Here is a 286,273-nt window from a genome sequence, read left to right on the forward strand (position 1 = left end):
TCCGGGAGCCATTAAACGCAGCGGAAGCGCGGAAGGAGCGCTCGTGCTAGTCTTTGTCCGCGTCAGACATTGGCCCAAGAGCGGACTGCCTGTTTCACCGCCCTGCGTATAAGCGCTAAATCTTGGCGCGAAAAAGAGCTGCGTATGTGGTGGCATCCCTTGACGACAAGGGAGGCAAAGAAGAGGGAGTCTGGGATCGAGGCTGCAAATATAGTTTGTCCTGATCTACGTGTCAATGGTAGTAGTGGAGATAATCCTTGAGGTTTCTAGGGAAGGGTAGGAAGGGAATCTTGTCTGCTGGAGGACGTGCCAGTTGCTGTCGGATGCGAAGGCGGCAGCTTTGAAGCAGTCTGGGCGGAGTTTCTGGTAAAATTAATCAGAAGTCTGTAAATATTGATCACAATAAAGGAACATGAAAAACGAAACATTTACAATCGTTCATTCAAGTAACGAATTGAATAAATTGAAGACAGCCAAATCCTTTGGCTCATTTTACTAAACAAAACAAATTATCTAAGAATTAATTACTGGAAATTCAATTTCATTATTCACTTCGAATAGACCATATTCGTATTCCCGGTACTGGACTGGAACTAGCTTGCAACTGAGGCTAATGCGGGGAGTCTTTTCAAAGGCAAAAGGCATTAATCTCTTTTTAATATCTCCCCGTGTGAGCCTCCATTCCAAGCTAGTTCCAGTCCAATGCTGAGGAAATGAATATGACCTATTGTGAAACTTGAAATTTCGGGGATTGGGGTGTGGCGGCTGGGAGGGGGTCCTACATAAAAGTAGATGAGACTGTGGACAACATTCCTTTAAGGTACCCGAATCTGTATTCTGGGTATCAGGTTTCAGTCTATTTTAACCCCTTAGATATAGATTTAATGGAAACCCTTTTCTTGTTTAGTGAATAATGACCAGCTGGCTGAGAGCCATATCTGAGACAAAAATAAGTTCGTCACAAGTTTAAGTTACTTACAATACGGGATACTTATATTAAACTCAAAACAGCGAAAAAAAAAAATAAGAATACAAAATTTATACTCGCGCACATAACAATATTAGGGAAGCCTAAAATCTTGGAGCGGAAGGAGCGGGATGGCTACAGTGATTTATGATACGGCAACTAGGAAAGTGTGCAAAGAGAGAAAGACTCAATTTCGTTTTTATATTGTTAAAAAAAAAGGCTTAAAATTTTCAATAGCTGGAATACATTCTTTGCTTCTGTAAATCTAGATGTAGAATCTTATCGATGAAAATGCATCAATGAAAGAATTAAACAAGCGATATTCTCGGTGGACAATCCCCGAGCTATTTGGCTTCTCTGTTTCCAGACCATTCAACAGTTTGTTCACCGTGCTCTTCAAATCTTCAAATCCCCGTAGTATCTACAGCAACATCTGACAAACACGAATTCGCTACGTCGAAACCTATTTAAAACACTCTTCAACTTTTCAGATTTTTTCCGTCTTAACTTCTAAATTTGTCAGCGCATTAAAGGTTTGGAATGCGACAATACCCCAAAGAACTCAATTATTACAATTAAAGATTATCCTATGTCATGGACATCATAGACAATCAATCGGAAGGCTTGCTGTATATCTCTACATCCCGTTTTATCGCACCGAAAAAACCATGTGTTGAAGTTACAGAAAATCAAGTCATTTCTGCGATATTTCATGGTATACTACAGTGTAAAACGAGATACCCGTTTACTTAAGCATGCACTACTCGCCAGGCCTCACGCGGCCCTTTGTTTCTCTAAAGCTAAAACCATTATTAATGGAGTGACTAATAAAGTTGCTATTTGATTACTACTACTATTTCAATATCAACAAGGTTCCTTTTCTGTTATTTGCTCACTATGCGGTCAAGTAAACTAAAAGTTTTCTCTCCCCTTTGAATCCCAGTCTGCCGTGCTGAACAGCCAAGTTATCCAACACCAACAAATCGCCTTTCTTCCATTTAAACCCTACTGCGCATGTCCACGAGGTAGCCAGTATGTGCTGTAGTACTGCAGGCTCGATATCGGTGCCATCCCCATAATAAGTGTGACAAGGCTGTTTGTGATCGGGAATCTCAGTCCCCCCCGGAAGTAGCCGGCCGTACAAACAATTATGAAGAGTTACCTGGTTGAACCAGATTTTCTCTCCTGTCTCCGGGTGTTGAATACAGGGGGGCCTGTTATGCCAAAAGTATAAATCCCCGCTGGGATCCCATGTGACTTCGCTGCCTTGCTCTTTCACTCTTTTTTCCACGACCTTTTCAGAGAGGAATAAAAAAGAATAATCATAAAGTTTTTATTATTGTGGTAAATACACTTGGCTTCGAGCTACAATATGCTAGCTAATTTTTAGACATGCCACTCCAGCAGACTGAACAAATATTAAACCTACTAGAGATGGTTAAAAATCCCAACTAGCAATAGCTCTTAAGCATGATTACGTCACATACCCAAACTTCACCACCAAGCCTCGCTTGCACGAAATTTTCTCAAACCTCTGGCACCTTCGTGTTGTTTCCATGAGGGAATTCTTTTTATCTTTGCTATTTTGGGAATTTGTGCACGATAAAATTTTCAAAGCGAGGCTTAGATTAGATTAGATTAGGCCATCTTCGCTTCCAAAGGGGAGCATCGGGCGTCAACCATGGATCTCCACCTAACTCTATTACTGGCAGTTCGCTTTGCCTCTATCCACGTGAACTTATTCTTGGCGAGCTCGGCTATCACACTTCGCCTCCAGGATTGCTTAGCGCGACCTCTTCTTCTAGACCCCTGAGGGTTTCACTCGAGGGCGCAACGGGTGATGTTATTCTCAGGCTTCCGTAGCGTATGCCCGATCCATTTCCATTTTCTTCTCATAATGCTTTCTTCTATACGTATTTGTTGTGTCCTTTCCCATAGTTCTTCATTTGAAATGACCTCTGGCCAGCGGATATTCGGGATCTTCCTTAAACACTTGTTGATAAAGGTTTGCAATTTCTTAGTCAGTAGTTTTGTCGATCTCCATGTTTTCGAACCATACAGAAGGACAGACTTCACGTTTGTATTGAAAATCCTGAGCTTCGTTTGCAATCTGGTACATTTTTCCTTCCACACAGGCATAAGCATTGAGAATGTCGATTGCGTTTTCCTGATCCTGGCTGTTATGTCCTCATCAGTTCCGCCAGTTTCACTAATGATGCTTCCCAAATACGTGAACTCAGACACTCTTTCAACACGTTCCCCATGGAGTTCCAACGATTCTTGTTGCCTCACGCCAATTCGCATCTCCTTTGTTTTCTGGATGTTGATTTTGAGTCCAACCTGCCCACCAGTCTCTTGTAATCTTTCTCCCTTCTCTTTCATATCAACTAGTCGGTGTGTTAGTAAGCAAAGGTCGTCAGCATAGGCCAAGTCTTCTAGGCGTTGGGTCAGTGTCCATTGGAGTCCCAAACGTTTACGCTCATATGCATTCTTCGACACCCAATCAAGTACCATGAGGAATAACAACGGCGAAAGAAGACACCCCTGTCTCACACCGGTCTTGACCTCGATGGGGTTGGTCATAGTTCCTCCATGAAGCACTTGGTAAGTAAAGCCCTGACACTGAACCTTGAGCATATTGATGATTTTGTCGGGTATGCCATAATGACGAAGAATCCTCCACATAGCCTCCCTATCCAAAGAATCGAAGGCTTTCTCAAAATCCACGAATAGCAAGTACAGGGGGGAATGACCACTCGATTGATTGCTCTACAATAATCCTCAAAGTGGCAATTTGATCGGTACAGGAGCGATCCTTCCTAAATCCCGTCTGCTCATCTCTCAGGACTTCATCAACCGCCAACCTCATTCGGTTCAATATGACCCGGGTTAAGACTTTGCTGGGTATCGAGAGCAACATTATTCCCCTCCAGTTACCGCACCGACTAAGGTCCCCTTTCTTTGTCAGCTTTACTAGAAGACCTCTCTTCCAGTCATCTGGAATCGCTTCTTTCTCCCAGGCGAAGTTTAACATTCTATGCAGTGCCTCCACAGTACAAGGACCTCCCTCCTTCAATGCTTCAGGAGGGATGTTATCTACCCCTGGAGCTTTGGTATTCTTTAGTTGAGTGAGGGCTGATCTCATTTCTCCTTTGGAAACAGGTCCTGTGCCGATGTTCAGGGGAACATCTGCAGGCAGAGGATCTGGTAATTGGCTTGGGGCTGGTCTATTCAATACGGATTCAAAATGCCTCTTCCATCGCTGGAGCTGATCTTCCATTTTCGTCAAGAGAGTTCCATCTTCACTTCTAATTGGGCGATTCTGATTGCATCTTATCCCGCTAAGTTTTCGTGTTGTCATATATAGTGTTCTTAGATCATTGTTCTTAGCCGCGTCTTCTGCTTCTCGTGCAATGCTCTCAATTAAATCCCTTTTGTCTTTTCGGCAAGATTTCTTAACCTCTCTATTCTTTTCATTGTAGTATCTGATTGCTTCACGTTTCCCTTGTCTCGTTCGAGCGTCATTCAGTATCTGCTTGGCCTTTCGTCTTTCTTCAACCATCCTGTATGTCTCGTCAGACAGCCACTCCTTCCGAATCCTTTTCATACGTCCGAGAACACTCCCACATGTATCAACAAGTATCTTCTTGGTTTTCTCCCATTGTGCATTGATGTCAGTATCTTGGGCCCATTCATCTCCATCCCCCACTTGGATTTCTTACTTTTTCTCCTTCTTCTTCTTGAAGGAAAAGGGATTCAAACCGGTTTTGCAACTCAATTTGAAAGGCCTGTTTTGTGTCAGGGTCTCTCAATTTCATGACGTCAAATTTCCATCTTGTATTGACGAACGGCTTTCTTGCAGCCAGCTTGATCTTCAGAGAGGCCACCACAAGGTGATGGTCAGAACCAATAGTAGCTCCCCTTTTTACGCGCACATCCTGCAGTGAAGTCCTCCATCGCTGACTTATAAGAATATGATCGATTTGGTTTTCAGTCATTCTATCTGGGCATATCCAGGTCGCTTTATGTACCCTCTTATGGGGAAAGAGAGTTCCACCAATACTTAGACCGTTCAATGCACAAAAATCCACCAACTCTTCGCCATTTTCATTCACATCTCCAAGTCCTTCCTTTCCCATAATCCTCTCAATACTAGCATTATTCCGTCCAACCTTTGCATTAAAGTCGCCCATTACGATGAGGATATCTCTATTCGGAGCCTTATCGACCACAGCCTGCAGTTTGTTGTAAAATTCCCCTTTCTCATATGGCTCAGCGTTGTTCGTGCAAGCATAGCACTGTATGATTGTGATCTTTTGAATTTTAGCGTTAATTCTGGCTGTAAAAAAATAAAGCGAGGCTTGGTGGTTTGAATTTGCTTGTCTGGGCAGGTCTGATGTCTTCATGCATAACGGCTATTGTCGAAACCCTCGCGAGTTACCAATTCTAATCATGTCTAATTATCCAATAAAAAAGTTTTATTTTTTCCCAAGAGGACACGGTAACCAACCATGCAATCTCAATGGTTCTTAGCGCGGTCCGGAGTTTCCTATCTCTGACCACGCACGGTCACGGTAACGGGGGAAACAGCGCCGGTGATTTTGTCGTGTTGGTTAATTTTCGTGAGTGAACTAGCGGTAATCGTCAACCTTTGCTTTTTACATTTCCATCGACGATTAATCAACCAGGTTTATCTCTATTTCCTTTTAAATGGCAAGGAGAGTCACTGTAAGTAAATTCAATTGAGTATTTTGAAGTTGTCAGAGTTTGTTTGGTTGTTTGTAGCTCGGCGCTGTAATGGCGCGTAATCCTGTGTTTCTCTCGCCGCAAAAAAAAAAAAGTCAATTGCAGTGGAGTTTACCTCTCTGATCGTTGCTGTCTTTAACAGAATTTCTGTGGAATACACTTAACGGATTTCCTCGCTTTCTGCTACTCAATTTACGATAGAAAGTCTGATTTTGACTGATTCGCAACGACTGATAGCATCGGGCTTGAAAATAGTGTCCTCGGCCTGCGGCCTCGGGCAGCATTTTCAAGACCTCGGTCACAGTTTTTCACTATACAGACCTCCCAACCGGCGAATAACATATATAACTTGAACACTCCATGGTATTCCGAAAACTGTCACGTGCTAGCAGAAGTCGTATTGCTGCAAGCTTTGGCAAGTGATATAGACTCTGAGCTCATTCAACTTGAAGAGACTGGATTGAAAAGGGTGCTTGATTTGCCGGCCTATGGACCTTGAAATGAACACAGAGACGAATAAGAACGTCTGGAGGAAGGATGAAGGAACGATGAAGGAACGATGAAGGAACGATGAAGCTTAAAATCTGTCCAGAGCAAAAGCTATAAAAGATCGATACGACATGTAATTTGTGACAATCCTGAGTTAGTAGCGGAGCTGGAGCGTACGAATCGTACTGGCGGATCACCACTGGTACGGATTTTTGGTACGGTTTAACCATCAAACCGAGAACATTTGATTGTGACCTCACCGCACAAGGGAACGATCGTGGAAACGAGCAAGCGTCCGTCCGTACAGACTCTGGGGAAGGGGGAAGGGGAGGGGAGTCTCAAAGTATCCCGAACGGGGAAGCTCACCGATGCCATCTTTGCTGGGCGGGATTTAAGAGATGTAAACTCATTTCTATTGCTGTGTTAACAAACGATAGCGGAGTTAAGTTGATAAAACGTTTTCAAGATAGGGTTTAACTAAAGCAGAACGTGAAAGAGAACGTCTGAGAGCAAGAATTAACCAGCAAAGAAGAAGCCGAGATTGCAAAGAGAGCGGGCCAGGGCTAGAGAAAGAAAGCGAAATAGTACTGAATTATACCGTGAAGTAGAGCGAGTCGAGTCAGGGCTAGAGAAGGGATATGAAACATATCAAACTTTGCCTATTGTTATGGTTTAAATTTTTTAAGACAATAAGCTTTTTGTTATTTGCGCGAAGAAGGGAAATATATTGAAACTTCGACAGCCCGCGCGTCATGAAGCAAATTTTCTCTTCCGTAGCCCCGGTAAAATTGTCGTTGTTCTGAGCGAAATTTCCCTAACCCCACCCCGAGAAGGGTGATATTGCCAACATCTGGTCGTCAACAAAGATTTTGAATCTCGCGCTCGCAAATTTGCTACGCGTCGGTTCTTTCAAACTTTTGTTCTAGAAACAAAAGAGCCTCAAAGCTGCAAACAATAAAAATGCCCACAAAAGCAAGAAGCAAATTTTCCCTTCCGTACCCCCGGTAAAATTGTCGTTGTTCTGAGCGAAATTTCCCTTACCCTATCCCGAGAAGGGTGATATTGTCAACATCTGGTTGTCAACGAAGATTTTGAATCTCGCGCTCGCAAATTTGCTACGCGTCGGTTCTTTCAAACTTTTGTTCTAGAAACAAAAGAGCCTCAAAGCTGCAAACAATAAAAATGCCCACAAAAGCAAGAAGCAAATTTTCCCTTCCGTACCCCCGGTAAAATTGTCGTTGTTCTGAGCGAAATTTCCCTTACCCTATCCCGAGAAGGGTGATATTGTCAACATCTGGTTGTCAATGAAGATTTTGAATCTCGCGCTCGCAAATTTGCTACGCGTCGGTTCTTTCAAACTTTTGTTCTAGAAACAAAAGAGCCTCAAAGCTGCAAACAATAAAAATGCCCACAAAAGCAAGAAGCAAATTTTCCCTTCCGTACCCCCGGTAAAATTGTCGTTGTTCTGAGCGAAATTTCCCTTACCCTATCCCGAGAAGGGTGATATTGTCAACATCTGGTTGTCAACGAAGATTTTGAATCTCGCGCTCGCAAATTTGCTACGCGTCGGTTCTTTCAAACTTTTGTTCTAGAAACAAAAGAGCCTCAAAGCTGCAAACAATAAAAATGCCCACAAAAGCAAGTTAATCCCAGAGCCATTATATATATATTGAAACTTCGACAGCCCGCGCGTCATGAAGCAAATATTCCCTTCCGTAGCCCCGGTAAAATTGTCGTTGTTCTGAGCGAAATTTCCCTTACCCCATCCCGAGAAGGGTGATATTGTCAACATCTGGTCGTCAACGAAGATTCTGAATCTCGCGCTCGCAAATTTGCTACGCGTCGGTTCTTTCAAACTTTTGTTCTAGAAGCAAAAGAGCCTCAAAGCTGCAAACAATAAAAATGCCCACAAAAGCAAGTTGATCCCAGAGCCATTGTATATATATCGAAACTTCGACAGCCCGCGCGTCATGAAGCAAATTTTCCCTTCCGTACCCCTGGTAAAATTGTCGTTGTTCTGAGCGAAATTTCCCTTACCCCACCCCGAGAAGGGTGATATTGTCAACATCTGGTGGCCAACGAAGATTCTGAATCTCGCGCTCGCAAATTTGCTACGCGTCGGTCCTTTCAAACTTTTGCTCTAGTAACAAGAGAGCCTCAAAGCTGCAAACAATAAAAATGCCCACAAAAGCAAGTTAATCCCAGAGCCATTGTCCACCAAAGATTAAACATAAAGTTTGATATGAGTGACACTGAACAATGCCCTGAGGCAGAGCGAGCGAGGAGTTGACAAAGGAGGCTAAATATCCAAAATGCACTTATTTTTCACACTTCACTCACAGTTTGCGAATCCTTGAATAAATTTCATAGCGGCTTGGCTAGTCAACACACCCAATGTAATCACAATATGTGTTCGGATGTGTAGTGGAGGCAAAATAGCATGAATGTATGAAGAATGCTACCTTTTCTAAGGTTCCACTACCTGCAGGAAGATAACCAGTGAAGGGTCTGGGTCCTGGGAGATAAGCGCGAAACTGAGATGTACCTGCTTACCTCTCTGTCGTCCGTGTCATAAACGTGTTGCCAGCTCATGTACTTTTTATTGGATTTGTCTGGCAGGTATCTGACGTAGCGCACTTGTCTCTCTTCAAACTTTCGCACAACTTCGGGGTCCAGTTTGGAGAGGAGTTCACTGTTTTTAACCAAACTTGTTTCTCCGCCACAGCCATCTGCGGGTTCCTTCAGGCAGAAAAAGAAAACCTGCAGGGGAAGAGAGAGTGGTCACAATTAGTTAAAAGCTGACTAAAAATTAAAATCATTTGCAATTGCTGACATTATACCCCCCACCCCTACCCCCACCACGTCTTATAAGTTCATGTTTAATTAACAAAACAGTATAAAGCTTTCGCTTTATCTATTGGGTATAACACGACTAACGGAAGGATAATGTAGTTATCCTGCTTTCTTTGGGATTCTTACTCATTAAAAAGCCTTCTGTTTTGTTCCTAGGGATAATGAATCGGTCAGGACCTCTGGCATTTTACATTCGTCTTTTCTACACTTTATTGAACTGCTTACCTTGGAGGGGTAAACCTCGGTGAATGACATTTCGTTATGAGGATCTATAGCCACATCATCAGGATCATCGTTAGCGGTGTAAGTTCCTACACTTTTGTCAATTTTTTGTCGGAACGATGCACCACCTTCGTAAGTCATTCCTTTCCAAGGAATTGCCCTTGCAATAGTTGAAAAGTCCTGTGCAGTTTCAGCTGGAAGACCGCGGAACAAAATGGCGGGATGTTGTGCGTGGTTTTCCTCTACGTACCCCATACATTTTGATGTCAATTCGAAGAGGGAGGACCGGTGCGGATTAATAACTCGCACGCCATGTGGGAATGACTCTCTTGGTTCTGCCAGGAATTCTGGGAAACCTTCACCCGTTGAACCAGCAGTGAACGGCCTGTCCTTCAGCCTCGACTTGAATTTAGTGACCAGCTCCTCTCTGGATAGTGGCTGAAAAATGCTCCTTGCTGTTGGATTTTCCTGACTTTGCTGGGCTGAATAACTGCAAATAATATTTTTGACATAGGCCTTTCTGGTTCTGGGAATATTACACTTAGGAAGTCTCGAGAAAGACGCGCGAAGCTGCAGAAGTCGAGCTGCCATATCCTGTTAAAGGAGATAAATGATATAGGAATTGCGTTCAAAGAACAACCATTCATATTTTGAACAAGCTCAATTCCATGAAAATGAAATGTTATTGTTATAGATTTAAGATTGTTGCTGTTTGTTGTCAAAATGGAGAAAATCGGTAACTTAGGAAGGGATCCATGAAATGAAAGGAGGGGGTCCACCGACCATTTAAGAGAGAAACCTGCAGGTGAAGTTAACACAACCGGTGCCAAGCCTCATGCTTGCTTACATTTCTTCTTAGCGCGCACTCGTGATTTATGGTCGATACACACGAGGGGTTTTGCTCCAGGGGCACGCTCCGGGAGCAAAGTTCCTCAGTGTGTACCAACGATTTCATGGGCGCAATTCATTCTCGGGAGCAGAATTTCCACCCTGCAAAATGCTCCACAACATTAAACCGGTTAAATATTTGGGAACAAGATCCCGGGGCAAAACTTGAAAACACTCCCTCGTGTGTACCATAATATGGAGCAAACTCCCACACTATGCTCCCCAGTGTGTACTAGTCGTGCAAATTGACCCTGGAGCATGCTCCTGGAGCAAAATCCCTCGCGCGTATCGGCCTTAAAGATAGCCTGTTAGCGGGCTCGCCTTTGGGTCACACACGTGAGAGCTGGTGAAGAAAATAAGCAAGACGAGACCTAGGACTGTTATCGTTGTTTAATAATGTTGTATTCCTCAGACAATTCCAAATGACAGAATTAGGTTTGCTGTGCGATTCGGAGGACCTAGATTTTTTTAGAGCCATTTATCTGACCACATAAACAAACCTTTGATGAGCGTATTCCTGAAAAAATACAAAAGGATCTATGCTAAACTTCGTCTCGCGCCTATTACGCTGTTTCTGTTAAAGAACTACAATAGTTGTCCATTACTTTAAGTCTGTAAAGCTTGGTGATACTGGCAGAGAATATAACCTTGATAGAGCATCGTAAATTGCTTACAGTGTAAGATTTATGCAGCGGTGATGGGATCGATAGCTGCTGGCTGTTCAAGTGCCATAACCGAGTACTTGACTATTTGCTACAAACAAATTTATTGACCAAATTTAGAAACATCGGGAGCAACAATCGTTTCTGATACTTCAGGTGGGTATCTGGTCACTTCGTCACCAGAGAATTTCGCCACCGACGAACTCGCCACCAAGAGAAGTCTCCTCGCCACCAACATCAAGAGAAAATTAAACTAGGGTAAAGTAGTCGAGGTACATTAGGTGTTCGAGCGACTACAATGCCAATCGACTCGTAAGTTTGTTAGCTTGTGTGTTTGCAAATTTCGATGACAACATGTTGTCGTTGATGTGATACGAGATGTGCTCCGTTGTCTAGCAAGAAACCATAGCTTTCTAGAATTCAACTATATGTATATGTCTTTGAGAACTGACGGTGCTGTTATTGCTCAGTTGCTTCGCTGTTGCGTTTGCCTTTAAGCTTACGTAAGTTTCATAAAAGGCTTCGTCTAAACGATCAAACAACTTCAACCTTACAAGAGCTGTGTGAGCCATATAACTAGACAAAGTAGAACGAATTTCAGTTTAATGTTATTAGATTGTAATTTCGTGGCGTTGGTGGGGGTACTTCCTGGTGGCGAGGTGACGGTAGCCTTCAGGAGCAACGCTGCCATACTTAGGTTCGTCTTGAGGTATGCTCGAACATTAACAAAGCAAACTGTATAACATGCCGAGAAAGTCATTTCTTACTAAACGAATTCTAAATGGTCCTAACACAGAAAGCTCAAGAGACTACAGATTGCCTCCTTGGTCTTAACGTATTCCAAAAGAACAAAATACGACTAGATGCTAAACTTGGTCTCGCACAGATTATGCGATTTCAGTGAAAAGACCACAAAAGTTACACAAACACAACCCGAGCAGAATCAAAATGAAACTTACCTGGGTATCGGAGTCACCGAGTTTGTGAGCAGACTGTTTGCGTGCTAATATATGCAAATTTAGTGTCGTGATAAACACTACTCTATAACAACAATGGACCTCTCTGCCGATGTCACGTAATCCATCAAATATTTTCGCTCGCGCGCGATTGATCTAAACGCGTCACGTGACCGACCATTCCCCAGGGGAATATCCGAGACTATTCCCAAATTTTCAAAACTGCGCGTATTGCGAAAAATATACGACCCATTTGACTTTGAAAATATGCCACATTCTAAATCCCACTTTGTAAAACCCCTTACAATTTTACCCCGTTTAAACAGCCCCTCGAACCAGGTATGTTCATCTTTTCAATTTTAATGAATTTATTTGCATGCAAATAAAAGTTTTTATGTCACCTCCTCGTTTATACATTCAATTTGTATCGGGTATTGACATGACATGTGTAGGTCATCCAAGGGTAAAGGTGGGTAGATTGCTGCGTTCGTATTACAGTCATTTGCTACCTTAGACAGTACTTTGGAGTTGCGCAAGAATCACGAGACAGTCAGGCAATTTCATAACAATAGAAAGTAGGATTGTGTAATTGTCACACCCTATCCAGTAAAAGTACATAGCCTCGTTTTCCTGCATCACAAGAGGGTAAAAGAGCGATGCTAGCTGTGACTCGGCCTCGTGGTCTGTAACGCTAAATCTTGAAGTCGTTCAAGCAATAAACCCGCCTCCGCCCCTTGCTCCCCGGCTCCGATAGCTTTTCTACTTATGTGCACATTTATTATGCTGCCTTTTTCGTGGCCCTCACCTTTACTAGAGCTTAAATTACCTTTAAATCGTTGGTATGACGACTTTATATACTTTATGAATGATTATTATGTTATGTAGTTAATTATTAGTTAGTAATTTATCAATTAATTTGCAAAGTTGTAATCGGACAGTGTAATGGGACAGTCGGCTCTAATAGGACACCTGTAATCGGACAGCTACATGAGCCAATCATTTTAAGTCCTCTCCACTAAACCCACCAATCACAGCATTGATTACAATCACTATAGTAACCAATTCAAGAGACTGACTTTGTAAAACTTTGGAGGTTTAGTCTCTGATGACTGTTCTGAAAGAAACTTAACCGCCTAAAGGAAACATGCCCCGTCATTAGTTTTTCACATCATTCTTCACCGCACTTCTGTTGATTAAGCTATTTTAAAACTTCACAAGTGGAACACTCAGCTGATCATCAACTTGTATATGACTGATGAAGATATCCGCCGCACAGTTTGGAAATGTGACGTTTTGATCGCCAGCTGTTCGCCAGCCCAAAATGAAGGTTTGTGGGTTTTTGTTGAGGAAGTTGAAATACCCAAAACATTCGAGAGCGTGTTTAATGTCTTTTATAGATCGTAAGTAAACGAATTTCATTCCTTAATTTTTGACAAGTGCTAGCTAAAAAAAGAGGTAACTTCGTTACTCCTGTCTCTCGTTACCCGTGTTTTGCCAACAGCTTCTTTGATGTGCGTTGAAACAACAGGGTGGGCCGGGTTACTTAAGTCGGAATTTTAGGTTTTATCCAATAATGACGGTCTTTTAAGCGTTAGGTGATAACTCATGATTTGGAAATAAAGAACCAAATAGCTTCCTAAACATTTTTGTTGTTGTTGTTGGCGGGAGTGGGACTTTGCCATTTTTGGCATCATATCTTCCACATACAACGAACTGACCATGGGAATCGATGTCCAAAAAGCTGGTGTAGTCGCCAACAATCTCCTCGTCGGTATGTGTCCGCCAAACAACTGTCTCTCAGCTTTTGTCGGCCGCTGTGATGAGTTTGTCTTTGTGTTTGCCGAGATCTTTCAGAGCTGCCGTGTCCTCTGGGATGGGCTAGATAATTCTTAGTATTGTGCGCAAAAAAGTTGAGTTTTTGAATGACACCGGCAGCGGCATGTTGTTTACAAAGTCAAAGGAAACGAACTCACCATCTGTAGGAGGCATTTGCATTTGAAAACGCTGAGCATTTCAAAATACTCTCTTTAAGTCGTCACCGTCTTCATTGTCATGAAAAAACAGACATAAACTATACGCACTTGAGGAAACAACCTTGTTTCAACAGTGGACAGCTGTTTCGTCCTTATTGGGACTTCACTATATCAAGTTCCGTACTTTGAACTCACTTGTGAGTTCAACGTACCAAGTACCAACATCACCACTTTTTTGTGATGTTGGTATCCTCATTAAAGATTACTACTACTTGCGCCCCGAAACGTGTTTCGGGGCGAAAGAAGATAAAGTGTCACGCGACGAGTCCCAAGAAGGACGAAACAGCTGTCCACTGTTGCGATCCTACTTTATCGGTTCTTGTCATGTTGGTGTCTCGAAACGTTTTTCACGCAGTATCAGCCTTGCAGTCTATTGTTTGTCTTTATATATATATTTTTGGCTGATCAGATCTCCTGTAGATCCTACGTTGGCAGCGTTTATCATATGAAATAATGTGTGTTTTATGATGCCTTATTTCTTTAGAAAACTACACACGCTAGAAAACATACTGTTTTTCCAATGCATTGACAGGATGATTTCTATTCGCTTCAATTTACTCCAATCTAAATCGACTTAAGTTCGAACGGCAAACGTCTAACCTCAAACTCCAGTTGGAGAGCTACGTATGTGGTGGCATCCCTTGACAACAAGGGAGGCAAAGAAGAGGGAGTCTGGGATCGAGGTTGCAAATATAGTTCGTCCTGATCCACGTGTCAATGATAGTAGTTGAGGTAATCCTTGAGGCTTCTAGGGAGGGGTAGGAAGGGAATCTTGTCTGCTGGAGGGCGTGCCAGTTGCTGTCGGATGCGAAGGCGGCAGCTTTGAAGTAGTCTGGGCGGAGTTTCTGGTAAAATTGATCAGAAGTATGTAAATATTGCTCACAATAAAACAACATGCAAAATGAACCATTTACAATCGTTCATTCAAATAGCGAATAAATTGAAGGCTGCCAACTCCTTGGGTTCATTTTACTAAACAAAACAAATTATCTGAAAATTAATTACTGGAAATTCAATTTCATTATTTACATAAAAGTAGATAAGACTGTGGACAATATCCCTTAAAAGAACCGCAATTCGTATTCTGGGTATCTGGCTTGACTTTATTTTAACCCCTGAGACATAGATTTAACGGAAACCCTTCTCTTGCTTAGTGAAAAATAACCAGCTGGCTGAGAGCCATATCCGAGACAAAAATAAGTTCTGTAGAAGTTGTTTCTGTTTATTTGCAGTTTTCCTTTAAAATGTACCCTAACATACAAACTGAAAAAAAAACAAAAAACAGTCAGTGCTGTTAAGAGGGCCCCTCTCAGAATTTTTTGTAGATACTAAACAGACTTATGGCTACTAGGTTGAAAGCTTTTTTTACTAGTTTTATTTACATACCAGCTTTAGTCTGAAGTATCTTTCTGCATGCAGTATCAGTAGCCAAGTCTGCAGGTCTTTTACTCTGCAAGTTTCTCTGGTAAACATTTGCTCCGTAATCTATAAGCAGTGAGGTGCAATCTTCATATCCGCACAGAGCTGCAGTATGTAAAGGAGCTTGGTGTCTTTTAATGGCATTAGGATTGGCCCCAGCATGAAGTAAAATTCTCACACATTTCACGTAACCTCGAAGGCAGGCAACATGCAAAGCTGTTCCAAATTGATTCTCCGATTTCTCTAGGTCAGCACCCATCTCCATTAGTATTTCTAGGCAGTGAACGTGTCCATTTAATGCTGCCTCATGTAGTGGTGGGAAGGTCACTGTCAATGAAGGATTCACTTCAGCCCCAGCTTCTATTAAAAGATGAGCACACTTTAATGATCCTTTGGCACATGCAAAACACAGTGGGGTACTTCCATCTATGTTACGTGCATTTACCTGTAAAAATAAATGAAGAACAACCAAAGTAAGGTTTAACTTTTGTTCACTGTAGTGCAACAGTCTAACAGTTGGCAGGGCCATTTTACTCTGACATGTTGTGTTCTTTATCTTCTTCTGGAGCATAGCCTTTTAAAAGGTAGCCTGCATTGCAGCTGGACGTGTCACAAAATCCCTGGTATAGTCCTGACTATACCGGCAGGAACATTCACTTGGCTGATGCCCTACTCGTCCTGAACCTGACCAGTTAGCCTACTCACATGCTACACAAAGATAAATGAGTAAAATTTGTGATTGGGAGGTTTGGTGGTCTAATGGTTAGTTTGCTGGATTTAAGATTGAGCAGGCCAGGTTCAGGCCCTGGCAGGGGTCACATTGTGTTGTGTTCTTAGGAAAGACACTTAACTAAAACAGTGCCCCTCTCTCTGCAGGTGTATTTATGGGCATTAATGAATAACTTCAAAGCTGGGAGTAACCCAGTAATGGACTAGCATCCCATCCTGGGGAAGTAGAAATTCTCCTTGTGACTTCATGCTTTTGAAACTGGAAATAAGTAATAGCCTATGGACCAAAATGCTGTGCCAAAACGCCAAGGCTCAAACAAAGACATAAGACCCTTTTGATAGTTTGCAAAAACTATGGCAAATTAATGTTGCAAGGGAGGGGGAGAAAGGGGGGAAGGTGGGAAAGGGAGAGAGGCAGTGAGCTCACCAATGATTCAATCACTCCAAGTTATCACAACCATATTGTCATTCGATCAGACACTCTCATGTCCAAACATCAAGATCCTCTACACATCATATTACAAAATGGGTTTGTCAGAAATGCTGCTAAGTGAAATACTTGTATGATATTTTTTGGTTACCTAACTTTTGCATTTGTTCCTTGATATAAAGAAAAACACTGATGTTCTTATCTGTAAGAAGGGTTGGAAGGGTGGGGATATTTCTGTCATGTTTATCCTAGTTCTATAGCTCAGTCTTAATTAGCTGTTTTAAATATTTCCTTGTGTTTGGTTTGCATATTTGGGGTAAAAAGGCATTTTGGAGTAAAAAAGCATTTTCATGCAATATTGAAGATCCAAGACTTTCATTATTTTAGGCTGGCATCACAGCCCTAACAGATTAACCTCCTGATATGGCCATCTCACACTATACACTGCTGCTAACTAAATTATTGACATGTCCATGATAGCTGCATGCGCTGGCCATAATTCCAGGCTCTACAGCAATAATACATACATCAGCTCCTTCGGCAATCAGGACATCTACCACCTCAGGATAACCACCAAGACACGCTTCATGCAAAGGTGTCATAAGATCAACAGTTCCACCATTGATATGAGCTCCAAAAGAAACCAGCAATTTTATAAGCTCAACATCTCCACGTCTTGCTGCAACATGGAGAGCTGTTTGCTGGTTGTGTGGGTTAACAAAGTTCACAGAGACTTCTTTACATGCCAGCAAATTCTTTATGTATTCTAGTGAATGACTGTTATCTCTGATTGCTTGCAAAAGAAACTCATTCGAGTCCATCATTTAATTGAGCTGGAGAAAAACAAGATATAAATGTCAGACTTTATAAAACGATTGAAATACTGCATGCATTCTTATTGGTTGATGTGTTTAGATTAGAGTACAAGTATGTAAAAATGGTTGTCATGTTTTAGATTTGCACGTTTTTTACAAATACTTTATAAAAGCAATAGAGTACTTTTTCTGTGTTAACATAGCCTCATCTAGAAACTTGCGCTGTTGGGAGAATTGCTGAAAGTTATGCAAACCTGAGATGGATTCGAGGGTTTGCTCAACAGTCTTGAATTTTCCCAACCCCCTTGTGTTTAGATGAGGCTATGTAAACACGGAAAAAGTACTCTACTGCTTAAATACTAGACAGAACAACATAAAATTGTGTCTGTGTTTTTTTTTAAATATGCATTATGCATTAAAAAAAAAAAACAAAAACAAAAAGAAACAAACAAAAAAACAACAGATACAATAATATTGTCAATCTTATGTCTTGCTGTAGTCAATTAAGGAAAATATCGTGTTCCAATGTGATACTAATGGTATCATATCGGTCCTCCTAGGAGCGGAGGACATTTCACAAGAAAAAAATACCGCCTTTGATTATTAAGTCTATGATCAGGCGAGACTTGCATCATTGTCATGTAAAGTTGCGGCTTGCGGCATCTTGTCGGCGGAAACGCTTCAAAGTTCTTTCTTACATCATGTGTCTTTTTGAGTGTCCGTGCAAAGCAGCAATCACCTCAAGACTTGAGCTAGCGGAGAAATCTTCGCTTATTTCCTCAATCATTTCCGAGTGTATTCTTGAAAGCGACAATGGGCCATTTCCCGGCCCCGATTATCAACAAGGCCTGGTCACAAAGTAACATAACAATAAACACCCTGTAGAGCAGGGACAGTATTGATACGCAGTTAAAAAACCAGGGCAAATAACTAGGTCGCTTTATAAGCATTTCCTAAGTATTTTTTTTTAAATAAATAGGTCTAGGTATATTGTTTTACAGTTGTAGGATAGAAGGTTTCAGGGTAGCTTTGGCAAAATCAGAAACTGTCGACTCATCTCAACCTACCCCGTGGGGGCGCAATTTTTATTCCCGCGCTTGAGTAGAGTAGCACTTGATCAGTCTCACGCGGTCGTGTTGCAACGCCATAAGATGCGGAGAGAAGGACAAGAGGAATGCAGTGATTTCTAGCGAAAAGTCGTTTATCAAGACCGTATAAAAGTCATGAGGAGCAAAGTTAAGGACAAGTCAACTGTTGTGCAATTATTTGAGGAAAATGTTTGCTCCGAAGGGGTTGAAATCAGACAAGGGTCAAAACATTGATCGAGTAGGTTTAGCTCCAGACGGTTCAAGCTCAGAGTTTTCTGAAGATGACACTCCGCTCGCCGTACGTTTGAATTCGCAAGGAGGTGATGCTGAAAAGCAGCGTCCACGGGCTGCATTATCCAAGAAAGTGGGGTTTGTCATCCCACGGAAAAAGAAACAGGCAAATGGTACGAACTTTCATGTGACTTTTTGATTACGTTGGCTGTACATTTCGCAAACATGTGTTTACAAGTCGTGTTCGTTGAGTTCAAATAATCATAATTAAGACTTAAACTAAGCTTAAACTACTCTGTTTTATCTCGGTTAATCACTGCTCATTTTTCAATTGCCCTGCCTTTTAGAACTTCTTCAAGTTTCCAATTTCAATGCGAGAGAGGGGAAGGAACTACTTCGACATGTCATACAGTCGTATCGAGACACTGCGGTTGGAGCAACGTTCAAATTCGAAAAGCTAGAGCTTGTTCACAACGATCAGCTTTCTCGCGAGGTAAAGAATTCAATGTTTTACCCTAACTGCTACCGAAATAAACCATGAAGTCATTTTTACATCACTTTGCAATACTTTAGCTCGTCTTTTGCCTTGTTTAGTTCCAGGACAAAAAACAACACATGCGAACTGACGAAGGGCGAAATGCCAGGGAACTTGAAGATAAATTTGCGTTCCTTTACACCGTTGACCGGGACGAGGTTTGTATCTAGTTTTATTTTTAGAATTCTACATAACTTTACGACGATTACTCGTTTCATTTTCGTGTTTCAACTTACGTGCAGTTCTTTGATCTGATTTCCCCCATGCAGTGAAATAAATGGTTTGTTTGATCAATGTAGTAATTCTTAAGTACGATGTTTTTCCAGGAAATTCTCTCGGTTTATTAATTCGAACGGTAAAAGTTAAAGTAAGCTTCCCTCTAGCTATAAGCCGTCCCTACTAATGCGAAACATTTTGCAGAAAGTTTGTTGGTGTTTTACAGATTTACATAAATTGTGGAGTAGTGTGATACACGAGGACAACGCGTTATAAACGTGAGATTTGCTGGTTATTATTGATTTTATTGGGAAAAGAATGGCATTGTGCGTTTCCAGTTTTTGCCTGGCGTTAAGATTCAGGAATATATACCGACTGCTGGAGATAAGATAGGCAATTTTGATGTGTTCATTCTCAATTCGCGACCGTGGAATACAATTTTTTTTGTGTGGGTATGATGAAAAGAGCAACGCATGTCTGTGATATTCGATATCACACACATCTGCCTGTTGATTGTCTGCTAAAGGAAAGAAGTACGAATTATGTCACAAATTTGGAGTTTTAACTTAAACATTTATATTGTGACTGAAAGCTTGGAGTAACATGTAATGTTTTGAGAGTTTAATCATTTTGTAGAAATGCCTTCTATTTTAATTTGTTCCAAAAAATTCTGTTCTTCAGATGGTTGTAAGGAAGATATGTGTTTACAAACACTGGTTTTGTTATTCAAAGTCCCAGACAGGGAATCAAAAGAATTCTTTGTTTCAGCAGTAAATAGTTCTCAGGTTGGCACAGTAATAAAAATAGGTGATGGCACAGATATCTTTGCTGTAGATGGTCACCTGTACCAGGAATTGAATCATGCTATTCCCTCCCCCCGAAACAAAAACAAAAATTCAATGAACATTAGATGGGCATTTCCTTAGCACAAGGAAATGCATTATTAGATGCTTTAAACAAATAAAAGAAATGAGGGGACCAAGGTAGAGATTAGTGGTACCAGGGCTTGAAATTGCGACTCACTGGTCGCCAATGTGACCAAAAATTGAGCACTGGCAACTAAATTTTCAGAACTGGTCACCAGCTGACAACTCGCGTTTTGTCCGATAACTAAAGAAAACCACGACACAACTTTTGTTTTTAAATCTTTATATAAGGAAATCAATCGGATGTGGTAGCTAGTATACAACTCACCTTTCCGTCCCCAGTAAAATAATGTCTGAATATTACAAGATAATCGAAAAAATTGAATGTATTTTGACATGTCGATACTGCGTTCACGACGCGCCATATTGTTTCAGCGGCTTCTTCCGAAACTGGGATCGCAGGCGCACTTCAACACCATGTGCTTTTCATTTGCCGTGAAAATGACAGCAGATACCAATCCATTCAAGGAATTACGTGAGTTTTTACGTGTGGGGAATGAAGATTCAGCCAAAAGGTTCATCCAAACTTTGAATCCTTATCAGTTGTTGATGTAGGGAAGGTGGATTTCACCAAACTGTTGACAGCGAAAGGTATTTGCGAAGAAGTAGCAAAGGGAAAATGCGCAATGACCCGTGTTTGTCTCACAATGAAAACCACGGACTTAAAACGTCTTATGTTTTGCTTCATTTAAAATGACTATGGAGACAACCCTTACCTTCGGACCTGAGGTGCAATGCTCACAAACTTGATTGTGGGCGGTGTCATCGTATGTGATGCAACTCTATAACTAAATGTTACTTGTGTTGTTTCTAATTGGTTGCGCTCCTCAATTGTGACTTTTCTTGAATGCAAAGTAACGTATAAAATCGTGTTCTTGTGTAAGTTATATATAAAATAAGTTGGCGACCAAAATTTTTCTGTTCGTCGCCAACTGGCTCCCGAACAAAAAAGTTAATTTCGAGCCCTGGGTACAAAGAGATTGGTAAATATAAAGTGGTGTTAGGACTTAAGTGACTGAAAATGGCAAGCTCTTCGTATGTAAAGCTGATTTATCATTTTGAATGAGTCACTGCTGGTATAAAATAAAATGCTATCTTGGTTAAGAATGAAAAACTTATCCTTTTGTAGCAGCTTTTAACCTTGCCGTGTCAAGTACATGTAAGTGGCAAGTGTCACTTTGCCCTTGAAAATGTTACATTCTATAACTTGGCTGAGCTCTATCCAGCAAGAGGCAAGTGTCACATTGTCTCTTAAAATGCTATCTAGCATAAGAATCTCTGGTGGTAACTCTTACCTGTGCCCCTGTCCAGCTAGTGACAAGTGTTACATTGTCTCTCAAAATGCTATTTCCTGTGGCAATTTTCAACTGTGCCACTCTCCTGTAAGTGGCAACTGTGATATTGTCTCTCAAAATGTTATCTCTTGTGACAAATTTACCTGAGCTCTATCCAGCAAGAGGCAATTGTCACCTTGTCTCTTACAGTGCTATCTAGCGTAAGAATCTCTGGTGGTAACTCTTACCTGTGCCCCTGTCCAGCCAGTGACAAGTGTTACATTGTCTCTCAAAATGCTATTTCCTGTGGCAATGTTCAACTGTACCCCTCTCCTGTAAGTGGCAAGTGTGATATTGTCTCTCAAAATGTTATCTCTTGTGACAAATTCACCTTCACCCTGTCCAGTCTGTATCAAGTGTGGCGTTGTCTCTCAAATTTGTTATCTACTGTGGCAACTTTAGACTATGCATCTGTTTGGAAATTGGCAAGTGTTACATTGTCCCTCAAAATTGTACATGTATTTCCTGTGGCAACTGTGCCCTTCTCCAGTATGTAGCAAGTGTCACTTTGTCCCTCAAAATGCTATCTTCCGTGGCAACTTTAAGCTATGCCCCTGTCTGGAAATTGGCAAGTCTTATAATTGTTATTGTCCCTCAAAATGGTATTTCCTGTGGCAGCTGTACCCCTGTCTAGTCGGTGGCAAGTGTCAGATTGTCCCTCAAAATGCTGTCTTCCATTGCAACTTTCAACTGCAGCCTTGCATGTGTTTCAACTGTCCAGTTGTGGTTAAGATGTTCAAAAGGATCATAGAAAAGGTTGCATGTCTGGTAGTGTGTTATAAATCATTCAAATTTTAAGTAAGAAGGGTGAGAAAGTGTTTCCAAGCTGAACAGATTGAGAGGTGAAGTGGAAGTGGAATTACCCTGCTTTACATGTGCATGTAGGCTCCTTTTGAAATCCAGCAACCTACTGACTCTATTAGGCGAATCAGCAAATCCTAAAATCTGTGAAATACAACAAATGCATTCCAGAAAACAGATTTATTTGACTAACAATACTTGCGTCACTTACAAGATTAAACTTAAAGCACTGTTAGAAAGTTTGATGTTAGCTCTCTGCTGGACGACGGATGTATGTGTGGTTCTTGCTGTTCATCTATGTAGTTAGTTGTTAAATAACTATTAGGTGATAATATTATGATAGTATTTATCAACAAATTGGTTTTTTTTTTTGATTCAATTTTAATATTTTCTTAATTTTACTAAATCTTAGGTGAATACATTTTACTTTATATTTTAGTCTCCCTAATTAGTAGAGCACTTGTGCTCAGCTATTAAGACTGAGACTTAAATAAAGTTTTCAGTCATTCAGTCATTCCTTCATTCAGTTCACTATTAAGTATTTAAATTCAATATTATTTCAAACTGTACACATTGTCTTATAGAGCACTCAAATTTTCAATGGCCGACTGCACAATATAACACCTCTTACTTTTAAGAGTCATGTTGTGCTTGTAATACTTATCCAGTTCCTCATTCCCAGGTAGGGGATTGGGTCAGAAATGGTGATATTAATCATTAATTTCCTTGAGATTTTTTTGTATACTGAGACTAAGCTGCCTTTCTGTATACAGGCCAAGAAAATTTGTGAGGTGGGACTTGAGGTTGGTTCGTCATCAATATCATGTTTGGGAGATCCCTCAATGGGTAAGTGGTAAAACTGAATATGGGAAACATGTTTATCAGTCAAAACAGGTTAGTAGCTAAGAAAATAGTCTCATGGCTAAGATTTTCATCGAGCTGGTCACCATTTTTTGCGAGAGATCTGAGACAAAATTTTCATCCCGAATCTTTTGCAATGCCTTGAATGCAAGGCTACCAAGATCCGTGTTTACATGGTGGTGGACACAGTACTCAGAAAGAGAACACCCTAAACAAGTGCTCCAAACAAGAATTATTTCAATTACATTACTCATTATAGTGGCACCGATACTCAAGGTAGTCAGGAAGTGATTCCAAACTTTTCATTTAGACGGTTGGATATGGTTCAGATATCGAATGATTGTACGTTTGTAACCTAAAAACTGTACGTTGTCCTTTACCGAGTGATCGCCCACCAAAATCCAGCTGGCAATCACCACCTTCTCAGCTGGCAAATTTTGCCGGCAGCCGGTGCTTAGTGACAACCCTGCCATAAAAACAAGCTACCTAGAATATCTTTTTCTCAGTAGGCAGGGTAGGAAAAGAAATTGAAATCCACTTGCCCAGTGGGCTAGTAAATTTCAGTTTCACTTGCGGCCACTAAAATGCTACTGGCTGATATGGCAGCCGGTATGGCAATCAGAGGACAAATGTGAACAAAGTATGCTTGGATTCCTAACTTATTCATGCTTTCAACTCAATGGTTAACTAATCTTGCAGTCTTAAGGTTTGAAATAGCGTCTGGTGGGAAATTATCATTTATCAAGCTGACATTTTCATTCAGACTCGCAAAACTACTGAGGTTAATTTTGCTTGCACTGAACTTCTATTTCCACTTGCCCAATAGCAACTTTACTTGCCCCAGGCAATCGGACCTAAGTTTTTTCCTGCCCTGTAGGGTCCGGTCACTCTCTGATCAATTCATCTTTCTCATGTCATACAATTCTACCAAATGTAGAGTGCTTTTCATTTGACCTTGATAGCATGGTTGTCGACAAAACCTCACCCTTGAGTTTAGTTTGAGCTATGGTTCTAGTTTTGGAGAGGTTTTAATAACATCCTTGTTTACTCAATCAGGAGTATATCTTTGCCGCCATGCTGATGTGATATCCAAGAAACCTCTACTTCCGGGTGTACCAGGATATTTGATTGTTTTCAAAGTCATCAAGGTCTGTATACAACTGTCACTGTTTTTAAGAGAACATTGAAGTACACAAGGGTTTCACAAATTGTGGAGACAATGTCCCTAGATCAGCTTGTATCTTGTGCAACTTGAGTCTGTATCTTATTTTATAAATTCAAATAAATAAATTCAAATATACCAGGGTTTCATTAAGGGCCAGGCATCGGGCAAATTGACTGACTGTGAGGAAGGTTTTACCCGCCCGGTTTAACCATCTTGCATTGAGTTTTTTCTTATAAAGAAGTTCAGTTCAAATAGTTTTGTCGCCCGTGAAAACCAGTTGCCCTTCTGCTCAAAAAGTTAATGAAACCTCTGAATATATAATTTATTACATCCATGGTTACAATTGTAAAAATTAAGATGGCGGTGTGAGTATGGCCTGAAAAAAAGGGTCAGTGACTCATTTCCTTATACAAAGAATCCCTTTTAATGCACTTAACTTGCTAATATGACCTTATTTTTGTGGGCCTTTGGTGGCCAGATTAATGGGTTTCCACTGTATAGTGCAAGATGCCATGTTCAAAATTTATTATTGCACTATTACACCATTAACCATTAAGTCAGGAAATTTTGTGCAAAATATTAGCCCTTATTGTACTGTAGAGTCAGATTTTTTTCATCATTCGCACGTGTGTTATGCAATTGGCATGATTTTTGGATGACACAGGATGTATTTTCAAAACTAGAAGCTGGAATACTAGAAAATGACATAATATTGGAACAAAAAAAAAAACCTTATTTGATGGTTTGACTTGTCATACCTGTGGGCAATTTACTCATTGCTGATATTTTTATTTTCCTACTTTAGCACTTGGAAAAATACCGGGCAACTCACAAAATATTTGGATGCATTGTATGTTAAACCATCGAATAAGGTGTATATATTTACTATTTACCCCCTTCTCTCTACAGGGTAAAGTGAAACCAGTCACAGAAAGGAGTGGAGCTGTAACAGATCTACTTGAGCCGTCACCAAACTTTAACTGTCATGTGTCACGCTCCATCCAGAGTCTTCCAGCCAACAGTCCGCTTAGCCTAGTGTTTGAATATTCACAGGTCAGTAAGTTGTTGCTTGTACTGTTTTCTTTTGTTGATGTACATTGAATTTTGTATATAGAGTTTTTAGGGTGTGTTTCTTTGGGCAGTCTGCATCAGGATCAATGATCCAAGCTCACTTGGATCATGGTGCATCAGAAGAGCTGACAAATCTGTGACCAGAGTGGATTCATTAGTTCCTTTGATGTGTCATGATTGCTGTGATCTTAGATCACTGATCCTGATCCAGATAATTAATAACAATATTTAAATGGAGCACGAGAACAATTTGAATTTGAACTTGCCCTTCAGACAAGTAACTCTCAATTTTCGTTTGCCCAGGGCAAGCGCATGCTTATTTTTGTTTCCCTTTTTGTGACTTGATTGGCAAATGACTTTTCTGCACCTTTGTCTGTTGCGCAAGTGGATGCAAAAAGTTACCTGCTCCACAGGAAAATCCACTTGTCCCAAAAGAACCGAGTGGCACTTTCCGTGAGCCCTGTTTAAGGAGTGTAACACCAAAAAAGCTAACATTATGTTAATTAGGGTGGCCTTCATAAACTACTGTTCACAAATTGATTAAAAATTGATAAAAAAGGCTAGAAAATAAAGATATACTAGTTAATTAAAAAAAACCCAACCAATTAAAATAACAACTGAGAAATGCTCAAACTAAAAAAGGTTTTTAAAAAATCAAAATCAGATCATCCTAAAGTGAAGCTCCCTTACATAGCAGGTGACTTATCAAGTTTCAAATCTAATAGAATTATCTCTCTCCATAATAAATGGAAATCCTATGAAGAATTGTCTTTAAGTGGCAATAATTAATTCTCTACTTTTAGTTATATGGAACTACCTTGTAAGTAATTTCATTCACAAACATACATACATTCACAAACATACATTAAAATAATGCATACAAGTAATTTAATTAGTGGTGATAAGTAACTCTTCATTTCTGGTTAATTATGGAATATTTATCTTGTAAGTAATTTTAACATGTACAAAACTTTGCATGTAAGAAGTTTAATAACTACACACCTATATATAAAAAGAAACTGTAATATGATAATACCTTTTGAAGAAGACATTCAATAAAGGAAGAAGACGAAAAATGTCACTTATCAAGTTGTCATTTTTTTTTTTTCAGTATTATTTCTATGAATATGCTGAAGAGGGCGATGACCTTCACGTGAAAAGGCCCAGGCAGTGTCTCCCGTATGCTCTCCTTACCTTTACCATGGTAGATTCATCTGCTCCTCCTCAAGAGCCTTCTGTTTTGCAGGTGAGTTGTCAATGTTCCCAGGATTCTCATTAAGTGCCAGGCACCAGCTAAAAAAAATCAGCTACTATGATATCTGAGCTGCCTACTATCTGTGAAATAACACTTGCGTAAGTTGTGAAGAGTAATTTAGGGAAAACACAGGTTTTTTCGAGCGTAACTTAACACCTGGCTGTCATTGTCTCAGATGTCATTCGGTCTCAAAAGAATGAAATCTTTGCAGATTTTAGTTTAAGAACTGTGAAGATCACGTTTTTTCTGCAGTTCACATTTGTAGCATTTCATCCACATACTTGCCACATTATTAGTTGGTCAATAGTCATTGACTTGATTTGATGCTTGGGCAGTGGTTGTGCAGCAATGAGTGTTTGTTTCCCACCAGTGTGGCCCAGTTTCATGTCCCAGATCTTACACAATACATGGTTTAGTTCTTTTGTCATTTATTGTCCTCACCTCTAAGTATTTTTCTTCGGGATCTCCAGTTTTCCTCCCTCCACAGAAACCAGCACTTCTAAATTTTAATTCAACTTGAAATCAGAAGGCAAATAACCACTCCTTAGATACATGTAGTCCATCAGTTATAGACCCTTTTAGTGATACAGCGGCCATTTTGGATTCCATTGTGTCAAATAGCTCTTATGTGATGCTTAGGGGGAAGATACTTTTAATTTGCCCCCTGGGCATCCCATAATAGCTATTTGAAACAATGAAATTCAAAATGGTTGCAGTGTCAGTGAAATGGGGATACTGTTGTTCACATTTTGTAGAGCGGTTTTCAATTGAGTGCCATGAAACCAAGACTAAACCAATTACTTACCAATTAGCCTGCTCAGCCAATCTCAAACCATAGTAAAACCAAAACCAAAGTAATTGCCCATTTACTCAGATACTCAATTGAAAACTGCTCTATACTGTCTGTGATTTTTGATTGGATTTTTCTTTCAAGGAGGAGCTGCCAGCTACTGACAACAATGGATTTTTATCTCCAGTATCATCTACGTTGAGACATGAAACAAGTAAGTTCCTTGTTCATGTTCTTTCATGTGTGGTTCTCACTTATTGGGTTTCTGGATCTGTTATATTATTGAGAAAATTACTTTGACGCTACTTCATTGTGGGCCAAGAGGAGGCCAATTTATCATTAATTTTAAATAATGTGCAGGTGTTTATAATTTTCTCCATCATTTGATAAATGAGTTATCGCATGAAAGCTGGAGCAATTAAGGATTCACAATAATCGTAATGTTTGAGAATTCTTTCAAATTGCACTTGCCTAAGTACTCGTTCAATTGTGAGAGAATTTGTATAGGTAATCATACAGTTTCGAGTTCAATTTGGAATTAATTTGCATGAGTAAGTTTTTCAAAAAGCTGAAATTGCACGAGCCGCTTCGGCGAGTGTAATTTCAGCTTTTTGAAAAACTCACAAGTGCAAATTAACTCCAAATTGAACGAGAAAAACCGTATGATTACTTATTAATAATATAAACATGAAAAAATTCGCACGGAGGAAGTGCCGGAAGATCTTTCTTGAGGCCATGTTTTCTCATTTGAGAAAACTTTTTTCAAAGTTTCAGCACAAAATTTTCATCATCATTTTATGCGATATCATTTTCTTAGAAAATTTCCTATTGTCTGTCAGTCAATCATACTCCAGAATTTCGATGTGTAATTTACATTGGTGTTACACTTTTTGCACTGATGTTACACTTTTTGCACTGGTGTTACATTTGAACTGCACTGCTCTTAGCCAATCAGAATCGAGTAATTTTTTCATGTGTATTATTAACAAGTTAATATCATTCATAGTGTAACTCATTGAATGCACTTGTGTTTATTTGATTGTTTACCTATACCAATTAATATTTGGTTGTCCCGATGAGGGTTTTTCTATTGTCTTCACCCCTTTTAAATGGCCATTCAAAATTTAATACACTTAAGTTCACTTTGTTTTGGAAAAAGAGATGGCAGGTAAGAGTTCAAAATAGAAGCTGAGGAGTGATAAAAACATTCAAGTACGGGTTTATCATGATTGTCTTGAAGTGACGCCATGTTCACCAAGAAAATGACCTGATGGTGAAAAATATTCAACGTACAACAACCTCTATTAAGCAGCCAACACCTATTAAGTGGCCACCTCCCGTTTCCCTGAGGGTGACCACTTAATAGGGGTTTGACTGTGTAAAATTGGTCGTGGTGAACTTAACAGTTTAACCTAATCAATCTGTTGTTGTCAGGAATCCCAGAGAAGAGGCGAGGAAGAAACAGCCATGTCATTTGGATGGGTTTGGTGGCTAACAAGGACAGAATCTTGGCTGAAGCTCAACTTGTTTGCCATTCTGCACAGAAAATCAAGCCTCCCTTTGAAATGTAAGTTAACTTGCTAATTAAATTTAGGGTTTCAATTTAGGGTTTCAATTTTACTGACATGAAAGTTAAGCATCGGTGTCAGTGGGCATTGATATTCATTATCCAAATTGTCCTAACGTTTGTTCTCTGTTCGCAACTGCGAAGTGTCATTGTCATCATCCTCTCTGTGCTTGAAATAACCCTGCCTCCCTTAACAGAACTGCTCTGCAGTTAGATGTGCTTTGCAGTCTTTCTTTTTGAGCTTTAACTTTTTTCTTTACAAAATTGTTTTTTATTTTTGCCTTTCAGTGGTGAAAAGATTGTGATGAAAGAAAAAATATCCTTCCAGCAGCTGAGATCGTTATTGACTTTCCCTCTGTTTCATTCTGGTCCTCCATCAGTTACAAAAGTTTGTCAAGGTAACCCTGTGATATTTTGCTATACAGTTCTACTTGTGACTGGGCGTTCTAAAGAGACTTCATCTTTGTACACCTCACCTCCACACTCATAGTGGGAGGTGCAGTGGCCTCATGGTTAGTGCGCTAGTCTCCGGATTGAGCGGTCCGGGTTCGAGCCCTGGCCGGGGACATTGTGTTGTGTTCTTGGGCAAGACATTTTACTCTCACAGTGCCTCTCTTCACCTAGGTGTATAAATGGCCCATCAGGCCAGAGCTTATCCGGGTTTCTGTAGCATGAAGCAACTAGGAGTATTTTTACTCCCCCCTGGATGGGATGCTAGTCCATCACAGGGTTACCCCCAGCATTAAGTTCGCTGGTACCCATTTATACACCTGGGCAGAGAGAGGCACTGTGAGATTTAAGTGTCTTGCCCAAGAACACAACACAATGTCCCCTGCCAGGGCTCGAACCCGGACCGCTCAATCTGGAGAGGAGCACACTAATAATAAATCATAATAATAATAATGGACTGGCATCTCATCCAGGCGGGGGTAGAAATGCTCCTAGTCATGGGATAAGCTCTGGCTGTATGGGCCACTTGGCTTGTATGCAGATTTTAGCTTTTTTACCTTACAACCACACTCATAATGTACATGTAGCTCTTACAAGACCCATTTATTTTCCTTGACTTGGGTGTAAAAGTTAAAATTTAAAACTAAGCAATAGCCAGTTGAACAAACTGCTTAGTTTTGTCCATAAAGTTTAAGGAAAATTGAACGGCTGTGGGGACAATTATGTCTGCCTGGTTTGACCATCTAATTGAAAGTTTTTTGTATTATAAAGAAATTCAGTTCAAATACTTTTGCCCACCTGTGAAAACCAGTTGTCCTCCTGCTGAAAACATTAATGAAACCCCTGCCAGGGAGCTTCCTACAAAAGTGAAAAAAATAATTGTTTATAATAGTGGAAGTAGTTTTACTACTGTACTGGGAACAACATCCCACAGAAATGTATGTACCTACATGAAGAGTTGCATGGAAAAAGACCCTAAGTTACTTCTGATAGACTGCAAGATTCTCCTAGCAAATTAGTTTCTGCATCTTTATACAAAAAGGAGAATTTGGCACAAGATCAAGAGTCACTTGGGGCTTGTTTTTAACTGATTTGAAAGTGAAAAATATGCTGCAGTATAATCACTATAATCATTCATTTCAGGCCATACACTTCTATTTGATAACAGTAGTAATTCAACAGAAAATTGTAAAAGATTTTTTTCTGTGTTTTGGCTGTTCCATTTTCATACACATTACCCGCACTACTCTTACATTTTGTCAGCAAAAAAGTGATCTAAGCAAAACTAAATAATGATTGTCATCTCATAGAAAATGTTGCTTTTGTTTTCATTTTCCAGCATCCTTGGTAGGTGGTACTAGCTACTGGCACTGTGATTTACTTCCAGTTGAGGATGATCATGGAAAAATTCAAAAACTTGTCAAGTTTTTCCAAGAAAAAAAATGGGTAAGTAATATTTTCAGGGTTTGTATGGAGATTTGGAAATCTGGAAAAGCATGGAAATCTTAAGACAAGTTTAGCAGAACTGGAAAAGATTATAAAAATGAAATTGTATAGACGTCCAGAGAAATTACTCTGGGGTTACCAATTGCAACTGCTCAATATTTTAAGCTCAGTGGTTTAGTTATTGAGGATAAAACAAGAAAACATGACATTTGAAAGGAAATTCAGTAATTATTACTCAAAATGATAGGTTTGCTACCTATATTTTGATATCAGAGGAACCATATCATTATTCTCCAACTACTGAAACATGAGGGTTATGTCTTGTGTTGATGTATATGATGGTAAAATATAAGATTCAATTTAAGGTAATTCCCCATTATTGCATTGCACATCCCTACTGTCCATAATTTCACACGATTAGCATGCACATTAAAAAATGGCAGATTTTTCTTTATGGCTGGACCTCGCCATAGAGGTAAATCATCATTTTCTCGCAAACAAGTATGGTGACCTATCATTTTTTCTGTTGTTTTGAACTGAGTAATAAATTTCTCTGTGTAAAATAAATATGGACCAATTCTCAGCGTAGAACAAAAAACAGTCGTCGGAAAGATGAATTTAGCAAGCAATCGTGACTACAATCATGGTGCTTATAAGGATTTTTTGGGTCTAAACAAGGTGCTGTTGCTCCTAAATGAAAATAGGGCCCCCTCATTTTTATTTCGAAATTTAAGTTCCTATGATATAAACAATCAATTGGCAAAGTTTCACAAAAATCTCAGTGCAGGTGCTATTTCAGTGGAATGACCTTAAGAAATAGCAATGATTTTTGACCAATCAGCGTGCATATTTTCTAAATACACATTGTGAACCAATAAGTGATAGACGTTACTCAGAATGCAAGTCCATATAATGCAATGTATGTGACTCTGGTTGGGAGAAGTTTGAAATTTTTATCTCTACAAGCTTTTGTCAGTAGTTACTTAACAAAGAATCTACCAGAAGGACGTGTAACAAATGGACAAAAACTTTATACTGAGTTTATTTACATTGTATTACAAATTTCTGTGCAACGGTTTTAAATATATTCTCAAAAGAAATCATTGCTAGCAATAGAGAGTTTAAGCATGACGTTTATGGCAGATGGCAAACGGCAAAAATTACCTCTGATTTTTTATTCTTTTCCTGTAATCCTTAAATAAATCACACAGAAATAGAAAAATGTCTTCTACTATTCACCGCAAATACAAATATTTTCACTCTACTGTACAGACAGCTGAAGACAGACGGCAAAAGTTTCATTTTTGCCGTTTGCCGTTTGACGTAATGTCATGCTTAATCTCTCTAATACCAAATGTCAAAAAAAAATTTTGAAATTCATGTAAAACACATTCAAGTACTGGTGAAATAAAACTGATGATAAAATTTTACCTGTGTTTGCACAATTTCTCTGAGCTGTGAAATTTATTTTCTCAAGTTCCCCTGCAAAATTCTTTTTGGTGTTACTTCAAGCAAGTATTTATATCTTCAGGTTTTGGAAAATGCTAAAAGAACAGTAATATACTTTAAATTATTCTGGTACAAGGTTTTGTCCCTTAAAAATCTGAAATTGTTTGATTTCCTATCAGATTTCGTCTTAATTTCTTTTTCTGGTCTATTGTGTTTTAGGCTGGAATTGTGAAATGTCCCGATGCAAACAGAGTGATATTTCTAATTCCTACCTCTCAAATCACATTGGACCTGGGTGAGTAGATAGTTTATAAGTGATTCTTATGCAATCCAGTGAAGGTTTTACTTGAAGGTTTGATGCCAATGTACAAATTCTCCCTACTCCTGATCTGCCTGCTTCTGAACATTAATCTTGACTGTAATGACGGTGGTTGTGTTTCTCCAACTGACTTGCATGTTTATGTGTCACTGCTAGTATTCCTTTTGTGATAAAATTTCCTTATTAATGTAGGGTTAGTATTAGTAGATCAGCCTTAGTTACATTGAGTAAATGCAATTTAACAGAGTTAACAACAAAGAGCGCAAGTCTTACCAGTAGAATTTAGGTATGCACATGTGCCAGGATTCCATGTGTTCTTGGACCATAGGGCATTGTAGCAGTTTTGCTTTAGTCAGCATTTTCCTAAGTATGGAGACTCTTCCCAGAGGCTGTTTCCCCTCTCCTATCCCTCCCTCTCTTTCCACTGTTTTATCAGTGTGACGGGTTGCCTGTTTTGTCCCTTCTGTGTGGGGGCTCATTGCTGGGTTGCCAAGATGTCCCAGCTATGGGAGTGGTCTCTGTCTAGGAGCTAGTTGGCAATAGTGGAAGCTCCTGGATGTCTTCAGTACTCATCCTCCACTTTGCGAGGCAGTTGTCAACATACAATAAGAGCTATAACATTAATTTTGTTATGCAGGAATCACTGCAGTAGATTCACCTGCAACACTTCATGTTCTCCTCTATGTGAAGAACCAGAAAAGTAACAAAGGTGAGGGTTTGATCCAAAAGTCATTTCCTGTTCCTTTTTTGGGAGAAAAAATGTTGTTGGGCAGCTTGCCATAGAAAAATATAGAATCGTGCGGTAAAAATATGTATTTTCTTGTGTGTATTGTTTTTCCAGTCCCTTTGATTTGGGTAAGTCAAATTTTGGGGCTTTCAGGCTTGGAAACCAAAATTTGTCATTACCCTTTAGATCAGTGCTTAAAACTTGTACCAAAGAATATACAATTTGTACTCAAGTTGGTAAGTATTGCTTGCCATGCCTGCTTTCTGGGAACATGTCACCAGATGGTGCTCTGTGTCTTGTTGTATGACTTGTACAAATAGACCATTTTCATATTCTCAGCTTTGGACCGGAACTAGCTTGCAACTGAGACTAATGTGAGAGTCTATTCAAATGTAAATGACTTTAGTCTCTTTTCAATGATATTCCCCCACATGTGCCTTTATTGCAAGCTAGTCACAGTCCAATATCGAGAATACGAATGTGGCCTATTGATTTGGTGCAGAGAAAGCTGGAATAGCAGTAACTGCTTACTCTACAGAGAGAGAAAAATCAGTATTCTGCCTTGAACATGAAGATAATGGGACCACAAAGAAAACCCTCGCCTGATAGAAGATTGAATTTTTTTAATTTCTAACATCATGCTCAGTTTATTATACTATGTGTGATCAAGCGTAAAAGCAACAAGTTTTGTTGAATATAGCTATTTTGGCTCTTAATTTGGTTGGTGTCCATTTTGTTTTTAAGGTAGTGAAATCAATAAGGCAGTAACAAGTGGTTCAGTAAGGGAGAAAGACTCGCGAGATGTAAACAAAATTCAAAAGGAACTGAAAAGACAGTTAAGTCATCAGGTTGAAGTCAAGGAGAAGCCTACTGAACATAGAAGGCTTAGTCTGGATTCTGCAAGGCCAGCAGTTGCGTCAGCTTCTAGTAGCAAGGATCCTCGGGATGTTCCTGAATTTGCTTTGCAATCAAACGAGCAAGCAGTGCAGTGGAAGAGTGCAGTTGAAAATTGGCTCAGCAGGCCACATCCTTTAGGAGGTACAGAAGCAGATTTGCAAAAGGCAGTAGCTAGCAGTGGTAATGTTTTGAAAATGGCTCACTTGTCATCCTCTGTAGCACATGTTCCAAAGCCAAGAGTACCCATGGCAGAAACACCACTTAACATTCCTTTTCAAGCTGTGCATGTAAGATCTAGTGGTAGCACAGAGCAATATAGAGTGATTTCTGGACAGCAAGATGCAAGTGCAAAATCCAGTGTTAGTGCCAAAGAGTACAGGGTGATTTCTGGAAGGCAAGATGGGGATGCAAGATTTAGTGTTAGCACAGAAGAACACAAAGTGATTTCTGGGCAACAAGATGGGCATGCAAGACTTGCTGGAAATGCAGAGCAGCACAGATTGTTTGTAGGAGAGCACAGTGATATAATAGCAAGGCAGGTGAAAGAGGACAATGTTATCAAGAAAGATGCCAAACCATCTGTCACACCTGTAATAATACGAAAAGAAGAACACAGAGAAGATCCGCGGTTAAAGATAAGGCGTTCTCTTGATGAGCAACTAAACACAGGGCTAAAATCACCAAATATGCCACAAGTTAGTCATAGTACTCCATACAATGCAGAAGAAGCTTTGCAAGCACAGGGTGTCAAACTGGAATCTACCTCCATTGCACCAGTAATGACATCAACAACACCATCTACTCTACAAATGAAATATCAAGTAGACGATAAATCCATAAGGGAGCTGTTAGACAAAATAAATGTACAAAAAACGGAAGAATCAACCTATAAAGTAGCACTTGACGATGGCACAAGGAGAGCTCTGGAAGTGATGAAGCAGCAAGGGGCAAAGAAAAGTAAATCAGAGTTGCCAGAAACTGAAATGATTGTGATGGATGCAAACACTGATGGTAAGTTGGACACTGAAGTATGCACAAGAGATGACAAGCCTGTCAAGAGAAGTAACACAAATGTTACTGCAGTAGAGGATAATGTGAAGAGAATTAAAATCAGTAATAATGTCAATCCAGTACTTGATAACATGTCAACTGTCAAAGGAGTAGCGCCAACACCGTTATCCAGAGAAGAACTGGCAAAGCATGGTGAAAAAGCTAAAGGAGTTAGGCAGCCTCACAGACAAAGATCTGAAAAGAAACCACAAAAAAATTCCAATGTGAAGGAACCCAAAAACCCAAATGATTCTTCTACTGGCCAAGAACCAACAAAGCCAGTTGTGGAGACCACAGTGCCAGAATTGTTAGAGGCTCCTTTTCCCAAAATTTTGTCTCCAGAGAGTTTGAAAAGCCCACCAACTTCTGTTTTGATGTCCAAAGCACCCAAGGTGAAGTTGATTCTAAGGAGCAAAGACTCTAAAGATGTTGATGCACAGTCACGTGGTAACAGTAGGAACTCCTCTGAAGGTGCTCTGGCAAAGCAGACCAATGCAGCAGAGGATGAACAAAAAGGTGATTTGGAGAGAGACAGAAAGTTGATTGATTCACCAGTGTCCATGGATATAAGTCCCCAGTCTACCACACCAAGTTTGCCAGAATCAGTTAGCCCTATAACTGTAGTATCCTCAAAAGGGCGATACCAAATGCCAGTACCACCTACTGCAACTCCGACAACCCTGGTGCATTCTGCACAGTCATATTCAGCACCAGTGTCTTCATCCTTTCCATTTAGTCCACCTCTTCCTGAAGGTCCATATAGGAGCACAATTTTACCACCGCCAAGACCTCCCCCTCTAGGCCAGCAACCAGTTCATCCCATGCCATTTGTTCCTCCATTGCCAACTGCATCTTCAAGTGTTACCACTCCATCTCTGCCTGGTGCCCCACCTTCATTAAAAAGTCCTACAGTATCCTCTGCACCATCTGGTGGATCTTTGTCTTGCAATCCTTCCTTTCAAGATGCCTCCTCTTTTGTGCCACATTCTGCTGTTCCAGCAAGTTCTGTCTCTCCAGCCGCTTCTGTACCACCTACCATAGGGGCCTTTGCTGGTGGTCCATCATATCTACCCCCACCATCTACACATCCTGTGAGTGTCCAAAGAAAAAGCAGTATAGATGCATTGCCCAGTCCTGCATCCTCATCTGCTGGACAATTTCCTACAACATTTCCTGGTCAACAGTGGACAGGTGCTCTTCCACACAGTCAGGGATTTGTATTTCCAACCAGTGCGGCTCATCCTCCAGTACCACCAACTGAAGTGCTGCGGTGGCCCACAAGACCAGGCCTCCCACGGCCGGTTCTCCCCCCAACACCTGGGAGACCGCTTCATGTTTTCCCACAACAGTTAGGAGGTCCTCCACAAACTACACCCTTTCAAAGGTCACCGGGTGAGATTCCTGTTCGACAGCCACAAGGGGGAGGATTTGTGCCAATTAGAGTTCCAAGATTTCATACACCACCTGTGCCACCTGTAAGAACAGCACAAATAACATCAGTACGTCCCATGTTTGGTGCAGTGCCTGTGCCACCTCAATTCCAGCCACACCTTACTTATCAACATCCACCTCCTATTGGATACTGGCTCGCTCCTTTAAAGCCACCAGCTGTGCATAGTGGAAAAACAGCGGGTCATGTGGGTCGTATGCCCTCTCACTCACCAGCCCAGAAACATTCAAAGGAGTTACAACAAACATCTCCATCATTGTCTAAGAAAAATAAAGACCCCAGTGTTGAAAAAGCACAGAATGAAAACCGAGAACAGAACAAGGAAAATTCCAACGATGCTGGCTCAGAAGGTCCTAAAAGCAATGTGTCTGTTCAGAAGGGGGATGGCAAAGAAAAGTCAAATGCTCAGTTAGAGAAGCAGAGAGAAGTTGCTGTAAGCAAGGTAGAAGTGACTGATGTTGATACTACAAAGGAGGACAAGGTGGTAACAGCCACCAGCAATGACAAGAAAGCAACAGCCAGCACAGATAAAGAGAGTAAAAGTGAAGCTGTTGAGGAATCTGTTGTTGGTAGTGCAAAGCAGCTTAGTAGAGACACAGATGAGGTAAAAGTCCAAGATTCAGAGACACTGAGTTTTGATCAGACCCTGCCCCAAGAGCCACTGAAACCATCAAGTAAATGTGAATTAGCTTCTGATTCATCTGCCGATAAAGAAAATCAGATTCCGGAAGGACAACCAGGAGAGTCCAACAGGGATGATTCGACAGAACAAAGAAGTAAAAGTTTGCAAGGAAGTGATGTTGCTGATAGTGTTTCAAGTAAAGTATGCATTGAAGTTGAGGAGCCTAGTGAAATGGCTGCCAATGAATTTAAAGATTCCAGTTCTCAATTTACACCAGAGCTCTCCAGCAACTTTGGTGAGGAGCACATTGATGTTTCAGGCAGTGGCAACATTGCAGAGGTTGTTGACATCGACTGTCTGCCCACAATGACTTATCAAACTGAGGCAGAACGCAAGGGATTCAAAGCCAGAAGTAAAATTTATGACATTCTCAGACAAAATGCCCAACAGACGAGATCTGAAACAGATTCAGCTGACCAGGAAGAGGTTGAGGACTTAGATGATCCTGACAATCCAGATCCCTGCGCAATGGAGGAGGATCTCAATGCTGATGATGAAGGTGGGGACAGAATGAAGTTAGAGAGTTATGGAGGCAGAGAGAGAAACCAGCCAGCTAGAGGGTGCTGTAATGCATGTACTAGGCAGAACAATGTTTTGTTACATTTGCAAACTTTCAAGTGTTCATTGGGCAGTTAATTAGTATAGGTGATAATGACTGCCAGCACAATCAGGGATTTACACTATGAGCGATAATTGCTTAAGCTTAGGTCAGTGCAATTTGAAATAATTTTAAAATACTTATTACAAATATCGTAAATCTTAAATTATTTAAGATTTCATACAATTAGTCATTCATTTTGCGACTGAGAAAGTGATAAACATATAAGTATTATTTTGTGTTGCTGTGCAAATTAAATACAAACAATAAATTGGCCTGCTCTCAGCCAATCACAATGAAGTATTTTTCTCAATCATGTAATGATAATAAAAAGAATAATCAATTAGTTTGACAAGGTTACTGATGGTCACAGTCCCTGCCTGAAGAAAGATGATTTGGGCACCGGTGTCTTGCTGTGGTGATTCTTTCTGGTTTGCCCTCTTCTGCAGGACACATTTTTGCTGGAATTTAAGAAGAGAGAAAATTTTATTCAGTTAAGGATAACAGTTGATTTTGAATTTTGAATTACCTCCTGTTTTGAACTCGAAACAATTTCCCATGGATTTGTTCTTTAATAAACTATAAGCTATTTCAAACTCCTGCTATTTTGAATTATTTTTGATTTCCCTGAGAGTTTGAAATAGTGGGTTTCAATTGTATGTACAAAACATTTCAAGTGTTTATGGTTCAAGTGTCCTTTCTACTTTACAAACATTTTAGTTGGTAATGTTAGACTTACCTAGCTTGTAAGAATAAAATTAATGCTGGAAGGCTGTCACAGAATAGATTTACGATCTTGTTTATTTTGACTTCTGATTTACTTTACTTCAAGGTATTGCAGAGGAGGAAAAATTGTTATTCAGTGGAGAGGAGAGCACTGCAGGTGAACAGGCAGTCCATTTGGATAGTGGATTGCGTGTTGTCCAGCTTCTCGAGCTCGATAGAATCCATGACAAGGACAAGGAAGGAGACTGTGAAGAGTCTGCAGCCTTGGGTTCAAATGTAGAACATGAAAATGGGCAACCTCAAGAGGAACTTCCAAGTCAACTGCCCTCTCATGAGAAACAACAAGAAATGTTACCTAGGGACAGTGAATTTGAAGACATCAGTGATGTGTCAGATGAAGGGACACCTGAAAGAGACCTTCCTGGTAAGTAGCCTTTACATTGGATTTAAGTCTGCAGTGATAGGCATCCATCCTGTGGAATTATCTACTATTATAAAAGTAACTTTCTGATAGACTTCATTAATGTGGGCTATCCTTGACTTCACCTAATAGAGGCATTAATAAATGGAAACCAAAGTAGTGTTTTGACACAAATCAGGTAAAAGTGTGTTGCTATTGTGGTGAGACATATAAACTTCAGTTCTAATAAAAGTTTGATTTTGATTTGATTTTGATTTGATTTTGATCAGTTGCCTTTTTGGTGCAAACATTTAAAAACAACAACAACAGAAAACAGCACATGAAAGCTAGTACTTCGTGAATGTTCTGTTTGAACTATCATATACTAGGATTCTATCCAGAGAACCTTGTACAACAAGAAGCTGGAAGTACCGCTCTAGAGCATTCATTCGAACCAGCCTGCATTAAAGTTTCATCCACACTGTACTTAAAAGGTAGAATCACACTGAATTAGGTTTCAAAGGGTTGATAATATTAACCAGAGCTTCATTCTGTTTTTTTTCCCCTTTTGTTCCTCCAGGGTTTGGCTCTGTGGATATAGAACAGCTGTGGTCATCTAACGCAGTGGATACTTCTGTACCAGAATCAGAGGCAGCTCCCATAGATACTGTTCACAGCACTGTACCAGTATTAGAGGCAGCTCCTGTGGGTACTCTTGACAGAAATGTACCAGTATCGGAGACTGCTCCCGTGGATACTGCTGACAGTACAGTATCTGAGGCTGCTCCAGAGCTACTTCCCAAGGAAGTGTCCAAACCAAAGGCTGAAGTTGTACATAATGAGGCAGATAGCTCAAGCTCTACGACAAAGAAGCATGACATGCGCAAAAGGCACATAACTGTTCAGTCGCAGAAGAGGAAAAGATGGGACAGTACCAGTGAAGACACTGATGCTAACAAATATTCCTCCTCATCAAAAAGAAGTAAAAGGAATACACATAGGAGAAGCAGCCGCAGGAAATCTCCTGATCGACGCGAAACTGTGAGCAGTTCAAGGAAAGGTGAAAGGGCTAGACGGACATCTGAGTCCAGTGTGGCAAAATCTGACACCCCTTCACGCCGCATTGTTAGTGGTGTTAAAGGTGGATCCCTGCAGATTACCATTTTACGAGGTCAGCAAAGTTTGTGGTTGATTATCTTTTTTGCGGACAAGGGGGGTGGAAAATTGTTATACTTCTTAAGATATTCAAAGAAAGAATGACAACAACCTACCCGAAAATAATAAAATTTGATTGCTTTATTAGTTTACTTGTTCAACTGCCCAGAAAACTAATATTAGCTTCTTCCTTTACACGTGTGTATAATGTATGTGTTTGCTCCCTCTTTTGGTATTTTTTATTTTTGTTTCTTTTGGCACCAAAATGGTTGTGAAAAGATCTTATTAGGAATGTTCTGTGATTGATTACCCCTGGAGCAATATTTTGACACTATTTTCATTGATGCACACATGGTCTGCAATGTTGTTGTCGCTAATCACATTGCTCAGCTACATTATAAATAGTGCTATTTATGGGTATAAACCCATTTCGGTCAGAGTTAAAAGACACTTCTGTTTTGTTGATTTGGTTATTGGAGAACAGAAATCAGTCTTGTCCAAATGATATGTTGTATATTTGGGGTTGGGTTGATGTTGATATATTTTGAAAAAGCCGTGCAACGTAAACGGAAATGTGGAGCATAGCTCAAGTACATGGCACAAGTGGAGAAATTCCACTGTGCAATTTAATAATGTGAGCATTATTTTCCTTTCTTTAGACACTAAATCTCAAGAAATGCAAGTGAAAGAAGAAGAAGCAATCTTACGTGAAACACAAAAAATTGAAGAAGTGAGTACTGCAAAACGAAATAGAAAAATTGCTTGAATAAATAGAAAAAATTAATAGAAACTGATTTAGATTAAACCCATTTTTTCATCAAAAACAAAGAGAAATCCATTAGCTGACGTGGAGTACAGTGACCTCGAAGACATCAGTCCAGGGAGACTCAGTTCAGACGACGAAAGTCCAGCCACCCCACCCACCCCAGAGACGGCAATTCCAGCCATGGACTTCACTCATCCAAGCCTGGGATTCTGGGCTGCACCACTTAAAACAAACGAACCAACTGTGAGTGGCTCTGCTGTTGTTGAAGAGCACCAGGTGTCTGGTAAAGAAATCTTGGCCCCACTAACTCATTCATCTCATCTGGAAGAGTGTCCTGTTGATATTGAACCAAGTCAAGTGCGATATCCCCTGGGAGAAGTAAAATTCTATGAGGACGAACCATTTATTGGGCAGTCATCTTGGCCAGGTTAGTTTACGTCTAATTCTGATTTAGTAGTCTTAAAATAGGAATACTCCATGCAGAACTACAAATGTACATTTGCAAAAAAGGGACAATGTGATTTGAACAAAGCTAGCCAAATTAACAGATATCACAACTTTGCTTTTAGTCCAAATGTTTGGCAGAAATAAATGTATAGTTGATAAAATAAAAATTACCTTCTAAATCACCCCACCCCCCACTAAATGAGCCCCCCTTCCCCCCCCCCCCCGAAAAAAGTTCAATAACTGCTTGACTAGGATATTTTGTAACTAACTCCATGGGAGTTTATTTGAGGAAATACAGTATGTTCATCTTTGATCTTTTTTTTTGGTATTATCTTTAGCTGAAGGCTTCTTCTGCCAAACTACGACCTCTGAAGAACGTGACTTGGTGAGTCAAAGAGTGGAGAAAGACCCCTTTCTGCTAGATGACAGTGTTGGTCACTATCTCTCACGTTCCTCACAAGAGAGTGAGGAGGACATTACAAGGTATGTTAATTTTAAAAGAGCTACATCACAGTTTGCGCGTCTTGAGAAGTTTAGCCTAAATTTTTCAATAGTCTGACTCTACAACTTTGTCATTCCTAATCCGTCTCAATCTTCTCCATTCTTACCCATCCTTTTTCCTTAGTGGGTTATTATTAGCTCTTTGGTGTTTTTCCATCTTAGTGAACTATCATTTTCAGGTTCCCTTCAATTTAAAGGTAATTTTGTCCAGGGCTAAAACATCTCAAAATACCTTGGCTAAGCTCCTTTAATTTTCTCAAGTACTGCCTCACCCCGTTTTTTGTTCCCTCAAAGGTACACTCAAGAGTTTCCTCAGTCTGAAGTGTTCGAGTATGGACATGGGGTAAGAGATCATTTGCAACCACAGGAAAAGCTATATAGGAGCAGTGGCCATGCGCAGTCCAGAGGAATTCAGAAGGTAGAATAATTTTTTATTATTGTCATACAACCATATGTTGGGTATGCCTCATCAAGATCATTTCAATCAACTTTTGATCAATGTTCATCACTTTTTTAAGAAAAAGTAAACATGAAAGTGAAGAATGATCATCGCGGTAAATTTTCCAATATAAGCAATTGGAAAGAAGAAGCCTGAAAAAATCAGGTCTTCAACGGGATACGAACCCGTGACCTCCGCGATACCGGTGCGAGCATCGCACCGGTATCGCGGAGGTCACGGGTTCGAATCCCGTTGAAGCCCTGATTTTTTCAGGCTTCTTCTTTCCAATTGCTTATATTGGAAAATTTAGTGCGATCATCACTCTTCACTTTCATCTACAACCGCAGTTCATATGAATTATTTCATATAAACTTCACATCAAAAAGTAAACATGTTCCTTGTTTGTATCGAGTTAAAGAAACATGAGTGGTAGTTTGGGAGAACGAGAAGTGCTGTGGGAACACGATCCGAGAGGCAAGTGTTTCCGCAGCTCTTTTTCGACTTCTCCCAAATTTTCATGAATGTTTCTATTAAACAATTAGATTATGAGCTCGAGATTTCTATCGCGTGCTAGTTGACTAGGGCACAGCCCGAGTCAACTACACGCAAAGAAATCGAGAGCGAATAATCTAATTGTTTTGTATAAATCTGCTAGTCATTCAAAACTTTATCTAAATCCTCTTCACAGACACTTCGAAAACGCCATGAAGTGGCCACTATTTTGTTAACAAGGGTACACTACTACCCTACTCACTAGCTATCACAATAGATTGTGAGTAGCAAAGCCAATCAGAGAACGGCATTCGTGATAGAACGCTAGTAGATTTATACTAGAAACACGGAGAACTTCAACATGTTCTCTATTTCCTTTAGATAACACAATAATGAAAAAAGAAAACAGTGTCTTTACTTTGATCATCAAAATGTGAATTGTTTCTCTTTGCTCGCATCAACATTACGTCAACAGCTCATGCTAGTTCGGTGTTTCTGTTGAGTTATACAAACGCGATTTTTAACCAATCAGGGTGCATATTTTCTTTAGGCTATTTCCTAACTGTGAATAGTATATGACTATCCACGTATTGGTGCTGTCACAGTAAACAACATCGAAAGTAAATCATGAAAGATGGTAAATTTTGAGCGAATGATAAAGAGAATTTTTTTTCCTTGCACGTGCACGAGACAAGGGAAAAAAAATCTAAGGCCTGACAGAATTCCCAGCTACCAATAGTGCTTGCAAAATGCGTTCTTAAAATAGCCGAGATGCTTGTGTTTAGATGAGAGGATGTAAACACGGTTGTGACATTTAAGATTCGCGTGTATTCTTGAGAAATACTTTATAAAAGCAATAGAGTAGTTTTCCCGTGGTTACATAGCCTCATCCTGGGGAGTTAGAAGAATTCTCAAAGTTTATGCAAACCCTCTACTGCATCTTGGCCTGCATGTCGAGGGTATCTAAAGTTGTTGTTGATGATGATAACTGTCTCAAATTCTCCGATCCCCCTCCTGTTTTAGATGAGGCTATGTAAACACGGAGAAAGTGCTCTATTGCTTAAATGATATCGCACATTTCTTTATTAATATTTTTCCTGCAGGAAGTCAAGCACCGCTCAACAAACCGAGAAACCAGATATCCTTGGAAGACTCGCGAAGAAAGCAAACATAGTCAGGTGCCATCAGCAGGCGGAGAAGGCAGGTGTTGTATTAACTTGGCTAGAGATACATCTTAGTCAGCTCTCTGCAGTGCTGCTCTCACAACATAAACTGCCAACTCATTTCTCTGTTTTTTGTTTATGACATGTGCTTTTCCTTTCTGTCAGCTTACAAGCTTCAGCTATTTAATTGTTCCCTAACTAACATGGCAATTGTTATTGTGTATGAAGTTTTGTGAATGCGTTTTTGTTGGAGATGGTGGCACACTGTGAGCAGTTGACACTGATGTGTTTGTATCCTTGGTTAAGAGTACTTATTGTTGCTAAACAATCCTTTGCTAGTGGAAAATATTACAGTGGAACCCCACCTTACGGCCACTCTGTTAATACGACCACCTCGTTATTACAGCCATTTTATTCTGGCCCAATCAAAAAGCTCAGCCAGTCATTTTCTTATTTTAGGTCCGTTGGTGACTGGATAACGGGGTTCCACTCTATTTATTATCAGTAAAGCTCCATGAGACATTACAACATCGAAGTATCTGTCTTGAGTGAAACTGATGTTCAAATTTTCCTAGTGTGTTTTTCTGCCGGTAACTGCTAATAAGAAACATTTAAACATAGTTAACACCATCTGCCCATAGTGCTTGTCAGGGGAAAATACCCGGATGGATAGTAGTCGTCTCTGAAAATTGTACGAAAGACGCAATTTGTGTATTAAGTACATTTGGCTTTGACGCCTTTCATCTAAAAAAGTTGAAAATAATTCAATATGATTTTTGAACTGGCCCGCGGAAGAAAATTTATTGTTGAGCAATAACGACATTAGAGTGTTTATGTCTAGGAGCTATCGGTCTGATGGTTGCGTCTTGAAAATGTGATTTTCTTAAAACTAGCATATTTTCCTGAGAGTCTTCAAGCATCACATTTCTGTGGAGCAACTATCAGCCGATAGTTCTTCGACAGAAACATTCTATTGTTTAAATATTGCAAAGAAAGTGGGAGATCTGTAAGTTATTTTAATTTCTGGTTATTTGTCCGTTGTCATAGGACTCACGTCAGCAAGTCAAAGCGCTACTGGAAAAAATATTGGCTGTGATGAGGAATCTTCCAAGCACGCTGCAAAAAGGAACAAAGTCGTTAAAGAAGCACATAGCACCAGTGGCAATGAACCGGTCGGAGATGATATGAGGGATTGGAAAATCTATGTTTTTGCGTGTATGAAAAAACCTCAATTTGAAAACTGGATTCGAAGAAAGAACTTCGCGGCTAAATTAGCTGGAAAGTGCAGTGTTGTTCTTACTCCAGAGCAGGTCAGGCGGTCTTCAGAGCGTTGGTACCGTCGAGTTAAGAAACAATTGAGGCGAACAAGTCACAGCTCTAAGCCACAAACAGAGGACTTGGAGACATCGGACTGTCTTGAGTTTGATTTTGATGACATGGATGTTGAGAGCAATTGCGTTAAAGTTCCTTCCGGAAACAAGGAGCAGAGTTGTAGTTCTGTTTCAAAGGAGTTACAACAGTGTGAGAGTGTTAATAATGACAATGTTGAGAGATGTACTGTACATAGCACGCGTATGGAGCACCACGCATCGCCTGGCACAGAGAGGAGTGAAGTTGTACATAGGCTCGTAAATTTTAATTCAGTTGATGATTGCAATTATGGCACCATTGATATTGATAAGAAGGATGACCTGATGTGTGATAAAGAGGTTTCAATTATTTTAAAACAAGATGACATGGGTGATGTATCTACCAGCAACGTTGTAAACGATGATGCAAACGGCTCTGTCCTTGGTAGTGTGACAAGTAAATCGGCAGGAAAGAATATCCCTGTCAAAGCAGAGCAGCCATGTGATGATCTTGTAGAAGATCAAGTGACCCTGTGCGAGGGGGATGACGTGAGAACAAGCCCAACAAGTGAAGCGAAGGTTGGTTGTAACAAACAGCAGGATGAAGCGAAAGAGAGTCCTGTGGCAGAGGTGTTAGAGGAAAGCACAGGTCTCCACTCAGATGGTGAAGGTAACGGAGGTAAAGTTATAGATGGAGAAAATGAAGGCGTACTTGGTCCTGGTTTTGGAGAGGTCATTGATGGACAAGGTGGACCATCTCAAGAACAAGGTGTCGCTGCTGATTTTAAGTCAGTGAGGGAAGCACAGGTGATTCAAGTTACACAACACGACCAGGGTATGGAGGGAACACCAAAGGAAGTAACGGACGCATCGCTGTTGCATACCAAGGACACTGTTGCTGAAGATGCTAAGATGGATGTGACTGGAAGCTCGCAAGCAGGAGTTTTGGAAGAGACAGCTGAAGTCAATGATGACCAAGAGAGCTGTCAAGATCCTGCAAGTGTTGCAAGACAAGGCATCCAAGAGGTGGAAAATGCCCTTGTCCACACAGATAGTCGTGATGCTAAAGATGCAAAGTATTCTTTGGAAGACGACTCAGTTGGAGAAGGGAACAAAGTAGAATCTCAAATGGGTACTGACGACACAGAAGACAAACCTCCATTTACTGCAACAGCAGAGGCTCAAACTAACATTGATGGAAACTTTGATAAAGCCACTGTTGTGTTGGAACAAGACAAGACTGATAGTGTTGATTCGGGGGAGACAAATACTACTATGACTAACAGATCTCCCATGATGTCATCTGCGGTCAGGAGTTTTGCTGAACTCCGTGAACCACAGAGTGGCTCGTTAACTACTATTGTGTCCACGCCAAATCAGCCAAAGGTGGTAAACTTACCAGCTCTGCAGAGGCCTTCTTTAAATGCGGTGACTACACCCATTGTTCCTGTCACATCTTGCTTTTCACCCTTTCAACCTTTTCAACAGAATCTTGTGTGGCCAGTTGTAAGACACACTAGTCCCTTTACCACTGCAGGGATTGTTCCAGTTCCAGTTCCAGTTCCAGTTCCAGTTCCAGTCTATGCTCCTACACATCCACTAGGTAATTATGGATTTGACCCTTCTTGGGTAGACCACCCACTGCATGCACCCATCCCAGTTGGGTGTGTTCGCTCGCATTCGACGTATGAAGACATTTGTCCTCCTGGCACTGAAAAAATCTCTCTGGAACCAAGCAGTGACTCGGCAGATCTTGTACCAGGGCCAGAGACGCAAGAAGAAGAAACAAGTAACACCATGGATGACAAGCAGCTGCATGGAAAAGTTATGGATAATTCAGTAGTAACTGCTCTAATGCAGTTTTACTCTGAAATTGAAGAGGTAGAAGATAGTGAGAGAAATGTTGTCAAAGGAGCTGATGATACTATTGAAACAAATTTTGTACGTAGTCTCCCAAAGCCTGTGGAAGAATCAACGCAGACGAAAAGTAACAAAAGCCATGAGACAACAAGTGACATGGAGGTTGAATCTGACCGTGAAGACGGTGATAAAGATGTTTCTGAAGATGTAGAAACGTCAGGAACTGGAGGCGTTGCTAACCCGGGTCGTAAGAGGGCTGAAAGTCTGAATAGAGCAGGCAAATTCGAAGGCAAAAACGGGGAGGCAGAGTTCACTGAAACATCGACCAAGCAAAGCCAATCAGCGGGTGGTATGGTTTGTTCTAAAGTGAATATAACTCTGGTGGAGAATCGAGTGAACAGAACAGAAGTAGAGAATCCTATGATGATGAATCTGGAAACCACTAACGATGAAACACAAGCAAAGAATCCTAAAGTTGAAACTGAAAGAACACAGGTTATTAATACTGGTTTTACTGGGGACACAACTCGGATGGAGTATCCTAACGTTACTATGAATGAATCGCTGGTAGACAATCTAGACAACCCTATGGATATAACACTTTCAGCGAAACTTGATACTGATGAAACAGTGGCAGAGAATGGAACACTGGTGGAGAATGCAAATGCTGCTATTGACAAAACAAAGGTGAAGAAGGCTAGTGATCCTATTGAAACAATACTGGCTAAGGAACCTGATGATGCTACGAATGAAACTCTGGTAGATAGTCAGGATATTGCTGTGGATGGAACACAGATGGAAGATCCTTACATTGCCGCGGGTGGAACACATGCAGAGGAACCTCCTAGTAAATCAATACTGGCTGAGGAACCTGATGTTGCTATGAATGAAACTCTGGTGGATAGTCTTGATATCGCTGTGGATGGAACACAGATGGAAGAACCTTGCATTGTCTTGGATGGAACACACGCAGAGGACCCTGATGATGCCATCATGGGAGGCTTGAAAGAGGAGCATCATGAAACACATGCAGAGGAACCTGCTGATGCCATCATGGAGGGCTTGGAGGAGGCCCATCGTGGAACACATGCAGAGGGACCTGATGAGGCCATTATGGGAGGCTTGGAAGAGGAGCATCGTGGAACACTTGCAGAGGAACCTGCTGATGCCATCATGGAGGGCTTGGAGGAGGCGCATCGTGGAACACGTGCAGAGGGACCTGATGAGGCCATTATGGAGGACTTGGAAGAGGAGCATTCATTGAGCCCCATTGATCCACTCTTCATGGCAAATGCTGAGCAAACAATCTTCAGCTCCATAGGTGATCTGACAAACTTGTTAGGACAATCATCAACGTTTGATCGTATTGCAGAGGAAGCCATTGCTTCGACTGTGTCATCCCTAGAGGATGTCCTTCGTCAAGCACATAGCAGCTACCTGTACCATGAGTCCAGCAGCTGCCCATCTGACAGTGGTGTGTCCGTGGGGGAGGAAGTTTCAGTTCCTTCAAGATCATTCAGCAATATTCCCATGTCCACGATTTCTCCACAGGATGGTGATGCAAGCAAAATAGGTTCTGTGCCTGGGTGGAGTGTATCGAGCTGCTTGAATGCAGGTATGCAACCCCGGGTGGTTACTGCAACAGATGCTAGAGCAAATGACAGGAATGGGACAACTTCTTACATCGATACAGGTTTGTCTATCACCTAGATGTTTGGTTAACTTACTTTTGGGACCAGCTTTGACATCCATCTTAGAAAATTGTGCCACCAGGGTTTGTCATTTGAATCTTTCGGGAAGCAACCCACCAGTTAGTCACTGCCCTATACTGTTTTTTTTCCTAAGCTTGCCGACATTTTAACTAACAACAGCAATTGCTGTAACCTTATAGCTAATGGAATTATTTTAACTTTTACGGTGTTATCTTGTACATAAGCTAACATAGGATCTCTCATAGTCAATGAGTTTTTATCATTTTCCTCTAAATGTTTAAATTTTATAAGTACCGTATGTCAATTAGTGTTGCTATTTTACTAGTGTCCCCAATTAAACACACAGACACTTAAATGAAGGTTGTACTTACTTAGCTGCTCGTCGCTGCTTGTCATAAATTTAGTAACTTCTCTTCTTTACCAACAGAGAAACTTCCCGCACAGAAGAAGATTAAAAAACCAGCTGGCCACAGGAAGTTCTACTTCTATGTGTATTCACCTGAACATGACAGAGAATGTGAAGCAGTCAAGGTAACTCTTATGACTTCTCGTTCAAATGAGGCGACGTCCACAATACGCCGGGGAAATTTGAAAACGCAGCTTTATTTTTACGGTTAGACCTACCGTCCACACTAATCCGTCACGAAAATGGAGCTTTTCGAAAACGCTCTTTAAACTGGAGCTATATTTCAACTTTATTTCTAGTTCTATTTCTAGTGTGGACAGAGAACATTTTGAAAACAGAGCTTTTCGAAAACAATGAGATCACAATAATCTTCTGATTTCCCTGCGCGGGTTTTCCTCAAGCACAAATCCAAGATGACCGGATTGCATAAAAACGGAGCTTTACGAAAACGGTGGCGTCGCGATGACAATGTGATTCCCGTGTCCGAGTGTCCTCAAACACAAAATCCAAAATAGCCGGTGATTGTTGCGTTTTTAAATTCTTCGGCGTAGCGTGGACGGAAAACATTTGATGGGTTTTCCTCGACGTAGTGCGGATGGGGCCTAAGATCGTGTTGTTCCATAGAATAAGATGCAGATATTAACAGACCATGAACATTACCAGTATCTTTTAAAGCAGAGTAGGAATGCATAGAGTATAAGGAAGAACTTGCACAAGGAACTTCTACCCAAACAAAGAGAAAAAAATTAAAACCTTTTTGTAATTCTAAAAGAATATGTTCGAGTTATGTAAATATAATGGAATCTGGTAAGTTCTAGGAAATTATTATTATGAATTTCATGATTAATAACAGGACAAACGCATGAAAAACTGACATGAATTTGTTTTTTTACAATAACAGAAAGGCAGAAGGGACAAAATTAAGTCAAAACGCGAGAAATTCACGTGTCTGTCCGCTTATTGACGATGAAAATTAGTCAATGAGCGCGCGAGAATTTCTGCAGTTGTTATAAAAACAACTTTTGTAAATGGTGTGGCGAGACAATGGTCTTAGTTTGGATGTTGGATTGAGAGCAGCTCTAATTATTTGTGTTTTGACAAGTGGCATCTCAGAAATAGCTTTCTTTTTCTTAGTGATATCATGAATCAAGGATTTTTGACCACTAACTGCCTTTTGTGTTTGTTTGTCTGTTTGCTTTTTCAAGAACTACATGTTAAAAGCAGGAGGAACATTTGTTGACGTTAAGGACTCTGCGTGTTTGGAGGAGAATTCCCGAGAGCTGAAAGTGTTCATCAGACGAAAACACTTACCAGCTGTTCACAGGTAAACAAGCAAACAGACAGACAAACAAAAAAACAAGCAAGCAAACAAACAAACAAATAAACAAACAAACGAGGATTGGTTGACTGGCTAGCATTTCTTGATCACTTTGTGAAGAAACTCCGTCTTAGGTTAGTTTCTCAACATTGAGGCAGATTGTATATTCCCCAGTACATCTGCTTAACTCGAAATTCAGATCCTAGTTTGTGAACCAGATACAAGTGAACGTATTTGAAACCAAACACAATCCATTACCTTTTGGAGAGCAGGGATGGCACAGTGGTGAGAGTGCTTGCCTCCCACCAATGTGGCGTGGGTTCGATTCCAGCCCGGTGCCATATGTGGGTTGAGTTTGTTGTTGGTTTTCGCCTTGCTTCGAGTGTTTTTCTCCGGGTTCTCCGGATTTCTCCATCCAGCTAAGGCTGATATGACTTCCTTTCTAGATTATGTATTTTTTAAAAACAAGGACATCAATGTGATTGAATCCCAAGCATCGATAAACAGTGACTTCACCTTTGTGTTTCATATCCGAAGAAGAAGCTCCAATTTTGATTACGAAAATTGTTTGCCAGCTCCACTCTGAGGTCAACGACTGAATATTTCAGAACTCAACTTGCTCTCGAGTTATTGCCATTGAATTTCCCTATTCCCATCCTCCAGGACTCCCTCTTTATTTTCCATGATTTCGTTCAATTTCGTTTAGAATTGTGGATTTTATGTTGAGATTTTTTCTTGTATAGGTTGGCGAACTTGTACCAGTTAAAGATGTTAGCGTCTGTCCGATTTTCCTTGTTCAACACTCTTACAGGTATGCTTAAAGATTAAGTAAACTGACGATTTTTATCAACTTACGTTTTTTACAGTAACTGCAGACACTCTCGCGTACTCAGTGGCCAATTTTCATCGTCAATAGGCGAGTCTTTGCTGACGTCATTGTTTACATTTTTCCTCATTAACATACGACTTTGCGCATAGAAGGCATCATGCTAGACACGATTTTACTAGAAAAACTTAAAGAGTTTGTGACACTTAGTAAGTGGTGAAATTTTTGGCTCTTTGGGTGTAATATCCGAGGAGAAATTGGCTTTCAAAAACATCAAAATTTCTGTGTGGCAAAAGCGCTAATGAGCTCATACGTTCTTTGTAACATTTTGAGCTTTTAAACCCTCGTCGCACAAAAAGTATTCAATACATCGCGCTCAAATTCCTTGGGACAGTTAATCGTGCTGTGCCCTTTCAATATTCAGTATTAAGCTCTTTGTAGCTCCATCAGAAACTGTATCGCTTATGGTAATGAGGCAAATATTGTAGACAAAGATTCTCCTATAGGTAGACAAATACACGAGTTTATAATTTATGCAATGTTGTTATTGTTAGAAACAAATTGGCGTCAGTTTTTTCACGCGTCTGTCCTGTCATGGACAATGAATTTCGTCATACATTGTTGGAGTAGTTTGCGGACCCACAGCGGCTTTGACCATGTTATGACGAAATTCATGATCGATAATAGGACAGACGTATGAAAAACTGGCGTCAATTTGTTAAATACAAGTCGCCTTTTCCATGCAAAAACGAAGCAAACGTGATTAAAATGATTAAAAGATAGCAACATTTTGCTTGAAATGTTTCTCTCATTGCAGATGTGATCGAGGGAAGTCGCTTCTATGAGAACATCTTTGTCTCTGGCGGTGCTTTGCTTACTGATGACAGTATTCTGAAGACCATTGAAATTGGTAATAAAATATGTTGTGGCGTACAATTCGCAGAAATAAAGCAGCGTTCTGATTGGTAGTGTCTTGGTCATAATCATAGTGCGGTTAAAAATTCCATGCTATCAGCTTTGTGAGAGGACATCGAAATTACCTGAGACTGAACGTACTTGCACTTTGGGTGCGAATATTTTTGTGGTACTCTCAAGGATCTGTGGTTAAAAAAAAATGATTCTGGTTTTACAGCGAGAATTGCAAGGGCTAGGCTCTCTTTCTTTTCTAGCCTGATTTGTAATTCATTTTAGGTCCTTTTTTTGTCAGTACTTTATACGCTTGTAGGAGTACGTCTGGGTGGACAGAGACTAACTTCGTTTAGACCCTGTGAATACTTAATGATCCTCTCAAGGGGCTCCTTTTGCGAATTGATCTTGCTTTCACAGGGGGGCAGGGAGGAGGGGAGCGGAGAGGAGGGGGCGGGGAGAAGGTGGGGCGAGGTTACATTTCTCCTTGCTCAAACCTCGGCTTGTAAGTCATTGTCGGTCATTCTCATCTTCGTATTCTCCACAGATCATCTTGATGCTCTGTTGAGCTACCTGAAGGAACAAAGCCTGGCTCATCAGAAGTTTGTCTGGGTTTTGAACATCAGTAGAAATGGCTACAAGAAGCTTTCATTGAACAGGTCAGTGATGATTTCAAGTGAAGTATCACCGCTTTTTAGGATTCTTTTCATCGTGTTCGTATACTCATTTACTGTTTTCTTTCTATGATCTCTAAAGGCCTCAAACCAAGAGAGATTCTAAGGTTCTGGTAAGTTACACCTTTACCTGTCGTTGTTTTTGTCACAGCCGCTGACCCTTGAAGTGCATGAACGCTAAGGAAAAACTGCTTCCCCTTCTAGCCACTTGCTTGTTTTGTATGGTAAAGGATCAGATCCCTGTTTCGCATTTGATATTAAGCGCCACGTTATTTTACCCGGTATGTAAATATACCTTAATGTAAAAATTTAGACCTCGAGATTTTGCTGGCGACCACTTTGATGTTTCAATCAAAAGACTCTCATAAATAAATTGTGTTGATTACTACAATGCAGTTCAAGCACTTCTGTTAATCTAGCCACATCTTCCAGGGTTCGTAAAGATTGAACAGTACAGTAGATTACTATAAGAAAAAACAAATAGTGCAAGGGAGAATATCGCACTTAAAACACTCCTTAAGTTCGAGGTTTTCGCACCAAAAGCAGGGCTAACCTCGACATTGAATAGTTTACTAGAGAGAAGGTGAGATCCTTTATTACAATTTCTTTACGTGTGTTTACAATCGTTGAATATCACTAAGCTGGTCGACTGTCTAAGCCTTACTCGTTTTTCAACGGAGTAATGAAAAAGAGACAAATTCCTAATTTCAGTTTTCAATTCAGTTAGTATAACAAGATGTAGCCAGAGAATAATTAGATGTTCAAGGTGCTTTTTTTCTTTAGAATCTTATCCGTCAGTACAGGGAGGAGGGCTTCGTCACAGTTCTTCAAAAGGTGAGAATATTATAACTACTTAGAGTGCAAATTTGAGTTAATTTAAATCCACTACGAAGTTTTCGATTTCTGATGTGCCGGAGTTTTAGGGTCGGTGATCATCGGTTGTCTTCGAGTGATCTTCGTTAATCTTCGTCATTCTTCGGGTGCTCTTCGGTACTGTTCGAGTGGGTGCCGGAAGTTGTAAGATTTGATTGACCCACGGTTTTGGGCGAAGATATTGTTGCGAAACACGGCATATGTATGACTTATTTTAACGCCAGCGTCACTGACGAATTCTTTTTCTAATCAGGGTTATGTAGCTGAAGGCATGCCTGCTACTCAGCGGTATCTGCAGACTTCACTCAAGCTCCAGATTGATTTGATCTCCGTCTACAGACACGTGATCCTTCTGTCAGGTGCGTCACCAGTCTCTCTCCTCTTGTTAGAGTGCAGTGTTTTGATTTTAAGAGTGATTTGAGATGCTCAAAACAAACAGATGAAAATCAAAACTTGACGATATTGGTTTGATTTAGAGATGATTTCCAGTCCGTACTGCCCAGTCTCAGCACCCTAATGTTTATAAGCATTATAAATCTCACTCGATGGAATGCGAATCGAGGTCCTTCGTTACGAACCACATACATTATCTTTGAGGCCTTTCAAATTCGTTTTCCAACAGCCTCATTGATTTTTAAAGCTGCGAAGTTGTTTCATCAAGTGATATGAGAAAGAACGGAGCATAAAGCTTCGACTGCTTCGCATCCATAATGGCGGTTGTTTTGAAACTTTGATTTACTTCATGTAAGTAGTTGCGAAGTGTTTTCATTTTGTGATGTCTTACATGAAACAAAACAAGAAACGCAAACAAACTCTCGAGATTGCGCAATACGGACTGGAAATCATCTTTAATGCCTAGGATGAACAAAAACGAAAGAAATTGCTCCTTGGTTGATGCGTGAAACTTAAATGGATACAAGCGCTCAAAACAAAATAAAAATGGAAAACTGATAACGTAGAAAAATGTCAAAGTGTCATCTTGTTTAAAATTACAAGCAAATATAGTTTGATTTAGGCAGCGTCCACACTTCGTCCACCGGAGAAATTTGAAAACGCAGTTTTATTTTTCCGGTTACCTAGGCGTACCGTCCACAATAACTCCGTCACGAAAACGGAGCTTTGTGAAAACGCTCTTCAAACCGAAGGAATTTGAAAACGCCGCCTCTTCATTTTCGTGTAGAGGGAAAACATTTTAAAAACGGAGCTTCTCGGAAACGATGACGTCACGATAATCATGTGGTTTCCCCGACCAAGGTTTCCTCAAACACAAATCCAAAATCAGTAAGGGTTTTTTAAAACATTTGACAATAAAAATAAACAGTAAAAGTTTGCGACGTTTCGACCGCTCTTCGGTCATTATCAAGCAAGATGTAAGAAGTAAAATTTGCATAGATATATATAGCTACAAAGAGGTAAGAATGTGTGAAAATTATTAATGAAGTAAAAATATGTAAAAAGTATGTAAAAGAATTTACAAAGTAGTGCTTAAAACAATAAAAAAAACATGTAAAACTAATTAATAAAGAAAAAAAAAAGAGCTATATATGTAGCTATATATATCTATGCAAATTTTACTTCTTACATCTTGCTTGATAATGACCGAAGAGCGGTCGAAACGTCACAAGTCCAAAATGACCGGTAATTGCTGTGTTTTTAAATGTCTACGGCGTAGTGTGGACGGAAAACGTTTGATGCGTTTTCAGAGTGAAACCTCAGTCCTCAAATTCCTCCGGCGTAGTGTGGGCGGGGTCTTAGTTGAACGGTATTGGATAAAAGTAGGACTCTTTATCATCGACATGTAAATTCTAACGTTAGGGCCGTTGGGAAAAGAAGGAACTCTAAGTCCTCAACGGGTTTTCACGTTAAGTTCGGATTCGTGTGAAACTTGTTGAAACGTAGAGTTCCTTTACAAAATTGCTTTCTATTCAGTTTGCCCCATTAGCGGAAGAAATATTTAAATCGCCGCGTGATTCATTAAGGCCTTGAATTGTTTTTCTTATTAACAGATATGGACAAGAACAGAATGGAATTGCCATGGTTCTTGGAACGTGGGGTAGGTTGGATCTTAGTCCTTTACTCGAAAGATGTATTCTACTTACTGAATACCTTACATTCTCTTCAATGTCAGTTCTGAGAATTTAGAACTACATCAAGACTGCATCCCTTAGTTGATGATTTTCTTTATTCTCATCACCTTTTCCTTTACAATATAGAGAAACTGCAACGAGAATTTGGATTTTGGTCGTAGGGTTTAGTCAGATTTTCTTCCGTTTTTTTTTCTTTTACAGAAGGGTGTAGAACACAGGATACTTGACTAAGAAACATTGTGTTTTCATAGAATAAGAATATTCCTGTATTAGGGCGGATGATTCTTGGAGGATATGCGAGAAATGTCCGTGTAAAAATCCGGGGCCTCTCCCTTCTCGAATGGCATTCTTGTTTCGTGATTGTATATTACATGGTGTTGTTTCCTTCGTTAGTGTTAATTGGTATTTTTGTTATCTTAGATTGGAGTCATGACTGTTCAAGAATTTTTGAGAGTATTCGCTGGGTAAGGAGTTTACGTCGTAAGTTACTTTTTCTTTGCGTTGCGTTGCTCCCTTAGGGACGGACCATTATTTTCTTGAGGGGGGGTTGGGCAATTTCCAAAAAAAAACTGTTGAAAAAAAAAGTGTAAGGGGAGCCACGGGGAAAAAATGAAGCAAGTGCTTTCTTCTATCCAGGTGCTGTGTTTGACTTTTTAAAAAAATGCTTGCGCAAGCTATTGCCCACCTCAAAAAAATCATGCACAACGTAAAGTCGTGCCCCAGAAAATTGCCCAACCCCCCCCCCCCCAACATTCAAAATAAAAAAAATAATGCTCCCTCCCTTAAGGACGTTCGCGCGAAAATTTTCCAACATTGATTTTTTTTCTGAGACTTTTACCACTGTAAGATGACGAGTTAGTTATGTCAGAAATGTAAAAAAAATGGGGGGTCACCGACTTCGTTTTGGAGAGAACATGCCCGGAAGAACACCCTAAATCTGAAAAAATCGGGCTTCATTAGCGAATAAGGCCACAGTGTCTGTAAGCCCAGAAATATTGTCATTGAATCTTTGAAGTGAAATGTTCTCTGCCAAATATTGTTTAAGTGGACCTATTAAGTGAGTTTAGTCAGCTGGTGAGGCTTCTTAAAGAACAAGTTCGCATTTAGCGACCATACTTTCACGCGCCTTGCAGCCTTAAGATGGCAGGATTCGATGTCCCGTGGACAGAAATCTTGAATTTTTTTTTTAACTTCCCACATTGATTTTTTTGTTCATTTTGAGACAATGTGGAGATAATAGTAAATAAAGTCTGTTTGTGGAAAGAAAAGTAGGGGTCACCGAACGTTAAATCCAGGCAAAACTATAGCAATGGCCATCTTCCTTATCATTAATAAAGTGTATTATCGTTTGTCTCACGATGTAGTCACTGAGATGTAGATCGCGACGTTTCGACTGCTTACTGCTAGTCTTCTTCAGGCGATAAGGTCGACTGATTGCACGGTATCATTTATATCAACGACTGGTAACGACGTTATGTCCTTGAGGGTTATAAGTTGCTGCAAGGTAACTTGTTGAACTTTTTCTTTACTACAGGGAAAGGGAAGCGACGAGACTGCTTTCAAGACGCCCGATTCCTGAAGTTACTGTGAAAGAATCTTCCACAGTGCCATACTGTTCCACGCCTGAAGGTACGATATCCTCTTTGCTTCCACTTCCAGGGTCAAAAAATAGAGTCTCCTTTCAAGTTACCAGTCATAACCTTTAATGTTGCGTCTGAGAATTTGACCGTTACTCTTTTGATCTGTCTGGAGTGTGGCAGACTTTTTCAAATTTTGTTGCTTTGTCTTGAAAAGTCGCTTAAAACTAATTGCGATTTTCGTTGCCGTCAACAATTCGCCTAATAGTTTCAGTTTGGTGTTCTAGGAGCATTTATCGTACGAGCGAAGGTACTCGGTCATAATTTTAGGACGTGATTAAACAGAAAAAGTAGAGGGAGGCGCGGTGGCCTCCGGATCGAGCGGTCCGGGTTCGAGTCCTGGCCGGGGACATTGTGTTGTGTTCTTGGTCAAGGCAATTTGCTCTCATAGTGCCTCTCTCCACCCAGGTGTGTAAATGGGTACCGGCGAACCTAATGTTGGGGGTAACCCTGCGATGGACTAGCATCCCATCCAGAGGGGAGTAAAAATACTCCTAGTCGCTTCATGCTACTGAAATCGGGATAAGCACTGGCATGATGAGCCATTTGGCTCGTATGCAGACTTTACCTCTACTTTTTTTGTTTTTAACAAAAATGTATTAAAATTGCCGTAATAGTGTCCCTTAACTTGCTTTGTTCTTCATTGCAGATGAAATAGTTTCTCAAACGCCAGAGGGAACACCAGTGTCCGACTCCTCAAATGACAGTCCTTACACGGACAATCATGCTCCTGAATTGTCACGCTCCTCTGGCGCGCCTCAGAAGAGAGCCGTACGTTCCTTGAGTGTGGACGCGGGTACCATGACCCACACTAGGCTCCATATCCTGTCGTGTGTCCGGAGCGTGCGCGATAACATCCGTAGTCAGATTAGCAGTAGTTCTCCGTCTAGCCCTGTTAGTCGGTCCATGTGACTAGACGGGTAGCCACCTCTTTCTGTGGGAGGGTGGGTCGAGCCACTTCTTATTGCGGGGGTTGGGAGGGTGGGTGGAACCACCCCTTGTCTAGTCATGTAGGTCTGTGTAGATGTAGTTACTGTTCAAGTTTACTTAGTAGAGTTGATCTGCAGAGTTTTAGAATGTAATGGACCGTGTAAAATGCCTAGTGGCTTAGTAACAGACGTTCTCGTTTTCTCGCTTTATTTATGCCTGCGTGGCTAACGCTCGGTTAAGAATTTCTTCTTTGCTTTCCATCTTGTTGTCTTTTCATGTAGTTCTTAGATAATTGGTATCATCAGCTTTTGCAATAGGGTTTTCTTTACAAAGTGCAGAAGGGTTCTTTTAACTGTTGATCCTGTTTGCCCTTTAGTCGTTTAGAAATTGGCGCCCAAAAGAGTAGATTTCTGTAATGGATGACCACGAATGCGTTATGTTTTCTTCTCTTTTACTTCAGATGAAGGAGTAGCTTTAGCTTTATTATCGTTATAATACATTATTACATACATAAAAATTACGAAGGGGACTTTTTTTCTAAATTATTTTGAGATAACTTTTGTTAAAGCCATACCTTTTTTCATTTGTACCATATGTACAGCTTATTTTCCTTAAAAAAAAAAACACCCATCAATTTGTCCAATGCAAAATTTATTTTTCGAAAAAACCGCCTAACCCCTATTTTTGCTAAGTACAGGGGACAAATTAATTTGTGCAAAACTTCGGAGATAGATGTTGTCCCCCTGTTACTTTGATCTTCATAAGTTTTGTACTTTTGGAAATTTCTCGAAGACCTTTAGACAGCCTGAGATCTTAGGAGTGAGGTTTTCGGTTGGCGAAAATTAACGAAACTGTCTTGCGTCAGTCAGAATTGGGTCATTTTAATTTTTGTGTATATACTACTGAGTTCAATCCTCAGTAATGACTGCATAACTTTGTTGTTAGTTAATTTTTTTAATTTTCAGGAAGTCTTCAGAAATTATCTTATATTGTTTCAACTGAAAGATCGATCTATTTTGTATTTCCAGTTTTTTGTGTGGTTTAAATTATTGAAGTTTATTAGATCAAATATGTACTCCAGTTGCATTGAATTTGTAAATAGAATGATCAATTTGTATTTCCACGTACAAGTGTTTTTTAAAGAGATCTATTACGAATGACTATTTAAAGTTTTGTTGATCGGAGATCTATATGAATCAGTGCGAATCTCGGCTGTCTATTCGAGTCGATCGGAAGTTGCTCTTTAGTGACGCCACGCTGCGTGACACTGGTGGAGTGCACAACTTGTGATCGACTCGAATGGACTGTTGTTATTCGGGCTATATATGAATGAGATTTTATTTTGAATAAAGTTGAGTTTAGTTCATACCACTGTTCATCTCCTTGTGGTTCGAAGGCCCTTGAATCCAAGTGTTTTGGGGAACTCCGCGTCTTGCCTGCACAAGGGTAGTCTGCGTTGGAATGGTTTTCCCCCACGACGAAAGATCTTTTTTCGTATACTGGCCGCGCGAGAATTGGGGCTGGAGAGAAGCTCTATTCGCACTGCAAACGCTTTTTGCGCAGCCTACATAGACCCTTTTCATAAATGGCTACCAATTTAAAATTCTTTGTATGTATTTAAATTAGTCTCTCAAAACTCGTTTGGGAGTAGAAATTCTTTTGAATTATCAACTCAAGAACAAGGTTAATCAGGCTAATTTAAATACATACAAAAGAATTTATAATTGGCAGCCATTTATGAAAAGGGTCTATAAGGGCGCGGTTTTGCGCTCCTCTAACTTGAGGGGGAGGCCAGCGCGATCGCTGCGCGTTGAAGCCTGTAGGCTTTTCTAGCGGACGAGAAACTTATCCTGCATGATTGGTTACAATCTGCTGCACCGTTATAATTTTTAGGAGGGCGGAGGTTGGGCAAATTTTTACAGAGTAAGAATTTCTAACTGCAGGAAGGATTTTTTCGTTCTCAATTTTCCTTGTCTTGGCTCGCTTTACCTGTTCATTAATGTTTTCTATAAATTGCCCAGCCCCCCACAACTGTTGTCGGTTTAATATCAAGGTAAAGACATGATCATGACTAGCGTGCAAAGAGAATCACCTCGCTACTCCCAGGTAAGAAGAGAGGCTTTTAGAACTATGCCAAGAAGAGCAGACTGCGAGCAGTCTCTCTCTCTCGCTCCCAAATCCGCGGGGAAGAGCACTGGCACGAAAAACGAGAGGAACAAAGCCATTTGCCCGGCGTAGCCGCGAGTAGCGCTAGCATGGAAACAAGAGCAAAAAGAGACTGCTCTGGTTTTATAGAGCGGATCTTTGCTGCTCACCCCTCTGATATCATGTTCTGCGTTCTTTCCCGCGGATTTGAGAGCAAAAGGGAGATTGCTTGGTTTCTAAGACGTGAGTATTTGCAGAAAAACGTTACAATGCTCAAGGGTTTCATTCAATTCATTATATTGTACCTAGCTAAGTCAAACAGGAGCAATCTATGTACAAATGCGCTCCTTCGCTCGATAAGAATCAGCTTTTGTCTTAGTTAAAAAACATTAAAGGCATTATTTACATTATGAGACAATGTATCTTTCGGATGCCATTTTGAAAAAGCTGAAACTTTGGGGTTGAGTAGGTTATATTAAGCCATATTAAGCTAACTAAAGCGTAAATTAAGAAAAAACCCTCGGGAAGTACCCGAGCGGGCTTCCGATCGATTCTTATAGATTGATACACTGCAGTGCGTGTTGCTTAGCAATATCTCTGTCGATAAGACTGCGGGCTCAGACAACCATCAGGCGTCGCTTTCCATTCGACCAAAAGTTCTGGTCGGAAGTTCAGGGAATTTCATCGGGGGCATTAAATACGCGGGTGGAGGACTGTTCCGAGGATCGTCATCTTGCGTTAGATAAAACGGTGGGGGAGGCTCGTACACAACAGAAGGGCTCCCCTTCCCATAATCCTCTTCGTCCTCGTCATCAGAATACGTTGGTTTGTTGAGTGAGGTTTCCGAGATGTACGATGGAGGCAGACTAGGATCATCGTCGGGTAGGACAAGCGGTTTGCCAGGCAATGGTTTAAGTTCAATCTCTGATCCCAAAACGATGGGTTTTCGCTTCTTAAACGTGCGTTTCTCGCTCGAAGGTTTCGGTCTTCGTCGCCTTAAATACCAAAACAGCAAGGCCGCTAGAACGATGATAATAACAACAATAAGAAGGCCTACAAGAACGTGTTTGTACCACAAGTTTTCTTCCACCCTGGCCTCTTTTCGAGCAGGGTCGATCGGGGTTTCAGTTGGAGCGATGAAAGATCCGTTACAAACGCCAAATCGTTCCTCGCTCGCGTTTACAACGGGAAAGCCTTGTAACGCTTCCCTGAATTCCTCTCTTACTTCGCCGTTCGGAAGAAGCATCTTGTTTGTGACGAACTGCAGTTTTTCCTTGTCACAGCTGTCTGTAGGCAACGAGTCATTCGTCCAGGTCATGATCACAGATCCGGGAGAGAACTTCAACACCCTGATCTTCGATTCGTCCGCGTCGTCGTAATAGACAGCAATCTTCTTCAGTAGCGCGAGCCTTAAGGCTAGATTAAACGTGGCAAATTCGTTGGTTATTCTGACCCTCAATTCCTGTGCAACTGGTTTCTCTGAAGGAACGACAAGAACCTCAAACGCATCAAAAGTCTCTGCGCTGTCGTTATCTCGAGCCCGCAGTACTAACACCTGACCCAAAATTCCATCAGGCACATGTTCGTCCAGCGGTAATCCGTTTATCGTTTGACTGGCAATGTCAAACTGTAGCCAAAAGTTTGTCGGAATGCTCGAACCATTTGCAAGGGTCATCGATAGAGTCAAGTTACGCGTGGTCGCCTGGTCCTCCCTGTCGTAAAACGTGTCGTTGGGTATTATGAACTGCAGGGCCTTACCCGCAGGAGCTCGTACCCGCCCTATGTTGTTAAGAAGTAGCGGGGGAAAGTTGGGTGGCGATGTTGGCGGCGCAGTGGCTGGTACAGATGAGGTAGGTAGCACGCTGACTGTTTGGGTCGCGCCTGTCGCTGATACAGACGGAGTCGTGTTCGATGAAAACAAAGCAGAGCTACTTCGAAGTGTACCTAGAATGAAAGAAAAATGAAAAGAAAAGCTGGAATATTTAGAAGTACGAGAGACAAACGTAACACTACTAGAATCTGGCGGTTTGGACAAGGGGATTGTAGCTAAAACCACAGTTTGGGAAATGCTAATTGCACGGAAACTTATTGTCGATGAAACTATTCCGGGACTTTGCTTTGGAGCGGTGGGTGTGGTGTAGGTGTGTGAGGCTGTTTGAGAAAAAGTCGCAGTAGAAAGAAGTGAAGTGGAGAATCGTGAGCGTGACAGAAGATTTCGTGATTTGGTGATACGAGAAAACGTGACGTGACGGGTGAGACTTACGCGCGATAATGGAGGCGAGGCAGTACTGATGAAAGTCCCGGATGTAGTGTAACTTGGCAATTCTACAGAACTAAAACTGGAATAGCTCCTAAAAGAGCTGTTTAGAATGACGCCAGACTTACTTGAAGAAAAAGAAATTGTACTTAATGAAATCGTCGGAAAGCGGCTTAAAACAGTGGATTTCCCCGAGAAAGGAGATGAGAAAGTTGCCGTTTTGTATGTCATCGAGGTTAGTCTACGGGTCGAGGTCTCCAGGGTTGTAGAAGGGAATGCTTTGCTTGTCTCTCTTGAGGTATAGACCTCTTTTGCTGTTGTTGTCATCTTTGTTGTTTTATCCAGAGGTGTTGAGATCCGTGGACTTGAAGTCATTAGTCTTGCGGCTGATGAAGTTCTTGAACTTGCCGATTCAGAGGCTAGAGTAGCCACGGTCAGACGTGACGGTAACGCTGTCTTCAAAGACAGCTGATTGGAGGATTGTGTCCCGCTGAAAATTGATCTCACTGTCGACCCTAGCGAAGAGAACAGTAGCGAAATCGATTTTGGAATGGTGGACACAACAGTGACTGAGGATGTTTTGGAGAGGAGTGTCGTGACAATCAACTCTGTTTGGGAACTAGAAGCGTGACTCTTGATCACCCTTGATGTCACATCAGAAGTCACGCTTGGCGCTGCTACGGATGTTACGGTTATCAGCACTCTTGATGTCACGGTTGATACTGTACTAGTGTTTGTCTTCAGTGATCTTATTACAGACGAGGAATAAAGTTCTGATGACCGCACTGTAGAAACAGCTGAGGATGAAGGCGTGACTTTGACTGACGAATAGGAAACACGAGGTGGTGTGACAATGCGACTGATTGAAGTACTTTGAGAAACAGTTCTGCTACCCTGAATCACATCTGAACTACTCCTCTGAGTGACAACCGAGCTCTTTGATGTCATCGATAAACTTGTATTAACTATGGAATTGGCTTGCGTGCCTTCAGAACTGAACGATGATCCTACAAAAATGGAATTTGTAACTACAACCGTGCTTCGCTTTGAGAGCGTGACAGCTGAAGCGTTACTCAGTGTGCTTGCAGTGCTCTTGATCTGCGGTGACGAAAATCTAACAGAAGTCATTCTTGATCCAACAGTTGTATAACTTGGTGCAGTGGAAGAGTTCATTTTCACTAGGGTGCTTCTAAGCGTCACTACAGTTGCGTTGTGTAACGTGACAGTTGTTAAACCTTGGGACAATAAACAACAAAGTGTCACGAAGAAAACAAAGTGTCACGGGAGAAGAAGTCTATTTGAGTAAACAGACGACTTATGCCACTGAACTTAAAACTATTACCATGGCCATTACAGGCAGAACAAGGAAGTAAACTTATGAAGCACATCATCCTGTGATTAAATGTATGTTCCCCAACACAGTGAATGGATAACAATATAAAGTAGATGTTCCAACTCACAAGGCGTCAGGAGGAAAAGTAGAAACCAGATTGAATAGAAAAGAGAGCAAAGGAGTTAAAAGAATAGCGATATCACTCCCAAAAAGGGTGAAGAAATGAACGCTGACATACCGTATGCGTCAAGAGTTAGACGGCATGCATCGACAATCCAACACCACAAAGAATCATGTATGTTTGTACGGAAGGGAAAGTTAGTGGAGAAAATTAAAAGATCTCTAAAGAACGTCCATGGATGGTGAGTTGTTTGTAACTAAACACAGCGCAGTGGGTACAAGTGGTTCTCAGTTCAGTGCAGTGTTCAATAACATTACAGTGCTTGATGTGCAAACAATTCACTGGTGTCTTACCACTGGTTTTCAGAATGCTGGTGGTCCTGTTCACTTGAGGGCTTGATGTGGGTATGACTGTGACACTCGGCTGGACTGAACTGGGAATCTTGCTTGAGACACTGAAAACTCTACTGCTGGAGTGCGGGACACGCGTGCTACGTGAAAGCGTGCGTGTACTCTGCGTGGAGTTCACAGGCATGCTAAATTCCGTCTGCATTGTGCTCCGTGAAAGATCTAGTGTACTGACAGTGCTTGAAGACGCCGAGCTTGTAAAGCTTGACGCATTTTGAACTGGTGAGCTGGTTGGTATCACTGTAGCAGATGTTAGTACCACCGTGACGGAGATTGATGTTACTGTGGCTGAGGTTGGTATCACCGTGGCTATTAGGGTGCTGTTAATTCCAAAGGTTGAACTTGCCAGAAGCAATGAAGAACTCATAACAAGGGCACTGGAGCTAGGAGAAACAGTCGCAATTGTACTTAACACTGCTGTTGAATTTTGCAACACTTTGCTAGACTTGATGATGCTACTTGTGCTGATAGCAGTCGTCAAGTTTTGTGACTTCAACGCTGACGTAACCAAACTTGAGTTCAACAAGGGAGTGGTCGTAGTTACGCTGACTTCAGTAGTTGATATCACTGTTCTGTTTCCCGTAAATATCGCAGTGGTTAGCAGAGAAGTTGACTTCAGGGCTGTACTGGTGTCTGTGGAAATTAAACTGCTCGTGTTCATCAAATGGCTGCTTTCTGCAGATGTCACAGTGCTAGAAAATGTAACACTTGTTTTTGAATCAGCTACTAAACTACTTGCGTTGGGCAGCAAAATGATGGAAGAACGAAAAATTGATTTGCTGCTCGACAGAACGAACGAAGAAGTATTGGTGACACTTCTACTTAAGCTGGGAACATCTGACGAGGAATTTGCCACAAATACTGTTGATGAGACTGTTTGTGTAGAAAGCATAACTCGCGTCGCGTTTGACGAGAAACCTCTTTGAGGAGAGACAGACGAATTCCCAAGTCGCGTGACAGCACTTGTCAGGGCCGAAGATCTTTCTTGTGATCTTGAAAGGGCGGTGGAATTCACGCGAACTTCAGAACTTGCAGACGCTGTCACAACTGACGTGTTTGGTAACTTCGTTAAGCTACGACTCAACACAGAGCTTGGAACCACGCTTAAAAATTGAAAAGTACTACGTGATGAGTCTGAGCTTAACAGGAATGTAGTTGTTGTGCTTTTTGGGATAGACGAAATGTTCACACTCGATTCATCAACTCCTCCCGAAGTGCTAACGACAAGAGTGCGATTAGTGGCAAAGGCAGTCGGGAATTTTCGGGTTCCACTCGTCCTGGTTGGCAAAAGCATCGACGTTGTCAAGGTCACAAAAGTTGACCTCTCGCTTATAGATGTTGAATTCACCACTGCAGTTCTCTTGGCTGTGGAGGGCAATTATGGAAACATGGATTAGGCAACAAAACACGATATTTGAAAATTTCCGTCCACAATCCATGCAGTTTACATTTACTAGAAGATGATATCCGAGACAGGGGTATGCAGACACTTCATGTGGTTTGTCATGTAGCATACTCTGGTTCTCGGCTGACCGCTGGTCGAATTGGGAAGAGAAAAATTGAATCAAAATTTTTTACGTCTTGTAAATTCTTCGTTTACCAAAAACGCAAAAAAAATTTGGAATTCTGCAAAAAGGAAAATTGGGTAAGAAGAGTTAAGGCCAAGACTGGCTGACAGCACAACGATTAACAAGAAATCTTTCAAGCTAGAAGAGAAATGAAGGCATGTTTGACTTTGATGCCTGAGAACAGATCTCTGAAGCACTCAGATTATAAAGAAAGAAAAGAGTAAAAGAAAGGCAAAAGGTTAGTGTGGTTAACAGTTTAAGCTACGATAAATGCAATCATGAAATGTGATCCACTTCCAGTAGTGTCATCCATCTAAATTATGATTACTATTTTTTTAGCGTACGTAAGATTGTTGATAAAGACTGTGAGGTTTGAAGGTCAGGGGAGATCAGACTTGTCTTTGTTCATTTCAGTCCCAATATTGAAATAGGGATTCTCCCTACTAGTTACTATACATTTCCCTTAATGCCAGTTCTGAGAATTCAGCAGTACATAAAGACAATATCCCTAGGAAGTCAATATCAGTGGTTTCCTGTTATTCTAAAAAATGTTCCTTTACAGGAAAATAAATTATTTATAAGGGAAATGAGAAATTTTTAAAAGATGGTTGTTTTCATCCGGAAACCATGGAGTGGTTGTCATGGTAACCACAAATCAAACAGCATAAATATATTCACAAAAGATGTTTTTCAGTCATATACACAAGTTACACTGAAAGCAATTCCGAGTAGACTGCGCTGAAAAGCTGTACTAGCAGATACAAGGCAAACTTACTGGTGGTCGTATTCACTGTTATCACCACACTGCAAATGAAAGAGAGGAAAATATTTATTACACAGTGAATTAACCTACATGAATTACACTAGAGAGGGCCATGGATAGGGCATCCTGAATTTTTTTCAAGTTCATTGTTCAATATCTGTCCCGTAAGTTTCCAATCTTATTTGTTTTCTGTCTGTTTCAGTAGTTCTTTTGTGCTCTTCTACCTACTAGGTAAATGGACAATTTTTTTTATTCTGGATTCCTACTATTTGAAAGTAATTGTGTTTATTATACGGCTAGTTCTGCAAGCAGGCAAGATGAATCAAATCCTACGCTGTAATTGGCTACCCGAGCGGGCAAGATGGAGCTATCTTGCCCGCTCGGGACTACCCGCCGTGTCCCGCAAGAAAAACTTCCCCAAAAGCCATATAATTAATCCTTTATTGACCAAGCTTGTTCGGTCAATATGGCTGGATATTGGCCTCGTTCTTTTTTTTTTGGGAGTTTACTGACCTCAACTCCGTCTTGGTCCAAAAACACACACAAAAAAGAACTTGGCCAATATCCAGCCATCTTGACCTCACACTTGGTCAATAACCCATATATCTCACATTACCTACTGTGACATTTAGCCAATGTCTGTGCAGAATTTTCACATTCTGGCAAAAAGTAAACTATATACTAATCTGATGTGCCAACCTTTTAAATAAAACCAGAAATAATTTCAAATTATACAGTCAACACTTATAGGAGAGCCTGTAAGTTGGTTCTCTTGTTTGGGTTTTACCTGAGGAGCTAAAAGAAAGTAATGTGATCACTTCTCACCTTGTTAAGTTCACACTTGTTACAAGAGGAGAGGCTGTCAATGACGACATGATAACAGTTGGTGCGGATGTAACACTTGGTTGCAAGGTAGCACTTGTGATGTTTCCAACAACAGATGTCATGTTACTGGTAGATGTCACATTCAACCTTTTAGAGCTTGATGACGACAGCACAGTGCTTGAGGGCTGGATCAATAAACTTGACAGGGTATCACTGGAGATGTTTAGTGATGGATCTAAGGAACTTGTTATGGCAAAAGATCTTTGTGTGCTGGTCATTGTTGGTACATATGAGGTTGTTAAGAATGTTGACATTGGCATTGGTGAAGTTCTGTTCAACAACATTGTACTTTCAAGTTGAAGAGTTGATGAAAGCAATGTTGGAGAGCTTGTAACAAAACCACTTGTCACCAATGATGATGTGACATTTTCCACAGAAGTTGTATTTGGAACTAGGATGACCAAGCTCGACGTGGGAGAAATTGAGAAGGTGCTTGTTAACGTTGCTGACAAGATAGATGATGAATTAATTGTTTGATTGACTGACGTTGTTACAAGTACTGATGTGGTAGCAATGGCCACAGAGCTGTTTGATGTAATAACTGTGGGAGTTGGTATGGTGGTCAATGTTGGTGATGTAACATTTGGTGTCGATGAATTTAACTGTGATGTACTAATAGTTATTACAGAAGTTGGCTGAAAAATGGTACGAGCCAGTGAAGGACTTGATAAAAGACCAGTAGAAGCAATCAGTGTTGTTATGTTGGAAGACACAGCAAATTGGGAAGTTCTTGTTACCTCTGTACTGTTCACTTGTGGTGTAGATGGTATTAGCACTGTAACATTTGACAAAGGTGTTGTACTAATTGATGGGACAGTGGGTGAGCTTAAGACAAATGTTGCTGATTCATTTGGTGACATAACAAAGATTGAGCTGTTCCTTGTCCCTGTTGTTGCTGGAAAAGATAAACTCGAGATAAAAGGCACTGACAAAGAAATGCTAGGAGATGCTGTTCTTGTTGTAAATGTTGAATTCAGTGATGGAGTAGTGACTAAGGATGATGTTCTGTTGACAAACTGTGTTGCATTTCTTGACAACACAGGTGTGGAACTGGTCCCCATTAAAATTGAAGAATTGAAGATTGAAGTTGGTGAGATACTTGTCATTGAGCTACTAAAGTTGGTGACGCTTAAGGACTGGACTACTGTCTTACTAAATGACTGACTTAATGTTGTCACGTTTATGCTAACACTAGATGACGGAATGTCTGCTCTGTTTGGTGACTGACTTGACACCGTGAAGTTGATGCTAAGAGTAGAAGATTCAACTGTCTTTGGTAGTGACCCACTAAATACTGTTGTGTTAATACTAACACCAGTGGATTGGACAATAGTTCTGTTTGGTGTGACACTGGATGTTGCAGATGTAGATACCGGTAATGTAATAGTTGAGTTAACACTAACTGCAGACGATGTTAAAGTAACAGTTCTCAATGTGACCACTGATGTGGATATATTTGACATTCTAGTGGGCGGGGCACTAGTTGTTGTGGGAGTAGGGGTAGGTGTGAATCCAATCCCCCCTGCTGCTCTCCTTACTCTGCGTCTAGCCACATTCTTTTGCGCACCAGACATGACATGCCAGCCCACAACTGGGAAACCCAACAGGGTACTTATGGTTCCATCCTGAGCATCAGTTTCAAGCCTTAAGAAAGCTGCATCTTTAAGCTTGAATGCACCACACCCTATGTTCCACATCAGCAAACTCCTAGACCCCTTGGAAAATCTGCCATCTCCCACACCAGCTGCCATAACGGCCGGGTTATCAAGCTGTTCAGTCACTGGATGGGAGCTTTCACCAGGAAAGAAGCTAACTTTACTAGTATGGATGCTAAGGTGATCAGCCATTTTCGACAATAAAACCATTCGCTCATGGCCATTTAGGCTTTGCATGTCGGCATTCAGTACAACTGTACCCAGCACTGCCTGGGTACCAGGCACACAGGATAAGCTATGAGAGGGCTTGTGGTAGCTCCTAGAACCTCCAGTACCAAAATGAACTGACACTGGCAGTTCATTGCTTACAGGCATAACAATGATGGAAAAGGATCGCGATCCACAAACATGACCTCTTACTGCACTGTCCTTTGTCAAGGCCACCACCAGGATATTGTATGTCCCATCATCTTTATCTGAGGGGACACCATACAGTTGTTTCTTCTCACTATTGTAGGATAGCCAGTGTGAGAGAAATCTGTCGGCTGTTTCTGAGACCTGAAATGTTATTAATAGAAACAAGAAAAAACATAAGCTATGTGATAAGACCATGAGGAAACAACAGGTATCACAGCAGGGGTAGTGCTGCAACGATACAGCGATGCACTAGTGAATCACAATATTTTTTGTCACGATACAAATATCGATATTACGACAAGATATCATGATATTACATGTATGATATTGCAATTCTTCATGAATAAAAAATTCATCATTCAGAAATAACTGTCTTTTATGACTCCTTACCCAAGTCCAAGCCCTTTTAGAGCTATTTATTAAACAAGGGACCTGGGAAAGGGAAAAAAGTTCCATCTTTGCTTTGTATTGCTTTGCTCAGGTCACGTATCTTTCAAGATGGCTGCACAAAAGCATGCGCAGTTCCAATAAGTTATCAGCTGACACAGTCTGATGTGCCCACGGACAAAACAGATGGTTCATCCGTTCTTTGCAGCTCTTCTTTGCAGCTCTTCTTCGCCTGTCAGTTGTATGTAATGATGTACCATATCATGTATCGTATTAGGGCACTTGTATTGAGATAAGTATTGTATCATGAGAAATTGTATTGTTCCAGCCCTGACAAGGGGTGCTTACCATTTAGCCAAAAAATCTAGAAATTTTGGTTGAAAGTTAAGTGGAACAGTAATTATTACTATAGAAAAATGAGCTGTAAATGGTAAGCACCATTTTCTTTACTTGGTTTGCTGATTTTAGAATAACCCTTTCCATTGTTCAACATTTATCCCAACCGGTTTAGGCCTAGGTCACACTAGAGCCAATTTTGTTTGTTTATAATAAGTAATAAACCTGTCAATAAGTAGCTTAAAATAAGTGTGACCCCCAGTTTAAAAAACTTGGAACTATTTGAATTTACTTTTACCAGTGTGATCTGGCCCTTATCCCGACAAACCCTCGTAAGCACCCCAGATAACTGTGCAACTTGTCTTGCAGTAATGTAACCTTTCTTCGTCAGAAAAGCCACATGAAATATTGGTGCCAGATTTATTGGATGGCTGAGCCATCAAGACTTTGTTCCCTGGGAACAAGTTTGAAGCCAGCAGTGCAAAAGAAAGTTGTTACAACAAGGCCACAGTCAAGACTATAAGTATTCAATGCAGCCTTAACAGTGATAACATGGTTCAGTTTGGGGTGTTACCCTTGGCAACATATCCTGCAACTTGTGTTGCAACAGTGGCAAACAAATTACACATTCCAAAATATTATTGTTGCTCAGTGTAATATCGCCTTAACTCGTTTACAAATATTATTATTGCTATTATCATAGTATAGCAACTAATAGCTTACCACAATGCTGTCCACTTCACAGTCAAACACACTTGTGGATATGTTGTAACTGAATGCTGATCCAACGTAAACTACTGCATCGTTTAATTGACTTTTAACAGAAGGTGTAGGCTGCAAGCTTTCTTGACATGATACCAAAGGCAAGAAAATCCCTCCAAGAAAACAGGCGATCAGCAATAACGAATGAAGTCTAAGTCTTGAAATTTTCTTTGTGGACACAGCTCTTCTTAAACCATCAAGAACAGCATGGGACAGACTTGCGAGCAGCAATAGCAGATTGAAAGAACAAAATAAATTAAACCAAGTCCACTTTGGTCTAGCACTTAATAAAGATTTCCTTCTCCAGGGTTTACACTTCCTATAGTTTCTACTACATGTTTTACATGCAGTTCTCAGAGGATCATAATTTTCTGAAAGTTGTGAGTTATCAATACATCTTTCAAGGACTGTCCAAACAGACACACCCGACGTAGTCTTATTTCGCAGACAACATGAAAAGGCTGTGCCATCCATCTTCAATCAGTGAATTCCTTTATCTGTTCTTTCCTTCTGTTCCAGTTAAAATCATCATGAGCAGACAACAGATCGGCTGCTGAAAATGGAATATAAGGAGATTGTTGGAAGAAAAGTGCCACACAAATTCAAAAGCCAAAATCTCCACATGTCAAATACTTGTATCGTAAATTATACTACTCCGCTACAAAAGCCAAACTTCTGGGCTAACCTTGTTTTATGCCAACATGTTTACTTACAATGCTATACTGTAGACAATTCATTCATAACGTAGATATTTTTGATAATGAAGTCAGATATACGAGGACCTGTTGCGGTTTATAATTTGGAAGGAATAATGTTGCCGTATCGACACTTCATGTTCTAAAATAACTCTGATAGTCAGCCACGATGGAAAGAATGCACAAGAAGAGATTGCGGCAAATGCGTATGTGCACGAATGTAATTATATGATCTCGAATTTCGTTTCCTTGTTTTCATGGTTACATATGTAAATAGTGAGCTGAAAACAACAGCGTAACGGCAATTTTTTCTAGTGGAAACATTTCAACCACGTTAATCGAAAATTGATGGATCGAACCTTGCTTCTGTTTGTCTAAAATCGGCTTTAACGAAGAAAGTCGAAAACTTAAAGAAGATATTGGCAATTGTTTCTTCGCACTTAAATGATAACATCGAGATTGTATTCGGAAATCTATCCAAGCTAGCGCCGGCTAAGTCTTAGCTACAGCTTCGGTTGGCCATGGGAGCTTCAAGTTTTCCTCTTACCCCTTGAAAAACACAACTTTTTGAAGCTGAAAATATGTTTCAAAGGCGTAGTTTACAGTTCTGAAAAAAAATTACAGTTTTTAAACAGAGCTTTTTTTTTACCAGCTGCACGATCGCTGTCCGATCGGATAAAGGAATACCAACGGATGAAATAAACATGTTCGAATTCGAGCTGTTTTCCACAATAAATCAAACAATCAACCTTACCTATAGTTTCCTCGATCGCAAACGAAGTCTTCTATGCATTTCTTGTTACGTTTTCACGGTAGCATTCTACAAAATGCTCTCGATATTGCCTCAGCACAGACTACTCAGCGAAGATTACCCAGCGAACCATCGATCGATTCAAATTTCCTTACTCTTCGAATCAATAATCAACAGCGTCGTTCGGTTACCGAGGTCCCAGAGGCATTTTCGAAAGCCGCGTCATATTCCAAATTTGGAACGCGACTGATTGAAAAGACCTGGGAACGAGATTGACTCGAGACGGAAGATTAGAATACTGGACCGGACTTTTTGTCTGGTGATTCCGGACTAACGGCCTTAACTTTTTACTTCAAAACAGTTTTTTTTTCCAAATTTACTTTTGGATTAGATGCCATGAAGTCTTTCCTTGCTCACGGGAGTGTCCATTTTTTTTTCTCTTGGGGTAGTTTTTTTTTTCTCTTGGCCCTCTATTCCTCCCTAGGCCCTGACAGCTGTGATGCAGTAATATCCAAGTGCAGACCTGTCAATCCTCTCAGTTTTGCTCCCAGTTTTTCCTCTTTGCCTCATGCGCTCCCAAAGAAGACCTGGAACCCCCAGGTTTTTCTGGAAATAGATTATGATATAAAGCTTCTAAAAGCTTGTTTGATTAAAAAAGAATTTATGCTCAAGAATCACTTTTTTGCTTCCATTGTACAGTGGAACCTCGTTAATACGACTACCTTCGGGCCATGAAAAATTGCCCGTATTAACGGGGTGGTCGTACTAACGAGGTAGGGTCACGGCATTATGATGCAACACGCCTTAAACATGTAATGCACATGAATACCTTTAATTCCGCTATAAATCAACCTTTTTACAATTATACTTGACTTGATCTTTTTTTACAAGTGTTTAAATGGTCTTTTAAATACTAACCTATCCATGTTTATTAATTCCAGAGACACTGCAGCATGCAATCTGAGAAATGCTGACCTGTCATTTAAAATTCAATATTCAAGAACAAATATTCTGAAGTACTCTTATTTCCATAGAACAGTCAAAGCCTGGAACTTTTTACCCTTGCATGTCAGAAAGTCTGAGTCTCTTTCTGAATTCAAACGACTTTGCAAAACGTATTTTTATCAGTTAGATGCTAAATTAACTTAATCTTTCTTCTATTATTATTATTATTATTATTATTATTACCGGTTTTATTGTTATTACTATTATATTTATATTTAATTTTTTTTTCTTTTTCTGTAGTTTGGGTGGCCATTTGTAAGGGAACTTGTTCCTGTTTTTGGCTTTCCCCCTCAGCTTTATATGCATGAATATGTATGTATTTCTGTTGAGAAAATGATTAAAAAAGTAAAATGCTTCAACCTTACAACAGCAATTCATTTCAACTGAACAAAACCGAGTGCATGTAATGTGAAAAAACAATGACGTCTTTCAGTTTCTCAACAGGATATGGCCTCTTGTGAAGTGTCCGTTAGAGCCGTTATTTGTCAGATTGTATCCGTCTTCATTCAGCTTCCTCACCAGTCAATTTGACCAGTCGTGTTAACAGGGTAATTTTATAAAGAAAATAAGGACTTAGCACTCCAAGAGGTGGCCGTTAGTTCTAATATCAAGGTAGTCACAGTAACGGGGTTTTCAGATAGGAGAATGTCTGGGCTTTTGCTTGGGCCATAAAAAAAGTGGTCTTAATTAACGGGGTGGTCGTATGGCGGGGTTCCACTGTAATGTTCAGCCAAGGTCTAGTTTGCTAGTAACATACATTCTATCGTGACCTTGGAGCATTTTGATTCAAGGCAACTTCATGTATAATTTGCTTAATCTCTAGGGCCGGGTTGTTCCATAGCCAGTCAATGCTAACCCTGGATCAAGAGTTAACTGGTGTATTATAATTAATTTTTCTTGTATGAAAATGTGTTTTCAGTGCTTATGTTTTGTGTAGTTTGAGATTATTCAAACTCAAAACTGAAGGACAAACAATATAAACAGGAAACCTCAACGAAAAGTTACAAAACTGAAATCAAAATTCCTGCTAATTCTGGGTTAGCTTAGTTGGGCTTTGAACAACCTGGCCCAGGTTTCTTTGGGTTACCTCCAGACTTTCAACTTTTGAGAGCTGACAGTTCTGTTTGTATATTTCAACAGACATAAACCAAAGACTTCATATGTTTTAAGTTCTGAGCTGTCTGAAACTACTGGCTGGTTATGGAGAAGGGCATGTAATATTGGCCAGGAGACGATTACAAGGATTACATTTTCCAATTATTCAGGGTAATGGAGACACAAGAGTCCAGTTGGGGACAGGATAGGTAAATAAATGCACAAAAGCAGAACTTTCCAATGATTTCTTAAGTGCTACTTCAAGCTCAATCACGTGGTAAAACAATTTAAATCCACCAGTTTAAAAGCGAGTGTTTCTGGGTGTTGGTTTTGAAACGTGATGTTAATTCGTTTTTTGGTCGCAGGAACTTACTTTACCGTAGATGTTATCAAGTAATTGTCACTTTCAAACAAGGCCTTACTTACTTACTTAATCTACTGTGGTTGACCAGCCTTCAGCTGCTATGTCCGTTAGGGAAATAGTCATAACCGCTAGGTTTTGCGTACGTGTTCTCCGGTTAGATATATCCACGAGGTTTTCCTCGGTTAGGTCAGTTCAAGTGCAGATTTCACTGCGTCAACTTCTACTCGGCATTGGGCCATAGTTTCTCTATACACTGTTACTCGTCTATTCTATCAAGTCAAGTTCAGTGCGTGTGCAAACCAAAGTGAGTAATCTATTCCTTGTTTTTTACGGTTAGTTCTTAGGTTTTCTATTCTTATTCGTTTCGGTTACGTTTCCCTTTATCACCTATCAAATGGTCTGTATCGTTACTAAATCGGTTAGTTAGTTCTGTATGCTCGGAATCGCGCTTGATTAGGTCCATATCTCCAATATAGGGTTATTTTGCCATAAAAGTACCGTCCAAGTTACACACCGTGTAGCCTATTAATCGTTTTCCAGCCTTCCGTACGATCAGTATAAGTGCCGATTATGTTACACTTCCATGTTACGGACGTTATTGAGAATGCTAGCAATAGTTTCTTCATTTGTGTTATTTTATCTTTATACTTCGGTATGTTAGTTACGTTAGCTTCTATTTTCGTTATTGTATTTCAGTTCGAACCGGCATACGGTTTACATCATACGACTTACGGCTAAGCTTACAGCACGTGGTTTAATTCTACCTTCGTCTTGGCACGTGATTCATTTCATTTGAGTCTGTATGGAACATTGATCTCTGTCAATTAAACTCTGTTTACAGCGTAGTCAGAAGTTCTTGTCGAGTTCGTTTTAACACTACGCACTGCTCTACGCATGTGATTACTTGGATTTTTGGCCTGCTATATTCTGTCCTTGTAACTCACACTGGGAGCACTGATACTCGTGAAAGTCCACTGATGAAGGGATAGTAGTCCCAAAACGTATAGACTTCTCACCTGTATTAGCGCCCCAGAAAACTCAACTTTGACCTCTTGAATTCATTACAGTGGTGCTACAAGGTTTCTTACTGAATTGTGAAATAATATAAATAAATTGGTTCTAATGCTAAACCAAAAGAGAGCACTCAAATTTTATTTTATTTTACAAGACAGTCTTCTGTATGATTTCACTTTTTAAAGTCTTCTAAAAATATTGCTTTCTTTATTTTTTGAATGTATACCTAAATTTTGAAAACCTTAATGTATTTAAAAGATCTACATTTTCTTCAACCTGTTATTTTATGATTTTCATATGACCCTACAGGAAATTTTGTATTAATTAATAAATTTTATAAAGTTATGAAGGAGGAGATACAAGTAAAACCTGAATGTCCATAACATTGGTTCCTGTCAGTCCAGTCATGACGTGGTCCCTTCCATTTTTAAATTTTGAATAAAATGAATAAGAATCATTATTTTCCAGGAATTCTTCAGGATTAAGTCCTTCCTTTATAGCTTCAGTCACTTGGTATGCATCTGCAATTGCTCCAGCAGCTGGAGTGGGGCCATCTTGTCCGTCAGTACCTGCACTTAACAGGACAAGACCACCTTGATTTTCCTCTGTGGAATATCGTTCTATGTTTTGATTGACATCAATAGCTAATGCAAGCGCCATTTCTTGGTTTCGTCCCCCAGTACCTTTCCCTTTGAGGGTGACAGTAGTTTCTCCTGCTCCAATAACACAAACTGGCTTTTTCTCTTTGCGTGCACTCAATATCTCATTTACAATGCTGCTAGTTAGTACACTGTCACTAGAAGGTGATGTTTTTGACAAGCATCCATTCCAAGCAAGATGACCAACATCAGAGAACATTTTGCCAACTTCTCTGGCTTCACCACTTAATGTCGTTGAAAGAACAATGGGTGCATAGCCCAGATCCTTAGCTCTTTTCACTGCCGCATCAACTGCAAAGCGATTGCTTCCCACAATGACATTTTGAACATGTGGAAACTCATCTAGTTTAACATTGTCCTGATTTTCTGCTTTCCTTTCTGCCTGTTTTAGATACTGAATGACGGCATCAGGGATCTTTTTCTCTGCATTGAGATTTTTTAATATTTCAAGACAGTCAGCTGGTGTTGATGGATCAGGAACTGTTGGACCAGAGGCTATGATGTCAAGAGGGTCACCAATTACATCTGAGAGAATGAGTGTAACCACCTGCAAGACAAACCAGAACTTATACTAATTAAAAACTTATTTGAAATTTGCTTCTAACACTCCACCAGACAACAGTTGAAAATAGGATAGTAGGTACTCCAGAGGATACCTGTAGAAGGATACACAATCAATTTGACCACACACCTTTCACAATGTGAAAGCGTGGTAAAAAAAGGTGAGGCGTGGTGGCCTCATGGTTAGTGTGGTCCACTCTGGATCGAGCAGTCCTAGGACACGGGCATTGTATTCTTGGGCAAGACACTTTACTCTCACAGTACCTCTCTCCACCCGGGTGTATAAATGGGTACTGGCAAATTTAACACTGGTGGTAACCCTGTAATGGGCTAGCATCCCAGAGAGTAGAAATATTCCTAGTAATTTCATGGTGTAGACACTGCCATATGCTCCGGCCTGATGGGCAACTTAAACTTACAGGCTTAAACTTGCCTTTCACATATAATGACAAAAACGGTAGGGTTGTGAAGATCCTCTCAGCAAATGATACATGTATATAGACAAATAGAATGTTTGTGCATGTTCTTAGATAAGACCCTCTACTCTAACAGTACTGCTGGTGAGTAACTTCACACTGCTGTGAATTTTTTTCTAAATTATATGCTGGAGAAAGTGTGATGTGAGTATCAACACTAAAGGTGCAAATTCCCAGAGAAATTTAAGATCCTACCCCAGAAAAAGAAGCAACACAACTTCTTATAGACAGTAGAGGATTGGCACCCCTCAGTTTTCTGGACAATTACATGCAATCATAGATCAAAATTAATACACAGGAGTCAAATGAAGAAGTGCAATAAAAAGAGCCTGACAAGCAAGTTAAAACACAAACCTTAGCAGGAAATGCTGCCTTTGCAAGCTTTCCACCTTTGAGATCAGAAAGGTTCTTTCTAATGGTGTTTAGCTCATGAATGGTGGCTCCACTGGAAGCTAATGCTTTGATTGTTTTAAGCTTTTCTTCAAGTGTGATTCCAGGGACTGGAAATGGGAGTAGAGCAGAGCCACCGCCTGAAATAAGCACAAGGAGAATGTCTTTCTCGCCTACACTCTCGACAACCTCCTTTATCTTGCTAGCTGCTTGAAGAGCCTTTTCATCAGGAAGGTTATTCTTCGCTCCTTCTAGGGTTACAATGGGGCTGTCCTCACGAAGAATTGACTTTTCAATCAATTCTTTGTTTCCAGAACTCTGCATCATTAAAAAAAATCATATAATAATGCCAATGTAACATGTTTTTATACCTGAAATATAGCAGGATTACAGAGAAGATACCACAAATTCTCTAGAGTTGAGGCACAAGGTTTACCTGATTATTATGTCCAGTGGTGGGGGAGGGGGGAAGACTCTCATAAGAAAAGGTCAGGGATGCTCGCTGGAAAATTTGAATTAAACCCCTAAAGGAGATCAATCTGGGTGTGGCTCGAGCTGTATTTGACTCCTAAAAGATACCAGTTAAGACAGAATAGGCTTCATTACTAGCTGCTGCTCAGGAAAGGAGCCCGTGCTAGTAACCACACTCGAAGGACTGGCAAAAATTGGCCCTAAGTACGGGAATAAGAACATCTTTTTTCAAGATTCATGTACTTTGATAGCTAAAAATAGTGGTGTTTCTTTATCAGCACTCTAGGTGAGACCAGAATCCTTGATTTACACCCCTAAGAGAGACCACAGGCATCCCGGACCTTTCCACATGGGAGTCCCCCCAGGTTATCATAACTGAGAAAATTACTAATTTCATTGTGATCAGCTAAGCACAGGCCAATTTGTCATTACGTTTCAATTGCACTGCAGCATAAATTAATACAGGTCTGTGTTATTTTCTCAGTCACATAACAAATAATCATATGAAAGCCTGACGAGTTAGGATTTACATGACTTGTGAAGTTTGAAAATCCTTTCAAATTGAACCTCACTCATGCAATTTTGAGAGAATTTCCACACATCACTCATAGCAAAAATCCTTTAACGACCCTGTATTAAGTGGCCATCCTCTATTAAGCGGCCATTTTCAAAGTTCTGATTTTTCACTCATACAAATGCTCTATTTGTTACCTGTATTATGGGGCCACCTCTGTTAAGTGGCCATGGCCACCCTGTAGCAGTCTCATGTTTGTTTGTTTTTTTTGTTATTTTTACCATATTAAGCGGCCACCCTGAACGTTACAACTATGAAATTGAATGTATAGGTCGTATCAGGTTGAAGGTATAGGTGTGTGTCACCTTAAGGCAGACATTTATTTGGTTACATTCCCACCTAACTGCCCTTAGATTTTGGTTTATAGACTGCATTAGTACAATGTACCAAACTCAGGGGTTAATTATTTCTGTTAGTATAGTTTACCAGTTCTAGTATGTGTTGCACAGTTTTTGGTTTTCCCGTAAAGTTTAGCCTCAGTGCAGCAGTCAGTTATATAATTATGTGACTTGAATAAACATTAATTGAAGGGCAAAATGGTTTAAAATAAGCAGTAATATAATATTACTATAATCTAGTATCCAAGAGAATGTCATTGTGCTTCTAAGTTCATAAAAAAAAAATTAAAAAATGCCAAAATAAAAAGGAAGACCCCCTAACCCACAATCTGTTATTTTAGGGCTGGTTGTTGATTTTAAATTATTTTGATTGTTTAATTTTAGCCTGCATGGACTAGTCTACACAGCCGTTATTTGGGTTGTGATGTCCCAAAGTAGAAGACTAGCTTTGTTTCTCAAGACACTCCCATTTTCTTCACAAAAAGACACCCATTTTGGTCAACCTTTTTGGGTAGTGACAGTATTTTGAACATGAGCAAACATGACTTTCAAATTGGAACTGGCAGAGGTTGCAGTTCAAAGTCATGCTTGGTACTACTAGGGATGAAAATAGGAACACCCCATACAGAATGGACAAGCTGGAAAAAGGCATTAACAATTAGCGTGGCCATACTGGTGAGTGATATTTGTATGCACTCAGTCCACTTAAGGCTGGTTTCCACTAATGATAGAGTCATAGTCTATGATAGCCTGAGTTTGTGAGAGTGCTTATAACCCACATGTAGTGAAAATTGAAAAATCAGAGTCACAGTGGAGGCATAAGCTTGATAGAATCGGAGTCAGAAGAATCAGAATGTTTCCATTACTTCGGACTGCAGAAGCAGAAAGAATCAACCAATCACAAGACCCAGAGTAGAGCATTGTGATTGATTTACTCTTCCGCTTCCGCATCCCAGTCGGTTAGTTTGATTTTTACTAGAATTTGTATCACTCTGCGCTTCTGATTACCTCTCCGACTTGGCCTCCGTCATTGACGAAAACCAGCCTTTAGTCAACACGTACCTTTATGACATCTGGTAGTCCCACAGGAATACTAGCCACACCCCGGACAATCTGGTCTCCGAGAATATCATCAACTGCCTTGGTCATTCCTAACACAGCTTTCCCAAAAGCAACCACAAAAACATTTTTATTGACGGCATATTCTCTTTCCTTGATAGACAGGATATTTTGATGGAACAAAAGGTTATTTTTGACCATTTCCTGTGGAGAAACAGCACTCAGTGAAGCCCGAAAGATTGTCTGGGCGTCTGATTTCAGCTTGAGTTGTAGGTCGGCGTTGAATGAAGAATAACTGAACGATTTTGTCTTCCATAATGATGACAAAGGCATTCCTACGGCTTTGATATTTCTTGTTGCATAGTACAGAGCCATAAAGTCGTGTTAAAATGCACCAAAAATGAGGAAAGATGAATTTCTACCTAACTGCCAGCGAAGCAGACATAACAAGTGTTCCCCCAACGGGGTCCCCCGGGTGCGTTGTGTTTTACAAACTAGAACCCAGTCTTTTTGTAAACAGCGCAGTATACTTTCTGAATGAGGTAGCGAGTTTGGAGTGCAACATCTTTTATATACAACTTGCTTATATTCACTTTGTTTATTTTTACGGTGGATTCCTTTGTAGAGCAGTGCAAGGAAACAGCCATGAAAATAACGAGATGACTATCGGCTCTGCGTCCGCATTTTTGTGGATCCAATGTTGAAATTGTTCGCTGATTCGGCGCGCGTAAATTCGAAGTTTGCGTTGAACGATGACCCAGCAGACGAGCCTTCTACATATCGGCGATATCGTCTCTCTTTTCGCCGAGGGAACCGTCAATGGATTCATTAGCACACTCGGGTAAAGGACCAAGATGTGTATTATGCTATCAGCCTGTTTATTAGCTCTTTTGTGTTGTTTTTCCTGTTTAAAAATCTAGCTGTCCATTTCCAGCCTTATCGACGATCGCTGTGTTGTGCAGCCGTCCGCTGGCGACCTGAATAACCCGCCGAAGAAATTTCGTGGTAAGCAAACAACTGGTCAACTTGATCGTCCGTTAAACACGCCTAACAATGAAGAAGGTTTATAATGCGACACGACACGCATTAGCTAAACAACTAGCACGTCCATAATTCTCGTCTTTATTCTGTTTAATTCCAGACTGCTTGTTCAAAATATGTCCGTCGAATCGCTACTCCGCACAGAAGCAATTCTGGAAGGCTGCGAAACCGACCACAAGCGCTACAGATGCTGTTTTGCTGAAGAAACTTCATGTAAGTTTCTGATATTATATCGTAAATTACAGTGTAAGTTTCTCATAGTTTTTCCAATGCTTTCTTTACCCTCGCGTCAGGGATTAGAGATTTCACACCTTTTAACTCGAGCATCGTCGATCTAGATATTTTTATGAACTTCCTGTGTACAGGCTTACAAAGGAATTAAGCCTTTAAACTTCATCAATTACATTTGCGACTGTGATAAAACCAGAAGTTAATTTGAAAGATACGTACGAAGTATTGAACGAGGAGTACGATCGAAATTAGCATTGTACCAATTTAACATTTTTTTTTTCACCCCATTGATCAAGGTACTACTTTTCTCTCGTTCCCTGGGGTGAGAAGTTATCGCACGACTTGGTCAGATCAAAACTTATGTTTATTTGTAGAGCAGTCCTCGTGCGAAGTGTAGAGGAAGACCAGTTGTGTACACAAATTTCTGGTACTCATATAACATGTCCCCCGATTCGAGAAATGAATTATATATTTTGCGAAAAACTGGATTGATATTTCTTCTGGCTGTTTGAAAATTGAAATTTAAGAAAATTGTAATGCTGGCGGTTTTATTTTCCGGAGGAAAAGATTATACCGTTTTTCGATTGACGTGGAAAATGATAAATTCACCCACTTTCGGTCTTTAATTTTTTTTTTTTTCATCTGCATAATAGATTGTAAGAAAATACTCTCTCTGCTCAATAGCTGGTTCGTTGGTTTATTTATGTTAATTTTTTTGGCGCTGAAGGGAAATACGGAAGAAAAAAAATATTCTGTTTCGAAAGAAGAAAAAAAATCACATTTGCCATGATCTGTGACCTCTTATGGTTCACAACTGTGCGACGAAAAACTCAGGATTCGTTTTTTTATTGTTTTGATGTGTTGTGTTCAATAATCCGATATTAAATACAACAGCTGGATAGCTAAAGTAAATTTTTAAGCTTAGTTCCCTAGAGCATTTTTTCCAATCATTCAGGATAGAACGTTTCACGATATAGTTACATTATTCTTGAATGTTACATGTAATTGGCGTTCATGAGCTATTGAACAATTGTCAGCTAATTCTGATGCGACAGTCTTGGGGTAAATAGTCTTGGAACTATTTTAGTTAACTCAGACAAGTGTTTCAGTGCTGTATAAAAATGACATTGAAATTAGATATAAACAGGAAGAATTTTTTTCTTTTAACTCTTACGCCAACTCCACATGGAACTTTTAACAGTAGCAGACTTGTTTGGTGGACTAATATTTTTCACAGCCAGTTGTATTGATCAAGGGGCCTACGTACTGTAGTGATATTCAGGAAATTAAATGTCCATACTTAGTATTTATTTGAGCTTGTATTTGATTTTCTGTATTAGCAGACTGTTTCAGGTTATTGGCCAGCTCACTATCAACCTTGTCGCAGACTTTCAGTAGAAGTTGTTTTCATTTTACATTTGATGAGCGACAAACTACCATAGCTACCAAGTCCCATAGGCTTGCTTTTATTTGCTTGTCTCGGTAAACTTGTCATTATCAATGATAATAGAAAGTTACGCAGGAGCCAAGATTTTAAGTTACCATTTGAACTAATGATATGTTGATATTTCATCATTTGTGAGCAAAATTATAAATAAATTATAAAAGTGTAATCACTTACTAATAATTCATATTTTTGTTTATTAATGTTTAGCCCCCCCTTAAACAGGTAAAAAACTAGATGTCAGTTACCCTGACTAACTGGATACCATCTGTAACCAGTAAACAATTCTATCAACTCTGTAATAACTTAGAGAATTCTGAAAACAAATTTTTGACAACCCGCAAATGTCTCTGGCAGTGCCATGTATGAAGTACCTATTTCTAACAGCAAATTAGAACTGCAACAGGACTCATCAAAATTTAAATCTTGATATCACATCAGCTGGCTGAGTGATAGCAGACTAAGCCAAAAATGTGAACTCGGTCAGTGATAGATTGTGATAAGAATTTTATATTAAATTGAAATGAAGTCAGTAATAGTTACAAAGAAATTAGTTGCTACTTGATATAATCCTTTGGACGAATTTGATATGACTCGGTGATCGGGGATAAAATTAATGATATGTTACCTTCTCAGTTTAATCCCTTGATTAAGTGTTAATTGTAATAAATTATTTTGCCAAGATACAATACTATGATTTAAATAAACAAGCATTACAGTGTGGAAATCACATACTCTTTGAAGTATACTGGCATGGTGCGGCCAATGACGTGTATCCAATATGATTGTGTTTTCAATACAAACAAGGTCTATTTGGTTAAGCAAGAATATTAAAATTATTTTGATAACCTTGTATTCATGAATAACTCATTTTAAACAATATATTCAATGACTTGCTATCAACTGAAGATATATTGTCCTTCAAGGAAATGGCTTTGATTCAATATTGGACTCCCTGATAATCCATTTCCCTATACTGTAGACTTTGCCTGAAGCAGTCTATAGACTGAACAAGAACTGGATTCAATAGACTCCTATGGATAGATATAGAATGTATTTGGTGCAGTGTATGTCAAATAGATTCACATGAACTTAGATAATTTATTAACTAAATAGTTTTTGTGAAAATATCTGGTACACTGAATCTAATAGTTGTCTAGGTTTTGATTACCTGATATTGGCACCTTTAATTTACTCAGCTTGAGATAATTTATGTTAGTCATGTCTCGCCGTCAATTCCATTGTTTGATTAATTTCAGTTTGCCAGAAGAGAGCCTAGAAGGCTGTTTTAATGTCTCATTGGCTCTGATATTGCTTTCCTGTAAAGTGTAGCTATAAATTAATTAGACTGACCAAAACATTCACACTGATATATGTTATATTCATATCTACAATTTTGCCTAACAATTAACTTTAAGTTTGTACTTCAGTTGCATATAAATAATTAGATAGTGTACAAACCATTACCCATGTGAGCAACATACGATCTGAAAGATATCGACAAAAGGCAAACATTGTGTGCAAATAGCCTAACCAAACATGATTTTTAATATTGTATCTAAAGATGGATATTAGACCAATTATAATTTTAGACGATTGAGAATTATATTTTTCATTGTTCCAGATTTATTTCCACTAAATTATGCATTGAACTCACTATCTCTTTTCTTATTGGCCGAAAGAGTACAGTGAATTTTTGAAATCAGTGTCTGTGATGTCATCTAGCTGCAGGTTATACAATAATCATGTCAAGGACACCCAAGGTCATGGGTAATCATGTCATGTATGACTGGGGTACAAGGTTTCTAAGGGTAATCATGTCAAGTTTGCGCGCTTTGTGTTGCTTGTCATCAGTGAAGAAGCAAAAACATGACTTCATTTTTTTTCCCGTTCAATGTGTAATGAAACAATTATTAGATTTGATTTTTGGGATATCCAGAATAATCAAGATCTCGGCAAGGGTTATCAGTCTCAACCTTTGGCTTCGGCTGATAACCCCTACCTCGACCTTGATTATTCTGGATATCACAAAAACCTAATCCAGTAATTGTTTACAATTGTATCTAAAAATGGATATTAGACCAATTACAATTCTAGATGGCTGTGAGTTATATTTGTCATTGTTCCAGATTTATTTCCATAATCGGTAGGTTCAATTTCTAGCCATTTGGGGAGCCATTATGATTCAAGGAATGCAAGCTTGCAAAATGGCTGGAGATGAGCCTAGATAACCCTAAGACAAAGGAAATTTAAAGGAAATAAAATGTATTGTTCAATGATATTTCAGCATGCTGCTGAGTTGGAGAAGAAGCAGAATGACTCGGAGTACAAGAAATGCTTGGGGAGTGTCGTTGAATATGGAGGAGTTATTCAGGTATGTTGTGATGTTTTACACTGGGTCTTTCATTGTGTAATCTTCCACAATTAACAATTATCCCACAAGTGTGCATTGGATATGAGATGGTATATAGCCAACAAGGTGCATAGTGCCAAGTTGGCTATAATCATCTCATATCCAACAAGCGTGAGTGGAATAATAAAAACGCCCCAAAATATAGCAAACAAAACTAAATAAAAAAGGTCCCAAAAAAATCACGCGTACTCTTACCATATCATTTTGTAAAGCATGGTATAATTAACGATTATTCCATGAGCGCACGTTGGATATGAGATGGTAAATAGCTAACAAGGCCCGGAGGGCCGAGTTGGCTATAACCAATCTCATATCCAACAAGCGCGAATGGAATAATTGTTTTATTAAATTCGGTGCGTTTGTATACTTGGAAATAATGGCTTAATTTTATTGGATTTTGATTTTACAAAGCGACCAGAAGTCGATGTGGCAAAAACAGCAACAAGTGGGAAACCACATGACATGTGCGCCGTTTGTAAAATTAGTTGAATGAAAAATTTGAAAGCGAAGCAAGCGAATTTGCTGAATGAAATTACAATCAAGAAGAATTCAAGGAACGTCTATCAAATGAAGGAGATATAACCTTGGTCAGAAAGTTTGAAAAGCGTTCAAGTTTGAGTCATGGAGAAGAGCCGAATAATTGTGCACTTACACATTGCCATTGTAATAATGCTGCGGAAAACTTTGATTGCCATGTGACACAAACGTTGTGCCAAAATTATTCTTGACAAGATTTCTTTCAGGATTCCCTTGCTTTGAAATCCTTGGCATTTCGAGCTGTATGTGTGGAGCTCATTGTTGGCCAGATTCAGAGTCAGGGAGAGAAACTATCTTAGCGTCAGATTCATCTTCAGAATCTCCGAGGCCACCCTGATGGTTTTTCGTGGCTGGTAAAGAACCGGGCTTACTTTGATTAAGCTCAAAACACTCAACTCCTTGAGGTCTCTTTTGCAAGGACATCAGAATTGTTGGCGCTAGCTGTCGTTGATTCTCTTGTCCTCATCGGCCAAAAAAGAGACCGAGATAAAACTAGGTCGTACTCTGTAGCTGTGCAGGATTTTTGCTCTCGGCTGATCCGAGCTTGCTTAAGTCGAACAGTTTCCTTGTCTGCTCATTGGAAATTGGTTTCTTATAGACTACACCGGCAATGATGCCTGTTTTCCTGAGGCATTTTACAAATGTTCTAATAATTTATTTGCCTGGTCAGAGATAGTGAAAAACGGTTTGTTGTGTGGTGGCAAGCGAAGGAAATGATCAATGGTGGCTCTAATGGATTGAACTTGCAATATGCGCCATCTTTCTTCCTCGCAGCGTGTAAAAACACTTCAAACAAACATTCAGTTCTTCTTTTGACATTTCTTATATCGGTTTCAAAAATTTGGTGCCACCAGAACTATGAAGCCATTCTGTTAAGGTAAACATTGTTTTTGTTACATAATCTTCACGAGCGCGTAAAATCTCGACGGTCATATATAATTTTGCCACTTTTAAGGGAAACTTTACGTATACGTACCATTAAATAAGCTAATCTCGAACTTTGTGGCTTTTTTGTTGTTACTGGGACAACATTGTCGATAATTTCTGCTATTTCTTCTGTAGATAGCTCACCGAATCTGCTTTTTTTCATCCATTTTTTTTTGTCGACGAAACTTGGCTTCCTGCAAAAAAGTTTTTGCCAAACGACATTTACCGCATTCATTTCTATATAAGGTCAAATGCAGGTATAATGGCTGGTAACCGAGATCCACTGAACCAATCAGAAAGCTAGAATTGCATTATCTGAAATGGCATATGGCTCATAGATTAAACCTCAGTCATTCTGATAAAAGGAAACTTACTAAATGAGTGTAGAGGGAAATGAAAAAAGTGATGGATACAACATCTAGATTATTTTTACATTAGAACTTAAGTGTTGATGGATTTAATTTTCACTCTTTAAGCTTCTGCATGTGAAGAGTAACAAATTTCTAACAGTGAACAAGCGACTTCCAGCCTTGAGAGAGAAAAATGCCATGCGAGTAACCTTGGATACCAATGGCAATGAGGTAAGGAATCAAATACTCTTTTTGCCTGTAGAAGAGTCATGGTGGATAATAAGTGTATGCCATTCAAAACAACAGGTAACAATGGCATAGCAAGGTGTAGTCTTGAGTAACACATGTTATAACCGGGCATGGGTTGAGGCAATACTTGCAAAATGTTTGAAGCACAAACTAGATTTTTCCAACCCATGGGATGGTTTTATTTTAAACAGCTCATTTCTGTTAGAGTATCTCAGCACTGCTCATTGTATTTTTCTTTTGTAAATCTGTTTTAGGGATCTTGGTTTTATGTTGTTCCATTCTACAAGCTCAGATCATCTGGAGATAAGGTCAGAAAAATAATACACTTGCCTGTTCATTCCTGACTGATGAATGTCATTGCCATTGTTTTGGATCACTTCTTTACTATTAAGGTAAAAATTAATTATTCCTCTTAATTATTCCTCTTTGTTAGGTTGTCATTGGAGACAAAGTTATTCTGAATCCAGTAAATGCTGGTCAGCCTCTTCATGCCAGTAATCAGGAGCTGATTGACAATCCAGGATGCAAAGAGGTTGGACCTTGAATTTGTACAAGTCGTGCTTCTTATTTGAATGATTGTGTTTTATCTGAGACTCTGTCAGTAGCAAACTTTTATGCATGTAGAGGAGAACTGAATAGATGTGAAATTTGAACCATTTTCAATTCCTTATTTCAATCATGACAGCAATGTCCTGTTAGAAGAAAGGATTACATGTGTGTAGTCCTTGTTTACAATTTATTGTACATACTAACAAATAATTGAATTACTGTGCACCTGAAAACAACAAATCTCACCTCTAGGAATATTGTTATTACTATTATTCCAGACCTTTAATTTGCTGTCTTTGAAAAGAGCTTAAACCTCAATCTTGAAAATGGTGTTTGGTGCATCGAAATTTCAGTTGACATTACTTTTAATCTTTTTTGAGTACACTCCATTTAATTTTATCAGGGCATGCTGCTGCTGCTACCGTCACTGCTGCCTCCTCCTCCTGCTACTCTAAATTAAATATTATTTACTAAATAATGTATTGTTGAAAGATGTTACTGTATTGATGTTTAATGTATGTTGTGTTTCAAGGTCAATTCTGTGAACTGTAACACAAGTTGGAAAATATCACTCTTTCTTGCATATGAGGACAACAGCGAAGAGGTCTTGAAAGGGGTGGGTTTATTTTCATTGAAAATGAATACCTAAATAAATTTAAAGTAAATCACCTATTGATGAATCAATCAAGAGTTGGCAACCATTAGTCTGATACTTTTTCTTCTGCAATTTTCATCATAATGTGTTTGAGAGTTTTTCAATATTTTGTTCCATTATTTATCAAGTCTTCTGGAGCAACAACCCTGGATGTTGACCAAGTTGATTTCATTGTTATTTTTGACTGTGGTAGAATTGTCATCTGTGAGCTCTGTTTAACATTTTGGTGATATCTTTGCCCTTTCTAGGGTGATGTAGTGAGATTGTTTCATGCTGAGCAGGAGAAATTCTTGACTGCAGATGATTACAAAAAGAAGTCCTATGTTTTCTTGAGAACCACTGCACGACAGACAGCCACCTCGGCAACAAGCTCCAAGGCACTGTGGGAAGTGGAGGTATCAAGAAATAAAATCAACATCATAGAATTGCATCAGGGGTTTCATTTAAGTTGTCAGCAGGAGGGAACTGGTTTTCACAGGCCAGCAGAACCTTTTGAACTGAACTTCTTTTCATGTACATGTAGATGGTCAAACCAGGTGGGCAAAATCATCCTCACAGTCGGCAAATTTGCCTGGTGCCCATCCCTTAATGAACCTCCTAATGGCATATGAAAAATCTGTTGTAGGTTGTTAAATGACAAAGATTTTAAAGAAATTATACTGATTTTTCAAACTCTCAAATTTTCAACCTTCTGATTGTTCCAAACAATGTTTTGCTTACTTAACAAAACATTTGACCAAGAATTGATTAAAAAAATTGGGAAAAATATTTCCATTCTTGTGTATGATTTGGAAATAAATAAGTTTAGTGCAGAGAAGTAGGCACAAAATGTGATGAAGATTTTCAGGGAAATCTTGTTTTAATCGGTGGTTATAATAAGTAGTTTTTTAAAATTATCATGCATATTGTAATCATGTTAAATTTATTAAATAAATTAAAAACAAGTAATGCTCAGTATTGACTTTGACAGGTTGTTCAACATGATCCTTGCCGTGGTGGGGCAGGGCACTGGAATGGCTTGTTCAGATTCAAGCATCTAGCCACAGGAGACTACTTGGCAGCAGAGGTGATGCTTGCTGGTTATTTTACTGTCTACTGCTTATTTTTTGCTATCTATTATATATACTATCTATTCCAATTCAATAGGTTAGAAGAGGTTGTTAGTGCCAGCCTTTTTTTAACACACTCAGATAAATTCTTTCTAATAGTATTCACATCTTTTATTAAGGATGATACGATATAAAGGTCCTTGCAAAGGTCTATCTTTGAAGAGCCTGAAAATGTTTGGATCAAGGATGGCAGCCTTTTGTATGTTACTTCACATTATTTTTTGGGGGGTTAATTAGCCCTAATAATTTCCGGCTACCCTTTTATATATTCTCTTAGGAAGAGTTGGCAAGAGGCATTACAATGATCACTGTAACTACAGAACAAATGAAGATCAAGTGTTTGCTTCTTAATGTTTCCATTGCCTATCAACTGTGATTTTCAACTTTTCCACAGACTGATGATGATCCCACTAAAGACACAACCAGACAAAAGCTGAAAGGAAATGGTGCTGTATGCCATCTTGTTCCCGTCCCACATGGGAATGACGTGGCCTCAATCTTTGAACTGGATCCTACTACACTGACGAGAGCAGACTCACTGGTACCAAGGTGATCAGTCAGCAAAAATGCTTCTCAGTTGATGAATTCACATTTATTTATTCATATATTTTAGATTGCTTTGCTTTTCCGGATTGTCAGACCGAGGTACTTCTTCATGTATATTGTATGTCACTTCCATCCTCTTCCTGCTATCTGGATTTGTTCTTGGTAGTGCCGAGTTCAACTCCTCAGCTGCATTGTGTAAATAACCAACTGGTCAGCCTCTTGCCAGTTAGGATTCATGATAGTTTACGTTCTATTTCCAATATTTGTTTAGTTATAATTTACATTGTTCCTAATTAGGACAGCAGCACTAAATACATTTGTCACTTAAATAGAGTTTTTTTTATTTGTTTTCTTCTGCTACATAATTGCAGTTTTGATGCACAGCCCTTTAGGTTGCTCGCAGAAAGTACAGTCTTACACCCAAGAAGTCTGATCTCTCAATTTTGTTAAGGTGGTAGTTAATTAATCTACCATTTACCAAATTTGTTTCCGAGTTAATAAATCAGTAGTGATTGATGTATGAATTGTTGCTCTATCGTTTTCTAAGGTGATCTGCATTACTTTATTTTTAGTAAACAATTTTACCTTTTTCAAACTGCATTGCTTATTTTGTTCATGTTTCTTTGCAGGTCATCATATGTTCGTCTCAGACATCTGTGCACCAGCACATGGGTGCATTCTACCTCCATACCCATTGACAAGAGTGAGGAACGACCCGTTATGCTGAAGGTAAAATGCTACAAACACTTTCACTACTACTATAAGCACAACTCAGTTATTTCTGTACAATCATGCCTCAAGGTGCACTCTCTTCTGCTAGCAAGCAAATGTGGCACGGTAGTGAAAGCGCTCAGCTCCCACCAACATGGTCCAGGTTTGAATCCTGGACTGAATTATAGTTTGTTGTTGGTTCTTGCCTTGCTTTGAGGGTTTTTCTCCGGTTTTTCTCAAGCCACAAAAGCCAACGCTTCTTAATTCCCATTCAATCTAGAAACACTGGACGAAAAGCCTCTCTTTGGGATGCGCTGCTGTGAATTCTTATTAATGTATTAGCTTATTATTATTACAGTGTTATTATTATTACACTGTATTTATTTATTTATTTGTTTTGCAATTTCTTGTATATTCAGATTGGTACAGCAAGCATCAAAGAAGACAAAGAAGCTTTTGCTATTGTCCCTGTTCCTCCAGCAGAAGTGCGAGATTTAGATTTTGCTAATGATGCCAGTAAAGTCTTGGGGTCATTCGCAAACAAGATGGAAACAGGAAACTACACTCAGCACGAAAGACGGTACAGTAGATTGAGTTTTAACTGTTCACAAAAGTGATCAGGGACTGGTTAAAAAAAAAAAAAAAAAGAATCCAATTTTTTTCTGAAATTGTCTTTGTGTTTCCGTTATGTTTCCTTGATACATCAAGGCAATTTCCTGATGATTTTTGTTATTTTCATTCTGTATGACAATTTATTGAATAAGAAACTGAATGAGAAATTAGATGGAAAGAAAGTCGTGGTTTATGGTATCTTGGTGGAATTACATGTATGCCAAGTTAGCACATAACATGGTCTCACCTCTTCTATTTTCACACATCCTCACTCATTGACAAGCTAATCCTGGCAATTTTGTGACCCTTAAACCTGGTTATACATGTACATGTATGCTCCAGCTCCAGCAAGTCTCTTGCAGAGTTCTTAGCGATATACTGTCGGACTGTTGTTCAGACTGTCACATGTTTGATTTCAGTTGCATTTTCTCTATTATAATCGCTTGTATCTTTATCAAGAAATTCCCTGGAGATCTTGGTCACTCTTGAAACTTACAGACTTTTTTTTTTTCTACTATCTTCCAGGTTTGTTACACAGCTCTTATCTGACCTTGTTTACTTTGTGACGGAACATGACACTGGAAGGGAAGATGTCTTGAATATCTCCATCCAAAACCCGAACAGAGATCGACAGAAATTGATGAGGGAACAGTACATTTTGAAAGAGGTTAGCAATAATTAAGTCAAGCCTGCTGGCTGAAAATAAAACTCTGGCCACTACTACATGAATGTATTTGCCAAGTCACCATCAAAGTCAATCTAAGCTTGATGAAACTTTACACCTTTTCTGACTTGAAGAATGTGAGGTCAAGGTGGTTACTATTCACCAACTGTTCAATCACTGTAGCTGCCTCTGAAGAGCAATGTTTCTAGCTTGCAAAGAAAGTCTTGTCTGATAGTCAGGGGTAAGTGGATTCTGCATTCAGCCAAGTGGATTCTATTCTTTCCTTACTTGACGTGCAAGTGGAGTTTTTATGGCCAATTTTGGGAAATTCAGATTACAGACTGAAATACTGTAAGATATGAAATATTATTGTCACAGTGTTTGCTTCAGTTTAAATTAATTAATCATGCTACAGCAGTTAGTAAGAAACTTGTTTGGGGCTAGTGAGAGTGACTTTCAGGCTCCTTGTATATCATAGTTGCAGCTTACCTGTAAGGCTTTGCACCCTGGGTTTGAATAAAGCAAGTTTAATTTAACAGTTTATGAGTTACATGTCTAGCAGTAGTTAATCTTCTTCACCCTTCCTCTGTCTAGGTGTTTCATCTTTTGAAGGCTCCTTTCACTGACAAAGGTTCTGGTCCCATCATGAAGATAGAGGAACTCTCTGATGCCAGACATGCTCCTCTGAGGCACATCTTCAGACTGTGTTACAGGGTGCTAAGACACTCACAGCAAGACTATCGAAAAAATCAGGTAATGTAATGTAACAAGAGTTTAGCTCGTAATCTAATTGTTAAATAGACCCTTTTCATAAATGGCTGCCAATTATAAGTTCTTTTGTAAGTATTAAAATTAGCCCGACTGACCTCGTTTTTGAGTTGACAATTCAAAAGAATTGTTACTCCCAACCGAGTTTAGTGAGGCTAATTTAAATGTATACAAAAGAATTTTAAATTGGCAGCCATTTATGAAAAGGGTCGATAGAAGCACGATTTAGAACCAATCGGCGCGCGTTTTTTCTTTGGACTATTTTCTAAAGATGTGCACCAAAATTGACTGTTCTAATTAACTGCTGTTTGAATATAGCTTCTACTAGAGTCTTGCTAGAGTAACTTGTTACTGGAAGGTAATTCTCATATTATCCGTTCTGTATGTAGCATGGGTGAACTGTAAGTGCCAATTTAAAACAATACTCTTTTCATCTTATGTCTTTGTTGTATCTTGTACCCTGGGCTAAGTCGTTTATCATAAGCGTGATGATTGACGTTGAAGTTATAGCAGGCAGCTGGCAGGATTTTGTGCAAGAAAGCTTTGTTTCGGCGGCAGCGCCACGGACGCTTGGGACCTGCCACGAGGGAATTTTCTCCCGCCAGCTTCACCAGAGGTTCCTCTGCTAAAACAAAGCACTCTTGCACTAAATCCCGCAGCTAGGCAGGATATAGTTGTCCACAGACCCTCTGTTTTGTCTTGAGTTCTTCGAGATCACAAGCTTGGGAAATATTAACCCGCGCGTGAGATACACGCGTCAAAATGCAACGCGGTGGGGCTCGGGAAAGATCGCTCGCGCGAAGAAAAAAACACTCGTAGCAAATGAAATAAACGTCAGTGGGCAGACAGAGCAGGTTATTCGAGGTTTTTTTCATGGACTGCTCAATGTACGTTATAGAATCCAACACGCTAGTCGTTTGGCCACCCCATCTTTTACATGTGTGTGTGTAGCTGTGGAAGGAATTGCGAATTTTTCCATTTTTCGCAGGAGTACATAGCCAAACAGTTTGGCTTCATGCAGGCACAGATCGGCTATGATATACTGGCTGAGGACACCATAACTGATCTTGTACACAACAACAGAAAACTCTTGGAGAAACACATCACTCGCACAGAGATCGAGACATTTGTCAATTTAGTTCGTAAGAAGAAAGAATGCAGGTAAGTTGGGATGGTTAGTCCATTGTAGGGCTGTGTGAGAAGTAATACATCAAGCAAGAGAGACTGTGCGTTATATCAGAAGAAATTTCGGTATTTTTGGCAAAATAGACCATTTCCGAGTTACCTTGTGCCTCAGTTTCAAAACGAGTCCCCGTGCAAAACCTTTCATATGAAAATGAGTTTGATTTGCATAAAAATGAACCTGTAGGTGGAACTCATTTTCATATGAATGGTTTCACACCAAGACTCGTTTTGACATAGAGGCAAGAGGCGACTCGGAAATGGCCTATTCGGTGCTCGGGAATGTGGTGAAACACTATCTCAATTATGTGATATATCTTCTCAATCAAAATTAAAAATAAGGAGAACACAGAGAAATAAAATCGTAAGCATCTATGCTAATGAACTTTAACTTATATAAGTCATTAATGGGTTTGAGAAGGATTCATTAGCTTTAGTACTCAGGCCACACTGGCTACGCATGCTGCAAGACATTTTTACCAGTTTGTAGGCTACTAGTTAGTGACGATGTATGGGCTGGTATATATCTTTGTCTAAGTTTTAGCCAGGATTTGTTTAAATTTAAATCGGTTGAAAATGCCTAGCGGAGTATTTTTGACGAACTTCGTGGTGTTTGGAAATGTGATCAAACATTGTCTTGAGTGTTTGACATATCTTCTCAATCGAAACTAAAACTAAGAAGAAAATGGAGAAATAAAGCCATAAAAATCTATGCTAGTTAACATCAGATACCCAAGCACTGTCACGGTCACGATTTAGTTTGTGTAAACTTGATGAATTATTAATGAGTTTGAGAATATAAGGAAATCGTCCAACTGAAGTGAACTCTTTGTCATTATCATTTTTAGGTTTCTTGATTATCTGTCGGACTTGTGTGTCTCTAACAACACCGCAATTCCAGCAACGCAAGAACTCATATGCAAGACGGTGTTATACTCTAGCAATTCTGACTTGCTCATCGAAACCAGGTCGGTTGCAATAAGTACGTCATGGTTCTCATTGCAGGCAATAAGCGGTAAAGTGTACCATCTCTAGTGTCATTCAGTAAGTTTTGTTTGTAACAGAAACTTCTAAAACGCAAACAAGCGCCCGCCATTACGACCGCATACTGCTAGGCTACTCACCATCAATTAAACAATTAGATTATAAGCTCGAGATTTCTATCGCGTGATAGTAGACGAGGGCGCAGCCCGAGTTAACTATCACGATAGAGATCGAGAGAGAATCTAGTATAAATCTACTAGCGTTGTATCACGAATGCCGTTCTCTGATTGGCTACGCTACTCACTCTCTATTCTGTGATAGAGAGTGAGTAACGTAGCAGTGTGCGCTTGTTAACAAAATGACGGCCGCTTCTTGGCCTTTTCGAAGTGTCTGTGAAGAGGATTTAGATGAAGTTTTGAACGGCTGGTAGATTTATGCTAAAACAGAATAGATAGTGAATAACGTAGCCAAAAAGAGAACTGCATCCGTGATAGAACGTTTGGAGATATACATAAAAGCATTAGAAGGACATGTAATTATGAAACAAATGCGATTTAATGCAATACCATGCAGTAGAAGCATAAAAATTAATACAATCCAAGGTCTGCCATAACAGGAAACTAAAAGAAAGATTGCCTCAATTGCGAAATGTTTCTTCACTTCACCCAATGTTTTGTTTCCAGGTTAATTGAAGGTGAGGTGTTTCTTGTGTGGGACGGTGGTGACAAAGTAAAATCACAGAAAGACCTTGCAAAAGGCGCCAAGCTGGGAATCAAGGATGACATCAGAATCTTGGACTATTACAGGTTCTACTTCATTAGTGCTTTTGTTGATATTAATATTAGAACATTAGTAATGATTAGTGGCATCTATGACGAAGTTCTCAGTCATTACCAGATAGATCCATCTTTCCATCTGCTTTTAACACCACTTAAGTATCAGAGTTACCTAAATGCGAACAAGAGATGAGAGGTGAGGGATGTTCGTCATATGCCTGTGAAAAAGGTAAAATCTCTAGTTCGTTCTTTTGAAAATTTGAGCAGCTTCAAATTCAACGAGATCGCTGTTCCGCAAGTAAGATACGTGTAGTCAAGGTATACATTTAACACTTAGCGCGCATTTTGCTTTCCTTTGTTAAGATACCAGCTGAACCTGTTTTCGCGGATGTGTCTGGACAGACAGTATCTTGCTATTAACAGCATCAGCAAGCAACTAGATGTCGACCTTATACTCAGGTCTGTATTGAGTGTCTTTACGCTTGTTAGAACGGTTTTCAATTGAGTGTCGTAAAACAAAAACCAAAGTAATCACTCTAGCCAATCACAAAGGACGCAGACAATCCAGTGAACCAATCAAAACTTGAAGCAAATACGTGTAGCTGACGCAAAGCGCGGGAAAACGTCGGCGGGCGAGTTTTCACTGGTTTTGGTTTTACTTTTGATAGGTTGAAAAAGTGGCGCGAGATTTTTAAGCCAATCGCTCACTTTCGACATTCAAGCGAAATCTTCTCTATTATGTAGGTGCTTTGGTTTGATCCACTTAAATGCATTCAGATTATATTGTTTAACAGTTTCGACAATAGTTTGTTTTTGTGATACCCCTAGGTGTATGGCAGACAAGGAACTGTCATGTGACCTGCGAGCTGCATTCTGCCGTTTAATGCTTCACATGCACATAGACAGAGATCCACAAGAACCGGTTACACCGGTTAAATATGCCAGACTGTGGTCGGAGATCCCAACAGAGATGAGTATTGAAATGTGAGTAAAACATAACCGCAATTACCGGACTTGGGCTAGGCCCCGTCCACATTACGCCGGAGAAATTTGAAAACGAAACAATCATCGGCCATTTTGGATTTGTGTTTGTTGAAAACTCGGGCAGGGAAATCACGTGATTATCGTGACGTCATCGTTTTCGAAAAGCTACGTTTTCAAAATGTTTTCCGTCCACACGAAAACAAAAAGCTGTCGTTTTCAAATTTCTCCGGTTTGAAGAGCGTTTTTGAAAAGTTCCGTTTTCGTGCCGGATTAGTGTGGACGGTAGGCCTAACCGTAGAAATAAAGCTGCGTTTTCGTGACGGATTAGTGTGGACGGTAGGCCTAACCGTAGAAATAAAGCTGCCTTTTTGGTGACGGATTAGTGTGGACGGCAGGCCTAACCGTAGAAATAAAGCTGCGTTTTCGTGACGGATTAGTGTGGACGGCAGGCCTAACCGTAGAAATAAAGCTGCGTTTTCGTGACGGATTAGTGTGGACGGTAGGCCTAACCGTAGAAATAAAGCTGCGTTTTCGTGACGGATTAGTGTGGACGGCAGGCCTAACCGTAGAAATAAAGCTGCGTTTTCGTGACGGATTAGTGTGGACGGCAGGCCTAACCGTAGAAATAAAGCTGCGTTTTCGTGACGGATTAGTGTGGACGGTAGGCCTAACCGTAGAAATAAAGCTGCGTTTCCGTGACGGATTAGTGTGGACGGCAGGCCTAACCGTAGAAATAAAGCTGCGTTTTCGTGACGGATTAGTGTGGACGGCAGGCCTAACCGTAGAAATAAAGCTGCGTTTTCGTGACGGATTAGTGTGGACGGTAGGCCTAACCGTGGAAATAAAGCTGCGTTTTCGTGACGGATTAGTGTGGACGGCAGGCCTAACCGTAGAAATAAAGCTGCGTTTTCGTGACGGATAAGTGTGGACGGTAGGCCTAACCGTAGAAATAAAGCTGCGTTTTCGTGACGGATTAGTGTGGACGGTAGGCCTAACCGTAGAAATAAAGCTGCGTTTTCGTGACGGATTAGTGTGGACGGTAGGCCTAACCGTAGAAATAAAGCTGCGTTTTCGTGACGGATTAGTGTGGACGGCAGGCCTAACCGTAGAAATAAAGCTGCGTTTTCGTGACGGATTAGTGTGGACGGTAGGCCTAACCGTAGAAATAAAGCTGCGTTTTTGTGACGGATTAGTGTGGACGGCAGGCCTAACCGTAGAAATAAAGCTGCGTTTTCGTGACGGATTAGTGTGGACGGCAGGCCTAACCGTAGAAACAAAGTTGCGTTTTCAAATTCCTCCGGCGTAGTGTGGATGCTGCTTTAGTATGATATTGTGTTAATGCGCATGACGAAACGTGACCAAACTCATCTGTTATCTATAGCACATGTTACAAATAGCAATCAGAAGCGAAAAACTAAGAGCCCGCCTCAGGTATTCAAGAACTGGGTTGCGTTATTCAGTAGACCATCTCGAGTTTTTCAAGTTTCGTGTGAGGGTATTTCTGAAAAGAACTTTTGTCGAACGGATGTCATTTTCAGCAGAATCCAGTAAAGAGTTACTTGTTAATCGATGGTTTCTGGGACACTTTTGGTCATTAAATAGGTTTTGCATTGTACTTTAAGTGTTTCAAAACTGAATTCAGTAACCATAACTTAGCTTACAAGTATTTTCCCACGTCTTGCATTAATTATGTTGTGATTGGCACGTTAAAGACACAATGGATTTGGTCTGTCCACTGATTTGGAGGTTTATCCACAGGTTAAAACTGGTATTTGTTTTTCAGGTATGATCAGCACCTAGCAGTAGGGGAAGAGAGAGAAGAAAACCGGTTGAGGTTTTCCGGAGTTATCACATTTGTGGAGAATTACCTGCAAAATATCAGCAGTAACATTTGGTCTTTCAGCGACAAGGAACAGAACAAACTCACTTTTGAGGTATGTGATGGAAACTTGATTATGGTGACGCTACTATTTTAATTATGATACGTTCTATTTGGAAACTTAAAACAGTAGCTCTGAGAAGGTGTCTATTTAGATTGCTGAAACCAGTGATGTAAGAAGCAACTGTTGCAGTCTTTAAATGCACTTTTGTTTGCTTCTGGAATCTTCATCCATTCCAGGACAAAACGAAGGATGTTATGTGTGAAATGTAAACCTTTTCGTGCCCCTTAGCGCAAGCTACAATGGGCGACAAAAGTAGTTGAGACACTTTCAGAAAATGACGCTTTTCGATTTTAGCCACTTATCCTATTTCATTTGTCTGGGGTTATTTCTCTGATACCCCCGGCCCCCAGTTCAATGTTGTGTAGGGGCTGTGGTCTGTGCAGTTTAAGAAATAGAAAAATCAACATTGTTTGGGTGGAAAGTGGGGAAAATGTTTCCAAGACGCTCGAAAATCGAACTTTATTGCCAAGTGTCTCGACACCTTTGTCGCCCATTGTAGGCTACAAACTACAAACGACGAAATCGAAAAATTCAGGCTAAACTTTTCAAGATGGGCAAACCGTGACTTAGCTCCGTTAACAGGCATTAACTTCTCTCTTGTTGGTTTCTACATGGATATATTGCTTTTATTTTACGTTTAATGTTGTTTCTTTGTTTACAGGTTGTGCAGATTGCAAGAAATTTGATCTACTTTGGATTTTATGGCTTCAGTGAGTTATTGCGTCTGACGCAAACAGTGTTGTCAATAGTGGACTGCGAGCAGCGCGCTCATGGTGGAGTAAGACCCTCTGGAAAGCCAGCAGGTGAGCGATAAGTGCTTGTAACTATCGCATCTTGTTTTGGCTCGGTGTTCACTGGACAAAACGTAAAGTCAATAAATGAGATCAACAATTCAATTCTAAGGATGGAACCCTAATGTGTGACCAATGAAAGTTACTGAGCAGTACTTTCACGTGAAACTGTTTATGCTGTACAAGATGGTACTAACTTTTAATTCTAAGTCCGTTGATGAAATCCTAGTGTGTGACCATTTAAATGAAAGACACTAAGCAGCACTTTCACGTGGTGCTGTGTGTTATGCTGTACGACATTGCCGTAATTTTTAAGTTGTGCTTGGAACCTTTGTGTGTAATCTTCAAATGAAAGCTATTGAGCAGTACTTTCATATGGTACTGTTTATTATGCTGTCCAAGGTTGTTGTAACTTTAAAGTCCGCGGACGAAACTCTCGTGTGTAACTATTCAAATGAAAGCTATTACGCAGTACTTTCATGTCATACTGTTTGTTCTTCAATATCTGGTGAGATGAAATTGGATAACCGTAATTTTTCTTTCTCAGCGGGAAGCGGAGAAAAGATAAATGTTATGCGAAGCATTCACAATCTTGGCGCCATTATGACGCGTATGGCATTAGGAGGGAACCAAGACCCGTGGGGGCTTACACAGCAACCTGAAGGAGGAACCCAGCAAGAAAGCGAAATCGACCATGTTGTCATGGAGACCAAGGCAAAAATAATCGAAATCCTGGAATTTATTATGAACGTTCGACTTGATTATCGCATTTCCAGTCTACTGACGATTTTCAAACGGGATTTTGACGAAAGCAATGCTGGCTTAGCAGAAATGAATGGAGAAAATGGTATTGTGTCACTGTGTGTTGTTATTTCTGTCTGTTTTTACGAGTCTTGCAGTATTTTAGTGAGCAAAAGTAAAAATGGCGAGTAAAACGTGCAGCGACACATCTCATTAAAATGCCTGATAATAGAACTTGAACTCGCGACCCCTTGATTTCAAGTCCATTCGGCCATGCTGCCTCTAATCTAAGACCTTATTACCAGTTAAATGATAAATGCTTATAACTGTCAGCTCTTTCACTGGCCTCGAGACTTGACGCAACATATTCCAAAACTGATGACTGATAGCGTTACAGGAATCCATTAGGAGCAGTTTGCAATTGAGTGTCGTAAGACCAGAACCGAAGTGATCACTCCGGCCAATCATTGATCACACTGGCAATCCAGTGAACCAATCAAAACTCAAAGCACATACATGAAGTTGACGCCACGCGGCAAAGCGCGGGAAAGCGTGTTCGAGCAAGTCATTATTGGGTTTTACTTCTGATTGGATGACAAAGTGACGCGAGTATTTATAAGCCAATCGCTTAAGGGAGCCCAGTCATGGCATTTTTGAGTTATTTTGGCCATGAGAAAAATTACCTTTAAATTGAAGGAAACTTGAAAATATTAGTTTACTAAGACTGAAAAACGCCAAAGAGATAATAATAAACCATAAAGGAACAAGGATGGTTAAGGATGGAGAAGATTAACACAGATTACAAACGAAGAACTTAAAATATTTAGGCTTATATTTTCAAGTTGCGGAAACCGTGACGTAGTTCCTTTAATGTAGTAATGCAAAACCAGAGCAAATGCGAAATTCTTTCGACACTCAAGTGAAAACCGTTCTAATGCAACACCAAGCAAATGCTAGTTACTTTCAACAGGCTAGTTTAAATCCGCGCTAATGCACTGAATAATCATCTGTCCAATTTTACATTTTATTTCCAGGAACTAAACTCAGACGCTGTAAAATTGATAAAGATGGTGTTCCGTATTACCTTGGACCTCCTAACTGTATGTTGTAAAGTTTAAAACAATCACTCACTCGCGTTAACTTTAAAAATGTTACTTAAAATAATTAACTAATTACAATAGGAAGCCACATCAGCCTTCGCTGGTCCTCTATCCTGGTCGAATTGGAGTTTGGAGATGTTGGTTTGACTGTAAAGTGAACTTGCTTTAACATAAATTTTGTTGACTTTTCTCGGAAATGATTTCATTTCTATGAGAAATGGCATTCAAATTAAACGTCATAACAAAACAAATTTGGAGTAAACAACTTGAAATAGCTTAAACAAACTAACTTGATGTTAAATAGCTACTGTAGTGTGTGACCTTGATCTAATGAGGATCCTCGGTGTCGAAACCATCTTTACATTCGCTGCTTGTAATCTTCAACCTTTGAAAATATAACTAAAGTTTCCAAATAATCTGCTATTGGCCGCGAGAGACCTGGGCACCAGACAACTACAAATGGGTTTTGTTCTGAAGATTTACAGTAAGTCTAAAGATAGCAAATGATTGTAGATTGAATATTCATCTTCAATTAAATGGTAACTGAACTACAAAGATCAAAATCTGAATTTTGATTTAAATGTAAACTCCTTTAAACCATATCATGAAATTTGTAATCGAGTCAATGATACTATGAAGGTTGGAATTAATTGTCTGTAGAGGCGTTTTGAATTTTTTGTGTCGATTTTGTTTTGATTTCCGAACACACTTTTATACTTTCCATACAATGTACAAGTTGTTGATAAACATTCTACTTTCAGGGATTGACCTGGAAAACATCAGCGCACAAGCGGAAGCCATATTTGGAGGGTCTACGTAAGTTCTTCATTCTTTTAGAGAGATCAAAATAGGCCAGCAAATATTATTTTTTGGTTCCATTTTTCCACAGAGCTGTTTTAAGGAACAATGTCATGATATTTTAAAGCCATTTTCTGATTAATTTTTAATTGAAAAATATCAAAATAATAATTTCGTAATGTAGGATGATACCAAAATTGTATTACAAGAAACAAACTAAGTAAGGATGGCCATGAGATGGATTACAAACGACGAAGTTAACAGAAATTGGCCAATTTTTTCACGCTGCACGGTCCGTGACATAGTTCACCATACATTGGAGCGATCAATATGGAATTCCTCCTTTCAATATTGGATATTGTCCAGTAAACAGGTGATAAGTGTTAATAAAAACATCATCGAAAGTAATATTGTCCGCTTGATTTAACGTGAAATTCTCGGAACTAACATATAAAAGAAATGTGTGGTTCTCCACAAGGAGAATTAGAATTTTGAACTTTGAACTGACGGAATTGAATTTTCTTTCAGCGGACTAAAAGAGATTGACCTTGATCTTGATGGTCAGGGGGGCCGTACATTCCTCCGTGTGCTGTTGTACCTGTGTATGCATAACTACCCTCCCCTGGTGACAGGGGCGCTACAACTTCTCTTCAGACATTTCAGTCAGAGACAAGAAGTACTGCAAGCCTTTAAACAGGTCAGTGAGTCTTAACAGGTCCTCAACACACATAATTACCTTCCCTGTCAGTACGTAGCTGGTCTGTTCGGTTTCCAGTAGTGCTGAGTTTAACTGTTTAGCCACACAACAAGCTAACCCAACTATCTACCTTCCCCTCTCCACCCACCCTTCCCGTCGCCTTCCCCACTTCTCCCCCACACCCCGTTCCCGCCAGCACGCCAGTTTTGCAAGCTTTCCAACCCACTACTAGCAAGATTTGTTCTCGCCTCGTTCTGGGTAGTCCCGAGTTCAGCTGCCTTGTTATAGCTAACTGGTTAGTCTTCAATCATTGGGCTTTCAGTACATCATTATGATTAACCATGTTGTGATATTTGAAATATGTCTTTCCTTTGTTCGAGTGGCATGCCTGAAAACTAAACTAGCCTTGAGTGAAGTGAAGTTCCCAACAATACATTACGATTTGTGAGTTAAGAGTCTGCGTTGTTTGGGCCTAGTCAGTACAGGACGCGGTATGAGGGAAGGATGAGGAATCCCACTACCTTCTAGACTACGAGTAGTCCCTCTTTCGCTTAGTCCGTCGTGCGTAACGTGAAGAAAACCGCGAGAAAAAAATGGGCGCGCGAAACCTTGGAGCAAGGAGCTTCTCGCTTCCAGGATTTCGCGCGGCCATTTTTTTCCTTGCGATTTATTTACGGTCACGCTCGATGGACTAAGCGAAAGATGGACTACTCGTAGTCTAGATACCACCTTACGGACCACTCCTGTGGTCCACTTATTGTCTCGCCTCAGATTTCGTATTTCGTCTGCAAATGACCTAAGCTCAAAAGCGAATGACAATGATGACACAATGTTTTAAAAGCTAGTTATCGAGGTCTGGATTCTTTTTGCGGCACAGGTACAACTACTGGTATCTAACAGTGATGTGGAGAACTACAAGCAAATCAAGTCTGATTTGGATGAGCTTAGACTGCTGGTGGAGAAATCCGAGCTGTGGGTGTACAAGAGCAAGAAGGATCTTCCTACTGAGACTCGCGCCAGAAAGATCACACCAGGGCTGGTTGGGTTGAGGAAGGATGGGGGCAGCAGCAGTAGCAGCAAGGAGCCGGAACAAAGAAAAGACAGTCTGGAACAGCAGGATATGGAAGTTGTTGGCACTAGCACGTCACAGGTAAAGAAAAGTGGTTATTTTCCTGTTGTTTTTATTGTAAGCATTCTAATTATCATAAGTAAAAACAGAGGTAAATTTGTTTTTGTTTGTTGAATTTCCGATTGTTTTGTCTTTTTCACTTTGCTAGGACCCGCACAGTAGTGACAGCGAGGGTGGAGGTACTAAGGTATGTAAACTGAGTGTGATACAGTAGGTTGAATAGAGAATAATATAAGGCGCGCGTGGTTGACAACGAGAATAGAAACTCCAACTCTACAGGGAACCATGTATTATTTTGTTTATCCCATAAATATACCAATAACGACATTTTTGACGATTTTCCAAAGATTTCTAATCACTTTCCGTAGATTTCTAAAGACTCTACAAAAGTTGTCTGAGGGCTACACGAACGTTTCGGAACAATTCCGATAATCACCGTAGATTGCCGAAGACTTCCGAGGAAGATTCGAAAGTGTTTCGATCATACACCAACAAATTTAAGTTCAGTTAAAGGGTCAAACGTGTAAAACACCGCAGTTTATATAATAACAAAAAATATCAACTAGGAAGAAACTAAAAAACAAGCAACGCCGTACGAATCACTATTCAATAGACTTTTTGTCTTCAATATGCAATGTTGGACACAAAAGCCAGTGTAGCCTAAATGTGCGTTAACTGATCCTCTTTATTCATTTCACTCTTCAGTCAGAGCGGCAACGGATGGTTAGTGATGGCTCCATTGAACTCGAAGTTGAGCACTCCGACACTGTGTCACTGAAAAACTACAAGAAGACAGAAGCGGTAAGATACTTGTATAAAGTGTGTTCTTTAACCTTAGTGACTGAAGATGTGTAGTATTTTGTTTCTGTTGTCTGTCTTAGGACATTCGGACACACATTCAGCGCCATAAAGCCTTCAATTTCAAAAGCCAGAACCTGTTGCTAGAAAGTCCTTCAGTTGAAATTGTTCTGTTCATTATTGCGGATTTTCATGTTGTAAATAGTTTACTAGATAACTACAAGTCAGGTACTGCCAGTTGTTTTTTAGTACATAATATGACAGATTTTTCAGGAAACACCGGGCGCTTTTCATTCAACCAAAAATTCCCGAACTTTCGAGATTGGGGCAAATGGCACGGTAAAGGCTTCCTGGGGAAGTTTTAGGTAAAATCCGAACATTGCCGAATCTTACCTTCAGCCGAAAATTCCAGGAGCAAATCAAATGGAACGGAAATTCTGATACGAAATTTTTTGAAAATTTGGGTATACCTCGCGATGTTGTCCTCTTTTCTAAAAATTCCGGAAATTGCTGTTCCATTCGCCACTAGAAATTGCGAGAAATTCAATTCCAAATTTCGTGGTCAAATGGAGAGCGCCCACTTCTGGTCCTGAAATGTCGTAAAAACAACCACCATACTAGCGTGTGCTCTTGTGAATATTTACATGCTTTGCTTTTCGTTTTACTTAGATCCTTGAAAGACTGAGCAATCTTTGCGTATCTTTTGGTGCAAGCTGTGTAAAGAACCGTAAACATGAACAAAGATTGTTAAGAAACATGGGAGCTCACACAGTAGTTCTGGAACTGCTACAGATACCGTATGAAAAGGTACACAGCTTATACAGGTGCCAGTGAAACGCGTAAACTGGAAAACTCTTTGATGAAATAGCGGGCTCCTACTTGAATCTGCTTAAAATTTTCTAATTTAAGTTATTAATTTTTCATTTTATTTTTTATAAAATTTGATACTGTAAATGTTGATAAATTTGAAGACATTACTATGGCAGTTAGGCTTTTGATATTTGTTTTAATGTACTTTCCTATATTTATGTTTTTATTTTTGTATTTATCCTATCATTGTGTATTCTATGTTAGGTAATAGCTTCAGGGCTCCTATTAATAGCAGACATGCTTTGTAAGCTCCCTGAATGGACTACGCTGAAAATTTACCTATAGATTTTTACTTTTAAATAAAGGTGTCTATCAATCCGTGTCTCTGTCAACTGATACGTTGGTCAGATTGCGTTAAGAATAAACGTGTGAAAAATAGTGGCACACAAGTTGTATTAGGAATAATTTTCGCGTAAATTTCTGAAGTTTGTGCTTAGTAATCTGTTTCAATATCATCCTTGTTCCATTTTAGTTTGTAATTTTCTTTGTAGTGTTCGCCTAACTTAGCAAATTATCATATCAAGCGCTTCCTTCAGTTTAAAGCCAAGTTCCTGTTTTGCAAAAAAATGGCTTCATACATTTTGACGTAGTTCCTTTTATGATTTGGCCGGATTATCCGAAGGGTAGCAGCTTTCTTAAGCTTGTAATTCTATTTGTCGTCATAGTATATTTAAACAATAGACCACAAGTTTTTATGGTTTATAGGCTGATAAACCACTTGGGATATTAGAAGAACACTCGAAGAATTCGTAAATCACTCGCCTGCGGCTCGTGATTTACGAATTCTTCGAGTGTGACACGCGAAATTTCCATGAGATTACTGGCACTGTAAACCACAGCTGATTGACCAATCAGAGAGCGCGCATTCATTTAATTATTACATGAAGTTGTTATTGTTTTAGGGCTAGGTGCATTGTTTCTGTTGTTTGTTCTGCTGTCCTCTCAAAGGGCTTCAAGCCATTCATGTGAGACCTTACGAGAGCTGCTACATCACCCAGATTATCTTAAAACGTCGTAAATACGTTGACTTCCTTTAAATCCTTTACATTCCCAGGCTCACTCCTTTGCCTCCCTTGTCGTTAAGGGAGATGAAGAAGAGAGAGCCTGGGATCGAGGCTGCAGTCTACCGTACTGAGACTCAAAAGCGTTCTTGCATTTTCTTGCTTTAGAATGAAGATTTGAGGATGGAGGAGATCATGGCCCAGGCTCATGAGTTTTTACGTAACTTCTGCCTCAGCAATCCTCAGAACCAGGCCCTACTCCACAAGCATCTGGACTTGTTCCTCACCCCAGGGGTAAGCACGTTTATGGACTCATGTTACTCTTAAGACGTTCCAGTCAAAACAAACTATTATTGATGTTCAGCAAATGATCGATTGCCCGACAAATCTCCGCTTTCCTTTGGAGTATTGCGGATACTTTGTTACCAAGCAGCGTCATTAGAGCAGTTTTTGATCGACTCTTGAATGTATTGAGTGTTTGTTTCAGTTTTACTAGTTGATCTCGTTTATTGGTTAAAACGTCTAACAATTGGAACAGCAGAACTACGATCAATACTCTAGAAATGACTCGGTTTACCCGCGTTTTTCCGCGGGGGGCGCAAGTTGCATATTTTCCCGCGCGAGGGGCTGGTTGCAAGTTTTCCCGCGTGAGGGACTGATTGCATGTTTTCCCGGGCGAGGGATGGTTGCATGTTTCCCCGCGTGAGGGACTGATTGCATGTTTTCCCGCGTAAGGGATGGTTGCATGTTTTCTCGTGCGAGGGACTGATTGCATGTTTTCCCGCGCGTGGGACTGATTGCATGTTTTCCCGCGCTTTCCATCGGATGTTAAATGAGTCACTTGAGAAAATGTAAATGTTGCCGTGTGTCTTCTTTCGTCCTTTAGCTGAAAGAAGCTCATACGTTACGCTATGTCTTCATGGAGAACTCAGCGCTTTGTTATGAGGTCACTGAGAAAGTTGTTCAACATATTGTGCACTGTGTTGAGACGCAAGGCCGCCATGTTGAATACCTGAAAGCTTTGCAGACCCTGGTGAAAGCAGAGGGACAGTCCATAAGAAAAACCCAGGACATGGTCATGGCCGAGGTATGTCGGCTTGGATTCTTCAGATGCAAATCGTAATAGCAGTGTTTAAAGAAACTCTTGAGTTCTAATAGGCTAACAAAGGAGGGAAACTTTCAGGAAAAGGAATGCAAATAACTGATTTCTGACATCGGTTTGAAGGAATCCGAAGACCCCTAACTAGGTTTCGCGAGTATTCCCGAAGCCTCCGGAAGATTTTTGATAAAGCCCGAAGCTAGTAAAAAACAAGGAGATTTGTTTGGATCCATATCATAGAACAAGGTACCCGAGAATAGATATAGAGAGAAACTTGGCCCTTTGCGAGAAGAAAATGCTGTTAAAGAATTAAGATAAATTTTAAAGAAATATAAAGAATTTGAATTAATCTCAACCCTATAAACCCTTTGTTTATCAAGATCAAAAACATCCTTTTTTCTACAGTTCGTCGGAGGAGAATTTGTGTTTCGGTGAAGAGGGCTTTTGTAAGGAGAGCAGTTCTAACCAGTTGAAATTTGGCACAGTGGGACCCCGCCTAACGGCCACTCCGTTAATACGGCCACATTTTTGTGGCCATTGGTGACCAGATTAACGGGGTTCCACTGTATAAATAATTTTATCATTGCAATTTGTTTTCTTAGTTAGTGAATGTGGGCGAAGAAGTGCTGGTGTTTTACAGTGACCCCCAGTCCTTCAACTGTCTTGTCGACATGATGCAATCTGAACGAGAGAGACTAGACGAGTCTGGTCCTCTGCTGTACCACATCAACCTGGTAGAACTGCTGGCCTGTTGTACCGAGGGCAAAAACGTGTACACAGAAATTAAGTGTCACAGCTTACTTCCGCTGGATGACATCGTGCGAGTTGTCACGCATCCGGATTGTATCCCCGAGGTGAGAGGGACTGGGGATGGTAGAGCCTGCAGTACTGACGTTTGTTAGAGTGCGGTTTGTTAATTCACTCATGCGTCGTAAAGCAATAACGAGAGTTGAGGCGAGGCAAACATTGGGCAAAAGTATGGCACTGGGGTTATAAAGAAAAGAGAGAATATCCCCTTAGTCTTGTGACAGATTCAAATACTGGGTTTTTATTCGTCATTTGATGTAATGTATCGAGCACGAAAGATCGTGTTTGTCCACATCTCCAAACACCGAAAACAGAGTTGAAAATACGACACGTAGCGGAGTATTTTTGACGAACTTCGAGGTTTTCGGAAATGTGGTCAAACACTGTCTTGAGTGTTTGATATATCTTCTCAATCAGAACTAAAACTAAGGAGAAAATGGAGGAAAAAAATTGTAAAAATCTATGCTAATTAAGATCAGATGTCCAAACACCGTCATGGTCATGATTTGCTTTGTTTAAACTTGATAAATTATTAATGATGTTGAAAAAAAGAAATTTCTTCACCCGAGGGACAGGAGACTTTATCCAAAGAATCGAATGCGATATTAGCAAATATAACTTAAAGTACACGAAATGAGCGCCTTCTAGTTAGCTGCGGTTGATAATTACATAGCCAGAATTCCTGGTTGCGGTATTAGAGGATGCAAAATTTATGTGCTGTACGCTCCCATGACTAGAAATCTTCCCTGCAATGCTTCCCCAGCAAATATCAATCTGTGTTGTGTTCCCTCAGGTGAAGAACTCTTATGTTAACTTTCTGAATCACTGCTACGTTGACACTGAGGTGGAGATGAAGGAGATATACACCAGTAATCATATCTGGACTCTGTTTGAGGACTTCTTAGTTGATATGGCCCGGGTAAGGCAATATGCTGACATATAATAACTGATTCCTCGGAAAACAGTTTTTTGCAAATATCGGGAAACGTCAAGATTTTTGAAAAAGTAAAATTAAATAGCCTACTTCCCAATACACCACTCGATGACTTTTTGTTATATGAAAAAAATAAATTCAACAAGGAAGCATTAAATCACACCTTATCACAAACAAATAGCATAATACCCCTGGCCTACAAGTATCGAATTTAAGTCTGTGCATAGCGAGAAAACGATATTCTTTCACCCCGTAATTTGTAGAAAAATCTGCATATTTCTCCCCTGCACAACAATCTACAGGCATGGACTTATTGTGTTGGAAAATGCGCAAAAACATGAAATCATAACCGTAATACCAACAGAATAAGTGTCAGCACCACCCCCCCCCCCCCCCCAAACCACCACCACCACCACCCCTTACAATGTCGGAAAATGGTAAAATGCAAACTTGTGTTAGATGAAAGTGTTTTTTCAAGATTGCACAGGGGTGGGGAGGGACAAAATGCGTATAGAATGACGCTTTCCAACCGCTGTGACCAAGGTTGTACGTACTCTTTTGTACGGTAACGGTATTTTTTTTTAAATTCTTTCAGGTTTGTAATAACACCTTGGACAGATTTCACGCAGACACCATGTTGGAAAAATACGCAACAGAAACTATCATGAATTTACTGACGTTCTTCTTCAACTCACCCTTCTCCGACTCCAGCACCACCATAAAGGTACTTTACTCTGTGTAGCGGGAGGCGCCGTGGCCTCATTGTTAGTGCGCTCGACTCCGGATCCGTATGCAGACTTAACCTTACCTACCTACTCTGTAAGGTTGCAAGCTCGGCAGCCAAATGCATAAATTCTGGTTCTATTCGTTGTATTTCAAGAACAACACTGACAAAGCAGTCTTTTGCACTGGTCACCTGAAATCGATCTAAAGCTTAGAAAACCTTTGACTAATCTCAACCAAAATCGAGAATTTCCTCGTCAGGATTTGCTTTTATGCCGCCGTTTTATGAAGTGAGAAGTTGTAGCAGCAAATAAGACCGTAATTGTGTTAGTGCTAAGCGTAATACTTGCTGTGTTTGAGCACAATTAACACACTGTTTTTCGTTTCAAGTCACGGCAGCCTGTCTTTGTTCGTCTTCTTCGCGGTGCATTCCGACTTTCCCAGTGCTCCTGGATGACAGGATCACAAAAATACCACGTGGAGACGTGTATCAAGACGTTATCTGATGTTGGTGAGTCGGGGATCCTATCTGAAAGAACTATAACCTTTACAAGAACTGTAATTGTAAAACTACCTACTCCAACGTCTCCAACCCTATGCAATGTTTATGTCACACTCTAGATCGAAAAACAAGTGTTCTCGGCCCTGATTTCCAATATTCAAGGCAGTTGAAAGGTGTAGGAGGCCGAAAATAACAAGGATTTGATGATCTTGAAATTATTTTGTCATTATCATTGTCTCGTTCACGTTTTATGTAATATATCAAACACGAAAGACCGTGTTTGACAACATTTCCAAACACCGAGAAGACAGTTGAAAATGCGACGCGCAACGGAATAGTTTTGACGAACTTCGAGGCGTTTGGAAATGTGGTCAAACACTGTCTTGAGTGTATGATATGTCTTCTCAATCGAGACTAAAGCCATGGAGAAAACGGAGAAATAAGACAGTAAAAATCTATAATGCGCTTTAGAGAGGGAAAATCTCAATAGGTCACATTGAGGGTACGAATATGGCCTATTAACCTATGTCGTCAGTTCCACCTCTTCAGGGAGACTTTTTGTCTTATTTCTTAAAGGTCTCCGATCTTAACTATTCATGTTCCCTTTTGTTTTATTGTCAACTCTTTTTGGTGTTTTCCGCTTTAATAAACTGTCAGTTTGAGTTTTCCTTCGATTGAAAAAAGTTTTGACCTTCAAATGGAGGCGCCGAGATGTGAAGCTTTCTTCTCACTTCATTTGCAGCTAGGAATCGTGGGATTGCAATCCCAGCTGACCTTGAGAGCCAGATCCAAGCGTTGTTTACTCGGTCCCAGTTGGTGATGAAACACACTCGACATTGGCTCAGTCACGGGAAAGTCCGAAGGGACTCCATGATGAACCTTTCCAGGGACTATAGGAGCATCATTGAGGGGCTACAGGTAACGTCCCTTAATCATGTCACGCGTTGACCCCACAAAGTAAGACTGTTAACTTGTGTTTCGTAATTTGAATCACAGGATATTGTTTCGCTATTGGAGGATCAACTTCGCCCGCTCGTCCAATCAGAGTTATCGGTGTTGGGTGACGTGCTGTATCGTCCAGAGTTGATGTTTCCTCGGCAGTCCGAAGCATGGCACAAGTCTAAAAGCGGAGGGTTCGTCTCCAGGTACAAATGAACGGGGTTTGAGTTATTTCATAAAATCGCCTTTTATAAGCGCTTTGCGTTGTGATGAACTTCAGTGCTCTGTAGCGACCCTTTGAGTTTATTTTATTTGATACGTTAACGTGGCCCTTTCATTATAAAGTACAACGTAGTTCTAACTTTCAGTTAACTCTGTGAATGAAACCCAAGTGTGTAACCATTCAAATTTAAGTTATTGAGCAGTACTTTCATGCGGTACTGTTTATTATGCTGTACAAAGTGGGCTACGTTAACGCATCCAATACAAGGTGGTTCTAACTTTAGTCTCTGGATGAAACCCTACTGTGTGACCATTCAAATGAAAGCTTTAGAGCAGTGCTTTCATGCAGTACTGTTTGCTATATTGTTCAAGTTTCCATTTTTCTAACCGTTCTGCGGATGAAACTCTGGTGTGCGACCATTCAAACGAAGCTAATGAGACTCGCTTTCACGTGATGCTATTTATTTTCCATAACAGACTTTCTGTATTTCTTTTAAAATATTTTCAAGTTTTCTCCCTCCTCAGTAGCTCATGAAAATTCGTTCTGGTCAATAATCACCAGAGTTTCGTTAAGGCACTGAGAAGTTAGAGCCAGCTCAATCGAAGTTCTACTCAACAGCTTTCATTTCGTGGGTCACAAATTATGGTTTCATCCGCATACTTAAACGCTAGATCACCTTTAAGTATGGACTCGAGGACTCTCAGGGGTAAAAAGAAAAATTCCCCAAGTTTCTTCCATCCATCAATTCTCTTTCAAACATAAGATTATTGTTTCATATGATCGACCGGAGACGTTTCAAAATATGGTACTTTGTTTTGTCTCCACCAGGTTGATAGCACACGCTAAACAGCTGCTCGAGGACAACGAAGAAGCTTTGTGTGTCCGAGTGCTGCAGACGATCAAAGGCATGATGGCGCGTGATATCGACTTTGGAGACAAGGTCAGTAGGAAGAATACATTACAATTTTTACACCTTATCGTACCTTTCTGGCGCGTTTCGGTGGCATATCAGGCGAGTTTGGTCGAGCCATGGTTCGAATTTTGGCCAGACATAGTCGAGCCAAAATATCCATGGCGAGACCAAACGTACCTGATATGCCACCGAAGCGTACCAAAAAGGTACGATTAGGCATTTACCGTTCCCAACTTCGGCCAAGTGACCATGATATCATATCGAGTCAGTGACTTGATATCGCAGGATATCTGGTTATCACGGCTTCTGATTGACTAATTGCGAATTTGAATGCGGTAAAAAGTCAAATCGGACAGAACTCCATCTGAGAGTCTGTACTGTGCCCGCGGTGTTCGTCAGAGGCATTGCTACGCAACCTGACGTATGCTAAGTTGACGTGACAGCTTTTCGTAGGCTCACGAGTGTTATTATTGTCTTTTGATTGGGAGACAGTAATTGAACGCTCCTCGGATGCTACGAAAGTTGAAATAATAGAACTTTATCTCAAAGCAACGCAGATATTGCTTTCCTAGATCAATATCGGTCACTTCTTTGGACAGATTTTTAATGTTTTCTTCGAGTGAAGCGACGGTAAACAGATTCCATGTTGCCATGCGTCTGTTCAGTGATAGATCACAGATGACGTCAAAATGTGGTAAGAACAAAAAATTGGCAAACGAGGCGATAGCTGCGTGTGTCCCTGATGTTCATACCACATGTTGACGTCTTCTGTGATCTGTTACTGAACAGACGCACGGCAACATAAAATCTATCTGTTTTAGATAATAATAATAATAAAAAAATGTTAATGACGTCATCAACGCGTCTATCCTCCAATTGATCGTAGGTAAAAACCAATCAAAATCCGAGAAGAATTTGACCTATAATATAAAGGCGATAATCTGTTGAAAAATACCCGCTTTCGATATTCGCTATATCTCGATTACTCGCTATTTAATTGTATCCCTGTTTTGTTTCAGGGTGACGCGCTACGTTCGTCGCTGTTAAGCCGCTATTTTGGTGCAAATTATTACATCACAATCAGTCAGGCCAATACTAAGACCTCTACCGATAGCAACAGCAAGAAAACCGCCAGTCAGGATGTAAACTCGGGGCCTGGGGCTGAGCTGCTGTCACGCGCGGGCGTCACGCTGTGCGAGATGCAAGGTCGGCTTGACAAGTGTGGAGCGTCTGATCTGATTATTGATCTCATTATGAAGCAGCCGAACCACAGGGTGTTTCTTGAGATACTTGAGCTCGCAATTGCTCTGCTTGAAGGGGGAAACAACTCTATTCAGGTTGGTGTTAAGTTTAAAAGGCTTAAAAGCCGGGTTGCTCAAAGCCCGATTAAGCTAACCCAGGATCAGCGAGAATTTTGATTGGAGTTTTGTAACTTTTCGTTGAGGTTTTCTGTTTATATTGTTTGCCCTTCAGTTTTGAGCTTGAGTGATCTCAAAGTACACATAACATAAGTAGTGAAAAACATTTTTACTCCAGAAAAATAAATACCTCAGGTAACTTTTAATCCTGGATTAGCGTTAACCGCCTTTCGAACAACCCGGCCCCTTGAATTTAAAAAAAAAAAAAAAAAGAAAATTCAAGGCTTTGCAAATCCCTACAAAGTGAATTGGGAGCTTACAAAGCCTTACAATTTTTGTTACTGATACAACAGTGAGTAGTTTGCAAATGTCTAGTTTTCATTTCCAATGTTCACATTTGTTTGGTGCGTCCTCAAGAAATTGGATTACAGTCCTAGAAAGTTCTTAAATTGTTTGGTCCGAAGGCAGTTTGAAACGCCAAACTCGATAGGTTTTCATTCAAGAACGCCTTCTTTATTTGGCGTTGAAAGAGTTTTTTAGGGCGACTTTTGTCAAAATGCTTTACGTTACCTTTTTGAATGTTCTCCACTCATTTCATTATTTTTCGTAGAAATCTTTTCTCCAGCGATTTATAAACGGTAGATGTGAAGAGTTCTTCCGCTACGTTTTTGACAAAATGACGGATGCAGAGGCTGAAATCCGAGCAACCATCACAGTTCAAACAACAGAATCTACAGCAGCAAAGAGCGATAAAGATGTTCCTCATGGTAAGACCACTGATGGACGTAGAGGGACTGTATTTGGAGGACGACGGGACACTCTGGTAACAGGTTAGTGATGCAAATATATTCCCCGCCCCCCTCCCCGCTGGAAAGCTAAATTCTACTCGAAGCACTAGTCCTCTACAATCAAACTTACGTAATGAACTGCGATATGGACGTAAGGGTTGGACCATTTAACTTTTCAGGAGGAGGGTGGGTGATTTGGCATACGCTTCAATATATTTTTAACCCTTTCATGCACCGGGAAATTTTTTTCTCGGGATGACATGTGTGTACACATAATAATTTTTCTCCTTGTAACATGCTTTTTTGGGCTACTGAACGTGCGTTGTATATTTTTTCGGCAGCGGTCGTGTGCGTGAATTTGTTTTTGGTACAAGTATTCTTGCAGGATATTTTTTCCAAAATCAAAACTGATTATTTTTTATATTTAAGTTTTCTATGATTACTGCAAAATTGTGGTGAAACAGAGTAAACAATAACATTTTTGAATATTAATTTTCTCCTTTTCAAGGTTCTTTACTCGGTATCAGCGAGGACGTGAAGGAACAATTATCCGATGCAGCTACGCACACCAGCAAGGCTTACGCGGCCGTAAGAAGGGGCCGAGACCCGGACGCTGAAGTGGAACCTACCAGACCGTTGCCGAGTACATCACTGTTTGGAACTGATCTGCAAAGCAGCTCAGGCAAACATGAAGTTAAAACCATGTCCCCTGAGGTGCTTGTTATGAAGCCGATTCTGAGATTCCTGCAGCTGCTCTGTGAGAACCACAATAGAGAACTGCAGGTAAGTGAGCTTGAAATGGTCTGTAAGGTCGCTTGGGTCAATTTCTAATTTTAGACATTTTACTCATTCGTACTTTTACTTCGTTTTCGATATACCCATTCTCTTTCATTACCCTGACTACCGTAATATAGCTTTTGGTGGTCGCCATAGCACTGTCTATGTTGGATTTCGAAACGGTTCCTTCTATGTAATTCGCTCTTAACTTGGTTTGGTTGTCGTCTTAAAGGAGCTACGTCGCGGTTTGCGCGTCTTAAAAAGTTTAGGCTAACTTTTTCAAGTTCGTCGAGTTTTAATCCGTGTAAATCTTCTCCGTCCTTAACCACCGTCGTTCCTTTCTGGTTTATTCTTAGCTCTTTGGTGTTTTTCTGTCTTAGTAAACTAATATTTTCAGGTTTCCTTCAATGTGGCTAAAATAATTCAAAATGCCGTGACTGAGCTCGTTTAAGTTATTGTAGAGAGCTTTCTAATCGCTTCTCTATGTCCAGAACATGAATCTTAACACTGTTAGCTAACAGTTTTAGCAAGACTGATGTCTTACTTGGTTGTTCAGAATTACATTCGCAAACAAGACCACAGCAAGACCAACTACAACTTGGTTCACGAGACTCTGCAATTCCTTGACTGCATCTGCGGCAGCACGTCTGGGGGACTGGGACTACTCGGTCTGTATATCAATGAATCGAACGTGGGACTGATCAACCAGTGTCTGGAGAGTTTAACCGAGTACTGCCAGGGACCTTGTCACGAAAATCAGGTGCGTGGCTCTTGTTGTGTGACTTTTATTTTAGGAAAAGTTTTGTGATTTGTGTTATTTACCGCAGTGTTTCGAAAAGCTAGCGAGGTCGTTGTTCGGGATTAGAAGCTTTTGAATTCGTTTGACCTTTCAGGTGGCCAAATTTTGTTTATTGTGTGTCGACAAAGTCGTTCGATGGTTTTTATCCTGACTGCTTGTTACAAGGGCAATACAAAAACTGGCTTGAATTTCGGTTTGTTACTTGGTATTTTCTGATCGCGTTACTTAGGATTTAGCGATAAACGCGCAAAAATTTGGCGTTTCTGTCGGAAATTCTGCTTTTCTTTTTCTTTGATTTGGTTCAGTTTATGTAAACGAATATTATTACTGATATTCCTTGGGGCTTGTTTCTCTTCAGACCGCTATCGCTCTACACGAGTCCAATGGTATCGACATTATCATTGCTTTAGTTCTAAACGACATCAACCCGCTGGGAAAACAACGAATGGATTTAGTTTTGGAACTCAAGGTTTGTGGCAGCATTGTATACTTTCTTATTCATCTTCGTGTTTTCCTGTTTTTTTTTTTTGTTGTACTTACATGCCATACTCTGTTGAAGCCCTTAAAGCATTTTGAAATTGCTAAATAGTCATAAAAAGCGTTTATCAACCGGGGGAGTAAGTACCAGACTCAAGGCTCTGAGCTCGCTGGTTTCGTCGCCATGGTTGCTAAGCAATCTGACGTCACCTCGTTTCACCATGTTGACGTGAAATTGATTTTTTGATTGATTTGCCCACTGCTACACAAACTCTTAAAGCTTTTAAAGTAACGTTCTTTACTTAGAGGGATGAAACATTTTTCGTTTGTTCTGCTCTTTACATCACACGTTGCCATACGTTGCCTAGCAACGTCCACACGTAGCTTAGCAACGTAACGATGGTTGCTATTGGAAGGGTGTGTTCACTTGCTAGTAAACACATTTTCTTCTGAGTGGCTCATAAGAGGCGTTAATTCTTTGGGTATTTTCGCGCTAAATATTAGTCCTCGTTGTGTTGCAGAAAAAGAGTGATTAATACTCTCTCTTGATTTTTTTTTTCTTTTCCAGAACAATGCATCGAAAACTCTGCTAGCGATAATGGAAAGCCGTCACGACACAGAGAATGCTGAGAGGATACTGTACAACATGACACCTCAACAACTGGTATGCCTGGTCAGGGATATCACCAGATAACTGAGCTAGATCTCAGAGCTCTGGCTTAGTCATGCGAACTCGGATTTGTTTAATACATTCGACTGCTAGAGATCCACTGCGAAGTGATTAAGTTGAAATGTCGAGAATAAAGTCCCAGGTTGAAAACGTTCCCAAAGTCTGATCATCAGCTTATGTTATACCCAATGATATGTCATGGTTGTTCCAAAGACAAATATGTAATGCAATCATTTTTAATCGCATAATTCTTGCCTCTTTCAGGTTGATGTTTGCAAACAAGCCTATAACCAGGAAGATCTTGAAGACGAGAATGAATGCGAGGTTTCTTGTCGTGATGTCGGTCATAATATTTTCATTCTCGCACATCAGGTACTTTTATTCACACAAACCTCATCCGTGGGAAAAAAACATGGCCACTGACTGGTACATTTACCCATAATTCATAGCGCAAAAATACTGCTCATAAATACTTACAGGAAAGTTCTAAAACCTCCAAACCTGACATGTACAGTGTTGTTAGTACAGGGACAAATATTCCAAAAGATTGCTTTCCTTGTGCTTAATGGGCTGTGTGGTTCGCGAGATATTGGGATAAAAAGTACAGCCGCCATCTTTTTCTCCCTACGGAGGTTTGCATGAAACAACAACGACAACAATAGCTTTATTCACTCATACATTTTACAGTTTTACCAAAAAAATGCATATGAATAGAAGGACAGAAAAATAATGAACATTTGAGTCTGGAGACTAGGGTAACCCGAAAGTTTTGTAGTCATTCTCCAGTTATTGTAAGGTTTCTATAGATATTGAGAGAAGTTGTTTAGAGAAGTTGAAGACTTGAGATCTTTAAGGTCAGTGGGGATATTGTCCCAAAGAATAGTCGCTGTGTAAACTATTGTTTGTTTGTTCCTAGAAGGGGAAATCGTTCGCGGACAATCCAGGTTGAACGAGGGTGAGATTGTTCTCCCCTCGGTAACAAATGTGCAACTCGCGCCGCTTCTAAATTTAAAGGCATTCAATATTTTTCTTCCTTCCTTTCTCATCTTGCTACTGATCGTAAAATTCCCTAACTTCCTTCACTGATGTGTTCAGTTTACTTTTTTAGCTTTCACAACACAATAAGGAGATGGCGAGTTTACTCAAACCCAGCCCGCCTTCAGACTTGGAGGAAGTTAGAAGTGATAGCGCTCTGGAATACTATGCTAAACACACAGCACAAATTGAGGTAAGCACCCTGAAAGAAAAAGTCCACTAAGAGCTTTCTCGTAGCTTGTTAGGTGGCTCAAGATTTTCGTGAATATATGGTGGCTCTGAACCCCAAGTACAGAATTTTTTTAAAACTTTGCCAAAAGTTGCATCTTATCCTTCTCATCAAAATTCGATAATTAAGAAGTTTTTTCACCCTGCCGTTTTTCAAAAATAAGCACTTAAAGCCAAAATTAAGGGTGTGTTTAGCAGGCCATACTGTTGCTATAGTAACATAGTGTCGCCAAACTGATAACAATAATTTCACCAATGATTGGGGAGTTTGTTGATTCCTTGATTTTAGCATCAACTGATTAAGAGTGGTTATAATGATCCATCAAAATCTACGTCTTGGAAGGTGCTGGAAACCGTTTATAGTCACCTTAATATTTCATGAAACGACTACCAATTATGCATTTAGTAAGTAGAGAAACATAAATCCTTGCGTCAGCTATGTCCCTACCTTGGAAGTGCCCTTTTAGGTCCCGATAAAGTACTAATCGTGACTGATTCTACAGTCCTTACTCTTTCGTTTTTTAGATTGTACGCCGAGACCGTACAATGGAACAGATTGTGTTTCCAGTGCCAAACATTTGTGAGTTTTTAACTCCTGAAAGCAAAATTGATGCTTATCAGACTTGTGAGAGAGATGATCAGAACAGCAAGGTAACTAATCGACCTGTAATTTCTCCCTAGTATAGTAGGCAGGTGATAAATATCAAAATCGAATAAGTAGGTGTTCTGTACGTCTTCCGACGGATTCTCACAGATAAGGACCTTTTAATTAACTTTCATGAAACCAAAACCAAAGCATTCACAATGAACAATAATAACACAATGAACCAATGAGAACTTTGTAAAATTTAGAATTTTCGTTTCATATCTGAAGCTTATTGGCTATTATATTGGCGCTTTATCATGTCAGATCACTTTGAACAACAATGATGGTTTTCCTTCAAATGATTTCATTTGCACTCGCAGCGTTATTTTGAATTTAATTATCTCTTTCGTTTTCAGATTTCAGATTTCTTTGATAGAACGGAGGAGCTTTTCCGCGAGATGCAGTGGCAGAAGAAGCTACGAGGTAACAAGTGCTTCAGATGCTTTCAGTCCTAAAAAAGTCTTGCCCTTTTATTACTAAGAGAGAAATCTTTCTTTTCTAAGCTTCTCTTTCTCTCTTCCTTCCTCCTGCCATGTATCCGTAGTTTTGTTTCTATCAGCTCCATCTTCCTTTGAGATTACGTCAAAAGTGCAACTGAACCTAGGACTCAGTGACCAAATCTCGGAGTAGTCCAGATTGGAGAGTATACAGGTGTATATAACCCTGCTATTTCTCATTTCAGAGAGCCGATTCTTATTCGGAGTGAGCAGCCGGATGACTTTATGGGAGCAAATCTCCATCAACTTTGCTGTGCTGATCAACTTGCTTGTTGCATTTTTTTATCCGTTTTCTGATGGACCAGGTGGTAAGTGTCACGGCGGATTGCGTTACGTTGTCTAGGTATAGCTCTCATTGGCTTAAAGGAGTTTGGTCACAGTATTTTAGGTATTTTTGTTTACTTTTGTCAATTATGAGTGTTAAACATCTGGCTTTTATTTGTAAAATCTCGTCCACAAATGAAAGAAAGATGATTTCCGAGCTCAGCATTAAAAATAACACTTTTATACTCATTGATATGAACTTGAAAAAAGTCGGGCAGATGTTTTTTCAAGTTTACTCTAATGCAATCTGTTTTTCATAATTTCTAATTTTGCCCATCCATGCTCCTTTTGGCTTTCCTATCTTTCTTTGGGTTAGTTTACAGTTTTAAGCCGCTATTGTAATTTTTCAGTTAATTCTATCACCATTTGGGAAGCCTTGAAATTGTCTGAATTTGGATGACCTAGACACTTAAACTAACACTTTTAGATCAGATGAAAATTAACTTCAAGTTAGAACATCAGAATTTCGTTGCCAGTTGGTGTTCTTGTATTGTGTTCTAATGAACCACTAGGCCTACTCCAGCGACCATTATATATGATATGATAGCATTTTTTCTACGCAAGTCATTGTCATTTTGCAATTTGTCTCCCTGCAGAACTTGACGGTCGCCTGTCTGTCTTGGTGTGGCTGGCCATGCTTGTGTCGTTTTCTATTATAGTGACTTTTCCTCGCCCGTCTGGGATCAGGACGTTCGTGGGCTCGACTATCCTTCGACTTATTTTCTCCGTTGGACTGGAACCCACACTTAAAATATTAGGATTAGCAAATGTAAGGATAGTAGCAGAGGAAACAGTCGTTACCTAATAAGGGAGCAGGGATGGCGTCGTAGTGAGAGCTGTTGCCTCCCACGAATGTGACCCGGGTTCGATTCCGGTCCGGTGCCATATGTGGGTTGAGTTTTTTGTTGGTTCTTGCCTTATTTCGAGGTTTTTTTCCGGGTTCTCCGTTTCAGTTTCCTCCCTCCACAAAAACCAAGATCTCTAAATTTCACCCCGTTTTCCCGCGCTTTTCACCGGGAGCTTCCCTTTGGTCTGGATTTGTTTATTATTTCGCTACCTGTAGCTATTGGCTATTATCATAATAGCCTGTTCCAGGCTCTCGGTCAGTGGGGACGATCGAAAAAGCGGGCGGACGACGAGCGGGATCAGCGACGAGTGAGATCCGGGAGAGAAAAGGGACTGGAGACCTGACCCCTCCTTTTCTCTCCCAGATCCCGCTTTTTCGATCGTTCCCACTGACCGAGAGCCTGGAACAGGCTATTGTCATAACAGTCTTCAAGAACTGCCAGTTTCGTGTTCATTTTTACAAGCTCACGTGCACTCTTATTTTTCAGGTTATTATCAAAGCAATATTCATAGTGAGTTATGTCGGTAACCGCGGCACGTTTGATCACAATGTCCGCCGGCTTCTGTCGGACAGAAACCTTGTTCTTCATTTGATGTATTTCACCTTCGGTTTCCTTGGTTTAACCGTGCACACTTTCTTCTACAGCATACTGGTGAGTAGCTCTCTTTGATTAATTACGAACTTCTCATCGTCTTATTATAACGAATTCATATACCAGTCTATGAGAACTTGAATCTCGCCCCTCGTCACCTCAGGGTAGCGCCATCATTACATGAAAGCATACAGAAGAATTTCAATGTTGAACATGGTTGTTTTGTGGCTAACCCATCTCCCAAAAGAATTAACTTACCCGTAACAAATTCTCTTCCTTCTAATTATCTTGTCCTTCTTTCCTTTTGAGAAAGTCAAACGTGAGTAAACGCGTCGCATCTAAGAATTACGGACTGGAAGCTCACGGTGTCCTTCCAGTCCGTGATCGTGGCTTTAATAATTGTGATCGAGTAACGAGTCTCTTATTAACGTGGAAACGCGGTGACGTCAGGGTTAGTGCGCTCGACTTTGGATCGAGCGTTCCGGTTTCGAGCCCTGGCTGGGGACATTGGCATTGTGTTGTGTTCTTGAGCAAGACGCTTTACTCTCACAGTGCTATCTCCATCCAGGTTTATAAATTGGTACCGGCAAATTTAATGCTTAGGAAAACGCTGCTATGGACTAGCATCCCATCTCGGGGGAAGTAAAAATATTCTTAAGGCTAGTCGCTTCATGCTACGGAAACTGGGAGAAGCGCCGGGTTGATGGGCCCCTTCCTCGTATGCAGACTTTACCTTACCTAACCAACTTGCTAGGGACCGTATTGGGAGAGTATCGGCCCTTGGTCTTTTTTGTACGAATCTTACTGCGCCAGGTCAATGCTGTCAAGACCTCGGGTCGATATTCTCCGTATACGGCCCTCGCGCGTGGTTAATAGCAGATATATGTATTTTTGTGCGCTAATTGCGACACCTTCACATTCTGACAGCTGTTAGACGTGATTTTCCGTGAGGACACGCTTTTGAACGTGATCAAGAGCGTTACTCGGAATGGCCGCTCCATTATCTTGACCGCCGTCTTGGCTCTCATACTTGTCTACATGTTCTCCATCATTGGATATCTGTTCCTCAAAGACGACTTCTTGATCGAAACTGATCCAAGATTGTCTCTTAGCTCTGGTGAGTCAAGATTCTTTTACCTACCTAAGTGACTTACTTAGTTTTGTAGTCAGACATCAACAGCCTTACTGCCTTACAGTAAAGACCAGAACACACTAGAGCGTTATGCAGGTTTTCTTCGACTGTCATCAGCGCGCTGTTAAATAAGCGTGATATTCAATGATTTGACGTTATCTGCTTGTCAAACGAGCGGTTGCCCGTGAGAACTTTAGCATGCAGGTCCGCATTCCGAGTCGATGGAGCACGTGACATTCGATGACATTCCCCTCTCTCACTGATTGGTCTATCTTTAAAGGCAAGGTTCCTGAAGTAACTACCGCTTACTCCACGATGTATCTTTTTTTTATAATTCCAATACTTTGCCTTTGCCTTACCTGAAGAATTTTTGCAGACTGACATATTGAGTACTTCTAACTTCCGCCTTAGAGAATGAACGCAGTTCTCCTGAACCTCGGAGCCAGTTTCACAGAATTGTGATACTTTGTGTTTTTTTTTTTTTTTAATTCATTATTATTATTTTTTGAAAATGGTCGTCTTCCCTTGATCGTTTGTGGTAACAGTTCGCGTCACCCATCTCTGACCCATGAAAGCGAAAAATCGCTCAGTTACTGCGGCTGGTTACTTCTGTCATTTCGTTATTATTTTTTCCCTTTATCTTTCCTGTCATCTTCCTTTTCAGCGTCCACCCCACCAAATACGTGCAATGCTGATGACAAGAACTGCGAAGAAACTTTTTCACTGACCCAAACAAGCTCAGAGTCAGAAGAGAGCGTAAAGGAGCGCGCCTGTGACACCCTGATAATGTGCATTGTCACCACCCTGAATCAGGGACTCAGAAATGGAGGGGGCATCGGAGACGTCCTCAGACGACCCTCCTTGAAGGAGAACATGTTTGTGGGCCGGGTCATTTACGACCTGTTGTTCTTCTTTGTGGTCATCATCATTGTACTCAACCTGATATTTGGTGTGATTATCGACACGTTCGCTGATCTGAGAAGCGAGAAACAGAACAAGGAAGAGGTTCTCAAGAACACGTGTTTTATTTGTGGTAAGTGACCAAGACTTCTTTTAGAGTCGGACAGGTTTTCAAATTGAGTTTTGACGTGGGTTGCGTGTGTTTTTTTTTTCCACGCTCGATACTGTTTCTGCATTGGGTTCTGATTGGTTCATTGCCTTCTTTGTATTTGTTGTGATTGGCTAGATGCGATTATTTACGTTTTGGTTTTTCGACATTCATTGCAAAAGTCTCTAGTATGCTCTATAAGCTTGAGTTGTTGGTATGCTTGTGTTTGGCTTCAAAAATCATACTCACCAAGGTTTCCCCTTGAGGAATAGATAAGGGGCCGCGTCGTAAAGGTTAACCCAGCAACTTCTTGTGCGACTGGTTTACAGTACAGTTAATTCCTTCAAGACGACTTTGTCGAAAACCATTCATCCCCAGATCATCCGCGGAATTTCCACGCATCTTTTAGAGATTTTCAGTGAAATCTAATTTCAGGCGCTTACGGTTTTTATAAATATTAATTATTGATTCTAAGGTGACCGTCGAATACGTGTCAACCTATGAAATACATCACTGTAGACTTTCCAAAATGCGATTGGGTACGAATATAGGTGACCGCCAGGAGCCCATGGGCTCTTGGTGATCGCTTAATGCTGGCTTTAACTCTACACAAAAAACCGCTTATAAGAACTTAGGTTTCTTCAAGTTAGCCTCTATAGGTTCTTATATAAATGGTGTTTACTGTGAAATTAGGCTACCTAGGTTCTTAATCAGGTTCTTAATTCAAAAAACAACAACAACAACAACAACAACTTGTACTCATAGGTATGGCCTTTATATTGAATCATTCACAGTACAGTATTGTGGTCTTGTAACACTGCCCGTGTCCTGGCTAGTTTTTTTTTACCTTTTTGGTGATGTACTGTATGATATTTGTTAAACTCATCGCAAATAGATGAGCTTGGGAACTGGTGCCTTAAAGGTTAGCGGGGTGCCAAAGCCATAAGCCGCTAGGAGGTATCCATGGCAACCCTGGAAAGCAGGAACCACCCAATGAGCGTCCGCTAACCAGCACCGTCACACTGAAAGAAATTCAGTGGAATCTACTTACCTGGGGAATACTTACCCTGACCAAGAACAAAACGGGAGGGAGGAGAGGGTGCAAGAATCCGCAATGATTCGCGAGCAAAGCAGTGCAACTGATCCGCAACAATCAGCAGAATACACTACAACACTATTATGCAATGAACCATAAACCCCTGCAAAACCCCTGAAGGCCGCCCCACAGGTCACGTACTCCCAAACGCGGAAACCGCTGGCTGCATAAGCGCATATTTAACTTGCCTAAATGATATTAGCTGGATGGGCACACTAGCTAGCTGCATTAGCGCGAGTTTAACCTTGCCTAAATGATATTTAGCCACATAAAAAACTCTATATTTTGAACAAAAAGAACCTGTATTGAGATTTTAGCCTAGAATGGTTCTTATGTGACGGGTTCTTTAACAGGGGAATTTTAACAGGTTCTTAGCGCGTTTTTACTGTATCTCATTCTCAGGTCTTGATCGATCAGCTTTCGATAACAAAGTGGTGTCGTTTGATGAACACATCAATTCAGAACACAACATGTGGCACTACTTGTACTTTATAGTCTTACTCAAGGTCAAGGACACGACCGAGTTTACTGGGCCCGAGAGTTACGTCAGCCAGATGGTTAAGGTACGTCATGAGTGCAAAGAGGATTCCCTAGGGGTAAGGGTTGGGGAGAGTGACGTCGAGTTAGATAGACGTTTCTTGCGGTCATGGGTTCTGAGCGATGAGAGGCAGTCTTATTCTTAAGCTAATGATCAAACAAGTAAGCGCGGTTTGATAAGCTTTAAATAATTGAACTTCTTCATAACAGCGGGAGGACTTAGTGTTGTTGCGTTGGACTAGTTTTTCTACTTCGATCCCTGGCGGGGTCATTTTGCTATGTTCTTAAGCAAGATACTTAACTCTCATTGTGCCTCTCTCCACACAGGTGTAGAAATGAGTACTGGCAAATTCTTAGCAGATCTGATAACAATGCTGTGTGGATCTTATTAATGGGGTAGGGGGTAGGGGTAGGGGGCTTACCTGCGATGAACTAACGACCCATGATTCCGAGAAAAGGAGCGTTGCTACAAAGTGCTCCATGTTTATTGCACAACTGACTTACTTTATTTTTTTGAAATGCGATTATTTCTCAACTCGTCTGCAGTTTGTTGTAATGGCAGGTACCGGTAGTTAGCATGTACACTGAAAAGTCTTGACTCAAACTCACATCTCTGTAGGAACATGATCTGGAGTGGTTTCCACGCATGCGTGCCATGAGCCTGGCGATGGACGAAGGAGAAAGCGAGCAAAATGAAATGAGAAGTCTTCAGGAGAAACTTGAAAGCACAACGCGGCTGGTGTTCACTTTGTCACAACAACTGTCAGAACTCAAGGAGCAGGTACGCCTCGGAAATCAGATTGTCTTATTCAGTGTACTTTGAGCGTCTTAGCCCCCTACACAGACGTCCTTATGGCTTGTCACACAATCTTTTAAAGATTGCGTGACGAGCCCTAAGAGCGTAAGAGGTTACGATTATCTCGACAGGAAAAGAAACGGTGACAACCCAACGATAATGCAGTTCCTTCCTACTTTTTCTCTCTTTCTCGCTTGCTGTCGGTCCATGAAGTCTTCTTTCATCTGGAACCACTGGTAGACGTAGTAATTCTTACGAACCTTACTCTTTGATGGTTAGTTTCAATATAGTTTCCCCGAGCTTTAGCTTCAAAGATTTTTTGTTTGTTTTTCTCTTTAGATGACAGAACAACGCAAACAAAAACAGCGCATTGGTTTGTTGGGGCCTCACTCTGTGTCCGCGCTAACGAACAGTCTTACGACGAACAACTTCAAGATATAAAGATTGTATGGAGAGAAAGAGAGAAAAGAAAACCAGAACTTAACAATGGAGGAAGACCGGCGAATGTGGACAGCGAGGGTTGCAAGTGGAAAGTTAGAGAGGGGGAAACTGGAAGTGAATACTGAGAGAAATCTGGCCGACTTTTTCGGCTTCTGACCAGGTCTAAGAAAGTTATTTTCGTAGGAATAACTTTTATGTGGCTCAAGGCGATGAATTATCAGATGATTATAAATCTGATCGTTAATTTTGTACCCGAAAACCAATAGGCTACATTGCGTTCTGTGTCTTAAGATACATGACATTTTGAAGATTGGAAATACTAATAAGAACAGTGTAAAGTACAACGACCAGCAGTCTCTAAAGCTGGCAAAAATGTGTTTGATGTCTTTTTTAGGTAGATAGTTTTCGCTTATTGTTGTATTGTAAATGGTTGCTGGGTGTAAAAATTGTCAGCTTTCTTCATTTCAGTAGTATTTTAAAACTAGTTGTTTTGAAGAAAATAGTACAAAATATTTATAGATGACAGAAATCGTATCAAAAAAGGTAGTAGCCAAAGTAATTGTAAAATTGTTCTGCGTGGAAGTCCAGATACAAATATTCCAAACCGGCCTCAATGCAGCCCTTCTATGTTGATTGTATATAATGATAATTTCAATCACTCAACCCTCTCCCCAGCTTGACTTTGTATTTATATTTTGACGAGTCAAAATTAAACGTTGATGACTTTATGTCCATGACAATTATTTTGTCGAATTTTTTCCGTTTGATTCTAGTGTGAAATTTTAGATGCGTTTTAGGGCTCGTCCCAGCTATTCCAGCTTATGCATTTTTTTCGTATTCCTGTAGACATCCCAATTCTTTCAGTACGTTCCTTAGAATTTTTGTTTACAAATATGGCCGGTTGTCATGTGACGTCATCATTTTGTAAAATCAAAAATTACCAATCCTTCTGCAAGGTTTAGTCTCATCGGAAATAAGACCATCTAAGAACTTGACGTTTTGCAACGTTTAAGCTGGATGGGCACCAACATGGCGTCTCCATACAAAGTTCTGCAAATTTGGGTGAAACACTTCTAATTAAGTAACGCGCGAATGAAAAATCATACAGACCTAAATCTTGGTGAGGTTGTTTATATATCAATCATCTCTCATATCCCAGACTCATGACTTGTTCTATTGAATGGTTAGGATTTTTATTTTTGATGGCGTGACGGTGAACCCCGCCGTGATCTCTTTGTTACGGCAGAATATAAAGGCGTTGCGTGACGGTCCCAATAACGGTGACCACAGTAGTTCCCTTTAATTTTGGTTTGTCACTCAATCTTTCTCACGGGCTGTTTACAAACCAAAAGAATGGCGGAAGTTGAAGTTATGTCAGGATGGGAATCAACGTCATGTTAGAAAAAAGAGTCATGTAAGTTAGTTTGGTTATCACGCAACGATGCTTTCCACTGGGGAGGTTCACGATCCACAAACGAGAAAACCTTGTCTCCAGGGAAGGGAGGTTGGCGAAAGAGACCTTGGGGGTTCTGGGTGTTTGCAATTTAGCGAAAAATCCGGAAATTTCGCTTGAAAGTCAAATGGAACAGTAATTTTCCCGAAAATTGTAGACTACCTCCGTTCGGAACGGTACGGCGGAAATTTCCTTACTATTTGATACAGTTTTCAAACCTCCCTGTTACAGTAGTCGAAAGGTTGATCTTGATTCCCCTTTGAGAAACAACTCGGACCGGATCAACTCGGTTCAAGAACGAGGAATAAACGATAGTTGCCATTCTTATTTAAATCGGCGATCCGAGGTGATCTGGTCCGAGTTCCATACCTCCCCTCCAGGAACACTTGCTACGTTAAAAGTGTTGCGTGACATGCATGCTCGTTTCGGGGGGGGGGGGGAGTGGGGGAATTGCACTGGGTGGTTTTGCGTGTAACTTGTGCCGCAGCAAACTGAATTGGTTCAGAAAAAATAAAAGCTTGAAAAAATGACTAAACTCCTAGATAATGTGTTCTTTATTCAAATTTAGATTCACAATCATTTCTCAAGTTCGCGGTAGCAACAGTTTTGTTTAGCCTTTCACTCGGGCTTAACTTGATCAGCATTTCCTTTGTCTGATTCTTCACTCTCGCCTTCAGAAGCGCCGCCATTCTCGACAGAATCCTCTTCTTCACCAACTTCTTGGGTTTCGGAATCTTCTTCCCTTTTCCTAGCAGGAATAACTTTGAAAAACGCCTCTCTCCAGTCCTTTGTCTCTGTGAAAACCAACAAAATCTCAAACACCTGATTAACAGTGATCACTTTCCTGGATTTCAATTTGACAAACTCGGTGATTGGCAGTTGTGCATGAGCGATTCCCCGCTGGATAGCGAGCTCGTAGCACAGGCCTTTGTGATGATTATGATCAACAAGTCCGCCGATAATATACGCCTTGGACTCGTCGACTTCGCTTAAAACATTGGGAGAATCCGAGGTCAAATAAACTACGTCTTCTTGCGAGAAGATATCACTATAAGGTTCCGTCTTAATGTGAACATCCCAGTTTCCATAGTTACACTTGATCTCTTCCAGTATTGTCTTCGATCTGCCCCCGAAACTTGTGAGGTAAAACTGAACTGGATGCTTCGCTCTTCTGTTGATGGAATACGTTCGTTGAACTTGTTTCAATAGTTTATGAATATCACGATCGTTCATTAAATCATCAAAGCTCAGATCTATTGCGATACGAAGAGAAGAAGCGTCGTCCGAACTCATTGATTTAAGTTTCGTTGTAAATGTCGACTTTTTAGGAGAGGCATCGACACTTGCACTTGCTTGCCCTTCTTCTCTCTCTCGTTCTTCCTGTAATTTCCTTTTTTGGGCCTTCTTTCTCTCTTTCTTTTCTTTCCTTTTAACTTTTCTACGTTCCACGAACAATTGATGCTTCAGAAGTCTTTTCCTCTGTCGCTTCGACATTGTTTCAGTTTGTTGTTCCGTCTCTTTTTCTTTAACTGTGTTATCTTCCATGTTTCTTATGCGAGTTTTGCGAGGAAAGAACTTCGCAATTAGCAACAAAAAATGTTTTCGAGTCCTTTCAGGCGACTCAAACACGAGCGACAGACTTTCTTCAAGGATCCGCCATCTTGAAATGTCCCACAATTCTCAGAGAACGCTTTAGTCCCCAGGAGACCTCGAGGGACCTCTAAATAAATTTTGGCGCCTGGAAACGAATTCAAAACTGAACCACACAATTCTAAACTTCGAGAAAATTTTCATTTTAGTCATTTTACATCGTTTGAAAAGCTGATTTCAGCGGACAAAATGGCTGGAAACATCGAACACCACATTCAAAACACCGTGCTTCAAGCCACAAAGGTTATGGAAGAGCAGATCGATTCAGAGCTTGACAAACTGGACCGCATGACGACAGATGAAATGGAAGAGCTTCGAGAAAAACGGTTGGAGCAACTGAAAAAGCAAGAGCAACAAAAACGGGAGTGGCTTCATAAAGGGCATGGCCAGTACACCGAGATTCCAGGAGAGAAAGAGTTCTTTAAAGAAACAAAAGACAGCCCTAGAGTCGTTTGCCATTTCTATCGCGATAGCACATTTCGCTGCAAGATCGTGGACAAACATCTCTCTCTGTTGGCGCCCAGACACATCGAAACGAAATTCGTCAAAGTCGACGCCCAACGCTGCCATTTCTTAGTTGAAAGATTGAATGTGCGAGTCCTACCGACGATACAGCTGGTCAAAGACGGAAAGTTCGTAGATAAGATCATAGGATTTGATGATTTAGGCGGCCATGATGAGTTCACTACAGAGATGATGGAGTGGAGAATAGCGCAATCTGGTGTGATCAATTACAGCGGAGACTTGAGTGTACGACCAGATCAGGCCGCCAAGAAAAGTTCCACGACTATACTGAAGAAAACCATTAGAAGTAGGAGAGATATGGATGATGACGAAGACTCTGAAGATGATGACTAAACTTAGTAACTTGATTACATTTTTTAAGACTTACTAAACTAAAGGTGTTCTTACTCAGTAACTTATATAAGCTTAAGCTTTACATACAGTGCAAAAGTATTACTTAGACTATCAAAAGGGAGGGTAAAGTTATTATTCTGACTTTGTGATTGGTCGTAAATGGCCCATGAATCATAAACAACCCCTCTGTGATTTGTGGTGATTGAAACACAGTTGAACCTGCTCTCTTGAACTCTCAAGGAAAAAAATAGTTAACAATTATTCCTTGAGCACACGATGGATATGAGATGGGAGGTAGCTAACTTGGTGCTATGAACCTCATTGATTATAATCATCTCATATCCATTAAGCACGAGTGGAATAATTGTTTCATTTAAAATTTCCCCAAAATATAGAAAATGCCCATAAAAATTATGCGTACATGTACCATATTTGTAGAGCATGGTACAGTGGTTCATATACCCAGAAGGGAGGGTGGTGGGGGGAGACTCTGATATAAAAACGATGGGGTGCTTGTCGTACCTTTTACTTTTAGGGCTTAAAAAAGGCAGTTTTGGTTCCTCTTAGGGTGTTCAGCCTCAAGAGTTCCATAGCAGGAGCTTTTGCAGGCCCTTTTAGGGTATTGAACCAAAAACAAATTTACTGGAGATAATGTGTTGCTTTAGAATTGGTACCTCTTAGGAGTCACACCCACAAAACAAGATCTTGATACCTCTTAGGGGTTCTTTTCAAACTCCCCCTGTCCTTTTTATGGGAATCCCTCTCCCCCCCCCCCCCCCCCCCTTAGCACTCTCTGGGCATATACCATGATGGCTAAGCCAATGAAGACTCTTGAATTGCATTATCCAGTGGTCCAGTTTTTAATAATTCAAGAAAGCAGGATCAACATAACTGATAGTAACTAAATGACTAGCAAAGTACAATGAAGGGAAAATGATTTGAGATTGCGGGGGAGTTTGATGTAACCAAATTTATGATAGGGTATATTTTCCATTTTGTGTCAATTGCGATTAGACCCACCCCTTGCCATATGAATAGGGTAACCATGCTAATACACCAGGTGAATGCAAAAAATAAATATTCAGCAATCGTTACACTTTTCAGGTGTCTATAAAGGCTATAACCATGCACATGGTATTTTTAACTACAGTCCTGAGTCTTTTAAAATCTTTTATCTTTTAAAAGGTTTTAATAGCAATTTTACAGTAGTGTAAGGCATCAATTGAACTTTTGTCAGTTTTATCTAAAATGCTATTGCAGGATAACATCCAGTGATTATAGTTCTCAGTGTTTGGAAATGTGGTAAAAAATGGTTTCTTGTGTTTGATATATTAGGGAGCCTTAGCAAACCATGATGGAAACCATGACAAGAACATCACCAAACAAACGGTTTAATGAGCAGATCAACAGCAATGCACATACATCATCATCTATTCATTTTGTAAGTGTCCTCTGTAAGAAAACAATGTGAAATGACCTTGAGTTCTTTGTATTTTGGAGAACGTGAGCCAAAATGGTCATGTTTTCGTATTTCTTCTTGGAATTGATAGCTGGCATTTAGTCTGACCAGATTTTTAGCCCAGCTGGCATACAGTTGGACAGATTTGTAGCTGGTAGCAACTATCGCAAAATTCCAGAGGTTTTTTACCACATGTAGGTCTCACTCCTGGCATTGCTGTTGTCACTGCTAAAGCTTCCTATTGTGTAATAAGTTTGAGTTTTGAACTTATAATTTCACAGATGATGGAAAGGCAGAGTAAACAGTTATAAGAAAACAACTGACTGAACTTTCATTTGGAACAAAAGGGGTGGCTATGGTAATGGAAAACTTACACAAGCCAGATGGCAGTCACAGCAAGAAAGCAAAAAGGTTTAATGAGTAAAGCAGTGGTTGTACATGTACCTTATGAATCTTTGTACATTTCTTTGCCATCCTCTGCACAACAACAATGTGAAATGAGTAAGTTCTGTGTAACTTGGAGAACGTGAACAATGACAAATTATTTTTTGCATATTCATTCGGAATTGAGGGGTGGCCTTACATATTTAGTTTGAGCAATTTCTGAGACCAATGGACACATTGAACAGATTTAGAAAATTGCAAAGTTCCCATGTAGAATATACATTTATTATATGGCTAGCATCGTAAGTGGGCAAGATGAATCAAATCCTGTGCTGTGATTGGCTACCCGAGCAGACAAGATGGAGCTATCTTGCCTGCGCGGGACTACCTGGCGTGTCCCGGTGCATCCTTCATTGACCAAGCTTGTTCGGTCAAGATGGCTGGTTATTGGCCTCGTTCTTTTTTTGCGAGTTTATGGACCTCGACTCTGTCTCGGTCCATAAACATTTAAAAAAAGAACTTGGCCAATATCCAACCATCTTGACCTCACACTTGGTCAATAACCCATATTTATTTTTACTGGGCATTGTCCTCAGGGTTGCCGTTGTCATTGCTTAAGCTCTCTAATGAGATCGTGAGACAGGTACATGTCACTCATGACACACATTGTACACCAAAAAATTAATGCTGTATCTTACCTGTTCATAATTATTCAGAGCACACTTTACACTACAGGAATACAAAGGTTGGTAACCTGTGTCCCACTACTTTTGAGCAACTATATGTAATAGGAATGAATCTTTTTAATAAAGGTCAATTCAAAACAGCATTGGTATCAGTGGTTAGACGAATTTTCTTGATAACTCTTATCGGATAAACTTCTATTTTCCTTTGTTACTGTTGCTTTGTTTAGGAACACCCTGCTTGTATTATCATTCCTAAAGGGGCTCAGTCACGGTTTGGACATATTGAAAAGTTTAGCCTCAATTTTTCAAATTTGTCGTTTGTAATCCGTGTCAATCTTCCCCATCCTTAGCCATCCTTGTCCCTTTATGGTTTATCATTATCTCTTTTATGTTTTTCTATCTTATTAAACTGTTATTTTCAGATTTCCTACCATTTAAAGGTTATTTTGTATGTGGCCAAAATAACTCAAAATACCATGACTGAGCTCCTTTAACAGTTGTTGCATTGAATTTGAATTTCATTTGAAACTATGAAATAAGAAATTTTCTGTGAAAAATACATTGGTGTTGCAGAAGTAGTGCTTTTTTTCAAAGTTATTTCTATCCTTGACCTTATTTTAAAATCAATGTCCTAACTCTGACTTCATGAAGTTTTAAAACCACTTTGAAGACAAATTTTAAAAGAAGGCTTCTATATAAAGCTGTTGTTTTTGGATCACCTATGTACAGGCCTGTATTCAAGTTTGGTGAAAATAACCGTAATTTTGTTCAGTTACTTTTAATCATTTGTTTATTTATTTATTTATTTATCTATTTATTTATAGTGATATTTATAATTTACAACTTCTGAACACAGTTGGGAAAACTAAATACACTTAAGCTGGGACTAAAATACAAGTTATCAGCAGAGCTTTGTATTCTACTCAGTAAAATACATATATAATTCTACCATTGACTTGTACTTTTCTGTTACGTTTTGCTAAGTCCCACTGTTGAACCATACTCACTTTTCACTGATAGCATAGTGAGTTTCCTGTTAAAATCAAGTGGTAAAAATATAGAATTCAGGTGGCTGGTTAGTTGTTTGTTTGTTTGTTTGTTTGTTTTCTTAAAAAATGAAACAGTTGCGATTTGTTTTCTGCCTCCTTGAAAATAGTTCAAATCTGGTGCAAAATATGGTGCAAAATACAGTGGTTGGGAATAGATTTCAGTTCAAATAGTCTACACACATTAAAACCTTTTCTTTAGATATCTGTATTTTTCAGTTTCTTTCTAGGCAAAATCATCCCGCACCGAGGTTGGTATTCCTGTGAGTAACGTAAGTTAAGTCACGCAATGCTAGCAAACTGATCTGTAAGAGTTGTACCACAAGTACAATTCGGTATATTTATATGAACAAATACTTCATTTGTTCAGATACTGGCGAATAAAACTCCAGGAAGGCCGTTAATTTTATTACTCTTGCGTGTGAATCGTGTAAAAGCTATCAGCCATTAAAATCACCCAAAGGTCCCTGCGAGTGTATGAAACAATGACGCGTCACGTGATCCGAATCCACCATTTGTTCGCGCCACGAACCGGTGAGAGGCTCGCGCCAAAACCAAATATCAATAACTTCACGTCGTTTATTTCACAACCTGTGGATTTGTTTACATCGTAAATGCAAGAAACCTTCCTTGGGAATTTGTATGGTCAGCATCAAAAACCCTTGGCTACTCACAGCGCTCCTATGTTGTCTGTTGAGGCAGCGATTCTGAGACGATCGAACGAGCCAAATGAGATATTCCGCCTGGACGTGTTGGTCATAGAATATGTAAGCCATAGTGATTATCTCCTTGCTATATTTTACTGGTAGTCTTAATGCGATCGAGGAATTTAGCTCTATTTCCTCCTATTTTAAACGTAAGGAACTGTTTTATGTGCTTGTCGTGTATGTAATATGTGAAGGCGAGATTTTCTCCTAACGCTGGTGTCAGATTTGTAAATTTCTACAGCCATCAACTTCAGGTGATTTGCATTGTTCGAGCTCTGCCTATTTTACTCCCTTCTCTGAGTTTCATCACGGATGGTAGTAATTTGAAGCAGCTAATCTCTCATCATTTCTTTGTAATATAACGTAATTTGTCGGGGCATTTTTCATAGCGAGCTCGGTCCTGGAGAAATCCAAGTGAAAAACTGGCCCTCATTTCAACAAGCCAAGGTCATTTGACCAGAGAATGTTGACAGTCGAAAAATCAGAATTTCTACCTTACCTTGCCTACTGAATTATAGCTTATGACAGACCCAAAATTGCAATTTTTTTATTTAGCCATCGTTACATTTGAAGCCAACTATTTCGATTTTAACACTGAAATAAGAATGACAGTAATAAGCTTACTTTACATTTTCTGAGTCACTCATAACTTTTTGAAAATGAACTTTATTGTCATTTCTCGTAAATTACCACAATATCTTGTTTTTGTACTGAACTCAAAATCAAAATTAATTTGTAAACAGTCTTATAAAATTCCTCACCTGATTAAAAGGGAAAAAATAGTTTTAAAATTTTTGGCAATAATTTTGTGGCCTTATCAGCATCTCTCCATACCTTAGCCCCTCCTGTTGTCCCTTACTTTCCCAGTTACTATCGATCGTGTCGAAGTAAGCGAGCGAAACTCGCACTTTTTCGTTGGTTTAACACCGTTATGAGGCTCTATTTTGTACTGACGACAGCTGGCATTACTAGAAAGACTCATGAAAACTCGCTGTCGAAATTATGGGAGAAGGAAGGGGTAAGAACTATTGTTGTGACTGTGCTCTCGTTTTCGCTTCGTCGAGAAGCGACCGTGAATTGAAACGACAGCAATGCTATAAGCTTATTTTCCCCTTTCTAATCCACAAAACACGGCAATTGGCACTTTTTAGCTTTCCTTTCTTAGCTAGATTTCGAGCTTTAAAGAGCTGATCTCTCGTGACAGGAAGTACTTCGATTAATATGTGGAAGAGGGTTCGACTTGAAATTGTGAGTTTACCATAATCGCCATTGTTGTGTTTGCTTCTTCGTCTAGGATGACTGCCGATGGGCTGCCTCCATCCATTAAAGATAATGCAGTGAAAGACATCGAGAAAGGTTTAGATTTGATAGAAGAGGTTTCTGGCAAAGATTCGCAGATTTTGCACGAAACACGGTCGCAGAAACAGGCTTCAAAGAAACGACTTCACGAAGACCATGCGGAAACATTAACAAAGGACTCAAGTTTTGCTGTAGCATCTGAAACCTCGAATAATTCAGTCGGTGTTGCGACAAGAAGTAGTACAAGACCTAGTAAAAGACCAAAATTAACAATTTGTGCAGCTAATGGAGTTGTAAACCAAGGTATGCTACTTCTTATAAGAATTTACGTTTTGCACAAACGACACAAGAACTGCAAACCAGACCGCCATTTTGAGCTGTATGCGAAATCGGTTCCCATCGATTTTTAGGCTATCACTGAAAGTAATTTGCTTCTTATAGTTTGCAGTTCCTTGTTTCATTTTATCATCGTTTTCGTTTTGAACTGGTGTTAAAAACTGCAAAAATTCAGTTAAAGTTGTAGGCTGATACACACTTGTTTACTGATTGTCGATGTTGGTTTGGTACACGTATCACTTTAATCAGGCTATAACTAAGCCAGATATACTCTCATTCGTTCTAAATAACATTCCTTTGAAATTCTGGATTTCCAGTGAAAATTACAACAATGAAATATTTCAGGTACTTCCCAAAAAATATGAGTTTTTGCCTTACTAGCTATCATGAAGATTGTAAATAAAATTTGACAATATTCATACTATTTATTATTTCTACGTGGTCAATGTTTTTACTGGGATCTAGATAACATACAATAATAGTAATAGTAATTGAACCGAGTGGAGTACAATTCAGGGAGTAACTGGTTGAGTAGTTTCAAAATCGGACAAGCACACAGTGCGAGGCCAATTTGAAATTATCAGCAGGATTACAGTCAAACCTCCCTTAAGCGACCACTCAAAATGTTGAGCCTAGGTGGTCGCTTACAGGAGGTGATTGCTTATGAGAGCTTAAACCGTAATGGATCAAAATTTTTCCTCATTTTGTAGTTCCAGAAAATATCTATACCTCCCCCATGGAAGGGATTTTCTCTAACACCTCCCCACCCCTCTGGAAATTCCAGTTAAGCTTCATACATTTTTTAAAATTTTTTGGTCTCATAGAACCCCCCACCCCCCAGGAAATTCCAATCCCTTCTGTGGGGGGAGTATGGTTATTTTCTGGAACTGCACATTAGAATATGGTAACTGATGAGACTTAACTCATGCGTCAATGCCGATACGATGTTTCATTCATGTAAAAGTCAATTTCAAGAAAAAAATCTGGTTCTTCCCATTGAGGAATTTTCTTGTACTAGCCAGGAATACGATAATGTTACAACACCTTATTATCCATCTTTTGCTCCATTATCTGTCAAGGTGGTTGCTTACGGGAGATTAAAAAGAAAGGAAAGTTTCAAACTTTTAGCCCTAAAAGTGGTTGCAGTCGCTTACAAGAGGTGGTTGCTTACAAGAGGCTCCAAATATAGTGATTTGACTTAGAAACATCTGGTATTTTGGAAAACTGGTTGGTTAAGAGAGGTGGTCGCAACCGGAGGTTTGACTGTATAATAACTCGCATGCACGCTGATGATGTGATAAATAGGCGTGCAGAGAGCCAATCATGACTGAGAATTTTGTTATAGATTTATAGATTTATACAATTATAGTAATAATAGTGGATAAGATTTTGAAGATATGAGACATTTTGTTGTAGAAATACAGTTACTGACAGCTTGAAAGCAAGGAAAAATGCTTTTATATTCTAGACACAAAATTTTGGTCCTGCACACATCTCCTAGCTTAAGGTGAATATATTTTACTTGGTTCTCAATCTAGTTGTTGTTTTGCTTGTTACAGAGAACAGTACTGGCAGTGAAGCAGTGGTGTCATCATCATCTCCGCCACAGACAAACAGAAGAAAAAAGCAAGTTAAGAGGCAATGGGAGTCTTGGGGGAAAGCAGAAAAAGACACTTTCTTTGAAGCTTTGCATGAATATGGCAAGGACTTTGATAAGATCTGCCACTTCATTGCAACAAAACACAAGAGAAGAGGAGACCCTCCTGCTCTTATTAAAAACAAAGATCAAGTGCGACATTTCTATTATCGCTCCTTAAACAAAATTGCTAAGTATCTACCTGCCGAACAACTGAGTGGGAATGACAACCAAAAGAAGATGATTATTGAGTTGAAAGGTTTGATTTGTTATGGAGAACTACGCAAGAGAATATGTGGCTGGAACGACAAACATGGCAAAAAGCTTGAAGAGCTGCTTAGCCATGGAACAATTTCTATTCGCAGCAAAGGACGAAATTTCAAAATCAAAGCACCTGTTCAATGTCGTGCTCTTAAACGGCTTACATCAACAGGACAAGGCAAAGAGTATGGTGACGCCCAGTCCCTTGCTATGCCAAATAAACTTGTGGTAGAGCTCTTGCCATATAACCATTTGGCTTGGGCAGCTGTTCAAAAATTGTCAAAGAACCCAAGGTTGAGAACTTCAGTGCCACCAAAGAAACCACTGAGTTTGATGCTTCATTTTCTTATGAAGAAGTGGCAAGTTGTGTCCAGAAAGACTTTAGAACCATTGAAAATGTGTATCGTTATTCCTTCGGAATTGTATGTCAGCCCTGATGTTGTAGACAAGCAAGCTGGCTCTCCAGCTTGCAAAGCATTGTCAAGTGATCTTTGCTTTCTAGAAAATGCTGCTACCTCAGACATCATACCAGTGGAAGATATGGCAAAAGCATGTTCACCTTCCTCGTTGGCAGAAGAGAAATCTTCAGGGGCCAATGTGCGTGGTTTGAATGGAATCTTGCAACATGCTCCCCAAGAGATGGCTAAGACTGGGTGCAATTCTGCATCCTTTGAGCCTGGCACACCAAGCAGCAGTTGTGCCAGTAATCATGGTCAAACTGATAAATCAGCAGAAGAATCTTTGAATGTGGAAGGTTCTTCACAAAGATCTACTGAAACACAAATGGAGTCTTGCTGTACTTCAGAGCCAGCTGAACAAGATGAGAATGGATCTTGTAATGACAAGAATCAGCCCTCGTTTTGGACTTTAGGGACTTGTGGGAATATCACTTTCGGAGAAATATTTTGCAAACTTGGAAGGCCCCCAAAGTTAAAACTTGAGTATACATGGCATGACATTGAGAACAACCTTGCACCATCACAAACTGCTGTTTGTTTGACAAAACTTGTAGATATTGCATCAGAAGAATTTAAGAAAGGAAAAGAAAGGAGCGAGGAGCCCAAGACCACTTCAAAATCTTCAGATGCATCACTCACTAAGAACTGTTTGCACTCTGCGACCAAAGAGAGAGGTGTTTCATCCAGTGTCTCAAAAGAGAAAACTGGATCTAAGTCTTCACGTCCTGTCACTAAGACAAGTGACAAACTACCCTTCATCCTTCCCTCTGTGGTTCCTCCAGCCACACAAACATCAACAAACAAGACTATTATTTCTGATCTTCGTCCGACTGCTAGAATTCGTAAAAGACAACAGAGACCAAATGTACATAGAACTCTTTTACCACGACCAGTGGGTAGTCCAAGCTCTGTTCCCCCTGGAGCTGTAGCAGTTTCTTTTATTCCACAACCAGGGCAAACAGTGGGTACCATCCTCGCATCTGGTGTTTCCACCTCAACAGCTACAGGGACAACTCAATCTAAGACAGTTGTTTCACCTAAAACACCACCAGGTTGGTTATTATTACTTTATTTCTATTGCTTGCCCTGTTGGGCGAGCAATGGACAAAATCCAGTGATGTGACTGCAAAATCCAATAGCTTGACAAGACACAACTTTCTCTGCATGCTGGGTCTCCTTGAGGGAAAAATAATCTTTTTCATCTTTCCTGTAACACTTTGTATACCCTGCATAGGCATGGTGACATTTACTGAATGTAAGGTACATGTAGGTAGGTAAAATCTGAATATGTGCCAAGGGGGCCCATCAATCCGGAGCTTATCTCAGTTTCTGTATCATGAAGTGACTAGGAATTATTTCCAGCCCCCCCTGGATGGGATGCTAGTCCATCGCAGGGTTATCCCAGCATAAGTTTGCCATTACCCATTTGTACACCTGGTTGCAGAGAGGCACTGCGAAAGTAAAGTGTCTTGCCCAAGAACAAAATGCAATGTCCCCAGCCAGGCCTTGAACCTGGACCACTCAACCCAGAGACTAGCGCACTAACCATGAGGGCACCGCACTTCCCACTGAATGTAAACAGAACACAAAAATGTTTTTCCTAACCACATGTGGTGTTATTTGTTGCAGAAACATCAATTACTTCAGAACTGGCTGTTGTCCCAAGCCTTGTTGATTCTCCATCACCACGTGCAGTGGATGAAAGTGGTTTTGCAAATGCAAACTCTTCTGCCTTAGGTCTAGAAATGTCAGGGTTTGAAGGCACAGACCTTCTTGCTGTTATGGACCATTTTGTTGGCAACACAAAATCATTAGTGGACAGCGCTGTGACCACATCAAACTCTGTAGATTCGATAATTGGTCTTGCACTTGGAACAGCACTGGATGAGAATGGGACATCCCCATCTATTGCAGGAATAAGTGAAGATTCCAGTTCCGGTTTTCTAGCATCTCTTCCCAGCATAAAAACTTCAAACTTAGAATTAGTAGCACAGACTGTTCAGAGAATTGGTTCAAACACTGCTTTAACTGCTTCTGACGTGCATATTGAGGAACTTAATTCTGGCGTAGCTGGTGTTGGGCCAGCAAGCATGGCCAGTCCGACATTGGAGAACATTCTTAATTCCACTGGTTCAACAGTACAGTCTCCAGTTTCAACAACAGGCGATGTGTTTTTCAGTAGCGCAGGACCTATTAGTAGCATTGTAGATTCACAGAGTCAACAAGAGGCTCTCATTGGTAAAGAAAGCTTGGCTGTACCATCTTTGATGTTGTCCCCAAATGCAGATAGCGTACTACCGTCCTCCTTTCAGTCACAGTGGTTCAATGGAGAGGTACATGCAGTTAATCATCAATTGCCAATATAACTTGCCAATGAATTTGAAACTTTTATCACACCATGATTGGATTTTTTGTGGGAGTTTGTCTGAATCTAGGGTCTTAGCTGCGATTTTGACTTTAACATTTGAATATTCTCACTACACTCAAATCATTTACCAGAACATGTGTCTATGTACTTGTCAGGCACACATACATGTACTGTCCAGGGTGCAAAGAAAACAAATTTTCAAGCTTGGACTTTCCCTCACAATACTTCTGTAATTTAAATTTCCAAGAACTTCACTTGTTGATCTGGCAAGTGATGTACAGAATCCACATGCCCAACTGGTATTTCCAGTGGCCTTGAACTATTGGACAGGACTTTCTTTGCACACTGCTATCTAAGAAGCTACAATTGAATCTGTGAGACAAAAATTGCTGTAAAAATGAAGTTGTGCTGTGTAAATGTTGTGCGGATGCCTAAGGTGATCATGATCTCCTTTACCAGTCCCTAGAATAAGGATGGCTTGATTGGTGTCCATCGAGAGGATGGATTGTTTTTATTTGACTGGTTGATTTGCTTGTTGATGCATGCACTTCTTCCACTAAATTTTAATTGAAAATTAATTAGGGGATTGGCAGCTGGGATAGCACGGTGGTGAGAGCTCTTGCCTCCCACCAAGTGGCCCAGACTCGATTATGACCTGTTGCCATAATGTGGGTTGAGTTTGTTGTTGGTCTCGCCTTGCTCTGAGGGTTTTTCTCCAGGTTCCCACTTTCCTCCCTCCACAAAAACAAATGTTCCAAATTCCAATTCCACCAGGATAGAGGACCTGCATGAAAACCAGCTAATTAAGTTTGATGTGGTTTCCTTTCTAAATATTGTAATTTATTTATTTATTTATTTATTTAATTAGTACACTCCTCACTTATGTTTGTTTGATTGTTTGTTGCAGTCTTCAAACTTCTCTATCGGCAGCCTTCTTGGTAAGATCTGAAGCATTCAGCTTCCAATTCTTTTACTCTGTTCGGTTTGTCCATTCTTAGTCAAAATGCCTTCCATATTCAGCATATTGGACTGGAGAGAATTGGCAGCTCTTTGAAACTACAATGGACAGGGAAAGAGGGTTGAAAAAATATATTTGCCCTTTTGAAAGCAAAGAAAGAGATTAGTTTTATGTTTCTTGCAAACACAAGATATGTGATTTTCTCAGCCAGTGTTGTCCAAGATAGTAGCTCCAACCAAACAGGACAAACTTTGAAATTTGTCAAGAACCAGTGCACTTGGAAAAAATGAAACCCTATACCAGTATAACTTGCAGATAAGGAAAAAAACGAACACACTGTACTGTTTCAAGGGAGCAAAGCAGCACTTAAAATCTGATTTTGTTTCAGTAATGACAGTATATGCTGATGACTGCTTGTTTTCTGTCTTTGTAACAGACAAGTTAACCACTTCTCCCAAGAAGGATGAAAGGCTAGTGAGTTTGGAGGTAAGATAATGGTGCAAGTGTTAAGACAAAATTCGATAGGAAATCGAGCAATTTCAGTTTTTAGTGGAGAAAAACCTGGTACCAGAATAATTTCAGGTATTTTGCAGTCCTTTTTACATTTTCCTAGAGCTAAAGATATAAATAGTTACCTCTAATAACACCGAAAACAACTTCCCATGGGAGCTCGAGAAAATAAATTTCAAAGTTCAGAGAAATTGAGCCATCACTGGTAAAATTTCATTTCTTTCAAGTGTTTCATACCAAGTTCAAATTTGACATTTGGTGTTGTTAGAAATGATGTTTTTAGAAGATATTTAGAATAATCACACAGAAGTTTGCAATACAATGTAAATAATCTCAGTACAAAGTTTTTGTCCACTTGTTACTCAAACTTCTGGAGGATTCCTTCTGCACATATTTCATTGAACTGAAAGTATCATTTGGTTCTATTATTACTATGACCCATGACTGTATGAGGTTATATATTTAATATGAATTATAACTGCAGCGTATTTTAGCATCATACATCTAGTTTCAGGAGTGTATAGCGATAAAATGGTAGTGTTTCTTTATTTAAATTGTTTTGCTATAAAACAATTAATATCACACTATGAAAGACCTTTTGTTAGCAGACTTGTTTGGTGGAAGAATTTTCCATGAAATCTCTATTCATTTCTATAGATATGTAAACCTCTTGAAAACTCTTCCAGACATCTGAACTTCTCTCCGTAGTCTCCCGTTGTCACCTTAATCGTAGGAAATATTTCATAGCTTTAAGGGAACCTTTATTGTTACCCACATTGTTATGTGAGAACACCAACTATGTGGCCAAAAACTCCTTTATTCTTCTGTCAGACGTTTTGTCTCTTTGGAGACAAGTCCAGAGTTGTCTTCTAAAACAGGGAGTTTGTTACAAACTGTTACGTGTACTTGAATTTGTGTTAATTTGCTATTCCTAGGAGTCAGCTGGAGAGAGTGTTTTCAAGGAGCCATCTCAGGATAACCTTCTAAGCTCTCATCATCTTCTAGATGTAAGTGCTGTTACCATATTTATTATATGACTGAGAAAATTACTTCATTGTGATTGGCTGAGAGCAGGCCAATTTATCATTAATTTTTAATTTCCACTGCAGTGAAAATTAACGTGTGCTTGTTCCTAATTTTCTCCGTCATGCATTAAATTAGTAATCGTTTGAAAGCTTCAATGAGTAACTAAGGATTTACACGATATTTGAAAGTTCTTTCAAATTTCACCCGCTTAAAGTCTCATCTAATTTTGAGAGGATTTTCAAATATCCCTCTTAGTGTAAATCCCCAATTGCACTCGCATTCATATGATTACCTATACATACATGTACATGTATGTTCAAATTTGTGAAGTATAGTGGAACCCCTTTAATGCCCACCGTGAAAGGTCTGAAAGGCCATAGCCAAGTGTCTGTATTATGGAGGTGTTTATATTATATCTAGGAACAGATAACTATATTAAATTGTGGTTTCTAAGAGACCAATTGAGTTGTCTGTAATGTAGAGGTATAATAGCTATTTGGTGTGATATAGACATAATGTATCTAGGTTATTAATTGGATATTAATTACCATGTGAAAATTGCAGAAAATGATTGAGTGTTAATTTGCTATTTGTAAGAGTGTTTGTGAGCATTAACAAAAAAAAAATCGCAGAAAAAAAAAAAACAGTCTGTGGTCACACTACTCTGGAACACACTTTGGTTATCTAGGTGACTGATTATCCGTACTGAGCCAACATACATTTACATAAACACTCTTCCTGGTACGTTTACCTCTCAAATGGCTAAAAGTCATGAGTTAAATATATTTTTTTTACAAACATGATTTGCAACTTTATGTCGCACACCACCACAACACTGCATTTCAAAATGGGCTGGTTTCCAAATGAAGTATGTCAATGAGCTCAAAGGCAACTTTTGAGCTGGTTGGCATAATTTTATATCTGTTTACAACTGTTGTAAGCAGATATAAAATTAGCACCTCTTATGCCTGATGAGGATAAAGACTTTGATGGCTCTTTAGTATTGGATTTTAGAGTTTGATTATGTCACGTGAAATGTATATTGATCCATAACCCTGCCAGGGCTCAAACGTGGACCTCTCAATCTGGAGTCCATTGCACTAATCACTAGCTCTTATGCTTCAGTGTAGTTCTCAGTCAAATAGATGTAAGTTATGGGTAATGGTGATCCAACTGTACTCTTATCAATATTATTTTTCTATGTTTGTTTTAGCCGGAGACAGCATTGCATGCAATAATGGATGAGAACAGTGTGGACTTTGTGAAGAAATTCCAAGATCTGGCCAAGGAATTGGCTGGAGAAAATAACAAAACACCAGCAAGCTCTTCCAGTGGCCCTACATTCCCGGCACTTTCTAACACTGAAACAAACAGCAGATCATCAGATGACAGCAACAGTGGCAGTTTAAACTTCAAGCATATTCTCAGGCAAACCAATATGAATGGTAGTTGACTGTGCCTCAATTGTTTCAGTTCCAGTTCTGTTGGTTAAACCGTTAACATTCCTTATGAGACTTAAGTGTGTTTTTTTTAAATACGTGTATTGTCAAATTGCATTTCTTGGCGTCATAATTTTGCAAATGATATGGATTATTGAAAAGTGCGACATGTTTTGCCAGTCTCATAGTCCAGTGCTCAAACACTTGAATGAGTGGAAGGACTGGAAAATAATTATTGTCATGTAAACATAGGAGTTCCTCTAGTCTGTCATATTCTGTCTGTACAATAGCTATAGTTATTATTTATTTGTTCCCTCTGGGGTAACTTGACAGATCACATGTACATGTATTAAAGGCATCTGCGGTCAAGTGTCAGTCAATACCTACGATTCACATCTGGACCAAAACTTGATCAACATCTCCAGCTATACTCAGTCAACACTCAGTCGACATCTTGGTTGACAGTCGGTTGAGAGTTGACTAATGACACACACATAGAGTGTTGATTGATACATATGAGTCAGTCAGCTATGGACGACTGTTGATCAAGTGTTGCTCAAGTGTCAATCAAGATGTTGAGCAAGTGTCGATGTAGTGTTGACTGGGTATTGATTGAGATGTTCATTGAGTGTCAATCTAGTGATGACCGGGTATCAATTGAAGTGTCGATGGAGTGTCTACTGTCAATCTATTTTTGACCGTGTATTGATTGAGTTGTCAATCGAGAGTTGATCGAGATGTTGATCAACGGTATTGATCAACATTTGACCATGGATGCCTTTAGTACATATGATCTAACTTGACTTTTCAAGCCCTGGTGTTAACATACAAATACTCCTCACTGGTATCGATACATTTCTTATAGTCCTTGTTGGGAGGATGTGTTTGACAATCAAAGTAACCATAATTCTCTTTGGTGATTACTTGGCAATTGTCATGATCTTTTCTTCCTGATTATGTATAAGTATTGCAAAGCGAGTTTCAGTGCTGCTGATGCCTTTCAATTAAAAGGTTAACAAGGGTTACCAAAATGATCACTTGTTCCCTTACGACATCAATAATGTATCTTTCTTACGCATAATTCCATATTTAAGCTGGTGCTAAACCGTGTTTACCATTTTCAATTCTTTATCTGAGGTCACTCATGAATTGTTAATAATGCAGTGTATTATAGGCCCTATAGAGCTTGGGATCACATAACCAGTTTTTATCTTCTTGGAAAATAGAATTTAATTAATTAAAAAAATACTAGAAATGGAAATAGCAAGGCTGAGGTAGCCTTGTTTGATTCCCTCAACGTTTGATATTGTTGAATTGTTGGAAAATACATTAATAGACAAGCGCACGGTTACGAGGATCTCGCTCTCAAGTAACCTCTTGCAACGCAATCTTTTTATTTTTTGTGACAATTAAACCGCCATAACATTTTTCTGTTAAATGCCAGTGCCCTCAAACTTGGCCGTCATGATAACAGACCTTTCTGCATTTCAGTGAGCAGTGGCACTGAGTTTAGGTCAGGGTGGACAAAAATTCAAAAACTTTATGAAAATGCCCACCAGTGAATGGTGAAGTGGAATGCTGGAAAGGTCTTTTTTGTGTGTGTCCATTCTAGTCCTGATATTCTTTAAGTTACAAGTGTAGCAGCTCTCGTAAGCTTGTAATCCTTCTTTTGTTTCTGTTGTTTGTTCTATTGTCCATTTATGTGAGACCTTACAAGAGCTGCTATCTGACTCCTCTAAGTTGTAGCTCATGATATATATTTTGTTTTATGGAAACAAGTTGTGTGATCCCTAGAAGCAAAGCACGCGTTGCGGTTTGAAGATTCAGTTATGCGGATAAGTTAAAGCACCTGACAACAGACTGTGAATCTATAGTTCTTTATTTAAGTTGTTGAATTATTTTCGCATGTTGATTGGTTGTTACTGATGATCTACTGGAGGGCAGATGCATAGATGACGTTATTAAGAATAGTTTTGTTTCTTTGGTACATAAAACAAGTAGACTCCATGTTGCCGTGCGGCTGTTCAGTAATAGATCACAGAAGATGTCAAAATGTGGTAAGAACATCAGTGACACACGGCTAATGGCCATTGTGCCACCTTGTTTGTTCTTACCATATGTTGTCATCATCTGTGATCTGTTACTGACCAAATGCACGGCAACATGGAATCTGCTCGTTAAACAGAGTTATAATTATAGTTTGAGGCAGAAACGAAAGGGAAATTACATTGTTAGTTATGTTTTGTTCACAAGGAGCATTTTGGACAGAGAGGAAATGAAGACATGAGCATATCTTTAGATTAAATTTTATATGCCAGCCCAAGCTCGAGGGTTATTTTACAGTGCGAACCAGAAAACTGTGATCTCTAGAATTGTTAAATGTTTGGTTTAATTATTTCTTGCCACATTATATGTTGCGTGCAGATCAAACGGTACGAAAGTCAATCAAAAAGGTTTTAATGCTGTGGTTGCTGTCAAGAGGTGCTTTTACCTCCGTTTTAAAACGAGTGCTTTTGCGAAACTCTTATGAAAATGAGTTTGACTTGCATGAAATGAAAGTCCAGGTGAAACACATTTTAGCTGAGTGGTCTGCAGTCTCGTTTTTACTCGGAGGCTAGGGGCAAACTGTGAACTACTTTAGAAGGGAAATAGCTGTTTCAGTGGAGGCCTGAATTGCATTGCGACCACTGTGCAGGCCAATTCCGAGTTCTTTTTGTTTCCCATTATTCTGGTGCAAAAATTAACATGTGAAAATGAATTGTGCTCTCATTTTATTAATAGGGAGTTTTAGCAAACCACGACGGCGACGGCGACGAGAGCGACACCAAACAAAAGGTTTAATGAGCAAAACAATAGCTATGCACGTGCGTTATAAATCTTTGTACATTTCTTTGTCGTCCTCCGCAAAACAACAGGGACCTTACGCAGAACACGACGGCAACGGCAACGAGAACGTCACCAAACAAAAGGTCTAATGAGCAAAACAATGGCTGTGCACGTGCATTATAATTCTAGGTACATTTCTTTGCCTTCCTCTGCAAAACAGAAACGTGAAATGACCAAATTCTGCGTTGTCTGGAGAACGTGAACCACAACGGCAAATTTTTCGTATTTCTATTTGGAACTGAACGCATTCGTAGCATATTCAGCAGGGGCAAGTTTTAATACCGACAGACACACTGAAAAGTTCCAAATAAATGCGAAATTTCAAAGTAAAATAGAAAATTTTTACTAGGCGTCGTCCTCGTCTTCGCCGTCTTATATGCGTAAGGTCCCTAACAACGTGAAATGACTAACCTCTGCGTATTTTGGAGAACGCGAACGACGGCGGCTAATTTTTCGCATTTTCATTTGGAATTGAACGCTGACGTTCCATATTTAGCTTGAGCAAGTTCTGAGACCAGTAGGGGCACTGAACAGGTCTAGAGAGTTGCGAAATTCGAAGGTAAAATATAAATTCATTTTTTACTGGGCGTTGTTCTCGGGGTCGCCGTCGTCATTGCCTAAGCTCTCTAATAGGAAGTTTAAGCGACGGCGACACGACGCCAAGTGAAAAATGAATTTATATTTTACCAGCGAAATTCTTGACAGTCTAAATCTTTTCAGTACGCCAATGCCTCTAAAAACGCCCAGGCTAAATATGGAAACGGAAATACGAAATATTAGCCGTCGTCTTTCTTGGTACTCAGACTTCGCAGAACTTGGTCATTTCACGTTCTTGTTTTGCAGAGAACGGAAAAGAAGTGTACAAAGATTTATAACGCACGTGCACAGCTTTTGTTTTACTCATTAGACCTTTTGTTTGGCAATTGCCATAGCCTCGTTTTCAAACACTGATAAAAAGAGCCGCAATTGAACCTTTTTAATTTATCAATGCAACCTCATCTACAAAGACTGACTCTTGCATCAGATTGACAGCAATACCCGCCATATCGATAATTCTTGTGTTCACGGTTTTCAAAGACAGCACTAAAACGAAGGGACTGGTCCTTTGGATATTATGCAGCGTAACAGAGTTTTATAAATAAATGTGTGTAAGTGTAAAAGAAAGAAAGTAAAGAGACTAAAAAAGGAGACTAGATTTATCTCTATTTGTTTGGGCGCGGGCGAGCGTTAGAGACATTAATACCATTTGCATCTTTCCGACACCCGCAGGTGTTGAAATGCAAACGACCTCTCCAGCAAGCAGTGAAATTTTACTTTCAAAGGCAATCTGAATCCTGAGGACATCCCGAGATGTTTTTGCAAATTATATCGGCTTAATTACTTAACTGTATATTATTTTAATAACACATTGGTGTTTATGTTTAGAATCGTACGTTTTTTATCAGTTCGTGTGACGCGCATGAAGAGATCTGCTTGACAAAACTGATTACAATATAAGAATAGTCAAAACGAAATGCGTTGAAAAGCACTCAATCTAGAGGTTCTTCTTTGTAATGTAGATTATTTTTTTGGAGGACGTTTTATGGAGCTTTTATACTAATAGAAAAACCCGACACCCATTATGTAGGGCTGTCAACCATTTGAAAGACTCGCGTATAGTCGGGTCATTACTGCATCAAACAAAAAGAACAGTTAAAACAACATAAATAATATTCCGGTTTGCATTGTTTGCACGGACAAGGTTCTTTTCGGGGGGATCTAAATCCTCAGCCGCAAATGATCTGTGAAAACTTAAATTACTTTATTCAGGAAAATAACGGAGAAACGATCGAATATTTTGTTTTTGTATATTCGTGTAGGCGATACTACATGTACAAGAGGGTTGTAACTTAAGCGCTCTTGTCGGGAATTCCCACGGTATAAAACCCGTCTTATGTTGTCCAATACTTTTGAAGACCTTTGATGAAGTCCTTCTACGAAGCATTTTCCGTGGACGACAGTAAGAAATGTGGTGAGTGCAGAGGTAATTACTGTTATGTTAGAGCAAATCCTCAATGCCGTCTAAGTTATATGTAAAATTTCAATCTTCTTAAAACCTGTTTACACTTGTAACACCGGAACTTCCTGAGGGGAGAGTAAAATTTCCAAGATGATTTTAATACTTCCACATTTTTTATTAAAATTTGAAATAATCCTCGACTCGTCCCTTTCGTTTGGATTTAGCGAGGGCGTTCTTTCGAAGACGGATATACAACAGTTGCATTTGATTGCTCCATTCATGGCGTCCAACCTTCTCACTTCATAGTGTTTCCATACTTCACAGGAGTAACAAATGTTTCAAAATAGTAACTTTCACCAGTGTTGATTTCCCAATTAATTAAGAAAGCCTTACGAATTTAATCATCATCCTCGTTTTGAGTACACTAAACCAACTCAGTATGGTACTTTTCTTTTTCTTCCTTTGTTGGTCTTTCGGAGTCCACATAGGGCCATTGGTGAAAAGTTTTTAATTTCTTTAATGAATTTACCCTCAGATATGATATTTATCTGATTCTTTTTCCATATTAACAGGAAGGTTGCAACTTTGTTTTTTCGTTATGTGAAGTACATATTGCATTTCTGTTGACATTTTCGTATTCAATACAATGAGTATAATCTCAAACATTCACATTGGTCCTTTCTGTGTCGCAGGGCAATCATTTCAGCTTGAATTGCATTGTTCCTAGCGACTTTGAGAGAAAAGAAGACCTTCTGTTTTTGGTATCTCAGGTACGTAACAACCCTAAACGTTTTTAGTTAAAATCCTAAGTTTATTTTTCAATTTCCTTTCTGGTAGACACAAAAATATCCATCTACAATAAATTAAGAGTCTTTCGCAAAATTTGAATTAATGTGTTCAACTAAAGGCTTCTCAAGAGTGACGTTAGAATTACAATTCGTGTCCTATTTTGTCAGTAAACAGTCGGTAAACTTCTCTTCTCATTTAGATTCATGATTCAAAAGTTTGTCTGTAGAGGAAACAAATAAGGAGAAAAATCGAGACAATAAAATTTTTCTGAATAATCATTGCTCCAGCCATAAAAGTTGCTTCAGGTGTATTTAGAATGGAACGTCTTTAATTACGTTTTTTTCATCTCAACTGTATCTATTATCACTGATAATAATGGGTGATGCAGGTGATCCAAATGGGGTAAACCAACGTTAGTTTTCTTCTGATGTCGTCTTTGTCTAAAATGCGTAATTAAGATGGAGATAAAGAATTTTTTTTGTCTTCGGTGTCTTTTCTTGCGTTGAATGTTTCAAGAAGGAAGCCAATTTTTGTTTGGTTTTTGAAATTCGATTAACAGTTAAAGCTTGAATACAAGCAACGGAAGAGTTCGGAAACGTCCCCTTTGAATTCTTAACACAGTTGCCATGGCACGTTGTGAGAAGTGTCTGTTAAACATGTGGAAATTCACAGCTTAATCAGGAGATCATGTTTGAACCTTGTGCCTCGGGAGAATTACCGCTACAATATATAAAGTGTACATTCTAAAAATACGTTCCATATCCTTTGATTAATTTCCACGAGTGATCAAAGGGTAATTCCTTTTTGAATATTAATGCTCTGTTAAGCAAACATACAAGACATACAAGAAATATATGGTAGTCAACAGGGAGAAAACATACTTCAATCCTGCTCGGAAGTCACCGGCTGAACTGAAGCGTGTAACAAAGAGCTTTCTTTGCAAGGAAAAGACATACCTTTATATCGCTTAAGAGAAGCATCGTCATCAGTCCTCATCGCGCCATCGGACGCATAAGGCCTTCACAGACTGTCTCCAGCGCGAACGATCTCGTGCCGCCTCCCTCTTTCTAGTGACCAGTCGCCTTGCACTGTAAATTTCCTGTGTCGGTTTCTGTAGTGGCCCATTAGTCTGAGGGGGTGACTAGCCCTCTGCAGACTTGCAGAGCCCCTATTAGCCAGTTTGTTCAGGGCTCCTGCCAGGCCTTCACAGCTACCGTAGCGGCCCCGGGACCTAAGTCCCACTGTACTTCACCCTGACAGGCAGTCCCCTACTCTGCTGTTGCCCACCTCCCACGAGCGAGGAAGTTAGGGGTTGGTCTTTGGGAGGCAAGGGAAGCAAGCAAGCCTTTTTTTGAAAAAAAGTCGAAATTGGGGTTAAAATTCCAAATGCAGTTCAAACAAAGTTCGAGAATGATCACTATTGACAGATGGTCAAGCAGTTATTGCATGCTAAATTTAGCGATGAACATTTCAAATCTCGATCAATTTGTCGGCAATGTGAAAGAAGTTATTAAGTTATTAGCATTCCGAATTGGAAGATTCGATAATAATTCGTCAAACTATAGGCGCATATCTTAAACTTATACTCGCGTTTGGACAAAGGAAAAGTAATTCTACCGACAAAGCAAGTTAGCACGAACATGAATTTTAAGGATAAACTTACCTAAGAACCTCGAGAATCTGGATTTGGTCCAAAAGGTCTATGTTTTCGGTAAGCATAAAGTTCCATTTAGGATAATTTGCTAAGCTCCTTTATTGAAACTGATTCATAATCGTAGTGAAAACTGGATTAAATTGTAATGTAGAAAAAAAAAGTTGATTCTTCAGCAACCTCAAAAGTATGTATCAGAGCAAGAGAAGATAAGGTGAGAGAGAGATCACTTGCACCGGCCTTTAGAAATCCCACGATGGTCGAGAAATAGCTAATTCTGTGATGCAAATTTTTTTTCACATGCACAACGTAAGCGACTTTACATGCATCTTCAAAAGCCACGAAAACATCCAAGCAACGCGCGTGGGAAACATTATCCCCGGGAGAATTGGCTACCATGTCTAAAGATAACTTAAGAGGGATTACTTTGAGAATTAAAACTAGAAGGGGGACTGACTCTTACCATTTATCCTCTCTTGATCAAAGACAATGCAAGTTCAAGTGAGAAGGAATTTCTAAAATTTGTAAGATTCTCTGTGAAGAATTCTTTGCCAGTCTCATGACAAACACATTTGACACAGTAGCATTATAATTATTACATTTATAAGATACAGAGCAAAATTGGTAAAATATCTCTAAGTTTCCCAAGATTACTCGAGGACTTAAGAGATCCCGAACATTTGCGAAGATTTTCCGAAGACACCGGAAGGTTTGGAGAAGTAATGCCGAGGACTTCCGCAGATGTTCGTTTGTTATGGTCAACATACAAATATTCTGAATGTTCGTCTGAAGATTGCCGCAGATCGACCGATATCTTTGGAACGAATATCATATTTAATTAGAAAATTAAGCTTCGTTAAATACCACTTATGAAAGCACACGTGATGCCGAGACCCTGTCCACACTACGCCAGAGAAATTTAAAAATTCAGCTTTATTTCCTCTGTTAGGCCTACCGTCCACACTAATCCGTCGCGAAAACAAAGCTTTTCGAAAACGCTCTCTTAAGTCCAAACCGGAGGAATTTGAAAACGCCGGCTTTTCGTTTTAGAGTGGACGGAAAACATTTTGAAAATGGAACTTTTCGAAAACGATGACGTCACGATAATCATGTGATTTCCCTGACCGAGTTTTCCTCAAACAAAGGTCCAAAATGACCGGTGATTGGTTAGTTTTCAAATTTTTTTCCCGCGTAGCGTGGACGGGGTCAAATATTAGGGACCTTACGCATATACGACGGCGACGGCGAGGACGACGCCTAGTAAAAAATGTGCCTCTATTTTACCTTGGAATTTCGCATTTATTTGAAACTATCCAGTGTGTTTGTCGGTATTAAAACTTGCCCTGCTGAATATGCTACGAATGCGTCCAGCTCCAAATAGAAATATGAAAAATTAGCCGTTGTGGTTCACGTTCTTCAGACAACGCAGAAATAGGTCATTTCACGTTGCTGTTTTGCAGAGGACGGCAAGGAAATGTACCAAGAATTATAATTCACGTGCACAGTCATTATCATAGTTTGCTCATCAAACCTTTTGTTTAGTGACGTTCTCGTTGCCGTTGCCGTCGTGTTTTGCGTAAGGTCCCTATTATCTCGTGAGGTCGCGTGACAGGATAGTTGTCCGGCAGAGTTGTACTACGTGACCGGTAGAGACGAATGCGTGGAGCAGTTATTGTATAATCATTGGAGATCGGAGAGGACTAAAATTGATCAGCTTTACAGAGCAAGGAGGTCAACAAGGTATTAATCTTATCGCTTTCCAAATTCATTTTCGTATGGAATATGAATTTGAAAAGCGAAAATTCGGGATCTCAATTCAGTATTGGCTAATTCCGCGAATACAGATTACACACTTTTTCAAGTTGGTGAGTCAAAATATTAATGGATTTTTTTTTCTATTTGAAACTAAATCAATGTATTTTCAACGAGAGATTACAATTTGAACTTGTCACTCTCGTTTGCTTTATACACTACAGTACAAATATTCTTCAATTTCTCAAATCGCGACCGAATCGCGATGACAGAAAAGGTGCAACGACGGGAAATAAAACCAGGCAGAGTTTTTAATAATTTACATACCTATTTTCGGCTTAAATTTTCCGTACAAGTTCTTGAATTCGATCAGAATTGAAGTCACTTGAAGTGCGGAACGCGTTGCGAAATTAAAACAAAGGTTTTAAGAAGCCTTACTTCCTCATTTTTGATCTGTTACTTTAGTTAAATTATGAACTAAAACGACCCAGAAATGAGTATGTTCTGGAACATTTATTTTTATTGTCAGAATTTCACAGATATTTTCTCTTTACAGCATTGCGACTGAAATGAATATGAATATGTACTGAGGTTAAAATATGAAATGAATGAAATTATTTTCGCAGTGTGTTAGCAATTTAAACAATTTTCTGAATTTGTTTCACGCTAAAAGCAATTGCTCAAATTGCAAACACACAGCGAAGATCATTTATATTCATAACATTATAAAGGAATTAACTTGAACGAATTCTTTTAACTCTTTGCAAAATATCCTAAGCAGCTAGCGATGTCAGAGTTACACGACGTAACCGTGTAAAAGTTGCATTCAAATGCCATTTTGAAAAATAGAAATTTTTGCCTCTTAAGCACACACCACATGGCTAATTTACATTGTAAAACGAAAGTCAGTCTGGCAACTATCTCGAATAAACCTCTATTCAATTCAAGATTTTATCTGACAGCAGGTGGTCTAAAGAGACGTTTTTGAGGCTTTTATATCGATGTCTTCGAACAATGAGAGAAAAATCGTTTCCTAAAGACAGAAATTATATTATTTTAGTTCGCGAATATGCATGATATCGCGTCGTGACGCTTAAATAGTCATTATGATGTAAATTATGCATAGGAAATGCAACAAAACACTAAAAATCATGTGTTTGTGACCAGGTTTGTAATATTTTAAATTCTGTCAACTTGTTCATTTTGTGTTCGCGGATAGAGATGTTAAAATGGTTTAAGCTCGAGCAAGCTCAAATTGACGAATGTGCTACTGATTACTAAAGATTTGAGAAAACTCAATAAGGTAAGTAAGGCTGAAGATCTTTTAAAGACGCACTGTTTTGTGGTTTATGTTTTTAAAGAGTAAAGGAAAAAATTTTGCTCCGCCATCAGCTTGCTTTCAAAATACCACCGAAGAAATCCGATTTGAAGCTAAAATAGTTCAATTGCTAGGTAGCTTTCTTTTTACAGTACCACGTAATTAGGCGATTTTTCTTTCGCAGTTTCAATTAAAAGCGAAGATTCACACCTAGTGCGTTTTTCTCCGGGAGATATATATTTTTAGGGAACGAGGACACGAGTTTACAATCGCTGTTTTTATTATTCATATTTCCAGGCAATGAAACGTAATAACTCTTTGTTTCAGCAGCCAATAAGGTTCCCTTGTACACAACAATAAGCGACTTCGCCGGCATCTTTGCTGTGAGCGTTTTGCTAACATCCAAAAGCACACGTCTTTTCCATCCAAATTCCCCATGTGGCGAAGTTTTGAATTTTTTTTCATTCTGACCAAAAACATCAGGGAATTTCTTAATGTTTTTTTTTTTGACATCACAATGCTCCTTGTGACAATATATACATGTTGTTTTTCAACGTCTTCCCGTTTAACACACGCCCTAATTAGGTTCAATTACGGTGTAATTTACTGAAAACAAGATTACAACAAATTCTTCTATGATTGGTGGACTACTACGATCAAAACAATGTTGTTTTTCTGGACTTGTAGTGTCTCTGAGCGAAGTTAATTGGTCCAGAAAGTGGAAAGCAAATAAGAACGAAGTTCTCATTTTGTTTGGTCAACATTTGTGTTTAGTCCGCATGAAGTTTCCACACATGCAGTCTTGTTTCTGTCCATAGTGGCTCAATGAGTTCGTTGAGGCCTCAAACCAGGTTAGTTGAAGTCAACATTCTTTTAATTTTCTTACCTCTTTTTTTTTTTTAATTAGAGAAGGGTGACTTTCTTATTTTTTGTTTCGAGCTTAATGGAGATAAACAACACCAAGAATTTACTTTGTTAGCGTAGCGTTCGAAAATCGCTAGATGCAGTGTTTTTTAATTTGGTTAATTTGCCAGAAAAGTAAAACTATATTGTATTGGTATAAACTAAAATGATGAACGAAATCACGAGTGAAAGAAATGCACCTTAATCAGTTGAAAAAATGATTTTCATTTGGGATAGTTTGGCAAAAACGACATTGTTTTTGTGCGAACTAATAATGATAGTCGAAAGTCAATCCTACGTTAAAAAAAAGGAAAAAAAAAACATCTTAAGCCATTCTGTCCAAACGAAAAATGTTGGGCAATAAAACACGGTTAAAAATTCGTTTGGTTATCGTACATTTTCCCATATTTGGGCACATTCAAACGCTGTAGCACCTTTTGTTTGTTTGGACGATGATCAAACATGTTTGATACCGTTTGGCCACTCGCTACAACATCAACATGTTTGCTCACCAAATTAAACAATGTTTGATTATGTTTTGTCGTCATTAGATGCTGTTGTGCAAGAAAAAATATTTAAAATCACTAAAAAATGTTTTGGAGATTTATAATTTTATTCTTTATGTTGGTTTTCCATGGTATAGCTAGCCATCGAGAGGACATTCTATCCTGGAAACTGAAAAATCGAGCCCATATATTGAATGCTATTCTGCGCATTAGAAATGCTGACGTTGGCTTTAGAAAGGGTAAATGTTATCCTGCCTTTTCAAAAAAAACCTGTCGATGAAGAATGGCTGCGAAAGAGCTGAATACTTTTTCAAATCGATCTTCTTTTTTCAATGGCCGTTTACGTTTGAGCAGTTCTCAGCTGATAAACTGAGAACTGAGAACTAATGATGTTTTAACGAAAGCGGACCTTTGCGCTCTCGATTTCGAGAAAATAATCTCAAGCGAAAGTGATGACGAAACTTAACAAAACGCGTAAGAAGTCGACTACGAAAATCTATCGCCGCGTTGAAGTTACCACAGCTGTACAAACCATTTTCTTTTTGAACTATTGTAAAGAAGATTTGTCTCGCAATTAAAGCTTTCTTTTGGCCTATTCAGCTCGGCAGAGATAAGCAATTTGCAACATGAAACATGTGTCGATTTTTCTCAACTTTTCAATGATTTACCGAAATGAGACGGTTGACGTTCGTTAAAATGCGATTAAGAAATCACTGAAATAAAATTGGGCTGAAATAAATAAATAAAAAAATTAAGACTGACAGCAATTGCAATGTAAACATATATTGATACTTATTTTGGTATCAATTTTGTTGCAACGTTTTCACTGACTACCACGAAACTTGCAGTCGCCACAAATTTAAAATGCTTTACAGTACGCTAGCCAATTTCCGGACAAGAAAAACTTTTCATTTGGATTATTGTTATTACATCTAAATGTCATTCCGGTTTTTTCCCATGCATAAGTTGCATTTTACATGCTTGCGTCACGTCCAGAGACTAGTCAAGTTAATTTAACGGCTATGGAACTTTTTTTCGGTATCCTTAGTGTTTGGAGAGCTCTACCATGTGGTGCGTTTGTACGCAACTAAAGGTTTTCAGCATCCTTTGTCATCCCTTTCAAATGTGAACCAAAAACTTTGAACCGCAAAATGTCTTCGAATAATCATCCCTCTTCTATAGCAAGGCCGTCAGAAAAACGCAGACATTAGAGAGCTTCAGTGCGCCTATTGGTCTCAGAACTTTCTCAAGCTAAATATATGCAACGCCAGCGTTCAATTCCAAATGAAAACACGAAAAAACTAGCCTTGCTGCCGTTGCCCGTTGCCGTCGTGGTTTTCGTAAGCTCTATATTTTTATGACCAGACATAACGTAATTTATCTCAAGGCATCGTTCTTAAGTGTTTTTCCGTCGGTGAAGGTCTTACCAGGTACCTGTAGACAGCCATTGAGTTAAGGACGTTCGCGCGAAAATTTTCTAACATTGATTTTTTTCTGAGACTTTTACCACTGTAAGATGATGAGTTAGTTATGTCAGAAATGTGAAAAAAATGGGGGGCCACCGACTTCGTTCTGGAGAGAACATGCCCGGAAGAACACCCTAAATCTGAAAAAATCGGGCTTCGTTAGCGAATAAGGCCACAGTGTCTGTAAGCCCAGAAATATTGCAATTAGATCTTTGAAGTGAAATGTTCTCTGCCAAATATTGTTTAAGTGGACCTATTAAGTAAATTTAGTCAATTGGTGAGGTTCCTTAAAGAACAAGTTCGCATTTAGCGAGCATATTTTCACGCGCCTTACAGCCGCAAGATGGCAGGATACGATGTCCCGTGGACAAAAAATCTTGAATTTTTTTTAACTTCCCACATTGACTTTTTGTTCATTTTCAGACAATGTGGAGATAATTGTAAATAAAATCTGTTTCTGGAAAGAAAAGCAGGTCCAAAGATCGTTAAATGCAGGCAAAGCTATAGCGATGGCCATCTGCCCTATCATTGTTCATTTTATTACTTAGTGCGCACCCTGATGCATTACGTGGCGTGTGAATTTGCGTGCGCAGTAAGGATGCGTGCGCAGAAACAATTAGCGCGAACGCCCTTTAGGGTGTGCCACTGAGCAACTATATAAAATTGATTTCTTCTTAGTATGGACTTGTTTTTGGTTAAGCACATGCCTTATTTTAAAGCCCTTTTAAACAAATCTCAGCGAGCTCGAAAATTTAAGTTGGCTCTGAACATACCTCCTTATAAATTTGGTACAATCTACATAAAGCTGCATCTGATCATGCTTATGACGATTTGATGAAAAAGAAAATGTGAGTCACAGAGCTCGTCTTTGAGTTTTAAGCATTCAGAGCTAAAACTAAAGGCGTTTTTAACAGGTTTTACTGTTGCTATGGTAACCTATTATATAGAAAAAGGACGACTATAATTTGTTTATCAATGATCGGGCATTTGAGTGATACCATTATTGCAGGATCATATGACAAATAGTGTTAGTATTGATCCACCAGAACAGAAGTGATAGAAAGAGCAGGAAACTATTTCAAATGAACTCAACAGGCTAGAAAATCCCAACTGGCGGAGGCAGACTAGTTGGCTATTACAAGTATGAGCGAGGGGTTGAACTAGGGTCTACCGAGAAAAAACTCCAGCTTAGTGGTCAGAGCGGGACTTGAACTCGCGCCCTCCTGATTTCAAGTCCGACGCGCCGACCACTCGGCCGTACTACCCGCCAAATCAAGAACAAATTCCATACTTGATGATTTTGTTTTATTCTCATGGCCTGTTTGTTTGACACTGTCTTCCTGCTGTAGGGAGAAAATTAAACCTTGGTCAAAAATATAGCTCTCTTGCCTGACCTTTCCTCAGTTACTTCCGGGATAACATAATTTATGTTTACGATGCAATAATTACTCTGACCAAACAGGCAACACAATCTTCTAGCTGTGATTATTCCATAAGAAAGAAATTGGATCGTGGAAGATTTCTTCCTTCGAAAGCGGACAGATGAATCTACTGCCTTCCTTTATCATCTTACTTGTGGCAGTGGGATTAACCACGCCCTCCCAGCGAACACCTGTTTACATCGGTGGGTTCTTTCCTTTGAGTCCAAACAAGGCCTCGGTACCAGGACAGGCACTTCTGGCTGCGGCTGAACTGGCACTAGATCACGTGAACAAGTCTGATATATTGCGAGATTACGAGCTAAGGATGATTGTCAAGGATTCAAAGGTAAGCGTTGGAGAAACTTTAATACCGGAGTAAGAAAAAAAAGAGCCAGACGGAAAGATAAAGTTCTTGAAAATTTACTGTTTGACTATAGATAATGTTACGTAAGACGATTATTTTAATAACGACGGTGATCTTTCATTCATGACACAACTTTTAATGCAACGTTAGGCCGGAGCTTTTTAAAAGGAGCTACGTCACGCTTCCCGCATCTTGAAAATTTGAGCTTAAATTTTTCAAGTTCGTAATCCGCGTCAATCTTCTCCATCCTCAACCATCCTTGTTCCTTTGTGATTTATTATTATCTCTGGTGTTTTTCTATCTTAGGAAACTACTATTTTTGGGTTTCCTTTAATATAAAGGTAATTTTTTTCGTGGCCAAAATAACTCAAAATACCGTGACTGAGCTCGTTTAAGCACAAACGTTTTTGAGAGGTGAACGTCAACATGAAGTCGAGTTCTCTATTTCAATTCACACAGTGTTGTCTGAGATTGAAATAAGCTGTCGCTTATAAACTGCCGCTTATAAGCCTCCCCCAGTTATAGGTCCCCCCTCGAGTTTAAATTGAAATGAATTCGATTTATTATGATGTTTTCAAGCTTAATTGAAAACCAGTATACGAAAAACGTATTTCGATCAACATTGCCGTAGCTCATTTGGAAACAGGTTTTTTTTATTCTCTTTTAAACCCCCAGTTGTAAGACGCTCTGTTTTTAAGCCCATCCAAAACCCCTTACGAAGATGTATAAGCCCTGCGCTTATAAGTGGCAGATTACGGTATTGGCTATTTCTTATGATTAACTTTAAATATCTCCACAGTGTGATCCAGCTTATACTGCCAACATGTTCATGGACTTGTTGTCACAGCAACCAGACAGTTTAATGGTGTTTGGAGCCGCATGTTCCGATGTCACGGAAATTTTAGCCGAGATGTCAGCATACCGGAATTTAGCACAGGTCTGTTATTTATGAACGAATGGCTAAATGAATGATTAAATGAATGAATGAATGAATGAATGAATGAATGAATGAATGGAGAATGACGGAAAGGAGGGAAGGTATGTTTATTCGCCCGTCCGTCTGTCTGTCTGTCTAGTCATTTCGACCGTCAATCAGTAAGTCAATTAGTCAATCCGTTTGTCTGTTCGTACGTGAGTGCGTCCGTCCGTCCGTCCGTCGGTCCGTCCGTCCGTCATTCAGTCAATTAGTCAGTCAGTCAGCCAGTTGGTTAGTGGTGTAGTATGCCTTATGAAATCTAAACTTTCACCGAACTGTCATTGTAGATATCCTACGCTTCAAGATCGCTGGCGCTATCAAACCGCGAAAAGTTTCCAACGCTGTTCCGCGCCTTGCCCTCCGAGTCTGCGCGAAACCTGGCTAGAGTCGCGTGGATAAAACATTTTGGCTGGGAACGGATTGCCACCATGTTTGAAAAGACAAGCAGCGATCTGGTTAGTTACAAAGGAAATTCGTTATTTTCTCTTCTTGTTTGTTTCTCTTCTTCGTGTAAATCCAAATCTCTAATTCTGGTGGTCTCGCTTACGTGTCATAAGTTGCCTCAATGCTCATGTCATCTCGAGTAGATCTTATCATTTTACCTCTTTAGTTCTTAAACAGAGTAGATTTCTCTTGAGCTCAGCGTAGATTTAGCAGTGTTGTTTGTCACGCCAACACAAAAAATGTTTCATATAACTATAAAACAAATTGAGGTTGGAGAAAGGGTGTCTTGTCTTAATGAGATAATGATTTGAGCAGACCACTCAAGCGGTCTTTGCTGTATCACGTGAAGTAATTACCTTTACCTTGCATGTGGTAAGACGCAGTTTTTGACACACACTTAGCGAAGTCACTGTTCTTTCTTGAAAGGCTTCTCAGTCCAATAGTCAAGTCATAAGAGAACTAAAGGAAATAAACCGAACAGTTCTTCAATCAGAAGAAATCACCGGGCAACACATTGATCTGGACATGAAAACACTTGTGGTAAGTTAGGAAAACTGCATCTTTTATCCCTCAAAAAAAACAAAAAACACACAACATTGACTCAACCATTAAGACACTATCATGACTATTGCCAGGAGAGGACGAAGGTAACAGATCTCCATACAGGCCTTATTCTCAAGGTGAACCCTCTCAAGTTATTTTTAGATCTTTCCAGGCTGCAGAAATCACAGGAGAGCCTAGGAATGGCCACCCCTGTGACGCGGATTTAACTCGCGTAGCCAGCTCAAGTGTTTTACACGCATTTCCATCCTCCACGCACGAAAACATCTACGCAACGCGCTCGCGCGATAACATTACCCATGATAGGGCTGGGTACCATGTCTAAAAATAACTTGTATCATTTTAGAAATAAGGCCTATATGGGGGATCAACTTTCTACCATTCAACCTATCTCGGTATTGCTTGATATACTTGCTCGTCATGAGACCTTAATTCACCTACCCTCCTTTATCCACCTGGGAGGGGAGACACCGGTGAGAGTAGAGTGTCTTGCGCAATACCAAAACAATGACTCAAGTAAACTGACTGGAGCCCAGACCTCTCTCTGAAAAGCCCTGAAAAGTCCAATGCATTTTCCGCTTATCACTTTACCTTACACATTTATGAAGAGTCCCTTGACAGATGTTTTCCTTTACATTAGATCAATTAAAGGTTTCATTTTTAATTTTTCTCTCAGCGGAATGACGCAAGAATCATTGTTGGAACCTTTTATGAAGCCAAGGCGAGACATGTCTTCTGTCAGGTACTTTATGTAAAGTAACTAGAAACTTAACCAAAACATGATAACTTTAAAACGAGTGACTGCTGAATAGTTTTTGGTGTATTTCATTTACACCCATCACGTACTATTCTATAGTCTCGTCATTTGACCTTCTTCCAGTGACGCTGTGGTTTTGTGGTTCAGTTGGTAGAGCATTGCGCCGGTAACGTAGAGGTCTTGAATTCAAATCCCGTTGAAGCCAAGAATGTTTTCAGGTTTCCTAGAAATTGTTGAAACTGAAAAACAACTGCAAAGGTTATTTCTTCATTTTTCATCCTTCCACCGTTTATAAAATTCTTAATACTTCGTCATATTCCAAACTGAAAAGAGTGAAAGAATTTTACAATGGATAATTATGGCAAACCTATTCCAAATTCCATTCGAAATTTGTACGTGTAATGATTTTTTCGCTGAAAATCAATGTTGGTCAATACATGTGGGCAATTAATATCATGCTAAAAAAACTAGGTGCTGGTTTTCTTTTTTAAATTTAGATTTTAAGAAGCCAACGATCGATAAGAATACTTACAATTCCAATTCCATTCTTAGGCTTACAAGTCAGACCTGTTTGGAGCTCGTCACGTTTGGATTTTGATTGGTACATACACTCACGAGTGGTGGTCGGTCCCAGATCCCTCTCTACGATGCACCAAAGAAGAAATGAGGAAGGCTGTTGCGTACACTTTCATATTTAACAATCAAATCTTCGTGAGTGAGGACAAGAAATGGGCGCAAAACAAAACCCTTTCAGGACTGGTGAATATCTGTGTATTGATTAAAAAAACCGAAATGCTCATCGCAAATGTTGGCCGAAATAGACCCCAGTTACCGATTTCATGCTCTTCCGATTTTTTCCTTCAAACAAAAGTTAAACAACACCGCTGTTTTTTTTTTTTTGCCGAATTTAGTAAGTACTGAATTGAAGTTTCTTTAGAATCCGTGGCAAACTCATAAAAACATGAGACCCAAACCTTGCCAATTTTTGCAAAAAATGTATGCCAGGCGGTAACGTTTGCCCCTGGCGTACATTTCTTTATAGGTTTGGGTTTCCAACTTTATATGAATTTGCAACGTATTTTTATGAACCTTCTAAGATTCACTAAATTTGGCACGATAAATTGAACTATGGAGGTGATTTGTTGTTCATTTGAAAAACATGAAAAATTGTTGATATTGCGTGACATCGGTAAAAAGGTTCATTCCCTTATTTTGTGTCTCTCTACAGACAACCAGGCAATTTTACAAGCAATATAAAGAAGCGTTACAGAGGCGAAACTTATCATCTGCGCCCAACATCACGGCGTACACATATGATGCCCTGTGGACAGTAGCTGCCTCCCTGAACAAGTCCATCCCTACACTGGAAGCTATGGGACTTAAATTACAAGACTTTTATCAGAATAAAACAGCAATGACAAGATTATTTGTGCAGACAATTCAAGATATCCATTTCCTTGGGGTAACGGTAAGTAACGAGTTGATTTTTGTTAAATTTGTTGTGTTGTTGTTGTTGTTGATCAGTTTTGCAAGACGTTAAGTTGCTGTTACAATGAAACGCGACGAGAATAATTCATGGATGTTCGATCATTTGCCAAGTTTTATCATTATGTGTCATGAGCCGGAGTAGAAACAAGAACGAAAGTTAAGAAAAATTTATCTCTTGCTCTTGTCTGGCGCTAACTGCTATGCTCTTCCATTGAATTTGAATCTCTTGAAAATTTCCCGAGATTGGAAAAAAGATTCTGCTTGTTTCACGAGCAAATCTCGGATGCTCGTAACTCTTTTTGTGACACCCTGGTGTCAGGCAATAGGAGCTGAGGAAATTCTCTAAGTGAATCCTTTCGGTTTTGAAAAGTTTTCAAACGTCCCCCAAGTTTTCAGTTAAATGGATACTTCCTCCTCCCTAGGGAGAAGTGGCGTTCTTTTCTGATGGTGATCGATATGATGGAATGGTGGAAATCCTTCAACAACATCCAGGTACTTATTCCATTTCTAGACATAAGAGAGACAAGTAACTTCAATGGTGGGAATCTCGTAATATCTAAGAATTTAAGGGTTTCAGTCATGATGTTTTGGCCACGTGCAAAATTACCTTTATTGGTTTACTAAGATAGAAAAACACGAAAACGATAACAATAAACCATAAAGGAACAAGGATGATTAAGGATGGAAAAGATTAACACCGATTACAAACAACGAACTTGAAAAATTTAGGCTAAACTTTTTAAGATGCGCAAATCATGACGTAGCTCCTTTAACTGTCAGTGAACCCGCGTTTTTTAGCAGAGGCGTTGCTAAGTGACACATAAAGTATGCTTATTCCGTCATGGTGGACATGTGCAAAACTTTTAGAGGTACTAGTGAGTGTAGCTGATGGGCTGCTGGGATCAGAAACTCTCTCGAGTATTTCTGTATGCCCTGGACCCTTATTTTGCTATGTGGTTTCTTATCGGATAGTTTGTTGCTAAAATCTCGTGAACGCTTCGGTGGAAAATAGTATTTTACGGGGTAAAGCACCGCCTTCATCTTTTTTTTTTCCAGTAAATTGTTACTGGCAAAAGTTGAATTTCACATTCCAGCTCTCTATCAAGCCCCCTCCCTCAAAAGGCTTAAAAGGGATTTCACTAGGTAGTATGTCATTTAGAATAAACTGAAGTCTTGAAAATCACTGTCAATAAATTTTTCTGTCCACAGATGGACATGCAGTACCTGTTGGTTACTACGACGCACGCGTAAGAGAACTGCGGCTTGTTGGAGAGGGAAACTTATGGCCAGGTAACACCGAAAAATTATTTCATTTTCTTTCCCCTTCAGCAACATTTTCAAATTTCTCCGGCATAGTGTAGGCAGGGCCCTAGAGCACACGGATTTCTTTTTGTCGCCTTGGGCAGTATCAGTTATTTAATTCATGCACTTCTCGCTATTTTTTTTCGCAGACGGTAAGATTCCTCTCGACAAAACCATCACAGTAACAAAGTTTGTCCAGATGCCCGTGTGGCTGATCAAATTAACAAGTGTACTCAGCTTTCTGGGGATTGCTCTAGCACTGTTTTTTCTGGGATTTAATTTGCGTTATAGGAAGAAAAGGTTAGTTCTTAATGCCATTAAATTAACTTTCATGCTTTGATACCATGGTGTTTAGCAGTAGTTCTCAAACTTATTATTCGTCAAGTGAAAACAAAGAAGATCTATCAAACACTGGTGATCGTCTTCACTAGCACAGATTTTAACGGTTTGAAATCTCTTTTAGTTTTGATTGAGAAGATATATTAAACACTCAAAACAGAGTTTGACTACAGTTTCAAACGCCTCATTGTTTGTCAAAATACTTCGCTACGCGTCGTATTTTTCAACTCTCTTCTCAGTTTTTGGTAATGTGGTAAAAAAGCGGCTTCTCGTGTTTGATATATTACGTGAAAATCTCTTGATGTTTTCAGTTATTATGACGGTGAACTCTAATGTATAATAAGCAATTTCAGGACTGAAAGAAATTACGGTAATGGACATAAGGTTACATATAAAAAAGAGAACGAAACACAGGGAGAGTGAAAAAAGCATGCTGGGAAGATACAATACAGGAGAGCATGATGGGTAAGACATGTGATCACCCTTAGAACAAAATCTACTTTCGTTCCACCACGAATGCCCTTTTCTTATTGGTTACACTACTCACTATCTATTTTGTCGTAGATAGTGAGTAGCCTAGCAGTGTGCGGTTGTTAACAAAACGGTGGCCACTTCATTGCGTTTCGAAGTGTCTGCCAAGAGGATTTAGATAAAGTTTTGAACGACTAGTAGATTTATACTCAAACAATTAGATTATTAACTCGCGATTTGTATGCGTGATAGGAATCTCGAGTACATAATTTAATTACTAAATAAAGGCCTCAATCTATAAGGAAATCCCCCTCGATAGCTCAAGAAATTTTTCAGTTATGGAGGATTTAACTTCTCACTCCTCATGCTCTCTTGTATAATGCTGATACCTTTCATGGTGATTTCAAGTTTTCATTTTTACATCGCCGTGTGGGAATAATACATATACAGTTTTTTACTCAAGACTCGCTTGACTTTACTGATGACTTTTAATCACATGCAGATATATAAAACTGTCAAGTCCAAACCTCAATAATGTCATTCTTCTCGGCGGGATCATGATGTACTGCACGGTGTTCATGTACAGCTTGGATGGCCGGCTCTCGCCACTCAGCTACAATTACGTTTGCAGAGTGAGTATTATATATAAAAAATACTATTGGAAATCTAATTTCAAATCTACATTAAAACCTTTCTTTATAATTCTCTAAACAATTTTAAAGAATCATCCAAAATTGTTTGAAATTTCGTTCCATGACGCTCTTTGAGGCTTTGAGATTGTGTGAATTCCCAAAAACATGATGAAATATCAGCGACAAAACGTATGAAAAATTTACCATTGAACCGTACCTCCCTCCCTTCCTCCTACATACCCTCGCCTTTATAGCGTGAGTGTCTGCAAATCAGAGATACCCATCGAGTACCTATTTTAGTCTCGGTTTTCACGCACACAGCAGGTTTTATTCTCCTCATGCCTGCCTACCTACCGATACCTGTATTTCTCCATGCCATAAGTTACATAAGGCTTTGACATTCTCCTCCTATCCACTTGGATTTGCTGCTATAGCTCTGACAGTCGCCCATGACTGCCACCCGGCTGCGCGCTTTTCTTCCTCAACCAATCTCCACCATGTTGTTTTATTCTCCTCACAGGCACGATTTTGCTTGCTGTCGCTGGGATTCACGGTAGGATTTGGAGCCATGTTCTCCAAGACTTGGCGAGTTCATCAAATTTTCACCAATATCAAGAAAATTAAAAAGGTACTAAAGCAATAATTTTCTCTTTGCTCGACTATGTTTCACACAAGGCTGTCTGATAAAAGCTGGCCACAGTTTTGCAACAAACGCAAATAGTGCGCATGTGTGACCTTTAACTTCTTAAGTTAAGTTTTCTGTGACCTCTGTATCACACACTGAGGATGTTGACCCTGTAGTTAGAAACTTGTATTATCAAAGAAGAGTTAAAAACTTCTGACCTGCAAGTCAATCGCTTCTACTCCTATCTACCACAGAGTGGTTTTCAATTGTATGGCGGAGAACGAAAACTGAAATAATCACTCTGGCTAGGCATAAAAAACGCGGATGATCTAGTGAACCAATCAAAATTCGAAGAAAGTACTTCTAGCCGACAGAAAAGCGCGCGAAAACGCCTGCGAGCGAGTCATTATTGGTTTTGGTTTTACTTCTGATTGGATGAAAAAGTGGCGCGAGATTTTTAATCCAATCGTTTTTCGTAGTAACGCAAAACCAAAGAAAATGCAAATGATTTTCGACTGCCCTAAACGAGTTTTAGTTCCCCGGATGATTGAACGAATTTGTGATCTGTTTGCGCCGGTAGATTTTAGCTTAAAGAGCCTAAGCGCAGATTATTATTTTTTTATTACTCTTCTTAGGCCTCGTCCACACTACGCCGGAGAAATCTGAAAATGCAGCTTTATTTCTACGGCTAAGCCTATCGTTCACACTAATCCGTCACGAAAACGAAGCTTTTCGAAAACGCTCTTCAATCCGGAGAAATTTGAAAACGCTGGCTTTTTCGTTTTCGTGTGGACGGAAAACATTTTGACAACAGAGTTCTTCGAAAATGATGGCGTCACGGAAATCATGTGATTTCCCTGACCGAGTTTTCCTCAAACACAAATCTAAAATAATCGGTGATTGTTGCGTTTTTAAATTCCTCCAGCGTAGTGTGGACGGAAAACGTGTGATGCGTTTTCAGAGTGAAACCTCCGTTTTCAAATTTCTCCGGCGCAGTGTGGATGGGGCCTTATACTACTATAACTCACTATCATCATCAGTGCCCCTAACCCTTTTGCGCCATCGCGGGTTGACTAGCGAAAGTTTCTGAGGACTAGGGAAGGATAAATAACAGTCGTCAGTGCGAGTAGAACTAAGTACTTTTATTCAGCTCTTTACCTTAAAGCACTTTATCAGTGTCTGAATTGATATCATCTCACTTCATTCTGACAGGTGGTACGTGACTCTGACTTGTTCCGCTTGTTAGGAGCGCTAGTGTTTGTTGATGTGCTGTTGTTGGTGATCTGGATGATTCTGCACCCACCCAGCAGACAGGTTATCAGTCACACCGATGGAGCTCAGGGGGTATGGAGTCAGACAGAGAATTTGAAAAATAGTGATTGTAGTACTTCGGAAATAGAGAGACAGCAGATCTAGTTGTCAATGTTCAGCTAGAAGAAATAGTCTTCTAAAAGAACTGAAGCTAACGTGATGTGGCCTAGTTAAAGGAAAATATAGAAAAAAGTAAAAACCCAGCAGAAACTTACTCACTTGTTCGAAAAAATAAAATAAATGTTGAGCTTTAATTTCGGTTAGTGTTTGAAGGCTGATGGGACCGAGCAATTTTAGGTCAAAGACAATTAACTCAAATTAAACGTAACATGGTTACAAAACCTAACTGACAAGAGGCAAACCAGTTGGCTATTTCCGAGCTTGACCGAGGATTTTATCTCAGGACTACCATGAAACTTGAATCTGTTGTCTCCAGATTTGAGGTCCAGTTCCCTAACTACTCGGCCACGCTACATTCTCTTCCTTCCTCGTTCGCTTTTTTCTCGTTCCCTCCCGCTCGCTCGCTCGCACGCTCCTCGTTCGTTCGTTCTTCCTCCCCTCCAGTTCTTTCATTTTTTCACACAGGAATACTCAACGATCTACCTAAATGTTCATTTAGTGGTGAAATAACTTTACGTATTCGCAGACAAAAGTTATAAGCAAAATAAAACACAGACTGAAAAATTTTAAATTTAAAAGATTAAAATATTCGAGGGCTCCTTGTTAATTATGTTCGACTTTTTTTTTTCACAGATCTCTGACGATCGTGATCACAAGACAGTTCTTTACCGGGAGGAGTGCGTAGGGCCTCATTTCACCGTGTGGATAATCGTGTTTTACACCTTCCACAGCCTGTTGCTCATTTTTGGATTGTTCCTTGCATTTGAAACCCGCAAAATCTCCATTCCAGCTCTGAATGATTCTCGTCTGATCGGCATCAGCGTGTACAATGTGGTTCTGCTGTGCGCAGTGGGTGTCCCTGTGTCATTTTTCACCAACAGCCATCCCACAGTCAGCTTTTCCCTAATCTGTGCAGTCATTTTGTTTTGTACTACGTTAACGCTTGGGATTCTGTTCATACCTAAGGTAAGGACACCTGAGGGGTGCTTTCAAAACTCAAAAGCCGAAACACATATTTATTTCAACTGCTGAAACCGAAAAAAAAAGCCCACAGAGCGCTATGAAAGCCATATTTTTGCAAAATTTGTCCCTGTACAGTGGAACCTCGCCTTATGGCCGGCCATCCGGTTAATAAGGCTATCCGATTAATACGGCCACCTCGTCATTACGGCCACTTCATTCTGGCCCGAATAAAGGCTCAGTCAGTCATTTTCTTATTACAGACTTTTTTTGCCCGTTGGTGACCGCATTAGCAGGGTTCCACTGTACTAACGATATTGTGTATGCTAGGTTTGACGATTTTAGAACTTTTCTGCACGTTTTTATGAGCGTTGTAAAGGTTTTCGTGTGCTAAGAGTCATGGGTAAATGTACCAGTCGCCATCTTTTTTTCCTTCGGGTGATTATGGGATGTTATCATGCATAACATTTTGATCTCAAATTGAAAAAGTTGGGCAGACGTTATTAAATTCTTCCTTTGCGTCTTGGAACAATAAACAACAACAAAAAAGACCATTATAATTCTACTTCCTTCAACACTGCGTAATTATCAGATATCACTGGCTACAAGCCACCGACTGCGCATTTGAACTCTCTTCAGGTTATCCAGATATACAAAGACCCGGATGGTAATCCGTTGAAGCGTGGTAACAGAGCCAGTGGCCTGTCACGTGGCACACCATATTCCCAATCAATCGATGCTCTGCAAAATCGCGCCAGGATTGATCAGGCGGAGAAGGAAGCCGAAGAGGTAAAGCCTTGAAGGAGCTCAGTTACTCTATTTTGAGTTATTTTGGCCACGTACAAAATTAATGCCTTTCAATTAAAGAAAACCTAATAATAGTATTTTATTAAGATACAAAAACACAAAGAGATAATAATAAACCTTAAAGGAACGAAGATTGTTAAGGATGGAGAAGATTAACACGGATTACAAACGACGAACTTGATAAATTTAGGCTAAACTTTTCAACATGAGCAAACCGTGAGGTAACTCCTTTAATTTTGAGCAAAAACCTCGAGTATTTCCTAAAACCTTTTGAACCAACATGTTTTAGTTACTAAATCTCTTAGTACTTAACTTAATGACTAAAATAAGGTCAACGATAGTAAATTTAAAAATATTAAATCTGATTATTTTGTCAGTTTCGAGATCTTAACTTTGAACTTTTTTAGCGTTCTTACGCGGTTTAAATCGGTCGCTTTAATATGGGAAAAATATCGTGAGGTATTTGTACTCGTTTTGTGTGTTTTTTGTAGCAAAATATTTCAGTTTTCCCGATAATTTCATTTAAATTAGTTTAGGTCTTGTCGTTGAACTAATCCAGGAAGTAATAAATCAAACAAGAGAGACTGTTTTGTACAACATTTTCAAACACCGAGAGGAGATATTAAAATACGACGGGTAGCGGAGTATTTTTGACCAACTTTGAGGTGTTTGGAAATGTGTTAAAACACCATCTCTCCTCAGTCGAAACTAAAACTAGAAATGAAGTCGTAAAAATCTATGCCTTTAAAAGATCAAATATCTAGAAATCGTCAGGGTTAAGATTTCTTTTAAATTTGTTTAAACTTGATGAATTATAAATGCATTTTAGACAACAATTTCTAATGTACCATTTTGTGCTAAACTCGTGACAGGCAAAGTCCAAGTTGTCAATGCGAACTGACGAAGATGGATGCGCCAACGGTACGAGAATTATTTCCCTATTTGGAAGAGATTTTGCTTGTTAATTCTCAGGGTATTTAATATCACGTGTTCAAACTCCCTAAACATAATGATATCGATTAAAGATACAAATTCTACTCTTTTTACATTACTAATCACTACAAATTTAGAAATTTAAAAATGTTGAAAAGCAGAGGTCTTATAGTCATTTATAACTTAAACTAAAACGTGGCTTTTTTTATTATAAACATTCATCTAATCACATACATCATTACAGTACTCTACTTACAAAACTTAACTTAACCAATCAATCTTAAAACGAGTGAGCACGTTGAAGTACGGACGGGGGGAAGGGTTAGGGGGGTCCGCAATTATTGAAAAAGTCCTGCACAACAAAAACTGCTGGAAAAAAAAATTGTGTAAGGGGAGCCATGGGAAAAAAGTCGAGCAAGTGCTTTGTACTATCTACGTCCTGTTTTTTGATATCAAAAAACAATTCTTGCACAAGCTATTGCCCACCAAAAGAAAAAAATCATGCACGACCTGAAGGTGAGAAAAAGAAGTTCATGGCCTATTCCTAATGAAACCAAGGTTAATTCCGTTTTCTTTTTCAGCTTTGGGTAAAATTGAAGCGCCTGAAACGAGAGCAAATGCGGAACAAGGAGAGTGCTAAACGCCACGAGGGCAGGGATTGCAGTGGTAGATTTCTGAGGTTTAAGCCACGAAAACGACCCGCTGTTCCTCTTAGTTTACAACGCGAGTCGCATTCAGATGGGTACGAGCCAGACAGAATGGAGAGAATAGAGGCGGACGAGGGGAGTTCAAGCATGCAAGGAAATAAGGATGAAGCTGTCGCAGTGACAGAGGAAATGGACTAAATGTCTGCCAGAGCTAGGAGAAGTCCCTCGTCGCGCGCGTAAAATTCCTTCCTTGCGAGAATTCGAGCCAAAATATTCCCCAATAATGATGTACCCAACACAGATTCGTAGAGTGTGGCGGCGTGTGGATGACAACCAATCAGGGTCATCACCGTGCCTGCAAACTTATCTCCTACGTTTTTCTCGGGGGATTAGATTGAATACGCAAGTATGACTATCAAATTTGGTTCCTGACACGCGACATCTCGCTGTTTGGTTTTTCAATTCTTCGCTCAAATCAATGTAAATCAATGTAGGAGTGAAAATAATGAATGAGCCAATTGGTAGATGAATGAAAGAATGGATGAGTAAACGAGTAAAGTGTGGATGGAACATGAGAAGCATTTAATGACTAAACGCAAGAAGCAAAGGATGACAGTAATATTGATAGAACTAATGAATAAGTAAGTAACTAAGTAAGTGAGTGAGTAAGTCGGTGAGTGAGTTTTAGACTTCAAAAGCAAAATATTTAACAAGTGCTGGTAAAATTGAAAGATTTGTTTGTGATAGTAACAAAAAGCATGCAAAAAGTTCAGTTATTAATAAAACCGCAGAATTCACATTTATTACAAAAATATTTTAGCAACATCATATTTATTTAATATCAGAAATTAATTAAATATTTATTTATATAAGTTTATTTCTGAAAGAAGAGCAGAATTGATGGCTTAAGAGTATATACCGGTGGATTTTTAGACTTAGCTCTGTGATTAACTGCCATCCAAACTGTGTTTAGCTTATCAAGGTGGCTTACTACAGTTTTGATGGATTATAACAGCCCAACTTCTAACTCTTTTGAAAAATGTTCCAAGATGTTTTTCCTTTCTCTATTTACTGTTTACTTAAGTCGTTTACCATTCTATGTGAAACTTGAACAATTAAACTTCAACAAATGACCAAAATGAACGACTACCTAAGGAGAGACTGGGTACTAGTAGGTTAAATCAAGTTTTTCTCAAAATCTACCCGCATGACCCCACCACAAAATTTCAGGGATAAGAAATTGGCACTGATTTCACATTCATGCAAAGTAAAATAAAAATCTGTATTTTCGCAAGCTAAGGAAATGAGAAATCAAAAAAAGCTCAATATCTGTCTTACAGATTTTTTAAAATTGTGGCTCTAAACGTAATTCAACCCTACAAATCGACTGTGAAAGTTTCATCATGGGTTGTACGGCAGGTTTTCAAGCAATCCTAAATCAAGATTTTAGCTTTGTTGTAACGTTTTGAAACGTTTTAGTCAATTTTTAGTCACGTTTCTCCCCGCGTCTTTCATGAACGAGAAACCTCTCCTCCTCTCGTTGAAACGGCAAACTTAAAAACTGGCGGGAGAAATGGTCAAGTAGTCATGTCCCCCGTATAACGATTGCCGTAAACGTCATTCTTAACCAGTCACAGCTAACAAAAGAACGCAATGAACCAAACGGAACACGAAGGAAATACGCGTAGTAGGCACCAAGCTCAGTAAAAGGAGCCCAGCAGCCTGGCCATATTTCGACTGGTTTTGGTTTTGTGTCTGAGTAAGTTCCAGACAGGTTTTCAATCAGTCTATAATTAAAGAAAGTTAAAAAAAAAAAAAAGATTTCGGATTATGTTTGACAATTAAACGAAAGCCACTTAAACGTTCTATAACAGCGTTTTATTCTCAAAACGCTTATCAATAAAGCGAAATGCATCTTTAAGGCGGGGGTTAACATGAAGGCCATATTTTTGCTGGGTATTATGGTTTGAATGCAAATATCTCGTTCACGTTTCAAGCAGTGAAAAATCTCTCTGCTCATTTCACATAGCTACGCTTTGGGCTGTTTTGTAAATTTTTTGGTGATTTTTGGGTATATTAGGGGATAGTTTTTCTCAAAGGATTAGTAAAATTTATGGAAATAGGAAATTTTGAAGATTTGATGATGTTTTAAAATTAGAATTTGAAGTTAGAAGTTGGAAGACGTACACCAAACAGTTGCCCACCAACCCGGGGTGCCCTTTTGGGGGCAATCAACTGAGCTGGTGGTGTTCCAAACCCCTTTTTATCCTTTTAATCCCTCTTTAAACTTCCTATTAAATTCATGCGTACCCCCGCCTTAATATGAACTAGCTTATCAGAAAAATTTTTATTCTCAAACCAAAATACAGCCATAAAATATTAAACAAGGAGGTCTGGTAGTGGGCAAAGAATGTTACCTTAGAGAAGAGGCAACAATCGAGATATTTCAACTGGGTGTAACGGTCTTTTTGCAACGCTGACCAGGTCATCCCCAGGGGTTTTAGGCTCCCAGGGGATAGGAGGTAACGCAAAAATGCGTTGTTATTTGTTTTATTTTGCTTTGTTTTTTGTGTTTTGGCTGGCTTCTTGGGAAAGAGTATATTCTATACTAATTGATAACCTTGGTTGGACTGTGAACCGCGAAATACGACGAAAGGGCGCTCCTGCGAGAAGCTTTCGTTACTTTTATACACTTGCACCGCTGACAAGTTTGTTTCGCGAGCAGGCAGGCTCAATACACGTGTAACACCAACATGGCGGCCGCTTTACGGAAGGCGGTGTGTATCGTTACAGGCGGTGCTTCAGGGTTAGGCCGGGCAACTGTTCAAAGACTGGCACAGAATGGCGCAAGAGTAGTGATAGCTGATCTTCCTTCAAGTGATGGAGAAAACGTTGCCAAGGAACTCGGAGAAAGTTGTTGTTTCGCGCCAACTGATGTAAGCAAAGTTTGAAATATTTTTCCGTACTCGTTTAATCCGATGAGCGTACTCTCTCCCTGTCGTTGATAGGGACTGCAGGAACTGTTACCTCGATAGACTTATTCTGGACACTCCTACTGTACTAGCTCCATCGACAGGAACATTTGCACCGAGATCGGATATTTGCTCCTTGTCCGAAATATTACGCAACGCCGACAAGGCAGGGTAGGGGCGGCGACGAGTGTGTGCCCTGGAATCGATGATATGTAAATTTATATCTATACATTGATTGATATGGAAGTCGGTAAATAATTTTTGATACATCTTTTGTGGTCTTTCACTGATTGATGATTGATTTCAAAATTGATTGTTTTAATCTTCGAAGAATGTTTTGTGTGGAATGTATACAGGTCATATGATAAACACGAGAACGCATATCAGTGTTTACTTGGTGTGGCAGTAATGCTTGTCACATGCTCTGGATAATTGAAAATGAGCAGAAAAATTTTGTTGGAAAAAAGAATATGCAAAAAAAGTCTCGTAACAGTATGTAAAAACGTTAATACAGAATTACTATATTCTACTGGCTGGTACATTAAAGCCCTTGCTCCAAAGTTTGCTTTCATATGATTTTGATTTAGAGCTGTTCCTTCCAATGAGTGAGTGCCTCCCATGGGGGAGTAGCATGTTCATTTAAACCCTTGAAAATTTCATTTTACCCTTGTTACATCAAATTAATCCCAAAAATATCTCTAGTTACCCACAGTGTTTGAATAAAAGATGTTGTTGTTTAAATATATGATCATGTCCCCTTGTTCCCCAAAACCCCTGGGAGACCCTCACAAGTGCCCCATTTCTAATAAGCCCTCCCCACTGAGTGCAACCTTTTTGCCACTATTCCAATAAGCAACCCCTTTTAATGTGCACCCTGTAACAAAAGTGACATCCAAGAATGAATGAATTATGAAGTCAGCCCTCTCACCTGAATGAAGTCCTTGAATATTATAACCATCAGAGCCTCTGATGTTACAGTTCTAAAGTCAGAGTATCTGTTGTTTTTCATTTAAGTATTTTATCCCCATCTACATGTATGTGTTTAAAAAGAAATTTAAGCCCCTCATTCTGAAATCTAATAAGCGTCATCTCTAATAGGCACCTTCCCTTGAACTGCCCAAGCACCCAAAGTACTAAATCAAATTATTATGGTATTTCTTGGGCAATTATTTTTTTTCTTGGCCAGTTACTACTTTTCTTAAATTTATGTGTAAGCACAAAATTTCACACCTTAATCCAATGGGTAGTAAATAATTTTGAGAAAATTAATACAGGGCCTGATTTTTCAGGGAAGCAAGATTGAGAATTATTTATTTAACTAAATGGTTATTTAATATTTGTTTTATTGCCCAGGTTACATCAGAAGCTGATGTTCAACAAGCTATCAAGCTTGCTAATGAGAAGTTTGGACGTCTAACTGTAGCTGTGAATTGTGCTGGAATAGGTAATGCAGCAAAAACAGTCTCAAAAAAGGGAGCTCATCCTCTTGATCAATTTGAGAAAGTCTTGAAGGTAAATACCCAGTATTGGCCAACTGCCTCAAATGCTACTCCAGAAAAATAAGTTGAGAACATTATTGCCATGCAAAATGCTCTTGTTGTACACAAACTAACAAGTAATTGACAACAGAACTTGTATAAATTTGATGGGCTGTTTAGAGGTATATAGTTCACTTACAGCATTGAGAAATAAATGATTGCATGACATGAAATTATTGAATACCAACTAAGAACAATACTCAAGATTCCTTAAAGATGCTTATTGTTAATAAACATCTAGCTCAAAATAAAGGCCTGTTTCGGGGAAACACGGGTTTTTCTGGGTTCAAATAAAATGGCTGTTAATTGAGAAAATATGGAAATTGTTTTTCACAGTTATATTGGCTCAAATCTCAGACTTCTTCTTCAGGAGTAAGACAACATGTATACATACAAGCATGTGTTTTCTCCTAACATTTTAGATTTAATGTAGTACCTGTTGAATACATGTCAAGTAATTTGAAGGTTTTGTCTTGACCAGGTGAATACTGTTGGGACTTTTAATGTCATTCGACTTGTTGCAGAACAGATGGCAAAAAATGAACCGAATGAGGGTGGGGAGAGAGGAGTGATTGTGAACACTGCTAGTGTTGCTGCTTATGAGGGTCAAATTGGACAAGCTGCATATTCAGCGTCAAAAGGTGCTATTGTTGGAATGACACTACCGATAGCTCGAGATTTGGCACAGTATTGGATCAGAGTTAATACTATTGCTCCTGGTAAGTTAGTTTATTCAGTAGGAACATGACACACACTAACCTCCTACGGAGACACTCTTTGGGCTTGTCACATAATCTTCCGGGGGAGAGAGATTACGTGACGAGTATGTGTACAGGTAGCTAGGAGGCTAGGCACACACAAATTCATTGCTAAATCTCGAAAGTAGAATTCTAACCATATGTGAATGCAAATGCTGCAATCTGATTTGCTGAGTTATTGTACACTATCAGCGATGAGTGTGCAGAACCTGTTGAGGTGATCTACAAAATGGTAACACATTCCCATTTTCCCAATGTTTTGAAGGAACATTTAGAAGTGAATGGATGGCTAAATTCCACAGAAGACTACAAGAAAGATATTCACAGAAACTATTATTTTTAATCTACTATTTCTTTAGCTTTTGCAATTTTAACTTTGCAGGGCCCCACTGAAAACCACATGTATGTGAAGTGGGCTCCCTGTTGAAAGATCTTTATTATTATTATTATTATTATAATTATTATTATTATTATTATTATTATTATTATTATTATTACAGTTTGTTGACATTTCGAAATTGTTCAATAAATTGATGTGCACATACAGATCAGCAAATTTCAGGTAATTAATCATTGCCAAAAGGTCTGGATGGTAGCAGACATGTTAAAATTTTTAGAAACAACGCAAAGATTTTTAAAATCATGTTTCAACATAATCTTCTGTCATCTTCAGTTTAAATTACAAAGTACAGAGTTGGATATATAGTGTACGCAAAGTGCTAATTGACGATAAGAACAAAAGGAAACGTTACAAAGAAAGTTTGAAATTAACATGATTAAATTAACATGATATCATGTTAATTTAAAACTTTCTTTGTAGTATTTTACATTGTCATGTTTCCTTTTGTTCTTATAGTCAATTAGCATTTTGTGTACACTGTATATCCAACTCTGTACTTTGTAATTTAAACTGAAGATGACAGAAGATTCTGTTGAAACATGTTTTTAAAAAATTGTTGTGTTGTTTCTAAAAATTATTCATTCTGTGCGATTTTCCTCAAGCTAGAAGTTTAACACTACAAAGAGAAATAATTGGGAATTTTCATTGTTGGGAAATTTTTCTTAGAATTCTACTCAAACAATTGGTGGGTCACTTTTGATTTTTACACATACATGTAGAAATTGCATACTTAAAGCCATGTTTCTATGACCCCTCTTTACAGGCCTCTTCCTCACACCATTACTGATGCAGTTACGGGAGAAAGTGAGGAATGAGCTGGGAAAGGCAGTGCCTTTCCCAAGTCGCCTTGGTGACCCCTCGGAATATGGCCAATTGGTGCAGAGTATCATTGAGAACCCAATGATTAATGGTGAAGTCATAAGGCTGGATGGTGCTTTGCGCATGCAACCTTAACATTTTGATGACAGTTAAGTGTCTCTGGGTAGATAGAATTTCAAAACAATTATGATTTTATACCAGCTTTCTGAAACCCAAGCAGGTAAATACTAATAACCAGAGAATCTCAGTGAGACTACTTGAACCAGGCCACTTGGAAAAGAGTCACTTGAGAATAAAGGATAAAGGATAATTTGCCATCAAGGGCTGAATCTCTTTAGAAGAGTGTGTTTAACACAGAGGAGTCGCTTTAAGTACTTATATGTCTTGAAAATGTCAAACAGCCCTTATTACTTGCCATATTAACTAAACTATCTCAGTCTAGACTTGGAATAATGTTTTAGGTTGATCATTTGGATCTTCAGATGATGTGTTCCAATGATGGGTGTTGTACTTGAAAATATAAATTATTGGCCTGGAGCAATAAACTACTGACAGTACTTACTGTAATTCTGTTGTACCTCTGATGATACCCCTCTTTTAGGTGGACACAAACATGGACCACATTTTTCATTTTCCATCAGCAGAGATCGATCAATTGACCTTTCTTCTAAGCAAGCACTTTTTTCTGCTCTCAACAGTGTCTGCTTATACCAAGTAGGACTGCATTCACACTTAACTCATCTCTTAATCTCAAATGTTTGGAACAACATTTCTTATGTGCAGAATATTCTTAATGGCAAAGCTGAGTTTCATTATTTTCTACCAAGAGTTAAAACTATTTATTTATTGTTCTTAAACTCAATAATTAATAATTTATAGAGTTAAAACAAAGGAAATGATGACTGTGACAGTGTCTGGATATCTGATGCTTGAGTTAGCATAGATTTTTTACGATTTGTTTTCCATTTTCTCGTTAGTTTTAGTTTTGAGTGAGAAGATATATCAACCACTCAAGACCGTGTTTGGCCACATTTCAGAACACCACGAAGTTTGTGAAAAATTATCAGTTATTATAATAACTCCGCTGTGCATTGTAATTTCAACTCTCTTCTCAGTATTTGGAAAATGAGGTCAAACACAGTCTTTTTTGTTTGATATATTACATAGAATTCACTGCTGATTCCTCTTCTTAAAATTACTTCACAATTATACCTACCGATGAATATGCTTTATTATAAACACTAATGATAGGAATGGGAATAAAATGAATAAAAGTACAGTATTTTTGTTGGTCTTAATTTGCTTGTAAGCAGAAGTGGTTTTGATTTTTTGACAATGATCAATCATCACCTATTAAAATGTGCTTTTACTTTGGGTGTGCTTAGTGAGCTACTGGGAATGGCCAAATAGCTTTGAAAAACAATGGCTTCATTTACTAGCTATGGCATGATGTGTTTACATGCAAGAGACCTGAATATTCCAGTTTTTACCCCTCTCCTCCACAAGTCAAGCAAGTCCCCTTAGAAAGACAATTTAAGCACTTCTTTCTTGATCTTATCATTCTATTTTTATTTAAAATATTATACTCTAATAAACATGTCATAGAACAAAGTTAAAAAAGGATTGTGGGACTGCTATTAATTTTGTATCACCAAACACTTCTTCAGCTGCTGATACTTCTATTTCCCAAGCTAGGTGTTCCATTACAGGTCTGAGGTTGGATAATTTTTTCCCTATCCCGCAGAAATGTGTGAATCTGGGAAAGGGGAGCTCCTTAGGTACAATTTTTTTAATGGGGTGGGGGATGATGAAATTGGAACTTTTGTTTTTTTCCTATATTTTATTTATACTTTTTTGGCGAGGGGATTTTGGGCGCGGAGGGGGATGGGGAGGAATACGTTTTCACCAGTATTTTATGGGGTGAGTCGAGTTCCAGGGGGTATTCTAAACAATCTTTTTAGTGGTTGATATCGTGTAGGGTTTCTTGAATTTGAGACGTTTCGGCTGTATAGGTTCGCTTTCCTCACTTTCTCACCTCCACTCTCGACTCAGCCGGTACTATCACACTTACCTGGCTTCAAGAGGCTTTTTCTTGTCTATTTCTCAATCAAATCTGAGCTCGCTTCAGCCAATGCAATGGCGTTTTTATTTAACAGCAGTGGGGCAATTAAGGAGAAAGAAAACGTCTGGGACCAGGGTACAGGACTCCTTTATAATATAGGGTCACGTCTTCTGTTCAATGTTTAACGCATTTTTTTCCAGTTTTGCATATTTTCGTACACGTCGTTGATCACGCGATTGCTATCGGGAGGGGGCATTGGGGTCTAGTAGAAACCACAATCAAGAACTGCAACACCGCCCCTTTCATCAGAGTCATCAACTTTTTGGAGGGCTAAAATCAGACATTTTAGGTTTTACAAAGAGACGAATATAATATAATAAAATCTTTATTTACCCACGGTGTCTATTTCACATTGCACTCTTCTACCAAGACTTTTAGACTTTTAGACTTTTTTTGATAATAAAAAACTTATTTGACTTCAGTAAGTGCAAAGGGTTCCCCCATTTGAATTATGACATTTGTAAGTGTCCAAGGTCTTTATCCAGCTTGTTTGTTTTAAATATTATGAGTATTAATCTGTTTCTCGCCTCCATTTGGGATGTTTGTCGCACCCCATGGATTATCGGGTACGTGTATTTTCAAGTCACGGTCTGCAAGGTCACACCTGAGGTCAAGTGATGAAATGTCTCCTTTCATGTCACGTTTGCTAATTTATTTCCTCACATCCTAAGTACTATAAATATGCCAGGGCCGTAGCTAGTAACAGGCAAACCGAGGCGCTTGCCTCAGTCATTTTTTTCGTTTTTGCTGTTTATAGTCATCAAAAACACTTTAAATTCCCAGGAAAAGAATTAAACCACGGACATTGCCTCAGTCACAACTCATTTCTTGGACACTGCCTCAGTCATAATTTGTTTCTGGCTACGGCCCTGTGCGCCTTGTCGTTATTTTTAGTTCAATTCATTTGACAATGATGACATGAAGTCGCCGAAACGTCATGCTACTTTACTTACGTTAACTTTCTTGCTTAAATAGTCTAAATAAAACTAAAGAATGAAAATAAACTGAAAGAACACGCTCACAAAAAGAAGTCAAAACTAAACTAAACTGAAACAAACTGGAACGGAGGGTTGTCAAAGTGAGAGGGTTGGCCAAAGCTTCACTTGTTCAGTCTGCAACAGTTCGAAATGACCTTGGTTTTGCGCCCGCGGAAACCAGCTTTACCTCTTTTTCCAGCCTTACGTTCTCTTTGATGCAGTTTATAAATACACCTTTTATCACCTTTTACTACTGTAAATTTTCATTAATTAGCCGTTTGGAATCTTGAGATTCGTTTACATTAGTTTTTCCTAAATTTGCTTTAACTGAAATCATTTTAGCCAGACGCGTCAATTAACAAATGAAGAGCCACCTAGTGGAAAAACTGGTGATAAAATTGTTTTTGTTACTATGATGATGATGATGATGACGCTGATGATGGCGATGATGATGACTATCATCATCATTATTATTATAATTATTATTGTATTATGTAAAATGTTACCGGAACATTTTTCGTTTCCAGGTATGTCACACACACAAAATCCACTTTTCGCGATGGCGGAGGCCTCGTTAAATTCAAATTGAAAATTTGTTGACCCTCTGCTATCTGCAATATGCAAATTGTACTCTCAGATAAAAAAAACTTTGGTTCATCAAGTGAGTTATCCGACTGGTTGGAGTCACGAGGTGCGTGGGATTATGTTTGTCGAGGCCATCTGAAGGAATACGGCGCTACTGAAGTTTTCTTTGACAGCATTTTAAGCCACTTGAAACGAGTAGGCGGCATTTGATGCCATTGTTCTTTCTGAGAAAGAATGAAAATGACAAAACATATTGCTCGTGTGAGACAGACCATTCATAGAACAGGTGCTTTTTCGTTATTTTATTTGGACAAGTTGTTCCCCTCAATCAGCATTGGTCGCATTTGTGCGCGTTCATGATAATACCAACTTTTGCCCGCAAGCGCGACCCCAGCCTGAACTCCAGTCACGAGATTCAATTCAATTTGTTTATGAGAGATTTCATTGTCAATTTTCAATTACGTTATTCCAGAAAGAAAAAGCTCAAAGATCACACACAAAAGAGGGACTTACCCCTGCCGATTTTCAATTTAGTTTTTTCTAGGAAAACTTCGTTTTATTTTAATTTTATTTAAAAAAAAAATAACACGTGTCACACAAAAAAGGGGGTTACCCTTCTATATAAAGATCAAATAAAAATGTCTCTATAATTTACATGATTTCTGAGCTTTCTTTTGCATTTGATTCTATCGCCCGCAAAATGCTATTTTCTAAGGCTTTGTCAGTGAAAGGATTACCTGCGAAGCAGAGCACCTTGACTCCAAGTCTCATATTTCTTTGCTTCTCAAATGAAGGAAACTGGAGACATTGGTCGGAGAGGCCATAAAAGATTTGGTATTTTCATTTTCACGCCCGTACTTATCGCCTCCCATAAAAGGCATAAGGATTGACGTTTAAAACCACAAGAAAACATACTATTAATTATAGCCCTGCCCATTCCCAATAGACCAATTACATTACAGTGATGTAAGATGCTATTTTTAAAGTCACATGGTCCAAAGTGACCAATCAGAGCACAACCTACGCAAAGAAAAAACATGGCAGGTCGGCTTTCGGGATGAAACTCGAAGGTGGAACTCAGCGCTAGTTTCTACGAAGTTTTTCTTCCTCTCGGTACAGCAACCTTAGCTTCTTTTCAATCCCGATTCTCAAGGCTTTCAAATGAGTGAGTCCGGAGTAGATCTCGACTTTGATATTCTAAGTCCTGAAGGCTTCGATACACAAGACGACAGTGAAATATTTTACGAGCTGAAGTCGAAGGCTTGGCCAAGGTAGGTTTTTACAAGGAAGTATGTTTTTTTAAGACGTTCAATCGCACCGATTACACATTTTATGTGATTCCAAACCCCCAGAGGCCTTCATCATCGAGTGTAAGTTTGGATCGTTGAATGTCGACGAGCTTGCCTGTCGATTAATTCCTACGCAACGCAATTACAGTCGACCTTCCAAAAGTACTGGCTCGCGTTGGGCTTCATATGGTTTACTGTACACTGCAAAATATCTTTTTATCGAGCTGCATTTTGAAGACTTACATATTAAGTATTCCATATTGAAAGATCCGGTCCTCGTAATATTGGGATTTGCTAGTTTGTGGAAGCGAAATACGATCGAGCGCTAGCTCTCCGTCAATCAGGGCTTTGCATGAGCGAAGATCTTAAATAAGCTTAAAGTATGGTTTGCTTAGTTTCCAAGGATAAAATTTCGTGTCACCTAGAAGAAATATCCTTTACATGCCCGTTGTGCAGCGGACATCGACTATTGGCTCGCCCGGCAAGAGAGTTCTGCAGATGTATAGTCATATGACGATTGTTACATCAGAAAACACATGCGCTGCTCTATATACCGCTCACGGACTTCGCAGAGCTGTAATTTCTACAGTATTTATTACGTAAGACCCTTCTGTCAACTGTGAATATGATGTTTGTGGCAACCATTTTCTCTTGTATGTCAAATTTGTAATCACAGTCTGCAATCGCACAGACAATGCCTTTATTGAAGAAGGGTCCCTAGAAGGGTCCCTAGCCACCCATTTGTAGTTTTGTTTGTGTACAAATTGTACATACCTCGTATAAGATTGTTGTAAGCTTTATTACCTGTATTTTTTTACTTTGCCGTGGTAAATGTCGTTCTTCGTTTCGTAGAAATAAAGGAAGTTCTCGAAAGCGTGCTCGCGCGATTTCTGAACGATCAAATTTCCTGTCGCTTGAGGGGCTTCCATTCCTTTCGGTTTCGTTTGGCCTGGCCCGTAAAATGTTTCATGAGTGCTATCCAGTCGCATTTTTAAATTTATACTTCACTTTCATACACTTTAAACAATTTTATCTTTTCTCGTGATTTTTTGCTAGATCGATAGCTTCCTTAAAAGATTTCATTTCAATCGCAAGACAGCATCTTACAATTGGTTCTAAATAGTTGCAACTAAAAAGAACGTTATGGTACAAGTACATCTTTTACGGTGTTATCCATTTGTTTATTAAGTATAACCCAAAGTTAAGTGAAATCACGCATCCGTTAGTACATGTTTCTACCACGTGCGGTTGTTTTGCCCAGATTTATCGGAACAAAATTTTTAATAAGTTTCATGTGATGTTCACGTTAGATATTTTAAAGTCTGAAGTTACAGTTATATGCTGTTTAAAACAAGCGCTGCTCGCGGATTTAACAAAAAATCGGGACATTTTCAAAGGCTAATGGATCAAAAACTTTCTGGAAAAACCATGCAGAAATTGTGGTCTCCCACGAGAGGTTCTCCCCTCTCCTCATTTGGACCTGAACGTCGGAAATTCCCTTTCCATTTGCTTATTTCTCCAATCTCCAGTCTTGCAAGGGACAGCATTACCAGGAAACCAAATTTTAAATGGTAAGCGCTATCTATTTGGGTTGGGTTGCTGAAATTGGGGAAAACCCTTATCATGAATTAAAAGTCCATCCAAGCATTGAAAGCTTTTTTACATGATAATATACAGTTTTAGATTTAAAACTATTGAATTTGCGAAAGATCCATATCTATGATGTGCTCAAAGGTTAGAAAAGATTTTTGTTTTTCACTATTTGAGCATTGTTTTGACTCATTTGGGTACTTTTTGAAATTACCGCTGTATGCCTTATAAGGTTGAAAAGCACTTAATAATTGACTTAAGCTGTGGTTCATTTAACTACATTGAATAAATTTAAAATCTTTTCCACATTCAGAGAAAATTGTCATACTGGTGTACACATACTTTTTCAGAATTATTGCTCAATGGCCTTATGAGGTTGAAAAGCACTTAATTTAAGTTGTGTGGTTCATTTATCTGGATTTAGAAAAAGCAAAATCTTTTCCACTCTCAGAGGATACTAACACACTGGTGTTAAGTTGCATTTATAGGACGATTTATCGTTTCCACTGCTAAAGTTGTTGTTCAAAGCCTTAAAATCTTAATTACATAGTAGTTTTGGTACTTACCTCTTACCTAACGACATGGAAAATTTTCATCCAAAGAACCAACTTTTTTAAACAAAGTTGTAGTTTGGTGAAAAGTTCGCTCACCAGGTTGGTGATGCCACAGTGGGAAAAGGTTCTGGAGAGTTTGTCTTAAATATCATTTGTTGCTCTGAACCTATTTGAGTATGCCCATGAAAGGAACTAGTGCTTTAACATGCTCAAAGGGGATTCCTTTAAATATTAAAGCTGTCCCACCCAGAAAAATCAAATTGCATGGTGTTCAATCCATTATGGACATTGAAAATTAAAATTTTCCACTTCCTGTGCAAGAAAATTAGATTGAAGGGCGTGAAGCTAAATCACACCATTTAAAACAAAGGGTAATTCAGAGCAGATCCTTGTATGGAACAATTTTCAACACTTGTGTTACATTACAGGAAATGGAAAGATCTTATTACAATTAATGTCAAGCAGTATAGGCTCCCACTGGACACATAGCAACCTTTACCCCCGGGTTTGGTTTGAACACTGATACGTGAAATTTTTATAATGCGTTATCTATTTTTAGACTGTTGGGTTAGAGATAATAAAAGTCCTGCTGTCACAGTCATGTTCAGCATTAAGAGAAAATCTGCACCAGACACTTGTATACTTATTGAAGTCAACTTGTTTTATTTATATTGTCTGACAGGATTTATACTTTAATAGTCATGATGGCAACAGCATATGCAACAAGTTATAGTGCGGGATATTATCCCCATATAGAACAACCTCTGAAGTGGATTCTAAGTAGTTTTTCTAACTCTTTCAAATGCAGTGACGATTCATCAACTCTTGGGCTGTTGTTAGACCGTAAGGATCCCATCAAGAACATGACAAATCCTATGACACGGACAAATTTTAAACAACAGCTCCAGCGTCAGCAACTTGAACAACAAGACCAGCTCTTTCACTCGCAGAAAGTAGGCCAACCTGATCAACCCCATTCACAAAGTATAGCCGTTCCGAGGACTTCATCTCCTACGACACTACCTCCTGATGTTCCTTCAAGCGTACTTCAGGTGGGAAGGCATTCTAATAAATTACTTTCCTGTTCTTGTGGTAAAATTGAATTTTGTCTTACATGTGTTGAGTTGCTACTTGGCAGATTTTTATGGAACCACTGGGACTCTGCAATCAGGTTAAGGTGTCTTAGCTCAAATATTTTTTGCTCAAAACATATAATAGTTTTCGTCAAGCTGGTAAACCTTTTTATCCAAGCTCCCTAGTTTGGGTAGGATTTCCTGCAATGATCTCAATTAAAGATGATTTATTTGATAGGTTTTTTTAGAGGAAGCTGTTTTTTGTTACAGGAAGTAAGAATCAGAGAGAGTGTCTAATTTTTCTTGTTGATAAGTTATATTTCTCTGTGGGCATGTGTGGACTTTCACATGGCTTTGATAGTTTTTAAATTTTAATTCAGTACACTGTTAATGTATATTATTATTTAATATTAACTCGTGGTCTTGGGGTATGTAATTAATCTTGCTCGGGCATTAACATCTTCTAATTAAAAACAGGAACCTTGTGATCGAAAAAGAACATATCATATGATTGTCATGTCTGGGCAAATCTTTTGAAAGGAAATTTTATTTGTTATGGGTGCACCCAAGTGTAAAGTCCATTTTAAACACAGTTGTTTGCTGTCTTTTGGGAGTCCAAAGTTTGGAGTCAACAAATATGGGTAATCAAACACATGAAGATGTGGGCATAGTTTTTGACAGTGCAAAGGTTTGAATACTATAAAGGGACGATAAAATGGATTCACTCTTTTTCAAAGGTTAAACATTAAGCTTGACCTTTTAAATCCACAAGAGATTCATTGCATGTTTCCTTTTATGGCTGTGTATACCTTTGTTAATCTATGATCTCTAAGGGTTCTTTAGTCAAATGCAGAAGAATGAAATAATGAAAAGATTTTAACTTAGTTGTATACTTTGGCTAACTTTTACACTTCTCCCAGAGAGGCTGAATGTTCTCAACTGAACAGAACATGAAAAGCTAGAAGGAATTCATGGAATAATATTTTTTGAACATGTTTTTTTTTGGTATTTGGTTACATGGGCTTGTGAGTGCAAATAATATTTAGCAGATCCATCAGGTGGATAGAATGAATGAAGTGTGGCGTGCATTGAGATAACATTCATTACTCTATTGCAGGTTAAAACACAGCTGGAAAATCCCACACGCTATTTCATTGCCCAAAAACAGAAAAGACAGTTAAAAGAATATTTGAAAACTCAAGGCTCGCCCTCTGCGGCTGGAGATTTAGCTGTAAGCAGTGCAAGTCAACCCACCCTGAATGCTATAAATCAACAAGCTGTTGCTGCTTTATCTTCTGGTCAGCTGGTGGGGCAATCTGGGAGTCCCATGGCTGTTATGAGTCCAGATGGAAATCACCCAACAGATGTAAGTTCTAGGACAGGCTTTCTTCAAGGTCTAACACATTATGTAAGAGATCTTTTCATGAGATGCCCCTTGTAATCAGATACATTAATTACCAGTGAAATATATGACCAGCGAGTTTCACATTACGGCAGCCTTTTGGTATCAGCTATTGGGTTCTCCAGATTCTTTTGTCTTGAATTGCTGTTAATCAAGTGCTTGTGATAACAAAAAGTCATATTGAAATCGTTTAGGACTAAATAAGGTGTAACAATGTGATCTTACATGGCAGCCATTAAAGAAGCACAATCTGTGATGTGATTTATACTACTGCACCTTTTAATATCAGGATAAATTTTTTCATGCAGTCATTTACAACAAATTTATAATTACCTTTAAGTTATTTCTTACAGCTTAGAAGCAGAATTTGTGGCTGTTTTTTGATTGAGTTATTATGCATGTATCACTAACATAGATTATATTTTGTGTCATTTTCTAGGTCGATAATTTACTTGATGACATCATAAGGTGAGTGTAAACATTCTGGTTGTCTTAATTATTTTTTTAAAGTTATATTTATAGCCTCTGGAGACAATATGGGATCATCTTCATGGTTTTTTACCTTAAAGTTTCCATTAAACGCCATAAATTGAGACAAACTTTGACTCATTTCACAGATTGTATCAAAATTGCAATATAATGGCTGAGAAAGTAACATAGTTCACTCCATAATCCCCTGCAGCGAGGAAAGTTTTTTCTCTTCAAGTAGACATAACTAAATTAAGAAATATCTTCTAAGAGGTACATGTAGTGTCTTTATTTAGCACAAAATTGTCAGAACTAAACAATATTAATCATTTAAGGAAATGTGTAGCAGTCAGTAACAGGAATTTATCTCTTGATCATTGATTTTGTTTTTAGTCTGGAGTCGAATGCTGGAGTCGATGATAGCCTTCCTTGGGATGCGACTTTAACTCTGGGATCGGTAAGTATAACTACTGTGAAAGTTTTTTATTCTAATTATCTTTATTTTTAATATTTTCATTGCTTAAACTCCACTTACATGTGTGCCTATGTGCTAACCAAATTGCATCATTTTCATCTAAGGTTCCACAAGTTGCAACAAGCAACGTGTTTGATTTGTATAATGGACTAGGCATGAGCACCTTGGTAAGTAACTTTGCCCTCTGAAAAATTTGATTGATAGGTCAGCTTGGAATTTTTTGTTTTTAAATTTGGTACACTGGATTGATTTTCTTGGACCAATGATTGTTTGACAAATGGATTGTTTTATATTTATTTTAGATCCAGGGCCCAGCGGCATCATCCTGTCCAGCCGTCATAAAGCAAGAGTCACAAGGTAAGGGATGTTTGGTGACAGATACATAAACGTCATATCATGCCTCTGATTGACATCACAAAGATGTTAATATTTCCATATAACTTCTTTGTAAACTAGTTTTCTATTGGACAAACACCCCGCATAGTACTAGGATTATGATGAAATCACAGCATGCTGCACGCAGTGCGATTCATGTGGTGTGATAACGGTGAATGGCAAATGGCTTTGATGAGATGCCCATATTGTGGAAGTTTGAATGTAGAAGTGAAATTAATTTATAAAATGTTTTTTCTTTCCCCTTGATCCAGAGCTTATGTTGGACCAAAGTTTTGCCAAAGACAGACAAAAGAAGGACAACCATAACATGAGTGAGTATCTGATTTTAATTTCACGTTTTAAAACCATGCTTGAAGTACATAAACATTATATAGATGGCTACCACAACACGGTTGTCTCTTGGTTGATAGTTGTCCTTATTCTCTTTACCTGTTTGCCGTACTGTGTGCTGATTTTGTAAGGAGAAATGAGGTTCTGGTCAGTCTTCCAAAATAAAAAGTGGAATGTTGCATTCACTTACTTATTTACATCTATTGCCTTTTCCTTACAGTTGAAAGAAGGCGAAGATTTAATATCAATGACAGAATCAAAGAACTTGGGACACTTCTTCCAAAGCAAGACTCGTAAGTTCAATCCTGCTTGATTTTATTCCTGCAAAATTGCAATTAGAGTGACAAAATTTTCACCATTTCTCCAAAGGTTGCTGTCTTGGATTTTTTTTTTTTGCATTTTGGCTGTTTCATTTTTGGGACTGCAGTGTTGCATGGTGGGGAAAAAATGTCCAGTGCAATTCACGAATGGGTTTTGTTTTGTTTTTAGTGATGTGCGGCAAAACAAGGGAACCATTCTCAAGGCTTCGGTGGATTATATCCGGAAGTTAAGACGGGAGCAAGATCGCATGAGACAAGTAGAGGAAGAAAAACGGAACACTGAGGAACTCAACAGAAGACTTTTACTTCGAGTTCAGGTGAGGATTGCCTTTGAGTAACTATTGATCTGTATTCATAAAGTTTCATCATCATTTATGCTTTGTAATGCAGTTGGCTGCATTGACTATTTCTTTAATAATTAAGGGAACTGAGCTTAAGTTACAGTCGCGTGAATCAGCTAGGTACATGTATATTGTTACTTCCTTTGATGGGCTGCTAGTTTATTGTGGAATCTTTTAAAATTGTTCTGGTATCTATTTGCTAGTATACTCATGGGTATGATTTAGAGAGAGAGGTGTAATGAGTGAAGAGTAGATCTGGCCTAAAAGCACGACATAACTATTTACAGTGTACATGTGTGTTTGGCAGGTGCTAGCTAGCATAGACCTCTTTATTCAAAGTCCAGCACAGTTCATTCACTTACTACTAAAATCATAATGTTGATGAATTTTTGTAAACATTCACTTTGGTTAGACTGTGAATTGGAGAATTAATCAAAACTATAACAAAATTAGCAAACGTGATTGGCCATCAGCAGCCCATTTTGAGTATTAACTGGTCAGTGTACGTGTCATGCTTCCCGTCGTCCAATTCAGTCTGTAATCATACTCATGATTAACAGATTGGACTCCCGCTTTGCGGTTGTCTGATTTTGTTAATCACTTGTATGATTACAGACCAAATTGGACTCCACTTAGTCCTATTACCATTATTAATCGTTGTTTCTGTTGAAATCTTCAGGAGCTTGAGATGCATGCTCGTGCGCATGGAATTCCTACGACGCCTCTGACATCAGACACCACAACAGCATTGTTGTCAACTATTTTAACCTCAAAGCCAACCACGGACGTAATGCAAATAAAGCAAGAACCTGTGGACAGTGGTTGTGCAGCAACTCCATGTAGTCGCGAAAACCAGGAACCAATGGAGGACTATTCGCTCCCCTCATCCTGCAACCCCAGTCCACGCTCCGCTAGTATGGATGATGAGATGACAGATTGAGCTGGAAATAAATGATTGCAATAACTTGAGTTGCTTGTCAGGAATGCCTTAGGCCCACTTTCAAAAGGGGTTTAAACCTGTTCAGTAGCGGAGCTCCTCATCTTGGTCATTGGCATGATGGGACTGGGATCATGAAGGGAAAGCTGAGCATGCCAAGTTTTCAGAATGGTGCAAGTTCTTAGCAACACTGCCGACTTGCAGGCCCTCTTCTTGATAAATACACCCAAGCAGAGGCCCGGAAGAATGACATATCAGACTTTCTGCATCAGGAACAAGTAACATTACTTTGTCAGGGCTGTGTAAGGTTGTTGACATGTAGTTATTCAACAACGCTGTAGAGCACTGTTTGAAAACGTTTTAAGTTCAAGATCAGTCAATATCCTGTTGTGGGTACTTACATATCCTAACCTTCAGTCATAATATTGTCTTATTTATCTTTTCAAGACCCTACCAGGGGTGGGGCAGGGTAGGGACCTCTTTTTGCTGATGTCATTGGTCATAGCTTTTGGAACACTGATAGAATTACAAATTATTGTTTGAAAGAAACCTACTGCCTCTCACAAATCTGTGTCAGTCATGTTGCTGGATTTTTACTGAAGGCAATACCTCTTTCATTAGTGTATAGCAATGTTAACTCATAGTCAAGTCAGATTTCTCAAAATTCATTTGTATAAAATACCTGTGGTTGCGTATGTGAACATGTCTTTGAAAAATATCATCTTTTTGGGTATGGAACATAATAAAGTTTGTGTTACAGTCTTCCAAACTTGAAATGCAAATATGTGTGATACCCAATTAGATCATGTTTTTTCATGATGTGTTTATGCTGAGATGCAATCAATTGTATATACAATGTCTTAAAGAGAGAATTGAAATTTTCCAAACTCTGGGATTAAATTGTGGAGTACATGTAGACGCGTAATCATCATGGGCTAAAGGGTGTGCATTAGACTGGGGCTTCAATACTTGAGTTCTTTTTCAGTGTCATGTACAGCTATAAAAGTTTTCCAAGTATGTTATCAGTCAGGTGTTGTTGGAGAGTTCAGAACTTCTCAACTCTTGAAGTCCCAGGTATGCAAACAGTTGTCTATCAGTCCTCGCATGCTTTGTGATAGACCATTTGGAAAATGGTTCCAATTTAAACATCTGTTGTTCAGGACTGTCCCACCAGACTTTCACAGCATTGTGTCATAAAAGCATTTTTAAGTAATGCATATGAAGGTAGTCTTGGACAACAGTGATTTGAATTCAAAGCCATTTGAGGTCATAACAGAATTCTCAAAGCAGATTTTAAATTTAAATTCTCCAAAGGGAACTATAGAAAATACAGGAGAATAGGAAAGAGAATTTAATTTGTCATCTTGGGATTTGAAGACTTTAGTGACCACCGTACTGTAGTTAGTTACTGTTGATGTATCTGAAGGTCATTTTATTTTTTATCCATACGTGGAAGGTTGAAAGTGATTACAGCTTCAAGAGAGAAAGAACTTGGTCATTTCAGAAATATTGTACGCGTGAGAATGCCAATGAGTTTTTGATGGAATTTGTAACTTCTTGATGGAATAATACAAAAATAGTTTTATAATGTCTGCTAAGCACAAATGGGGACAGGACAGGCGGCAACTTGAGATTTAGCTCTTGTATACTGAAGTGCTAATGGGACAATAAAATAATAAATTTGAATAGCATTTTTATATTTAACTACAAAAAATGGTTTTAGGAAAAAAAAAGTGGTTTTAAGAAACCACTAGAAATCACATCCAGACATTGGATTTAACATACAAAAGTGTGATTTGTGCATGTGTAGGCCAACGCTGTTTGGCATCACTTGGTAGTTGGGCTTTGTGCGTAAATTAAAAAAAACAACAACTAAAACAAAAGAAAAAAAAAAAAATAAAAAATCATGTGTTGAATGTTTGTTGTTCGATTCTGCTTGGTAGAAAGTGTCCCAAAGAGAAAGAAATTCAGTAGCAACAAACCAAGTAATTGCTTTAATCGTCATGTTATCTTTACAGTGCAAAGGTGTCATTGACAAACACTGTTATCATCGCTATCATCACCTTCATCATTTGCTGAATCACCTACATTTGTTGATTTTCACCACAGTGACGTTTTAGCCGAGCACACAGTGTTATGTTCAATTTGAATTATTTGTTTCAGTTGTCTGCCTGGCCCCACTAGCGCTTGTGCTATAACACTTTCCATTTTTCTACCAGTCCAAGACAAGAACGATTTCATTTTCATCACCGTGATCTTTCTACAAATCACTACCAAAATGTGTTCCCTTTTTAATACGGTGATCTTTCAAATAGCCAATCACTATCGAAATGGATTCACCTTTTTACCACGATGATTTTCTACCAATCACCACGGTTAGGGTGACACGAACAAGACAAAAAACATACGCCAAATTCACTGAGAACGCAACGAAACGCACGCACAGGAAGAAAAACAGGGACCGTACAGATTAGGCGGTTCACAGCACGCGAAAGAAAAAGCGAGGTCCCTACCCCCTACCCATTCCCGTCCCCATAGCCCTTTTCGCCCCTCTTAGCCGGCGGGGCCTTGGCACGAGAATCGAAGGGACAAAATAGAGGGCTGTGAACAGTCTAGTACAGCTAGGCAGAAGGGACTGAAACTGAAAACAAGGTAAACAGGCAAAGAAAACCACATGGAAATCCCGGGGGGGGGGGTACTTAACAAATGTTAATATGGGGAGGCTCCGCTCCGAGGTCCAACCCCTTGCCATTATATATATATTATATACCATTTTGGCAGAAAAGGTACCCTTTTTATATATCTTTTATTGAAAAAAAGTACCCCTTTCACATACCTACTTTAGAACACTGCACCCCCTTTCTAAACCCTTGTAACGTCCATTCGAAATATTTTAATTAAAGGCCCTTTTAAATACCTAAATGACAGATTTCCCTACCCTTTTATATACCTCAACTTGTGAAATCCCTACCTTTTTATACACCTGAAGCCTGGAAAAGGTGCCCCTTTCGGGCGGAGCCTCCCCGTATAGGCCATTATATGGAGTACCTCCCGGGATGGAAATGTACAGGGAAAGCCCAGAGGAACGCACTCCGGGGAAGATCGGGAATACTCGTCGGAAAATTTGAATTAAATTCCCAACGGAGACCGATCTGGGTTTGGCTAGAGCTTTATTTGACCCCTTGATCGACAGCGCGTTTTACTATTTCTTCGAGTGCAACCCTAAAAGACGGCAAAAATAGTGGCGTATCGTCCTGAACATCCTGAGTGAGATCAAAATCCTTGATTTATACTCTTAAGCGAGTCGACGAGTATCCCCGACCTTTTCATACGGGAACACCTCCCCCCCGCTACCCCGGACCCATGTGTCCCCATGAGTTCCCGGCATTAGCTTGTCTTCCCTATGGATTTTTACAAACCTCTCTTGGCACTTCTTCTTACTTCCCCGTTCGTTATCTCCCGGGTTCCTTGGTACGTTATCTCAAGTTTCGTTCTTATTATAATGTTTCCAGTGAATTTGGCGCCAGTTACCGTCTGTTCCGGTACTAAAGGGCATCGCCAGCTACGTAGGCTATAACAAGGAAGGCAATGCACAAAATTTATTTTTGTGGTGGTTCATCTTAGAAGTGTGTGGTAAAATATGTTTGCGTTCGTAGGCTACGCCGCCTGGCGTACTGGAACGCACGTCATCCCTAAGCGGAGTAGCCTGCGAACGCAGACGTATTTCCGACGGAACCAAGTGACAGCTGGAAATACGTCTACGTTTGCAGGCCAAAGCGGGAAACTTGGTGTACAAGTACATAAGGTATACCCTGGCCTTCTTTCGAGTCCCTGAGATCTCAAAATCCATTCATTTTATTTAGACGCAATATTCAGTTAAGATGTAAAATTTTTCTCTGCCCCCTTTATAGTCTAATTTCCATCATTAAATTAATTGTTGGAAATGCTGGGATTTCAGTTTGGAGTGAGACAAAATACCAGAAGCCTGTGGCATAAACCTCTTTCCCGCCCCCGCCCCCTCCCCCCTCCTACTGGCTATTTCCTAGTGATCTCTTCGAGTGTAGTTCGTCCTCCATTTTGGCACGTGTGCAAGAAGAATGGCGGAAAATTGGGTTTTTCGTAATTTCACAGGTTTGTTCTTTGTTTAAAACCGGCTTGAACCAGTGATGTTACTCGATGTGAGACATAAGCTAATTTGTTTTACATTCTCGCTTGTCAGAGTCAGGAGAAGGAAAATGGAGACGGTTGTCTGTTTGTTGACAACCTCTGAAGACCTCCGGACGAAGGTAAGGTTGAATTAGCTTGTAAATTGGTTTACAGAGTCATTTCCTCACAGTTTGATGTAATAAATACTATACTAGAATAGATAATAAGATAGCACATAAACATTGCTTGTGAAACCCATCAGAATTTATTATGGCTTTCTCCTTTCTACCATGTTAGAGGAACATGAAGTGGCAAACTTGTAGCGAGGTACTTGTGTGGGTAGAGATGAGTTTGTTTACAATCCTGTTCACAATCAACTTGAGTTTTAGCTTATTCTGAAAAATCAAAATCGTCACTTTTTTCCCATTTGAATCTGCTACTGGTCATGTGTTAGGTATATAGTAGGGATTCTTAGATCTCAGATAAGTCAACGAAGACCCCCTTCCCCGCTCCATTTGTTCAACATTACACTGACATTCCGTACGGTGGCTACGGATATTTCTGGAACTGCACAATGCATGTGCATGCGTGTCTAGGCGTACATTTTAAAAATTGCTTCATGCTTGAGTGATTTTTTCGAGTATTGGATGTAGGCAGAGTTTGGAGAGTATAGAAAAAGGGAAAGAGTTATTTGACCCATACCTAAGAGCAGTGCCAGCTTTTCAAGTGCTCTCTAATCTCCCAAGTGCATAATGTACCAAGCAGTGGATGGTGATCTGTGTTGTCGAAGAATATAATGCAAGCTTGAGGTTTAGAAAAACTGCTAGTGGATGCAAGAGCAGAGTGTGCATGCATTCAACAGTTTTTTTTAGACCTCAATAGTGCATTATTTTCTTTGAAAAAAATAGAAACACCATGTTTTGTTTGGTTTAGAACATAGCATGAAAAGGCAGAAATTTTTATATCTGAGATGGGCTGGTGATTGCATGTGCACACTGCTTTGGCCTATGATTCCGATTATTTCAATGAAATTTGTTCATTCATTCATTCATGTCTAAAATAATGTTTTACTCAGGACTAACAGATATAAACCAATAAGACATACTCCTAGGTAACTTCAAATGTTTTTTCAGGACATTCCCATTAAAATGCTCACATTTATACACTTTTTTGCAAACTTTTGCCTTGGCTAGATAATAAGTTACTTTGGTAGAAATAGAAACTTAAGATTTTTTTTTCACTATTTTGCAAAATGTGGAATGATACTATGTATAAGCTAACCTTGACATAATATGGAATGAGCTAACCTTGATGTAATATGGAATTCGCTTTTCATAAAAAAAGAGGAAAAATTGCAATAAGGATTATCCAAAGCTTCTTTGACCAAAGAGAACAATTCTGACAGCAAACTTTCACATATACATGTAGATCTTTTCTTCGGTCTTCATGCCCACAGGTTATCTAAAACCTGTTAACCAACGCTTTAAGATAATGCTGACAGATACATGTGTAAACCAACCTTTTCATGATGCTCAACCTTTCCTAGTCCCCTTTTCAGTATTTACATGTACCTCACTGTCAGGAATTGGGAAGGCAAAACAAGCAAATGAGTGTATGGCCCATGGCATTGGAAAGTTATGGGCCATTTATAACCAGTTTGGGTCATTAGGGTAAATAAAAGGGCCATAAAAAAATTTTGACAAGTGATATGTAATTCTTGATTGCTGTTGTTTTATACTTTTTACTGGACTTCAAGCTAGGTTAAAGTGTACAGTAACAGAATAGAGCTAACACAAATTATATAACCTTTCATTGAGGTTAAACTATACATTCTTAACTGGAAAGTCTGACTAAACATAACACTCCGAGTCTGATATCAACATCACTGAGGCATGCTCAGTTTTAGATTTAGAGAACTTGAGCTACTTGTATGCATGAACTGTACATAACACACCTGTAGTTCTCTAGTAGTAAATGAAACGTTAACCAAAACTTTTTTCGTTCCTCATAACTAGAAGGCTTAAAGCTTTGCCTTGATTGTTGTTTTCAGGATCACAATTCATTGTGGTGGACTCGGCGTTCGTAGTGCAGAATGGCGACAATCTCTGAGTCTTTTCCAGTTTTGGAACTTTCGCTTTCGGAGGCATATTATTTGGCTAATTGCAGCATGCAAAACATATTTGGATCAGCCGATTCTGTCATTGAAAACAGAAAGCACATGGATTGAGCAAGAACCTCGTTTGCGAGCAGAGTCCAAATAAGGGGTCTGGGGACGAAAACAAAACAAATGCTTTTATAATGTTGACTAGAGAGCAAAGGCATCATGATTTCTCGCGTGTTTATTTGTCATTACACTGAAAATTTCACAAATGAAAATCCTTTCCACAAAATAGTGTATATTGTACCAGCTGTTTCATGGCTAGGGCGCATCTCAGGCCCAGAAGGTCCTTTCATAATGCGTCATTTCATAGCTTTATGCACCATATGTGCATGGCGCACAGCCTTCCCAATCCCTGCACTGTTGTGAGATGTATGCCGGAGTGGAAGCATTTTGTCAAAATTTGAAAAGTGGCTGTCCAAAATGTGCTATAGGCCTGCTCAAACGAGCATTTTACAAAGTAACATATGAAAATAAAACGACTTTGTTTAGAAGGTGGCCATCCACAGGATGCCTGGACACCCATCTGGCTAAAAGCCTGCCCGAGTGATTGAGATTAAAACTTTTCCTGACAAGTGAACCAGAATCGTTAACACACAATTCAAACAAGCTGTCAATAGCATTCTTCAAAAAATTAACCTGAAGTTTAAAAAACAATTTATTTTGAGTTAGAAATAACAGCTCCATTTTTACTGCAACACTCAGTTACATATCATGTTGTCGTTGAGTCATGTCAAATGATATATGCACGTAATATGCTAGCACAGAGGGGAAAATGCCCTTTGTGGTATTTCAGAGCTCTTGTAGTGAATGATGATGATTGATAGGAGCCAACCTTTGCATAATATGGAATTACTCTTCATAAAAAAAACACTCGTGTCTTAAGTTAAGAGGAAAGACTACAGTAAGCAATAACCAAATAATGATTCTGACAGTAAACTTTCACCAAAAATTTTCTCCAGACTTCATGCCCTCAACAGAAAGCTTATTTAAAAACCATTTAGTGGAAGGGCTTTTGTTGATGTTCTTTTTGATGATGCTGATGAAGAAGCTTCTTCTAAAAAATGTAGCTATTGCAAGACTAGAGTGCACAAATCATACCCAGCATCCCTGTAATTATTGAACCAAAATGGCCAAAATCAATACCCAATTTCAGACCAAATATGTAGCCCATATAAGGGCTCTCACCTCAATTTTGTGCACCCAAAATGTGTAAACACTTCATGTGCAAGGTACTGGCCAATTGACTGGATGACTGACTGATATATTTACTGGCAGATTGATGAACTGATTCACTGACCAGATTTGACTAGATAATTAACTGATTGTTGGGCTTACTGACAGCTGGCTCTAAGTAGTTATCTTATGATATCAATGGTGACTTGAGACTGAAAGAAGTTAATATTGCTTTTCCAGATCAGATGCCAACAGAGACAAAGTGGACCAAAGCTTCGAGCAGTCATCTTTAGAAGGGCTGTATGTTTTATTTTGCATTCCAACTCTTGGGGGAACCGGGTGAACAAAACTCTTGAATAAGCCAAGTTCTGCCCTGATTAACTTAGTTCAGTCTTGCAATGTACATTGTATTCTTCTGTGGTTGATTTGCACAATGAATAGAAGAACTCTCATATAACACTTTTAGCAGTACAGTTTCAAACCCATCCTTGCTTACTGACTGACTGACTGACTGATGCATGGAATGACAGACTGACTGATTTACTGACTGACTTACTGACTGACTTACTGAAAGACATATGCACAGAATAATGGACTGACTGACTTACTGATCTACTGAGTGACTGACAGAATGGGAGACTGACTGATTGATGGTCTGACTGACTGACTGATTGACAAACTTGACTGACTCACTGAAAGACTGATGCAAGGAATGACAGAGGCACTGACTAAGTGACTGAAAGACTGATGCATGGGATGATGGACTGACTCAGGGTTCGTATGGGTCATGGAAAACCTGGAAAGTCATGAAATTGAAGTGTGGGTCATGAAAAGTCATGGAAAGTCATGGGAAAACAATATACTTTCTGAGAATAAAAAGGCAAAAAAAAAAAAAAATCAAAAATTGAAAAAATAACGGAAAATTCAGAAAACCAGTTCTAATTCCAGTATTATTATAAAATATACACTGGCACTCATTTTCTGTGTCATAATGTGACAAAATATTTTAAACAACAGATTGTTTTGACAATACTTTAAAAACAACTGCTTTTAACTGATTTTAACCTTTCCCAGTTTTCCAAACTGGGAAAGGTCATGGAAAAGCCTAAAAGAGTATGAACCTTGTGACTGATTGATTGTCTCATTGACTGACTGGCTGACAGAATGATGGACTGACTGATTGATTGAGCGATCAACTCATTGATTGAATAACTGCCTGATTGACTGATGGATCAAATGTTTGATGGTCTGACTGACTGACAAACTCATTGACTCATTGACTCACTTACAGACTCACTGACTGACTGACTGACTGACTGACTGGCTGGCTGACTGACTGACTAACTGGCTGACTGACTGACTGACTGGCTGACTGACTGACTAACTCTCTGGAAAACTAATGCAAGAATGACACACTGACTTATTATCTGACTGACTGATTGAAAGACTGGCACACGGAATGATGGACTGACTGATTGATGCCATGACTGCCTGATTGACTGATATGTTGAATGTAGACAGACATATACACAGACAGCTCTGTCAGACATGACAGGCAGACTGAATGACTGACTGACAGACAGACCGACAGATAAATAAGACAGACAACTGATTGGCAAATTTACGGACAAACTGAACTAAGATTTATAGAGAGCTTCTGTCTATACATTTGATTATTGTGTACTGTGGGCTGTTTACAGCTTCTTTGTTTTCTCAGAGGACTTTGGCAGTGATATGAAACTAAAGAATCGTGGGCAAAGCAAGTTCACTCTCAGGGTTGCCAAGGCACTGGCTTTGCTTGTGATTCTTTAGCCTTGTGTTCCTGCTAAGGTCGTGCTAGAGAAAAGAGAGGCTGTAAGCCATCTACAAAATTTGTAGAGATCACACCATTAAATGGTGAGATCTTGGTACAGTACATTACATGTCTACATTGCATTGAACAGTCGAATCTCACTAAGTGACCACATTGTTTATTGTGACCATCTTGAGTCTGTTATACGATTCCGTTTCAAATTCTTCGAAATTGTTTTGTGCAGCCAAATTATTAACCTGTCATAAGCACTCCATCAGTTTTGCAAAACTCATGTAAGGTCGCCTGTGGGTGGCTCAACATTTCATTTTACTGTAAACCTTTGTGTGTACGTTTTTCAAAACATTTCCTTTGCCAGTGTATCATCGGATGTCTTTAAATCCTTCACTAAACGTTAATTCGAGATTGCAGCAGAAAGTTTTTTTTTTTGTTTTTCCAAGTTTCGTGCCTTTTTAAGCAGCAAATCTCTTTTTCTAAAAGGATGCACTATTGCGTGACCGATTTACCTTGTGCTACTAAAAGAACGTAACGATGTCACGCAAGACGAGAAGTACAATTTCCTAAGTATTTTTGGTCGTGGAGTTTAAAAACTTAGCTAAAGCAGACTTCAACTCTTGTTGTTATAATTTTTCCAAGCGACTGCAAATTATACGATAACTTAAATCATCTCTAAACGTGCAAACGGACTCTATTCTCGCAAAGGTATTAACTTGAAGAACTTGTGAGCCTTTGTTATTATGCTAATTTGTAAAGACTCTAAAAAGTATAGAAATCAAATCTTCGCATGAATTTATTCACTTTGCCTTGAGAATGGTGTCACGATGACGTCGAAACGTCGGCTGTTAAAACTAATATTCGCTTGGTTGTGTTTTAAAAAGTCGCTATTGATCAAGACTGCAAATTGTTAGAAAAAAATAGTTCTTTGAAATGCATGTTTTTCTTCCATGTCTGTTTCTTTAGCAGAGCCTATTCTTGGGAATGAAAGGAAAAAACTTAAAGTTCTTTTGATTTTTTTAGCGGATTTAGAGCGTTTTACAACCGTAGAGAAAACGACAATTTACACAACAGTTGATTACAAAGCAAAAGTTCGAAATATTGTTTTGATCTATAAAAATCCAAATATTTGTGCGGTGGGTGCGATCAGCGTTGAGAAATTTGCATATTTTTGTTCCTACGATTTTAAGCCTACGTTGTTTTCACAAATATTATAACTGTGACTTTGACAACAATTTTGCTGCAATCTCGAATGAATTCTTGATGCTACCCAGTTTGGAATCCTGGAATAGAATGATCGATTTATTTTGGTTGTTTATTTGACGCGCGTGCAACAAATTTCTTTCAGATTCTTTTTTATTTCTCTTGATAGTTTACATAAGCAGGAAAAGCGCAAAAAACACTCAGTTCGTATCTGGTTTCGAATTTTCTCGGGTCTACCAACGATTTATTTAGAAACGTACCAACAATGGAGTTTTAGTACAGAGGTTTTTGAAAAACGTTCTCCGTGCCAGTCCTTATGGTGGACATATTTTTTCTCCTTACAGTATCAGTAGATTTCCAAAACGACCGGAGATGAGAACAACGCAAAGATATTATTATACTTAACTCGCGATAGTCTTTATGTACTACCAAATTCTCAAAGCTAAGATAGAAACGCGTAGGGCACTTAGCAAGGAGAATTAATGTGTCAAGCTTAGGACCAATACGGTTATGTTTACAGTAATAATGAGGTCTCAATAAAACTAAGCGGTACGATTGCAAACTGGTTTTAGTAAACGGTTTGTTTCTGTTACAATTTACGCCACAGGTACGTTCACAATTTAATATGGAAAAGAACTAGGCACCAGGGATTGTCACGCAACTGGACGTGACATCTTGTCACCCTTGTTCCTTTGCGTGACCACCCTTAGGTTGGGGTTTACACGCTTTCTAACAAAATATATTTCGTGCGTTTTGAAATGATGAAAAGACGTATCTATGGCGTACATTGATACGGGAAACGAACTGTTTATCAACACTAAGTGTTGATCGTACTGCAAAGTTTTCTTGAGACTTCTCTAGGACTTGGCTTATTTTAGAGAGTTTATCTGGTTCACTCAAAAGGTTGGATTGCAAAATAAAGCAACACGGGAGAAAAGATAACAATGTTTTATTGAAATAAAAAACTGCCCCTGTTTTCCATTACTTGAAGTTGAAAAAAAAAAAAAATTAAAAAAAATAATCTAGCCAATCTTGTCCCTGCCATCTGGGCTGCTTCCACTCTGCTTCTGGAAGTCGGCGTTGTTTCTTTCGTCCTCATTTAATATTCCAACTTTGAGATCCCGGTCTGTTTTATTTGATCTCTTTACCCAAGTCGGGGACAGGTGAACACTTGGAAGAGTTGACCGTTTGCTCTCAAGTGGGGTGGACAGCGTAAAGGAAAGTGAGAGTTTGCTCCCCATGCCTCCGGGGTCTCAGTCTTAATTTGTCACAATGCCACACTCATTTTGGAATTAATAAGTCCGAACAATAAAAAAAAAATTGAAAGCCAAATTCGTAGTTTGATTGAAGATGCTAATGCGCAAGTCAATGCATCGAAAAATAAACTGTCGATAAACTCGCCCTCCCGGACTATTTTAGATGAAAACCCATTAAAGTTGGAAATGTCCGCCACCTGGACAAGAAAACCCGAAGCGCTAAAGTATGGCGCTTAATTCCAGTGCATCACCGTTGAAATCAAAGAAAGAATTGAACACAGAATCCGCCAGTCTGACCTCCGACCAAACCTCCGACCGACCGTCATTCCACAAACTTCACCAAAGAGCACAAGTCACTAAAAGTCTTTCATCTGTGAAGCTACCATTGTCAGGAATCTCTCTTTAATTTGGATGAAAGAAATTGGCCGATTATTATGGCGAAAAAAGGTTTAGTTTTGTTTTTAGAAATATAAATATTGCCTAAGGTTTTAGTTAATTATGCTTATTCAGCTTGTTTGTTTATTTTCCTATTTCATCTCACGTGATGTTACTCTGGAGAGTTGTTTAATTCAAATGCAAATCAAATTCCCGTGCGAATGAATGAATGAATGAATTAGAAGGATAATTCTCCACAGAACATCCGTGAAGCTGAGCAGGTCCTGTTATTATATTAAAACTAAAACAAGTTGGAGGTTTAAGCCTAATCGTTGCTTACAGTGATTTAAGAATTTGGGAGCAAGAATGTGTTAAAGTTATGTTGAGTTTAAATTAAATAACTATGCGTGCAAAAATTTTAAACTAGAAAATTGTTGACTAACAAATTTGGTCGCGATCGTATGGCGGGTTTTGACTCGTTAATTTCTAAAATGGCTTCTTAATCAAAAATCCCCCTTGCAAGTGATTGTAGCGTCTTTGTAGCGTCCTTCGCATCCGTGACTTCTCTACTCACGCAGAGCATTGCGTGACAATCCGAGGGAGCCTGAATATTAGTCGATTTTAGTGGAAAAAGATAGAAACCGATGAAAAATCGAGCCAACCTAGAAAAGTGCAAGCCCCTCAGAAAATGTTTATGACTGAATTTTTAGTGCTATTGCAAAAACTATATTCAAAACTAAAGAAATGATACACTGATTTAATTTTTATCTATATAAATTATATTTAGAAACTGTTGATGAAAAGTTTTGAATTCCTGTTTGTTTAGTTCAGTTGGTAAGAAATTAAAATAAGTAAAGGGCTTAAAATAATGATAAATGTAAGATATTTCAGGATTACCCTTCATCAATACTAATTAGCTGTTCAATGGAATGCTGCCGATGTACCTTAAAATAGTTTACCAGCCTACCAAATAGAATTAAGACCTATTATATATTTAGTTTCTAATAAATCGCTAACAGACCAATTTCGATAAATTAAAATTCAGCCTGAAACAAAACACCTCATGACGAGGCCTTCGGGAATAACTACAGAGTTTGCGGCGTTTATTCCCCGGAGCCTCGTGCAGAGGTCTCTTGTGTTTGGCTGAATTTTAATATATCGAAATTGTTCTATTGACAAATGAGAATTACCCTAGTGAACATTCCTGAAACTTAACTACCAGTAGACACAAGCTGTCAGAACGAGGATTCCTGGGATTGTTTTGGGTCCTAGCATGAGCTATGCTTGGTTTACGGTTACCAAGGCAGCTATTGACCCAATCACAGCTCATGTTGGTTACCAAGGCAATTCTAGAGACCCCGGGGCCAAAAGCTGGCGCCAACCTCTCATAAAGTTAGTGAAGTGTTAACTATAAACGAAAATTATTTTTGGAAATTTAAAAATTATGTTTAAAGTTCAATGAAAATGAAACAGAGAATGAAACTAGTTAAGTTGTGAAATTCCTTTAAAGGGAGAATGAAAATTTAAGATTGAAAGTGCTTAGTAATAATTTTTTTGTAAAAAAGATGCTTTGTTTATAATTGGGCCTATAGGATTTTATTTTAGTTAATTAAAGTTAAAGCTTATTTTTTAATGGAAAACTAGAAAAGAGAGAAATCCTGACCCAGTAGCAACCCAATAAGAGAGACCCCCAGAGACTCAGCTCAATTTGATGTCATTTGTGAAAATCCAATCAGGTCAGACCGACGAAATTCAGTGATCTCCTCTGTCTATGCTTTCTCTAGAGATGCACCTTCCTCAAGCCCCACAATTCAACACCCCTGTTTTATGTCCTAGGTTGTGGAACATTTCCTGATACATTGACTGCGAAAAAGCATCTTTCTGGGCCAAAATTGATTGCGTAGTATTGTGACAAATTAAGTGAAACCCTAAAGACATGAAAAGCAAACTCTCACCTTCCTTCACACTGTCCACCCCACTTGAGAGCAAACGGCCAACTCTTCCAAGTGCTCAAACTGTCCCGACTTGAATTACAGGATCAGATAAAGTTTCCCAGGATTTATCAGTTGGAATATCTCAGAGGACATCAGAAACACACACCTTCCCAGATGCAGAGCTTCCACAACCCAGCAGGGACGTGATTGGCTAGATTTGTGTCTTGGTATGTGTGCCACCTTCTGTCCTGGAATTAAATCATAACCTAACATTTTTAGTAGATACATGCATGCAAGCTCATTAGCAATATAACTAAGCTAATGCAGAAAAAAATGGCTGTTTCTCGGTGATACTCGTCCAGAAGGAACCAAGATTGTTCAAAGCTTAAGCTAACCTGTGGGGGTGTGTGTTTAGGGTACCAGGCAAAAACAACCAACTAGCTTAAACAGGAAAACAATACGAAAAAAACCTATTTGTTAAGTACTGAAAAAACTTAAAGGAGGCCTAAAGGAACAATCAAAATATGACGACTTGCAACACCAAGAAAGAGCCAAGAAATCTGGACAAATCAAATTAAAATAAACTACTGTTCATCAACAGTCTGCATTATGAAAGTAATTTTTGCTGTCACTGATCACTTTGATCAGGCTAAGCAAAAATGATTATTTAATATACTTATGTGAAAGGATAAAAAGATGCTGTTTCTAGATTAAAATAAAAAAAAGAAAATAATAAGGAAAAGAAGAGAAACTAGTGATTAGTTAAAATTAAAATGTAGACTGTTCATTTAACTTTTGTCTAAGCTAGTAATAACTAAATCAAAAATTGAGAAATTGAAAATTAAATTAAAATAAGCCTTTGGAAAACAAAAATAGGCCTATTCCAAAATAAATAAATAAATAAATAATAATAATCCTAAGTGTTAAACCAAAATTATTTTTGGCTTATTTATTCTTCAATGACGCTACCCCTCAAACTTTCTTCTGCAGTCAAGTAGTGTCATATTTGAACATTTTGGTGAGTGTTAAAGTAATTAATAAATTCAGTTAAGAAGATAAATAAATTGTGATGGAGGTGCAACAATAAGGCTATCATCGCACCTATATGTGGCTAGTTCACGTAGTTGCAACTTTTGCAGTGCTTGAAAATAAGTACTTTGTTTTGCTTGTGTAATTTCAGCTTGTGCTAATGAGCTTGCAGATCCACTTAATGTACAAAGTAAACTAAGATAAACAAAGGAAGCATTAACAACTATAACTATTAAAAGTGTTAAAAAAATAGGAAAATTGGTAACACTGCAAAAACTACCGTAGTAAGCTGCTAAATATTGTACTGGTCCACTTCCAGTGGTTATGACAACTGAACATGGAAAATGACATCTGTTTTCCCAGGCCAAATTTTGGAGATGAAACAATTTTTATCCAAATTGATTTAAATTTCAATGAAAAATATTTTGCTGACTATCTTGAGATTATTCAAGTTATAACCTTGAATGCTTCCCTTGTTTATGAATTAATCAACCACCATCAAACTGCCACACACTCGAAAATAAATACAAAAAGCATCTCAAAAAGTAAATACCCAGGTGAGTCAGTAATTAAAAAATAATTATTATTTTTGAATTACACATGACTTTCTGTTTCAAAAGCAGCGAGTCAATGGCTTAAACTAATACAAAACTTTTAACAAACTATATTAAAAATAAACATTGTTATTTTACGATTTTGTGAAAGCTACAGTAGGTAATAAGGTCGAGTGGCAGCATGTTGCTGGTTGTTGTTAGAGTTCATTAGACAGTTAAATATCTTACTGATAAAAAAATACTCTAAAATAACAATTAATCATTTAGCGAGCTTCCCTTTGAGCAGTGAAGAATGTGCTAGCTACATTCTAAGAGTTTTCTCACTTAAAAGTAATTTATTTTAGCCTGTAATGAGGCAAACCCTGTTGCAGAAGCAGAATACTGTAAATCTCGGTGTCCTGTGCTATGCTGAAGCCCTGATCTAATCTTGCATTTCAGGCTAAGAATGAAACCTTAGCATGCGCCCTTGGAATAAAACATCCCTAAGCAGTTACCATTACTGGCAAATTTTAAATTTGAAGCTATTTTTAGTCACATTTGTTGTGGTTTGCAAATCATCTGAATTTTGAATTGAAGAAATTAAGTCTTGAAATTCATTTGAACAAGATTTGTTGTCATTAATTTTTATTTTACCTTTACAGCCCAAAAATGATCAGCAGCTAGTTTTTCCTCACAGAGTAAACCAGACACATCACAAGAATTGACCAAATGCTCATGCATCACAAGGAAAATTAATTTGTCTGAGTTTGTTTCTCAAAATGATCAATTGGTACCCATTAGAAAGGTATGAAGACAAGATAAGAGAATGTGCTATTACCATTTGTTTGTTCACGATTGAGATTGAATTGTGTTTTTTTGCAACTTTTGGCCAACTTTTCTAAACAATTAATAGTTGAGACTTTGTCTAGGAGCAGTTGTAACTTACACGTCTAAAGAAAAAACCCACTGCTCAAAGGGCTCTTATGCTGGGACCTTCAGACCTAACTCAAAAGGAACAAACAAGTGCAAGAGTAATATTTACTGTTCAATGGATTCAATCAGCCAAGTGGAATGGGTTTCATGATTAACTGGTTCATTGATCGGAGTCATAGTTCTCTGCCACAGCATGTAGTTCTCTCAAGAATATGTATCCAAAAAAAGTAAAATTTGCTGTGAAAGAGATGGTGGCTGTTCATTGTAAAGTGAGTTATTGTCTGTCTCATGATGTAGTCACTATAGGATGCAGATCGTGGTGTTTGACTACTTTCTGCAACCCCTCATTGCCAGATGAAGACTATGAAGACTTGTAGTAAGCAGTCAAAACATTACAGTCTACATCCTAAGGGACCTCATCAGGAAACAAACAACAACATTGTTTTTAATTAATTTATTCTGCATACTGCAGTAACAGAGACCTCTGACTCCAATCAATGGTGACCCAAATAATCACATTCAGAGTACAGCTTGGGTGATTTTTTTTTTCAAAAGGGCACTTGTTTGAACAATGGTGGCACACACACCTACATGTAACAATAATATTATCTGTCTATTGACTCAATGCTAATCCTTGCATTGGTGTGATGCTTGTGCAGTTTCTGTAGTCTGTAAAGTCTTGACATTCCTCAAAGGGGCACTCAGGATTTCAAGTGTCAGGGATGATCAAACTGGGGAAAAAATCAAAACCCCAAAAAATCCCTAGGGCTTCAAACAAACCCCTAAAATAATCCCTGGACCAAAAATTAACCCCAAGAAAATCCTATGCCGAATATATGAGCCTTAAAAATTTCCAGAAAGTATTAAATGTTATAACATGAAGAAAAAAAAAAGGAAAAAAAAAAAAACAGAAATTTAATGTTACATGTACTTTGTGTTTGTTTATTCACAAAATCATCTGAATTTACCTTTTCATCAAACAAAATTCTCCAGTTGAAAAGGAGAGAGTCACAACCTTTCTTTATTATAAATGGACTTAAGCTTTGCAATTTCACTAGGGATACCCAAGAACATCTACTATTGGTTGTACTTTATTCACAGAACTATGCCGCTGGGGTAGTTCCATGAAACTTCAGATTGTTTTGAATACTCGAAACAAATCCCTACTTAAATCACGCCACCCAAAAAATACAAATTTTCCCACCCAAAAAACTCCCAGAATTGAAAATTTCCAATACACAAAAATCCTTTGATCATCCCATCACTTGAAGTCCAGAGTACCACCTATGTGGCAATCATGGAAGAAGTCGGTAGTACCTGGCAGTGTCAAAACAGTCTTGTAATTTATTATCCTACACTGAAGTGCTGAAGTCACAAGTAGCTTTTAGGTTTGTTGAGGTCATGAATAACACAATAATTATTATTGTAAGGGTTAAGTTAGTAGATCTTGGTGTCAGAGAATGTCAGTCTCAATCCATCTATTGTTGGTCAAGTTTGCACTTGTCCTATTTTAAGTTCATGTTTGTTGGTTGGTTTGTTGAGGTCACAAATAAGTCATTTGTAAGGTGTCAGTAGTTGTTGGTGTCAGTTTCAGTCCATCTATTGTAAGTCAAGTTTGTGTTGGGTCTGTTATTTGAAGTAAATGTTTGTTGGTTGGTTTGTTGAGATCATGAATAAGTCATCTGTATGTAGTACATGTAAGTAGTTGTTGTCAGATTCAATCCATCTATTGTTAGTAAAGTGTGAGTACAATAGGTCCTGTTTGAAGTCACAGTTAATTGTCTATTGCTTCGTTGAGGTATTGAAAAGTCACCTGCTTGGTGAAAGACATTAGTACAAGCCATGTAGTTGTTAGCATCAGTTGAGAGTTGTTTGTTCTAATAAGTTAGTGACTGTCCATGTTTTAGAAATCATTGCGTTGACTTGCTCAAAACCAATGCAAGCAGTTAGCCAAGAGTCTATCAAGCTAAAGAAATAACCAACTATCTGTAACCTGAACAGGGGTTGTGGAACAACAGCTGGGTGAAAAACCTCCCCGTACGTCCACTTGCTCCTAGGAGGAAAACCCCGGGCCAGCTGTACCCCACGTTCAAAGGCCTCCCGGGCTGGGCCAAAAAAAAAATATAATTAAACAGACAATCTACTTAAACCATCTTGTTGTCTTGCCTTGGTTTTTTCTAGCCTCTCCAAGTCCATGCTGTCTTGTGAGGACCTCAGCTGTCTAGCATCCTGAGATGAAACAACCAAAATGATAAATCATTGTGGAATTCAATCTTAAGCTCTAGACACCAAGAAAGATAGACCTTTTATTTACAACTTGTTTTGGTTTCGCAGACCAAAAAACAGCACTCACATGCATCAAAAGTGACAAAGTGAATTTAACACTATGGGATTATAATCCAGTTAGCTCAAAGTTGTTTTGGTGCTATTAACACATGTGCGGCTTTTAAAATTAATTTGGTTTTACTGTTATCTCATTAATATTCATATAATAATATTTGATTGTTCAGACTCTTGAATACAATATCATTAGGCTATTTACCATGGTCCCCATGAGTTGGATAATCGAAGTTTGACTGTACCCACCAAATTAGATTAGCCCTTAGTGGGGTTGCTACGCTATTAATAACTAAGGATCACAAATTATTTAAAGGGACTTTTAAGTGCTTTATAAAATTTAAAATTGGTGTCACAAGGAGTAACAACGAGGATTGAACGGAGCTTAATAAACATGCAAAATTAAATTTGCAGTTATTGCACTCAACGAAAAGGAGAAAATTGAGATTTTATGAGACAGCCGGTCTTGAAGGCAAACTTGGCCTCCCATGGCCAAAACCATTGTATACGAGTACAGATGAGTCTGTTTTGGTTTCTCAATTGATTCGCTTGTTTGTAGCAAAACTTGCAAAATTTTTCAGGTGCAAGAGAATTCAGGACAGGTGCAGTGAAAGTTATGAATTTTGTAATAAAATGAAGGACCACCAAGATAAACGAAGAGATGTTTACTCAGAGAAATCTCTATCACAACTGACTATGAATATTTAAGTAGGTTGAACTAGCGGTAGTTGGTCTCTAGAGAACGTACGTGTTGCTAAGTTATACAACGTAACGCATCTTATTATAACATCCTCCCTTTTATAAATGAAAACAAAAAGAAAAATTACAAACCAACACACGAGCTGACTTATACACAATATGAATTAAGCACGCATTAATGAAGTAAATACTCGAACTCTACACTGATGTGTTAGAAGTCTTTAGAGCAGTTTATGGCTTAGTCAAAACAAAGTCACTTAAGTACTTTGGTGGTCGTCGTTGACGCTCAGATTGTCTTAGCACTGGCTCGGGTGGAGACTCTGCTGCAGTTGGAGCAACTTCCGGTCTACTCAGAGGAGCACTTTCTTGACTTGATGCAGGTGGAGTTACTTCTCCGGGAACGGTGGTCAGCAACTCACTAGACTGCGGTAAAAGGGGAACAGAAACTTCAGCAGAGGCCTGCTCTGATGACAGCGGTGACAGCTCATTTGTCTTTCGTAGGTGAACACGGTTGCGACGAACCACATGATGGGGTGTCTCAACCTCATACAATCTCTCATCCTGTCGACCTTGCACAATTCCTTCCTCTCATTCTCACTTGTCCAGCTGAAATGGTTTTACTCTTACTATAACATCTCTTCTCAAGGGATCCAGATTGACAGCACCTCTGTTGTAATACTGAGCTTGTCGCTGTTTGCGCTGCTCAAACTTCGCTCGGCACAGCTTGTTGTCTTAAACTATCTGTAGCGCGAACAAATTGGCAGTCATTGGTAAGAGACTCCTAGCCCTTCTGTTGAAGAGACACTGTGCTGGACTAAATTGGGCACTCGTGTGCGGGGTGTTGCGATGATGGAGTAAGGCTAGAAATGCATCTGATCCACTTGCTCTGCATTTCTGAGAATTTTCTTGGCTTCCTTCATTGTGTTCACTGCTTTGCCGTTACCCTGACTGTGATGTGGGCTGTTCATGAGATGTTCAAATTCCCATTCCTTCGCGAACCTCACGAAGTCACGTGATGTAAACTGTGAACTGTTATCAGTCAGCAGTTGCTCAGGTATGCTGTGGTGTGCAAAATGAGCCTTCAACTTTTTGATGACACACACTGACGAAGGAGATCTCAGATGGTCAAACTCAAAGAAATCACCGTTAGTAATAATCTCAAGTCACTAAGTAAGTTTTTCCTTCAAACTCAACAGGTTGGCAGCAACTCATTGCCAGGGTTGAGTTGGTGTCTCAGGGGACATCATCGTTTCCTTAGCTTGTCCTCACTCATATTATTGGCAGACCTCACAGGCTGACCCACAGGCTGACAGCTGGGGTTAAGTTAAAGCTCAGTTTTTCCTCTGAAAATGAAGCGAAAAATGCAGCAATCGCTGTTCAGTATCTGGGATAAATTGAAAAGAAAATAGAGAAGGCATAAACGAAGGTCATAAGTTGTTTTCTTTCAAAAATATAATTAAAATTAGTTTTTTAATCTCCAGTGAATGTACAAGCTTTGCAAGATCTTACACAATCTTTAAACTCAGCAGCTGTAAGATGTTTGTGTAAATATTGAAAGTGAGGTATAAAACTGGCGAGCTTATCGAGCAGGGAAGTATGAATAAATACATGCACTATTTCAAGGCTTCATTATAAAGTGAAACATTTGCAAAATATGTCAAGTTTAAGTTTGATTGTATTAATTTTATCACTTTTGAAATCATGAACGAAAAACCTAAACTACCGCAAAGGTTCAAAATGTTGATGATGGTCCGCACGCTTAATCAGAAAAATTCTGAGTTTAAATCCGCGGGAAACTTCACCAAGTATTACAGGCTTGCGCTTGCAATGGTTACCAATCACAAGCTTCATCACGTTCAATGAATTCCACCCGTAGCACTGTATTAAAGCCATTCTAAACTTGCCTTTTAACAAAATAAATGTCAAACCTCAATCTAGTACCTTCAATGCCAGCAAAACTCTTTTCTCGTTTGGCTTTCTCATCTGTTTTTACACACGTGATTGACCACAAAATGAGAACGTTTTTGATATTTTTTTTCAAATTTGATACAGATGACGATGATCAACCCGTTCAACTAACACAATACCTTACATGTATGTTTTTCTCGGTGAAATTGCTTTTCTTTAACAAAAGAACAAAAACCATGATTGCTTGAAATACACTGAAATGCACTTTTTAGAACCCCAATTTCAAAATTTTCCCGGGGACGCTCCCAGACCCCCAATAAAAGGTTGCGGTTGTCCCCCCCCCCCCCCCTCCACGTGGCTCCAATAAAACCATTCCACATCTTTTTATCGGCATTGTCCGCCGCCTACTCAAAGTTATTCTCCCTCTACTTCAAATTTTCGGGAGAACCCTGCACACTGCACCCCTAGCGGCTAATTTGGCTTGTAGTAGGATAGCATAGGGGCAGACGTGATGAGGCTCTTGACCTCACTCCAAGCCCGTTCTTGTGCATTGGACCAACACCATTCTATATCCTTATGTGTCAGTTCACAGAGCAGTTTCATCATGTCAGACAGGTTTGGCAGGAAACGACTGAAGTAATTAACCATACTATTTAGACGTGACACATCGCCTGGGTTTTCAGGTATGGTATTTCGACAATCGCTCTCACTTTCTGCGGGTCTGGCTTCAGGCCTTCTGTTGTCAGGAGATGCCAGTGAAGGTGACTCTCTCACACTTGCTTTGCTAGCTTTGCACGGTTGAGCTTTATGCCTTTCAGCTTACACCTCTTCATGAAGCCCTCCAGGTTACCATTGTGATCAATGTCATCTCTTCCATAAATAAGCACATCATCGCAATACACTCCACACCTGGTAGGCCCAACAACTCTTGGTGTAATGCTTCTGGAATATCTCACTTGACACACACAGACCAAATGGCAAACCAAGCCAGCAGTATCTCCCATGAGGAGTGGCAAAAGTTGTCAACAGACTAGACTCATCGTCCAGCACCAACTGCCAAAAGGCGGATGCGATATCAACCTTAGTGAACACACGAGCCTCTGCTAAATCGGGCAGCGACTCGTCAATAACAGGAATCTGGTATCTTTCCCCCTTCAGGGCCGCATTCAGCACCTTAGGATCAATGCAAACCTGTAACTCAACAGATTTCTTGACAGCAACAACGAATTGGGTGACCCCCTCTGTCGGTTCATCAACGGGAGCAATGACCTTGAGATCCTACAGCCTTTGACGTTCCGCCTTGAATTTCTCTCCGACGGCGATGGGTACTTTCCTGGTCGGGAGAATTACCGGTTGACAAACCAGATCACATGTAGATGAACCTTTCCAGGAAGCTTGCCAGGACATTGGGATATTTGATAATCAGATCATCTTCCAAATTCTCCACAACACTCTCAAAGTTCTCCTTGTGCACGCATGGTTAACAAACCCATCTTCTTGGTGGCATTCAAACCCAGATGTGGAGTTAGATTTTCCTTGATGACCAAGAACCTTACTTTGTACGTTGAATTGTTTTGGGGATTTTCAACTGGCAGAGCACATGTCACCACAGGCTTGACCATGGTGCCATTCCACATAACAAGGGACTGGGAACAAGGAGCAAGATCCACATTTCCCAAATGCTTGTATGGTAAAATGTTAGCGCTAGCTCCAAAGTCAACTTGAAATCTGACAGGTTTCTGCTGGACAGCATTTCAGCAAAGAAGGCCTTATCTTTCATAGCTTGAACCCTAACAACACTTATCTCTTCCTGGGCTTCATCACTCTCGATAGTGTAAACCGCAGTAACTTTACCTTTGCATCCTTTTGCAAAATGATTCTTTTTCTTGCACCGTTTACATACTTTACCCCAGGCAGGACACTTCTTTCTCTCCAGGACATGATCATAACCACAAAATTTACATGAAATTATCTTTCCTGACCGTCAATCCAGCATCAGAACTTGAGGCTTTGACTTGACCTGATTAATGCTGTCTGCCGGTCCCAACAGCGACATCATCTGTGACTCCATAATTTCCTCACTGTGACATATGTTGATACACCGATTCAAAGTAAGATCTCTTATTCTCAACAGCTTCTTGGTGGTCTGCTCGCTTTTGATTCCAAGGACAATACGATCATGGATTAGGCTGTCCCGCAAACAATCACAAAAATTGTATGTCTTAGCCAGCATTTTCAATTTGGTGACAAAACTATCCAACGACTTGGTTGGAGTTTATGTCACTTGTTAAAATAATACCTCTCATAAATTGTGTTGACCTCTCCAATACAATACTTCTCCAATTTATCCATTACCATGTGCCAATCATCCAAGTCCTTGGCTGCAGTGTAACTGAATGGTTCGATAACTTTCAAAGCATCATCTCCAACCGTATGCTTAAACATCACTAGTTGGTACTCTGGGCTCTCTCGATTCAGCTTAGAAATGATGAAATAGTAGTTGTATTTTTCCTTCCAAAGCTTCCAATTTTTGGCTACTTCTCCGCTGTGTTTCAAAGCAAGAGGTTCAGGTGGCATTATCTGATGAAACATTGACGATTGAGGTGGTAAAGTTTGGGATGTTGTGCCTGAGCTTCCCACAACTGCCACCGTGTAATAAAATCAAGGACAACCAGGATAAACTAAGAGACGTTAACTCAGGGAAATCTACATCGCAACTGACTATGAATATTTAAGGTTGAACTAGCAGGAGTGGGTCTCTAGAGAATTCATGTGTTGCTAAGTTATACAATGTAACGCATCTTATTATAACAAATTTTATGAAAAGTAGTGACAAAATTCATAACTGTACACTGAACCAAAATTGATTGAATGTTGTTAATTCAGAAAGGAACTGATTCCTTACTCAGAGTGGATTCTAAATGGTTTCTTTCAATTGATGCACCATGATCCGAGTGATGTTGGATTAATCTGTTTAGTATACAGAAATGCAAATTCAATCATGAATTCTTAACTCAAACACCGTGTACCAAAGGTTTTTTGGTTAAATGGAAAGCCTTATTGGAAAGCTTGAAGTCATATTAACATGTGTTCCATGCTTAGCAACAACTACTTTTTGTATTGTAGGAGAGTTAATAAAAATAATAAAAAGTTATCAATTGAAGGGGTGCGTGGAAAAAGACCCGAAGTGACATCCGATAGACTGCAAAATTCTCCTAGCAAATTGCTTTTCACTTCCTTGTACAGAAAAGGAGAATTTGACATGAGATCAAGAGTCACTTAGGGCCTTTTTCCATGCACCCCTTCAATTATAAGTTCATGTAAAAATCGTTATGTGCTTACTGTAATAATTTATTATTAATAAATCTGCCAGTAGTTAGGTGTTCCACATTGCTCAACATGAGCCATGAGGGGATTCTTCCCAGCTAACATCACTTTGCCCTAAATTTGACAAGGAATGTCTAGCAAGGTAGGTTACAAAATAAGTAAGTTTACCTGGTGGGTGAGCATCTGCACATTTTGGGTTTTCCACTGTCCTTCAACATTTCTCCACTGTCCATCAAGGTTTGTCCACTGTCCATCCAGATGATCTGAAGTAGATTTAACAAATTTTTAGAAACAAGAACACTTTATTATTGTTGACCAGGCCCAAGTTGTTGGAAAGGTGGCTAGTTCTACAAAGTGAATAAATCACTATCCAGTGGATAGCATGGTTTGTTTTGCCAAGACTTATGGACTGCATAGTGATGTGTTAGAGACAGATGAAATTTTTAAATGAGGTATATTTTACCAAGATCTGAGTTACCAGTTAGCAAAGTTAGGATGTCATACCTCATGTTACACGAGACCAAATTAATAGCTTATCATCAAGGGATAATTTTGGAAATACCATGTTGGGATCTAAAAGCTGAAATAGTTGTCTAAATGATCGCAAAATTAAAAAAATTGTACTTTCATATATTGGTGATTAATTTGACTCTAAATAAACCTCAAGGTCAACATGTACAACATGGCCACTTCAACACAACTTTATTACTGCAATGTACTCTGGGTACTGACACAATAATTATATACTATAGGGTACTAATATATTACACTGCTTCCCCCTTAGGATTAACTAAAGATATTCTTACAACAAGTGACACAATATTACCTATTACATCGCCTTAAAACAACTGTGATGGAGGCTTTTTGCATGCTTTTCATTAATACTAGAATTTGGCTCATCATCTTCTTATGAGAAATTAACTGGCGGCTGCAGCATGCCAGTTGAAACTTGGCCATCATCTATACCTAAGCTAGATTGTTCACATAATTCTAGGACAGGTATATCTAACTCTCTAGTTTCATTGGGCACCTTATCATGAGCTTTGATCAAATGATTGGCATGAACATATCTTCTTTTATGGCCAGTCTTAATCAAATAAGTTCTGGGTCTGAAGACCTTAACTACCCTTCCCATGATCCACCTCTCAGTATTGCTACTGACTTGAGTATTTCTCACTTGAACTATGTTATTCTCTACAAACAGCCTATCTTGATGACTCTATAAATCCTTTTATTCCTTCCGCTTATTCTGTTTAGTCTCCATTGTTTGGGCTAGATCAGGTTTCACTACACTTAAAGAGGCAACGTCTCATCAACAATTCAATTCTGTGGTGCTGTAAGTGGTGGTACAATGTCTTTAAAGAAAATCTGCTAGTCTATGTTTGATAGACCTACTCTCATTTCCCTTTAGAACCTGTTTGACAAGCACCTCTTTCACTATTCTGACTGCTCTTTCAGCCGCACCATTTGATTGTTGGTTGTAAGGAAGAATAGCCAAGTGTCTTTGAAGCCATTTTTATGCACTATTTGCAATGACTGACTCTGGTAAGCTGGTACACTAATCTAGAACAAACGCCTCTTAACAGATGTCAACAACTACTGGCGCCTGACAAATGACTTATCCATGACGGAAACGAAACCGACAAATGGACTTCTAACAGACCGACTTAATTTGACTAACAATAGACAGACCAAAAACCGACCAATCTGACTAACAATAGACGGATTGAAACTGACCAATGACTTATGACAAACTTTACACGAGTCTCTAGGCCAATACCATCATGGCTAAACTGACCAATCACGTTCAACGGACAAGACTTATAACATCATCAACCGACGGATACTATTCACCTGACTCTGAAGATGACTTCTGCTCAGGTTATTGAAAGGTCAGACACCAACGACAGTTCTTTTCATAACTACCCTCACCCGGATGATCACACTATACCTCATACACTATGTCACTCTGCACTGAGATTTCGCCCGACACATCAAGTACTTCACCCAACATGTATGTCTTCAGTGTTGCTTTTGAGGGAGTCAGAGGCTTATCTGTAAACATCTCCAGATATTCAGTTTTACTCATTATCGAGAAATCTGCAGCTATGTTTAACTCCATCACACATAGTTTACCAATTTGAGTTTCATTTCTATAGTATACCTGTTGCGATTGGGCATGTTTTCGTCAAGTGAATACAGAGAGTAAATCCCTAATTCATCGTCATTCTCACACTAATCATTGCCTGATTCCGAAGCCTGTACACTATGAACTTTACCTTTCTTTCTTTCAGCCTTAAAGTGGCAAACAGAAGCTAAATGCCCAATTTTGGAGCAGTTGTAGCATTTTGCTGACTTAAAATTAATTTACAAGACTGACACAATATACACTATAGGGTACTTAACATGTTAAATGTGAAATGTATGAGAGCGTTTTTGAAAAACTTGCTGGTGAAGTTGTCAAAACACAACAAAAACAAAGCTGTTTTAGTTATTGCAAACTATGTCCACAAGACATGACTAAATGGTATCCCGGTCTTAAATGAATCTTATAACATCTAATTATCTTGAGTGAAATCTCAGAGAAATCACGTCATTTGATTTTCAGAAACATCGGCTTCAATATCATCTGGCGTGGGGTGTTATTTTGCTTTTTGTCCAAAATTGCCCCTAGAATTTATTATTATGGGTGGGAATTAAAATAAATTTGATGAATTTTTCTTTTATACTTGACCCTCAATGAGATTAATCCATTTTCAAAGTAATCCGACCTGGAGTTTCAAATAAACTGAAACATTTTAAGGTCACTGATTTTCAGCCTCAACTCAGGAAAATATTGCAGTGATTTTCACTCATGTTGTTTGTTGTCTTTATTATGAATTTCTTTTGTCTTGAATCACCACGCTATTGTACATTTCTGTATATCATGAATTCATAAAACAAGCGATTGCTTTCCAACGATTTTCCCCAAGCATGCTAAATTTTCCCATCTAGCACTAGAGTAAAATATTTGTCACACTTTACTTATGGCCGCGTTAACGTCGCCACGCCAAGGGCGAGCAGTGAGCACAAGTGGAAAATTGGCATGCTAAACATAAACAAGGTATCCAGCATAGCGATGATTTTTTGCTTGTGCTCACCACTTTCCCTTAGCTTGGCCTCTTTACTGCAAGATGAGTGAAAGTGTCACATACATGTATATTTTATTCTTTTTGTAATGCTGGCTTGAATTACCATGTACTTATTTCCGTGAGATGTCTGGACTCTAGCAGGCACATCACCCAGAGGCATCATGCAATCACCCAGGAGGGTGCGAGATAGCGCACAAGATTTAAAGTTTGCAAAAATCAACATAAACATGGCGGCTTTGTTTCCGCCAAGTGTAGTAAGTTGTATCATCAGTTATTTTCACCTTCGAAAACATCCATCCTTCAGGCAATTTCAGAGGGAAAACATTCTTTTAAACCGCTGCGCTGGACTGTAAACTAAAATTGTGTTGATGTTGTGATTAAACATGCCGGCTATCAATCTAAAAAAACAGCAGGGGAAAAACTACTCTTCAGGTTTTCTTCATTCTTTTTTACTTGGCCAGTCTCACCTTCGGTTATTTATGGTACTCTTCTTCTACATGTACTGCTTGTGCTGCTAACAACAACAGCGAAAAAGAAAATATTGCTGGGAGCAACAACATCCAAGATTCGTGTAGAATTGCGGGCTTTACTGATCAGCCTTCATGTGTGTGCAAGGGGCGATCTTGCAAAGTCAAGATTTTAATTTGTGCATAGAACGCATGCCAAAAATTCCTTATCCACCAAGTTAATATTACGAAAACTGATCCGGTGACCCTAATTTTTTTAATGCAACAAATCATTCAACTTAAAGCAAAGCAGAATGCATGTGCAAAAATGTAAAAAAAATTGTGGAGTGGAATTTCTCCGACTTTCTTGGTAATGTCAAATGCAAGCATATGGTAAAGTCTGCATACAAGCCAAGTGGCCCATCAGGCCAGCACCTACATGTACCTTTGGTTTCTGTAGCATAAAGAGACTAGCAGGATTCTTTCTCCACCCTGGATGGGATGCTTGCCCATCGCAGGGTTAACCCCCAGCATTAAATTTGCCAGAACTAATTTATACACAATGTTCACCTGGGTGGAGAGATGCACTGTGAGAGTAAAATGTCTTGCTCAAGAACACAACACAATGTTCCCAATCAGGGCTATAACCTGGGCTGGGTGGTTGAAAGTCTGATTAAGCCAACCCAGGATTACCAAGAATTTTGATTACAGTTTTGAGACTTTTCAGTGAGGTTTTCAGTCTACACTGTTGGCCCTCCCGTTTTTAGTTTTAATGATCACAAACTATGCAAAACTTAACCAGTAAAAAACATTTTTATACCATAAAAATTAATACTTCGGTTAACTTTTAATCCTGGGTTAGTGTTAACCGGTTTTCGAACAACCTGGCCCTGGACTGCTTAATCCAGGGTCTAGTGCACCAACCACAAGGTAACCATGCCTTCCTAAAGCATTATGGAAAACAATATAATCATTTACCTGGTCAGTCTAGGTGACTGCTTTGCTTTCTTGTAATTAAAAATGGTGCATTTAGATGTTCAATTCATCAGCAATTCTAAAGCTCCCTGGCTTCTTTATTTTTTTGTTGCCTTTTATCCAGTCTGTTCTTGGTCTGACGAAAAAAAAAAAACATTATATATATGAAAAAAACTGTGCATCTCTGCTTCACACAACATGACATAAGACTGCAACAGTTGGATCATGTGTACTTAAGGCATCTGTGGACGGAGTATCGATCGATACTATCGGCCAATATGTTGACTGACAGTGGGCCGACATATTGACTGATAGTCAGTTGATATGTTGACCAAGTTTTGGCTGACATATCGACCGACATCGACCGCTATGCATGTTGGCCGACACTTGGCCAATACTTCACTGCCACTTGGCCGACACTTGGCTGATACTTCACCGACACTTGGCCAACACTACGCTCATTTGGTTGGCTCTAGTTACTGAGTTCTATATTCTCTACTCAAATATTAAATAATCATTTCTAGCCCTTTGAGAGGGTCTTTTGGTGGCCATCCTTCATTTTTTGGCTTTTCATACCAGCAACATTCATCTATATCAAAGACTGTTTTTCCAGCTATGTTTTTTCCTCTTCACCACCTTTACATATGACCCTCATTACTTTCGGAAGTAGCAGCCTCTGGGGCTTGTTGCTTTTGGAAGGTCGTTACTTTCGGGGAGCAAAAAAGTGATATAAAAAGTTGGTATGACTACGCTCTCTTCCTGCGCATGGATAAGTTTTTCATTTCTAAACCCTGTGATATTTCACAACACTTCATGGCAAAAGCAACACCTTCCCTTGTTGTAGAGTGCCTTAAATCAAGTTATCATTCGTAACTTTCACCTGACTATTGATCAGTGGAAAATAAATAGGCTATTGAACCTGGGACTCGCTTTTCTAGGTGGTGTGGGTTTGTTGAGGGTGGGCTCGCTACTTTCGGAGGGCATGTTACTTTCGGGGGTCGCTACTACAGGGATTTAATAGCGGCCACAATTTTTTGTTGTTACTTTTGGTGAGTTGCTACTTTCGGGGGGTCTTTTCTTTCACAAGTTTACAGTAACTGTTTAGCAGTAGTTGCTTCAGCTGTCAACTACTATTGATTTTTCAGCGTTGATTTGTTAGTCACATTTCTTCTGCATTTCCTCATTTATTCATTCCTTCATTCATTCGTAAGCCGGAGCAATGAAAGTTGCTAGATTTATCGCAGCATTCCAGCGTTAGATATGTATTCAAAATAATGGCAGTTTGAGCTGCATCCTCGCTCTATCAACAAATGAGCATGCATGATAGAGACTCTTCTTTTGCGTCCCCTTGTGGGTAAGGAGATAGCTGCTATTTCAGCAAAACAATGGTAAACAATACACTGATACCACCGACAGTTGACCGATACACCACTGACAGATAGTGTCGACAGACCGTCTTGAACAACATGTAGATCGACACTCGGTTGACTCTCGGTTGACATATCGACTGAGTATTGGCCGATATGTCGGCCGACTGTTGGTCGACATATCGGCCGATAGTATCGACCGATACTTGGCCAACAGATGCCTTAAGTGCACTTGATCTCAACAGTCGTTACCCATATTTTCTCATCTGTTACAAACTTTCCAAGATGGCAGTGGTGCCCAATAAGAAAGGTGTTTATAGGAAAAACAAGCGCCATCGATTGTCTAATTTCTGGAAGCAGGACATCCCTGGCCAGTACAGAAATGAGGCCAGTGGTTGAACTGGACGTGTTTCGAAAATTTAAGGTGGTTCTGAACCCCATGCACAGAATCTTTTTAAACCCATTGCTTTGATGTCTTATCGTGTTAATTAAAATTGATAATTTAAATAATGGAGGTCTCCGAGCTCACTTTTAGGTCAATTTAGCAGTTAAAGCTAAAATTAGGGGTCATAATGTTGTCATGATAACACATTGTATCACAAAAATGATAAAACATGCTAACCAACGACTGAATGATCAGTTTCTTGATACCATGATTGTAGCATCAGTTGATAGAGAGTGGTTATAAAGACCCATCCCAATCTTGGAAAGTGCTCAAAACTGTTTCCAGCCTCCTTAAGTTGAATTTGACTTTTTTAACACAGAAAAAAATATTTCAAGAGAAGCAACAGATCAAATGTATTTTTGCACAATTTGTATTAGAATGGTTGTCATGTTGATTTAATAACACAATCATAAATTTTCATTTACAGTCTCAACCTCAGTTACCAAGGGTATCTTTTGGAGATCTTTTGTTGAACGAAAAAAAGAAACCTTTTGTTTTGCTAAACGATGAAGTCACCGCAGCATGGCATTTGCCGCTAGTTGTTCGATCCAATACAAGTTTTATTATTCGTATAATTTATTACGCTATTCTCTTGCCGTTGCTTTGTTAGCACAAGTGAATAAGGCACTGAATGGGCCGGATTCAAGTTTGTTTTGTTGTGACACCGGTTCGACACAAGGGCGGTCAAATTTTTTTACTGGTCTATTTCTCTACTTCTTTCAAAAATAAAAACATCTATTTAAAAAAAACTGCGCTGTCAAAGCTGCTAAAAGTAACCGTATAAGTTCAAATCGCGTTGAAATCCACCTTCGAGGATTCACTCTAAAAGATGCTGCTTGGAAAACTGAGTTTTTTTGCACACGTTATTTCTCGAAAATGAAGCACAGATAAACAAAAACAATTATGCAACGATGCTTTTCATGTCAAAACAAGTCAGTCTGCCAAAAATTAGCTCGATCCTGCAAAAAAAAAAAATCGGCCTATTATGCCCTTTTTGCATGAAAGCCTTCAATTGTTCAAATAATTTCATTGGCTAACGAGACAACAACTGTCAATCACAAGCTGGACTTCAGCTAAGCTTTCAGTATCGAGTGGCTTTTTGAAAGAAGGATGATGACTTCAAAAATTACTTTTTGGTTTAATTTTTATTAAGGATCTAAAGTAGAGGAATCCGGCCGCATTGTGGCTCATGAAAACATGCACTTTTCTAAATGAATGGAAATTGCAAAACAAGGAGTTCAAAGCTTGCAGATGAAAATGCAAAATGATAAGTTGTATTTGAGAGGAGCTACGGTTATTTATGGCTTGCAGCTGCTTACAACAAGATTGCCCGTGCTAGCATTAAAGTTGGAAATACTAGACTGCTCCTACTGGTTCTACTCTGAGTACAGCAGGAATAATTTTATCAAGGAAAGCTTTCTGTATTCAACTGATCACTCATCGGGTGAGTGATAATAAGAAATTGTTGAGGTTCACTTCGCTGATATGGCTGGAGATTGCTAGTAAGCAAATGAGTATTACTACACTACATGTAAGTGCTGTTTGAGCATTTTGACAAAGCTAAAGCTTCTCATCATAAATAGAGACAGCTCAATTGGTGTTTTCTGTTGTTGCTGTATTTCTTAAGTATAATTATTATTTTTGCCTTTGTAACAAATATAACGCCTTTATTGAAGCATTCGACGTGTTTTGTCAGAATCTAGCAAAACTTGTTATTTTAGTACAGTTTTAACATTCGTATTAAAAGAGATTTGTTTAAACATAGAACTGTAAAAATGAACAATAAAATCTGATGTTTCGGAGTAGTCATGACGCCATTATCAAGAAATATATATCAGATCATACAAATTACATTACTATTGTTAACAATGCTCTCTGTGCAGCCATATTTACTGCAGACAAATAGCTTGTTTCCATCGCGTTTGTCTGTCAGTCACGGGGCATGTTTAATTTGGGTCAAATTTGGGTCAAATTTGTCAAATTATTTTGAAAGCCATCTTACCGTCATCAACCCATGCTTTTTCCTCTGATAAAGCACGATGTTTCAGCCAGTCAGAGCGCTCGTTATATGGAAACCTTATTATAAATATGCATATTTATGGCGCCCCTTTGTGTTTTTTGAATCAATAATTTTAGCACCTTTTATTCTTTTAGCATTTTTAAGCACCCTTAGTATAGTCTTAGAGGATTTTGGAGGCGTTGGAACTTAGTGTTATAAGTCAGTCTCGGAACCTCGTTGCTCAAAACAACGGCGGCACGTGCGAGATGTAAGAATTTGAATTTCCCGCTGTATAAATTATAAAAGCGCAACACAAAAACTACTCCACGAAATTAAAAGCTTACTTAAGCAATAACAAGTGCCAAACACTAGAGGAAATACCAATTTTTGAAAACAGTAGCTTTTGGGCCTAAGCTTACCTTCAGGAGTCTTGCTGTTGTTAGTGAGCTGTGGGACAAGGAGTCTTCATTTGTTTGTCTTCATGGCTGTTCTGCAGCCACCAAAACCATTTTCCTTGCACCCAAATCCCAACACGAGGAAAAATGTTTAAAAAGGCAAATCATGCCAAAGATGGCGTATTCATTGTACCTTAGGCACCAAAATAAGTTTATAATCGTCCTCAAAAATGCGAGCTCCCGCCGCCATGTTGGATTCTCTTTCGTCACCAGTTTCTTTCGCGTTTACGAAAAGTTCTCGCGGGGAACACGGTTTTTACGCGGAAACGTTACGCGGGATCACGTTATTCATGTACCGGTACCAACATCTCGCGTCAGGCTGGGTGTTTTATTTCCCTTTACAGGCGTAAAGACATAGATTTAGCCAAGCATAAAAGCAGGGCTCCTGGATCGGAACTAAATAAGAATTTTTCTTTGAGTTTGTAACTTTGCGGTGAGGTTTGCTGTTTATATTCTTGGTATGCACGTGACATCATCATTTTCTAAAATTTAAAACTAAAGAGCCACCAAAGTTTTTATCCTCATCAGGCATAAGAAGGGGGTAAATTTATATCTGTGAACAAATTTTCAGCTCAACAGCTTGCTTCGTCTGAAAACAAGCACATTTTGAATTTCAGAGTTATGGCGGCGCGTGACATAAAGCTACGGAACGCGTTTGTCGAAAAAAAAAAACTTATTTCGTGATTTTTAGGGAAGTTAAAGTATTAGGAAAAGTGCATATTTAAATGTTTCCTTGATCAGTTCAGATAATCAGTCGCCTAGGTAGCCAAGATAAGTAAGCTCTAAACATGAGCCCGTGATATGGTCACGTGATGCTGGTCAGCTGATTCCTTTTTTTGACAGGCGTCAGTTGACCATAACACGGACGTCCAATATAAAAGACGTACCCGACGATGTACGCTGTAAACCAAGGCTGCAGAGTTGGTTGACCTAATATATATATATTGCTGGTTTTCGGTGTCACGCGATTCAAAATAGATCAAAATAAAAATCAAAACCGGTCAATAGATAAAGTGCTGAATCTGGGAAATAAAAGAAGGTAAATATGCAAAGACTCTCGCCAAAATCCTGGTCACAGCAATTTTTCTTAATCGAGATACGCGGAGAAATTTTTTTCCCAAATTTATAGAGATTTGTATGGAGACGCCATGCTGGTACCCATCCGTATGGGCACCAACATGGCGGCCGGAAACCAACAGAAACATCCGTCTCTGAGTTTTGCTACAAAAGCGCGAATTTATCCCTCGAGGAACTCTAAAACGTTAAAATAATACTTTTTCTAAGACGTGAACTGTTCAGATAGCCAAGTTCCCCGAAATAAGTCACTTTTTTAACCATCATGACAGCTCTCCCATCGGCCATGCTAGTCTAAAAAGGCCGCTATCTTCAAACGAAGCCCAGCATCTCGGGTCTATTAACGTTTTTCTTAGTACCTGGTTAGATTTTGTCCTAACATCAAGGCAGTCTACTGTCGCCTGGACCTTCATCTCTCGATATTAGAATCGAATCTCTTTCACGGGTGGAAAAGAGGATGAAGTCCAAACAATGGCCAAGTTAGTTTAATATGGCCGCCATCTGAAAACGAAGTGTAAATTTTCTGGTCTAATGAGTTTTCATGTAGTAGCTTGGTAGTTTTTGTGTTAATATCAAGAAATGAAACTTCCACGTAAAACTTCGTCTCTCGATGGTAGGATCCCATCTCTTCAGCTAGTGAAAAAGGGAATGATGTCAAACATCGGCCATGTTAGTCTAAAAAGGTCGCTATCTTCAAACGAAGTCCAGCATCCCGGGTCTATTAACGTTTTTCTTAGTACTAGGCTAGATTTTGTCGTAACATCAAGACAGTCTACTGTCGCCTGGAACTTCATCTCTCGATATTAGAATCCAATCTCTTTCACGGGTTAAAAAGATGATGAAGTCCAAACAACGGCCAAGTTAGTTTAATATGGCCGCCATCTGAAAGCGAAGTGTAAATTTTCTGGTCTAGTAACTTTTTATGTAGTAGCTTGGTAGTTTGTGGGTGGATTTCGATATATAAAATTGTAACGTAAACTTCATCCCTCGATGGTAGAATCCCATCCCTTCAACGGGTGAAAAAGAGAATGATGTCAAACATCAGCAGTGTTAGTCTAATATGGCCGATATCTTGATATTAGGATCCAATCTCTTTCACGGGTTGAAAACCGGATTAAGTCCAAACAACGGCCTCGTTAGTGTAATTTGGCCGCCATCTTGAAACGAAGTATAAATTTTCTAATCTAATAACTTTTTATGTAGTAGCTTGGTAGCTTTTGTGTGGATTTCAAGATATAAAATTGTCACATAAGAGTTCATCTCTCGATGATAGAATCCCATCTTTTCAACAGGTGAAAAAGAAAATAATATCAAACATCGGCCATGTTGGTCTAATTTGGTCGCCATCTTAAAACGAAGTCCAAAATCTCAGGTCTAATGACCTTTTTCCTACTACCTTGCTAGTCTTTGTCTTTACATTAAGACAGTCTACTCTCGCCTGGGACTTGATCTCTCGATATTACAATCCCATTTGTTGTAGGGGTTGAAAAGAGGACGATGTCAATTAACAACCATGTAAGTCTAATATGGCTGCCATCTTGAAGCGAACTGTAACGTTTGTGGTCTAATAACGTTTCTCCTAGTACCTTGTTAGTTTTTGTCTTTACATCACGAGGGTCAATTCTCGCCTGGAACTTTATCTCTCGCTATAAGAATCCCATCTCTTCTACGGGTTGAAAAGAGGATGATGTCAGACAACAGCCATGTTCGTCTAATACATGACGGAACACACGGGGCTTCTACTAAGTATAAGTACCGCAGAGAAATGGAAGGAAATTTTCCTAGCATTCCTTACATACTCTCACTAGGGTTCTTCGTCTTGCGACCAGGGAAGGCGTCAAAATCTGTTTCAGTGAAGTCATAATCTGTTTCAGTGAAATGTTGATGATATTAAATAAAAAGTAAACCATAAAGGGCTGATGGAATATGAGACAAGCTTTAAAATGAAGTCACGATATTAATAGTGCTTTAAAAGTATATAGTGCGTTCGAGTCATTCCCGATGCTTTGAAATAATGGCGGACTCCACCGACGCCAATAATCCGGAACAAAACAAAGTCATTGTGTATCGCATCACGTCTAAAAACACGTGAAGAAAGACTTGGCCAGGAAAAAAACGTGAGCGGACAAAACCTGAATGCCGATAAACAAAGTAATCCGGCAGTGATGAACGGATTACACAACATGAACCTTCCTCTGCTTCTCCCCCTGAACCAAGTTCAGATCTACGAACTGAACTTAAAGATACCAAAGCGCCTACAAATGGATGTTGAGCGCGGCGAACAGACGTAAATGTCTTGTTTACCCAATGAAAGCCATCACAATGAACTCTGAGCTTGCATCGCGATGCTTGTCCGGGCGTAAAGGAACGTTTGATTAAGCAATCTAAAACAGATCTTAGGAAAACCCAGATGATCTGGAATACTTGTCTGAGTATGTCGTTGGCAGTGGGAGCCACGTGCAGTATTATCAGGCTCGGCAATTGAAGTTATTTTGTAGAGAATATCGCACAATTACACAGTCAAGGGCAAAAAAAAAAAAAACAAGCGCGAGGAGAAACTTAGTACATGGAGCTAAGATAGATTGTCAGTGCTTTAGGTGACCATGCACGGCTACCAATGGCTTGGCCAATCGCTTGGCCAATGGTTCGTACACGCAACGAATCGTAAAAGTCCGTAAGTAACGACCTCGGAAAGAAGTGAGCCCATCCCCCATCCCCTGACAATAGAGGAACTAAGGTTCAAAAGTATAATTATTTTTCCAATCAATAACCTGCATAACGTACATTAAACAGATGACGATTCAACTAGGAAAGGTATAGCTTATTCCAGGAGGCGTCATGAAGCGCCCTGGTATAACAAACTTGGAAAAATTTTCATCAAGTAACAAGAAGGTGCTAACAGGACCTTTTCTTCAAATTGAAATTACTAAAATTGACAACTTTGCGTCATTTTTAACAGGAACCCATAAAAAGAACGTTTAATCATATTGAAATTAAAAACTCGACCAGAGCAGTTAAATATTTATAAAGCAGACTAACGTAGCAGTGCATCATGAACAGTAGAAATAGTTTAAGGTATCTTACATCACGGTCTACATATAAAGTGCCCATCCATGTGCCAGCAACATAAATTTGAACTGGAACGAAGAATTTCTAAACGATTTATTAGAACTCAGTGTTTTTACGAATTACATCCGTAGCCTTAGAAGAATACAGCCCTGTTCTCATAATATTGAAAAAAAAAACAACAAAAAACACCAGGAAGAGATACTTACAGTAGAAGTGATTTGCATCCTCTCATGGGGTGAGAGACTCTCGCCCCTATAAACTTTCTTTTCTCTTGTAAGTTCTCGCGCGTTTAGAGATGCGCTACACTCGCGTTTTAGGTGCGGGAATCCCAACCAATGCTTATCTAACTTTGTAAAGATGCTACTTTTAGCCCTCCCCCAAATCCACACACGTGTATTTCACTTGTGGAAGTCTATCGATTTGGACAATGCTGTGTGAGAGATTCTCGTCCCTATCAACTTTCTTCTCTCTTGTAAGTTCTCGCGCGTTTAGAGATGCACCACACTCACGTTATAGCTGCGGGGATCCCAACCAATCCTTACCTAACTTCTTAAAGATGCTACTTTTAGCCCTCCCTCAAATCTACACATGTGTATTTTAATTGTGGACGTCTATCGATTTGGACAGTGCTTGGATTAAAGATTCTCGCCCATTTATATTTTTTTCTCTCGCGTGTTTTCGCGCGTTTAGAGATGCGCCACACTCGCGGTTTTGGTGTCGTGATCTCAAACTACGCTCACTGGACTTTTTAAAGATGCTACAGTTGTCTCTTTCTCAAATCTACACACGTGTATTTTACTTGTGGAAGTCTGTCGCTTTTGGACAATGCCAGGGTTAAAGATTCTCGCCCATTTAAATTTTCTTTTCACTCAAGTGTTTTCGCGCCCCTAGCGATACGGCACAATCGCGTTTCTGGTGTAGAGATCCGAAACTGTGTTTACTGGACTTTTTAAAGCTGCTAGATTTGGCCCTTTCTCAAATCTACACACGTGTATCTCACTTTTGGTAGTCTGTCGCTTTAGACAATGCTTGGGTTGGAGATTCTCGCTCATTTATACTTTTTTTCTCTTGCGTAATTTCGCGCGTCTAGAGATGCGCCACACTCGCGCTTTCGGTGTCGGCATCTCAAAGTATGCTGATGGACTTTTTAAGGATGTTAGATTTGGCCGTTTTTCAAATCTACACGCGTGTATTTCACTTGTAGAAGTCTATCGATTTGGACAGTGTCTGGGTTGGAGATTCTCACCCATATAAACTTTCTTTTCTCTCGTAAGTTCTCACGCGTTTAGAGATGCGCCACCCTCGCGATGTAAGTGCGGGAATACCAACCAACGCTTACCTAACTTTTTAAAGATGCTACTTTTAACCCTGCCCCAAATCTACACACGTGCATTTCACTTGTGGAAGTCCATCGATTTGGACAGTGCTTGGGTGAAAGATTCTCGCCCCTATCAACTTTCTTTTCTCTCGTAAGCTCTCGCGCGTTTAGAGATGCGCCACACTCGCGGTTTTGGCGTCGGGATCTTAAACTATATTTACTGCATTTTTTAAAGATTCTACATTTGGCCCTCTCTCAAATCTACACACGTGTATTTCACTTGTGGAAGTCTGTCGCTTTGGACAATGCCTGGGTTCAAGATTCTCGCTCAGTTATATCTTCTTTTTACTCAAGTGTTTTCGCGCGCCTAGCGATGCAGCACACTCGCGTTTTTGTTGTAGGGATCCGAAACTATGCTTACGGGGCTCTTTAAAAATGCTAGTTTTCGCCCTCCTCCAAATCTACTCAAACGTATTTCACTCGTGGAAGTCTATCGATTTGGACACTGCTTAGGTTGGAGATTCTAGCCCATATCAACTTTTTTTTTCTCTCGTAAGCTCTCGCGCGTTTAGAGATAAGCCACACTCGCGTTTTAGGTGCAGGGATCTCAAGCAATGCTTACGTAACTTTTTAAAGATGCTACTTTTAGTTCTCCTCCAAATTTACACACGTGTATTTCACTTGTGTAAATAAAACACTACAAAATCTACACTCGCGTGTTTTCGCGCGTTTAGAGATGCGCCACACTCGCGGTTTTGGCGTGGCATAGTTTGAGATCACTCAAACTATGCTTACTTGACTTTTTAAAGACGCTACATTTGGCCCTCTCTCAAATCTAAACACGTGTATTTCACTTGTGGAAGTCTGTCGCTTTGGACAATTCCTGTGTTAAAGATTCTCGCCCAGTTATATCTTGTTTTCACTCAAGTGTTTTCGCGCGCGTAGGAATCTGAAACTATGCTTACGGGGCTCTTTCAACAAATCCACACAAACGTATTTCACTTGTGGAAGTCTATCGATTTGGACAGTATTTAGGTTGGAGATTCTTGCCCATATCAACTTTCTCTTCTCTCGTAAGGTCTCCCGCGTTTAGAGATGCGCCACACTCGCGTTTTAGGCACGTCGATCCCAACCAATGCTTAGGTAAGTTTTTAAAGATGTAACTTTTAGCCCTCCGCCAAATCTATACACGTGTATTTTACTCGTGGAAGTCTATGGACTTGGGCAGTGCTTGGGCAAGAGATTCTTGCCCATATCAACTTTCTTTTCTCTCGTAAGTTTTTGCGCGTTTAGAGATCAGCCACACTCGCGTTTTAAGTTCGGGATCCCAACCAATGCTCACTTAACTTTTTAAAGATGCAACTTTTAGCCCTTCCCCAAATCTACACACATGTATTTCACTTGTGGAAGTCTATTGATTTGCAGAGTGCTTGGGTGACAGATTCTTGCCCCTATCAACTTTCTTTTCTCTTGAAAGTTCCTGCGCGTTTAGAGATGCGCCACACTCGCGTTTTAGGTGCAGGAATCTCAACCAATGCTTACCTAACTTTTTAAAGATGCCACTTTTTCCGCTGCTCCCAATCTACACACGTGTGATTTGGACAGTGCTTGGGTAAGAGATTCTCGCCTATATCAACTTTCTTTTCGCTAGTAAGTTCTCGTGCGTTTAGAAATGCGCCACACTCGCGGTTTTGGGTCGGGATCTTAACCTATGTTTACTGGACTCTTTAAAGATGCCAGATTTGGCTTTTTTTTAAAATCTACATACGTGTATTTCACCTGTGGAAGTCTGTCGCTTTGGACAATGCATGGGTTAAAGATTCTCGCCCATGAATATCTTTTTTTCACTCGCGTGTTTTTTCGAATTAGTTTAGAGTCCCTGAGACTCGGAAATATCGCCCAAGTTCTTGGAAATCGACCCAAAGTTGGTCACAATCACGTTGCGCATAGCGCAGTCTCGGCGACTTTCTATTTACTGAGAGGCTATATTTCGGCCAGACTGCTTATAACCAAGCGTTCAAAAATTTTTCCTCGGTTCATTTCACTGAAAACCAAAGTCCTGTCGACTTAGTTCAGAGTCAGACTCGGAAATATCGCCCAAGTTCCTGGAAATCGACCTAAAAATGGTCAAAATCACGCTGCGCGTAGCCCCGTCTCGGTGACTTTCTGTTTATCAAGTGAGTTAAAAAGGGGCTATATTTCGGCCAGACTGCTCATAACCAAGCGTTCAAAAATTTTTCCTCTGTTCCTTTCACTGAAAACCAAACTCTTTTCGAATTATTTTAGAGTCCGTGGGACTCGGAAATATCGCCCAAGTTCCTGGAAATCGACCCAAAGTTGGTCAAAATTACGCTGCGCGTAGCTCGGTCTCGGTAACCTTCTAGTCACTAAGTGGCTATATTTCGGCCAGACTGCTCATAACCAAGCGTTCAAAAATTTTTCCTTTGTCCATTTCACTTAAAATCAAAGTCTTCTCGAATTAGTTTAGAGTCCCTGGGACTCGGAAATATCATCCAAGTTCCTGGAAATCGACCCAAAGTTGGTCAAAATCACGTCGCGCGTAGCCCAGTCTAGGCGACTTTCTACTTACTGAGTGGCTATATTTCGGCCAGACTGCTCATAACCAAGCATTCAAAACTTTTTCCTCTGTCCATTTCACTGAAAACCAAAGTCTTCTCGAATTAGTTTAGAGTCCCTTCGACTCAAAGATATCGCTGAAGTTCCTGGAAATCGACCTTAAGTTGGGCAAAATCACGCTGCAGGTAGCCCGGTCACGGCTACTTTGAGCACTGTCCAAATCTATAGACTTCCACAAGTGAAATAGACGTGTGTAGATTTGAGGGAAGGCTAAAAGTAGCATCTTTAAAAAAATTAGGTAAGCATTGGTGGGGATTCCCGCACCTAAAAGGCGAGTGTGGCGCAACTCTAAACGCACGAAAACTTCAGAGGGAAAAGAAAGTTGATTTGGGCGAGAATCTCCAACCTAAGCACTGTCCAAATCGATAGACTTCTACAAGTGAAATACGTTTGTGTAGATTTGGGAGAGGGCTAAAACTAGCGTTTTTAAAGAGCCCCGTAAGCATAGTTTGGGATCCCCACACCAAAAACGCAAGATTGCCGCATTGCTAGACGCGCGAAAACACGGGAGTGAAAAAAAAAATTAAAAAAAAATAACTGGGCGAGAATCTTTAACCCAGGCATTGTCCAAAGCGACAGACTTCCACAAGTGAAATATACGTGTGTAGATTTGAGAAAGGGCCAAATCAAGCATCTTTAAAAAGTCCAGTAAATTAGTTTAAATACCGACACCAAAACCGCGAGTGTGGTGCATCTCTAAATGCGCGAGAACTTACTACAGAAAAGAATGATGATGAGGGCGAGAATCTCTTACCCAAGCACTGTCCAAATCAATAGACTTGCACAAGTGAAACAAACGTGTGTAGATTTGGGGCAGGGCAAAAAGTAGCATCTTTAAAAAGTTAGGTAAGCATTGGCTGGGATTCCCGCACCTAAAACGCGAGTGTGGCGCATCTCTAAACACACCAAAACACACGAGCGAAAAAAAAAAAATAAATAAATGGGCGAGAATCTCCAACCCAAGCATTGTCCAAAGCGACAGACTACCACAAGTGAAATACACGTGTGTAGATTTGAGAAAGGGCCAAATCAAGCACCTTTAAAAAGTCCAGTAAAATTAGTTTAAAATCCCGACACCAAAACCGCGAGTGTGCCGCATCTCTAAACGCGCGAGAAGCTACTAGAGAAAAGAAAGTTGATATGGCCAAGAATCTCTTACCCAAGTAGTGTCCAAATCAATAGACTTCCACAAGTGAAACACACGTGTGTAGATTTGAGGCAGGGCTAAAAGTATAGCATCTTTAAAAAGTTAGGGAAGCATTGTTTGGGATTCCCGCACCTAAGACGCGAGTGTGGCACAAGTCTAAATGCGCGAAAACGTGCGCGAGAAAAGAAATATAAATGGGTGAGAATCTCCAACCCAAGCATTGTCCAAAACGATAGACTACTACAAGTGAACTGCACGTGTGTAGATTTGAGAAAGGGCCAAATCTAGCATCTTTAAAGAGTCCAGTAAGTATAGTTTGAGATCCCGACACCAAAACTGCGAGTGTGGCGCATCTCTAAACGCAGGAGAACTTACTATAGAACAGAACGGTTGATATGGGCGAGAATCTTTCACCCAAGCACTGTGCAAATCGATAGACTTCCACAAGTGAAATACGTGTGTAGATCTGAAAGAGGGCTGAAAGTAGCATCTTTAAGAAGTTACGTAAGCATTGGTTGGGATCCCTGCACCTACAATGCGAGTGTGGCGCATCTCTAAACGCACGAGAACTTACGAGGGAAAAGAAAGTTGATATGGGCAAGAATCTCTCACCCAAGCACTGTCCAGATCGATAGACTTCTACAATTGAAATGCACCTGTGTAGATCTGGGGGAGGGCTAAAAGTAGCATCTTTAAAAGGTTAGGTAAGCATTGGTTAGGATCCCTGTGCATAAAACGCGAGTGTGGCATATCTCTAAACGCGCGAGAATTTGCGAAAGTAAAGAAAGTTGATATGGGCGAGAATCTCCAACCCAAACAATGTCCAAATCGATAGACTTCTACAAGTGAAATACACGTGTGTAGATTTGACAAAGGGCCAAATCTAGCATCTTTAAAAAGTCAAGTAAGCATAGTTTGAGATCCTGACTCCAAAACCGCGAGTGTGGCGCATCTCTAAACGTGCAAGAACTTACTAGATAAAAGAAAGTTGATGGGGCGAGAAAATCTCACCCAAGCACTGTGGAAATTGATAGACTTCCACAATTGAAAAACACGTGTGTAGATCTAGGGGAGGGCTAAAAGTAGCATTTTAAAAAAAATTAGGTAAGCATTGGTGGGGATTCCCGCACCTAAAACGCGAGTGTGGCGCGTCTCTAAACGCACAAGAACTTACAAGAGAGAAGAAAGTTGATGGGGGCGAGAATCTGTCACCCAGCATTGTCCAAAATCGATAGACTTCCACAAGTAAAATACACGTGTATAGATTTGGGGAAGGGGTAAAAGTAGCATCTTTAAAAAGTTAGGTAAGCATTGGTTGGGATCCCTGTTCCTACAACGCGAGTGTGGCGCATCTCCAAACGCGCGAGAATTCGCGGAAGTAAAGAAAGTTGATATGGGCGAGAATCTCCAACCCAAACAATGTCCAAATCGATAGACTTCTACAAGTGAAATACACGTGTGTAGATTTGACAAAGGGCCAAATCTAGCATCTTTAAAAAGTCCAGTAAGAATAGTTTGAGATCCTGACTCCAAAACCGCGAGTGTGGCGCATCTCTAAACGTGAAAGAACTTACTAGATAAGAGAAAGTTGATGGGGCGAGAAAATCTCACCCAAGCACTGTGGAAATCGATAGACTTCCACAATTGAAATACACGTGTGTAGATCTGGGGAAGGGCTGAAAGTAGCATCTTTAAAAGGTTAGGTAAGCACTGGTTGGGATTCCCACACCTAAAACGCGAGTGTGACGCATCTCTAAACGCACAAGAACTTACAAGAGAGAAGAAAGTTGATGGGGGCGAGAATCTGTCACCATGCATCGTCCAAAATCGATAGACTTCCACCAATGAAATACACGTGTATAGATTTGGGGAAGGGGTAAAAGTAGCATCTTTAAAAAGTTACGTAAGCATTGGCTGGGATCCCTGCACCTAAAACGCGAGTGTGGCTTATCCCTAAACGCGCCAAACTTACGAGAGAAAAGAAAGTTGATATGGGCAAGAATTTTCAACATAATACTGTTCAAATCGATAGACTTCCACAAGTGAAATACGTTTGTGTAGATTTGGTGAAGGGCGAAAACTAGCATTTTTAAAGAGCCCCGTAAGCATAGTCTCGGATCGCTACACCAAAAACGCGAGTGTGCCGCATCGCTAGGCGCGCGAAAACACTTGAGTGAAAAGAAGGTATAACTGAGCGAGAATCTTGAACCCAGGCATTGTCCAAAGCGACAGACTTCCACAAGTGAAATACACGTGTGTAGATTTGGGGAAGGGCTAAAAGTAGGATCTTTAAAACGTTAGGTGAGCATTGGTTGGAATCCCCGCACCTAAAACGCGAGTGAGGCGCAACTCTAAACGCGCAAAAACTTACGAAAGAAAAGAAAGTTGATATGGGCAAGAATCTCTTGCCCAAGCACTGCCCAAATCTATAGACTTCCACAAGTGAAATACACCTGTGTAGATTTGGACGAGGGCTAAAAGTAGCATCTTTAAAAAGTTATGTAAGCATTGGTTGGGATTGCCGCACCTAAAATGCGAGTGTGGCGCATCTCTAAACGCGCGAGAACTTAGGAGAGAAAAGAAAGTTGATATTGGCAAGAATCTCCAACTTAAATACTGTCCAAATCGATAGACTTCCACAAGTGAAATACGTTTGTGTAGATTTGGTAAAAGGCGAAAACTAACATTTTTAAATAGCCCCGTAAGCATAGTTTCGGATCACTACACCAAAAACGCGAGTGTGCCGCATCGCTAGGCGCGTGAAAACACTTGAGTAAAAAGAAGGTATAACTGGGCGAGAATCTTTAACCCAGGCATTGTCCAAAGCGACAGACTTCCACAAGTGAAATACACGTGTGTAGATTTGAGAGAAGACCAAATGTAGCATCTTTAAAAAGTCCAGTAAGCATAGTTTGAGATCGCGACACCAAAACCACAAGTGTGGCGCATCTCTAAACGCGCGAAAGCACGCGAGAGAAAAAATATAAATGGGCGAGAATCTTTAACCCAAGCATTGTCCAAGGCCACAGACTACCACAAGTTAAATACATGTTTGTAGATTTGGGGGAGGGCTAAAGGTAGCATCTTTAAAAGGTTAGGTAAGCATTGGTTGGGATTCCCGCACCTAAAACGTGAGTATGGCGCATCCGTAAACGCACAAGAACTTACGAGGGACAAGAACGTTGATATGGGGGAGAATCTCCAACCCCAACACTGTGCAAAATCGATACTTTTCCACAAGTGAAATACACGTGTGTAGATTTGGGGGAGGGCTAAAAGTAGCATCTTTAAAAAGTTACGTAAGAATTCGTTGGGATCCCTGCACCTAAAACGCGAGTGTGACGCATCTCTAAACGCGCGAGCACTTACGAGAGAAAAGAAAGTTGATATGGGCTAGAATCTCCAACTTAAGCAGTGTCCAAATCGATAGACTTCCACAAGTGAAATACGTTTGTGTAGATTTGGAGGAGGGCGAAAACTAGCATTTTTAAATAGCCTTGTAAGCATAGTTTGGGATCCCCGCCATAAAAACGCGAGTTTGCCGCATTGTTAAACGCGGGAAAACACAGTTCAAATTTATGTTGCTGGCGCATGGATGGGCACTTTATATGTAGACCGTGATGTAAGATACCTTAAACTATTTTTGCTGTTCATGATGCACTGCTACGTTAGTCTGCTTTATAAATATTTCACTGCTCTGGTCGAGTTTTTAATTTCAATATGATTAAACGTTCTTTTTATGCGTTCCTGTTAAAATTGATGCAAAGTTGTCAATTTTAGTAATTTCAATTTGAAGAAAAGGTCCTGTTAGCACCTTCTTGTTTCTTGATGAAAATTTTGGGGTACTGCCATATATGGGCTAATAGGTATGTGCCGCTGTGAAGGGTATGGTTTTCAAGCAGTTTACTCTAGGATAGGGTATATAAATCAGAGCGTTTGGGTCTAGAATAGGGTATAATTTTTGACAAAACTGACTGGTTGGTTGAAGATTTTATCTAGACTAAGGAAACCAGGAATTGCCACTCACAAATATAAGAAAAATCAAAACGGCAAGTTTAAATTTATGCAAATCAGCATCAACAGTGTCCATAGATTGGGGGATTTGAGGAGTTTACTCTAGTATAGGGTAGCAAAATTTAGCTGAACTAGCTCTGGTATAGGCTAAGGGTCCCAGGGTCCCAGCGGCCCATCCCCACCCATAAATTCCCAAAGTACCCCCCGCGGGGATGGCTTTTATTGGGTAAACAAGACATTTACGTCTGCTCGCCGCGCTCAGCATCCATTCGTAGGCACTTTGGTATCTTTAAGTTCAGTTCGCAGATCTGAACTTGGTTCAGGGGGAGAAGCAGAGGAAGGTTCATGTTGTGTAATTCGTTCATCACTGCCAGATTACTTTGTTTATCGGCATTCAGGTTTTGTCCGCTCACGTTTTTTTCCTGGCCAAGTCTTTCTTCACGTGTGTTTAGACGTGATGCGATAGATAATGACTTTGTTTTGTTCCGGGTTATTGGCGTCGGTGGAGTCCGCCATCATTTGAAAGCATCGGGAATGACTCGAACGCACTATATACTTTTAAAGCACTATTAATATCGTGACTTCATTTTAAAGCTTGTCTCATATTCCATCGGCCCTTTCTGGTTTATGTTTTATTTAATATCATCGACATGTCACTGATACAGATTATGACGCCTTCCCTGGTCGCAAGACGAAGATCCCTAGTGAGAGTATGTATGGAATGCTACGAAAATTTCCTACCATTTCTCTGCGGTACTTAATGTAGAAGCCCCGTGCGTGTCGTCATGGGCCGCCATCTTGAAAAGAAGTGCAACTTTTCTGATCTAATGAGTTTTTATGTAGTAGCTTGGTAGTTTTCGTGTTAATATCAAGAAATAAAACCTCGTTAGTCTAATATGGCCGCCATATTGCAACGAAGTGTAAATTTTCTGATCAAATAACTTTTTATGTAGTAGCTTTGTAGTTTTTGTGTGGATTTCGAGATATAAAATTGTCCCGTAAAAGTTCATCTCTCGATGATAGAATCCCATCTTTTCAACAGGTGAAAAATAGAATGATATCAAACATCGGCCATGTTGGTCTAATATGGCCGCCATCTTAAAACGAAGTCCAACATCTCAGGTCTAATAACCTTTTTCCTACTACCTTACTAGTCTTTAACTTTACATCAAGTCAGTCTACTGTTGCCTGAAACTTTATCTCTCGATATTAGAATACCATATCTTTTACGGGTTGAAAAGAGGATGATGTGAAACAACAGCCATAAAAGTCTAATGCGGCCGCCATCTTGAAGCGAAGTTCAACATCTCAGGTCTAATAACGTTTTTCCTAGCACATTGCTAGTTTTAGTCTTTACATCAAGGCAGTCTACTGTCGCCTGAAACTTTATCTCTCGATTTTAGAATCCCATCTCTTTCACGGATTGAAAACAGGATGAAGGCAAAACAACGGCCATGTCAGTCTCATATTGCTGCCATCTTGAAACAAATTTTCTGGTCTAATAACTCTCAATGTAGTACCTTGGTAGTGTTTTTGTGAATATCAAAATATAAAATTGTCAAGTAAGACTTTATCTCGCGATGTTAGAATACCATCTCTTTAATGGGTGGAAAAGGGGATGATGAGAAACAACAGCCATGTCTATCTAATATCGCCGTCATCATGAAACGAAATCCAACATCTAAGGTCTAATAACGTTTTTCTTAGTATTTTGGTAGTTTTTGTCTTAACATCAAGACAGTCTACTGTCGCCTGGAACTTAATCTCTTGATATTAGGATCCCATCTCTTTCACGGGTTGAAAACCGGATTAAGTCGAAACAACGGCCTCGTTAGTGTAACATGGCCGCCATCTTGAAACGAAGTGTAAATTTTCTGATCTAATAACTTTTTATGTGGTAGCTTGGTAGTTTTTGTGTGGATTTCGAGACATAAAATTGTCCCGTAAAAGTTCATCTCTCGATGATAGAATCCCATCTTTTCAACAAGTGAAAAATAGAATTATATCAAACATCGGCCATGTTGGTCTAATATGGCCGCCATCTTAAAACGAAGTCCAACATCTCAGGTCTAATAACCTTTTTCCTAGTACCTTTCTAATCTTTACCTTTACATCAAGACATTCTACTGTCACCTGAAACTTTATCTCTCGATATTTGAATCCCATTTCCTTTACGGGTTGAAAAGAGGACGATGTTAAACAACAACCGTGTAAGTCTAATATGGCCGCCATCTTGAAGCGAAGTGTAACGTTTCTGGTCTAATAACGTTTCTGCTAGTACCTTGTTAGTTTTTGTCTTTACATCACGAGAGTCAACTCTCGCCTGGAACTTTATTTCTCGCTATTAGAATCTCTCCTACCGGTTGAAAAGAGGGTGATGTCAAACAACAGGCATTGCCGCCATCTTGAAACGAAGTGTAACGCTTCTGGTGTAATAATTTTTTTTTATGAAGTATCTTGGTAGTTTTTGTGTGGATATCAAGATATAAAACTTTCACGTAAACCTTTTTCGATGGTAGAATCGCATCTCTCGATATTAGAATCCCGTCTCTTTTACGGGTTGAAAAGAGGATGATGTCAAACAACAACCATGTAAGTCTAATATGACTGCCATCCTTAAACGAAGTGCAACTTTTTTGGTCTAAGACATTTTTATTTAGTAGCTTGTTACATTTCGTGTAGATATCAAGATATAGAACTGTAATGTAAAGCTTCATCTCTCGATGGTAGAATCCCGTCTCTTCAACGGGTGAAAAAGAGAATCACGTCAAGCATCCGCCATGTTAGTCTAATATGGCTGACATCTTGAAACGAAGTCCAACATCCTAGGTCCAATAACATTTTTGTTAGTTTTTCTCTTTACATCACGACAGTGTACTGTCACCTGGAACTTCATCTCTCACTATTACGCTCCCATCTCTTTCACGGGTTAAAAAGAGAATGATGTCAAACAACGGCCATGTTAGTCTAATATGACCGCCATATTCAAACGAAGTGCAACTATACTTTTCTTATAACTTTTTATTTGGTAGCTTGGTAGTCTTTGCGTGAATATCAAGATATAAACTGTCACTTAAAAATTCATCCCTCGATGTTAGAATCCCATCTCTTTAGCGGGTGGAAAAGAGCACGATGTGAAACATCGGCCATGTAAGTCTAATATGGCCGCCATCTTGAAACGAAGTCCAGCATCTCAGGTCTAATGTCATTTTTCTTAGAACTTTGCTAGTCTTGGTCTCTATATCATGACAGTCTACTCTCGCCTGGAACTTCATTTCTTGAAATTAGAACCCCACCTCTTGAATTGGTTAAAAAGAAGATGAAGTCCAAACAATAACCGATGTTTTACATCATCCTCGTTTCCTTGCTGATCTAATATGGCTGTCATCATGAAAGGAAACCCAACATCTCAGGTCTAATAACGTTTTTCTTAATATTTTGGTAGTTTTTGTCTTTACATTAAGACAGTCTACTGTCGCCAGGAACTTCATTTCTTGATATTAGAATCCCATCTCTTTCACGGGTTGAAAAGAGGATGAAGTCCAAAGAACGGCCATGTTAGTGTAATATGGTCGCTATCTTGAAGTTTTCTGGTCTAATAACGTTTTATGCAGTTAGCTTGGTAGTTTTTGTGTAGATATCAAGGTAATGTATAGATTTAGCCAAGCCTAAAAGCAGAGCTCCTGGGCCAGGTTGTTTTAAGCGTGATTAAGCTAACACAGGATAAGCGAGAATTTTGATTTGAGTTTTGCAAGGTTGTTGAGTTTTTGTGAGGTTTTCTGGTTATATTGTTTGGCCTTCTGAATGATCTCAAACTACAAACGCAGCCCATGCCCATGCCCAGTGGAAAACATTTGTGTGCAAGAAAAAATTATACTTCGGTTAACTTGTAATCCTGGGTTAGCGTTAACAAGGTTCCGAACAACCTGGCCCTGACCGCCGCCCTAATTACAACCAATAAACCCGACATGAGCCCGCGATCCTATCGAAAGCCAGTACTTGGTCGGCGGTCAGCTTAAAAAAACATGACCTCGATGAGCTTTTAACCTGACGTCACGATATGGTCAACTGACACAGGTCAGCGGATAGCTTGCTTTGACAGGTGTCAATTGACCATAACATGGATGTCCAACATCAAAGACATATGCCGTAAACCAAGACTGCATGACTTGGTATTAGCTGGATGGCCGCCATGTTGTGCGACGTCGTCGTCGTCGTCGTGCGCACGCGCCCGCGATCCATCCCGCTAGCTAGGCTGACCATGAAAACAGAGTTGCATGGGTTTCTATTTCCATGCATGCATGTGGTTCTGTTCCTGAAGTTATGGTGCTCCGCTTGGCGTCCCTTCGGGCTGCGGCGCTCCGCTATTAGCTGGAGTATGGCCGCTATGTTGACGTCGACGTCGTCGTCGTCGTCGTAGGGCGCATCCGCGATCCATGCCGCTAGCCATGTTGAGCATGAAAAAAGAGTTGCATGCTTTTCTATTTCTATGAATGCATGTGGTTCTGATCCTATAGTTATAATGCCCCGCTTGTAAATTTTAAGTCATTTTAAATTATCTTTAGTAGCTTTTGAATCCTAAGGATGTATTTTTAATAATTTTAGATTTTAGTTTTTAGGTATATATTTTATAGCAGGTCCACACCAGCCCCCTGGGTTGCCAGACGCAGACCTGCCTCATCAAAAATATATGTATGTATGTATGTATGTATGCTTGGCGGCTCACCCTTCTTTGTAAACTATCGGCATTTCACTTGCTTCCAACATCGCGTCATATGACACTCAGTTTTCTCAGATTATCCTAGTACTGTACGTGAATCATAGATATGGTCATTTATTCTCTTAAGAAATTTAGTCCTGAAAAAGCACGGTTCCTGCTTCAGGTTTAGTTTTGGAAAACAGTAATTGAATCAAATTCAAAAACTCGCTTAATATTTGCCCCTAAAATCTAATTTCACCTTCATTTAAAGTAAATGAAAGATTCATTGTGTTTTATTGTTGTTTTGGAGACTCAATTTCTTCTCATACTAAAAAAAGTATTACAGATGGGGTTTTCGAGTTTATTTCAAATTCGTCGTTGCCACTCGTGAACGTTTCAAACACAAGTGCAAAATTATCGATGACGTCACCATTTCTTTAGTCTTTGCCTTGTTTCAGTGAAGAATAAACCAAACATTGTTGGTACATAGTCGAAACATCTTCGATGATCGCTCCTGGAGATCCTCGCAATCTGTCGGAAAATAATTGTAAACTGGGGTTGGTAATCTTAATTCGGATAATTTTCAAAAATCTTCGGAAAATCACCGAAATCATCTTATTCCGTGTTGCTTGTAAAATAAGCAAAATGATACAGGGCTGCTTGTAGATACGAAATTTAAGTTTACAAATCTGGCTTGGTCAGTTATTGCGCCCTGGCCGGTGAGTTGTCGGGGCGCGGGGAGAGGGGTGGCTGGGTAATAGGTTGGATCTTATATTACTCTCTTATAAGGTTATGGCTCACACCCTGGCCTGGAATTGGCCATGTTGTGTAGTTTAATCTTACTTTTCAACGTAACGCAAAAACTGGGAAAATTTGGAGCCCGTTCTCAAATGTTTTCACAAATAGAAGTAATTTCTAGTTAGTTGGGGTCATGTATTAGATACTTCTATAGATCTCAGAGGTTTTAAATCAGGTTTACCACAAGTCAGGAAATGGTCAGGAAAAATGTTTTTTCCAGGTTAGGGAAAAGTCAAGGAATTTCATTTTTAAGTCAGCGAAGATCGACATTTTGAAGAAAAGAAGGTTCTACAAAATTTCAGGTTACTTTGAATTCAACGGTGTTTTTCCCTTACAAAGGTTAACTGCCACGTTCAAGTAGAAAAGACGGCAGAAGGCCACTACCATACCAGACATTTATCCATTATTTGCATATTCTTTTTTACAGTATCAGAGAAAAGTTAGGGAAAAATCAGAGAATTTTGAAAACTGATTTCTGTGGCAACCATCGTTAACGTTAATTTTTAAGGTCATTAAAAATTAATGTTGATATGTAATAGGGTAAAGGTTTCGAGAAAAGCGGCAAATGCCAAGCCAAAATGTTTTAGCGGTACTCATGAATGTTCTTGTCGAATACGAGCTGCTGGACTGAATGCCAAAACTTATTCCATGATTTCCGGACAAGACGCCCTGCTATCAGAAATGCAGCTTATTAACCTGGATATACCTACTGGATTTAGTATTTGGGATATCGTTATAAAGTACAGTTCATATGACTTAGTTTTTTCCCCTAGTACGTTGAGAAGAAAAAAACACAGTGTGTAAAAATACTAAGTGACTTGACAGAATGTCTGTGCATTACAGGTTTGATGACACCTGAACGCAAAGATCGATGACAGAGTCAATCATTACAGCTTGGACAGGTCAGTTATTGTTTTAACTGTAAATCTAGAACTATGTTAACAGTTAACTAAGTTTTGACTTGTGTTTGCCTTTGACCGAGGTTATGAAATGTATCAGACTAGTTCCGATTCTGGAAATGTTTAAATCTGAAAACAATTACGCAACGGTAAGACATTTTGACTTTCACTTTCAAGTCATCAGGGACCTTGCGCTTGGCACCGGCTACATGTTTCCCGCGCTTGGCGTCGATTGCATGTGTCCCGCACTTGGCATCGGTTGCATTTTTTTCCGCCCTTGGCATCGATTTACATGTTTCCCACGATCGTCTTCGGTTACATTTTTCTGCTCTTGGCATTGGATTCCTCGTTTCCCCTGCTTGGCATCGGTTTGCTTGCCATCGGTCACATGTTTCCCACGCTTGGCATTGGTTACTCGTTTCCCGCGCTTGGCATCGGTTACATGTTTCCCGCGCTTGGCATTGGTTACACGTTTCCCGCGCTTGGCATCGGTTACGTGTCTCCCGCGCTTGGCATTGGTTACTCGTTTCCCGCGCTTGGCGTTGGTTACTCGTTTCCCGCGCTCGGCATCGGTTACGTGCTTCCCGCGCTTGGCATTGGTTACATGTTTCCCACGCTTGGCATTGGTTACTCGTTTCCCGCGCTTGTCATCGATTACATGTCTCCCGCGGTTGGGATTGGTTAATGTTTCCCGCGCTTGGCATCGGTTACATGTTTCCCGCGCTTGGCATCGGTTACATGTTTCCCGCGCTTGGTATCGGTTGCATGTTTCCCGCGCTTTGCACCAGTTATTACATGTTTCATGTGTTTGGCACCAATGGTATGTTTTGCCACGTTTGATGACGAGCGATCACGCGATTACTTGTATTTGTGCCCTCTGACAACGGTTGCAATTCTACATTCTTTATGTGATTTTGCTTTGAGTCTTGCAAGAACCACTATAAATTAAAACACAATACTTGAGGAGTTGAAAAGTTACTATGGCAGTTACTTTTATAACATTTTTAATGTCGGTGGCGTACGTTTATTTTTGTAATACATATTACTAGGAAGACGAGGTTTTAACATGGCGAGATGCATGTAAAGGTTGGCATCCAAAAAGTGGTTATCATAATAAAATAAAGGTAACAGCAAAATACAAAATTGAAGTTGCAACTGAATCCGTCCTATACAGGAGACAGTTATACACTTTTAAGAAATTTAGAAGATTAATATGATAGATACATAATCAGAGAGATTTTACTTAGTATAGTGTTAATGGATGGTCTTAAACCCCACTCGTTCTTTGGAGACGGGATTTTCTTCCCGAAAAGCTTCATATTCTGGTAAAATGAGGTAGTATATTAAAAAAAACTAGCATGCTTTCAAACAAGCACACAGTGTCTTAATCTTCCTAGATGTCAAATGTCTATTGTGTCACATTTCTATTCCTGTCTTTGTGAATTCCTCGAGTCTTCCAGAATATCAATCTTACTCTCTTTGCATAACTGCCAGCAACACCGTGGAGTACTTTCAAAACAGCCAACTCCTGCTCACATTTAGGTAGTTTGCTGCAGACATTTTGAAAGGCCCTGCTGTAACTGGAGCTGTTATAATTTGTTTTTAGATTGATATGTTGATAGAAGGCGCGTGAGCTGGTTATAGTGCGCTACTTCATTAGGCTAAGAAAGCGGTTCCAGGCCCTTACCAGGACCATTCCTTGCAATCCAGCGATATATATATATATATTTTCTGGGGCGTGCAAAGCTAATCTCACGCGAATCACCACGTGAAACTTTCATACAATCGCTTCACTTGTTTGAATGACTACTATCCCTATCCATCTATCTGTAAAGCTGTATTCCAGGTGGTCTCCGCTAAAACAACACATCAGTTGTTTCAAATTCTTTGATTCCCTCATCCCCAGCTGTCTTTCTGCCGGGCAGTTCTATGCTACAGGTATTGGGCGCTGTTAAACTTCTAGCCGTCAGCTTCAACATTAACTTTGAACTCTACCATTTACTCATTAATAGCAAGCATAAATATGACATAATTGACCACAAGCCTACGCATTTAATGTGCATTGCTCCTTAGTTCAGATATAGATCACTCGTAACTTCCTTTCAAGTTGATATCATATTTCTTCGGCACACAGACCTCTTCGTCGGACAATACGGAACTTTGAGCCACATTACTCTTGTCTTCATCCTGTTTAATAAACACCGCATTGCTGGAATCCGTGGAAGGTCCTTCGTCGAAGTAATTAAACGGCTGAAGAAAAAACCTCGCCGTGTTTGCAGCCGAAGCAACGTTCGGGACGTTTTCGGAACTCTGAATTTCTATACAGCCAATAGAAACCCAAGCGACGAGATCTACGTTGGTGATACCATCATTTGCACTTTGGAAGAAATTTTCGAAGTCGACAACTGGTTGGGTTGGACTGTTCTGGTTGTAAAGTGAACTACTTCTAAGCTCAGTTTCTTTGTATCTCGTAACAACGAGTGGATAAACCGACCACGGAGCCATCTTCGTGATGAAATCGTTCTCTGGAAGTAATTGCTTGACCGCTGACAGAGGTTGAATGAGATATCCTCTCTTTGAGTCAAACTTGTTTTTGTTATCGCTATAGACGTTGAAGAAGGTCGGCTTGTCAAAATCGATCTTTTTCACTTCCGCTGTGTCAGTCTCGAGTCGCATTTCTTGAGACCGAAGAACTTTTAAAGTTCTTCTTTCCGGTGGGAACCAAACATTCGCTGTGTCTTGGGTGCTAATTTCAATCTTTTCAAACGAATTCGACTTGCCGTCGACGTCGAGATCAACTTTATAATGAAAGATATGGTCGTGCAAATTTCCAAGCAGCTTGGTGTGAATTTCGTGTCCGAACAAGTCATCCTCCACTTCAGGCCTGTCATTTTCAGATTGCACATAGCCGGTCGGAGTTGATTTGACTTCTATGGCTCCACTTTGATAAAACACGAAGTCAAAGATGTTATCGTAATTGCGATCGGTAATGACCGTGCGCAGAACTAACACACGACTGGCTAAACCTTCATAAAACTTGTACCCTGTACCGTTGGTTTCAAAATGGCGTCTTAGGGGAATGCCGCTGTCCATTTCAAACACGCACACCGCATTCTTGATCACTTGTGGCTGGTCTGTATCCACGAAATGCACAACATCAAAAAATTTCGACGTTTCGGGACAGTCAACTCCGCCAACTAGTTCGAAAGTTTTCGTTCCCATTGCCCATCCGCCATAAACGAAGTTAGCGGCCATAAAGTACGGAGAAAAGCCAGAGTAGAACGATATCGCCTCCTGAAGACTAAGTTCGTAGATGATTCTTTTGTCTTTGAATCGAATGTCGAAGAGTTGAGGACCTGAAACCGAATCCATCCGAAAATCGAAGCTCCAATGCATGTACCTAATGTGGCGACCACTGACGCTGAATCTCTTTCCATCGGGCTCAAACATCCTGGGGCTGCGCCCTGCCTTCTGGGATTGGGGGATTCCACTGGGGTCGTATGACGAAAACAACGGTGTTTTTGGCGCGGGAATAAATGATTTTGAAATGACGTTCATCTTATTGTATTGAAAGAGGAGGTCATCGACGGTGTTGAATGTTTTTCCGTTGTAATAAACCTTGTTTACTTTCCATTTGGAGACGTCAGAACCAGGGAAATCTATGTACAGCTGAAAGTCCACTGGGTTAAGTGATTCGCCTTCGAGATCGCGCGTGAATTGAAGCCAGGTCGTTCGTTCGTCTCCTGTTTTTCCAAACGGTCCCTGCGGGTGAAATTTCAAGAGCTTGTTTGTGCAGTTGTGGTAGCAGAAACCATCGTAGCTTTCGTTTAAAAGGCGAAAAGCCTTTGTTGTGGCTTCTAACACGATCTTAGTTAGGGCCTTACGTTGTACTTGATCGTAAGGACGCACGTTAAAAAGGATGGGGTTGCCATTGCGTTTCTCGTATGTCATCTCCCCACTGTTGTTTGGCCATGTAACAATGTATTCCTGAACAAAGGGAGGACTGCCTTCACCCTCAAAAATAACAACAAGTGCCTTCCTTGCGGGTTTCGCCTTGTCTTCTTCTAAATAGTCCAAGACCGCTGCTTTTTCGGGAGGGTGTAGCTGTATCATGTAGATGTAATTGTCTTTAACGGAAGCGTTTTCAATTCTCTTTAGCTTCAGTGAGGATTGTTTTAGCATGAAATCCCTCGCGGCGATTAACTCTTCGCTTTTGAGGTCATTAAAAATACCCTTCGTTTTCGGTGGTTCTCCCTCGTTGAGAATACCCTCTGCACACGTGTTGCTTTCAGTATCGCTCGGATATTTGTCTCTGTACTGGGAGAAAACGACAGCGACCACGATGAGTGCTATTAGCAGCCCAACGCAGAGAAGGAATAGAATAGCGACAGCGATTTTCCATTTGATGGGAACGACCACGCTTCCTTTTCCATTCATGTCGACCGAGAAAAAACGATCAGCTTATGCCATGATAAGTATCTGACTGAATAAACACCCGAGACGGGCGATAACTGGCGGGTAGGAATCAGGTCGATTTGGCCCTTTCCACACCTTGGAACTCAACGGTGTAAACAAGCTTGATTTGGTTGATTAAGGCATGCACGAATTTCTGTCAACGAATCGGTGTTTAAATATTCATAGAATTGTCGCGTGTCGCCTTTTTCATGTTTTTCTTTAGATGACCATCTGTCACGTAGCATTTGTTGAAACTGTTTTGCATTTCGTCAAGGAAACAGAGATTCGACTACTTTGGATTATCTTCAGGCTTTCGTTTAGAGCCATGAAGGTGTTTATAAGAAAATAGGAAGAGAAAAGAAACTGAAACGGGAACAACCTGCACAGATTTTCTGTCCGCTGATTATATTATGCAGAAAAGCATGCGGAAAAACACTGTACATGTAAATATTGTTTCATGGTTTTTCTGTTGTCGCGAATAATTATTTTCATTTAGACAAAAGGTTTTTAGGACCAAACAGGTTTAACACCGAAGCTCCCTTAACCAGTGACAAATATTGGATATTGATATTCACTCCTGTTTGAATGATAGGAAATACTGAATGATAGAACATTCGTTTAAATTCAGTGAGATCGATGTATGTTAGATACCCAGCATACCTGTCAACCAAGCAAAATATTAATCAATATTCATCGAATTTATTGCTTTGCAGTCTTGTTGACGTCGAAAACACATTAACAAAAGGCTACATAAAGGTCGCAGTCGTTCTCTTATACACAAATTTCAAGTTAAATTCGTTCTAATTACCGTTATTTAAGGGGAGTTGAGTTCCCTCGTAGATATCTATTGGTGTAGTTTTGATGTAGCTAAGATACAAAACGTGTTTCGGTGGCTTGCGAAATGTTTTATATTTTTCCTATGTATTTGAACAAAAACATGGCAACCGTTCATAAATTAAAATAAAAGAGGTCTTGATAAATTTACAGACACAAGTTTTGTATGGGAATAAAAACCGGTCAAACGGGTATTTTTGAAGGGGTTTTCTCAAGAGAAATTGACATCAACAACGACACGTCTTTTTTTTTCCAGTGCTAGTTAATTTGTTCAAGATAAATTAAACAATATGATGCCTTCGGCTATTGCTGATATATAACATGGGATCTGCAATAACTTTGTTAGATCAAATAGTTATTTAGCTTTCACCTGACAGGCGTCAACCTCCCAGTCACTGAGGTCTGACTGAATAACATTGATAACAGGGAAGATACATGTTTAGAAACATTGTTTTTGTTATTCAAATTTTCAGATCATGACATGGCAAAAGAACTCTTTGTTTCAGCTGCCAGTAGTTATCTGGTTGACACAATAATAACAACGCATGGGTGGCGTCACCGATATATCCCAGATCCACGCATGGCGTCTTAGCTTACGGGGACTCGTGTCGAGGTTAATTAAGAGACCAGCGAGGGCATTGGGACGCGAGCATCGTGTTAAACGACTGCAACTGACGAGAATATACCCTTGGCTACGTATCGGGCGGATTGAACAACGGCCGCTTAGCACTGATTAGAAGAATGTTTTACTCTCAATTTAGCCTGCGAACAGGCTCCCGGCGAGGACGCAAAAAAAAATTCGGCGAGCAAAGCGAACGGACGAGCGCGAAACTGAAGAATTTGGAGAGCGAAGCGATCGGGGCGTTCGAGCTCGTTTCGTTCGGGCTCGCTGGGAGAGTAGCCAGGCTCCCGGTTTACAATGAGTCACATGTTCATGTCACCAGTGTAAGGCCTACTTGCAACAGAACACAATGAGAGGGATGCGAAATGATTTACGTATTTATTCAGATCAAACTCTCATCTTCCTAGTAAGAAGCTAATTACCAGAAACCGTAATATCTGGCCGAATAATATGAATATATTTACGATTGCCCCAGCAACAAATGTGTGAAATGAACGTGAAAGAAAATTAAATGCAATGAGAGTAGCCCTGGTCTACTTTTGCGAGTACCTAGAGGGTATTCCAAGCAATCGTCTTTATTGCTTTTAAATATGATGAAAGTGTAGGTTTTTTTTAGGACTGGTACCTTAAGGGTTGAAAACAATTTAAAGCCACGGCCACAAAACAGGATCTTGGTACCTCTTAGGAGTTCTTTTCAAAATTTCCTATGAGCACCCCCGTCATTTTATATACGCGAGTTCCCCCCCCCCTCCCCCCACCTGCACCAGGTCATTTTGGTCTCACAGTCCTTTATGTTTTATAGAAAAGTGTCAGGAGTCATGTGCTCCTGAAAGTAGTTAGTTTCTAACTCAAGATATTGCTGGTTGCCTTCATAAAGGGCTGGTTAACGCTTGAAACCGCTACTGTACTTACCTGGTTTAATCTTCCAAGTGTCTCACTTTAACACCCCTCTTCTTCAGCTGTTTATAACACAGCACTGACGGACGAAATCGTAGACGAAACTTTCCTTTTTTTATAATGAATTCAAGTGGACAGTTACGGCTGTCGAAGTGTAACTGAATAAGGCGAAAGCGTTGAAAAATGCGGTGGACTAAATTTTTTGCGGGGGAATTTTTATTCTTAAATTCTCCACCCAAAAAGCCTTAAAGGAGCTACTTCACGGTTTCCGCATCTTGAAAAGCTTAGCCTGACATAAATTTTTCAAGTTCGTCGTTTGTAATCTGGGTTAATCTGCTTCATACTTAACCATCCTCGTTACTTAATGGTTTATTATTATATCTTTGGTGTTTTACTATCTTAGTAAACTACTATTTTCAGGTTTCCCTCAATTTAAAGGCAATTTTATACGTGGACAAAATAACTCAAAATAACATGACTGAGCTCCTTTAACACAAAGACAACATGATCAGTTAGAAAGTTTAAAACAAGTTCTAGACAAAGTATTGTCTTTCATAAAAAAAGTATTGTCTTTCATACACGAAGCCTGAAAACTTATATATTTTATTCAGGGACGCCAAACAGCCGGTGTCAGCTCGTCAAATCAAAACAAACAAGCTCAGTTTTTACTAGCTAATGCACCAACCAACAGCTGTTGCAGCTGGGGTAAAACACAAAGCGAGCAACACAAAGAGAGGATAGCCGCTTGAGAGATATTTAGTTCAGTATCTGTTAAGTGCTTTTCAGACATCCTGTCGAGAACAATACACACTTGAAGGTATTTCGCTATGAACACCTAATCTTTACCCTCTTGAGAGTCATTGGCAACGTCCATAAAAATATAACAACTGAATCGGTTTTAAATTTGATGCTCATTAACAAACGTTTAATGATTCGTAGACTACATTGCTGCCGACTAGATGCCGCATTTTAACACCTCCATAAACGCTTTTCTCAATTTCCTGTTTCTTATTCCGTATATGAACGGTCCGACCACACTGTCCAGAAAAATCAAGTAAATTCCCGTCATTCGAAGATTTCTTGGCGGGAAAACGCCAGCCGCGTCCATGCTGTCCATCACGAAACATGGCAGCCAACAGAAACAAAACACAAGCACGATAAACGAGATGGTTCGCGTTATATGAATATCATCTCCGCGAATCTCTTTAGTTTGTAATTGTTGCTTACTTTCCATCGTTTGTTCTGTTGTAATCTTGCTACAGCAGACAACTTGTGAATCGGCATAATGAAGTTGTCGAAGATGATCTTCTTCACGTTTGTTTACAGCGTTAAAGTCTGTAGGCTTTTCCTCCATGGGGGTACAGTCTCGGTGTTTTTCTGAAACGAAAATAATTCTCACAGCGCTAACGCCACAGTTGTTATTGCTAGGTCCTAACTGTTCTTTTGTCCAACACTTTTTATGTTTTTGAGCGCCAAGTGAATTGAAGACATTGAACGTTTTATTGCCAAGATTTTTGTCTGTATCATGTTCAACCTCGCCGCCATGGATTTTCTTCGCTAATGTAAGGTTACTCTGAGAAAATTCGTGCTTAACAGCGATTTTTCTCCGATGGGCGTTCACCGTCTTCACAATTTTTACGTTGCAAAAAACCACGGTGATAATATCAATTAGCATGAATGTATTGGCAGTGATTTTGAAGGAATAGCTCGTATTGTCTGTGTGACATAAGGCCGTTCGCGGATTAAAACTGTAACGTCCCCATCCAAACAAAGGTGGACTGCAACTAACAACGCAGCAGATCCAAATACAACAGATTATTTTCCGCACAAGTTTCTTGTCAAATAATCTTCGGTATTTGTTGGGAGACCAGATCAACATGTAACGACTTACACTTATCGCGGTCAGTGTGAATAAAGTAAGGGCGAACAAAAGATAGTTTTGATATCCTTGAATTACACAAAATGCTGCGCTAAATGTCCAGTGTCCCTTTTCAAGAGTCCACACAAACACAGGTAGAACTGTGACAGCCAGGAGAAAGTTTCCCACTGATAAATTCAAGACAAATATGTTGGGTATGGTTCGCAGTTGTTTCTTCTTGTACATGGCCAACATCATTAAGAAATTTCCAAGCGCGGCCAAAACAAGAATCAGAGACGCAAATCCCACTTCGAAAACAACTTGCGCAGTGGTTCTGTCGTCCAACGGAGGGAAGATGCTCCTTAATTTTAACGGCTTTGCGGTGTTATTCATGGCGACTGGCACGTTATTACTCGTAGTTCATCAGTACATCTGACTCACAGCAGTTTTAGCTCTTTTAATTAAAGTTGCCGAGAACAATAGACTAAAGCTTAAGACAAGTATTGTTTGGAACAGTCGCGACCAATGGGAAATTTCTTCCCTGTAGTAAACACATACGGAAGTAGATGCGTGTCTTAGTTAGACGTCATAAATATTAACATTTTAAGTGACTGCGAGATTCAAAACCTATTGAAAAACAAGATTTAAGTTTTTGCTGAATAATAGAGCTGCAGCTAGAAATAGAAGCCTGAGGGAAATAATCTTATGAGGTGTCCAACAACCACATTTTCATTCAACTGCATTTAATATTTGATATAGTTAAATTCAATTCTCAATCTGTCGAAGGATCGTCAATAATAAAAGTGACAATACCGAATTTTGTATATTTTAACGCACAAAAACTTATTAGGGTTAGTCAACGAGACAGGATGCTACCGTAACAACTGCCTGGCGTTTCCAAGAGATTCTTTCGAATTTCCGCCCCCTTAAATGTCCTGAATGACAAAGCTCACCCAATTTTTAGATCCCTAAACGCAGTCGTAAATTTTGAGGACCAAAACTCTCAGTGTATACATAAGGGACTTTTTAGTTCCTTCCTTGCAAAACCATTTCGTGATGAAAATGGAAACATGCAAAAAAAAAAAAAAAAAAAAAAAACAGATTACATTTCGCTCATCAATAGCGCGAATAACATAATGTTATTTGTCATACGAGTACATGCCACAATCAAGCACTTGAGTTGTATTTGCACAGGAGCACCTTCCGTTCGTCTTTTAAAGATTTACATATTTTCTCGCCACAAAATAAAGCTGGATGCAGATGCTGTCTAGAAATACCTACTTTGTTTTCTCTTCAGGCAAAAAGTGTTGAAAAATTACAAGTTTATCAGTTCAGGAAAGAGATAATTTATATTTCTTTAACCTGCGTTTTCCAAATCAAACTTTGCTCTAGTCCTTCCCAGTTTGTGGGAGCCCACTTATTTACAACGGAAGGATTTTTCCTCGCAGATTTAAGGGATTATGTTTCGCAGTTTCTTTGTTTTTCAGCTTTTCTTGGTAAGCCTTCCATATTTTACTAATTGCACTCTCTTTTAACGTCCCTAATCTACAAATGACAGGCAAAAAATCTTACAGCTTAACACTATGAACCATTTGTTCCTTGGCAAATTTAATCTTAAGGACATGAACCAGTTAAGAGATTATAACAATTAAACGACCAAGAGACTCTTAAGTCCTCTTCGCTACCTCAGGATGCTCTTGATGTTCCTGAGCTTCTTAACTCAGAAAAAAATTCTAAAAATAAGTACAAAGATTACGCCTACTCTGGCCACTCACGCACTCTAGAGTCAAGAGGTACATGCCAAGAAAACATTACTTGGAAAGCATTTTTACGAAGGTGTGTTGTTTCGCGTTAGCCGGTTTTAAAATGAGATTTTGTGACATTTTGAAACAGGTAACAACGCTTACGCTTGGGTTCTCTTCGACCGAGGCAGAAACTTGTTGGTCACTTGTTGATCGATAAATCTTTTTCACTTTGAAAGTTCCGTGTTCCCGTGAAGCTTGGAATTCGAACGTATGACGCAAAGTTCAAACAAAAGAAAACAACAAAAAAAAAAGCTTAATTACTTTTAGCACGACCTTGACGCTTTGCAGTACCATTATCAAGAGATCTTTTTGTTTTACATTTTAAGTTAATATCACCTGAGTTACAAGATGGCAAATGTATTCCACCACTTAAATTACCAATCATAAAAGCGTTTGAGAATATTAAGAAATGAATTCGTCTGTAATTATATTCTTGTTAAAGAAATCGGAAGCACAATCAGATAACACTCCTTCGAGTACTTCATCATGGTCTATTTTCACCCAGCCTTTTCGTGCCAAGTTTCACAAATAAGGCCTCAAGCACTTCAGCTGAAAAAAATACTCCCCAAGTTAATGTATCTTTTGTTCATGTCTTTTTTCAAGAAAGCGAAACGAAACTGGGATATGATTGAATATTTTTCGGTATACATGACCTCATTGTTTTTATTTCCAAAACGAGTAATTTACTACTCTAGTATAGCAGCATGGAAACCTTCCGTTTAAAGGTAACCTGTGTCATTTCTAACAAGATATCGGCAATGGACTCCAACATATATGAAGCATAATGACTGTCTTTCTCAACATACGAGTAGCCGGTCCTATTTTACGCGGCGGTGGGAGAGAGGGAAATTAACAACAACTGATGGCAGTGTAGATCCACTTTAAAATACCACATAGAAGCATAGTGAGCAAAGCATTTTATTAGAGTGCGTGTATTAACTGTAGTGCTCGATATAAACTGCTTCAATTCTATGAAATTTTTTCTCGAAAAAAAAAAAAAACTATAAAGGAAGCCGGAACGAGAGGTGTTTACTTAAACTTTAAAATAAATTGACTTCGCAAAGTACATTTGTCAAGATAGAAATATATTAATTTCATGCGTGCGGCCACGCTAGTTACTAAGCAACAAATGTTTAATTTCCAATTCAGCTTTTGTCGCTCGTTATGTTGCCATAAGAAATAGACCAATTTCGATATGTTAAAATTCAGCCTAACATAATAGACCTCAGAACGAGGCTCTGGGGAATAAACCCCACAAACTCTGTAGTTATTCCCCAGAGCCTCGTACTGAGGTCTATTGTTTTAGGCTGAATTTTAATATATCGAAATTGGTCTATTATCTGATGCCGACGTCCCCTAACAAGCCAGAAGCCCAAAACACGCTCTTAACTTTAAATATTGCTGACGATCGCTGGAGGTCCTCCAGGTCTATTTCTCGTTTCCTTGGAAGTGAAAACCATGTCCACGACGTCATATTACACATCGAATAGTATAATCTAATTTCAGCTTCGTTTCGCTTTCCTGTTGTAGGCAGCTGATATGCTCGACTAAGTTTATCTGAATGTCCTTTCAATTCCGTGAGTTTTATTTTAAGGGATCAAGAAAAGCGAAGCGAATACAATCTCAGAACAAATCATGAAGGCACGTGTTTTTTGGAAAACGGAAGCCTTGTATACGGCTGGTGCGCCGGAAATTATCATTGACCAATCAGGATTCAGCAGGCAGGATACATTGTACTGTCCTGACGTGAAATGCGTGTTAACAGGAAAGGCATTGAGGTCGGGCAACTTTTCTCACTGAAGGCGGCATCTCAGACTGTAAAAAGCGAAAAATATGAAACATTTTGCTTCTCCAAGCTTTTAATTTGGCGCCAAAAAATGGGTCACCCGCGCCCGGCAACTTGCTCGTCGCTCGTCGATTGTCACCGGGTAGGACAATCATAGTACTCTCAAGTTTGTCAAATTAAACCCTGAATTCTTGGGTTAAGTGTTAGGAGAGGCCAAAGCAACTTTAGCATTACCTTTGTTCTTGTTAGCTGCGAAGAAAAAGACTATTCTCGTGTCGTTGCGGCAGGACAGCTCGGTTTTGACTGCCACTCGTCTTGCGGGCGTAGCCACCGTCTGTGAGGAGAACTTGATGCTACTTTGCACGAAGTCTGGATAGCTGAGGGTGAATGAATAAAAACCTAAATTGCAGTTCTCCGTACCCTTCTCAGTTCACACTTCATCTCGTGAAATCCCTATTCTTTTACTAGTATACACTTCTAGCTTGACAAACCTACCCTTTTTCAGGTGGAGCGTCACTATGGAGTCCGTTATACAACTACAACAACAACAACAACAAAAACAACAACAACAAGCTTTATTCGCAAACAATGTCGCAAAAGCTTTTGTAAACTAAAACTAAAACAGTAATGATTATCGTGGACATATAATAAGGTTATGATATAGCAATGATATAACAATCAAGTTACATCGAGTTGAAAGAAATCTATTACATAGATCAAAGCAAGATGAAATGGATTTTGCTAATTGAATATTAACATAATGATTTGCAGAAGTCATAAGTTCCCCGGTGGCAATGGAGATAATTGCTTAAAATTCGGAACAATAATAGAGTATTTAATGCAATACACAAGAAAGTGAGATTCATCTTCAATTTGATTGGATCATTCACAAATATGGCAGAGTTGTTACTGAGGGAGTACCTCTACCCTTGGATGTCTGGCAGTTTTTTCGTTTTGCGGATGATGCAATCACAACAATCGTCAAACAAAGACCAAAAAAGCTAGGTTCAAAAGACAACAAACAATACCCACTAGTCCACTCCATTAATCAACATCAAGATATGTCTTCCTCGGTACCCGCCCGAACACAGGCCTAACTTGCCCTTACTGTAATCCTTTTGACCTTGGTTGTCTGTGGAAATATCCTCCTGTGTTTCGCAAGGTACAACAACATGAAACCATTCCTGATGCCTTTTTCCTAATCCTAGCAGTGTCTAATCTAGTCAAAATGCCACAAAATTGATATTTGCCGCGTAGCTCTCAAAATAAATGCAAAAAAAACGTCGAGAAATTGTTATAAATACTGTGATTTCAGTATCCCTTTTTAAAAGCACTCTAACATATTTCTCAATTTTTTCTGTAATTTTATTCAAATGCAAATATTTGTTATAACGTTGAACACAATCTTCTAAGATTAAGAATTGCTGAAAAACAGTTTCTCTTTCCCATCTGAGTTAGAGAATATCTTTGTTATTTTTTTTATTTCTTTTTTTAATTTCTTGTGGGAAATATGTGTAAAATGTTATAGTTCTCTTTGTTCCCTCGATCAGAATGCCGGAACACAGCTGGTGCTGGTATTTTTTTAAGTTCTTCTGACAGTTTTAGAAATACAATGTTATGTGCATGCATTCTTATGGGGTTTCTCTGATAGTCTGTTATATCATATTATAAAATATTTACAGGTGATTTATTGCCTGGGAAAGTCTTTCAATTTCGCTAAAACGTGTTTGCAAAGCCTTCTTGTGGTCAAAAATACAAATTTAATGTTGTATTCATTGTGTGTATCACTGCGATAGATGATTAATCATGTCTTCATATCTTTCTCCGCAGTTTAAATATAATATCTTTTATCTATTCACTTGTATCTTCATTATCTACGGGTGTATTACGAACTCACAAAGTGACCAGCTCCCAGTTGGCTTGATAGCTCAGTTGGAAGAGCACTGCACCGGTATCGCAGAGGTCATGGGTTCGAATCCCGTTCAAGCCTGAATTTTGTGTAAAGTTTGTGTTTTTAACTGCGACGATCAATCATGTCTTCATATCTTTCTCCGTAGTTCAAATATATGATGTTTCATCTTTTCACTTGTTTAATTACTTTGATGAAATGATAGTCTCTTAATCAGCAGTTTCAATTACGTTTAAAAGATGTGCTTTCAGTGGCTCTAGACTTGAGGTTAGCACAGGTTATCATAACAACATCGTTCCTCTTATTCAACAGTTGTCCGATTCTTGATGTCTTCAGTCCAGATGAAATAATCGCTTCAACATGTTTCGTATTTCTCTGTTTCTCATGCCATAGACAGTTGGATTGATGACCAGATCAAGGAACATCATGTAAACGCCAAACATGCGCACTTCGCGAGTCACGTGCACCCCACGTGACACAAGAATGTCCAGGATCGCATTTGGGACCCAGCACAAGCAGAAAAGGACCACTATGACCGACACTGTACGAGCGATATGCACGTCCTCCCCTCTCAGCTCCTGTGGGTCCCTTATAGCTCCGCAAAGTCCCTCATGTGCAAGTTGTAAGGGGCCTTCGTTCTGAGGAGGTTTTCTTTCTGTGACGATTCGTCTCCTGTGGTGACGAACTACTTGGGCGATTTTGACGTGGCAGACAATTATCATGAAGATGCAACAGGAAACAATAACTGAGCTCATGATACGAAATGAGCTTTGAGCGTTTTCCGAAATGGAGCATAGCGACTTCAGCGGAATAAACTGGTATTTGCCCCATCCTAAGAAAGGACCACTGCACAGGGTGATTGCTAAGCACCAAATGAACACAATCACGAAGATCACAGACTTTCTGAAGAAGACGTTTCCGTAGCGGTTTGGCTTGACTATTTTAAAATAGCGATTGACGCCGATCACAGTTAGCGTGAAAAGATTCATGCTAAACAAAGCGATGTCAAGAAAAGCGCAAAAGTGGCAGAACCTTTCTCCAAGACTCCACTCTCCTCTGACTATTGTATCGACGAGAATGGGAAGTTGTGACAGCGTCAGCAATAAGTTGGACACTGCGAGGTTCAAGAAAAAGGCATTAGGAATGGTGCGAAGGTTGCGTTTCTTGTAGATTGCGAAACACAGGAGAAGATTGCCCCACACAGCAAAGATGAAGAGGAGGGCCGTTATGGTGACTTCTATGGCGGTTTGTCCCTTTGATCGGTTGGGAACTGAGAAAGATAAAATCTCCATAAATGCGAATAGGATCAACCGCTAAACAATATAGATTACATGTACGCACCGCTCTGGCTTGAAAGTTGAACACAAAGTGCTATTCTGAGGCAGGTGAGGGGGAAGCTAGTTCATAAAAACAGTGTACTTATACTGACAGTTCTTTGACATCCAAGAAGCGTTTTATTTATCCATAATTAATGAAACGGATAAAATTACTATTAGCTTTTGTGTGGACTGTAGGAGGTAGCTGACTACCGAGCCCGGGTTACAAGACAAGATGCTGCTGAGGCCAGCAACGCAAGAAAGTGGACTGATTTATCGCGAAGCGAGAGTCACCCTGTTCTACAGAAGAGAAAGTAGCTTGACACCCAACGTTCGGTTTGTACCAGCGACTATCGGGCACCTGCAGAATTATTTATTCATGTGCGTGTCTTGGGTGATTTTTACTTGTTTGTTCGGACCCGTACGTCAATGGGCCAATTTCGGACTTGGCTCCCAGGCTTAATAATTAACAAATAAAGAAGCCTCAGCTGTGCTCTGTTCTGTTGTAAAGCACGCAGGAAGCGGTAGAGCACGAAACAAGTGTAGGGGAAAACACGAGACGTAAGCGAGTGTTTTTCCCTACTTCTTGAAGGGAGCTACAGTTATTTACGGCTTGTAGCCGCTTGCAGCAAGATTGCCCTAACTAGCGTAAAAGTTTAAGACTACACTGCTCCCACTGATTCTACTCCGACCACAGAAGAGAATATCAGAGCAAGCTTTGACCTGACCACTCGTCGGTTCACTTCGCTGAGATGACCGGAAAACGAGCGTTACTACACTGCATGTAAGTGTTGTTTGAGCAATTGAGCACTTTTACAAAAATAACGCTTCTCATCATAAACAAAGACAGTTCAATTGTTGTTTTCTGTCATTGCTTTACTTCTTAAGTATAATTTCTGCCTTCGTAACAAATATAATGTCTTTTATCGAAGCACTATTTAGGTTGAGAATTTGTTTATTTCGCTACGTGTTTTGTCGGCGGGAATCTAGCAAAACTTGTTATTTTAGCGGAGCTCCGGCGGCCCGAAGGGCCGCCAAGCGGAGCCCCATATTCATATGGGAAAGAAAAGAAATCCATGGATGAATTTTCTCATGGTTTTCATGGCTAGCGGTATTGCTCGTGGGCGCGTACACACGACGACGACGACGACGACGACGGCGACGGCGGAGTTGCCCAACATGGCGGCCATTCTCCAATTAATAGGTCGACAGAGACATGCACCCTCGGTCTCTAGCAGAAGAATGCCATTTTTCTTGGCGGGATTTTTAAAGAAAAGAAAACGCATTTCTATTTGTTATGTCGACAAACGATAGCGGAGGTTGATCTAATGTTTTTAAGATAGGGTTGCACTGAAGGAATTAAAAAGAAAGCAAGAATTAACAGGCAAAGAAGTAGCGAAGAAGATCGCGAAAAAGAGCGGGCCAGCGCTGGGGAAGGAGGCGAAACAGTACTGAACAATGGCGTGAATTAAAGCGAGTCAAGGGCTAGAGAAAGGAAGTGAAATAATACCGAACAATGCCGTTAACCAAAGCTAACGAGGGCCATAGATAGGATGTGAAAGTACTCAGAAGACTGCAGTGCCAAGTTTTTTAAAATTCGCGCGTTGTACTGTGACGCTGAGCAGCCGTGCAAGAAAAGTCGGATCTCTCATGGTTTCTGGTAAACCAGGCTAATAGGACTCGACAAAAATCGTCTCGATATAATGGGTACTCGATATGCCATGAAGACGTGACTCGCTCAGAAAACGAGACACATTTGAGAAACATTCGGAAAAACGAGACTCGTTTCGAATAACGAGTCTTTTTCCGAACGAGTCTCGTTTTGAAAGTCTCGTTGAAAACGAGACACGTTAGGAAAACGAGACACCTTCGAAAAAGAAAAACGAGACTCGTTTGGAATAACGAGAATCGTTCGGAATAAGTTCGGAATAACGAGATTTAAAACGAGACTTGTTCGGCAGAGACTCGTTAAAACGAGACTCGTTAAGAAAACCAGACTCGTTCGGGAAACGAGACTTATTAGCAAAAATACTTCGTGAAACCATTTTCTTTTGTGAAGGGAGCCTAGTTAATTATTACGTTCATTGTCTTTTCATTAAATTAACAACCCGACTAATTGATTTTGCTTTTAATTTCAATGTTAATTGTAAATTTTAAATATTAAGCAAAACGTTTTAGTCGCAGTCTTACAAACGATATAAAGGCAACCAGAAACTGTGACTTTAAAAATTCTTAACCTTGAAGCCACTTCAATTGTTATGGATGGTGTCAAAAGCCTTCATAATTTAACAAATGAAACGCTAAAAATTTTCATCTCCAAAAGGAAGTCTGAACATGGGGCGCGGAAGGGTTTATTTGAAATATGTAAGTGTCAGTTTCATATTTGGCAACTTTTTTTTTTTATTTCATGAATAACTAAGAAATTGATTGGCCAAATATTAATAGCTTGCTTTAAATTGTTGTACTAGAAACTACATCATGAAAGCTACATTGTGTAATACATAAGGTAAAGAAATAAAAGATGATTCTAAATCAACATTCTTATCCATGAGTTGTGCCTTTTTCTGTCATTAAAAATCATTTGCATCCTTAAAATTTTTTTTCTCAACAGTAACTCAAATTTGGTAGCCCATAGGTTTCATAAAGGGCTTCTACCATTCTATCTACAAACTGCAACTTGCTCAGTATTGAGTCACAGACATAATTGGTAAACAATTAAATAAACGATCCGTGTTTCATAAATTAAATAAGAAAACGATATTATTTGTCAGAATAAAAACAAAAACTGCCAATCGAAGTTTTGAGGAGGAGATCAGCATAAACTTCCAAAAGGACTGAAGAAGCCATCAGGGATAAACGTTTACGGGCGCCTTCCACTTGAATGGTGGAAAGTTAAAAGGAAAAGCCTTTTCCACTAGATTTTTTCAACAAAAATAAATAAAGAAATAAATAAATGGAATGAGCGACTGGTGCCACTAGCAGAGTGTCCAATAAATAAATGACTCTCTTGTTGCAAAATGCAGAATCCAGGTTCTCACACGCTTGCCCGGTTCCTTGTGCATGAGAAATTAAATCTTGCTTTTCTTTTACTAGAAAATTGTCATCGGTTTTTCTAAACAGATGGATAACGTCTCTGAAAACCACTTCATTCTCGGCTAAAAATGATACAGGCGATTTAAAAAGCTTGCGCTTGAAAGTCTGTATTTTGTTTGCTAAAAAAAATACCACAATAAACCATTTTTTTAGTCACTAGTCACTACAATCTGCGACTAAATTCAGTAAGCAACTTTTTAGGCCAGACTTAAAATTGAACTTTAAAATCAACCACACCTCGAAATACAATACTCCAACCCTTTCCTGCATTCAATGTTGTACAAGCACAGAAGGAAAAAAAACTAATTTATCAAGGGAGAGTGGGTAAAATTTAAGGAAATCGAGGCTAAAATAATTCAGAAATATTGTTATCTCAACGGCAATGTGTGGGCTATTGTGTCGCAGATTGTAGGCAACTTTTTCGTTCAGACGATATTCTGTCAATATTATCCTAAGGCAAATACATGCATTATTGTATGTACAAACTGCAACACGATCTATCTATGTTATCCTAAGTAAAATACATCGAATTTACCATGCTTTAAATAACATGAACATATTTTTAAATCAGTTGTCAGTTTTGTGGTTTCCTTCCTTCTCTTTCTTTTTCTTCAGTCTTTTGGCTGTTGTTCTGTTCCGGTCCTTTCTTTTCCTTTTTTTCCTTTCTAAAGACGTGCCTGGCACCTCATTGTTATCATCGCTCTTCTTGTCTCCATTTTCTTTGGCATCAGTTTGTGCATCTGCAATGATAATAACACCTTTGTAACTAACCTCCAACCAGCCCAGAGTAATCGTAAAATATCGTTCCCAAACACAAAGACCCCCTATTTAATTTTTAATAGTATTTAGTTTACATAATGGCTGAAGAGGCACGAAAAATAAGGAAACAAATAATCTATAGAACAAAGAGAAAGATATTTAAGGCAAAAGGAAAATCGTAGCCTCGTACCTTAAATGAACATTTCGAGTTGACATTTTTTTCAACATAAAACTAAATGAAAAGGTCTTACCTTCCAGGGTTTTTGACAGCGCACCTTCTTGGTAATTATAATTCCCCTTGAAGGAAACCTGTGAAAGAAAATAGAAGGGAAGTATTCTACCCACAAGTGTCAAACAGTTATCCCGGGCCCTTTAAACGTAGGATGGCTGTTTGACACATATGAGTAGAATACCCCCTTTTCAATTTACCGAACTAAGTGGCCAAGAAACAAAGAGATGTATTGTGGTTACGTTGATATTATAAGAACCTGCCCCGATTAATTGATTTGATATGAAAATTAATGCGCGGTTAAATTAAGTTTCTGTGTATCCTTACTACTCCTTACTTGAATATGGATGAAAGTTTGGAAGAATTCTAAGAATCTGGTCCCAAATGCCTCCGCTCACGAGGAGGCTGCTTTCAAGTGTTATGGCTCTATTAGAGAGTCTATAGAGCGAGGGTAAAATCTTAAGAACCTGTTCTCAAGTGTCCTTGTCCAAGTCTATCGACCGGGGGTAAGGTGCCTCATAAAGAAACTTGTCTCGAGCGATCCAGCAAAAATTACTTAATACTCGTTAATACCCCTCCCATGCCCAGCAATGAGCTTTTTGAATCTTAGATAGACTCTTAGGAACCTGGTCCCAAGTGTTCTGGCTAGATTAGGAAGTCCATCTACCGGAGTATGTTCCTAAGATCCTGGTCCCAAGTGTCCTGGCTCACGAAGAGCCTGGTCCCAAGTGTCCTGACTCGATTAGGAAGTCTATCTACCGAGCGTGAGTTGGCTAACAAAGAACCTGATCCTGAGTGACCACGCTTAAAATTAAGGACATCTTCACCGCAAGAAGTATGGATCTCGAAAACGTCCCATTTTCAAAAATGCTCCGACACTTAAGCTGCACATCCAGGGTAGTTCTTGTAAATTTTCACAATTTTGAAGCGAAGTTGGAACTAAACAGTGTCTAGTACATTTCAAATGCGTTTCTCGTTTCCATTTGTTGGTTCGAATATTAGATCAACCTACTTCTTTGTTCTTATTAACCTCCACCTCACCCGGTTTATGACTAATCGGAAGGAAAAAATTTCAAGTTTTTAGATGGCTAAAACGCCGTAAATAAACAACCATATCAAATTTTATATTTCAAATCCCAATTTGAGATCTTGTATAGATTTGATCAAACCAAATAAATATAATACGATTTCCATCACTGGCGAGCTCTGGCCATAAAGAAAAAACCCTAATTATTGATGTGCGCGAAAGAAATTAACTTACTGGTCCCAATTGTCCTGGCTCGATTAGGAAGTTAAGGTCCTAAGAGCCTGGTCCCAAGTGTCCTGACTCGATTAGGAAGTCTATTGCCCTTAGTTAAGCTCCTAAGAGCCTGGTCCCAAGTGTCCTGGCTCACGAAGAGCCTGGTCCCAAGTGTCCTGGCTCGATTAGGAAGTCTATTGCCCTTAATTAAGCTCCTAAGAGCCTGGTCCCAAGTGTCCTGGCTCACGAAGAGCCTGGTCCCAAGTGTCCTGGCTCGATTAGGAAGTCTATTGCCCTTAGTTAAGCTCCTAAGAGCCTGGTCCCAAGTGTCCTGGCTCGATTAGGAAGTCTATTGCCCTTAGTTAAGCTCCTAAGAGCCTGGTCCCAAGTGTCCTGGCTCACGAAGAGCCTGGTCCCAAGTGTCCTGGCTCGATTAGGAAGTCTATTGCCCTTAGTTAAGCTCCTAAGAGCCTGGTCCCAAGTGTCCTGGCTCGATTAGGAAGTCTATTGCCCTTAGTTAAGCTCCTAAGAGCCTGGTCCCAAGTGTCCTGGCTCACGAAGAGCCTGGTCCCAAGTGTCTCGGCTCGATTAGGAGACTATCATCTGGATGTTAAATTTCCTAAGAACCTCACGAAGAGGCTGGTCTGAAGCTTCCTAGATGAATCAGTAAGTGGGCTGAAGGTAAGTTCCTAACAACTAAGTCCGAATTAAAGTGGCCAATAATAATGAGTCCCTGCGAATTCATAGGTAAATAGTGACATGGAAGGTAAAAAGAAATGTAGCAGCAGATATTATGATCTTCTTCGCGTTCACAAGATTGGTTAAAACTCCGCCTACATCGGCTATATATGTTATAAGTCCGATTGCAAGGTTAGACTTGATTTGTTTAAATGATGGACATTTTAAAAAAAACTTCCCTAACCTTAGTTTGAAACAGTGACTCCATTTCCTCTTCCTCCTGCAGGAAGGAAATACAGAAGAATGTAAAAACAAAAGTTAACATTCAAACAGATAATGAATCGAAAACTGGATATTAATGTTTTGTAACATTGCATTCCTGGAAGTCTAAAAAGAGACCACCATAAATGAATTAAAAATAAACATGCTAATGTGGCCGAATTTTGACCAAATATGGTCTAAGCTCCCGTCTCCACCTCCCCTCACCACCTCCCGTCAGCGGCCACCCAGACTTGACATTTTGGGAGGTCGTTCGCGAGGATCGACTGTCTGGGTTTCTCTAGACTTTTCTAGATTATAGCCTCGCCGGGAAATGTCGTAAAGCCTTACTAGCTGCGCCCGGTATGCGAGGATGGGTAGGCTAACTTTCAGTATTGTGACTATCAAGCATATCTAGATTGTTGTGTCAAATCAGGAGCCACAATCGGGGAAGGTCTCCGTCCCCGATTATGGCTTCTGGTCAAATTTCAAAAAATGTCCACTTTAAAGCTGAGCAAATCACATTGTCTACTTACTCTCTCTGTGACATCTAAAGTTTCATCCATTTGCACTGTTTCTTCGTGAGAAACCATCACACTGCCCCTATGCAGGGTGAAATAGGGCGGGAAGGATTCATCTGCCCCGGCCCAGTCGTAGACCTCCTGTAACATACAGAATAAAGACGGTTGTGCAACATGAGGAACAAGGTGAATAACTTAGCTTGGTAATGAGGTTGCTCCTGTATAGACTGGCCAACGTTAGTAAAACTTAAACTGAACGTTTCCATTAAAATGAATGTCGACACGCAAGACAACCGATTATTTTCACATGAAAACATGGTCCATAAACTCCCATGTTACGACAACTACATGTATACAACTAAGGCAATTTTAGTTACTGCGGCTTCTCACCTGGAAATGAGCTCCCGTTTGAAATCTCGTTTCCTGTGTCCCGTTTCGGGACCTGACCCGAATCACATTTCCCGACACCGGCTCTTCGTTCACCCTTGCTCTCCTTGCAGACCTTGCATCTTTCCCTTCAGTCTACAAAATCGTTTCAGGAAAAATAATTATTGTACTTAATGTAGCATATGGAATGTTGTTACAATTGAAGAAAACCGTTTTAAGGTCTATTTTATCTATTTTTAACCTACCACAATGACTGAAACTAAGGAAGTGAATTAAAAGGAACCAATCGTGCAGGAAGGCTAACATCAAATGCACAACAATCTTCATTCAAGAAAAACTTACATCGTTATCCTCTAATTTTTGCTCCTCTCCTACCTTCTCTTTCTCCTTCTCCTCTCCTTCCCTTCTCTCGTTCGATTCATTTTGTTGTGCTTTCTGTTTGAAAATGCAGAGTTATTAATATCAGTGACATTTCATTTCTTCGTTGTCTGTTTTTTGAGCTACCTGAGGCAACTTGCCAGAACAGAACAAAAAAAAATTAACAACTTATAAGTTCTTCAAAGACAATAGCTTCATGCTGGCCTTCAGATTAGGTAAAGGAAATTACAGTTCTTCATGTGGTTTTTACTAAAGTGCCTATTGAATATTATTTGTCAATTTAGGTAAAAGTTTTACCAATGCCTGCAGACACAGGACATCCAAGCTACATCGTAATAACACGATGTAATTCTTTTGTAAATGGGGCGAGTGGACAACTATTCAATAATTCACAGACATTTTCTGCAAAATGGTTTCACGGAAAACGTATTAAACTTAGAGTAGCACAATAATTATAGAATGGTGTTAGAACGGAACAAACCGTTGTAAGGTCTATTTTATGTTATAAAAAGCTACCAAAATGATTAAAATTAAGAGGAGGGAAAGGAAACACTCGTGCTAACAGGGAGGCTAACATCAAATGCCCAGCAAACAATTTGTACAAAGTTGCATTAAACGGAAAAATTTATGGTCTTAAAACCGAAACACATCACCAACTACTTAACAAGCGCTTTTCCGAATTTTCCCGTGAAATCATTCAATTGTCAATCTTGTCACCGTCATTTGCATCCTATTGACTGCCTCTTTCTTTCTCTTTTTTTAAATTTAATTAATAACTACAACACAACGTACAATACTTACTGTAATTACAATACTAACATTTCTTACATTACTTACTAGCAAGTCATCTTCTTGCTCAGCCCTGTCTCTCCTGAAAGTTTCGAGTTTCTCCCTGCAAAATGGTAGTCAGAGATCATAGATATATATCATTTACTTTTTAGATTTAATTAACAGTTTTAGGCATTATATCATATTATAGGATTATTATGTCGTTATATCTCCAGAATTGTCTGTAAAATTAAATCTGTATACACGTACATTATGTCAAGGTTTTCTGAGGCGACTTTTCTACCTTCAGATTTATCATTAATTTGAAAAATAATGAGCAAACCTACCTTTGTATAGACAGCACTTTCAGCATATCTGTTGCTTTCTCTAATGCCGTCGCCAGCCTGTCTTCAATATTTGTTGCAGTGATACTGCTATCTACGGTAACATATACACATCTTTGTTGGTTTATAATAATTATGAAAAACTCTTTTTGTCTATGTTACACTGGCGGAAAATTGGTTTCAGTTTAAATCCCTCAGAAACTGGTCGAGATTCGGAGAGGGAGTACCTTTACTTTGCAGAAATTAAGTATGGAAAGTATGTATTCCATGCAATTTCTATTCAATTTCACCCTGCTAACCACCAGTACCCAGGCAATTACTCTTATTAAGTATTACAGAAATACTGTATTTCGACCCGGCATGAACATCGCAATTTAACTGACAGATTAAAACAACCCAACAAAAGCTAAGTAAACCAAAATTTGGAAAGAACAATGGTAGAAACGCTTTACGAGCATCCTGGTATATTATAATGTCATACTTTTAGAGAGTAAGGAGACGAGACGATATCTACACGCTGCATTCAGAGCTCTCAAACAATCCATTACCTTCAATATCATCTAGCAATGTTGGTTTCCACATTGAGGAACTGGAAGGAACGATGACCAGTACGGCATCGCTGGTGTAGCGTACACCGAACATGTTGCAAACTGTGAAGGATAGAAATAACAGTAATTGACGATAGTTCTGTTAACCTTTGGTTAATTATTTTTCTCCTTTGATGTTACACAGTGACATGTAAGAAAACACAGCAGTTGTCGATGAACTATAACTTCTAAACAAGTATTCAATAAATTTATTCAAAATTCTTAAAGCATTGTGGAACGAAACACTCCACACTCTTTTATTTGTTAATTGATGATAACTGATGAATTTACAACTTACCTCGCCTTCCATCTGTGGAGGATGTCTCTCCAGGCCAGTAGAACAAACCCTTTCCATGGTATTGCGCCGATAGCCATCTTAGAGCCCTTCAAGTAACCAATTCAATGTACTGAATTATCAGTGGTGACTACTGGGTATAATATTATAACATTGTCCTTTCATGATGACAATTTTAACATTGAGATGCATCAAAGTTTTTGACATAAAGTCCGGCTAAATCGATGGTGCCGCCCGGGACATCTACAGTAGTGAACCCGGGTGTCCAGTCTTTAGTTCCATCTTTACTACAACAGCTTTCTCGACCGACTCAATAAAGCCATGTTAGCATTGATACACTGCATGCACATGTATACCTCACAATCCCCTCCCTTACTCCAGCGTTCTCCTTTCTGGAGTTGAGTAGGACTATGCAGATAGCCATCGTAAGCGTCCGCGCCTGCCAGCAAAGCTGAAAGGCAAATATAAAATGCTTTTAAGTCGTGCTTTTGAAAACTTTTTTTAACTGATAAGGTTATTATTAACAGCTGCCGGTCAACTGGACCAGAGTGCACTTCACGCGTTTGCCATTGCTTTTGTTCCTTGCTTTGTTGGTTGTGATTGGTTATTTTGTATGTGTGGGTGTTTGTGGTATAAAATCGTGAAAAGCTTTATTAGCTTTGCAGTGGATCAGAGATCTAAACCTGAAGAAAATAACATTGAGCTCCTATCTTTGTACTCTTTTCACGTCTATCGCGATTCCGCTTCCTTTCCTGCAACTATCAGAGGTGCTTTATATTATGCCGAAGTTCCCCAAAATTTCGGTTGGAAGTCATATGGAAAGGTCCGTTTCGGTTCCTTAAGATCGCAGAATTCGTGACCCCTTTGGAGGTGGCCCACTTTGACCATTCGGACCGGCCCGACCGAAATTCCCCTCTCCAGTTTGGCAAACCAGTTCGTTGCCCTACTTTGCTTCACTTATGCATGCAGGGAATTATGAAAAGGAATAAAAATGGTCAGAGCCATTCCTCCTACTTGGCCAGGTTTGATCGGAAAATGTTTTGTTCCATATTCCTCGCGATAATGAAAGTCCCCCCCAGAAGTCTTTGCGAGCTCTTTATTACAACTACCAGCAATCTGTGCGTGTGCATACTTGCTTTCACGCATTTGGATAAAGTCCTAATAATTGTACAAATTACATGTACGCTCACATTCCTGGGTGCAAATTACGCTCACATTCTTGGGTGCAAAAGATGACTGAGTAATTTGTCATCAGTGATATTAGACAAGCGACTGCTGGCAAGCCCTTGTTACCTACCTCGTCGAAAGAGTGAACAAGGAAACTTGGCAGGGAAGTGTTCTCTCCTCTGCAGGAGGCCAACAAACTTTCTTCGCAGCGCACCACCTCATTTGTACGAGAAGGTAAGTTGGACTCCTCTTCCGAAATAAAGAAAGAAAGCAAAACAAATTGCATTCAGAATTCTTTTCTTTAAGGACTTTCCAGTTTATTTACTTTTCACAAATGTAGGAAGCTTCCTACTGTACCTAAGCTTAATGTTTGTGTTAATCTGTGCATTCATTAATTTAAGCTTACCTCCCAAGCCATGAGGTGACATGTCTCCAGCCACGGTTCCAACTGTTTTACAAAATTATAATTAATTAGAGTAGAACGCAACATAGGTTTAACGCTGGTCTAAACAGAACCTTGCAGCTGAAACAAGTATCTATTATATCTTGTGGTTTCCTTGTGTAAATCATAGTAAGCTTGTGTAAGTTGGATCGCGACCTGTCAATATGTGTATGTGGACCGTCTACAAAAGTCCACCCTTTTCTACAACATTTTGAAGACTGTACAAGAACTTGATAAACATGTACATTGTAATAATTATTTCTACATTTTGCTTCTGTATATCTGGACCAAAATATAAAAATAATAGCTATTATGTATGACTTTCAAGGCTAAGAACACATCTTGCGTTTCTATTATATCAACAAATCATATTTGTTATATGGCTCAATTCTGATTGGTTCCCTAAGCCCTCCGAATTTTTCAATACAAACCGCTAAGGTGGACTGTTTGCGAATTAATTTTGGCCAATTGCTTTTCCAGTTCATTGAACAATTTAATCAGTTTTTTGTTAAGGAGCAATCTTTTTACATTCAGGTACAAAAAGCTATTTGACAACATAAATAAATACCTATCGCGTGTGCCTTTACTGAGAATGGAATGCAGAGACGCTTTTGGTGGACGATCAGTCGGTAAAGGGCAACAACGGTGTTAGGTTACCAAATACAATCATTTGATATTGAATTTATTTCCTGTATTCAAGGTTTGATTTAGCTGTATCAAAATCACTTGATTAAAGGAATTTATCAAGACCATCAATGGTTGCCAAGTGAAAAAATGTCTGTAGACATGTTTTTAAAAACCACGCAGATAGATAATTACATTTATATCTTATGTTCAAAACCAACTGGATGCTTTCCCTGACATGAATGTCTGAATATAAAAGTCACAGTAACACCATAAATTAATATACTTTAAAGTATACATGTACATTTGATAGAATATTGCATAATCACCATGCAATAAACACAATGTAATGAGTTTTACCTTTGTTGCCTTCACTGTAGAATGGTGTGCCAAGGAAACCTACGGACATTAACTGGTTTAAACCTTTACACAAATTACAATGCATGTTTGAAAGCCATAATAAGCAACAGAAGAAGCTGAGGTAGTCAGTTAAAGAAAGAAAAAAATTCCATTTTGCCTTTATTCTACTTTAAATTTGATTTCAATTGACAAACACCTGCCCTCTAATTCAGTGTTGTACACAAACAAAGCCAATGTTGAAGATACACGTAGGAATCCATCGTTGCTGGGATATTTTCATTGTCTATGTTGACTGTAAATAGCTGAATTCTTGTTGTTGTTGACTACATGTACTTACAGTCATTAAGTGACTTTTACTCGTGTTTAGTGAGTATTGAAATTATCATTATCATTGTTGGAGTTTTGTAGACTGCCCGATTGTTGTATAAATCAGCGTGTTCTATTTTGTGTAGATTGACACCAACAAAAAGGCATACATTGACTCCAGCTAGTGTGTGATTTTGTGATTTTTTGCCTGCTAAAATTCATTTGTGAAGGAAAAATCCTCTAGACCAGCTGCAAAACCCACTAGCCCTAATCAGACATGACATTTTTCGCACACTAACCATGCTGTCAGTGTAATAGAAGTGTGAACGTTTAACCACTCTGTACAACAAGTTGATGTTACAGTACATTTTAAGTATTATTTTCTGTATTGTGGTTGTTGTTTCTGGTTTTCTGAGGCAAAATATAAATAAATCTACATTGTAATAAAATATCATTACAGTGTACAATGTAGCTATGCTAAGAAATATGCATTTTGTAATTTCATTTATGTACATTATGCTGCATGCACATACCTGCTGTAGAAAGGGATCTTGAGTTTGTGCTGGAATTTGTTCTTTCAGCAGCCCTGGCTGCTGAAGAATTATTTTCTTGCTGTGCTGAATGAATAAAGACACTCGTGTAATAAATGCGTGCTTTCAGTATGAAATGCCCTGTCTTTAATCCTTTTAAGTTAACTAACTTAAGCAAGAGGACTATAATATAAAATGCGATGAAATGAACATCGTTTAGTATCTCTAAAATCATGGAAATCATAGTGATGCATTGAGCAAAGAAAGAATTTTCCAATTTTCCATATGGACAGTTTCCTCTGTACCGAAAATTCTCATACATGTACATTGCCTTTTAAAAAAAATTCTATTCTATGGACCCTCTCAAAAATGGACAACAGACACCAAATCTCGGCCCTAGGAAGCCAATTCCAAAACATGGACACTTGATCAATCAGTGATACCAATGATTGACATGTCACTTTTAAGCCTGATTTTAGTTACTAAACACACTAAACTGTCAGTGGAGACTTTAAAGTGATGTCATCATAGTGACCTTTCTAATGCAGACAATTCTCTAATACGGACTCTCTGCTCTGTCCCTTTGGTGTCCGTATTAGAGAACTTTGACTCTACAGTGAATTTCAACGTCAGAGTAGTGGATTCTACTTTTTCAATAAGGTAATAGTGCGGAAATGACTTTGGACTGGAACATCCGAGGCTGATCTGACACAGTTGACATTGATTGGTTAACAAGTGAAAAAGGGACCAATGGCTGACATGGGAGTCAATGGGCTGAGCTCAGGCAATTTGCCAGATGAGTGTCCAGGTTGTCTTGTGGACAGCCTATTCTTAAAGAAAATCATTGTTCATATGTTGCCTTATAAATGTCCATTTGAGCAGACACTAGTGCACATTTTGGACACCCACTTTTCAAATCCTGGATAAAAGCCTGGATGGACTAATTAAAAAAGGAGTTACCTTGAATTTGGTCCAGTACTATCACAGAATTCTCAAATGGACTTTGTTGTAAATCAGCATCTGTAGTTGTGGAAGACAATGTTAGCAGTTGTATCCCATTCCCATGGCAACCAATTTGTATGTAAATGTTTGCAGTTTTAACAGTGCAGTAGAACCCCGGTAACTCAAACTCAGATGACTTGAATTCCTGCTAACTCGAACCAAGTCCCATTTCATTGGATTTGTCCAATAAATGTCCATTTGAGCAGACACTAGTGCACATTTTGGACACCCACTTTTCAAATCCTGGATAAAAGCCTGGATGGGCTAATTAAAAAAGGAGTTACCTTGAATTTGGTCCAGTACTATCACAGAATTCTCAAATGGACTTTGTTGTAAATCAGCATCTGTAGTTGTGGAAGACAATGTTAGCAGTTGTATCCCATTCCCATGGCAACCAATTTGTATGTAAATGTTTGCAGGTTTAACAGTGCAGTAGAACCCCGGTAACTCAAACTCAGATGACTTGAATTCCTGCTAACTCGAACCAAGTCCCATTTCATTGGATTTGTCCCCACTTTTCAGTCATTTCAACTTGGTTAACTCAAACTCTGATAACTCGAATTCCCCGCTAACTCGAACCAAATTTCATTGCCCTTGATAAAAATTTACCCTGATAACTCGAATTCTGGTTCATGTAACTTAACAGGGATGTCATCCCATTTGGTTTTCTTGTCCTGTAATTGGTAAACACACTCAAATCTAACACCACAGCAATTTGATATTAATTAGTGACAGTCATTTCCCGATCCTATGAGTCATACTGGATGCGGTACCTTTAGCTATCACTGTATACTGAAGTCCTGAAAAACTCGGCAAAATATCAATTTTTAACATGGCAAGTTGGATATTCAATCGACCCTGAAAAATGGAGTCCCCGCCAACTCGAACTGTTTTCCATATCCCTACCGGGTTTTACTGTAATGTGATTGTTTTAGTCTGTCCTTACAGTATATTCACTTTTAATATTTTGTGAGCTCGCAACAGCACACATAAGTTGTGGTGTCACAATTCTTTCTGATGATTGTATCAGCACTGCAGGCAACAAAATTTATAGAGTCAATGAAAAGAGATCCATTATCATGTAAATGACATGATATTTTAAATAATAGGGTATGAAAATAGTCTTTCCTTATTGGATCTTATTTAATGCCAGTATTTATATTTCATTGATTGATTGATTAATTTATTTTCTCGAAACACACACGAACATATAGTCATGGGCATTACAACTTGGTACAACTTACCATCTTCAATGGTCAGTTGGATTACAGGATTTACATTTGAGTGACCAGTGGGAAGAGATGAAGTAGGTGTCCATGCTCCTATTGAAACCCATGTAACAAGAGAAATATAGTTTGATTTTGAAATTCATCTGTATTTTCTGCAAAGAATAGTTGCAGTAATTTTCTACAGCTTTACCCACTTGCAAATAAGATCAAAAGGGAAAAAAGGCAAGACTAGTAAGAATGGAGTGTTAGTCCTCCATACTGAATTTAAGCACATCAAATGTACATGTAGGGGAAATGAAATTCTCTCACCCTGAGATGTATCAGTTCTTGGTGATAATGTGGAATCTGAAATAGATTAAGACAGGATTCAAGAATTCCCTCAAAGGAATTTTAAAAGCATTTGTTTTTAAGCTAGTGGTACTTTGAAATTTTTATTAATAATATAGGTGTCTTTGATGGTATGGTTTCATTTTCAGATTTAGGGCATAGCTATTTTTTATGTCTTCGGCTGGTAGAGATGTCCAATTTTCTGGCCTAATATGTGTGAGGATTATAAGACTGAAGTGGGATTTGATAGTGTCCAGCTTTTTTTTTATTTTTGCACTGGCCTTTGGGTATGATTACAGTTCACAATTTTTTTTACATTCCAACAGGTATTGGTCAGGACTACATGGGTCTACACATGCTATTGTTCTATCCCATAAAAATCTTTGCTTTCAGAAAGCTCGATTCTTCCTTCCCTTTATTAAATTTTCCGCTCTTGACTCACCATTGTCAGTCTCCAGGGTCCCGGATTGAGCTAAGGATGTAAGATACTGTCTTGTTGAAACTGGTGAAAGAAATAATATATTTTTAGTTAATTCCTGGTTTTGATAACCATTGGGAAAAATTGAATTGCCTTTGAAAGCACAGTAAAACCCAATTAAGACAACCCAGAATTTCATGTTGTTATTCCTTGTATACCAGTAACACATTTAAGTTTTATAAAAATTAAGAAATGTACACCCTGATTTTAATTTCCTGATGGACTTTCTTTGGTTTTGCTTAGTGGAATAAATACCTGTTCAAATTTTTAGAGTTGATTGGTCATTACAGTGCTGGAAACTAAATGATGCCATTTACGAGATGCCTCCTTAGGATCTTTTTTTGTATCCTCGTTTTTATCGTCAACTGTTAACCCACCTTAGAAATAGTGGGCTTGCGCTTAATTACAACACTATCATTATCCCACAGGGGGGCTGAATCAAATTATCAATTGAAATCGTCTTATCTGGGGCAGATACTGGATTATAGGTACGGGGGTTCGAGATATGGACTTGTTCTAATGCCCCACATTTTAGTTTAGGATGTAACATCAAACCCTCTAAACCTGCCCCATCCCCCTTAGATCTGCCCAGCTTATACATGAACAATATACATAGGTACACGTAGGTATATGTGGGTTGTAGGTATATTCGTTCATACTTAAAGGTGCATGTTAGTGATTGCTTTTTGCTTCAGAACTATTTTAGCAACTTTCCGGTCTAGGAAATATCCATAAAGTACTACCCCCACAGAAGGGATTGGAATTTCCTGGGTGGTGGAGGGTTCTGTTAGACCAAAAAATTTAAAGAAATGTGTGAAGCTTTATTGCAATTTCCAGAGGGGTAGGGTGGTCTTAGAAAAAATCCCATCTGTGGGGAGGTAAGGATTTTTTCTGGAATGTCATTGGCAATTAAGATATTCTCAACTTCTTTTACTTACATCCATCTCTAGGTAGAGGCAACCTTGGAGGGACACCAGCATTACCAGGAACTGGAGGCATTGTATTGTTAGAATTATCCTGAGCCTGGACTAAAGACACAGGAACTATGGCAGATGGGTCAGTTCTAGAATTAGGACCCCCTGTGAAAATGAAAGCCAGTTAAAGATTTTGAGGGTTTGGCTTATATATTCTGCTACTGGAAATGATAAAACCCTGGCAAGATGTACTAATTGTCTCAATGTAGACTTAACCGAAGCTGTTACCATGGCTCTGCAGTGTGATAAAAAGAGAACAAGAACAAATCTTAGAGCTTTCATTTGATGAACTGAATTTTTAAAGAAAGAAACAGTTGTTGTACATATGTAAAATATATAGACAACCTTTATTTACCCTCACAAAGTCTACTGGGGCTGAGCAAACAACTGGAACAAATAATTAAAATTGAACATAACATTGTCAAGAATCTCAACTGGCCGGAGTCAAATCAGTTGATTATTTACAAGGGGGCGAGTATGTGAACTCGGGACTGCCGTGAAACAAATCCAGATAGTGGTCAGAGCGGGAATCGAGCCCAAGACCGCTGGATTACGAGCCCGACGCGCCCACCAATCAGTCACGCTGTCTACGTAAATGTCAAATGCCATATGTCTTTATAGTACCTCCATTTTCATCATCACTCTTAAGAAGAATGTACACCCTTTTGGATGATCCTCCACTGAATTTGTGCAATAAAGTCGATGCATCAGGTATATTTTTGACAACCCTCGTCAAGACACTGCCTCTGCTGCCAGACTTGTACAGGCGAATTCTGCCAAACAATGATAGAAGAAAGCTGAAATCTAACATTGTTTTTTCCTTCGCTTACTTCGCTGTCCCTTTCGCGGAACCGCGCTGGCACGCTAGCTACCTAAATGCCGGGAGATTACTGTAATTCAGTCGGCCGCCGACGAATCTGATTTTCCATACTTCACTCGATTGTAGTATCGAAAGATGCATTCCATTATGTTTATTTAGCTGTAGTTAGAGCCTACCTTCTAAAGTCAGCTTCCCCTAACTCAGTAAAATTCTGACGCACTAAATCGCGCATTTGCCTTTCGGTAAATTTCTTGCCGAACTCGATTTCTTTCACTCTGCCATCACGGTTCAGTTGATCCCAAGGTTTTCCTCGTGGGATTGCCTTGGGAAGTTCCCTCAACCATACAAAAGTACGTGACGATTTCGGTCCAGTAACTGCCCTCGCCGGGGAAGGAGACCTAGATCTCTCACTTGCCGAGCTAGATTCCGCCATAGTTACAAAGTAAACTGAGGTGGGGACGCTGAAATTTTATACCGGCTCGTTACACGCTGTGAAGAACAATGCGTCCGTATATGTTTCAGTTTTATTTGAAGTTTACCGCCTTCTGTCAAACCTGTAAAACCGTCGGATTAAAACAGTCTTTAAAAACGCACTGATTGCATACTTTCTCGAGAAATTGAACCATTCGCGGATGTGGAAAAAAAGGTAGATCGTGGATCAGCTGTAACCACTTTGAAAATAATACTGTAATAGCGTTCATATCAAGAAACAAACTTTGTGAAAAATCGATATCTTGGCCCCCGAAAGGTCCCAAAATATTCGGTTATTTCCTTCCTTGTTGCAAAACTCGATCCCTTAATCTAGTACAAGTGTATCAAAATTGAAAATTAAATAATTTCGTTGAGTTGTTGTTGATTTCTATATATCTTTATTTTCAGGGGAATCTAATCCAAAATTCAATCGAACACCAATCGTTCGTTTGAGTTCGGTTTTGCCGTTAGTTCGATTATCGGACTAATCGAACCAAATCGAACCAAATCGAATTCGATTTTGCCCTCCAATGGATCCTCGTTAAAGGATTTAACAATTACAAGGCTTGGAAAAGCCCTGTATTGTTATTTCTTGTCACTACCTCCCTGAGTCAGGATTGGGTAATTTGCGCGCCTGCTGCCTTCCTTGGATGTGGTAGCCGTTTCTCGGGCTCCCTTTCCGGAATCGAACCCTAATTCTCCGTCACCCGTTGCAACCATAGTAAGCCACTACCTTACTATCGACAGTTGATAGGGCACAAATTTGAATGAAACATCGCCAACGCAAGGCCGTGCGATTCGATCAGTTACTATGAATCCTCAAATAACCGGGCAGTACCTTACCTGAATTTCAGCCGCCGCCTCCGCCAGCTAAGTCACTCGGGGAGAGAGGCGACGCCACTCTCCCCGAGTGACTTAGCGAGTGGAGGAGGCGGCTGAAATTCAGGCTAGGCAGAACCCGCATTGGTTTTTAATCTAATACATCCCCTCCAGAGGTCGGGAGTTTTCGCATGTATTAGCTCTACAATTACTACGGTTATCCAAGTAGTAGTGGTACATTCAAATAAACGATAACTGATTTAATGAGCCATTCGAAGTTTCACAGTACAAGTACTTATACTTAGACATGCATGGCTTAATCTTTGGGACAAGCATATGACTACTGACAGGATCAACCAGTTAACTATCCCTCAGGGAACCAGACGGGAACCCTTTTGCGTCTGCTTCCTTTCAAAGGATGCTGGCATTCCACCGACAATCTGAACTGGGAATCCTCTCGGCCATGGAAGACGCACCAGGCGTTCGACCCTGTCCGACGGAAACCGCCTCTCTCTTTGCCACGTCTTTCCACTACTTCACTCTAGTAAGCTTCTGACATACCAGTGGGACTGCCAATTCCACGGAATTCCAAGAAGAAACATCAGGGAAGAATGATTCTTCCGAATCTAAGACTATTCTTGGTCAAAGGCCATCAGGTACAACATCCATCCGTTCTCTTGTTGTCTCAACCTACCCCTAGCTTTCTTTCGGAGCATTTTGTTTCTCGTTTTCAAGGTAACAAACAGCTTGTTAACCACTTCATTCTGAGTTGTCGTCGTGTGACGTGTAAACGGTTAGGAATCCGAATATTCTTTCTTTGTAAACCCCTACTATAAAACGAACTAAAATTGATGAATCCAGAAACCTTTATGGATCTGTAAAAATCTACTATAGTGTAAACCTAGTCAAAGACAGCTAAAAATTATTCCCGTCCCCCGCCTCCGGCTAGGAACTGATCAAGGAACACTGAAGGATCACTCCTGGGTCTTGTACGTACTGGCTGTGAAATATAAAGGACAAGAAACAAAATAAATTATCTTATCTAGCTAATTAATAACCACTCTGCCGAAGGTGGACTATAGTTTGATGCACAAAGTGACGGGGTCGGCCACCCTAAACGAGTGAGGATCATAGATGCTTGAAAACAATTACCGTGACTTTAACATTCCCGCATCGTGCAATGAACGCGTGCATCATGAAATCTCTCGTAGTAAATGACCCACAGTTGAGACAATGCCTATCCAAGTTGTAATACACTTAAACGTTATTTTTGAATTATGCCTTTTGCTTGTTCCAGTTTAACTTGAAAGTATTTTAATAACGTGTTTTGAAGGTGAATTTGAGAACGCTTGAATCGCGAAATTTAATGCCCTTTTTTCATATTTGGCTACTGAAATGGCTAAAAGAAGACCCTGCCGCGAATACAGTCTCACCAAATTCGCGAGCTTACGTACCCGCGAAATTAAGTAAATAAAATAAATAAAATTTCTATATGGCACCAATACCCTATTGTTCAAAGGCGCTTTACAATATCAGAGAAAATCTAAAAAATGTATCTAACATTAAAAAGAGTAGTCTAAAATGAATAATAAAAGGCTCTTTTGAACTAGCGATTATACGTGGTCTGTTGAACGAAATGTAAAAAACATCTCTTGATAGCCTGCTGCGAGCGTGGCACTATCACGCGTTTCATGTTCGCTCCTCTCGAGCTCGCCTTCTCACTTGCCATGTTGGATGGCAAGTCACGCAAGTTGGTATACTCGTATTATATGTTGAACCATAAATGCGAGCTTCATTATTCCATTGATATTTATCATACGTCATTTTCGGCTTCTAGTTTTTGAAATACAAAAATCTTAGGGAACGCAGATATAAGGAGCGTGTAAATTAAGAAAACAAACCAAGACCGCACAGAGAAATACGGGCACAAAGTTTTGGCGCGTTCTCTTGACAAAAATGGAGTAATAGTGCTGGGACTACTGGAGCAATATTGCAGGAAACGCATTCGTTGGGATTTCACACCTCTATCTCGAAGATCATGTTTCGTTCTTGCAGGCTAACCGCATTGCTATTGTATAACAAACGTCCAGAAGACGAGACTATGTCATATCTCGGATATGTCATTGCTAAAAACGCAGACTAAATAATTCTTCCCGGAACTCCATAGCAGATCTCTTACCCAAAACGCACTCCGTTTGAAGCTGTAGAGTGAGCCATTCCGCTTGGGCGTAGAAGATATGAGACCGAGAACAACTGTAGTAATATCCCTTTTAAATCTCTAATAGAGGCGTCCAAAGGAATTCTGAATTTGACACTGGTTCTATTCCTTTAGGAGATGCAGTACTTGCAGGAAGAAACGAAGCATCAGAACTAACAGTTTTTTTGCCAAGTGGCCAAAAATCCCTTTGGGGTAACTTTTAATGATGATTTACTTCTGGTCCACGGACCAGAGTCGTAAATCCACCGCGAACATGATGTCCATAAATAACAACCTTGTCTGCACTGTTTTTCGAAGTTTGGAGGACGTATGTTCAGCGGACATCGCAACACACCCTTTTATTCCGTTTGGGGGAACAGCTGTCGTGAAGTGCGACGAAAGCAAATTCAATCACAAAGCAAAGGTTAGTTAGTATACATGTCTTGGTTGTGATATTGCCGTTTTGTCAAATTTGGTTGAATTCTTTGACAAATAGTTTCACTAATCAACAATCGTTAACTCTATTAGTATAACCGAGGAAGAAGAGCTCTCGACTTGTGGGTCTTTGGAGTCATTTCAACAGCCACGAGGCCTGCAAAGGGTTATTATGAAGTGGTGGCGAGTCGGGATCGTGCGACACTGTTGCCGATTCTTGCAAAATGTCTCCAACCAGGCAGTGAAGTGTACACCGATGATTGGGGGGCCTACAGAAACCTGGACCAACATCTGCCCAACCACGTCGCTCGACATCGCGTTGTTGTCCACGCAGATAACTTCGTGGACCCAGTAACTGGGGTTCACACTCAGGAAGCCGAATCTGCGTGGGCAAATTTGAAAGGCCCCCTCAAAGAACGGCGTGGTATCTCTCGCGATGATCTGCAGGCCTATCTGAACGACAGGATGTGGAGGCAATGGCGAGGACTGGATCGCATCATAAAAAATTTTCTCCCGGTATTGTCTTCACAGTATAGAGACTATATTGTGTAATAGATACTTAATCACTGGTCCCGAGGGAAGCAGTTAGCTTTGTTTTCCCGAGAATGTCGATGTTTCCCGAGACGAAGATGGGAAGGGGGTTGGAGGGGGGGGGGGGGGTGGTGTAGGGCGGGAAACGAAACAAACTTTTTCCTAAAGGACCAGTAATTAAGTGCTTTGTTATATAGCTGGAGCCTGTGTCATAGTAGCCTGCGTGTGTTTACTATTTACTACTTACGTCTTGCGTCACAGCCGCCCTCCCCGAAAGAAAAAATCAGTGAGGAACCTCTACGTTTTTTTCCTTTCGGGAAGACTGCCTGCGTTGCAGGCTACGTTTAGTGAAAAGTAATAAATCAAGTAGAAGAAAAAGTAACCTCTGGTTATTGAGAGAGCGCGCGATAATTCTGTAATTGTAATTTTTAATTTACGGTAATTGTAACTCTAACTGTAATTACGTGACTCTAAATCAACCAATAAGAACAAACGTGATATTCAAATTAACTCCAGCTATATAACAAGAGGCACTTAATGGCTGGCCCCACTTGAAAGGAGTTTTGTTTCTCGTAGGTCGGTCATGAAGTATTTGTTATACCTTCCAATTCAAAAATAGAATAAATCTAAAATGTACCTCATGCATACTAGTTTTGGTTTGTTTAGTTCTAAGAACTTCATCGTTCTTAATTCTGTACAATCCAAAGGTTGTTTTCAAGTTTTTCTCTCTTTTTTTGGTTGCTTTACTAGGGGATTAAGAGCTTTTTTGCTTAACTTCCTCTGTTATGACTTGAAAGTGTTTCTTTGCCGTCACTACAACGAGCAAGTTATTAGCTTGACTGACGCACAAATTTGCCGGATCTTGAACACGTTCGAATTGAAAGTTCGAGTTGTTGTTTTTATAGGGCGAGAAAAATTACACGTGACACGTATTTGAGTTGGGAGGTATAACAATGAACTTTGTATTCCAGTCCATTACAGGATTAGTTACCCTTAGCTATAACAAAAACATAAAGTGTTGCGAAAGCTTTTGAAGTTTATTGAAATGAAAATCAGTGGAACAATTTAATGCGCAGTAGAATAATTAAGCGTAGTAAATGCGATGTATTTTGCTCCGGATAACATAGATAGATCGTGTTGCAGTTTGTACATACAATAATGCACGCATTTTCCTTAAGATAATTTTTACAGCATATCGTCTGAAAGAAAGATGGGCCTACAATCTGCGACACAATAGCCCACACATTGCCGCTGAGATCACAATATTTTTATATTATTTTAGACTCGACTCCCTTAAATTTGACCGACTCTCCCCTGATAAATTAGTTTTTTCCTCATTTGTGCTTGTACAACATTGAATGTAGGAAAGGGTTGGAGTATTGTATTTCGAGGTGTGTTTGGTTTTAAAGTTCATTTTTGAGTTCGGCCTAAAAAGGTGCTTACTGAATTTTGTCGCAGATTGTACGTAGTGTCTAGGGAGTAATTCAAAAATGTTTTATTGTTGTAATGTTTTAGTAAGCAAAATATCTTGCAATTGGTGGAACAAAGCGTTTTAAATCGCCTTTATCGCTTTTAGCCTATAATGATGTGGTTCTCAGGGGCGTTACCCATCTGTTTATAAAAACCTATGACAGTTTCCTATCAAGAGGAACAGCAAGATTTAATTTCACAGGCACAAGGAACCGGGCAAACGTGTGAGAGCCTGCGCGTGTGGCTTCAAGGTTAAGATTATTTAAAGTTACAGTTTCTGGTTAGCATTTATATAGTTTGTAAGATTGCGAATAAAAACTTTTGCATAATATTTAAATTTTACAATTAACATTCAAATTAAAATCAAACTCAG

At 39.5% G+C, this 286,273-nt stretch overlaps 17 protein-coding genes, 2 long non-coding RNA genes and 1 pseudogene across 26 annotated transcripts; 8 read left to right on the forward strand and 12 right to left on the reverse strand.

Annotated features, from left to right (window-relative positions):
• Window positions 1-650: 650 nt before the first annotated feature.
• On the reverse strand, window positions 651-11,855 carry LOC145496400 (dapdiamide synthesis protein DdaC-like). Its single transcript, XM_081476037.1, has 4 exons — window positions 11,787-11,855; window positions 9,281-9,871; window positions 8,756-8,962; window positions 651-2,261 (listed from the first exon to the last, which is right to left on the reverse strand). Exons 2-4 carry the CDS (start codon window positions 9,866-9,868, stop codon window positions 1,863-1,865), a joined length of 1,194 nt encoding a protein of 397 aa, XP_081332163.1. The 5' UTR covers window positions 9,869-9,871; window positions 11,787-11,855; the 3' UTR covers window positions 651-1,862.
• Window positions 11,856-14,274: 2,419 nt separating this feature from the next.
• On the reverse strand, window positions 14,275-17,426 carry LOC145496414 (uncharacterized; annotated as a pseudogene). The gene is made up of 3 exons (XR_014050543.1): window positions 16,922-17,426; window positions 15,203-15,680; window positions 14,275-14,661 (listed from the first exon to the last, which is right to left on the reverse strand). The product of XR_014050543.1 is annotated as an uncharacterized LOC145496414 (transcript).
• Window positions 17,427-17,548: 122 nt separating this feature from the next.
• On the forward strand, window positions 17,549-60,150 carry LOC145496402 (uncharacterized). The gene is made up of 34 exons (XM_081476039.1): window positions 17,549-18,701; window positions 18,876-19,021; window positions 19,123-19,221; window positions 23,114-23,186; window positions 24,258-24,349; window positions 25,276-25,419; window positions 26,549-26,683; window positions 27,627-27,696; window positions 28,917-29,049; window positions 29,338-29,447; window positions 30,839-30,945; window positions 32,614-32,689; window positions 33,351-33,422; window positions 34,185-38,018; window positions 38,950-39,267; window positions 39,824-40,414; window positions 41,058-41,128; window positions 41,228-41,591; window positions 41,950-42,094; window positions 42,407-42,530; window positions 44,147-44,243; window positions 45,254-49,108; window positions 49,555-49,658; window positions 50,739-50,857; window positions 51,595-51,662; window positions 52,495-52,587; window positions 53,131-53,242; window positions 53,340-53,370; window positions 54,041-54,091; window positions 54,384-54,489; window positions 56,137-56,183; window positions 56,638-56,681; window positions 57,752-57,846; window positions 58,504-60,150. Exons 1-34 carry the CDS (start codon window positions 18,485-18,487, stop codon window positions 58,764-58,766), a joined length of 12,006 nt encoding a protein of 4,001 aa, XP_081332165.1. The 5' UTR covers window positions 17,549-18,484; the 3' UTR covers window positions 58,767-60,150.
• Window positions 60,151-60,245: 95 nt separating this feature from the next.
• On the reverse strand, window positions 60,246-73,751 carry LOC145496405 (uncharacterized). 4 transcript variants are annotated; one of them, XM_081476044.1, is made up of 7 exons: window positions 73,270-73,748; window positions 71,782-72,373; window positions 68,204-70,476; window positions 67,391-67,419; window positions 64,994-66,412; window positions 63,315-64,421; window positions 60,246-62,873 (listed from the first exon to the last, which is right to left on the reverse strand). In XM_081476044.1, exons 2-7 carry the CDS (start codon window positions 72,292-72,294, stop codon window positions 61,558-61,560), a joined length of 6,657 nt encoding a protein of 2,218 aa, XP_081332170.1. In that variant the 5' UTR covers window positions 72,295-72,373; window positions 73,270-73,748; the 3' UTR covers window positions 60,246-61,557. The 4 variants fall into 4 exon arrangements, with proteins under 4 accessions (XP_081332170.1, XP_081332169.1, XP_081332168.1 ...); XM_081476043.1 differs by having other exon boundaries at window positions 60,246-64,421; window positions 71,782-72,370; window positions 73,270-73,751; XM_081476042.1 differs by having other exon boundaries at window positions 60,246-64,421; window positions 73,270-73,751.
• A 3,335-nt stretch (window positions 73,752-77,086) lies between these two features.
• Window positions 77,087-81,647, reverse strand: LOC145498492 (glycerate kinase-like). Its single transcript, XM_081478414.1, has 3 exons — window positions 81,276-81,647; window positions 78,795-79,148; window positions 77,087-77,950 (listed from the first exon to the last, which is right to left on the reverse strand). Exons 1-3 carry the CDS (start codon window positions 81,645-81,647, stop codon window positions 77,087-77,089), a joined length of 1,590 nt encoding a protein of 529 aa, XP_081334540.1.
• A 2-nt stretch (window positions 81,648-81,649) lies between these two features.
• Window positions 81,650-130,048, forward strand: LOC145496403 (inositol 1,4,5-trisphosphate receptor-like). Of its 2 annotated transcripts, XM_081476040.1 has the most exons (57): window positions 81,650-82,113; window positions 82,207-82,277; window positions 82,414-82,526; window positions 86,276-86,362; window positions 88,342-88,446; window positions 88,719-88,772; window positions 88,898-88,996; window positions 89,546-89,629; window positions 89,917-90,063; window positions 90,639-90,734; window positions 91,172-91,326; window positions 91,953-92,052; window positions 92,454-92,614; window positions 93,172-93,313; window positions 93,905-94,063; window positions 95,067-95,239; window positions 96,109-96,228; window positions 96,928-97,050; window positions 97,384-97,479; window positions 97,849-98,004; window positions 99,788-99,938; window positions 100,609-100,750; window positions 101,286-101,585; window positions 102,514-102,579; window positions 103,341-103,395; window positions 103,906-104,074; window positions 104,952-105,224; window positions 105,352-105,390; window positions 105,909-106,004; window positions 106,671-106,808; window positions 108,041-108,166; window positions 108,759-108,959; window positions 109,574-109,825; window positions 110,572-110,697; window positions 111,308-111,436; window positions 111,826-111,946; window positions 112,680-112,855; window positions 112,934-113,082; window positions 113,928-114,039; window positions 115,032-115,349; window positions 115,981-116,200; window positions 116,667-116,941; window positions 117,492-117,695; window positions 118,093-118,203; window positions 118,780-118,875; window positions 119,146-119,253; window positions 119,990-120,109; window positions 120,670-120,795; window positions 121,147-121,213; window positions 121,473-121,595; window positions 122,208-122,380; window positions 122,946-123,110; window positions 123,978-124,167; window positions 124,847-125,215; window positions 126,729-126,889; window positions 127,483-127,644; window positions 127,999-130,048. In XM_081476040.1, exons 1-57 carry the CDS (start codon window positions 82,025-82,027, stop codon window positions 128,098-128,100), a joined length of 8,241 nt encoding a protein of 2,746 aa, XP_081332166.1. In that variant the 5' UTR covers window positions 81,650-82,024; the 3' UTR covers window positions 128,101-130,048. The 2 variants fall into 2 exon arrangements, with proteins under 2 accessions (XP_081332166.1, XP_081332167.1); XM_081476041.1 differs by lacking the exon at window positions 102,514-102,579.
• Window positions 130,049-130,075: 27 nt separating this feature from the next.
• Window positions 130,076-131,228, reverse strand: LOC145496413 (tRNA methyltransferase 10 homolog A-like). Its single transcript, XM_081476060.1, has one exon. It carries the CDS (start codon window positions 131,096-131,098, stop codon window positions 130,172-130,174), a length of 927 nt encoding a protein of 308 aa, XP_081332186.1. The 5' UTR covers window positions 131,099-131,228; the 3' UTR covers window positions 130,076-130,171.
• A 56-nt stretch (window positions 131,229-131,284) lies between these two features.
• On the forward strand, window positions 131,285-132,838 carry LOC145496418 (thioredoxin domain-containing protein 9-like). Its single transcript, XM_081476064.1, has one exon. It carries the CDS (start codon window positions 131,393-131,395, stop codon window positions 132,059-132,061), a length of 669 nt encoding a protein of 222 aa, XP_081332190.1. The 5' UTR covers window positions 131,285-131,392; the 3' UTR covers window positions 132,062-132,838.
• A 3,151-nt stretch (window positions 132,839-135,989) lies between these two features.
• Window positions 135,990-150,708, forward strand: LOC145496408 (uncharacterized). 2 transcript variants are annotated; one of them, XM_081476051.1, is made up of 8 exons: window positions 135,990-136,403; window positions 137,638-137,945; window positions 139,538-141,385; window positions 141,963-142,666; window positions 143,609-143,639; window positions 144,096-144,145; window positions 145,105-145,176; window positions 146,409-150,708. In XM_081476051.1, coding segments are annotated over exons 1-8 (3,255 nt in total). In that variant the 5' UTR covers window positions 135,990-136,401; the 3' UTR covers window positions 146,649-150,708. The 2 variants fall into 2 exon arrangements, with proteins under 2 accessions (XP_081332177.1, XP_081332175.1); XM_081476049.1 differs by lacking the exon at window positions 135,990-136,403 and adding an exon at window positions 136,414-137,361.
• A 10,200-nt stretch (window positions 150,709-160,908) lies between these two features.
• LOC145497587 (gamma-aminobutyric acid type B receptor subunit 2-like) lies at window positions 160,909-172,627 on the forward strand. The gene is made up of 15 exons (XM_081477405.1): window positions 160,909-161,671; window positions 162,489-162,626; window positions 162,953-163,120; window positions 163,536-163,649; window positions 164,347-164,412; window positions 164,980-165,186; window positions 165,656-165,895; window positions 166,338-166,407; window positions 167,125-167,205; window positions 167,367-167,517; window positions 168,530-168,659; window positions 169,180-169,287; window positions 170,497-170,628; window positions 171,349-171,681; window positions 172,315-172,627. Exons 1-15 carry the CDS (start codon window positions 161,447-161,449, stop codon window positions 172,474-172,476), a joined length of 2,325 nt encoding a protein of 774 aa, XP_081333531.1. The 5' UTR covers window positions 160,909-161,446; the 3' UTR covers window positions 172,477-172,627.
• Window positions 172,628-173,358: 731 nt separating this feature from the next.
• LOC145497186 (uncharacterized) lies at window positions 173,359-175,444 on the forward strand. The gene is made up of 2 exons (XR_014050656.1): window positions 173,359-173,403; window positions 173,997-175,444. It is a non-coding gene; the product is annotated as an uncharacterized LOC145497186 (long non-coding RNA).
• Window positions 175,445-175,897: 453 nt separating this feature from the next.
• On the forward strand, window positions 175,898-181,923 carry LOC145497185 (3-hydroxyacyl-CoA dehydrogenase type-2-like). The gene is made up of 4 exons (XM_081476996.1): window positions 175,898-176,998; window positions 178,388-178,546; window positions 179,054-179,291; window positions 180,494-181,923. Exons 1-4 carry the CDS (start codon window positions 176,816-176,818, stop codon window positions 180,682-180,684), a joined length of 771 nt encoding a protein of 256 aa, XP_081333122.1. The 5' UTR covers window positions 175,898-176,815; the 3' UTR covers window positions 180,685-181,923.
• Window positions 181,924-185,245: 3,322 nt separating this feature from the next.
• LOC145496643 (transcription factor E3-like) lies at window positions 185,246-194,180 on the forward strand. 2 transcript variants are annotated; one of them, XM_081476350.1, is made up of 11 exons: window positions 185,246-185,504; window positions 188,475-188,718; window positions 189,857-190,105; window positions 190,581-190,609; window positions 191,003-191,066; window positions 191,189-191,251; window positions 191,387-191,441; window positions 191,732-191,791; window positions 192,031-192,103; window positions 192,300-192,447; window positions 193,151-194,180. In XM_081476350.1, the coding sequence occupies exons 1-11, from the start codon at window positions 185,395-185,397 to the stop codon at window positions 193,409-193,411; spliced, it is 1,356 nt and encodes a 451-aa protein (XP_081332476.1). In that variant the 5' UTR covers window positions 185,246-185,394; the 3' UTR covers window positions 193,412-194,180. The 2 variants fall into 2 exon arrangements, with proteins under 2 accessions (XP_081332476.1, XP_081332475.1); XM_081476349.1 differs by lacking the exon at window positions 185,246-185,504 and adding an exon at window positions 185,511-187,093.
• Window positions 194,181-203,574: 9,394 nt separating this feature from the next.
• On the reverse strand, window positions 203,575-227,505 carry LOC145496433 (uncharacterized). The gene is made up of 4 exons (XR_014050545.1): window positions 227,009-227,505; window positions 222,782-222,914; window positions 218,395-218,489; window positions 203,575-212,184 (listed from the first exon to the last, which is right to left on the reverse strand). It is a non-coding gene; the product is annotated as an uncharacterized LOC145496433 (long non-coding RNA).
• Window positions 227,506-247,714: 20,209 nt separating this feature from the next.
• On the reverse strand, window positions 247,715-251,495 carry LOC145497855 (diamine oxidase [copper-containing]-like). Its single transcript, XM_081477717.1, has one exon. It carries the CDS (start codon window positions 251,134-251,136, stop codon window positions 248,785-248,787), a length of 2,352 nt encoding a protein of 783 aa, XP_081333843.1. The 5' UTR covers window positions 251,137-251,495; the 3' UTR covers window positions 247,715-248,784.
• Window positions 251,496-254,185: 2,690 nt separating this feature from the next.
• Window positions 254,186-255,906, reverse strand: LOC145498281 (beta-1 adrenergic receptor-like). The gene has a single exon (XM_081478184.1). It carries the CDS (start codon window positions 255,756-255,758, stop codon window positions 254,463-254,465), a length of 1,296 nt encoding a protein of 431 aa, XP_081334310.1. The 5' UTR covers window positions 255,759-255,906; the 3' UTR covers window positions 254,186-254,462.
• Window positions 255,907-260,839: 4,933 nt separating this feature from the next.
• On the reverse strand, window positions 260,840-263,002 carry LOC145496514 (G-protein coupled receptor 161-like). The gene has a single exon (XM_081476207.1). The coding sequence runs from the start codon at window positions 262,155-262,157 to the stop codon at window positions 261,198-261,200; it is 960 nt and encodes a 319-aa protein (XP_081332333.1). The 5' UTR covers window positions 262,158-263,002; the 3' UTR covers window positions 260,840-261,197.
• Window positions 263,003-265,841: 2,839 nt separating this feature from the next.
• Window positions 265,842-269,266, reverse strand: LOC145498494 (uncharacterized). The gene is made up of 4 exons (XM_081478415.1): window positions 268,975-269,266; window positions 268,425-268,460; window positions 266,285-266,342; window positions 265,842-266,014 (listed from the first exon to the last, which is right to left on the reverse strand). The coding sequence occupies exons 1-4, from the start codon at window positions 269,107-269,109 to the stop codon at window positions 265,842-265,844; spliced, it is 402 nt and encodes a 133-aa protein (XP_081334541.1). The 5' UTR covers window positions 269,110-269,266.
• A 328-nt stretch (window positions 269,267-269,594) lies between these two features.
• Window positions 269,595-273,171, reverse strand: LOC145496822 (uncharacterized). The gene is made up of 7 exons (XM_081476572.1): window positions 273,016-273,171; window positions 272,075-272,169; window positions 271,722-271,807; window positions 271,385-271,486; window positions 270,840-270,930; window positions 270,562-270,616; window positions 269,595-269,781 (listed from the first exon to the last, which is right to left on the reverse strand). Exons 1-7 carry the CDS (start codon window positions 273,169-273,171, stop codon window positions 269,674-269,676), a joined length of 693 nt encoding a protein of 230 aa, XP_081332698.1. The 3' UTR covers window positions 269,595-269,673.
• A 3,891-nt stretch (window positions 273,172-277,062) lies between these two features.
• LOC145496821 (uncharacterized) lies at window positions 277,063-280,776 on the reverse strand. Its single transcript, XM_081476571.1, has 6 exons — window positions 280,154-280,776; window positions 279,782-279,930; window positions 279,122-279,262; window positions 278,148-278,207; window positions 277,688-277,723; window positions 277,063-277,471 (listed from the first exon to the last, which is right to left on the reverse strand). The coding sequence occupies exons 1-6, from the start codon at window positions 280,408-280,410 to the stop codon at window positions 277,293-277,295; spliced, it is 822 nt and encodes a 273-aa protein (XP_081332697.1). The 5' UTR covers window positions 280,411-280,776; the 3' UTR covers window positions 277,063-277,292.
• Window positions 280,777-286,273: the final 5,497 nt, after the last annotated feature.

The sequence above is a fragment of the Orbicella franksi genome, chromosome 9 (assembly GCF_964199315.1).
Source record: "Orbicella franksi chromosome 9, jaOrbFran1.1, whole genome shotgun sequence".
Lineage (NCBI taxonomy): Eukaryota > Metazoa > Cnidaria > Anthozoa > Scleractinia > Merulinidae > Orbicella > Orbicella franksi.

Bases quoted from the DNA above. Each gene is read 5' to 3' on its own strand.
- LOC145496408 (XM_081476049.1), top strand. From the start codon at position 137,324: ATGAAAACTCGCTGTCGAAATTATGGGAGAAGGAAGGG. The intron at 142,667-143,608 runs GTACATGCAGTT...TGTTTGTTGCAG, and splicing joins CACAGTGGTTCAATGGAGAG to TCTTCAAACTTCTCTATCGG. The intron at 143,640-144,095 runs GTAAGATCTGAA...TCTTTGTAACAG, and splicing joins CTCTATCGGCAGCCTTCTTG to ACAAGTTAACCACTTCTCCC.
- LOC145496402 (XM_081476039.1), top strand. From the start codon at position 18,485: ATGTTTGCTCCGAAGGGGTTGAAATCAGACAAGGGTCAAAACATTGAT. The intron at 19,222-23,113 runs GTTTGTATCTAG...TTCTGTATACAG, and splicing joins ACACCGTTGACCGGGACGAG to GCCAAGAAAATTTGTGAGGT. The intron at 42,095-42,406 runs GTATGTTAATTT...GTTCCCTCAAAG, and splicing joins AGTGAGGAGGACATTACAAG to GTACACTCAAGAGTTTCCTC.
- LOC145497587 (XM_081477405.1), top strand. From the start codon at position 161,447: ATGAATCTACTGCCTTCCTTTATCATCTTACTTGTGGCAGTGGGATTA. The intron at 161,672-162,488 runs GTAAGCGTTGGA...ATATCTCCACAG, and splicing joins TGATTGTCAAGGATTCAAAG to TGTGATCCAGCTTATACTGC. The intron at 162,627-162,952 runs GTCTGTTATTTA...CTGTCATTGTAG, and splicing joins CATACCGGAATTTAGCACAG to ATATCCTACGCTTCAAGATC.
- LOC145496418 (XM_081476064.1), top strand. From the start codon at position 131,393: ATGGCTGGAAACATCGAACACCACATTCAAAACACCGTGCTTCAAGCC.
- LOC145496413 (XM_081476060.1), bottom strand. From the start codon at position 131,098: ATGGAAGATAACACAGTTAAAGAAAAAGAGACGGAACAACAAACTGAA.
- LOC145498494 (XM_081478415.1), bottom strand. From the start codon at position 269,109: ATGTTACAGGAGGTCTACGACTGGGCCGGGGCAGATGAATCCTTCCCG. The intron at 268,461-268,974 runs GTAAGTAGACAA...TCCTTCCTGCAG, and splicing joins CTTTAGATGTCACAGAGAGA to GAGGAAGAGGAAATGGAGTC. The intron at 266,015-266,284 runs GTAAGACCTTTT...TTATCATTGCAG, and splicing joins GCTGTCAAAAACCCTGGAAG to ATGCACAAACTGATGCCAAA.
- LOC145496822 (XM_081476572.1), bottom strand. From the start codon at position 273,171: ATGCAATTTGTTTTGCTTTCTTTCTTTATTTCGGAAGAGGAGTCCAAC. The intron at 271,808-272,074 runs GTATACATGTGC...GGTTACTTGAAG, and splicing joins GTAAGGGAGGGGATTGTGAG to GGCTCTAAGATGGCTATCGG. The intron at 269,782-270,561 runs GTAAGTAATGTA...ATTTTCAAACAG, and splicing joins AGCAAGAAGATGACTTGCTA to AAAGCACAACAAAATGAATC.
- LOC145496514 (XM_081476207.1), bottom strand. From the start codon at position 262,157: ATGGAGATTTTATCTTTCTCAGTTCCCAACCGATCAAAGGGACAAACC.
- LOC145496400 (XM_081476037.1), bottom strand. From the start codon at position 9,868: ATGGCAGCTCGACTTCTGCAGCTTCGCGCGTCTTTCTCGAGACTTCCT. The intron at 8,963-9,280 runs GTAAGCAGTTCA...CTTCCCCTGCAG, and splicing joins CCGAGGTTTACCCCTCCAAG to GTTTTCTTTTTCTGCCTGAA. The intron at 2,262-8,755 runs GTAAGCAGGTAC...CTCTCTGAAAAG, and splicing joins ATGACACGGACGACAGAGAG to GTCGTGGAAAAAAGAGTGAA.
- LOC145497185 (XM_081476996.1), top strand. From the start codon at position 176,816: ATGGCGGCCGCTTTACGGAAGGCGGTGTGTATCGTTACAGGCGGTGCT. The intron at 178,547-179,053 runs GTAAATACCCAG...TGTCTTGACCAG, and splicing joins AATTTGAGAAAGTCTTGAAG to GTGAATACTGTTGGGACTTT. The intron at 179,292-180,493 runs GTAAGTTAGTTT...CCCTCTTTACAG, and splicing joins AGTTAATACTATTGCTCCTG to GCCTCTTCCTCACACCATTA.
- LOC145497855 (XM_081477717.1), bottom strand. From the start codon at position 251,136: ATGAATGGAAAAGGAAGCGTGGTCGTTCCCATCAAATGGAAAATCGCT.
- LOC145496403 (XM_081476040.1), top strand. From the start codon at position 82,025: ATGACCCAGCAGACGAGCCTTCTACATATCGGCGATATCGTCTCTCTT. The intron at 108,167-108,758 runs GTAAGCACGTTT...TTCGTCCTTTAG, and splicing joins ACTTGTTCCTCACCCCAGGG to CTGAAAGAAGCTCATACGTT. The intron at 119,254-119,989 runs GTACTTTTATTC...TTACTTTTTTAG, and splicing joins TTTTCATTCTCGCACATCAG to CTTTCACAACACAATAAGGA.
- LOC145496405 (XM_081476043.1), bottom strand. From the start codon at position 72,294: ATGGATGGCACAGCCTTTTCATGTTGTCTGCGAAATAAGACTACGTCG. The intron at 66,413-67,390 runs GTAAGTTTGCCT...TGCCCTCCACAG, and splicing joins AACAGTGAATACGACCACCA to CCAAGAGAACTGCAGTGGTG. The intron at 64,422-64,993 runs GTAAGACACCAG...TATTGTCCCAAG, and splicing joins CAGCATTCTGAAAACCAGTG to GTTTAACAACTGTCACGTTA.
- LOC145498281 (XM_081478184.1), bottom strand. From the start codon at position 255,758: ATGAATAACACCGCAAAGCCGTTAAAATTAAGGAGCATCTTCCCTCCG.
- LOC145496643 (XM_081476349.1), top strand. From the start codon at position 186,861: ATGCTGTTTAAAACAAGCGCTGCTCGCGGATTTAACAAAAAATCGGGA. The intron at 187,094-188,474 runs GTAAGCGCTATC...TTTCAAATGCAG, and splicing joins AGGAAACCAAATTTTAAATG to TGACGATTCATCAACTCTTG. The intron at 192,448-193,150 runs GTGAGGATTGCC...TGAAATCTTCAG, and splicing joins GACTTTTACTTCGAGTTCAG to GAGCTTGAGATGCATGCTCG.
- LOC145498492 (XM_081478414.1), bottom strand. From the start codon at position 81,647: ATGGCTCTGTACTATGCAACAAGAAATATCAAAGCCGTAGGAATGCCT. The intron at 79,149-81,275 runs GTACGTGTTGAC...TTAATGATGCAG, and splicing joins GACTACCAGATGTCATAAAG to AGTTCTGGAAACAAAGAATT. The intron at 77,951-78,794 runs GTTTGTGTTTTA...TTTGTCTTGCAG, and splicing joins AGGCAGCATTTCCTGCTAAG to GTGGTTACACTCATTCTCTC.
- LOC145496821 (XM_081476571.1), bottom strand. From the start codon at position 280,410: ATGGCGGAATCTAGCTCGGCAAGTGAGAGATCTAGGTCTCCTTCCCCG. The intron at 279,263-279,781 runs GTACTATAAAGA...TCATTTTCACAG, and splicing joins GAGTGATGATGAAAATGGAG to GGGGTCCTAATTCTAGAACT. The intron at 277,472-277,687 runs GTGAGAGAATTT...GGGTTTCAATAG, and splicing joins AAGAACTGATACATCTCAGG to GAGCATGGACACCTACTTCA.